At 55.3% G+C, this 271,092-nt stretch overlaps 19 protein-coding genes and 3 long non-coding RNA genes across 44 annotated transcripts in view; 8 read left to right on the top strand and 14 right to left on the bottom strand.

Moving 5' to 3' along the window:
• Positions 1-21,380: 21,380 nt before the first annotated feature.
• On the bottom strand, positions 21,381-24,572 carry LOC112996725 (uncharacterized). The gene is made up of 3 exons (XR_003262525.2): positions 24,415-24,572; positions 23,871-24,031; positions 21,381-21,862 (listed from the first exon to the last, which is right to left on the bottom strand). It is a non-coding gene; the product is annotated as an uncharacterized LOC112996725 (long non-coding RNA).
• A 6,934-nt stretch (positions 24,573-31,506) lies between these two features.
• On the top strand, positions 31,507-34,316 carry ZNF703 (zinc finger protein 703). The gene is made up of 2 exons (XM_064497748.1): positions 31,507-31,896; positions 32,332-34,316. The coding sequence occupies exons 1-2, from the start codon at positions 31,684-31,686 to the stop codon at positions 33,721-33,723; spliced, it is 1,605 nt and encodes a 534-aa protein (XP_064353818.1). The 5' UTR covers positions 31,507-31,683; the 3' UTR covers positions 33,724-34,316.
• An 8,854-nt stretch (positions 34,317-43,170) lies between these two features.
• Positions 43,171-57,956, top strand: ERLIN2 (ER lipid raft associated 2). 2 transcript variants are annotated; one of them, XM_064497905.1, is made up of 11 exons: positions 43,171-43,381; positions 43,483-43,554; positions 44,030-44,076; positions 44,879-44,940; positions 45,885-46,010; positions 48,565-48,638; positions 49,066-49,124; positions 50,441-50,532; positions 51,232-51,321; positions 53,719-53,798; positions 54,891-57,956. In XM_064497905.1, exons 1-11 carry the CDS (start codon positions 43,187-43,189, stop codon positions 55,098-55,100), a joined length of 1,107 nt encoding a protein of 368 aa, XP_064353975.1. In that variant the 5' UTR covers positions 43,171-43,186; the 3' UTR covers positions 55,101-57,956. The 2 variants fall into 2 exon arrangements, with proteins under 2 accessions (XP_064353975.1, XP_025978149.2); XM_026122364.2 differs by having other exon boundaries at positions 43,189-43,381; positions 43,483-43,564.
• Positions 57,957-58,484: 528 nt separating this feature from the next.
• Positions 58,485-65,345, top strand: PLPBP (pyridoxal phosphate binding protein). Of its 3 annotated transcripts, none has more exons than XM_064497907.1 (9): positions 58,485-58,652; positions 59,175-59,282; positions 59,558-59,593; positions 60,211-60,286; positions 61,121-61,255; positions 62,079-62,221; positions 62,561-62,659; positions 62,998-63,100; positions 65,044-65,345. In XM_064497907.1, exons 1-9 carry the CDS (start codon positions 58,557-58,559, stop codon positions 65,046-65,048), a joined length of 801 nt encoding a protein of 266 aa, XP_064353977.1. In that variant the 5' UTR covers positions 58,485-58,556; the 3' UTR covers positions 65,049-65,345. The 3 variants fall into 3 exon arrangements, with proteins under 3 accessions (XP_064353977.1, XP_064353976.1, XP_025978102.1); XM_064497906.1 differs by having other exon boundaries at positions 65,071-65,345; XM_026122317.2 differs by having other exon boundaries at positions 58,486-58,652; positions 62,998-65,345.
• Positions 65,346-71,375: 6,030 nt separating this feature from the next.
• Positions 71,376-100,451, top strand: ADGRA2 (adhesion G protein-coupled receptor A2). Its single transcript, XM_064497903.1, has 19 exons — positions 71,376-71,768; positions 79,507-79,578; positions 85,544-85,615; positions 85,697-85,768; positions 86,192-86,263; positions 86,512-86,675; positions 86,765-86,978; positions 87,150-87,314; positions 88,300-88,501; positions 88,606-88,755; positions 88,888-89,049; positions 89,148-89,351; positions 89,446-89,638; positions 89,914-90,122; positions 90,213-90,340; positions 94,853-94,976; positions 95,567-95,712; positions 96,321-96,410; positions 96,752-100,451. The coding sequence occupies exons 1-19, from the start codon at positions 71,548-71,550 to the stop codon at positions 97,953-97,955; spliced, it is 3,864 nt and encodes a 1,287-aa protein (XP_064353973.1). The 5' UTR covers positions 71,376-71,547; the 3' UTR covers positions 97,956-100,451.
• On the bottom strand, positions 91,551-94,858 carry LOC135323701 (uncharacterized). Its single transcript, XR_010385189.1, has 3 exons — positions 93,791-94,858; positions 92,949-93,289; positions 91,551-91,950 (listed from the first exon to the last, which is right to left on the bottom strand). It is a non-coding gene; the product is annotated as an uncharacterized LOC135323701 (long non-coding RNA).
• A 56-nt stretch (positions 100,452-100,507) lies between the features above and the next one.
• Positions 100,508-104,449, bottom strand: BRF2 (BRF2 RNA polymerase III transcription initiation factor subunit). Its single transcript, XM_026122316.2, has 4 exons — positions 104,228-104,449; positions 103,722-103,781; positions 103,036-103,357; positions 100,508-102,385 (listed from the first exon to the last, which is right to left on the bottom strand). Exons 1-4 carry the CDS (start codon positions 104,394-104,396, stop codon positions 101,695-101,697), a joined length of 1,242 nt encoding a protein of 413 aa, XP_025978101.2. The 5' UTR covers positions 104,397-104,449; the 3' UTR covers positions 100,508-101,694.
• Positions 104,450-106,099: 1,650 nt separating this feature from the next.
• RAB11FIP1 (RAB11 family interacting protein 1) lies at positions 106,100-122,650 on the bottom strand. 5 transcript variants are annotated; one of them, XM_064497861.1, is made up of 6 exons: positions 122,417-122,650; positions 117,170-117,612; positions 115,889-116,690; positions 112,587-114,923; positions 111,238-111,343; positions 106,100-109,177 (listed from the first exon to the last, which is right to left on the bottom strand). In XM_064497861.1, the coding sequence occupies exons 2-6, from the start codon at positions 117,537-117,539 to the stop codon at positions 108,959-108,961; spliced, it is 3,834 nt and encodes a 1,277-aa protein (XP_064353931.1). In that variant the 5' UTR covers positions 117,540-117,612; positions 122,417-122,650; the 3' UTR covers positions 106,100-108,958. The 5 variants fall into 5 exon arrangements, with proteins under 5 accessions (XP_064353931.1, XP_064353932.1, XP_064353930.1 ...); XM_064497862.1 differs by having other exon boundaries at positions 112,587-112,745; positions 122,118-122,650; XM_064497860.1 differs by having other exon boundaries at positions 122,118-122,650.
• A 2,835-nt stretch (positions 122,651-125,485) lies between these two features.
• Positions 125,486-128,611, bottom strand: LOC112991598 (prolactin-releasing peptide receptor-like). Its single transcript, XM_026114221.2, has 2 exons — positions 128,181-128,611; positions 125,486-126,225 (listed from the first exon to the last, which is right to left on the bottom strand). Exons 1-2 carry the CDS (start codon positions 128,609-128,611, stop codon positions 125,592-125,594), a joined length of 1,065 nt encoding a protein of 354 aa, XP_025970006.1. The 3' UTR covers positions 125,486-125,591.
• Positions 128,612-134,151: 5,540 nt separating this feature from the next.
• Positions 134,152-135,103, bottom strand: LOC112991597 (nucleoplasmin-like). The gene is made up of 5 exons (XM_026114220.2): positions 135,019-135,103; positions 134,805-134,887; positions 134,558-134,677; positions 134,370-134,463; positions 134,152-134,249 (listed from the first exon to the last, which is right to left on the bottom strand). The coding sequence occupies exons 1-5, from the start codon at positions 135,101-135,103 to the stop codon at positions 134,152-134,154; spliced, it is 480 nt and encodes a 159-aa protein (XP_025970005.2).
• A 2,031-nt stretch (positions 135,104-137,134) lies between these two features.
• Positions 137,135-140,456, bottom strand: ADRB3 (adrenoceptor beta 3). Its single transcript, XM_064497726.1, has 3 exons — positions 139,195-140,456; positions 138,057-138,124; positions 137,135-137,683 (listed from the first exon to the last, which is right to left on the bottom strand). Exons 1-2 carry the CDS (start codon positions 140,454-140,456, stop codon positions 138,085-138,087), a joined length of 1,302 nt encoding a protein of 433 aa, XP_064353796.1. The 3' UTR covers positions 137,135-137,683; positions 138,057-138,084.
• A 9,542-nt stretch (positions 140,457-149,998) lies between these two features.
• On the top strand, positions 149,999-159,034 carry EIF4EBP1 (eukaryotic translation initiation factor 4E binding protein 1). Its single transcript, XM_064497656.1, has 3 exons — positions 149,999-150,260; positions 157,130-157,300; positions 158,648-159,034. Exons 1-3 carry the CDS (start codon positions 150,113-150,115, stop codon positions 158,677-158,679), a joined length of 351 nt encoding a protein of 116 aa, XP_064353726.1. The 5' UTR covers positions 149,999-150,112; the 3' UTR covers positions 158,680-159,034.
• Positions 159,035-167,584: 8,550 nt separating this feature from the next.
• Positions 167,585-170,395, bottom strand: LOC112991590 (nodal homolog 2-A). Its single transcript, XM_064497673.1, has 3 exons — positions 170,108-170,395; positions 167,844-168,652; positions 167,585-167,737 (listed from the first exon to the last, which is right to left on the bottom strand). The coding sequence occupies exons 1-3, from the start codon at positions 170,355-170,357 to the stop codon at positions 167,585-167,587; spliced, it is 1,212 nt and encodes a 403-aa protein (XP_064353743.1). The 5' UTR covers positions 170,358-170,395.
• Positions 170,396-171,759: 1,364 nt separating this feature from the next.
• ASH2L (ASH2 like, histone lysine methyltransferase complex subunit) lies at positions 171,760-183,457 on the top strand. Of its 2 annotated transcripts, none has more exons than XM_064497671.1 (16): positions 171,760-172,049; positions 172,789-172,858; positions 173,777-173,922; positions 175,193-175,281; positions 175,672-175,766; positions 175,984-176,079; positions 176,291-176,386; positions 176,645-176,720; positions 178,809-178,902; positions 179,341-179,558; positions 179,781-179,948; positions 180,359-180,552; positions 180,931-181,023; positions 181,310-181,408; positions 181,746-181,805; positions 182,334-183,457. In XM_064497671.1, the coding sequence occupies exons 4-16, from the start codon at positions 175,209-175,211 to the stop codon at positions 182,439-182,441; spliced, it is 1,470 nt and encodes a 489-aa protein (XP_064353741.1). In that variant the 5' UTR covers positions 171,760-172,049; positions 172,789-172,858; positions 173,777-173,922; positions 175,193-175,208; the 3' UTR covers positions 182,442-183,457. The 2 variants fall into 2 exon arrangements, with proteins under 2 accessions (XP_064353741.1, XP_025970014.2); XM_026114229.2 differs by lacking the exon at positions 171,760-172,049 and adding an exon at positions 172,104-172,305.
• STAR (steroidogenic acute regulatory protein) lies at positions 182,481-188,629 on the bottom strand. Of its 2 annotated transcripts, none has more exons than XM_026114232.2 (9): positions 188,227-188,629; positions 187,652-187,735; positions 186,374-186,551; positions 185,520-185,633; positions 185,109-185,236; positions 184,870-185,028; positions 184,007-184,191; positions 183,662-183,755; positions 182,481-183,568 (listed from the first exon to the last, which is right to left on the bottom strand). In XM_026114232.2, exons 3-9 carry the CDS (start codon positions 186,435-186,437, stop codon positions 183,464-183,466), a joined length of 849 nt encoding a protein of 282 aa, XP_025970017.1. In that variant the 5' UTR covers positions 186,438-186,551; positions 187,652-187,735; positions 188,227-188,629; the 3' UTR covers positions 182,481-183,463. The 2 variants fall into 2 exon arrangements, with proteins under 2 accessions (XP_025970017.1, XP_064353744.1); XM_064497674.1 differs by having other exon boundaries at positions 186,374-186,629.
• Positions 188,630-188,768: 139 nt separating this feature from the next.
• Positions 188,769-206,846, bottom strand: LOC112991594 (G protein-coupled receptor kinase 5-like). 7 transcript variants are annotated; one of them, XM_064497664.1, is made up of 17 exons: positions 206,622-206,846; positions 206,119-206,187; positions 194,858-194,953; positions 194,417-194,529; positions 193,237-193,314; positions 192,854-192,954; positions 192,670-192,762; positions 192,532-192,595; positions 192,303-192,443; positions 192,045-192,229; positions 191,926-191,963; positions 191,660-191,749; positions 191,360-191,568; positions 191,146-191,263; positions 190,923-191,060; positions 190,524-190,730; positions 188,769-190,427 (listed from the first exon to the last, which is right to left on the bottom strand). In XM_064497664.1, exons 1-17 carry the CDS (start codon positions 206,665-206,667, stop codon positions 189,916-189,918), a joined length of 2,298 nt encoding a protein of 765 aa, XP_064353734.1. In that variant the 5' UTR covers positions 206,668-206,846; the 3' UTR covers positions 188,769-189,915. The 7 variants fall into 7 exon arrangements, with proteins under 7 accessions (XP_064353734.1, XP_064353733.1, XP_064353737.1 ...); XM_064497663.1 differs by having other exon boundaries at positions 192,039-192,229; XM_064497667.1 differs by having other exon boundaries at positions 190,524-190,655; positions 192,039-192,229; positions 206,622-206,841.
• On the bottom strand, positions 201,708-204,616 carry LSM1 (LSM1 homolog, mRNA degradation associated). The gene is given in 2 exon segments (XM_026114230.2): positions 201,708-202,211; positions 203,756-204,616. Coding segments are annotated over 2 exon segments (906 nt in total). The 5' UTR covers positions 204,491-204,616; the 3' UTR covers positions 201,708-202,040.
• Positions 206,847-206,973: 127 nt separating the features above from the next.
• Positions 206,974-214,269, top strand: BAG4 (BAG cochaperone 4). Of its 2 annotated transcripts, none has more exons than XM_064497672.1 (5): positions 206,974-207,187; positions 207,706-207,816; positions 210,640-210,900; positions 211,366-211,608; positions 212,765-214,269. In XM_064497672.1, exons 1-5 carry the CDS (start codon positions 207,059-207,061, stop codon positions 213,263-213,265), a joined length of 1,245 nt encoding a protein of 414 aa, XP_064353742.1. In that variant the 5' UTR covers positions 206,974-207,058; the 3' UTR covers positions 213,266-214,269. The 2 variants fall into 2 exon arrangements, with proteins under 2 accessions (XP_064353742.1, XP_025970001.2); XM_026114216.2 differs by having other exon boundaries at positions 206,974-207,178.
• A 2,200-nt stretch (positions 214,270-216,469) lies between these two features.
• On the bottom strand, positions 216,470-232,900 carry LOC135323645 (uncharacterized). Its single transcript, XR_010385127.1, has 7 exons — positions 232,833-232,900; positions 231,019-231,102; positions 225,718-225,874; positions 224,234-224,516; positions 222,952-223,144; positions 219,725-221,478; positions 216,470-217,862 (listed from the first exon to the last, which is right to left on the bottom strand). It is a non-coding gene; the product is annotated as an uncharacterized LOC135323645 (long non-coding RNA).
• DDHD2 (DDHD domain containing 2) lies at positions 217,722-233,052 on the top strand. Its single transcript, XM_026114227.2, has 18 exons — positions 217,722-217,900; positions 219,904-220,112; positions 221,485-221,675; positions 222,521-222,610; positions 223,069-223,189; positions 224,360-224,449; positions 225,625-225,760; positions 226,452-226,660; positions 226,834-226,904; positions 227,137-227,256; positions 227,463-227,558; positions 228,016-228,144; positions 228,245-228,400; positions 228,901-229,003; positions 229,100-229,264; positions 229,882-230,044; positions 230,322-230,440; positions 230,996-233,052. The coding sequence occupies exons 1-17, from the start codon at positions 217,722-217,724 to the stop codon at positions 230,410-230,412; spliced, it is 2,319 nt and encodes a 772-aa protein (XP_025970012.2). The 3' UTR covers positions 230,413-230,440; positions 230,996-233,052.
• Positions 233,053-233,363: 311 nt separating this feature from the next.
• On the bottom strand, positions 233,364-238,870 carry PLPP5 (phospholipid phosphatase 5). Of its 3 annotated transcripts, XM_064497655.1 has the most exons (8): positions 238,461-238,663; positions 238,045-238,153; positions 236,585-236,675; positions 236,106-236,169; positions 235,341-235,465; positions 234,747-234,917; positions 234,285-234,424; positions 233,364-233,528 (listed from the first exon to the last, which is right to left on the bottom strand). In XM_064497655.1, the coding sequence occupies exons 1-8, from the start codon at positions 238,529-238,531 to the stop codon at positions 233,523-233,525; spliced, it is 777 nt and encodes a 258-aa protein (XP_064353725.1). In that variant the 5' UTR covers positions 238,532-238,663; the 3' UTR covers positions 233,364-233,522. The 3 variants fall into 3 exon arrangements, with proteins under 3 accessions (XP_064353725.1, XP_025970019.1, XP_025970018.1); XM_026114234.2 differs by lacking the exons at positions 233,364-233,528; positions 238,461-238,663 and adding an exon at positions 238,852-238,870 and having other exon boundaries at positions 233,657-234,424; XM_026114233.2 differs by lacking the exon at positions 233,364-233,528 and having other exon boundaries at positions 233,657-234,424.
• Positions 238,871-239,068: 198 nt separating this feature from the next.
• The window catches only part of NSD3 (nuclear receptor binding SET domain protein 3), a 52,553-nt gene continuing 20,529 nt past the window's right edge, over positions 239,069-271,092 (bottom strand). For 2 of the 5 annotated variants that reach the window (XM_026114222.2, XM_064497652.1), the window contains exons 8-24: positions 268,003-268,103; positions 265,523-265,568; positions 264,784-264,914; positions 264,079-264,207; positions 263,212-263,338; positions 262,616-262,813; positions 261,831-262,001; positions 257,588-257,737; positions 255,170-255,326; positions 254,378-254,580; positions 253,788-253,900; positions 252,694-252,963; positions 249,024-249,140; positions 248,223-248,364; positions 247,100-247,206; positions 246,205-246,409; positions 239,069-244,752 (exon numbers count right to left, since the gene is read on the bottom strand). In XM_026114222.2, coding sequence (XP_025970007.1) covers positions 244,511-244,752; positions 246,205-246,409; positions 247,100-247,206; positions 248,223-248,364; positions 249,024-249,140; positions 252,694-252,963; positions 253,788-253,900; positions 254,378-254,580; positions 255,170-255,326; positions 257,588-257,737; positions 261,831-262,001; positions 262,616-262,813; positions 263,212-263,338; positions 264,079-264,207; positions 264,784-264,914; positions 265,523-265,568; positions 268,003-268,103 — 2,609 coding nt within the window. In that variant the 3' untranslated portion in view covers positions 239,069-244,510. Of the gene's footprint in view, positions 244,753-246,204; positions 246,410-247,099; positions 247,207-248,222; positions 248,365-249,023; positions 249,141-249,512; positions 251,380-252,693; positions 252,964-253,787; positions 253,901-254,377; positions 254,581-255,169; positions 255,327-257,587; positions 257,738-261,830; positions 262,002-262,615; positions 262,814-263,211; positions 263,339-264,078; positions 264,208-264,783; positions 264,915-265,522; positions 265,569-268,002; positions 268,104-271,092 lie in introns of those variants that run through there. The other 3 variants (XM_064497653.1, XR_010385124.1, XM_064497654.1) reach the window with 3 other exon arrangements.

Here is a 271,092-nt window from a genome sequence, read left to right on the forward strand (position 1 = left end):
TCCCTCCGGTCGGTCTCCCCGCTGTCCCGCTCGGGGCATCTGTTAGAGCCATTCCCGACTTGGTGCATCAGGTTTCCTTCCTTTGGAAATGGTGATGCAAGGAGAAATGGTGAGCACCCCGCCCGGGATTAAAAGACCGTCAGGGCACGCATCCAGACCCCGCGGCTGGAACGCTTTCCCTCGAGCCGCACTGTGTACGTAAAGTCAGACTTGTCTCCGCAGGCCCCTGGGACCGAGCCTGGTCCGAAGCCGCGGCCGTGGCCAGGGAGGGCTGTCGGGAGCCCGGGGGCCGCAGCGAGGCCGCAGCGGCCGGGGTTGCCCCCTGCCCTGCCCCAGCGGGCCAGGGACCGAGGCACCGCGCCGAGAGCCACCCCGGGCCGGAGCCGCAGGAGATGCCGCGGCGACATTGAGCTGCAGCGCTGATCTGCAGCTGGAGGCAGAGGATGGAGATCTTCCTCCGCCCAGCGAGAGCAGGGGCTGCGGCGAGCCTCGGCCCCGGGAGGAGGTTGCGGGGGGATTTGGGTGCTGCCGCGTGCGCCGGCACAGACACATTTTTTTCGCAGTTACCTCGTCAGCCCAATTCCTGGAAACTGCAGTCCTAAATCACGCTCACGGGTGCTATCTGCACATCATCGCTAATACAGGGTTTGGAGAGCAAAAGACCTTTTATTCGTGCTACCAGAGCGGTTCTTCAGCCAAGACACTCTGCTGTTAAGATCTTCATCCTGTGAAAGGGTATCGTCTTCTCAACTTCGGCTACCTACGCCGAGGAAAAACGCAGACTAATGGTTCTGTGAATTCCTCTTTTGTTTGGAAACGCTGGGTCTTTGCCGGTGCTTGCAGTTCAAGGCAGCCTCTATGCGCTCAGTGCGGACTGAAGTATTTATTTACCTCTGCAGGGCTTTATTACTTCCACGCACATTCTTTGCCGATGGGGACATCCTGGGCCGGGGCTCAGCGCCATCCTTGCAAGGCCTCGGGGTCAGCTCACAAAAAGGAGGTCACCGGGAAGACAAGCGATGTTTAGAAACCGATAACCACCCGCTTCTGCTGAAAGGGGCTTGATTTCCCCATCTGAAAGGAGATCTTTGATTCGTGACTGATGGGGCAACTTCAAAAGCTCACGGGGTCCGGCCGAGATAAGCTCGGACCTGGGCTGCTCCTCCCCGCAGCCTCTTTGATCTGGAATGAAAGCTGGAAATCTTGCAGGCTTTGGTGTGAGGTTTCCAGCAGTTTTACTGGCGTTCCAGGCGCAGGAGGATCCGCCCGGCTTCCCGCGCCCGGCAGCGGCAATGGAAGCGGCGGGTTTCGGGGCGGACGGGCTGGCGTCCCCGGCGGATCGCGCACCGGGCCCGCGGGACGCGTCTCGGCTCGTACCGACGCGGAAAGCAGCCGGTGACAGGGGAGCGCTAGTCCCCTCCTTGTCTTTAACCATATAACGTGTCACACCTGGAAGTAATTAGAATGAATTTTTACTAATTCATAGCTAATTGCACAATTACTCTTCTGTGAAAGATTCAGCTCTTGAAAGACACTTCAGCACATGAAATAAGTTTCTCCAAATCTGGCTGCAAGAAACAGCACGAAAACATTCGCCTGGATCCAAAACAGTATTTTCTTTTCAAATTAAGTAATTCTTTCCGAATATATTTCAAAGTGCTCAAATCTGACAGGGACGGTAATTTCCACTGCAGAGTGCTGAGGCGGCCTGTGCTAATCCAGCTCGGGAGAAGCTTTTTTTCCCCGTGCAGCGGGAAACCACGAGGCACCTTCCCGTGCGCTTGGCACCGCCGGCTCGGCCGGACGCGGAGCGGCAACGTGCCGAGCACCGACACTGCGCTTCGTCCACGCGCTGCCAGGGGCTTTGCAGGGAAGCAGCTCCTTGGAGCAGAGAAGTTTCATCCTGCAGGATGAAGAGCCCGCGGGAGCGATCGGGACCCTCGGTGGTCCGGGATGCAGGTCCGGAGCCGCAGGGACCCGGCGCACACGAGCCCCGCCGACGCGCTCCGACGGCTCCCTCGACGCCGTGTCTATACTCCCTGCGCGCTTGCAAATGATGTTTACTATTTAATAAGATGTGATGAGACTGTTCTGATACTTCAAAGGCAGCTGACAGTTTTGTTAGAGATAATCAAGGAACTTTTGGACAATTACGGTGAAGGCTTTGACAGCAAGAAAACGCACAAGCCTTGTAGCTGTAACCAGCACCAAAGTCAAAGAGTCTTCCCTGGAAACAACTTGAATATTCATTTTATCCGTTAAGCGTCACTTTTTTACTTATTTATTTTCATCTCATGCTTTTTTGTGTCAGTCGTTTGCTTCCTTCATGCCCGGGAAAGCTCTTTTCTTCTTACAAGACGTGGATGTCTCCACCTTCCCGAACTCACCCGGCTCCGGGTAGCGGAGGCTTCCCGGCGCATCCCGGCGTGTCCCGCTGCCCCTCCGCCTCGCCGCCGCCCCGAGCGTCTCCCGGGTCTGGGGGGAGCAGCGAAGGACGACGCGGCCGTGTGTCTTCCTAGGGATCCGGCTGGACCTGGAGAGTGAAAAGTATCATGAATTCAGCCGGGAGCCACAAAACTTCAACATCCCCGGAAAGCCTCTGCCACAGCAGGGGAATCGGAGTGAAAACCAGCTGAGCTCTTCCTCCGGGTCATCCGAGAGGCTGATTGCCCCTGATATTGATTGATGTTTAGCTTATAGACATATCGCCAGGCGGACGCGCGGGGCTTCTTCCCGGCTGATGTTCGGGGAAGTTTCATTTAATCACAAACCCTCCATCACTCAGGCCAGCGAGAAGGAAACTTGATAATATGGATGTAAAACCAAAGCCGCCGATCCAATGGGACTTCTGCGCGGTGTTAGCGGCAACGCGCGGCGACAGATCACTAACGCGTTAGTGCGAAACCCCAACGCGATGGGACTGCTGCACCGCGACCGGCTCCTCTCCTCATCCCCTTGGCGAAGCCGACGAGACGAAGCCGCTCGTGGGAGGAAGCTTTCAGGTTGCGTTAGCTCATTCCTGCTGCAGCGGGGCGGATGCAAGAGAGCAGCGGTGCCCGGGTGTCCCGGCCCCGGGGCGGCCATCGGCGGGGTCTCGGGGCGCGCTCGGCTGGCCTCGCCGGCACTACGAGCATCCTGGGTGCACAGTGGCCCTCGGCTGCGCTGCTGCGGGCACCCGCGTCCTCGTTCCCGCTGCCGGCGCGCGGGCAGGTGGCGGAGCCGCCTTCGTGCCGACGCTCCATCCATCTCCGGTGACACGGCCAAGTGAGTCATCGCCCTGCGATTTTCTGCCCGCAGAGCCGGCCCCCGCGTCCGGGCCCGCGGGACGGCGCCGGGAGGAAGAGGAGGAGGCCGAAACGCGGTGGGCGGGGAGCTGAGCTCCCTCGCGGCGTCCCCGGTGCTCCCGGCGAAGCGGCGGGCGGCAGCGGCTTCGCGCACCAGCCGGGGACGCGGCGTTGTCAGAGTCTTTACGAAGTATCCAGCTCCGGGTGTCAGGGAGGACAAGTTTTTTAATCATGTTAAAATGATTTATTTAAACGTCAAGCCATGTCACCTCACTTCCTTTCATTTTTCAAACTGTTTGTGTTTTTTCTGGATGATAAATTTATCTTCAGACAGCCTCAATATGACTAATTAACTTTGAAATATAAGAACCAGATGTGTGAGCTGGAGAGCTTTCTGAGCGGCTGCCAGGCGCTGTTCTCCTCCTCCTCCTCCTCCTCCTCCTCCTCCTCCTCCTCCTCCTCCTCCCCGCATCCCTCGCTCCCCTTCGCGCTGCCGAGCCGAAGCGGCTCCGCAGATCCAGGCGGTGCACGGAAACGCTGGGAAAACGCGGGTCCCGGCCGGGAGCCAGAGCCGGCTCCGCTGCCCCCTCCCCGGTCCCGTTTCTGCACCTCTGCGCTGGCCCCGGGGCACCGGCCCCCACGGGGCATCGCCGCCAGCTGCCCGAGGAGCTCCAGCGTTCGTGGAGCTCTTGATTAAGCAAAGTCTCCCAAGTTAATCTCCTTTGCTCCAATGCACAGCCCTTTCCCCTGCCGCAGGCTTTGGGGCAAAGCCCCCAGACCCCAGGCAGACCCCAGGCTGGGGGGTGAGGCTGGCGGGGGGGTGGCCGGAGCCACGTTATCCAGGTCGCTTCCTGACCGGCTCCTGTTCTCGCCCATCCTGCCCCGATCTTATCGGCCCCGGCGGGGACAGCCGGGCTGGGCTGCCGCGTCCCCCTCCGTCACCTGGGCTGCTCCTCGCCGCCGCAGCTTCCTCCGGCGCTTTGCTCCTGGGAAACCCTTTCCCGAAAGAGAAGGGGGCAACGGGAAAAGCCCTTTATCGCTCCGTCCTGGCCGCAGACACTAGAGACAGCGGGACGCTGGATAAGGACCCGGTGCCCTTCTCCCGCGCTTCTCCTGGCAAATCATTCACTAGCCAGAACTGCTCCGAAACGGGTTGTGGTGCCGGTTGGCTTTCGTTAGCTTTCTGTTCTGAAAAGCTGTCCCATCTGAAAACCTATAGAAAAAAAAGACAGCTTTGTATCTTAAACAATTTGTTATTTCAAGCTTTATCTGTGCATATATAATAATAACAACAAAACCAAACGCAGAGGTCAAAACTGGAACGAAACGATCTGATTGACCAGTTCTGACCCCTCTGGCATTTCTGAGATCGCAGCACGGTCAGAGATCTGCTCCTTTCCGTCCCGTTTCGGACGGGAACTTTGGTTTCCTTGGAGTCTTGAAGAGGGGGAAAGCATCGGCTCCGCGTTTTGGGGAAGCTCATTGCAGCCGCGCTAACGAGCCTCCGCCGGGCCCAACCACTGCTGCTCGCGTGAGATTGATTAGCTGGCAGGGAGCGTTACGGGAAACTCCTGAAAGAGACCCGTCAGTCAGAACGGCGTTTTGCAGCTGCTATGAGCCGCAGGAAAGAAGGTCCTGGCTGCGACGTTTCCCAGGTTGGGGGATCCAGGTGCATCCCCATCCCGTCCCCGTCCCGTGCCGGGGCCGCGCGCAGCCTCCCCGGGAGGAGGACAAGACGGAAACGCTCGCCGGTGACGCTGGCTTCAGCTGGGATTTGCCTGATCTTCTCGGATGGGGAAATCAAAATAATGTTTTTAAAATTGTTTTTTAAACGACTTTTTTTTTGAAGTTTTCATTTGAACAACCCTAAATTTATTCCGTGGAAAATCTTCAGTCAAACAAAGTTATTTCGTCCGTGTTTTAAAGGAGAGCAGTTGCCACTTTTTCACCACTTCTAGCGCATAATCTTCCGCGCAGCGTGCTTGAGATTCACCCCGGCCTTCGCCAGCAATAGCAGAGCAGGGTGACGAGGTCAATTTTTTTAATTACGGCTTTCCAGGGCTGATTAAGCAATGTGTGCACGCACACAAACACGTTTGCTGCCGCGGCGCGGCTGCGGGGGCAGGCGGGGGCTGCTGGGGAGCCGGCGGGTTTGCGGGGGGCGAGGGCTTAACGCAACGAGGCTTCGGGCCACGTCCGGGGGGCCGGGGGGCCGGGGGGGCTGCTGCAGCGGCTGCGCTTCGCAGGACCGTGCTGCTGCGCGCGGCCCCGTCCAGGCTGATGAAATGAGTGCGGGGGGGGGGGCGCCGGGAGCCCCCGCACGAGTGCAGCAAGGTCAGAAACCGGAGCCGGGATCCGGCGGCGGCAGAGGGGCCGCAGCAGCATCACCCGCTGCACGCGCTAGGTATCGAGCAGAGCGGAGCCCCCGGCCCGTCGCACCCTGCCTCCCTCCCTGCATCCCTCCCTGCCTCCCTCCCTGCCTCCCTCCCTGCCTCCCTCCCTGCCTCCCTCCCTGCCTCCCTGCCTCCCTCCCTGCCTCCCTCCCTCCCTGCCTCCCTCCCTCCCTCCCTGCCTCCCTGCCTCCCTGCCTCCCTCCCTGCCTCCCTCCCTGCATCCCTCCCTGCCTCCCTCCCTGCCTCCCTCCCTGCCTCCCTGCCTCCCTCCCTGCCTCCCTCCCTCCCTGCCTCCCTCCCTCCCTCCCTCCCTCCCTGCCTCCCTGCCTCCCTCCCTGCCTCCCTGCCTCCCTCCCTGCCTCCCTCCCTCCCTGCCTCCCTGCCTCCCTCCCTGCCTCCCTCCCTCCCTCCCTGCCTCCCTGCCTCCCTCCCTGCCTCCCTCCCTGCCTCCCTGCCTCCCTCCCTGCCTCCCTCCCTCCCTGCCTCCCTGCCTCCCTCCCTGCCTCCCTCCCTCCCTCCCTGCCTCCCTGCCTCCCTCCCTGCCTCCCTCCCGCGCGCTCCGCTCGGCTCGGCTCAGCCCGCCGCCGGCTCCCGCGCCGCACCAGCCTTTCATGCTCCCTCACCAGACTGACGTTTTGACAAGTTGCCACGAGTGACATCTGATTTGTACAAATTTCAAGACTAATAAATCTACCTGTCAAAGCGGAAACTTTAAAAGGAGCTAAGCCCAGCGGGTATAGTTTAACAGAACTCAAGTTGATGAAACTGTAGGATGGAGAAATTATATCTGTCACAATCCACCCACATTAGTTCTGTAGCGATGTTGGCAACTGAAACAAACGTCTTTCACAGCCCTGGAAAAAAATAAAAAAATAAAATAAAAGGAGACTGTTAATACCGGGAGTAACAAGTAACAGTTCTATTTGTAAACTAGCACATTTATTTATTTAATTTTTAATTTGCTCGTAGACGCAAGTGAGGGAGGGAGAGACCCCCCCCCCGCGCTAACCTGGGAGGTTTTAAGGGCCGCTGCTCCCTGAGCACCCTCGTCCCTGCAGCAGCCGTGGCGGAGGCAGCGCGGGAAGCGGGGGGACTGGGGGGGCCCCGCTCTGACACCCGCCAGCCCCAAGGCTCTGCCCCAGCAGCTGCAGCAGGGCCGCGTGTTTGCAGAAGAGGCGCGAGGACGACCGATGCCGGTGCCACGTGCAGCTGCGTTTCCCTTTTTTTTGCATCCTCCGTTTCCGAGGCGGACGCAACGTCCAGCGCGTTCCTCCTCCCGGGAGCAGGCGGTGTGCGGCAGCGCGTTGCACGGGCTCCTGCATCCCGCGGCCGGGGGAGCGCCCAGCTGCTGCCTCCTGACAGCCGGTTCGGGTGCAGCTCGCCCTTCTCCTCCCGTTGCAGAGGAGATCGGAGCGTGAGCTCTCGCCGCTTGAATCCCGTCTGCCAAGAGACTCTCCGCTCTCCCCCGGCTCGTGCGCTGCTGCCGTGCCCCGGCGCGGCTGCGCTCCGTCTGCCGGAGCCGGGGAGATGCTCGGCCGGGCTGGGGGCCGGGGCGGCGGGTGCAGGGCCCGCGGCCCCCCCGCACTCGCTGAGCCCCGCTGCACGGGCGCTGCTCCTCCGCGTCCCCCCCGGCAAAGCGCCTCGTCGCAGCCCGAATGGCAGCCGGCCTCTCCCAGCGCCGGGGCCTCCGCGCGAGCCGCCCGCCGCCAGCCCCGCGTCTCAGCCCTGCTCCCGGAGCAGTCGGCAAGGGCTCTTCCGTCCTGCACCGCGGCGTTGCCACCCTACGAGGTGGCAACGTGAATCTCGGGAAGGAGGCTGCCGAAACCGCCGCAGCCTTCCCCGGCACGGCACGGCACGGCACGGCCTCGGCCATCCCTCGTTTCAGACAAGTCTGATTTAGAGAGGAGCTTCCACAGCGCCAGTCAGCACATTTGTTTTCCTTCAGATATAGGGCCGCAGAAGCAAGTCGTGCAGCAAGTTTATTAAGCTTCGTTAATTTTCTAATAGCCGCGGCGATGATGGATGCGAGCCGCGTTGTCTTCCAGCTCAACTTAAAAGTCGAATAAAAATAATCACGCTGATGGAAAATGTAATTCTTCTAGCTAAGGCAGATGCTACGCGGTCTGCCGGGGTCTGCCAGGCGCCTGGTCTCCGGTGCTGTTCCCACGTCCCGCCGGGGCTCTGCGCTCCCCTGCCCGCGCGCGCTGGGGGCCCGGCGCAAACAGGCCAGAGAGGATTTTTTTTTTCCCAACATCTGTATTATTTCCAGTGTAATCCCCTTGTTAAAGGCTCCGTCGCAATGGAGACAGGGAAGCACAGCTCTGGGCCCGGCTGCAGGAGCCGTGCGGGAGCGCTGGGCGCGGGGAGCCGGCGTGGACGCCGTGCCGTGCCGTGCCGTGCCGGGATGCTGAGCAAGCGCCGTCTCCCGCGGAGGGACGCACCCGGCCAGGCTCCTATCGCGTTCGGCTTTTGCAGGCAGCCAGGAGGGCGCCGGACGCGGCCCCCCGCGCCCCGCAGAGCCGCACCGGCCGGATCCGTCGTGCACCGCGGCCGGGCCGTCACCGCGCCTCGAGTGCCGTCGCGGCTCCCGGAGGGGCCCAGCGGCTGAGAGGGGACCGCGGGCGCTCACAGCCATCGCTCCGAACAAACAGGCTGAGAGCTTAACGACTTCAAGGTAAAGCTCTTTTATTAAGACAACACAGGGAACTTTTTTCGACCGCAGCTGACATCACTGTAATAAATCACCATCATGTCTTGTGGGATTGAAAAAGCCAAAATACTGTCAGGACTGATTTTTCTGGCTACTCATGCCTCCAGAGCAAACCATGTGTTTTTAATCAACAAATCTTTGTTTTGCATTTCTGAGACTCTAGCACTCTTTAAATAGTTAGCGTTTACCAGGGGGATATTTTAAATTCAACACGCTGCTTCCTCGCCGAAGAGCTCGGGAAACGGGACACCGCGTTACAGACGTGCCGGGCTTGTGCGGGGCTGTCGGAAACGCGGTTTCGCTGCGCCCGCCCTCCCCGCGCCCCAGCCCGCTCGGGCCTCTGCTCTCCCCGGACGGCAGCAGGATTCGGCCCCCGCGACGATTCGGCCCGGGGGAGATAAACCCGGCTGCGGGCCGGATTTGGAGCGGTTTCAACGCCGGGTTCGGGGTGGCCCCCGAAAGCCCGGGCTCTTCCCAGCTGCTGCTCCGGAGGCTGGAGCATCCCGGCGCCCAGCATCAGCGCCCGCCCCGCCGGATGCTGCGCGGTGTCGTCCTGCGCTCGGCCCTGCGCTATCAGCAATAATAATAATTATAATAATAATAATAATAATAGCTGTGAAACTTTGCAGCCCCCAACGTGCAGGCAGGTTGCAGGAGCCAGATAAAAGCCTGTGAGCTACCCGACCCGCTGCTGGGGAGAGGTGGTTATCTAAATAAGACTTTTTCTTTAAAACCCCAAGATAATAATGATAATGCTAATAATAATAACCATAGTAAAAATATCTCTTTTCAGCCTGCTTCAAGATTCAGATCTTATCCTAAACAAGAAAATAAATCTGAGCCCTGGAGAACGCACTGAAAATTAATATTGATTATTAGGAGTAATGGTCCTACCAGGAATAGCACCGCGATGCCGAGGGAAAGGATTCCTCAGGGCCAGGTAATGATCACGATTGTGTTTAGGATTCGTCCCGCACTTTCTACCTGCAGATCTGCAGATATCTACGTTAACCTCTTCAGCACTAGCCCAACTCTCTGGCAGCTTGGTTGGAGGCGAGCGGCGATGCCGCCGAGCTGCTTTGTGCCGGGAAAACCCTCTTGCTGGCAAAATCGTGGTGCCAGGTCCCGCTGTGCCGGGTCCCGCAGTGCCAGGTCCCACAGCACCAGACCTGCAGCGCCGGGTCCCGTGGTGCTGGATCCCATGGCACCGGGTCCCGCGGCACCAGATCCTGCAGTGCTGGGTCCTCTGGTGCTGGGTCCCATGGTGCCGGGTCCCACGGCACCGGCTCCTGCAGCACCAGGCCATGCAGCACCGGCTCCTGCAGCACCGGGTCCCGTGGCCGGGCTGGGGGCAGCGCGGGACCGTCGGCCCCGTGGCCCCGCCGCGGCTGGGCTGCTCGGGCTCTCCGGGAGACCACACAACGTGCCTGACATGCCGCTTACTGCAACAAAATGAAATATTGAAAGGGCTTTCAAAACTCGACGTGTTGAGGCAGAAATCTATGGAAGATGTTTAATGCTAATTCTATTAGGCATCTGAGTTAATGAATCACAACTGTACGAAATCATGATAATCCAGAAGGCATTAGTGACAGATTAGCTTCAAAGCTACCATAAAAGTGCCATAATGCTTACCTACGGCGTGATTAATGCCGGCAATACATAATGGCATTAGGAGGCGCGGGGCCGCGCGGCGGGCAGGCCCCGGCTCCGGGCAGTGCCGTGGTGCACCGGCAGCGTGCCGAGCCGCTCGCCCGCGCGTGCAACGCCGGCCGGGGTGCCGAGCTGCCCGGTGCCGTGCTCGCCCCGGGAGCGAGCGTGGCCGCGCGGCCGGCGGCGGTTTGGCTCCTCCGGCAGCGGAGCAGCGGCCCGAAAGCCCCGCGGGGCGGGATGCACGGGGGGAGCCTGCCCGTGCTGGGGACCCCGCTGCAGCTGGATGGGCCCCTCGGGGACCGGCAGGGGCACCGGCACCAGCACCAGCACCAGCATCACATCAGCACCAGCATCAGCACCAGCACCAGCATCACATCAGCATCACATCAGCACCAACACCAGCACCAGCACCAACACCAGCACCAGCACCAACACCAGCATCAGCATCAGCATCACATCAGCACCGGCACCAGCACCAGCACCAGCACCAACACCAGCACCAGCACCAACACCAGCACCAGCACCAGCACCAGCACCAGCACCAGCACCAGCACCAGCAGCTCAGCTGCGCCCGTTTGGGGCCGGGCGGGGGCTGCAGGTGGCTGCACTCGGGGGGTAACGGGGGCCCTAGAAGGAGCCTGGTGCCCCCCCAGCCCCCTTGCTGCCGCTCTGGGGAGGCGCTGGAGGAGCTCGGCGAGGGGCTTCAGCTGCCGGAGACAGCAATGGAGGGGCTGCGGGTGCCGAGCGATGCTCCTCTGCTGTAAGTGCTCGAGCTGCTTCTTCCTCGCGGGCCCTTGCTCCTGCCCCCCCTCTCTCCCGGGCAAAACCCCCCTGCTGCCGTCTCCGCGGCCGGCCCGGTGCGAGCGCCCGCGTTGCCGGCCCCACGAGCAGCACCGCCGTCCTGAGCGTCGGTGGGAGCGAGAGTGCAGCGAGCGGCTGTTGGATGAAGCGAGACGTCTCGTTATGGCTTTTCGGGATTATTTTCCTACATCTCTATCGCTCAGGTTTGCTTAATTCCGGCGTGGATGCCTGCCAAATTGTCTATCAAATTACCTACTGGCGAGTAAACCGAGATTAGTTCGTTTGAGCGCGGCCTTCGTGTATTTGACTTATAGCCAAGCAAAATATGGGTTTAATCACGGAATAAATTGGACATGATGTTTCATTGAAAGGTAGCGGGGCACTATCTGATCAGCGGAAGCAGAGGAGGAGGGGGCCCGGGGCCAGCCCGGCCCGGGAGCGAGCCGAGGACAGGGCCGGGGGGCTGGCGCGTGCCGAGACACCCCGGCCCCCGCGTGACGTTTCGCCGGTGCCCTGGGCAGGGTCGTCTCGCTGCAAAAACCCCGTCGCCGCGGCGGGAGGGGGCTCGGGAAGGCGATGCCGGGCTGGCGCTGGGCTCGTGGCCGTGCACAGCCTCCTCCGCGGGAGCCGCGACGCCTCGGCTTTCCTCGCTGCTTCCCTTCGCGCCTCCCCGTAGAGCTAAGCGCTATGGTAGACAGGGCGGCTGGACCCGCTGCAAAAAACAGGGAGCCTTCTGTCCCCAAAACGGGGGTTTTCTTTGCCCTCTCCTCATCTAGCTCCCTTTGCAGTCTGAAGCCCCGGTGAGGGGCTGAGCGCCCCGGCCGGTCCCTGCACGAGCTCTGCAGGACCCATGGCGCCGGCACCGGGGGGGTCTCGCCGTTCCTGGACACACGGCATCTCCCTAAATCCTCGGCTCCCGGAGTCGCGGGAAGGGGGGGCATCTCTGCCCTCTGGCTTCCCTTCCCCACCCACCTTTAACTGCGAGGTGCTTGCAGCCCTCCTGCAGACAAGCTCAAAAACTTGACTCTTGAAGGCTTCCAAAGGGGAAGGTAAATAGAAATAACCCCGAAGTTAATTACGCACTTAACAAGTCATGATTTTTGTCGAGCCTGTCTCGTTCCTCGTGGGGGTCTGACTCATGGCTCGGAGCACTTGCAGTTGGCAATAATATCTCGCCGTAATTTGAATTAAACCACTTGTAGCGCTGCTCTGCTCTCTAATTTCACTGCGGCCCGGTGGGTGTCCTGTCTTCCTGGAATTTGCTGGCTATCTAAGGAGAAGCAGCCGGGCGAGCGGCGCGGGCGGATGCAGCCAGACATCTCGCGGGGGTGAGGGGGGCGGCAGGGAGCGGGGGGAGGACCGGGGCCGAGCCGAGGGGGACGAGTCCGTGCCGGGACCGGGGACAGGGACGGCTGTGGGGAGGCATCGCGCTCCCAGGGTCCTGGTTTTGCAGGATGGGGCTGCGGGACCCCCCCGAGCCCCCGGGTGCCCCCCGGTCCCGCTGGCAGCAGCCTCCCAACCCAGCGCTGAACCCGGCCTCGGCCCTCCCGCCCGGGGGCTCCGGGGGTGGGTTTGGTCCTCGCCATCTGCCCGCGTTTTCCCTACGAAAAGGGGACGTTTGCTCCGTCCCCGGCACCGCGGTCGCGCAGGGCTGCCATGGCCGGGCCCGGCACGGCAATGCCGCGAGCAGCCGGCGCTGCCCCTTCCCCGCGGGCGCCCGGTCCCCGCGCACGCTCCCATTTCACAGACGGGCGAAGCGAGGCCGGGCGGCGCGAGGTGCCCGAGCCCCCGGTGCCAGGGACCCCCGCGTGCCCGCACGGGGCTGCGGTTGCCTTAGGAAGAAGCAGAACGCAGCGACGTGAGCAGGCGAAGCCATCGCTTCGGGGGGAAAATTAAGAAGAAAAGGAAGAGAAAAACGTTTTTTTCATATATTAAGAAAGGGGGGAAAAGGCTTCCAAAGTCCTAAGCGCTGCTGAGCTGAGTTACGGGGCCGGGGCCGGGTGATTTACAGCCCCGCTGCGCTCCTGCTCCGCGGCCATCGCTCACGCCGAACCCGAGGCTTCTCGGTTACACCCCGCGCGGGCCGACCATTTTTTCCGGTGACTGGAAACACGTTCTGACCGAAAACAAACTTTCGATCCCCGGGGCTTGGCACGCCGCGGGTCCTCCACCGTATTTAATCAACGGGAAGCTAAACGCTTTCAATCTGCGATGGCTCATTTGGAGAGGGAGCGCTGGGCCCTCGGTAGGTGCCAGATACAATAACTCTCCCCTTTTCTTTTCTGAGGCCTACTTTTATAATTTTGCTATTTTTCAATGTCAGACCCATCTTTTGAAGAAATTTTATTGGATTTCCTGCTAGACTTCAGCAAGGATTTTTCTTTCTTTGGCAGAAATATCAAGCAGAACAGGGGAAAAACTCAATCATAACCTTGGAACGAGGGTTATTATGAGTTAGGATTTCTTTGTCTGTTTGCACAAACGCGTTGCTGAAGCGGCCGGCGGGTCAGCGGGGCCCTGGCCCCGGCAGAGCCGCTCTCGCGGCCGCTGGTGCCGGTGCAACGCGGCAAAGCCCGGCTTTCCCGGGGCGGGGGCCCTCACCGCGCGGGTAAATGCAGCGTAGACCATCGGCAGGGACGGGTTTTGCCTTCTCGAGGCTTTCCAGGGGCTCTCGAGGCTTTCCTGCTCCTCTCTCCCAGTGCTTGAGGTTAAGAAGTATGCTACAGTATTCAATAAATCGCTTGGCATGGCATACGACAAAACAAGAAAATGTAATTCAGATTAAAGTCACCCTCTGGCTAAAATGATAGTTTATTAAATAAACTGCAGCGCTGCCAATCAACTCTGCTGGCAAGCAATCCTCTGACATTAATCTTTCCTGATGTGATTTAGGGTACACCTGGGCCTTTGTAGAGTATCTCCCATAATTTCTTTCCCATCTCTCTGGATCAAGCTGCTGTGCTTGGCTCCGTTGACAAATTCCCCAAGTAATCCCTCAAAAGATTGGAGAAATGCTCCAAACGCTCCATTAAATTTATTTTCCGTGCTTTAAGAGCCCCAAAACTATGTCCAATAAATAAGTGTTCGCCGTGATTTATTGAAATGCTCCTCTGATTTAGAGTTATAGGCGGGGGAAATATGTCACCCCCGGGACCCCGAAGACCAGCCTCGCGAGCGAGAGCAGATGTGCGGCTGCTGCGAGCGCAGCCGAGCTGGTAGAGGCTGCGGCGTGACAGCGCCCGAGCCCCGGCCCCAGCCCGAGCACGAAAGGTCCCGGCTGGGTTTTCTTTCCCGAAGAATTTATTGTGGTTGTAGTTATTGGGGGAACCATCAAAAGAGTAATTCTGGCCTTTGTTTTTGCACAGGCCTTTTGATAAATACGATACTTAGAAATATGCCTCCCACAAGGCAGAAAAGCCATAGAGTTAAAATGAAGTAATCTGTCAGTAAACTTGCTGGAATCAAAGCCAAAATGAAACCTGTAAAAGCGAAAGGAGAGGGGAAAGGGAAGCCCCGCTCAGAGCGTCGGGCGGGGAGGAGGCAGACCGAGCGCTGTCCTTCCCGCCGATGCTTTTATCTTCGGAGTTAAAAGCAACCATTTATTTTTACCAGGGCCCCTACGTACGTCCGCTCCCGGCGCGGGCGCTGGGCTGCTCCTGCCTCTCCGAAGCCTCTCCCTAAAAAAAGCCTCTCCCAAAAAAAAAAAAAACAATCTGCAAAATGGAGACCTCCCAGTTTTGCGAAGGGCCGAAGTTGTGGGTCGGGTCTGATGCGCCGGGTCCCGGCAGCGGTGCGGAGCCGCGGGAAGGCCCTGCCCAGAGGCAGCGCGGGGCCGTCCGTGCCCGGGAGCGTGTGCCTGCGCCGCGCACGGCTCCTGGCCGCCCTTCGGAGCGGGGTGTGCCACCGCAGCCAGGTCTGCACCGCGCAACCTGCGGTTCACCGCGATAAAATCATTTAGTGCGGTCCTTCGGCAAGGGCCGTGCTTGCGCCGAGCGATGCGGAGGGGAGCTGGCTGACGGCTCCGACTGCGAGCGTGGTGCCCTGATACCGCGGTGATGGGAGCACGGGGCCGGCTGGGGCGAAACGCGGCTCCGCAGCGCCCAGGAGCCTTTGCAAGAAGACGCGACGCCAACGCAGAGCTCCCGGAAAGCGGGCAGGGGGTCCCCGGCTCTGCTTCTCGCTGAATTACTGCAACTTCTGCTAAATCTAGAAAGGGGAAGGGGTGTTTTGGGGCCGCCCGCATCTGGCAGAGGGACTCGTGCGTGCGCAGCGTCCCCCGCGCACCTTCACCCGGCCGAGCAGCCGCTGCTCGAGGGCTGGTGCCGGGCGCTCGGCGGGGTTTCTTCTCCCTAAAACGAGAGCGTCTCCCGCGCCGGTGGGAGAGGGAGGCGAGCGGCGGGGAGAGCCGGCGCGTGTGCGCGCGGCCGCGGGGAGGAACAGGATTCATGGTAATTTCCTGCCAGATGCCTGCGCTGCTCCGGCGTGCAGACGTTTCACATGCTCGATATCAAAGCGTTCCCGGGAACAAATGTACTTCCTGCAGCTCCTCAGATCTGCCTCGGTGCCAGCGAGGCAGCGCCGGGACGCCGGGGCGAGCGACAGCGTCCCACCGCCCCGCTGCCGGAGGCTCCCGCATCCCCGCCGGAGCCAGAGCCGGGGCCACTCCCGGGCTGCGTCCCGCTGCACCGCCGGAGCCGGCTGACGCGGCGCAGGGGCCAAGGCGCCGTCCAAACTGTCCTCTAGTTTCCTATTCACTTTTTTGCGACTTTCTTAGTGATTCTTCTTCATGTTGTACAAAGCTGGTTCAAAATCTCAGCACAGGTAAAATCCCCCCCAGGGTGGCTTCGACCCGGGGCTCTCTCGAGCCGCCCCGCGCGCCTGGCTAGCAGCGAAGCGCTGAAGGTCGCTTTAACGGTTATCGCGTGCTTTAAGACCTGCGAGAGGAGCCCGGGATCCACTGCCGGGTACCGCCGTGACTCGCTCCTCGCCGCCTTCACTAGGTGTTTTTAACCTTGCCGCAAATCTCCCTCTCCTCCCGCTCGCGTCTCAGTGCTAGCGAACGCGAGAGCCTTGCGGGCTGCGTCGCTCTGCACGCGGGAAAATCATGCAAAGCGCATGGATAACTGAAATCAATCTCAGCTGCACGTTGCTTATCGTTTTCTATCTATTGTCTACCGGCCAAAGAAGCGAATATTGATGTAGTTGGAGCAAAATGCCGATAACCGCAGGCCCTGAGGGTCGGGCGAGATCGATACCGGTCAGCAACCGGGGCGCTGCAGGGGCGCGGTCGTGCTCCGGGTGTCCCGAGCCGGCAGCCCTGGGGAGGCTGACGCCCCTGCTCGCGCGTTGGGCCCCCGGCCGTCCGACGCGGCTCCGCGGATGCGACCGGGGGCGACGCCGCGGCGGGAAGGCGCTGCAGAAACGTCGCACCGGGCCGTTCCCGAGCCGCGTGCCGGACCTTTCCCGGGGCCGGGCCAGGCAGCTGCTCCGGGGCGCTCGCTGCGGAACCGGGGCGGCCGGAAGCGCATCCCGGTCGGACCGAATCCAGAGTCACGTTAACGGCAGTAACGGCAGCTGCCGCCCCCGGCGCTGGTAGCTCCAAACGGGGAGGGGGCCGCGTCCAAGCGCGGTGCCCCCCCGCCGCCGGCTCCCGGTCTCCCGGGTCGGTTCCTGCGGGGCGAGTGGTGTTTTATCTGCTGAAAACACTTCCTAACCGCGAGTGTCGCGGGCGGCGAGCGAGCACATCCGGCGCTTTGGGGAGACCGATACCTTTGCGGCTGTAAATATCCCGGGAAATCGATGGGGGATCTAAAATGAATTCTGTCTATTTTCACTTTTAACGTCTCTTGGCGATAAAAATGCTATTTTAATAAATGAAAATGGGGCGATTCACTGCCGGGCCGTGCGTGCCGTGCTGCGGAGCGGCTTTTCGGCCCCGCTCCGAGGGCACAAACAGCCCGGCAGAGCCAGCCGAGGTGCCGGGAGGAGCCGAGCGCGTCCGCTGGCTCCGGCCTCCGGCAAAGCGGGAGCGGGCGGACCGGCAGGCACCACCGGAGCGGCGTTCCCGCGCAGCCGCGCCAGCTGAACCGCCGCCATCCCCGCTTGCTGCACGCTGCCCGCGGGTTCGTTGCGACACGAAGCCTCTCCCCGGCTGTGGGATGGATTTATGGGTGAAATTCCCTTATCTCTTCCCGGCACTGCCGTGAATGCCGAGGTGTGGGGCGGCGGGGGGTTTCTTAAGTACTATTTATCTCTGTTTTAATCTCGGCCGGCCTCGGAGTACGTGGAGGGGAAGCAGCCGGGAAGGCTCAGCGTGTGCATCGGCGCCGGGAGCAGAGGCCGGGCCTCGCGCAGCCTTGCAGCATCCCTGCGCGGTCCCGAGAAGCGGCTCCGGCGGCTGCTGGCCCGGAGAACAGCCGGTTATTAGGCGGCTTCAAATGCTTAAACTTCTATACAATGTTTTTATTAGTTGGATTTTCTCAGGCGCTGCCCGTCCTGGGGACGCGCTTGCCCCACGTCCCGGTGCCCCCCGGGAGCCCCATCCCGCCGCGGGGCGCGGGAGCCAGCGCCGGGTAATTACAAGGCAGAGCATCCCCTTCCCGTGACTAAGGCAGCACGTCGAGCAAAGGTAGGAGCAAACCAGCAGAAGAGCGAATAAATAACGAAGGCAGCTTTAATAACGGGGTAATTACCTAGCTTAAGCACACAATCATCTAGCATTTTGCTAAACTTTATGACACATGATGACAAGTTAATAAATGAGATGTCTTACCAGCAGTAAAACAGCTGTTACCAGCCACCTCGTACGTCTGGGTAGCCCAGAGCGAAAAAACCACCAAGCCCAATGAAAAGAAACTGGTTATTTCTGTTTGTCGAAATAGCCCGCGTAATAAATCACCATTAATGATGCTGTCACTTATCAAAGGGAAAGCTCTGGTTGCAGGAGCCTTTGAAGTCCCGGCACCTATAATTTCCCACCCATAAAGAGGTGCCTTTGCGGTGCGTCACCCCGGGGCTGGCGGGAGCCTGGGGGCACCGGGGATCGTCACCCCCCCGCAGCCCTGGCGAAGGGCCGGGCGCCCGCAGCGGATGGATGGATGGACGGACGGACGCATCCGCGTGGGAGGAATGAGTTTCTTTCCAGAGACTTGAGGGGTTTGGTGGTTTTTTTCCCCTCTTCTTGATTACGAAATGAGGCAGCTCCCAGGTAGCTTTGTCATTTCTCCCCTGCCGAAGACGTTTCTCCTTTCTTCTCATCTGAGCGGCAGGCGCCTCACCCGCCGCACGAGCGTCTGCCGCGAGAAGTCCTCACCTGCCACCTCTTCCCGAGCGACTCGAGAAAACAGGCTAGAAAAGCTATAAATAATTAAGCCGCATCCGACGCTGGCGCGGCGACCGAACCCCAGCGCTGCCTGCGCACCGCCCCGCTCGCTCCGCGGCCGCCGGAGGTGACCCCGGCTGGGAGGAGGATGCGCGCGGAGACAGGACCGCGCGCCAAAACCGTGGCCGAAGCGGGTTCGCTGCCGCCGAGGCCTCCCGGCCGGCGATGAACCCCAACGCGTCGGCGCGGCGCGGTCCCCGGGGCAGAGCGGTCAGACCCTGCCAGGAGAGCTGGCAGAAGGTCCCCGAGGAGCAGGACCGCTGCCCGCCCGGCTCGGCGGCAGGCAGGAACCGCTCGCGTCTCCCCGCTTCTCCCTATTAACGTGCGTGATTTACTGATCAAATCCTGCCGCCGTCTCGGAGCTTGCAAGAAGCTCGCATCAAAGCCGTGGCAGGGAGGGAATGGCAAGTGCTGGGGAGAGATGTCGCATTAGCGTCTGGCTCTCCGAGAGCTGCTGCATTTTAAACCTTGCTCGTCGAGACTGCAGCTCCGTCGTCCCGCTTTGTGGGAGAGGAAAACACCACGTGCCCGCGCCGATGGGGACGTCACCTCCCGCGCGTGGTGCCGGGAGGGTCCCGCTCCGGGGAAGGGCTGCCGTGGTTCGGCGTGGTCCGGCCTCGGGAAGCGGCCGGGCTCTCCCGCGGCTCCGGCATCCTCTGCTTCTCCTCCGTGGCTCGGGGCCGGCGCGCTCCCGAAGGATGCGCTCGCCCGCGGCTCAGCGCCATGGTCCTCGGGGCCCGCGGGTGCTGGTCCTGCTCCTTCGCCTCCGATAGCGCGATCCTGGGAGGACGGGGGGGACGGGAGCGCCGGGGGCTGCTGGGGGCCGCCCCCGTGGTCGGTTTTCAACGCTTTGTTCCAAAGCAGGTAGGGGAGAAGTAGAGGAGTTTGGCAATGCCCCCGCTGCCGGGCAGCGGCCTGGCTACAAGGGCGAGGGAGAACCTTCCCCCCGGGCCGCTCCGTAATCGTTCGCGCAGGCGTCGCTTCAGCAGAGCGGTGAAATTCCCCAGCGAGCAGCCGGGAAGAAAATTAACTTTTGGAGCAACTTACCCACGAGACGGAGCATCCGCCGCTCAAGGTCTCGCGGAGCCGGCGATCCCTGCGCCGTGCCGCGCTCCGTGCCGGGAGGTGACCCCGGCCGCCGCGTGCCGGGAAGGGGCCCCGGGGGCTGCAAAGTGCTGATTTACCTGGAGTAAAGCGATCTGCGGGAACGCGCTGGGCGTCAGCTCGGACAACAGGCAGGCAAAGTGCCCGGGGACGACGGGGTCACCCCGAGCCGGGCCGGGGGCTGAAGCCGGCGTGTCTGCGCTCTCCCAGCGCCAGCTCGCTGCAAGGCTTTCTTTGCGCATGCACATGCACACCTATATATATAATTTTTTTTTTTTTTAAGTTTGATTTTTGCCCTGCTCCGGGATGAAATAATCACCATTTCTGGTGCCGCGGCTCTGCACTGCGGCCGAGCCGGGGGTTTCCTGCTGCTCCCGGGGCGGCAGGTGCTGCTGGAGCCCAGAGGCAGCCGGGATGGGCTGAGCCCGGTGCTCCTGGGATGCCAGGAGCCAAAACGGTCCTGCGTGGGGAAAACAAGCCCGTGCTCAGGCTGGCGGCGGGGGACGGCGGAGCGGGAGCGAGCACAGGGCGCCGGGCAGCGTGTTGAAAAAAAGCTTTGGAAAAAGCTCTGGAAAGCTTTATAAACAGCAGGAAGCTTCTCCTTTAAGGGAGAGGAGCGGGGAGTGTTTCCATCGCAATCGGGGGCATCTCTGGAAGCGCCGCAGCCAGGGCCGCGCGGTTGGTCAGGGGATTAGCCGGGGGAAAGAGCGAGCGCAAGAGTTTTCCCCTCCGCGCTCCCTCGGCTGTTCTTCCAAATTAGGCTGTTCGTGTTCGGCGCGGAGGAGGGTAATGGAAACCAGAAGGGAGCAGTGGCGAGAGCCCGGCTGGGGGCAGGGGACGGGGACAGGGCGGTGGGAAAGTCATCCCGCAGCTGCATCCCGCTGCATCCCGCTGCATCCCGCTGCATCCGGCATCCCGGGGCTCGCGGGGTTGCCGCGGCACAGGCCCGGCTCAGCCCCATGCCGGGGGCCGCCCGGGGTCCCGGCTCCGGCGCAGCCGTCGAGGCCCGGCGCTCTCCCCGCAGCCGCCTCTGCTCACTGTCAACTGCTTCCAGCGTGATTTATTTGAGGTTTATGCTCCAACCTGTAACGCGAAACCGCCGAGCGCGTTTCTTCCTCCTTGTAATTAAAGCCCCCGACGCTGGAGCGCACACCTGGCGTAAGCAGCCGTAAAAGAGCAAAGCGCGGGGGCAGCCCAGCCCCGGCTTCAGGCGCCGGGAACGCGGCCCGACACCCGCGTGCCGTGCTCGGGGGGGTGGGGGGGCCGGGATGGGGCTCGGGCCCATCCGCACCCTTCCCGCGGCTTTGGGGGCTGTTTGGGCAGGAACGGGGTCCGTGGCGGGAGGCCATCGCTTCCCTGAGGGTTTTAAGCCTTCTCCTAATTTCCAGCCTGGATCTTCTTCATGGCTAATTTATCCGCCTTGTCCTCGTGCCAACGCTGTCCTTCAGCTCCAGCAGCTCCTCCGTGCCCGGCGTTCACCCCGCCCGCTCGCACAGGGCTGCCTCGTTTTCGCACAAACACCCCAAATTCAGCAGGTTTGGGGTCTCCTTCCCGGCAGCCGCCGTCCTGCCCGTCTCGCTGCCGTGCGGAGGAGGGAGGTACCGGCCCGGCACGCACGGACGCGGCGGCAGCGAGGGCTGCTTGTCCCGGCCGCGGTGCTGGCGGGGGACGGACAGGGACAGGGACAGGGATGGGGATACGGATGTGGATGCGGGTGCTGGTGGGACCAGCCGATGGAAAGCCGGGCAGAAACGAGCTCGGGCTCCCCGTGCGCGGAGCATGGGAAAGGCGCCGGCCAGCCCTGCCGCGCGGGCGGAAAGGCAGGATAAACAGGTTTGGGGGTGGCAGGGAGCGGGAGCGGGAGCCGGAGCAGGGCAGGTCTGCCCCGGCGCAGTGCCACGCTCACGGCCCGGTCCCAGGACCTGCGCGGACCCTCGGGCCCCCCGGAGCCGGGCGAGGGCCTCGCCGCCCGGCCGCTGCCGCCCCCGCTCCGCATCTCGCCCGCGAGCTGGGACCCGCTGGCCACGTCGCCGTGCAAAGCCAGGAACTCAGAGCAATTTTAAATGAACTTTCAAAATGATGAACAAAGAGCCCGTGTCCGTGTTATACAGCAAATAAATCACACCAAAATGATAGTTGTAATTCCCAAAAGTACACAGAGAATTGATTTTCCTATGACATTTATCATGATAAACCGGTGCAGCAGCATGCAGGCACATCTTAAGTTGCAGCCAGTCGACTCCCTCCCATTTATCTCCCGGCCCATCTTCCCCGGCCGCGTCTGCACGCTTGCACAAGCGATCATCGCTGCTAAGGACAGCGGGCTGCGGGCCGCTTCCCTCCCGCCCTGCCGCGGCTGGGCTCGTCTGCTCGCCGCGGCCGGGCGAGACGTGGGTAGGAGGCCAGGAGCGTGTTCATCGCTTCCAAGGACGAGGCGCAGGCAGGGCTCCGCGGGCGGCGGGTCCCTCCGCAGCCGGGGCGAGGATGCGGCGATCCCGCCGGGCTGGACTGGGATCCTGCCCCGCGGCAGCTGACGCTGCGGACAAGGCCAAAGATGCACCAGGGCTTCCACCAGCTCTGCCCGGCCAGCGGAGCCGAACTCGGCCCGCGCAGCCAGGGACGTCCCGGTCCGCCCCACGGCTCGGCCCGATGCTGCCGCCGGCGCCTGGGAGCAGCCACGTTCCCAAGGGAGCCACCGGCGCCCCGGGACGTTTCAGCAAACCCGACTCCTGCCGCCGTTTGCAGTCCGATTTTCGAGCTGCTCCCCTCCCGCCCGCGTCCCGGCTTCGCCTTCGCCCCTTTATTTGTCTTGCTGCTGTTGCAGCGAAAATGTATTGGCTTTGCAGTTAGTGATTACACGTCATCACATACCCGATTTACAACCCCAGACCCCGAAGAACAGATGTAATAAAGCCAGGCCAGGAAACAGCGCTGTTATAAAACAGAGCAGTCAGCTCAGCTCAGCGGGCCTTGCATGTGCGCGGGAGGAAAAACGCTGCGGGCGGGGGGCGGGGGGGAGGGAGGGAGGGGGGGAGGGACCGGCCGCGCGGGGACCGGGGGGCAGCGGGGGCCGAGAGCCCGGCATCTCCTTATCGGAAAGTTCCTGTTTAATCACCCAGGGCAATGACATGCACCTCCGAGGGCTTCGCCGAGATAAGGGAAGGGGGATCAGTGATAAAGAGTTTTGAATTTAGCTTCCACAAAGAGCTCGGAGGAGCCCGCTGTTCCCGCTGGAGCGGCTGGGCTGCCGCATCCCGGCGCTGCCGTGGCATCCGGCACCGGTAAAGTGAGCGGCCAGCCTGGGAAAAGCGGTGGGAAAGGCGGTGGGATCCGGGGCCCCTGCGGTGCCGGTGCCGCTGGACACTGCGGATCCGGGGCCGGCTTGGCGCGGGGCGCTGCGGGATCGTGCCGCGCGGGTGCCGTGCCGTGCCGCGCCGTGCCGTGCTGTGCCGCGCCGTGCCGTGCCGCAGGCTGCTCTGCAAGGGAGAACGGCCCAAAGGACCACGGGAAAAGCCTGGGCCCCAGATCGCGGCGTAGTTTCGAAACTGATGCTATGCAAATCAGTTAGCTTAAAAAGCTAATCACTTCGAAAGGTCAAAACTCACATTCATAATCGGCCTAAACAAAAAGCTAATTAGAGGCCTTTTGTGTGTCTAAATGAGGCCGGAGAGTTCCCGGCGCTCCCGGGGGCCGAGCGATGCTCGGGAGGGCTCTTGGCAGGACCAGGTCTTCCGTGAGGTATTTACTAGTAAAACACTCTTGCAAAATGAATGGAAATAATGATACAGAAATGGCACCAGCCTCGAAACGCGTATTAGTGTAGCATTAAACTGCCATTACAGACCGAAGCATAAATCAGCACGAGGCCGGAGCCCGATGCTCTGGCAGGGCTGCAGCCGCCGGGGTTCGGAGCAGCCGGCTCTCGGCACCGGAGGGGCCGGGACACCGCGGTCCCCCAAGGCCCGTCTGGTGCATCCATAGGGCACATCCCGAAATGCACGGGGAGGTGCGTGCTGGCTGCTCCCCGGCTCGGCCCAGCTCAGTTCGGCTCGGCTCGGCTCGGCTCAGCTGAGTTCAGCCCGGCTCGGCTCAGTTGAACCCGGCTCAGCCAGGCCCGGCCCGTCGGCTCGGCCCAGCTGGCGGCAGCGCTGTCACTCCAGCTGCTGCGGAGCAGCGCGGTCCCGTTGCCAAGATATGGATTTGCTTTTAATAACAGTTAGTGCAAACATTGTAAATTTACTGCTGCTAGAGAGAGTTTTTGAAAACGTCCAACTCTGGCTATAATTTTTCAATCGCACCAGCTGTTTGTGCTCTGCTCATACCTGACACGCTGCTTTGAAATAGCAATCACTGTATTTATAAGAAGGGAAGGACTCATAAATATGTCAAGAGTGGAATATACAACGCCATATTTCACCATTTTCTATTTTAAAATTGTGAGTTATGGCTACAGAAATGTGGTCCCATTAAAGGTGATATGATGTATTTTGTGTCTTGTTCGGGAGCCCATCCATCACGGAGACAATAAAGAAAACCGCACTTACTTTTTTTCCCTGTCGTCTGTAATTTATGATGCCCAAAAAGCTGTAACCTTTTGGCAGGCTTTGCAGAAACTGCTGCACTGTTAGCAACTAAATAACCTTTTATAAGGTTTTAAATGTGTTGCTACAGTCTCAATGCACTTGCTGTATCGATCCAGAAGATCCTGCAAAAAAGAGGAAGGGAACATGATCTATAACAGGATCGATACCGGGATATAGATTGTTGAAAGATGCTTCTAATGATTTTTGCCAGCCGTCATCTTTCAGCGTGCCGCTCCCCATCTTTTAGGCCTCGCTCTCTGCTCAGATTAATTAACCTGGCTCGGCGCGCCGGGGGCGGCAGCACAGGCGCCGGCGCCCGCGACACGGCTCGCGGTTTTGCCCGCCGGCCGCAGCGGACCCCGTCGCGGGTTTCGGTCGCCGGCGCTTGGTGCCGGCTCCAGAAGCGCCCGGGGGCCGCGGTGCCGCCCCGCTCGCCGCCCCCCCGGCTCCCTCCCGCCGCCGTCGGCGCTTCCCCCCCCGCCGCAGCCACCGAACCGCTACTAACGCGATAAATAAGACGAGCGGGCGAGTTATTAAACGTGAAATACGCGGCGCCCTCCCCGAACGCGCTGCGCAGTTCATAAATACGACGGCTTAATTCCGCCTGTAATCCGGGCGGCCGACGGAGCGTTACGCGGCGCGCCGTTAATTGGAGTTGTTAACGAAGCTGGGGAGAGACGGTTATGCGCAGACTCTTACCCCGGGGGGGGCGGCGGGACGGCGGGAGGAACCGGCCCCGCCGCCGGCCGGAGCCATGAGAACGCAGTGCCCTTTGCTCCCGCTGGATCCCGTAAGCTTGTTCCACCCAGCGCGTTCTCCAGGAAATTCTGGTCTCTACCTTCGCGGGGCGGCCGCGGCGATCCGGAGCGCGGCAGACGCAGCTTCGTGTAGCCGTCGCGCTGCGCCGCGCGGGAAGGGGACCGCTGGCATCCGCCCGCACGCGGCACTAGCCGCTGCGTGACGCGGGGCGCGAGCGGGGTGCCGAAGCCGCGGCCGAGCCTTTGCAGGGCGCAGCGAAGGACCGCCCTGGCCGCGGCGCAGCAGCACGGTCGCGCTTCCAGGGCCGGGGCTGGTCCGAGCGGCAGCCCGCCGAGCGCGTCCTTGCAACGGCTTCCCGAGCGCCAGGACCGCGGGAGCAGGCGGCGGAGGCGCGGGGGTCCGGAGGCGAAGCGCGGCTCCCAGCACCGGCCGGAGCAGCAGCCGCGCGGCCGGGCCGATCCGCAGCGATTTGGGCCGAGAAGGTTGTAAATGAGGACGCAGGGAAAACAAATGATGCCAGAAGCGGGTGAAGGAAGTGTGGGAGCATTATGTATAATATTAAATTTAATGCTATTCCATTTTCCATCTCAGTTATTAAATTAACTGAGGACTATGCTTGCACTTAAAAGATTCCTGTCATATTTTATGCACACGATGATCTCAGAGTAATCATGCTCGAAATATGTCATGTTAAATTACAGATACCGATAAACCTTGCTTAAACCCAGCATTGATCATGCGTGGCAGGGCAACTCTGCCGGGCCGGGTCCCCCCGGGCTCGCGCCCCGGGACGGTGCTTTTCTCTGAGCGAGGCGCAGCTGGGGCGGCGGGGGCTTTTATACGCCCCGGGAGGGGGGCCGCAGCCTGCCTGGAGGCTGGGGGGGGGGCGGGGGCTCCTCGGGGCGGGCTTGCGGTACCCTGCGCCCTGCACGGCCCCGGGCACGGGGGAAATTCGGAGCCCTGCGGGTTGCCCGGGCGATGCGACTGTCCAGGAGACTCCTCTTCCTCGCTGGCGGCGTCGGGAGGCCGGTTCCTGCCGAACGGGACCTGGGAGTGAGGTACCTCGATTTGCCCCGCAGGGGGAAACTGAGGCAGAGCGGGCGGCACACGGGCACACGTGTGCCGTCACCAGACCCCGAGCGCCGTCCCGCCGGCCCCCCCGTGCCTCCCTCGTGACCGGGCACCCCGTGTTTCCAGCACCGCGACAGCCCTCGGCCGCGCACGGAGCCGTCACGAGCTGCGGCGGCCTCAAGGCTGCTCCCGCGGCGGCTTCGCGGGGGAGTTTGGTGTGAAACCACGCCGAAACGCGGCTCGTCCAGCCCGGCGGCGGGCAAGGCCTCTCCCGCGCCGCGAGCCGTGCAGCACGGGGCTGCAGCCGCAGCATCCCCGCGGCCGGCAGCTTGGCAGGGCGGCTCCGAGCGCGGCGGGAGCGCGAGGCCTTGCAGCGGGGCAGCGCGGTGCAACGCGGGATGCCCGGTGCCCGGGGGTGCCGGGGGGGTGCCGGGGGGGTGCCGGGGGGTGCCGGGGCGCAGGCGCGCGTGCCGCGGGGCCGCTTTCATCCTGCTCCAGGTGGCCGCGATCCAGCGCAGGATTTGCAGCGCCCTGACCCTGAGCTGTCGAGAGGGAACAGGCAGATTAATGGGGTGGGCGGGCGGGTGCAATAATCGTTTGTTTGATGTGACAAGCCTGATAGGCGTTGATTTACTTACAGACTGATAGGCTTTTAATTGAGCACCTCCGTCCCAGTCACATCAAAGGCGGAGGCTGACAAGGGGCCCCTTTCACCAAAAGCTCCCGGTGACTGACAGATCCTGGATGCTAATTCTGCTGCGGAGGGGGCCCTGCTTTTTCTCTTTCCTTTTCTTTTTTTTTTTTCTGCTCAGGATTGGCCAAGCCAGGCGTGGAAAAGGCCCCTTTGCTGCGGGGGGGCAGCCTCTCCCCCCCTCCCCATGCAACCGCTCCCGCGCTGCGGCCGGGCTCTCGCCAGCGTCCAAGCCGCGTTTGGGCAAGAAGCGGCGTTTTGCAAAAAAGTGGCCTTTCTGCAAAGCAGCAGTTCTGTGTTTTTTGGAGGCCCCCGGCCGCGGGGGTCACCCAGCCCGCTGCAGCGGGCGCCTGGCGGGTGCAGCCGGGCCTGGCCGAGCCCGGGGGGGGGCTCGAAGGCACCTTGAGCCCGTCCCCACTTTCCAGATTTAATTTTTTCCGAATTTAAGCAAACCCTGTTTCTGGGCCTGTCTGTATCAGATAATGCACAGAAGATGGTTTAAGCGGTGCAGAAAGCGGGAGGCAGAAGCCGGTGCAGGGCTGGTTTATGGCTGATTTTCGGTGCACCGCAGAGGCCAACCCCCCCCCCCCCCCCCAGCACGCTGCTTCGGTCTCTCCGCCAAGAAGCAGGTTTTGCAAATCAGCTGCGGATGGAGCAAGTCAGGCTGCAGCCCGTGTGCGGCCCAAACCGCGGCACTGGCCAGCCTGGGGAGAGACCCTGAGCCCCGGCTCCGGCGCGAGACGTACGGCTGATTATGTCCTTAATGGGAAACTTAGGAAAGTGGGTATAAATCACAGCGCTTTTATCCAACCTGCGGTGCAACGTTCGCCTGGGCCCCTGGGTTGGATTAGTTATGTATATTTATGTGTTAAAGTCTGATGTGTTTTTCAGTATCTAAATATAAATTATTTTTACTGTATCAATGATTAAATATTTTTCTTTGAGATCAGAGTCCAAAAAATAAATGTTTCTGAAAAGGCATTCAAAAAATTTAAAAGAAGGAAAAAATCCCTCTGAGAACCCCTTTTGTCATTTGCAACCAATAAAAATGCCTATTGTTATGAAGGGCTCATAAATAATCTGATTTTGGCATGCTTTCATACCATACAGAAAATGAATAAATTAAACTTGATTTACAGCCTTTTTCATTTTTACTAGAGCCGCTCCAAACATTTTATGTAACGTACGTGCCAGATGAGCTGCACCAAATGGTTCGAGGCTCTGGTACTGATATTATATAAATTAAGTTGTTTTAATTTGCATAGTTTAATTAACTAAGACTGGCAAAGAAAGAAGGAAAAGCAGAGGTAACAGTGTTTTTTTTCCTCCCGGGCCCGGCCCGGGCGCCGCACCCCATTCCGGGGCCTGCGCCTTCCCGGCGGGGGGGACCCCCCGCGCGGGGCCGGTCCCGGGGGACGTCGCGCGCCGCTCCGGTCGCCCTCCCGCTCTAGGGCCGGGTCACCGCGGCGGCGGGGCGATGCCGAGGGGACGGGCCCGTCCCGCAGAAGCACCTGGCGCCATCCCTGCCAACGAGCGCGTTCTCGCCTGGCCGTCGTTCTGCTCGGGACGGCGGAAAACTTCAAGATAAACAGGCAAAACCCCCTCTGAGCTGATGTCTCGGTGACCCGGTGTCAGCGCCGCCGGGCGTGAGCCGTCCCCGGAGCCGGGAGCAGCGCGCGATGCTCTCCTCCCCGTCGCGCGATCCGTCCCCGAGGCTCCCGCTCCGGGAAATGGCTTCGTTACAGCAGCCGCAGGAGGACCCCCTGGTTTGTCACTCGGAAGAACAGCTGCTAGTCACGCGTCGAGGGAATGGGGGGAATCTCACCTCTTTTTCTTTAATGTTCACGCCGTTCCTTAATGTTAATCGCTCTGCAGAGGGAGCGAGCGGCCGGGCTCTTCCATAAGTAACCGCCGCGCAGCGAGTATCGGTTAATATCCAAGTGTCTTCCTGCTTTTCCTGCTACATGATTGCTTTGGAAAGAAAGATTAATTCCAACTTTAAAAAAGAAAACACTATTTTTATCATTGCCAGAAGTCTATATGGGTTTAAAAAAGAAAAAGCGCTTGCTTGTCGTTTTACATCTTGCAATTTTGTCAGTTGTTTTAAAACATGTCTCCTGTAATAAATAAGATCATTTTTATGCACTTGTTCTGCAGTTAGAGGCGAGGCCGCAGCGGCACGGCGAGGGGGACGCGGCGGCGGGGAAAGCGCTGAGCTCGGCGCGTTTCCCTCCGCGGCGCCGCGGGAAGGGGCCGGGATGCCCGAGCCCGGAGCAGCGCGAGGCCGAGCCGCAGCCGGCAAAGCTCGCGACGCTGAGGGCGACCAGAGCACGTTGCAGAGCTGGTGCGGGCTTGTCTTCTGTTTGCGTTCACAAAAAATAGGGGTAGAAACACCGGCTCTGGGACCTGCGCGGCGGCGGACCAGGGGTTTTGCACTGCTACTTGCCACAGAAGCGGATAGGTAAAGAACGTGCTTGACTCCCCGGGAAAAACCCTTCCAACGCAATGTCTCGTTTACTTCTTTATCCCACGGTTTGCACGAGGCTACCTCGGAAAGCGCTGCGCTGGCAGGCGGCACCGCCGTCCTGTCCGTCCCACGCGACGCTTCCCGCGTTCGCGGCTCTGCAGACGGGCCCGTCGCGGAGGGAGCTTTTCCAGCAGTCCCCGCACATCACTCATTTCCTCGGTGGCTTTTTTCTTTTACTCTTTAGAAATACTGCTGTGTAGCCAGCGCGGTGGGCGCGCTCGGCGAGGAGCCTCGCCAGGGAGCAGTTACGGGCTGCTGGAAGATCCTAAATGCAAAGGAAAACCGAGTTCCCCGCTCGGCACGCAGGCTCTGCCGTCGGGGTCGCAGCTCCGCGTGTAAGCGCCAGCCAAAGCAGGGCTGCTCACGCGATCGCGAGCGCTCGGACGCCCCGTTCCCGGCGTCTCCCCATGGCCGGTGCCTCCCTCGGGAGACGAGAGCTCTTGGAACGCCGCCGGCTTGGGCAACCCTTGATCAGGGAGCAAAAGTACCATTAGTCGTTTTGGAAAGTCTTGGCCTAAGCGCTCCCAAAAGCGTCATCTTTGGGCTTTACTTTTGATTTTTTTGCAAAACATTTTGCTCCCCGTTTAGTGCTCCGGGCTATTTCCACTCGGCGAGGGGCTCCCGCTTTGCCTGAACGTCCCCTTCGAAGGGATGAGGTGGCTTATCGCAGCACTGAGCTGAAGACGGGAAAGTTTTATTTTCTCTCCCTCCGGTTACCGGGCTCCTTACCGAAAGCAGGACCGGCGCGGATGCAAAACCGAGGCCGTAAGCGGGGACAGCAACGCCCGCGACAGCGCAGCGCCGAGGAGGGATCACCGCTCGCTGCGACGGCGCCTCGTGGGGAAGCCGGGCCCGGCAAACGCCCGCTTCCACGCTCCGCCCGGGAGGAAAGCGGCCGCGCGCAAGGCCGGAGCTGGCCAGCCTCGTCGGGAAGGCTTTGCTCCCAGGGAAGATTTTTTTTCCCTATTTCCTCCGTACTTGAACGGCCCCTTTGAAAGGCAGCGTTTCCCTTCGCCTGCCGCTGCCGGCCCCGATCAGCCCCGCGGCCGTTTCGGGGGGCTCAGAGAGGCCGGGCCGGTGGGTCCAGCCGCTGCCGCGATCGATGGGGCTGGGGAGCCGGCGCAGCTTTCCCGAGCACACGGCTGCGCAGCGGACGCCGTAGGAGCTTAATAATAGCAATAACGTAATAGGCAGCAGCTGTCAGGGTTTAATATGATTAATTATACATGTCTGTCCCCCCCCGGCCCCCTCCAGGGAGGCGGGAGGACCCCGACAGCCCAGGGCGGCCGTGCCGAAGTGCCTGCCGCAGCCACGCATGGGAAAACGCCGGAACGCCGGGTATCCAGCACTGCGCACGTGTCCGTCCCGCGCAGCCGGGTTCCTGGCCTGCCCGCGTCCCGGGTAATTTGCTCCAGATAAGCCTCGGTTTTAGCAGCGCGGCGACGACGTCCCCCGCACGCGCTGCAGCCGCAGCTCGGCCCCGCGCGGAGCCGAAGCCCGGCCTCCCCGGCGCCGCACGGAAACACGAAACACCTAGCCAACGCTCACTGCTCCGGAAGCAGACGATGGTCTGTAGGAGCCAAGAGCGGCTGCTCCTCAAAGTCATTTGAACGGTGGCAATTGTGAAATGTGCAAACTAAAACTGTCTGGGCGCAAACTGGGTCGTCCCCCGCGCAGGCCGACGGCAGTGCTCCCCCGCCGGTCACGCCGTCGCTGCCCCGGTTTGCGCGGGAGGTTTCTCGGGAGCAGCAGGGCCGGCTGCGTGAGACAAACATCGAAAGCTGGGGAAAAGATCAGGTTTTCCAGGCAGCCCCGGGGGCAGCGCGGCAGAGAGCAGGGGCGCAGGGCTGGGCGCAGGGGGCACGGGCGTGCGGGGGGCGTGCGGGGGGTGTGCGGGGCCGCGGGCAGCAGCCGGACAGGGCAGCGGGTGCACGGCCTGGACTGGGTGCAGGGTGAGGCTGGGCACTGGAGCGCGGAGCTGGGCGCAGGGCACGCGGGCAGGGTTCGGGGTGCGTGGTGCACCGGCTGCACCGGGTGCGGGGCTGAGGCAGAGGCTGGGCGCAGGGTGCATGGGGCTGGGTGCAGGGGCTGGGGCAGGGCACGGGGCAAGCGCAGGGGCGTGAGAATGGGCACTGGGTGCGTGGGGCTGGGTGCAGGGCCCAGGGGCTGGTGCGGGGCCCAGGGGCTGGTGCGGGGCACACGGGGCTGAGCGCAGCGGCCGGTGCTGGGCGCAGGGGCTGGGTGCTGGGCAGCGGCGCTGGGCACTGCAGCTGGGTGCAGGCGCCGGGCGCAGCGCGCACAGCCCGGTCTGGGCGCCGCGCGGTGCCGGGCCGGGCCGGGCCGATCGGAACCGGGCCGAGCCGAGCCGAATCGAGCCGATCGGAGCCGAGCGGAGCCGAGCGGATCCGGAGCCCGCGGCCGTCCCCGGCACGGCAGCGGCAGCGGCAGCGGCGGCATCAGCAGCATCGGCATCGGCGGCGGCGGCGGCGGCGAGCCCCCCCCACCGGCGGCTCTCCCCGCCCCGGGGGCCCGGCCGGGCGCGGATTGGTGCGCGGCGCCGGCCCCCTCGGAGCGCGGCCGCCATCGGGGCTATTTGACGTGTCGGTGGGGAAGGGGAAGGGTTTCGTCTCGCCGGGGCCGCCGCCGCCGCCGCTCCGCCGCCCGCCCGGCCCGGCCCGGCCCCGCGCCGCGGAGCCCGGCGCGCCCGCCGCCGCCGCCCGCCCCAAATGAGCGGTGCCCCCGGCGGGCCCCGGCCGAGGACCCCGCCGAGCCGCGCCGCCGCGGGCGCCCCGTCGCCCCGGCCGCCCCCCGCCGACCCGCTGCGCCAGGCCAGCCGGCTGCCCATCCGCGTCCTGAAGATGCTCAGCGCCCACAGCGGCCACCTCCTGCACCCCGAGTACCTCCAGCCGCTCTCCTCCACGCCCGTCAGCCCCATCGAGGTGAGCGCCGGCCCCCCCGGCCCGACCCCCCCCGCCCGGCTCCCCCGCGCCGCGCCGCCGCCGCGGCTCCCGGCTCCCCCCGGCCCGCGCCCGGCTCCCCGGGCTGCCCCCCGCCCGCTCCCCGGCCCCCCCCCTCCCGGCTCCCCCCGGCCCGCGCCCGGCTCCCCGGGCTGCCCCCCGCCCGCTCCCCGGGCCCCCCCCCTCTCCCGGCTCCCCCCCGCCCGCGCCCCGACCCCCCCGGCGCCCCCCCCCGGCGCCCCCCCGGCTGCCGGCGCCCTCCCCGCGCGGTCCCTCCCCGCCCGGCGCGGCGCTGCCCGGCGCCCCGTTCCCCCCCCCACCTCCGTTCCCCCCCCCCGCGTTGCCCCGGGGCGGGTGGGGGGCCGGGGGCGCCGTCGGGGCCCCGCTGACGGCCGCCGCGCTCCGCTCCGCCCGCAGCTGGACGCCAAGAAGAGCCCGCTGGCGCTGCTGGCGCAGACCTGCTCGCAGATCGGCAAGCCGGACCCGCCGCCCGCCTCCAAGCTCAACGCCGTGGCCGCCGCCGCCGCCGCCGCTGCCGGGGGGCTGCCCGCCGCCGACAAGGAGCCCGCCGCCCGGCCCGCCGCCCTCAAGCCGCCCGGCGCCGCCGACGCGCCGCCCGACGACAAGTCCAGCTTCAAGCCCTACTCCAAGGGCGGCGGGGAGCCGCGCAAGGAGGGCGGCGCGGACAAGGCCGGCTTTCGGGTGCCCGGCGCCGCCGGCCCGCCGTTCCCCCCGCACGCCGCCGCCTCGCCCGGGGGCTCGCGCGGCGCCTCGCCGCAGCACGCCGACCCCAAGGGCGCCGAGGAGAAGAAGGAGGCCGAGGCGGGCAAGGGCGGCCCCGAGGCGGCGGGCGGGGGGCGCGGGGCCGCCGAGCCCGGGGCGCACGGCGAGCCGCCCTCGGGCCGCAAGTCGGAGCCGCCCGGCCTGCCGCCCGCCGGCCACGTGGCCCCCGTCTCGCCCTACAAGCCGGGCCACTCCGTCTTCCCGCTGCCGCCCTCCAGCATCGGCTACCACGGCTCCATCGTGGGCGCCTACGCCGGCTACCCCTCGCAGTTCGTGCCCGGCCTGGACCCCACCAAGCCGGGGCTGGTGGGCGGCCAGCTGCCCGGGGCGCTGGGGCTGCCGGGCAAGGCGCCCAGCTCCAGCCCGCTGACGGGCGCCTCGCCGCCCTCCTTCCTGCAGGGACTGTGCCGGGACCCGTACTGCCTGAGCTACCACGGCGCCTCGGCCCTGGGCTCCGGCGGCTGCTCCGGCTGCGCCCACGAGCCCGGCGGCCTCAAGGGCGGATACCCGCTGGTGTACCCCGCGCACCCGCTGCACTCGGTGCACACCACGCTCTCCTCCGGCGGCACCCCCAGCCTGCCCGGCCACCCCCTCTACACCTACGGCTTCGTGCTCCAGAACGAGCCCCTGCCCCACATATGCAACTGGGTGGCCGCCAGCGGACCCTGCGACAAGAGGTTTGCCACCTCGGAGGAGCTGCTCGCCCACCTACGGACCCACACGGCCCTGCCGGGGGCCGACAAACTCCTGGCGGGCTACCCGGCGGCGGGGCTGGGCTCGGGCGCCTCGTGCCACCTGCACCTGCCGCCCGCCGCCCCCGGCAGCCCCTCCGCGCTCCCCGGATCCCTGTCCTTGAGGAGTCCGCACACGTTGGGACTGAACAGGTACCACCCCTACGGCAAGAGCCCCTTGCCCGCGGCCGGCGCCCTGCCGGTGCCCTCCTTGCCCGCCGCCGGACCTTACTACTCCCCGTACGCGCTCTACGGCCAAAGACTAACGTCAGCTTCCGCGCTCGGATACCAGTAGCCGCCGCAGCCCCTTCCCCCCCTCCGGCCTCCCGAGCCCCCCGCCCTCCCGGGACTCTGTATTTATTTACTGTATGTTAGCTTAAAGCTGGGAATATAAGTGCATTAATACACCAATGGTATGCAAAAAGTCTGTGTCCAAAAAAAAAAGAAAAAAGAAAAAAAAACCTTTACTTTGCAGGTGTGGGGCTTTGATTTTTCCCTTCTGTTTCGTTTGGTTTTTTTTTTTTTCCTCCTCCCTTCTTAATTTCCCCCCGAGACATTCTTGCATGACTGTCGGCAAACAAAAAGACACGTTTCCCCCCCCCCCCCCCGCCCCGTTTATGCGTTTGGAGTTGCGTTTCTCTTCCTTTGTAAAGTTGACGGATGTATTTTATTTTATTTTATTTTTTTTAACGTGTTTCGGGGCGGGGGGGCTCCGGGAGGAAGGAAGGGCCAAGGCCGAGGCCCGAGGACGCCGGCGGCTGCGGGACCGGGGCCGGGGCCGGTGGGTCGCGGCCCCCCGGCGAGCAGCGAGCGCGGTCCCCGCCGGCCGGCGCCGAGCAGCGAGCGGCCCGGTAAGTCGTATTTTGTTAATAAATGAACTTGCCTATAGCCCGCCTGTGCCGTGTGCTCTCTCCGCGCCCCCCCCGCGGCCCCGGGGGCTCCGCCGGGCCGGGCTCCGCCGCGCCGGCGGCCTCCGAGCACCATCTAGCGGCGGCCGGGCCGGGCCGGGCCGGCGGCTCCCGGGGCGGGGGGCGGCGCGGCCCCCCCGGCGGCGGTGCCGGTGCCGGTGCCGGTGCCGGTGCCGGTGCCGGTGCCGGTGCCGGTGGCGGCTCCGGCCGGGTCGCGCCCTCGGGGCGGCGGCGGCGGCCCCGGCTGCCCGGTCCGGTCCGGTCCGTGCGGTGCTGCGGGGCGCCGGGGGGGGCCGGCGGGGAAGGTTCGAGAAGGCGTTTGAGCCGAGCGCGGTGCGGATGCGGAGAGCCCGCGTCCCCGGGATGCTCGCGCGCGGAGCCGAGCGCGGTGCGGATGCGGAGAGCCCGCGTCCCCCGGGATGCTCGTGGAGCCGAGCGCGGTGCGGATGCGGAGAGCCCGCGTCCCCGGGATGCTCGCGGTCCTGCGCGCTGCAGCACAGGGAGCGCGGGGCTTCGCAGCTGCGGCTGCACCGCCGGCGGGACCCCGGTCCTGCCGGCACCAGGCGCTGACACCGGCTGTTGTCCCCCTCCATCCCGCCTTTTGCTGCCCGTGCAGGGAGGGCGCAGCCGGGCTGGATGCGCGGCTCCACAGGCGGCCTTGCTGCCGGCCCGTTGGCAGGAGCACCGCGAGCTGCCGGCCGGCACGTCTGCGCGGGAGCCGGGTGCCGCACTGCCGCCGCGGGGTCCCTCCGGCTGCCTCCCCGCTCCCTCCCCGAGCGCCTCGCGCGCCCGCTGCTCTGTGGCTTTTCCGCCCGCCGGTGCTTTGCTGCTGTTGCATTTGGGCGAGTCGTGCTGCCGATGCCGGCGAGCCGCCTGCGTCCCGCGCTGCAGCGCCCGGGTGTCCTGCGAGCTGCAAAACCGACCCGGGACGCGTTTTGCCGACGCGGTGTTCGGTCTGCTGCGGGCGCCGGGGCACGGGCACGCGGCCATCCCCGTGGTCCCGCGGCGAGCCGCCGGCCGGGAGCGGGGCCGGGTCCTCCGCAGGGCTGCGGCTCCCCCTCGCCTGGCTGGGCCCCGCGGGCTGCCGCGGCGGGATTTCTTCCCCTCCCTGCGGACTGCAGCGCTGGGCCGGGACGTGCAGACGCTGCGCGGCACCAGCCGACCGCGGCCGACGCGCCGGGCCGTTATCTGCTCGGAGATGATTGTGGTGCCGATATATTAAATAACTCCCGAGCGAATGTGTGCCCAGGTTGCTGCAGGATTCATTTTGTAATAAGAGCGCTGGGATGCACTTTATTAATCATTCTGTCTAACAACCTGCACTCCACAGTTTCGGTTTGATTTGATTCAGTCCTGTCTCTCTGCAAAATATATGGCTGAGTGGGTCGGATAATGTATGGCTTAATTTAGAGTTGTATGGCTTTGGATTACCATTTTCATAATGTGCCGTGCATTAATGTGTTGCATCATTTATACAGAGAAAAACGTGCGAGGTTGCAGACCTCTCCGGGAAGGAAAAGGTGCCGGGGGGGCGGAGGGGGCGAGCCGGGGTGCTCGGGGCGCGCTGGCCGGGCCCCCCCGGGCGGCTCCGGGGTCCGCGCGGGAGCGGGTGCCGGGGCCGTGCCGGCGCGCTCCCCTCCGCGTTGCCCAACGGCAGTGTCTGCCGCCGGCGCCGGCTTGCGGGAGGCCGCCGGCGGTTGCCTCGCAGGTGACCCTGGTCCCAGCGCTCTCCCGCGGCCGCCTGTAATAACACCAGCTGTCAGTTACCGCCGCTCTGACCGGGGAGGAAAAAGCACTGATTATCCAAATACAGTCATTAAAGGGGAAATGTGTTTTTAGGACTGTCAGAGTGATTAATGAGGGTTAGCAATCCTTGCAAATGCACTTGTTTAGTCTAACTGGCAGCCTCTCTTTTCCTATTGATTTATTGCGGCAGTTGCCTGGGCCGCGGCGCGCGCGGAGGCAGTCGGGACGCTCACGGCTGCTCGGCGAACGGCGGCGGGGCCGCGCCGCCCCTCCGCGCCCGGGGCCGGCGAACAAAGGCCGCATTGTACCGCGCGCCGGGGCCGCGGCTCCGCCGGCTGCCTGCCCGCAAACGCCCGCCTCCGCGGGGCTCGAGGCCCACCCGGCCGCGGGCGAGCCGCCGGCCCGATAAACGAGGGAGGGCAAGTGCGAGGCCGCTTTTCGCTGGTGCTTTCCTCCCCCTCCTGCCCGCGAGTCCCCGGTGTCTCTCGGCAGCGCTGCGCCGCGACGGGCGCCCGGCACTGGGTCCGCATGGGTGCCGCGAGGTCGGGGCGCCGCGGCCGGAGCAGCGAGCGAGGCGGCGCACGAGGAGTTTCTTAGCGGCACAAAGCAGCTTTTCTCTCCCGCCAGCCCTGGCCGAGGCCCTGGAGAGCGCGGGCTCCGCGTGTGCCCGCAGCGCAGCGGTGCGGGTGTCCCCGGCAGGCAGAGCTTCGGCTCAGGGGATGCTCGGTGCCAAACGGGGTGAAACCGGAGTGGGACCGGGACCAGCAACGCGCAGCCATGCGGTGGAGCGACGCAGCGAAGGGGACCTGCGGGAGTGTCCTGCTGCGGGAGCGTCCTGCTGCGGCGACGCCGGGTGCAATGCACCGAGCGGGACCTGCGGGAGCATCCTGCTGCAGCGATGCCGGGCACGATGCACCGAGCGGGACCGGTGGATACGCTCTGCTGCTGCGACACTGGGCGCGATGCACCGAGCGGGACATGCGGGAGTGCCCTGCTGCGGTGATGCCGGGCGCGATGCACCAAAGGGGACCTGTGGATACGCTCTGCTGCGGTGATGCCGGGCGCGATGCACCGAGTGGGACCCATGGGAGCTCCCTGCTGCGGCGACGCCGGGCGCGATGCACCGAGTGGGACCCGCGGATACACCTCGCTGCCGTGACGCCGGGCGGACGGGTGCCCCGATTTTTGGCGGTCTCCAGGGTCACCCCACGGGCAGCGCCAGCAGGCACCAGGCCTCGTGCCGCGAGGGCCGGGCTGGTCCCCGCTCCGCCCGGTCGCTGCCGGTGCCGCTGCGGCCGTCCCCGCAAAGCGCCGCCCCCTCGCCGGGCTCTCCCGGGAGCGCTCGGGTACCGCTCGCCGCCGTGACGCAGGGTTAATAGTTATCTGTTTATTATCGTGATGAATAACGGACGAGTCGTAATGCTGTATACACAAGCGTTTCGGCTAAGCGCCCGCCGGAGAGCAGGGGGGAGACGCCGGGAGCTCCGGAGCGTGTTCCTTCGGCTCAGCGCAGCCCCGCTCCCAGCACCAGCCCGTTTCCCAGACCGCAGCGTCCTCCAGCGTTGCACTTGTGCAGACTTCACTGCCACGACTTCAGTCCGCCGCAAGGACAGACGGCGGGACACCACGAGGACGGACGGCAGGATGCTGCTGCGAGGGGCTCAGCGGGGCCGGGAGGCGAGCGGAGGACGCACGCAGCATCCCGGCAGCCGCGGAGCATCCTCGGCAGCTTCGAGCAGCGTCATCGCGCCGCCCGCCCCGCGGCCTCCTGCCTCCCGGATCCGTCGCCGCGGCGGGGAGGAGAGGCCGCTGCCATGAGGAAAAGCGGATCGGGAGCCCGGGGGGTTAAAGCCGCTCTCGGAGCAGCCCCGCGGTGGGAGGCTCCGGGGAGGGAGCAGGACTTCGCCGCCGCAGCCTGGAGAAGCGAGGAGAGACCTCGGGTCCTTGTGGTGTTCACGGCGTTTCTTGGGCTGTGACTGCGTTTTCTATTAGGAGCAACGGCTCCGGGACCGGCTGCTCGGGGTGTGTCCCACCGGCTCCTCCAGCTGCAGAAACGCGTTGTGCCCTTGATTGCTGCTTTGATAATTCCCAAACTTTTATGGCTTACATAAACCGGTGCAGCGTCGGCGCGCAGACGGGGACCCTGCTGCACGCACTAATTGATTCGAGCGCCTGCCGCCGCCGTGCGAATCTGCTGCTCGGCTGATAAATCTCCCTTCCACCCCCGGCTTCTCCGTGGAGCGCTAAGCAACAAGCAAACCCTGCCTTGTTCGGGGCTTTTCCCCAGGGAAAACTGCAGGAAAAGCACCAGGTTGTGGCAAGGTTGGCAGTCAGCTGCTTTGGAGCCGCGTTACCGTGCTCACCGCTCGTCCTGCGTGTGAAGAAAGAGCCCGCGGCCCTTGCAGCTGGAGAGCACGCGCGCAGCGTTGGGCCTGTTGTGTTATTTTGGGGGTCTGACTCATGCTGCTCGAACGCCCGAGGCTGGCACGCAGCAGCGTGCTCGCCACGCGCTCGCACCGGCCCCGGGGACGCCCCGCCTGCCGCAGCGCCGGGGCTCGGCGCGGGAGGAGGAGGCACGTCCGCTTGCGCCATGCCCCGTCTGCCGCCCTGCGCGTTGCTGGTGTGATGCCGTACCGCGTGTCCCGCGCCGCACGCAGCTCGCACGCTGCTCGCCCTGCACGGGTTCCCACGCTGCATGCGTGCACGCTGCTCGCCCTGCACGGGTTCCCACGCTGCACGCTGCATGCATGCTGCTCACGCTGCGTGGTTTCGCATGCTGCATGTGTGCACGCTCGCCCTGCACGGGTTCCCACGCTGCATGCGCGCACGCTGCTCGCCCTGCACGGGTTCCCACGCTGCACGCTGCATGCATGCTGCTCGCCCTGCATGGTTTCCCACGCTGCATGCATGCACGCTGGCCCTGCACGGGTTCCCACGCTGCATGCACGCTGCTCGCCCTGCACGGGTTCCCACGCTGCACGCCGCATGCATGCTGCTCCCTGCTCCGTCCCCGTGCCACCCCCCGGCACCCGCGCCCCTCGCCAGCCCGGCGCGCTCATCCCGGTGCTCTGCCGCCCTCCCACCCCGGCACCGCAGCCCGCGGCCCCTCCGTCCGCCCCGTAGGTCCGAGCGGAGCCGGCGACGCCGTCGGGCCCCGCGCACAGAGCGGCCTTGTGCGCCGGAGCCCCAGATGGAGGAGGCGCTGCGAGAAGGGCCCGGCGCGCTTTCAGCTCTGTTTTGGGTGAAAACACGCCTTGAAAGATCCTGAAAGGAGCTGGCAGCCTGGCCGTGGGGATGATTAATGAGGGCTGGCTCCGCCGGGCGGATCGCTGGCGGTGCCAGCGGCGGCCGGTCCAGCGGCCCCGAGCGCGCGGCCCCCCCGCCGCCCCCCGCCTTCCCGGAAACGCGCCCGCGCGGCAGGCCCCGCATATGGAAAAAGTTAAATATAAATTACTGCTGAAAGAGGCCTCGCTGAGCGGAGTTGCTTGAAGATGTTTATGGATTCAGAAACACGGGCCTGCATATGTATTTAGGGATGACAGATGTGATCCAATAAGTCAAGAATTTCTCCGTGGGCTGAGGCAGCACCGGGGCCGCGCGGCGCTCGGCGGGGCTCGCCGCCGCTGCAGCGCCGTAAATCTGCGGGACGGGCTCCTTTTTCCTCCTTTTGGGCAGGTCGGGGTTTATTTTTGTTTTTTCCAGGGTCCGGCCAAGCGGCTCCCTGTGCCGGCGGGGACGTGGCTGCTCGCCCAGCGCTCTCGGGCCGCCATCCCGGCCAGCCGGGCACGGCCCCCGCTCGCCCAGGACCCGCTTTCCGCCCCCGGCCCGCGTCGGCTTCGGAGCCGCGATTCCCCGCGGCGCAGCCGGGACCCTCGGAGCCACGGCGGTGCCGGAGCCTCCCGCGGGAACGCCGGGGCTGGGGTTCCCACGCGCCGGCCTGGCGGGAGCCTCCCGCGGGGCAGCGCCCGGCCGGCCCCGTTCCTTCGCCCCGGTTTCAGCCGTTAGCGGCGCTTGGCCGGGACGCGGGGGCAGCTAATGAGGGACCCAGTTTATTGCGGTTTGATTTTTCTGTTAAAACAATACAATAAAACAAATGCGCTTGGAAAGCTGGTCTGTGTTTGTCCACAGGAGATTTACTGCTCTGGAGGCTCGCGGAGGGCGCAGCCTTCCCTCCCCTCCCCTCTTGGAGCGGGTCGTCCTGCGGCGTTCGAGGGCTCTGGAGCTGTGATTTATTTGCAGGGAGAAGCCGGGGAAATCCAGCTATCCGTTCCCTGGCGCGGATCACGGTGCCGCCCCGGCCGGGGGAGCGCGTCCGCGCCTCCTCCGCGGATTTGCCCTGCCGGGTCGTGGACGCCGGTTCTGCAGAGCGATCCCGGCTCCCGCGCGTGCTCGCGGAAAATCCGCCTTCCTCCCCGGCTGCGCCGCGCTTTCGGAACGCCATTAATCATTTTCCTTTAAAAAACCAGCACCGGGGGTGGAAGCGTCGCTCCGTTATTCGCTGGGAAGGTGACGTGGCCCCTTCCCGGCGCGGGGGCTCTTCCCGGCGGAGCGCGCGCCCGCGGGGGACGTTCCCCCCACGGCCCCTCGCGCGGGACGAGCCTGCGCCGGCGGCGGGGCCCCCCGAGCCCTTCCCGGCGCGGGGCTGTCAGCGGGTGATTAATGGCCAGCGCCGGAGCCCGGCCGGGGCTGCCAAGCGCCGCATTGTTAGCGGTGACACGTAACGAGCCCGGACATACTTTAACACAATTCCGCACCGTAATCTGCAAATAGCGCTCGATAGACTTAATTTGTTAAGTGTTTTTCTCCCCCTCCCTCCCTCCCTCCCTCTCCCCACCTCTTCCCTTTCCCAGCCGGCGCGCAGGGACCGGCCGAGGGGCCGCATTGCCGGCGCCCCGCAGAAATGGCCTTTTTGGTGTGTTTCCGCGCGGTGCAATTCCAGTGCGCTGCACCGTGGACCTGCCCCGACCGTCGCCCCTCCGGCCGTGCACGCGGGCCGCCTCGCCCCGAGGGGGATCACGGCACGGGGTCGGGATCACGGCATGGGATCAGGATTGCACCACGGGGTCGGGATCGCGGCACAGGGTCGGGATCACGGCATGGGATCAGGATTGCACCACGGGGTCGGGATCACGGCATGGGATCAGGATTGCAGCACGGGGTTGGGATCATGGCATGGGATCAGGATTGCAGCACGGGGTTGGGATTGCAGCACAGGGTAGGGATCATGGCACAGGGTCAGGATCACTGCAGGGGGCTGGGATTGCGGCACGGGATTGGGATTGCCGCAGGGGATCAGGATCATGGCACAGGGTCAGGATTGCCGCACAGGGTCGGGATCGCTGCAGGGAGTCGGGATCGCTGCAGAGGGTCAGGATCGCAGCATGGGATGAGGATCACGGCACGGCGTCGGGATTTGCAGCTGAGCAGGGGAGAGGCCAGCAGTGTCCCCCAGAGCTTCACCCCGGCTGGGTGCCGGCGCTCCGGGGGCACCGGGCGCCTTTTCCCGCAGCACCCCTGCGGGATGGGGCAGCGTGGGAGCACACGGCTCCGGCTCCCCGCGTCCCACCCGCTCGCTGCCCCCGCGCCGCGGGCAGCCCCGTCGGTGTTTTCCCCCTTTCCGCCGCGGCCGGAGCGGTCAGGCGGTGATCGGTGGCCAGCGGGCCGGGGCTGCGGCAACGACGGCGGCTAACGAGAGGAGACAGCGCTTCGCCGCCCGCCGTCGCCCACGGGGCGGGAGGGAGGGACGTCCCCGTCCCCGTCCATCCGCAGCCCCGCGGGCGCCGGGGTAAAGCACGGCGCTGCCTCGTGTTCCTGGCGCGGGGTCTGAAAGTAATGATTTTCTGGCGTTTTTTGCAGGTTTATTACGAGCACTACTTACCTCTGTGCTAGCGCACATCTTGATGCTGTTAAACACGTGGCCGCAGATGGTTTCCCGCTCAGGGTAACGACACGGCGCCGGCGTTACAAGCAAAGCCCGGCCTGCAGGCCAGCACACCCCGCATTTAAAAATCTATTACTTTTCAATATCGTGTGAATGCATTTTGCTTCAGCTCAGAGCAATTTCCTAGTTTACCCTTATTAAACTGCGAGGGGGCTGAGCAGAGGCTCGTGATTTATGAAACACATACTAGATTCATTAAAACCTTTAAAGATTTAATACATTTTATCAAGGCCTTAAATCTGGGCAAGCATTTTAAAAAAACCTAATACAGGGTGTATTTCATCTCTGGCACCCTTTTGTGCTTATTTAAGAGCTGTAAAATTTGGATTGACAAATATTGCAGATATTTCATTCTTTATTTCTAAACGGTGCTGAATCCTTCTGACAGGCTTGTTATATATAACCCTAGGAGATCTATCAAGTGTAAAGATCAAATTATTCTATATTGACATTTTATATGTCTCTCCTATGTTTTTAAAGTCCCCTTCAACAATTATAGATGCAGAAGATTTAATATATTTTTGCACGGTCTGTCACTTTTCCGATTATTGCTCCTCTGTCTGGGCCAAACACACATCCAAATAGGGAACAGATTTTTTTAAATCGCCGGCAGCCCCGTCGAGCCGGGCGGAGAGGCCGCGGTGGGGCACAGCAGCGCATCCCCGCACCCAGGGCCGGGGCGTCCCGTGGAGCACGGTGCGGGTGTGCGAGCGAGGGGTCAGTACAGGGGAGAACCAGGCCTTGGAGCCCATCTCGGGGCACTGGGGACAGGGCATGGTGGCTTGTCCTCGCACCCAGGGCCAGGACAACTCGTGGGGCGTGGGGCACGGTTCCCGTGTGCGAGCGAGGGGTCAGTGCAGGGGAGAACGGGGCTTTGGGGCACATTTTGGGGCACTGTGCATGGGGCGAGGTGGCCAGGGACCCGCAGCTGGCCCGCACGAGGGGCCCAGGCGTCCGGGCCTGCCCAGCCAGCACCACCAGGGCGGGAGGAGCCGCGCCGAGGCGGCAGCCGGGCCCCGTCCCCGAGAGGCCCCCCCGGGCACCGGGCGGCGGCCGGTCTCGAACCCGGGTCCCCGCGGCGCTTCTCCGCCCCCACCCCCGGCTCTGGCGCGCCCTGGCGGCAGGCGGGCGCGCGGCGGCCGGAAGCGGGCGGGCGCGCGGCGATGGCGTCACGGCGGCGCCGGGCGGAAGCGGCGCGGGGCGCGCGGGGGGCGGCGAGCGGGGCGCGTTGCCCGGGAGACGCGCGGGGCCATGGCCCAGGTGGGCGCCATCGCGGCGCTGGCGCTCAGCTTCGTGGCCGCCGCCTTCCTGTCGGCCATCCACAAGATCGAGGAGGGGCACATCGGCGTCTACTACCGGTGAGCGCCCCCCCGCCGCCCCGGCGGCGCCCCCCCGTCCCTCGCCCTACCCCCCTCGGCGGGCCGCGCCGCCGCCTGACGCTCTCCGTTTCCCTCCGCAGCGGCGGGGCGCTGCTGACCTCCACCAGCGGCCCCGGCTTCCACCTCATGCTGCCCTTCATCACCTCCTACAAGTCGGTGCAGGTGCTGCTGCGCGGCCGGGGCGCGGGGCCGGGGCGGGGGGGGCGGGGCTCCGGGGCCGCGGTCCCCCCGCCGGGGCAGTGGGAGTGGGGGGCCTGAGCGGGGGGGGCTCCGGAGCCAGGCCCGCGGTTCCCCCCCCCCCGGTTGGGGCAGTGAGAGCGAGGCGGGGGGCTCTGGGGCTGCGGGTCCCCCCCCCCGGCCGGGGTCGCAGGACTGGGGGCGGGGGTGGTGGGAGAGGGGGGGCTCTGGGGCCGGGCCCGCGGGTCCCGCCTGGCCGGAGCAGGGGACCTGGGTGGGGGGGTCTCCAGCTGGGGTGGTGGGAGTGAGGGGCCTGAGCGGGGGGAGGGGGCCCCTCGTGGCCGCCCCAGCGGGGCTCCACGGGCACTGGGGGCTCCTGCATCCGCGGGAGGCCGGCGCCACGGAGAGCCGGGTTCCCGAGCCTTGTTTCTGAAATCTTTCTCCACTCAGACCACGCTGCAGACAGATGAGGTGAAAAACGTCCCCTGCGGCACCAGGTGAGCTACGCTCCTACCCCAGCTCCCTATCCCTGCAGGAAGCTGTCGGGGCCTCCCCCTTGACTCCAGTGTGCTTTAAAACATGTAGATTTGTTCCAACAGACTTGATTTCCCTCCCCAGCCCCAAGCAAAAGCAGCGAGACCCGCTCTCTGTTCCTCTGAGCTAACGAGTCCTGCTGAGCCCGAGCGGGCGTCTCGAGCGTCTCTGCACTGCTTTCCCCTGCGCTTCTGTGTTCGGAGCTAGCGCAGATGATGCTGACGGGCACCTCTGTAATCTCATTGTTGATTTAGTTAAGTTTCTGCTGGGAACAGGCTGCGTTTCAGCTGGCTGCAGAGCGCTTTCCAAGCCTGACCTTTCCTGCAGCAACTTACGTGCACAAATTAATACTCTGAAACTTGCACTGTCTTTGTGGAGAAGTTGTCTCTGTTTTGCTAGTCTGAGGACTGAAGCAGAGGAAGGAAGTGAATGTCTCACTGCCCCAGGAGAGCTGGAACTAGGAAAAGGACTCGGGAGCTTGTGTTTCTGTATTGTAGCCACTAGAAATTGATTTTTCCAAACCTGGGCCCACATACTGGGATACAGTTCCTAAAGGACGCTAGCAGCTAAAACAGGAGGCTGGTGCACGGAGCGGGGCGCGGGGCTCTGCTGTAATGTCGCAGCGTGCTGCACCGAGGGCCGTAAATGTTGTGCTCAGCCCACTAGAGGGGAGTGTCTTCTGTTCAGCAGCTGTCCGGCTGCACAGGCAGAGCGTTCGGCTGCTAGTGAACTTCTTCATTTTTCTTTTTTACCTTCTTTTTGCAGTGGGGGAGTGATGATTTATTTTGACAGAATCGAGGTGGTGAATTTCCTGATCCAAAGTGCAGGTGAGTTCCTCCCTCTGACCCTGCAACTCCTCGCACCCAACATCCACGTGACTTTGCTTTCCCAGAGTTCTTTGTGCTCCTGCTGCTGCAGGATGAGCTTAGGAGCTTGTGCGCGCTTGTGCTTTCACTGATTTGGGGCCAGGGAGCGCTGCTGGTGTTCCTCTGTATGCCTTGTAAAGCCCCTACTTCCCGGGGCTTAAACCTTTTAACTAGCTCTCCCAGGCACTCGCATGTTTATTGTTTCTTTCACATACTTGTTCTGTGTTACTAATTGCTTCGTTAATACCTGAATGTCATCTATCACTTTTATTATCTGTGTTATTACAGCCCCACTGGGCTTTGCGCCTCAGTGAAGAGCTTCTGTTTTGAGTAATGAGACGTGCAAGCACTAGGGGAGACGGGGAGTCTGTGAGCAGAAGGCTGGCGCTGGGGCACAGAGTGAATGACCCACGCGGCTTTTTCCTCAGACCCTTTTCTTTTTAACATCCTGTTGTTTACGAGTATTGTATTATTTCCGGGCTCGTCAGCATCCTGCTTTGAGACCTCGGTCATGCCCCAGCTTCAGGATCCCCTCCCTCCGCTGTGTGTGGGCCCCGCGGTCTCCGTATTCTGCTGCTCAGACACAATCCGTGTGTACCACCTTCCTGACAGACATCCGCAGATAATGTGGGGAGGGCTGGTACCACTTGGATATCATTCTTTTTACAAAGCATGTGGTTAGTGTGTGATGTACTGCTAGCGATAATTAAAACTCCCCTGGCAGAATACATGAACAAAGAGCTTGTTTGCCGTGCGGGCTTCTCTTCTCTGGTGGGCGCTTCCCTGTTTCACTGACTAGCACCGCATCTCTTGCTGAAGTGACTGAGCTGTAAGCAAGCATTCATTCCCATCTGAGACATTCCCCACCCCAGCTGTTAACACCGGTTTCACTCCTTCTTTTGTAGTATACGACATAGTGAAGAACTACACCGCTGACTATGACAAAGCTCTCATCTTCAACAAGATTCACCATGAGCTGAACCAGTTCTGCAGCGTCCACACGCTGCAGGAGGTCTACATTGAGCTGTTCGGTGAGCTACCCTGCGACGCTAACTCTGCAGGCTCACTGCTGGGTTGATGGTTCCTTGAATGATGTTTCTGACAGCTGTCTGCGTGGTCTGTCGATACAGAAGTCACTACCCTGTAACTGGGCTTTTACATATTAATCATACGTGCTCTGTTGTGAAACAGGATTGTTAACCAGCTATGGTTATTTACTTCTTGTTGCCTTCCAGTGCTGAGGGCTTCAGTGTATTGTAACGAAAAAAAAAGTCAGAAGTAGCGGGGAGTTTTAGAGGAGGAAATGGAAATTCTGCTGTGTGATTTCTGTGTTTAGGTAATGTGACTTGTTGGAGCAGTCACAGAGTTTGCTAGTCCAGATGCAAAAAACAGTCCTCTCCTTTTTGCTGTCACAGAAAGTATGAACATGCACTCACTGGCCTATGGATTCAATCAGCTTTGACGTGCCCGTTGTGGCAGCGCCTGGGCACAGCGAATGAGCGTTAGAAAACAGCCCTGCTTGGCGAGGGCCTGCTGACCTTCCATTCCTCTCTTCAGACCCCTTGGAAATCAGGCAGCATAGATGCTTGGAGAGCACATTTTAAGCTACAGTCCAAAACAGAGTGGTGGTTTCCTGGTAGAAATAGGCCGCTGCCAGTGCTGAGTGTTTTGTTCATTGCTTTGGAGTGATGAGAAATCCCTTCCAGCATTTGGGCGGTATAACAGTGCTGGCTGTAGGCAAAGCATTGCTGTGAACAGTTTGGACCCAAAATGGACTGAGTTCATGGCTGGGATTTTTCAATGCCAAGTCCTTGAGAGAACACAGGGAGGGTGCTTGCAAACTGTTCCTCTAATCAAACGGGGCTTTCCAAGAAGCTTGGCTGTCCCCTTTCTGACTGAGTCTCTGCATAAAATTTAGAAGCGGGACTCAGTTCCCCTCCTGTTCCTTTGTGGGACCGTTGGTGAGTGTTCTGGCTCTTTGCTGATGGACTCTCCAGATGTCAGCAGCTGCTGACGACAACTGCTTGAAATGACTCAAAGCCACTGACTTGCACAGAAGGAACTTGTATAAACTCCTGTGTAACTCTCTTGGTCTGAGCTGAATGTTTTCTGGCTCACAAACTATGAGTGGGGCACGGCCCATTAAAACAGACTTATGTCATGATCTGCTGCCCCCACATCTGCAGGCAGGTGCAGGAAACTGATAACAGCTGTTTCCTAAACTCCTGGCTGAACTGTATGTATTACAAATGTGAGTTCCAGACAGCTAAACTGGAACCAAAGCGAATAATAAAGGAGTGAGATGTGATCACTTTCAAGGCTGTTACATTTTTATTTTCCCTTTGCATTTCTCAGCAGGCCCCAACTGGAAACACTGCTATCCTTAGAGCTTTTAACTGCAGCAGGGTCTCGTTTTGTATTTCTTTTTGAAATTTCGTAGATATCTTGAAGCTAATTTTTATCCATTGAGCCAAACAGATCTAGCTGATGAAATTTCTGTAGTCTATTAAAATAACTAATGCAGCCATTTTACATTTCTGCCTTTCCAGTTTCTTTGTTTCCTGCTGGAACAGATGCAGTTCTTAATCATGATCTAGCTGGACCACATCTACTTGAGGATCCAGTTGGGAAGATATCACTGGGGAAGTGGGTTTGAGCACGAGTGTTTTATTATAAAGATATTATCTCTGGCTCAAACAGATCCTAAACTGCAGATTGCTGGAACTGGAGAGGGTTTTGTTTTATGCCTGCCATGTTTCTATAGTCTTTCCCAAGTGTTTGCATTGGGTACTCTTTTATTATTTTCCCTGAAAAGAGCTTTTGTGTTGTAGATGTGTGGCCTGTTGGGAAGGACTTGATCTCTGAATCTGTACAGAGTACAGACCACATCCCTGGCAGTCACACGTCTCCATCTGACATACGTTGTGTAGGTGACTTTGTCCCGGATCACATTCTCCGAGAAGACTCTTCAGGAGTCCATGAGTTCTGTAGCTCAGACCCAAGATATGCTTCATGCCCCCATGGCCACCCAGGCAGTGGATAAGTGGCTCAGTTGTGACAGGGACGTTGCCTCTCGGGATGTTTTGGAAAAGGCACTGCCTTCTCTGAGCCCTCTACCGTGATCAGCCCTTGCTGGCCCAGAGGTCAGAGTGACTTTGGTGTGGCTGTTTCTAATAGACCTGCATGTGCAGCTGACTTTTCCATGCAGTGCTTGGGTTCTTTGCATGATGAGTCTGTGAGGAATTTAAGTCTTCTAGAAGCCTCTAGAGAAGAGGGAGGGTTAGAAGCCTGTAAACAGAAAAGAAGAAGGTCCAGATTGCCCCATTGCCAAGAGATGCATGAAAATTGTTGGTTCTTTAATGCTTTGAAATGCTGCTCGATGTGCTGACAGAGATGGGAATGTGCCGTTAGCTCAGGGATGCTTTTTCTCAGCACAGCACCTTTATATCAAACTTATATTTGTATTTGCTTTCCAGGAATGAGAAATCTGAGTCACTCCAGCTAATTCAGTAGAATGCAGAATGTTGAGAGCAAGCTGCCTTTTGGGATTTTTAGTTACCTTTTTTTTTTCCCTCCCCCAATCAGATCAGATTGATGAAAACCTTAAACTGGCCCTACAGCAAGATCTAACTACAATGGCCCCTGGATTAATTATACAGGTAATTGGGGTTCCACTTTGAAATGTCTAAGATGAAGATCATAGGGAGGGGTAAGAGCTAAAAGGAAATAGGAAGCTGTGAGAAGTTTTTAGAAAATTGTTTTATAATACAGTCTTTGTTTAACTCCTTGAGGAATGAGAATGGTATCCTTCCTGTTCCTTCTTGACTCTGCTGTGTTGGGTTTCTTTTGGTATTATTCTGGATACTTGTTTAGCCAGGATATAGTCTCCTGTCATGTCAGGAGATCATTAAAGCTTACATTTGCTCTATGGAGTTTGGAGCTGGTCACAATTCCCGCAGCATGTAAAAGCTTTGTGTGGCAGAGCATGCCCCAAGTGTTAGCTCCCCCACCCTCTGCAGCCTCAGGGGCCGTTTGCCTTTTGATTGCTGGCTGCTTGCCTGTGTTTTCTTCATTCTCTCTTTCCAGGCAGTTCGAGTTACAAAGCCAAACATCCCTGAAACGATCCGGAGGAATTATGAGCTGATGTAAGTACCCAAGACCTGCATCTTTGTGTTACCAAAGGGAACCGGTCACCCAGATTAATGTGTTTTCACAGCATGAGATGATCAGAGTGCCCCTCTGCCAGGCACGCTCCCAGCCCCGTGCTGCCTCGCTGCCATCCAGGAAGGGTGCAGGGAGGCTGCACGGATAAGCTTGTCTGCTGCTGTAAGTGACTGGCAGATCACTGTGAGTTGGGAGGTATTTCTCCATTTTGCACATTTGGGCACAGAAATTATTTTCCTCGGGAGCTTGTTCCCCTTGTCACAGTCCCTATTTTAAAAAAAAGCCCCTCCTAGAGCATGTGAGTGACTGGCAAGTGGATAGAGTCCACCACTAATCCTGCTGTTTGCCTAGGTTTGAGAAACTGTTGATACAACAGGCTGAAGACTTGCAAAGCTTTGAAATAACCTTCTTTAATAGCACTTGACATCCTGATCCCTTTTCAACACTGAGCCAGCTGCCTTGTCATGCACTTGATCATTCAGAAATGCTTATTTTCTCTGAGCGCTCTGCCAACAGAGTCTGCATAGGCCAGAGTAAGATGCCTTTCTTCCTTCTTCCTATCCTAGCATTTGCTCTGACCTTTTGGTATCATGGTAAGTTGTTTGCACTGTGGTCACAGAATCCCAAATTGGCCTACTCTTATTTCTTGCCATAAATGCAGCTGGATATGTGTTGAGAGAGACTTGTTTTTGACTCCAGCTGCTCTTCCCTGACTGGAGGGAATATTTAAAAAAAAATGCACTTTCTTCTGAAACTTCTTTTTATGTGTACAGAACAGTAAGATAGAAAAGACTTAAGCCATGTAAAGTGTGTGGAGCCATTTTGCTAATAAAGAACGATTTCAAAGCTGTTTACTTCCAAATGAAGAAAAGTAAGCTTTAACATGAGAAAGAGAAGTTATAACCCTCTGTGGTGTAGGCAGGGCTTCTGTAAGATTTTCATTTCCTACTTTGTTTTAATAATTTCCTCATTAACAGTAACACATGCAACTTAGCATGTGTATGGTCAAGATGTACTTCTGTGACCTGCCCCCGCCAGAAGGCATTATGGGAGTAGCAGGGAATGTTTCACAGTGACCTTACTGAAAAGTGTTCTTTCTATGGAGGAAAGAAACAGACACTTCAGGTTAGGAAAAAGCTGTGTGTGTACATGTACACACACTCATTTTCCAGATTCCTGCCTGTCCTAAACGTGTGCTCAAAGGAGGGCTTAGCCAGCGTTGTATTCTGGAGACGATGGTAGGTCAAGCTGCTTCAGTAAGCTCACGTTTTATAGCTGCCTTCTTCTGGCTTACTAGGGAGAGTGAGAAGACGAAGTTGCTGATTGCAGCACAGAAACAGAAGGTGGTGGAGAAGGAAGCCGAGACGGAAAGGAAGAAGGCTCTCATTGGTCTGTATACCTCTGCCTGAAGGCAGAAACTATACAAGGGTGTGTGGTGGGGTAGGCAGCGAAAAGGGGAAACTCAGACATCTGGGGGAAGGTGTGCGCTTGGTTCCTCACTGGGTCTGAATGCCTCACTGCAGTTTGACGTTATCTGTGAGAGCATGACCACTAACTGAAATAGCATCAACCAGGCATTGTAGTAGGAAAGGCAGGAGCTAGAGTTACCAGAAGTTTTAGACCCTCTCTGACTTGCCCTGCGTCTCTTCCAAGTCTGTAGCAAGAATGCTTGTGTCTAAAGGTGTTGTGAATGTCTCTGAAACAAGAGATTCCTTGCATGTTCTCTGCTGTAAGTCTGTGCATTTGAACCAGACCTGCAACATGCTCATTTCTTGGTCTTGTTTACGGTGAGAGGAGACTATGTGCCTTTCTTTCTGTGTGGCTGAAGTATCTTTGTCCAGTTCTGTCTCTTATTGCACTTAAGAGCATATTGTTTGCTGCTGATCTAAAATTCTTCCAAAGAACTCAAAAACTTTTCAGGTGGCTTCCAGCTTTGCCCACATAGACAGACCCCTTCTGAGGGCTGAGAATATTTTCCCACCATTTATTCTTACCAGAAGAGGGTGGTAAAGATTTCCATGGGTGAAGTTGCTTCTGGCATTAGGAAGACTGTCACGACAATATGGACTTGTCTCTTTTCCACCTCAGAGGCAGAAAAAATTGCACAAGTTGCTGAAATAACTTATGGACAGAAAGTGATGGAAAAGGAAACAGAGAAGCGAATTTCGGAAATTGAAGGTGAGTGGTGAACTTTCCAATAAGTAAATACCCTGTAGTGGCTTTTATCTAAAGATCTCAAAGCAGTTCACGATGGAATTAAGTAGTTCTTGCATCAGTGCAGTGAAGTGTGAGTATTGACTGTGGTCCTCAATCTGATCTGATATTCACAAGGGTGCAGTTATTTGTCCAAAGTCATTCATTTTGGGCTCCTGTATATGGTTCATAACATTTCATGGCACCTTATGTAATGTTTTGTGGTTCTGAATACATGTGCCTGAATGCCGGAATTTTCCTGCCGTTTTCACCACCTATTTTACAAGGGAGTTTTTAGGTGGTCAGATTAGGGTGGATAGCAGAAAGCATTCAGCCTACTTGGACAATGGCAAAGTTTGAAAATCTCGACTCCAAATTTTTAGGTGCCTCTTCGTATAAGCTAAGCGCAGGAAGTATAATTGTCAACAAGTGTAGAGGAAGGGAACAGGGGCCTGGCATCTTCCTACGGGAAGTTCTGCCAGGCTTTGGATAATGGCAGCAGACCCTCGCAGAGGAGTGGAAGCATCCTAAAATATTACCATGAAATCTTGGAGGTGCAGTCACATCTCTTGAATATCTGCAGTAGCACGGGGTTGTGGAAGCTTTCTATCCTTTTCTTGCTTTTAGTGATTCTTCTAAAACCTGGACAGTTGTCTTTTTCTTTTTTTTTGAGTGAGAGAGAGAAGAAAATGGATTCAAATGTAGCTTTAGTTTTCAGTATAGTATGAAATACTTGGAAAACAAAATTGGGCTAGATACTCATTCTGGAAAAGCAGGGATCTGTCACATAGCTTCTAAGTCCTAAAGGTCAAGAGAAGGGGAGGGGGAGCTTTAGTACTCTGCTTTAACCAATAAATCCCATAATCTGTCTTCTAGCTGGTGTTTTGCTTTTTCATCCTCTTCTAGTGTTGCGGTTAGCCAGTTTTTAGGAACCGGGATTGGCCAGAGGCAAGAATAGGACTGTTTCTTTGCAGATCGTGCTTCTTAATACTTTTTCCAAGATGATCTTTCTAGGAGTTTGTGCTGTTAAGTTAAGAAGGTGTCCCCATACAGTGCCTTGTCAGGCAAATTCCAGGACATGACAAAGGGTCTGTATTTCCAGCTCACAGTAGCAAGGCCTTATTTTCAATTACGTTCATTATAGGCCCTGTCAAGCTTTGCAGAAGCCCACTAGGAGCCAATTAGAGCTTTACAGATCAGTAGCTTCTCATTAATAAGTTCTTTGCAGAAATACAAAGGTTATTATTTCATATAAACACATGTCATCAGGTGTTAGGCCTTCAATTCAGCTCTACCCAGGCAGACAATTTTCCTCTCCCTCATTCTTTCTAGTGTCTCTAACTGGGACCACTCTGGTTATTAGCCAAAAGAAGGGAAGTCTAAGGCCACAGCCACCCAATTGCTTATACTATTTTTAAATGTAGTTGTTCACAGGACTCCCAGCTAGTGTAGGCAAGCAAGTGGTTTATCCAGCTGCGCGACTCAAATCCAGACTGATATGTATTACAAATGTGTGTTGCTCCTTGTTATAGGGGGAATGTCAAGAGATCGCATCGAAGCAGACAGATAAGCTCGTTTTAGCCTTAACAGGATGCCCTGATACAGCATCAGTATTTTCAGATACGTAAAAGTCAGGAGGGAAGAAAAAAATAAAAGGAATGCTATACAGAAAGGGGAAGTATTTCTTCCTTAAATGTCTTTGTTTTTTCCTTGCCTATGCTTCTACTCTAACAGTTAAGGAGGTTCAGTATCCTGCAGGATCAGATTCTTACACAATTGTTGATATTGCAGAGAAACAGCTCTCTGACATCTCTCCAAGGGGCTGAGTCTGTAAAGGTTAAAATTTCCTGGCTCTACATGCCAGACTCTTAACCTCAATATCCCAGACAAAATCCCATCTGGGGAATTGCATTCACTGCCATAGACTTCATCTGTAGATCAGTCTGACATGCTGTTCTTGGAGTCCTGTGCAAATGTCGTGGGTAAATACCGCTTTTGTAATGAAACAGTTGCTGTGTTTTCAGCACAAGAGTTTAGTGGCTGGCTAGAGAAGAAGAGAGTGTATTCAGCCTGTGTGACAAGAGCAGTAATGAGAAACCTATCTTTATAAAATGCTTTGAGGTTTTCAGTCACAGATACAACTTATTTTATAATATCATCCTGTAACATTTTAGGAAGGAAAAGTAACGAAAGATCCCATTTCTGGGTTTCCCATTTTGTTCCACCTTCCCCTTGTTGTATGCATCCTTTACAGTTTAGCTGTGGTACTGACCACGTTTTTAAAAAAAAAAAAAAAAAAAAAAAAAATCCAGCTGCAAACAATACTAATGTGGCTGAAAATAAGAATCTGAGTGTGGGAGCCTATGGGTTTTTTTTTTCCAGATGCTGCATTTCTTGCAAGGGAGAAGGCAAGAGCTGATGCTGAATGCTATACTGCTATGAAAGTAGCCGAGGCTAACAAGGTATTGATATTTCCTTATGCTGTGGCTGAAGCAGGGCTCTTTACGTTAGGTCGTATAGAAGCACTTAGCAAAAGGGCAGTCTGTGTTTATTGTTTGCTTGTGTCTGATTGTTCAAGTCGAAAAGCAAATCAAAGCTAGCTCCTCTCGGAATGAAACAACAATGATATTCTTACTTGCAAATTCATTTTCTTTTCTAGACAGGCAAATTTATGTCAGGATACACAAAATATCTGGTCATCTTGGGAAACAGCTCTGCTAGATTGTGATGGGGCCATGGCTCCCTCTGTAGATAGAATATCAGTTTCAGTGTTGCCCTTTCACGCTGTTGTCATCAGAAATGTTGATCTGTTTCAATCTGCAAGCTGGCGAGCAATCAAAAGCAGGGAGATCTCTAGAGTGACAGATACATTTAGAGTAGACAAGCGTTCAGTAACGAACAAACGGGGCTGCTTTAATCCGCCAAGCTAATTAGCCTGGCAAAGCCTTGTTCCTGCTGGAAAAAAAACGAAACTAGAAATAGAGAAATTATATGGATAGAACTGTCAGGCTTATTATTGCCTATAGTGAGTTCCCAGGACATCCTGGCAGGAAGACTTTGTTTTGTATGGGTCAGTGAGAATGGACAGAGGTCTGAGATGTTTGTGCACAAGTTTTGTCCTAGTTATTCCATTCTTTCTGTTATAATGTCATTATCCTGAAAGAATGAGTTCTGTTCTCCAAAACAGACTTTTCAATCTACCCCGTGGGGAGAAAAAAGCCAGTTGTATTTTTCTTTCCAGTAGCTTGCATTGCAAGAGCTTTCCGTGAGTTATGTGCTTTAGAGCATCTACGTCTCTGTGGTACATTTGGATTGAACATTCCCTCAGCTACTTCCATCACTTTCTGATTTTGCCATTTAGTCACTGGGATTTAGAGCATGGCTTATATTGGCTTGAAAAAGAACCTTCTTCTAGATGCTCCATCTTTTCACTTGGAAGAAGTATAAGCGTGACTTCTAGTGTTTTGGAAAAGTGGACTCTTTGTATGCTTACGACAGAAACTTGGTTTCGAATAAATCTGAGCTGTTGGTGATCTTTTTTTATTTTTGTGCAGCTGAAGTTAACTCCTGAGTATTTGCAGCTGATGAAATACAAGGCAATTGCAGCAAACAGCAAGATATATTTTGGCAAAGATATTCCCAACATGTTCATGGACCATGCAGGAAGCCAGACCAAACTTGCAGATGGACTGGCAGAAGGAATCCATGACGATGATGGGGCAGGAACCAGTGAGGACACAAAACTGTCTCATAACATCAACTGATCTTGCAAGATTTCTATTTTCTTTATATGAAAAGAAACGAGAACTGGGAAGTTCCTTTTTGTTTCTCCCTTCCTGTACTGAGAGAGATGAATCAGACTTAATCCTGTCAATCTTTTGTATGACAATTAGATGCAAGGACTTTGGTATTTACGGGGTGTTTTTTCTGGTGACTTCTAAGCAATCAGCTCCAAATACGTACTCTAGATGCACCTCTCCCTGCTAATGGTCAAATAGACCAGTTATTCTGGAGAGGCTAGAGGGAAGACATCTTTGGGCAATCTGTTCTGCAGCCAACTTAGCTAGGTACTTAATTTTGGAGTGAGGTGGTTTGTAGCAGTTGGAAGTAAAGAAGGTTTGGGGTTTTGGAGGGAGGGGGAGTTGCTGCTACAATTTTTTTTTCTTGTTGGAAATTTCCAGTACTTTATTTCAAACCCCTTTTAAAAAAAGGTGCTAGACTTTTGTACACTAAGCATGTCTGCTTGAAGGCCCAGACATTGTCAAAATGGCAAGTCACTGCCTGTCGTAGGGGACACTGTGACTTTCCTAGCAGCCTGTGTGTATGCTCCAGGCCCATCCTGAGCGTGAGGCGTAACAAACGCATGGAACCATCTTTTACGGAGGGTTAAGCCAATGTGTTTCGCCTTGGTAGGGCAGCTAAGAGCATGTGCAGAGTGAGTTACAGAAGTTCAGCTGAAATATTGCAGGTTACCTGGTTAGCATGGCGGGGGGAATCTAAGCCTTAGACCAGGTGTCACAGAGGTTGTGGCCCAAACTATTCATTTTCCACATCTTAACACTGGTTTGTTTTCCATTTGTCATGTTTGGGAAGGATTAAAGGGACATCTCTATTCTGTAGTTCTTGCTGGCAGTTTATCTGCTAGGTCAGGGGTCCAGGTATGATGATGGAGGCAGTGTCCTGCCAGTGTCTCACTGGACTTAACATTCCAGTGAAATCAGACTGGGAACATGGTACTTCTCACAGTCTTCACATTTAGAAAAACTAGAAAGGAAAGGATTTTTGTGTCATAGACCCTGATTTTGCAAATAGCCATGCTGGCAAGTAACTGCTTGAATGACTAGTCCCGCAGTCATTACTTTACATTTACTGCCTATTTGCAAGACCAGCTGGATTTCAGTGCTTACAGTGTCTTATTAGAAAGATGATGTTCAGGTATGCTGAAATGAATGGAACAGAGTTATTGTTTTTTCAGAATAGACCTTGAGAGAGGAAGATCTAGTAGCAAAGGACATAAATTATACTGAAAAGTCACAGGGCAAAGGCAAGAACTTATGTCTGCACTGTTCAAAGAGAGAATTTCCTTTTTTGTTCAGAACAATGCTATACAGTGTACCTTTCATTGCAGAACACTGACTAATTCTTCACATACCAGATGCAGAGAGATAAAAGACTTTTTGATTTACATGTATGCAAAACTTTGAGGAAAAAAGCTCAGGGCCAGAGCAAACATCTGTGTGTTTTTGGTTTTTTTTCTCTCCCACCTAATCCATCTGTCACCTGGCAGGAGAGTCTGTTTATTAATTGCTGTTTTAATTTGCAACCCATATAATAATATAAAATGATACGAGTGTAAATGTTAACTTAGTTGTCAGGGACTGGCCTATTGCATTTACAATCTGGTGCTGCAAAGCTTGCTACCTACCATACTTGGTTTCACTCTTCAGTGTTTTAAATACGTTTTTGGTTTTGTTTTTGTTTTTTTTAATAAGGCAGGCACAGTAAGGTACAAATCTGATGAATTTCTAGTGCCGGTTCCAGTATTTTCACTTCTTTCTTTTTAATTATTTTTACTTTTGGGATGATGACTATTCATATTTGAAAATTCAAAATAAGATACCATCAGTTACTGCTGGAGAAAAGTCCCATCTCCTATAGGTATTGTTTGCGTGTGTTGGAAAACCTGAGCTCCATAATGAAAGCTTCATCTCCAAACCTACAGGGGACCAGACAGCAGTCAAAAAATTGCACCAACAGGTAAATAGGTAATATTACTCAGTTTTATAAATAGGTTTCTGCAGAAGATTATGAAGAGGGAATAGCAAAACTTTCAGCATGAGGTAGTAGTACCTAACACTTTTGAGGGTCGTCTAGTTTGGGATTGTTCTACATTCATGTTAAGATTTCCGTTTAGTAACTATCTACTTTAGTCAAGTATTTTCACAAATGAGAAGACCCAAACAAACCAAAGTGGTATTATAAAGTACGCTTTTGTATAACTTTACTGTAAAACAGCAGTTTGGAATAAATAGGTCTTAAGGATTTTTATTTTTTGTTGAAAACATTGCTATTAAAGTATTCCTTTGCAGGGGAAATATAGAAAAAGGAGTAACCAGTATTAATTTCAAATGCAGATTTTTAAACCATCATGGGAACCTTTATGATTCTTCATGATAGAAGATTAATTACTGCAGTAGGAGAGATAACAACATAGAATCTTGTAATTTAAGCAAATCGTAATAAGAATTTAAAGAAAAAACAAAGTTGAAATCGTACAGATTTTTAACAAGCCAAAATTCATTCTCTTTTTTGTTCAGATTCTTCATTATATATTTAATTTTTTGAACCTTCCAGAATAAATTTTTCACTGCGTGTAAATCTTTATTCCATATATCTCTTTAACTAACATTTTGTCATAATTTCCATAATCAGCAAGCTCGAAATGAAGTCTTGAATTTTAAAACAACTTAACAGAGACAGTGCAGGTGTGTGGCACCGCAGTTATCTGGGAGCCGGTGGCAGGAGCAAGGTATAGCGCAGTCTTTGATATTCTGGTGCATTGCATTAAAAGCCTTTTTATTTTGGTATTTGCTCTGACAATAAACTGGCCTTCGATTTCAGTTTTAGTCTTTGTCGTGGGTGACCCTTAACACGGCGCGCAGGTACATTCGCAGGGGAAGGTCTGCGGGGCCCCGTCCCGGCGGAGGAGGGAGAGGGCGGCGTCACGGGCTGCGTCCGGCTGAGTGAATCGGGGGGAAAACGCAGGAACAGGACCCCAGGTGGCAAATGCCTGGGATTTGGTGAAGCTGGGACAACCCTTGTCGTGTTTTTCCAGGCAGAGGGCAGGCGCCTTCTGGGTGTTTTTCACCAGCTGTGTAAATACTGTCACTGCGTAGAGTGTGGGGAGGGAGGGCAGCTCTGCACATTAACGCAAATATTTTGGCTGATGGGCTGCAGGGTCCCCGCTGCCTGCGGCGGCTGCTGCCGTGGGGCCCGGCCCTGCCGTGGGGCCCCCGCGCTGAGTGCGGCCACCAAGGGCCTGAGCCAGCACCCCCCCCCCCGGCTGGGCACTCCGACCTTCCCAACATGGCGGCCCGCCCCCGCTGCCATTGGCCGGCGAGGCGCGGCGGCGCGCCCCCATTGGCCGCCGGCCCGGGCGTGGTGGGGGAGGAGAGGAGCGGCGCGCGTGTGTGGCGGAAGGCGGCGGGGGGCTGCCGGGGATGTGGAGAGCGGGCATGGCAGCCGGCGAAGGGCTGGGCCCGGCGCTGCGGGCCGTCACCGAGCGCGTGCAGCAGGCGGCAGCCCGGAGGCCGCAGGTGAGGGGCGCCGCGCGGGGGAGGCCGCGGGGCCCGGAGGGGGAACAGCTCTTGTCTGCGTGGCGGCAGGCCCCTTCTCACCATGGCGGCGGGTCCTCCATCACCATAGAGACTCCCCCCCTTCACGAAGACAGGTCCTCCCCCACCATAGAGACAGCCGCCACCAAGACACGGAGACGGATTCCCCCCCACCCCCATCATCATAGATATAGGCCTCCGAAAATGAGGGCAGGCCCCCCAAGGTAAAGACAGACTATTCCCCTCAACACCATAGAGACAGCCCCCCAAGACCATGGAGACAGGTCCCCCAGCACCATAGAGATAGGCCTCCCACCGTGCGGACAGCCGCCCCAGCGCAGGGACAGGCCACTCATGTCCACGGTGGCCCCCAGGCTGTGGGGTGGCCTGGCATGGAGGTGGCCTGGGGCTGGGGACTGGGCCCAGCCCTGGCTGCCGAAGGTCCCCGGGGGCAGCTGGAGCCGCCCCTGGGAGCCCTCCCTGACCGCCGGGTGCTCCCCGCAGGGACTCCCGGCCGTGCAGCCCCGGCTGGTGGCCGTCAGCAAGACGAAGCCGGCGGAGATGGTGATCGAGGCCTACAACCACGGGCAGCGCAGCTTCGGGGAGAACTACGTGAGTTCGCTGGTCCGCGGGCGAGCAGGCGGGGCCGTGCGGCGAAGCCGGTGGCCCTGGGCGCGCAGGTGCCACGCAGCCGGCCTCCGACAGCTGCCTGCCTCCCGCTCGCACAGTGCGTGCGGAGCTGGGCTCGTTTGTAGCACGAGGGCCCTGGCCCTGTGTTTGCTCAGGTCCGTACGGATCACAGGAGCACCGGTTCTAGAGATACCGTACTTACAGTGTGACCGTGTCGTGACGCAGCTTTAACAAAACACTCCCTTGAATTCTTTTAGGTTCAAGAGTTGCTAGAAAAGGCATCAGACTCCAGAGTAAGTACATGGCTTCCTGTACGTGGTTTTCCTTGCGTAACTGTGTCCTGGGGTGCATTCAGCAAAAGTCCTATCTTTTCGGTTAGGTTAGGAACCTGGGGATGGAGGCTGCTTGACTACTTTGGAAAAAACTTCTTGTTTCTCTAGATAAACGGTGGGGGTCAGTCCTAGCTTTTTGACGGTTCTCCCTTCCCCCTCCTTGCCTGGTTCACTCCAGAGGATCCCGTAGACACGTGTGCCTTAGTCACAGAGCATCTGCCTGAACAGTGCTTTGCCTCTTGTGCTTCCTGTATAGGAGATACCCAATCCCCATTTAAAGAAATGGTAATGACTCAGTTTGGGGCAGGGAGAATCATTCTATGATTCTTCAATTACAAAAGAGCTTTGCCTTCCCCGTCTACCTTGTAACATTCTGCTGCCGCAGTCCTGACCCTCTCCAGGCTGTGAAGCAATCTGAGCACACACCACAAGCGCTGCCTGAGCTGCCTCTTTCAGGGTAAACAAAAGAGGACTGGGCATCTGGAATTCTGTTTGTAGGCAAACTAAGACCCAAATATTGCCTGGGGGAAGAGGGAATTATCATTCAGACCTGATTAACTGTTCTTTTCTGTTCTCAGATTCTGTCGTCTTGTCCGGAGATTAAGTGGCATTTTATTGGCCATCTGCAGAAAAACAACGTCAACAAGTTGATCGGTAAACTCTATTTAACTTTATGCGCAATAGTCTTCCAGTGTTCACACAAATAATAACCTCATTCATCTGTTTATATTGCTGATTACAAGCCAGAAAGAAATCTGATTAGCAAATGAAAGAATGTGATACTGCCCCATTTTTCAGTCCTAGTTCAGTGTGTTTGTTTTCTGTTGCCATAGTCTGCTGCTAACTGTGCATGGTTGCAAATATATTTGTGCTTGTGTCGCTCAGGCAGCATGAAGCCTCTGATTCAGAGGGGCTGGTTGTCCTTTGCAGTTTTGACAGCATAAGCTGCTCCTGTGTTTGCTTGTTTCCCTTGAATTACTGGACGAGGTTTGGTCCATTGAATCATGCTGTGCTTTCACTTTGTAATTAGCTTGTTCCAGAAGGTTTTGGTCTTCTGGTGGTATGTGGCCCTAGGGAGCTGACACTTCACAATACAGTGCCCTCTTCTCTTCTCTCTCTCTTACGCACTTCTGTATATGAGCATGAATATCACGCTCCACTCGTGCAGCTCACTAGCTTATTGGGAAGCTATACAAAATTTCTCACTTAGTTGCTATATTGTTTTACCTTTCTAACAAAGATGCTAATCCACAGATTTTCCCTGTCTCTCCCCAAAAGGATGCGTGCACAGTCATTATGAAGGGAATTATTAACCGAATGCTATGGTTGGGGAAATGAACACTGTTGAAGTGCCTTAGCTGCAAGGTTAAGAACAGGCAGAAGACTGTGGCAGTTAACTCGCCAGTGTCCGTCTCTGAGCCGGCTGAGTTCTAGACACAGTGATTTTTGTGCCAGTAGAATTGCCCTCACCTTGTCTTTTTTCCCTAGCCGTCCCTAACCTGTTCATGTTGGAAACAGTGGATTCTGTGAAGCTGGCGGACAGAGTCAACAGCTCGTGGCAGAAAAAAGGGTCAACTCAGAAACTAAAAGTCATGGTGCAAGTTAACACTAGCGGAGAAGACAGTAAGTGGCGGGACACTTTTTATGGTGATGTGCAGGTTGTCCTGCTGACTTGATAGGTAAAACAACCTGTGTGGGATGGGTTGCTTTGCACTCTGTAAGAGCTTCTTTGAGCTAGAAACTCAGGTTACTCTCAAAAGCCAGGGGAGGAATGCTTCTAAACCAGGTAGAGCCACCAATACAGAGAAATGAAGGGAAAATTAAATGCTGTAGGATTTGCAGTCATCACTTTATTCATTTTGTTTTATATTTGGCCTCAGTCACGCCACAACCAAAATGTTTCAATTGCCGCCAAGCATGTGAGGCTGGAGGGTACCTGTACAGGAAGGTTTTTTATGCAGTTTTAACAAACCTAAGATGTACACATGGTCTTATATTTAAAAGCACAGAATGCAAAAGAAAGGGGAAATCTGAATAAATGGAGACTGTCCATTTACTTTAGGGTTGTTTGTTTGTCTCTTAGCCTCAGTATTTCTAAACACAGCTCGTGGTTGGCCCGCTGGTCTCCCCACAGAGCAGTGCTGTGGTCAGAGCTGTCGGTGCTGAGTGTCATAGCAGGACTCTAACAGTGTCAGCTCCTCCGTTCTATAACTAGTTGTGCTTTGGGACAATAACAAGCTGCTGGGGGCTCTTTCGCTTGATGCTCCTTCCAAGGGAGCCCAGACTGGCTCAGTGTTCTTTTTTGCCCATGTGGAGAGGAGTTTTGGTGAAAAGGCTAATGAGAAATCCAATCTGATCCCCTTCTGCCTGGCTGTGGGGGGGGGAGTCCCCAAGCTCTGGCAGAGCTTGGCACGCATCACCTTTTTATTTATTTTTTTTGCGCCAGGTAAGCATGGCCTGCCTCCTGGAGACACCGCAGCAGCCGTGGAGCATGTCATCAACAAGTGCCCAAGCCTGGAATTTGTGGGGCTGATGACAATTGGCAGCATCGGCCATGACCTTAGTAAGGGGCCGAATCCTGATTTCCAGGTAAGAGTTTCTAGAAGAAAGCTGCGTGCGGGGGGCTGCATCAGGCAGAGGAATTGGGTCTGTGTTCTTTGTCTGTCATGCTGGTGTGATAACAGGATATCTTCAGAAGATGTGTAGGCTTGTAAGTATATGTATTGTCAATAATGTAACCTGTAACGGGAAACCTCCGGGCATTCTCACAGTGCAGTAGAGCAAGCATCATCAGGAAGTGTGGGAATTTCCCATTCTGTGCAAAGGAGACTTCAAAGAAAGGCAGAAATCACAGTCTGTGAAACCTTGATAATGAGTTGCTGTGGTTGTCGCAGAATGTGCGATCCTCTCTTCTTTCCTCCCTTCTAGATGTTGCTATCTTTGCGGCAGGACGTGTGTGAAAAACTGAACCTCCCCGTCGAGAAGGTGGAGCTGAGTATGGGCATGTCCACAGACTTCCAGCATGCAGTAAGTCTGGTTTCGCTCTGCCGCCCTTTCTCTCAGGAGCTAAATGTGCCATCGCCAGCAGCAGGCACCCAAACGTCTAGCCCAGGCCTCATCCAGATAGGCCTTGTAGGCCTCCCCTTGGATGGAGATCCTGATGGTGCTGTTCTGTGAAAAACAGCTCTCCTGGCCCTGGCATAGAGCTCTGGGGATCAAAATAGACCCTTGTTGTAGCTGCGGATGGCGAGTACACGGGGAACTGTCCCTCTGTGACGTGGCGAGCATCTAGATTGTTTTGGGCAGTGTTGGCAGGCAGGTGGTAGCCCTGTATTGAACTGTGTCTTTCTGTCTCCTCTTCATAGATAGAGGTTGGATCCACAAATGTCAGGATTGGAAGCACAATTTTTGGAGAGCGAGATTATTCCAACAAAGCAGATGGTGGCAAGGCCCTTGCTGAAACTGAAGGTAAAATGGAGGCCTTGACAGTGCAGGGTCATTAACCGGGGGAAAAAAAGTGGCCTCGACAGAGGACAGATGATGGGAGACCTCACTATGCATTCTTACCTCCCTCCATGTCGGCACCTGATCATGATGGTGAGAGGAAATTCCTCATAATAGAACAGAGGCCAGAAATGCCTCATAATTCATTGTGATTTTAGAGTACCCAGAGAAACTGAAATTTTTGTAACCAGCAAATGGTAAGAAAAATTGTGCTTGAAAGTGACTTTAGTATCTTAGCTACTTCAGGCTGATTAAGAACAATTACTTTTGGAAAACTGGGTTCAAAAAATAATTATTTATAAGAATGGAGTTGCTAATGAACAAGATGTATCCACGGCAATGTCAGTGAATGTTTTCACTGAGGAGTAAATTCTTCATTAACAAGTTTTAATTTTGCCAGAGACCTATAAATATTTCCTTTCCTCAAGTGAAAGTTTTGCACGTGATCGCAACTGAGTGGTTGCTTAAATAGAAGGTACATGACAGAGACATACTGTAACACTTACTGGCTCTGAGCGGCACTGAAGGGACTATATGCATTTCAATTGAGGATGAGTAACAAGCACATGAGGATGAATAAAAAACAGTTGCCAGCGTGAGTTCATGGCGTAATGTTTTGGATGCAGACTGCAAGTCACTGCTGACTTTCACCATTGGTGACGTGTCTCCTCGTATCTTCTGGGATGCTTTCGACCTTTCCCATCCCCTCTTGTGAAGTGTTTTTGGGAGTTATTTTCATCCTGCCTAGTACACTAGTTCTTGATGCTGTAAGTAATTTTTGATCAGAGCGGGGCTGTTCTTCAGGCTCCTTGGTCTACCTTTGGCTTGCTGTTGCTTTCCCAGGCGAGCCACTTAACCATTTGGTGCCTCTGCTACCCCGTCTGCATCTGTAAGAGGATAATAACACTTGCTCGTCTCACAAGGGAGCAGTGAGGTTTGCTTGTTCGCTAGAGGCCTTTGGGGGAAAAGTAGTTCAGAAAGTAAAGTATTATTACTGCACTGGGTTCTGGGTTCCTGAAAAAATCCTTTCACCACTGACAGAGTTTCTAGACTGTGTCTTAACACATTTAAGCACTGGTCTAGCCTTTTCCTCTCCTGAAAGAGGGTAACAGGACTTTTCCGTTGCAGTAGCTGTTTCACTAAGATGCGAGCAAAGCTCCTGTATTCTGTCGCGTGCTATTTGGCTGACAGTAGCCACATCACATCTCTTGTAATGTGCATTACAACTACCTGTTCTGGGTTCTTGTGTGTTGCTAAGAGCAGGAGACATTGATTGCCAGCAGAAACACCCTTCCTTGACTTCTCTATGTGTGTGTGTGTGGTTAAATCTAGCTGCTGGATTTACTTTCTGACTCTAAATGCTGAATGTAAATGAAAAGAGTAAACTCTAACACCAAGCTATCGTAAGCACATGGTTTAAAAGGAACGTGCAGTCTGAGCTGCCCTCCTCAGAGCTGCACCTTGTGTTGCTTCATAGTCTAGTGAAAACTGGTGAATTTGAATGCCATCTGTGCCAACTATAAAGCTATTAAAGATGTAATTTTTATGTTCCAGTGTTGTGAATAAATGGCCTGAGAGTTGTTGCTGAAGATGTTTCCCTAACCTGGAGTTACTGTTTAGTGAGACTTGTTACTCTTGGGGTGGAGGAAAGGAGCTTGATTTGAAAGACAGCTGAAACACAGCTGTCAAAGAAAGTGGAGCTTTCTTTGATTAGAAAGGGAAAAAAACACTGCTGAGATGTCGATGGAGTTAGTTATTTCTGGAAAAGCCCTCTGGGTGGCACTGCTCCCCAGGTCTAGGGCATTTCCAGCCCGCTGAAGGAGGGATAACCGCTCTGCTGCTTGCAGGGGGCAAGTACAGATCAATAATTAGTCTTGCAAATAACTGTCTTTCTTTTTGATTTGAAGGCTGAAGTTAATCCTTTCCTCTTCCAGTTCTTCCCCCGAAAATTACTTGAGCGCCTGCGAAACACACTGACCACAGATTTTCATGTTTGAAAATTTCATAACATCGGAAATAATTGTTTGCTTTGCTTTGTTTTGTTCTGTTAAAAAAGTGCGGGGGGGAAATCGGGACACCCATTCCTCTGTCTGAACTTGATTCAAATGTGTAAAGAGTTTCAGTGTTTGTTTGCCAAAGAAACACCATTTGTAAAAGTTGGCTACAGCTCTCCATAGCAAACATGGAATAAAAATGATCTGTTACCTAACTTACAAAGTTAGCAGAGTCTTGGAGCAGGCAGCTCTGAGCCTGAGTGGATGAGCAGGTACGTGCTGCCCTGCTCACAGCTTACTGATACCTGTTTTCAGCTAACTCGTGGCACCAAGATGAGCTGCTGTTGTCACAGTTTTCTGTTACAGAGCACAGAAGAGTGACACTGTTTTATGTTGGATTTCTATGAGAATTATTTTGCTTTATGGCTCACGTTCCCTCTTGCTTTTCCTCTCTCAGGCATTTTGTGCTTATTTTCTGAGTTGAAACTGAACACTAGCGAAGCTTAATGAAGGGGTAAATGGTATAAACTGGCAGGTAAGAGCTCACAGGTTGCTGCGTGGCAAGGCAAGGTTTGTCCTGGATTGGGGGCCCTGGAGGTCTAACTGCGCAGTGGTATTTGAGGAGCAGACTGGTCACAAAAATGCATGGTCTTCTGGTGTTCTGATCTCTGTGCTTCAGCCCACGTACGTACTGTCTGCAGAAGATGCTTAGGGCTCTCTCGGCCCTGACACCAGCCGCCAACGCGGGACCGTGACAGAGCTGTGCGTGTCTCGGGTGTGCTGGAGTGCAGCGGGACCGCTCTCCTCTCCAGCCGGGTCGCAAAGGGCTGTGCAGGTGGTGGCCCGGGTGTTGCGACTAAGCAGCAGTGCCTGCTGCCGCTGCGGTGGCTGATGTTGCCGTGTGACAAGGTGCCGAAGCGGGGAGCAGAGCAGCGTACGGTTCTGCTCCCTCGCTCTGCGGCTGTTTCTCTCACCACCCCCCCGCTTCCAGCAGGCTTGCTGCTTCCGACCACGTCGCGTGCGAGAGCTTTGCTTCGCTCCTCGCGCTGCTTGCTGAGCCTCCCAAACGGGTGCGGCAGGCGGTGCCCACGGACGCTTTCTGTTCCTCCCGCGCCCTGGCACGTACCTCCGTTCAGAGCAGGGAAGCTGCCTCTCCTTGGCGCCTGGCCGCGAGGGTGCCGAAGCCGGCGGTGTCCGTGATGGTGGACACCTGTCCGGGGAGAGCAGGGCTGAGACCACCCACTCGCTTCACAGGGGTCACCCAGCAGATGGTAACTTTTGGCCACTGGAGTGGAGCCAGCAAGCTTGAGATAAAAGGCTCCCTGGCCTTTTAATGAACCACTCCCCTCTCAGGCACCTCGGCCCCCTGCAATACAAGCTTTATTTACATCTATTAAAAGCACTTGGCTGGTTTATTGAAGCAGCAGTGCTCTTACTCCCTTTTCATAGGGGCAGTGTCACTGTCAATATTTGCCTTGGAGGAATACATCCAGCAGACTAAGGCTTGTTTTGTGGCCAGATGGACTCCTCCTCCCTCGTGATTTTACATGCTCTGCGTCTGGCCAAGAATCTGGCTAATGGTCACTTCATAGCGCCGCGTTCTGCAAAGTCGCAGCCACGTATTTCCTAGAAGTCCCATGAATTAACACTCGTTTCCATGCTCCCTCCAGTGCACACAATAACCGCAGGAGTGGGATTGACCAGACAGCCCCGATGGTCCTCTCTGCCTGGGGACAGGCTCCTGGCAGGCTGGGAGGTGCAAGCTGACACTTCCGTAGAGCCACGTGCACCCCAGGCGGGGCTGCAGAGCAAAGCTGCACATATGCGAAGGAGAAACTTCCCTGCGGATTTGGGGAACATGTGTGGGTAGACTTGGCTGCCTCTAAAAGGAACAAAAATGTAGAGGAGTCTAGATGGAGGCAGTGTGCTGCCGCTTCTCCTTTCATGGCTCTTGGTGAGATGAGCCTCTGTCTGAGGCCGTCCTTGGGGAAGCATCAGTGCTGAAACAGCAGCCTCCTCTTGTTAGAAGCACTTTGTAAATTTGCTGAGCTTTGCAGGCTTCGGTTACCCTGTTAGGTGAGAGTCCAGGCACCATTCACTTCCCTCTTCCACAAAGCCAGGCTTGATTTATTTTTTATCAGATAATATCTTTTGTGTTGCAAAGTATCTGGATTCAAGCTTGACCTCCCTGCCAAACTGTAAAATAAAATCAGTGTGTGATTTATACAGCAGATGTGCGGGGAAGCTGTTGGTGCTGAGTCCAACTCTGAGGGGGGGGAGCAGCTGTGCAGGAGGCAGAGAGGGGCTTGGAGAGACATGAAAGCTGTCCGTTCCCCGTGACGTGGAGTTAGATGCGATGCCCAGGCCTGACTCGGAGGGCTGGATGGCACCCCGTCCTCTGAGGGCAGGAAGGATGGAGCATGCCTGGGGGGCGAGGCTTGTGCTTGGGGACGCGTGTTTCTGGCCCAGCCCCACGCTGCCGTTGTGAATGAAGGTAAGGAACTGCCTGGGCCCTGTCACCGCCGCGGAGGGGTGGCGTCGGGTTGCCTTTAGCCCTTCCCCGTGCTGGGAGGACTGTCCGTGCGGCTCCTCTGCAGCGTACACCGGCAGCGGAGGTCTGACTTGCTGTCTCTTGCGAGCCTGGCCGCTGACAGCAGCATGTTCCCTGGGCTGGGGCTGTTTGCCTCTGTTAAGGTGTGCTAATCTTTGCATGAGACTCCAGAGTCCCCGCGCAATCCTGCTTCAGAGCAAGCACCTGGTCCTGGCCCCAGACCTGCCCCGGGCGCGCTTCCGCAACGGGGCTTCTCTCCCGTCGGCTCTGGCTGACGATGAGCAGTACGCAGCTCCCCATCTGGGGACGTTAAAGCGGGTTTATGCTTCGGTAAGTGGCTGTGATGATGTGATAGCTCTCCTTTGGCAAGGCCGGTGACTTCGCCTTAAGCACTTGTGTTGCTGACCTCCGGAGCACAGCAGCAGCTTGTTTAGGAGGAAGGGGTGAGTTAGCTCCCACGTGAGGAAAGACAGACCAGCTTTGGGGAAGGAGGGCATCTCTGTCAGCGTCGCTGGGAGAAGATGCAGTCAGGCTTGCTATCAATGCGACTGCTGCTCTACGGCAGCTAGAGGATGAGCCCGCGACTAAAGGAATTGGGGGATTTGGTTCAGTTCCCTGTTCTGCTGCGACCTTGGGCAAGTCAGCATCTCCTGGCCAAAGCTCACCCTCGGTGATGGCACTGCTGGAGCTCGCGGTATGTTGGACGTGTTTGGCCAGCTGCAGTGGTGAGGGCCATGGAGGTGTGCAGGGAGGGAGCTCCCCGAGAGCCCCGCGGTGCCTGGGCTGGGCCGGGAGGAAGAGCCGGAGGAAGAGCCGGAGGAAGAGCCAGAGGTCTCCCGAGTTCACGGTGCAACAGTCGGTTTGGACTCGCAGAGCCGCGTGAACTGCACCTGCAGGCAAGCATAACGTTCCCTCTCGTGACCAGTTCTTGACCCGCTCCCAACGGAGGGGAAGCGTCAGGCAGGTGAGAGCCCTCGGCAGCCCGAAGGGGGACGAAGAGCGTGGCCTCGTATCGGAGGGCCCTAGCCCATTGCAGACTTTCAAAGTGGAAGGCTTGTTTACTTCTTGGATATCAGGTTTCCTGCAGGAAGGCCAGCAACTGCCAAGGTTTTTATTGGATCCCAGTGAAAGGAATTTGGAGAGTCTTGTGCTTGTTGTCTTTCGCTGTGTCTGCAGTGGTTAAGGCGTATTTTTACCTTTGAATGGAGCAAGGGGTGCAGGGATTTGGCATCTGTCACCGGCAGTTCCATAATGTTGTTGTAGTTTCAAATAAGTTACCGTGTTGTCTCCCTCGCAGGAGAGTCATTAGAAGGGATCAGGGCTGGTGTTTGTCTGGGAAAGCACTGAGCGCTTTGGAAATGGTTGAAAGAATCTGAACTCCGTAGGGCTCAAACCGTGTGGGAAGTGTTGTTTGAGCTCCCCTCGTCTTAGCGATGATGGGTTGGGGTATTTCACATTTGTTATTGGTTTGGACAAGGTTTTGACTGTTCTTGGAGGTAATTTTATAGGAGATTGAAATTCTGAAGACCACTACAGTGGCTTGATTGCTTCAATGTGTTGTGGAGAAAACTCCAGGGCTCTGATTGCCCTTGGATGCTGCCAGCGCTGACCAACATCCTCCAGAGCCTGAGGTTTGTGCCAAGTCCCGTTCCTGTTCACGCATGAGGAACTCTCAATTTAATGCTGGGGTTTCCTAGGGCCCCTTCTAACCGTGGTTATAGAGTCACCACCCCTAGAAAGAGAAGGAAGAGGGGCACCAGTTGTGGTTTGGATCTGGGTCAGCACTGCGCTTGGTGAGAACGCGAGTGCAAGCAGTTTTCTGGCTCTCAGTACGGAGGAGAAATGAAACAGGTCATTAAGGCAATGCAGAATAATGGGTGGGTGAGAGTGGTCTTGAGCAGCGAGGCCACCCACGGTGGCCCGTCCCGCTCTGGGCAGCGTGTGAGCCTGGCAGCCTCGCGCTGCTTGGGCTCCCCTCGAGCACATCATTTCTGCAGCGCTGGGCCGTTCCCGCAGGGAGAGGCGTTGGAATTTTGTGTCTTTTTTCGAGTTCTCGGGCTGATGGGCACAGACGCCAGCAGTTCTGGATGATGGCTCCTAGGGTCATTGCAAATCCTAGAGTTCTTGGATACAAATATTTCTTAATTTAGGGCTTGATCCGGTGGAAGAATGCTGCTAAGCCCTGCGCACAGCAGCGTTTGCGGGATTGCATCCCTATTTGTCCATATTTGGTGCCGGGTTTGGTATACGTGAGTGCCTCTTGTCTTAAATCACTTCAGACGAGCAGTTTCTTCCCCCCGTTGGCAGGGGACACCTTGGGAGCAGCGAGGTCTTCAGGCTGCAGTTTACCTTCTCTGAAGAAAGAAGAGCAGCCTCGCTTTCCCTGGCGTTTTACACGGGAGGCAAAACTCACCGTTTTGTTTTTCGGGGGGAAGGAGAGACCCCTTCCTCCCGTCTGTCATAGCGAGTACTCCGCACGCGCTCTCCGGTCGCTCCGGCCGGATACTGGGCATAAGCAGTTTCCTGTTGCTCTTCCCGTTGCAGCTGCAGGATCTGGGATCGGCATCCTGCAGCAGCGAGCACTGCAGAGTGATGTCTGTAGGGGAAATTCTGCTTGCTGAAACGGGAGGAAAAAAAAAAAGAGAACGTGTGGGCAGACTCTCTGATTCTCAGATTTATTAGCGTGATATATGCCCTCGCCCGTCCCTGCCGTACGGGAGGTAGCGAGCGCCCGGACAGGGACCGCGTGCGCATCCCGCTCGGCGGGAGCACCGAGGCCGCTGCCTGGGTACGCAGCTAACGGGCTGTGCCGGAGCCCTGACTGCTTTCGCTCCCCAGACAAAAACGCACGTGGGAGCGATGCCGGAGCGTGTGCTGATGAGTGTCTCCTCTTTCCACCGCCCACCACCCCAGCAGGATCTGTTTATTTGGAGAAAGGAGTAAATTTCTTTTTCCCTTCAGGAATTATTGATCCTGGAGGGAAAGCACAGTCCCAGAGCAGTCTCTTGTCTTCCCTCGGTGACCCTCTTCCCCTGCTCCCTGGCGCAGGGTCCTGCAGGCTTCCTCGCCTGCTTTTGATCCCTCTTGACTTGCAACTGCAGTGAGCCAGGGCCGGGGAGAAGATGAGCCCGGGGCGGGGAGAGGGTCGTGGGGGAAGGCAAGAGGCCGAGGGAGCAGGAAGAACAATATTGAACTTAGCGTGAAAACCACTGAAGCAAACAGAAACTTAAAAGCAACCAGGGAGGAGTGTTAATGGCAGCGCGGAGGCCGAGGGGGAGCGGAGCAGAGCGACCATGCAGTGAGCGGGGCGAGGGGGGCTTCTCCTCAGCCCAGGGCCCCGCGGTCCCCATGGGTGCATGGGGGTGACCGCCCGCTCCGCTGCAGCCCTGTGCGCCCGCGACGCGACCTGGGCGTCGCACCGGGGTGCCCGTCTGCAAGGCCGGGGATCCGGCTCGGGACCGTGCAGCCCTCCAGCTCCCGGTGCGGGGATCCGGGCTCGGCACGGCAGCGGGCTCCAGCTCCGTGCGGCACCGACCCGGGCGGGCTGCGGCTGTGCGGGACGGGGCAGAGCTCCAGCTCCGGACCGCGTGGGCTCGAGCTGCAGCCCCGCAGCACCGCCCGGGGCCCCGGCCGCGCCGTGCGCCCTCCCGGGGCCGGGCCGGGCTGGGCCGGGGCGGGGCCGGGGCCGGGGGAGGCGCCAGGGCCGGCGGCGGCGGCGGAGCGCGGCGAGCGGGGGAGGCGCCGCCGGAGCCGCCCCGGGGAGCGGGGCGGCGGCGGCGGCGGGCGCGGAGCCGGAGCCGGAGCCGGAGCCGGAGCCGGAGCCCCTGCGCGGCGGCGGCGGCGGCGGCGGGGCCGCGGCCGGGGCCATGCGGCGGGCGGCGGCGCTGGTGCTGCTGGCGGCGGCGGCGCTGAGCGGCGGCGGGGCGGCGCGGAGCTGCCCCGCGCAGAGCCTCGGCTGCAAGTGCGCGGCGGAGCGGCCCAAGGCGCCCGGCGGCCCCGCCGCCCCCCGCCGCCGGGTGGTCTGCAGCGGGGGGGCCCTGCCGGCGCCGCCCGAGCCGCGCCTGCTGCCCGACGGCACCGCCACGCTGTGAGTACCGCGCCGCGCCGCTCCCCCGGCTCTGCCCCCGGCCACCGCGGTGCTCCCCGCGTCCCTCCGCCGCTCCCCCGGCTCTGCCCCCGGCCACCGCGGTGCTCCCCGCGTCCCTCCGCCGAGCCGCTCCCCCCGGTGCTCCCCGCGTCCCTCCGCCGCTCCCCCGGCTCTGCCCCGCCGCCCGCCCCGGCTCTGTGGCTCTGCGCCTCGGCCCCGCGTCCCGCTGCCGCTCTGCAGCCTCCCCTCCCCGGCCCCGCGGCCCCCCGGCCCCGCAGCCCCCTCCGCGGTGCGCCGCTTCCCCTCCGCGGGTGCGGGGGGCCGGCAGAGCCGCTCGCTGCCCCCCAGGGCGCCCGGCCCCCCCCCCCGGGCTGCGGGGCGGGGGAGCGCGCTGGGGAGGCCGGGCGCCCGCGGGCCCCTCACCGCAGCGCCTGGGCTGGGGCTGGCGGGGGCTTTGGGGGATGGGGCGGTGGGAGAGTCGCTGCTGCCGGCGCGGGGGGGTCTGCCGGCTCTCCTCGCCCCCGGAGCCGCCTGCCTCGCAGGGGCCGCGCGTCCCTGGCCGCCCCGGGGACCCCCCGGGCCTGGGGGCTGCCCACGGCCCCGCGCGCCGCGTCCCCCTCGCCGCCTCCTGCCCCCGCGCCCGGGAGGGGAGCGGAGCCCAAACCCTGGCTCTCTGGGCTAAAGAGCCGCATCTGCAGCGAGAAGCGTTCTTCTGCCCTGCGTGACTCCGTCTGAATTCCTTTCGGTGCGGTTTTGCCAACGCGAGGCCGCTGCGAAGGCTCGCGCTCTCCCGGCGTCCCGGCGGCAGCCGAGGTTGGAAGTGCGAAGCTGAGCCGAAAATCCGGGCAGCCGCCTCCGTGTCCGTGCTCTGCGCCGCCGGGCTCGCTGCTGAGCGATGGGGAGGCATGTCTGTGTTTGAAGGGACTGCTTTTACTGGGTCTATTTATTGGAAACAAATCTCTGGTAGTACGTGGCTTTGGGTTTTGTAAAAGGATTTAAAGCTATCGTTTTCTTCCCAAAAGCTTGCCGAAGCCCTTGGCGCGGGGGAAGGCTTGGGGTCGGAGCAGGCGCTGGCAGCCTGCGCGCCTCCCCGCCGTAGCCGCGGATTTCAGCGTTTATTTATAACTGCAGAGGAGATGTTTGAATTAAAATCTGGTTTGGAGGGCGGGGAGGCAGCGTCGCTGCTGGAGGAAGCGCTGCTCCCGCCCGGGTTTTCGCCCCGCGACGGCTGCCGCGCTGCGCTGCGCTTAGCCATCCGTGCCGGGAGCGCGCGGGAGCCCCGGGCCAGCGCCCCGCCGCACTGCCGCTCCTCGCCGGGGCTGCGGCTGCCTCGGCCCGGCTTCGTTTGGCACCGCAGAGGAGCGGGGACGCGGTCGGGGTGCGGGGAAGGGCTGGCGTGCACCGGCCCCGCGCGCGTTTGCACCCGCTCGGCCGCGTTTCTGCTCGCGCCGGAGCCCTGCCAGCGCTCTCCGCGTTTTTAGAGAGGTTATCGGTCCCCGTGTGCAGCGCCGGGCACCGCGGAGGGGCGGCACCTCGGGCGAGGGGGACGTCGGCGTGGGGAAGTCGGGTGTCTGCGGCGAGGCGCCTCGAGGAGAGCGGCCGAGGGGGCCGGTGCTGCCGGCCGGCGCGCGTGGAGCGCGTCTGTGAGACGTCTGTGTTGTGCAGGCGCCGCGAGCGCGTTTTAAAGCGTTAGGGTAATACGGAAAGCATGAATCACCCTGAAACAGCAAAACTGGTCATGTCCACCCTGGACTCGGCTGCCGCGGTAGGATGCTGGGACCCTGCGAGGCATGCGCTGGCTCCCCTGTGGTTATGCTCTCCTCAGACTGGGTTTTCTCCTAATTCCCTTCTTCCTTCAGCCCTTTCTTGTGCCTCGGCCCGTTCCAGATATCCACAGGGACTTTGATTCCTTTGTCAGTTCGTATTTGGGAGAAGTAGGTGACGAGGGGGCTTCAGCCGGGGGACGGGCGTTGTGGAGCCGTCCACGCCGCGCTCGTGGGCCGGCTGCTCCGGCACCGCGTGGCGGGACCCGCGGGGCTGCAGCAGGCATTAGGGAATTACAAGATACCGCTAAAACGTGACACGAAGCCTACAGACGTAGGCAGGAACCTACAAATACGTGGTGACCCCGGACTCTGCTCTCTCGCAGTAAACATGATTTATTCTAAACCTTTTCCAGATGGGACAATCAAAACCAGAGGCTCCGGGTTTGTGAGCATCTCCTGGGGCTGCTGGGCATCGGGGCGCAGTCGGAGGCAGCGAGCCCCGGCCCCGCGGGCGCACGGCGAGGGTCGCGCGCGCCTCGGGAGCGTCCCAGCGGGAAGAGCTGCGTGCCGAGCGCCCGCGGTCCCAGCCGAGCTCCCGTTCCCCGGGGATGCTCCGTGCCAGCGCTAGATCGGTTGCTCTTCGATTCCACAGGAAACTCGCGGTATGTTTCGTGCAGAATAAGGCGCTTGGCACAGAAACGGAGCCCGGTTCCCGTCTTCATCAGGTCTGGCCTGGAAGCAGGAATGCGCTAGCGCTAACGAGCAGCCCTAATCGCCTGCACAGGCGGGAGGCTCTTCCCGGCAGCAGCTGCCGCAGGAGAGCTCGGTCCCCGGCCCGGCCGCCCAGGCCGTGCCCAGACCTGCTCCGGTGGAAGCAGGAGGCCTCTCGCGTCACGGATCTCTCGTTCGTTCCCTCTTAGTTCTTTCCCACACTCTCGTTTTACTTCTTTATTTGTCTTTAATTATTAGGCCTGCTCTGAGGAATCCAAGACTGTCTCAGCGGCAGCTGCTGCTTGTTTACCCCCCGGGACGGAGGAGGCTGCTTGGCACCGGGGCCCGCGGTGCTCTGCCCGCGGCCGGGGCACCCGCTTCCCGGCGCTGCCGCCTCGCGCCGTGGCCGCGGCACGTGGCCGTTCTCGTAGGGAGGCTTCTGCCGCGCGGGGCAGGCTCCTCTTCCCTTCCCTTCCCTCGGCTGCTTCGCGGAGATAAACCAAAGCCAGCGCGATGCCAGCAGATGTCGAGCTGGAGAAATCAGCTCCGTGTGGGGAAGCGGCTTTGGCGGGAGAGCAGGCCTGGCGTGCGGAGGGGAGCGCGGTGCCGCGTGCTGGGAGCCGTCTGCCCCGCTCGGTCCTGGCCGCGGGTGCGACCCGCGGGGCCGTGGCTCGCCGAGCCTCCCCGGGGCACCGCCGCGAGGAGACGGGGCTTCGCTCGTGGCGGGACCAAGCCCTGGGTGTCCGCAGCGGTCCCGGCAAGGTCCCGCGGGTCTCTGGTCTCACCAGGAGCCTCCCGTGGCTCGGAGGTGGTCCGATGTCCGTACGCGTGGGACGGGGCTGGCCTGGGTAGGTCTCATGGGCTTTATGCAGGGAAAGAGCGCTTTGTCCCTCGCGGAGCCGACGCTTTGCTCCGGTGCCGCCGCAGAGCTGGCGCGGATGCGGGGGGGTGTCGGTGACACGGGCACAGCGTCCCGGCGCCGTCCGAGCAGACGGTACGAGATGCTCACGCGCTCTGACACCGCCTCGCTTTATACCTGCAGGCAGTTGAGACTGATTATCATTTGCATCTAGCGCGACGCAGGGAGGAAGAGGGGACGAGAAGCAAACAGACGGGCCCGTAGCTCCTTGACGGAGCGGCCCTGGGGCCGGTGGCCCGTTTGGAGGACGAGTCCGATGACCCTCCGCTCTGCGCAAAGCTCCACATGGGGACGTCCCACCACCGCGAGGTGACGGGACCCTTCGGACGTGCATTAACAAGGCTTTAATGCCCTCCCCCTCCCGGTGACCTCTGTGCTAATAGCCTAATGGAAAAAATACTGTATCCCTAACGAGACCCAGATAGCCGCGCGAGGCCACGGCCAGCCCCGCTGTCGCACAGGCGGGAGCCCAAACCTCTTCCAGATGTGGAATCCTCGCGCAGGCCTCATTTATGTGCACAGCTTGATTGCACCGAAATTACAGATTGTCTGCAGGGAATAGAGGGTTTTGACTTATGACCAATTTCCAGTTCTACTTGAACTCCCCTCTCCGAGGCCTGTTTGTCCCGGGCCCTGCAGATGGTTTCTTTCTGAAACCTTTTTCAGCTTTTTATTTGTTATTTATTGGGCTGCAGTTTTGGGCAGGTTTGTTTTCTCTCCCTCCGACCCGCTTTGCTGCCCGCCTGGAGAAGAGCCGGCCGGCCCGGGGGCGAGGGGTGCCGCCGGCCCGTGCGGAAGAGGAGGTCCGTGCCTCTGGCAGCGTGCCCCCCCGGTGCGGAGCAGCCTGCGCCGGACGCTTCCCGTCTCCTGTGCACGGGGAGCACCGCGGCTCCCTGGCCGCGAGGGACGGAGCAGGGACGTGCCGGCGCGGGATACAGGCTGCGGACGGCGCGGGAGGAACGGCCCGGCCGAGGCCATGGAGGGGCCGGGGCTGCTGCGGAGGGACCCCTGGTCCCCGGGGGCTCTGGGGCCCCGAGCGCGGCCCGGGACGGCGCGGCAATGCAGCACGCGCTCCCCGGCGTGTCAGGGCATCCCGGCTCCCAGCGGGGCACAGGAGCCGGCCAAGCGGCTCCCGGCGCCTTTAGGAGTGTCTGCTAAAGCCTCGGTTCATTTGCAGAGAGAAGAAAAAAAAACCCACAACAAGCCTTCTGGCATTTGCAGAGAGGGCTTGAAAACACGAATTCCAGAGGCGCAAACGCTTCCACGGCCGTGAGCGGGGATGGCTTTCGGAAGCCGCCCTGGCCAGCGCGTGCCGGCTGTTTTGGGCCGTCGATTGCAGGCTCTCGCCAGCCCGGGGAGTCCTTCCTCCCCGCCGCTCCCGGCCCGGAGGTTGTCCTTGCTTACGCCACTGCGGCTCGGGACGTTTCACGCTCTCTCTGGGGCTTTATTTTTCCTGTGCTAACAAAAGCCGAGGGTTGGAACAATAATTTGCACCATCCGAAATAGCCCGGCGTGACGTGAGCCTCGAGGCGACGCCCTGGGCATGTCGCGGGGAAGGGAAGAGCCCGAGCGCCTGCAGACGAAGCCGGGGGGGCTGGCGGGGGGCGGCCGAGCCGGGCAGGATCCCCGGGTCCCCAGGCTTTCCCGCGCCGCTGCCCGGTGCCGCGGGCGTTAGCACCTCTCGCCAGCCTGGAGAGCCCCCCCGTCTCTGCCCCAAGCCCCTTGCAAACCGCCGAGCTCTGCTCCGAGCACGTGCTTTAAATTAATGCTCTTAAGAGCGGAGCTGCCCCCCCGCCCCCAGCGCCGTCGCCCCGCTCGCAGCCCCCGCGCCGTCCTGCTGCCGCGCGTCTCCGCCGGCCCGGCCACCGCGAGCGCGCCTCTCCCGGCCCCCTTTTCGGCTCGGGCACATAGGAAGTTTATTGTTTTAGCAGCCCGGTTTCTGGGGCCGTTATTTATCCAAGTGGATTCCAGCACACTTGGAAAAACAATCTTGTTTTTCACTTTTGGCTCCTCTTTTGAGATGAAAAAAAGAAATCTCTCTATCTCCCCGCCGGCACCGATGCTCCGCAGCAGCCTCGCGGGGACCCGGCCCCCGCGCAAGCCGCCCTCGCCGTGAGCGGTTTGGGGTCTGGGGGGGGGAGAGGGGCCGTCGAGCCCCCTCGAAAAGCCGAGTGCCCCCCCGGGACACGAGATCGCGGCAGCGCACGGCTCCTCGGCGCGGTTCCCGCGGGCGGCCGGCCGTCCCTTCCCCGCGCCCGCCTGCCACCGAGGCTCTGCCAGTTGCTTCCATTTGACTCGATGCTTTAATTCCTAATCCCCGCTTTGTCCGGAGAGACTTTTCCAGCCATCGCTCAATTAGCCGATTATTGTGCCGCTTGGCAGGGCGGCGGGGGAGGCGCTGGGGATGCCGCCCGCTCAATGCCGAATTGTGTCGCCGCCGTGGCGTTTTCCTGGGTGGCGTTTGCGGCCGGCCGAGCCGAGGCCGCCGTCGCGGTGCCCCAAGAGCCGCGGCCGGGGGCTCGTCCGAGAGCGGCGCGGGCAGCAGGGGCAGGAGCCGGACTCATTTTCTCGCGTTTTGGGGCGTCTTGGTCGATCTCTTTTAACTGCGTCACGCCGGAGACCCGCGTGCCGCGGCACCGCCTGCCACCGCGCAGGGCCGGGAAGTCGGGCGAAGCCTGGTGGGAACTGCCTGAACAAACAAAGTCCGTCTCAGAACATAATATCCATAAAAATACTGAGAACTCAACAAAACTGTGTTTGCAAGCTGTCCGTTGTGATGGGGAAGAGCGATGTGGCCGGCTCCTGCGGGAGGGGGGGAGAGAAGAGCTAGGATTTCTATCTGGAAAATATTTCTCAGGAAGAAAACTTTCAATCAAGTCGTTATTATAATTATTATGTTCATGTGCCAAATATTCATGTCGGTCGAGGATTTCTTAACAAAACAGGAACAACATTGTAAGCGGGAGCATCGTTAGCTCTGCAGCAGGGCCGGGGTGGCGGAGGAGGGCTGCATCCTGCGCCGGCGGGGGGGGGAGTGGGGGTTTCCCAGCACTGGTTTCCGAGCCTGCCGGGTTTTGGGGAGGGACGTGGGGCTTTTGGATCGTTTCCCTTCTGGGCTAATGCGCCGGAGCGTGCTGGTTTCGCGGGAGCCAGGCGCGGAGCAGCCGACGCTCGGGGAGGCTGCGGGTTCCCGCGGGCCCCCAGCGCCGCGCGGACGCCCTGGCCATTACTCATGGGGCCCCTTATCTCCAGTCGTTCCCTACTTGACTCTCTGCCCTCGTCAACAGGCCCCGGGGGATTTATTTCGTGCTGGAGGAAGCCCAGCGCGGGGCCAGGCCGGTCCCGGCCGTGGAGCTTTGCAGCGCCCCGCGCTCGCTCCCGGCCTCGCCGAAAGCACCCCGCGGGCCCGCGGCCGCTCCGGGGGGGTTGCGCCGTGCCCCGTCGCACGTCCCCCCCGGGCGAGCCGGGGCCGCTCCGCCGTGGGTGCGGGGAGCGGGAGGGAAGGGCGTCCCGCGCCTCTTGCGCAGGCCGTCGGCGCTTGGATGCCTCGGCGGGGGCCTGGCGGCAGATCACACAGGAGGCTGATTTCATCTCGCGCAGCACGATCTTGCCTTTTAAGGAGGGGATTGCGTTTTTACGGCGGAGCCAGGGACGGTCCCGGGGGGCCGAAGAACAAAGCGAGCACCCCCGCGCGCCCCGGGGCCGCCCGCTCCCGCTGCGCCGAGCCCCCGCGCTGCGGCCGGGACCCGTCCCGCCAGCACGTGGAAGCAGTCTGGGGGCTCGCGGGGTTGCCGGCCATTTCCTCTGCCCGGCGGCAGCGGGGTCGCGGGGTCCCGCGGACACGGCCGTGCCCGGTGCCGGCCCCTCATTAGCGCGGGATACGGCCGCGGCAGCCGCCCGCTAATTGCCGCCGGCGGGCAGGGGCCAGGCTCCCCGCGGGGACGTCGCCGGGGCGCCGCGGCAGACGGGCCAGGGAGACCCGAACGCGGCCCGGGGACGTCAGCCCGGGCCTGGGGCCGGTGCCGGCCGCCGGCACGCGCAGCCGCTGCGCAAACAGCTCCGCTGGGGCCGTCGACGAGCCCCTTCTCCCCCTTCTCGCACCGGCGGCGGGTTTCCAGGGTGCCGCTCCGGGCCGGGCTGGCGCGCGGTTTCCCCTCGCGGTTAAGTCCCGGGGTCCCCGGTGCGCACGGCCTTCCCGCGGCAGCCCGAAAGCGGTGCCGGCCCCGGCCTCCTTCCTCGCCGGCCGGGCCTGCCCCGTCCCCGCGGCCCCCACGGCCCCCGCCCCGCTGCTGCATCGCAGGTCGGCTAACGGTGCTCTCCCTCCCGCTCTCTTCTCCCCCAGGCTGCTGAGCAACAACAAGATCACGGTGCTGAAGAACGGCTCTTTCTTCGGACTGCGCGCCCTGGAGAAGCTGTGAGTGCCCGTGGGGCTGCCGTGGGGCTGGGGACACTGCCGTGGGGCTGGGGACACCGCCGTGGGTCTGGGGACACTGCCGTGGGGGGCTGGGGACGCGGCACCGGGTCCGTCTCAGCGGCACGCTCGCCCCAGCGCGCTCGTGGCGGGGGCCGGCGGAGCCTCCTGCCATCCTTACGGCCGGCTCGGCTACGCTCGAACTGATTGTTTTTTGTTGCCGGTCCCTAATCTCGTCTGTAAATATGGTGGGAAGTGTTTATCGCGCTCGAGGCTCCGCAGCGCCGGCCGCCGTGGCGTGTCGGGGAACATCTGGCAGGCGTTAGCGCGGGAGGCGCGCGCCGAAACGCCGCCCCGCTCGCTCGCCCGGTGCCGCGGCGGGGAGGTCGGTGCTCGCTGCCGGCCGGGCTCCCCGCGCCGGAGCTCCCCAATCGCCGGCGATGCCGGGCGCCGTGCCGTGCCGTGCCGCGCCGCAGGATCACCGCGTGCAAGGGTGCCCGCGGCACCGGCTCTGCACCCATGGGGCATCCCGGGCACCCCGGGAGCAGCGACGGCAGCTCCGGGAGCCGCGCTGGGGCTGGAAGCATCCGCTGGGGGCTCCGCTCCGGGGGGGCCGAGATGAAAAGCGACATTGTCCCCCCGAACAAAGTCAACTTTCTTATCTCTCCGTGAAAGGCATCTCTATGGTGGGAGCTTTAATAAGGGGAGATTTATGGCCCCCATATGGGTTTGATCTGTAGGTATGCAGCAGAGGGGACCGGCGCACTGAGGGCGTTTTGTTCCCGGCGCGGCCCGTCGGAGGGTCTCCGCATTCCTGAGCGCAGCGGGGCCGGGAGCGCGGCGGGGCCCGGCCGGAGGCGGCTGCGGCGTGGGGAGGCCCTGCCGTGGGGCCCGTTCCCGGCCCCTCGCAGCGGAGCGGCCCGGAGCCGGCCATGGGCCTGGGACGGTCGCGGCCCAGCCGAGGAGGCGGTGCACGGCCCCAGCGGGACGGGGGGGCTCGCGGGGGGTCGCGGTCCCCCCCGGGGAGCAGGGCCGGCACAGGCCTGGATTTCATTAGCCCGAACAAGGAGGCATTTATTAACGGGGATCTTGTTCGAGTTACGGGCCGTGCACCTGCCCGGGCCGCAGCAGAGCCCAGCTGCTCCGCGGGGCGGCACCGCCGGCTGCCCGGGTCCCGTGCGGGTGTTGTGTTAGGGTGCGGGGTGTTGCATTGAGGTGCAGGCGCTGCGGGGTGCCCAGGGCCGGTGCAGGGCGTTGCGTTGGGGTGCAGAGCTTTGCTTTGGGGTGCAGGGCGTTGCATTGGGTTTCATGGCGTTGCATTGGGGTGCAGGGTGTTGCATTGGGTTTCAAGGCATTGCGTTGGGGTGCAGGGCGTTGCATTGGGTTTCATGGCGTTGCGTTGGGGTGCAGGGCGTTGCGTTGGGGTGCAGAGCTTTGCTTTGGGGTGCAGGGCGTTGCATTGGGTTTCATGGCATTGCATTGGGGTGCAGGGTGATGCATTGGGTTTCAAGGCATTGCGTTGGGGTGCAGGGCGTTGCATTGGGTTTCATGGCGTTGCGTTGGGGTGCAGGGCGTTGCGTTGGGGTGCAGAGCTTTGCTTTGGGGTGCAGGGCGTTGCGCTGAGGTCCGAGCACTGCAGGGCACGAGATGCCCAGTGCAGAGTCTTGGGGCTAGTTTGGGATTTCCAAACCACGTTAATCCCCGAGGGACTGCAAGGGTTAATCCGAAGCAGTCGCTCTTGGGGACCTGAGCTCTTCTGCCTCGGTTCCCTCGGTCCCAAACAGCCCAGCCCTCCTCCCCCGCTGCTGCTCCAAGCGTGGGGTCACCTCCTCCCTCGCCGCTGGCACCGAGCTCTCATTAACGGGGGGATTAACCCGCGCAGCGCGGCGGGCGCGAGGGGCCGGGACGAGCGCTCGCCCAGCCGCCCCATGCGCCGTGCCGCGGGTGCCCCTGCGCCGCCGCTCCTCGGGTCGCGGCTTGGCATCCCGAGTGATCTGCAGCGGCGTAATGAGATTAATGAGCCTGAGCGGGGCTGGTATGCGGCCCTGCTGCTCTCCGCGACGCTCCCAAGAAACCCGGGCAGAGCTGGGGCTTGCGGCAGCGGCGCGGGCGTCGCGGGCCCCCGAGCGGAAGGCTGCGGGGGAAGAGAGGCGGCAGCGGCCCGGGAGCCCGGCCACGCTGAAAGGCGCCCGTGTGAAAGCGCCCGGAGCCCGAGAGAAAAGCAGCTTTCACAGCCGCTCAGCGCCGTGCTCTGTAAACACCGGCAGTGGCGCGCCCGGCTGAAAGCGGCTATTAACTGCCCTCACATGAAAGCGCCGGGACGGTCCAAGAAATCCGCTCGCAGCAGCCGACGTGCTGCACAAACGCGGCAGCAGGGGAGGAGAGCATGAACCGGCCTCTCTGTTCGGCACCGCGAGCGGAGCAGAGCTGTCCGGGGGCGGCGGGGGCCCCGGGCGCGCGGTGCCCTGCGGCTCTGGCGGCTGCGGCGCGTCGCCCGGCCGGGCCGGGGGAGGAAGGGGCCGGGGAGCGCAGGAAACGCCAAGGCAAACAAACGCGGTGCGGCGAGAGGAGCCGTACCGTAAATCAGCGCGGCCCCGGGCCCGCGGCCAGCGGCGGAGGAAGCGACCGAGCGAGGAATGTTCCCGGTGCTGGGGCCGGGAGCCCGCGCGCTGCCAGGCCTGGGGGGTCCCGTGCTGCCCCCGCCCCCGCGGCGAGCGCATCCCGGCCGGCACGGGCGCTGCTGGCCGCTCCCGGGAAGCGCGGCGGGAGCCGTCCCTGGGCCCGGGGCAGGGTCTGCCCATCGCCTCGCCGAGCCCGGCACCGCGCTGCTCCCGGGAGCCTCGTGCCTCCGCGCGCGGCCGTGGCCGGCGGCAGGGCTCCGGGGCGGCTCGGCGGGCGCCGGGATGCCAGGGGTGGTCCCGCGGCGCTGACGGCCGGCGTCTCTGCGGCAGTGGGTGTCACGGCGGGTGTGCACAGGTGTCTCAGGGTGTGCGCAGGTGTCTCAGGGTGTGCGCAGGTGTGTGCAGGTGCTGCACAGGCGGCGGCGGTGGTGTCTCAGGTGTGCGGAGCTGTTCCTTCAGCACCGCCGCTCACCTGGGCCCCGCGCGCCGGCCGGGCTCGGGATGCGCTGGAGCCGGACGGACTCGGGATGTGCTGGAGCCAGACGGACTCGGGATGTGCTGGAGCCAGCAGGGCTCGGGATGTGCTGGAGCCAGACGGACTCGGGATGTGCTGGAGCTGGACGGACTCGGGATGTGCTGGAGCCGGACGGACTCGGGATGTGCTGGAGCTGGCCGGGCTCGGGGTGCGCTGGAGCCGGACGGACTCGGGATGTGCTGGAGCCGGATGGGCTCGGGATGTGCTGGAGCCGATTGGACTCGGGATGTGCTGGAGCCGGACGGACTTGGGATGTGCTGGAGCTGGACGGACTCGGGATGCGCTGGAGCCGGATGGACTCGGGATGCGCTGGAGCCAGCAGGGCTCGGGATGTGCTGGAGCCGGATGGGCTCGGGATGTGCTGGAGCCGGCTGGGCTCGGGATGCGCTGGAGCCGGCCGGATGCAAAGCAAGGGCGCGGGGCTCTGCTGGCTGAGGGGCGGCTGCTCCCCAGCCCGGTCGCTGCCGCGGGAGGGAGCGCCCCGCGCTCTGCCTCTGCGCTGGGGTGGGTCCGAGAGGTGCTGGGAGAGGCAGAGCAGCGGGGAGCAGTGCTGGGGTGAGGACGCGTTGGGGACGAGCCCTGCTGCCCCGTGGCCGAGCGTGCCGGCAGGGCCCAGTGCCCGGGCGCGAGGAGCCGTGTCCCACCGAGGGCTGTGCCACGCGCAGGCAGGCCAGGCCCGGTGCCACCACGCCATCCCTCCTGCCGGACGGCTGCCCGGGGGCCGGGGAGGGGCTCGGCCCGGCCCGGCCAGGCCTGTCCCCGACGCCTTTTGCCCCGGCACATTGCCACAAGTGGAACGCCGGGGTTGCGCCGTGTCCCCGGCAGCACGGTGCCGTGCCGGACGCCAGCGGAGCCCGTTCGCAGCGGAGCGCGAGGTGTTTGCAGAGCCGAGGCAGCAGGTATCGGCAGCCGTTAGGAAAAGAAACCAGGGAGCATGGGGGAGAGAAGCCGGCTCTGAGCATCCCCCATCGCGGCGGCCAGCCAAGGGTTAACGCTCGTCCCGTGGAGCCACCCCGCTCGACTCCGGCTTCCTCCGCTTGTGAGTCCGGGAAAGCAAACACGGGTCGAGTTGTTTGTGTTGGCCGAGCGGGGCCTGGCCTGCGATGAGGTCACCCAGGAATGCTTTGCAGCGCGTTTTCATGCTCTGCGTTTTGAACCGGCCCTCGCAGCGCTCGGCCGCCCGGGGAGGGGAGGTCCCTGGCCGGGACGGGGGCTGCCGGGGCGCCCGGGGCCGCCGCCACCCCAGAGCCGCTCTCCGGCGGCCGTGGCTCCCCTGCAGATGAGAGCGAAGCCAGGGACAGCCAAACTCCTCCGGTCTGAGGGTCCGGGGAGCTGTGGCGAAGGGAAACCCCAGGCGGGGAAGGGGGGCTTTGCCACCGCGGCAGGGCCCGGCCGCTCGGCCGGATGTGCCGCACCGTGAGGGCAGCTCGCAGCACTCGCTGGCGGAGCCGGCCGCGTGCAGCCCGCGGCAGCGTGTGCATGAGCACGGCCGCTCCCCACTCCCAGCCGGCTGCTCCTGGGCTCGGCTGGGCCGGCAGCGTGCGGAGTTGCCCGGGGCAGCGTGCCTGGCTGAGCCCTTGCACAGCTCCGGTCAGGACAGCGCGGGGCCGAAGCAGGCCCTTTGCGCAAGTTTTAGTCTGCTGTTTTCTTGAACACGTGTTTGCAGTTTGCAGGGGGGGTGGCATGACCCTCGCTGGCAGCACCCCATCCTGCTGGGAGGGTTTGCACCGCTCCCCTCCTCCCCTGCATCCTTCCAAGGACCCGTCTAATGATTTTAGGGACCGAAAGCGTTGCTGTCTCTGGAATAAGCAAGCATAGCATCGGTTGCTGGAGCTGGGCTGAGATCTGGTGCAAAAGGAGGGACGCACGGGCCGTGCCGTGCCGTGCCGTGCCGCAGCACTGCTGCCGTGGGGTTTTGCTTGCTGGGCGTCTCTGGGGTTGTGCGCGGAGCGCCAGATGATCGGGTCTGCGCTCCATGGAAACTGCTATAAATAAACGCGGGCATTTCCATGTGTTTTGCATTTCCTCTCTCCGTAAACGTTGGTGATTAGCGAGCGGAGCAGCCCTGCCGGTGCTGCGGGGCCGCGGGGAGCAGCGGGCACTGCCCGGGGCCGAGGTCGGCCGGGCGCTGCTGCTCGCCCATGCCGCTCTCGCCGCCGCGGCCGCCCCCGGCGCATGCCTGCCCTGCCTCCGATTAGATACGTGCCCCAATCGCACTAATAAGCCAAACGCGTTTCCTCCGGGCCGTGCCGCGAGCAAAGCCCTTGTGCCGCCGCGCTGACACTTGCAGCGTGCTCTTATCACGCGGCTGCGCGATAACCCGGCGCGGATAAGGCTGCGCCAGAAACGGCTTTGCCCACGGCGGGAGCTTTGCGCCGCGGCGGTCGCGCCTTGCCCGGCTGGGGCCGGGGGACAGGGGGGACGCGTGCCAGGCTGCCTGCAGCTCGGGAGCGCGCAGAGGGGCCGGCGTCCCCGCCGCATCCCCACCACCCGCGGGGAGCCTGGCGCTTTCCCCGCTTCCCTTTGGAGAGATAATGAGAGGGAAATGGGACGGAAAGCTGCTAGCGAGGTTCCCACCCGGCGCTGTGCAGCGCTGGCGGGGAGGGACGGGAGCCCGGGCAGGGCGGCGGGCGGCTCCGCGTGCCTGGGGACCCCCGCGGTGGCCCTCGCGCCCCGGGGCCGGGCTGGGGGGTCGGGCAGGCTCCTGCATCCCCCCCGCGGTGCTGCATCTCCCGCGGATGGGGCGGGAAGCCTTTTCCGCTGGGACCGGGCTTCCCTGCTCTGCGCTCAGCGTCCGTGTGTCTCCCTGCAGGGACCTGAAGAACAACCTCATCAGCACGGTGCAGCCGGGCGCCTTCCTCGGCCTCCCCGAACTGAAGCGGCTGTAAGTGCCAGGGCAGCCCCGCGGCGCGGCCCGGGCCCCGGTGCCGTCCCCCCGCCAACGGCCCCTCTGCTCGCTTCGCAGGGACCTCTCCAACAACCGCATCGGCTGCCTGAGCGCCAGCGTCTTCCAGGGGCTCTCCAACCTCGTCAGGCTGTAAGTAGCCACGCGCGGGCCGGGAGAGGGGCTCTCGGGGGCCGCCCGGGCATCTCTGCGCCCAGCGCGGGCGGCTTTGCACGCCGGGGCCGTTCCCGCAGCTTCCCGCCGTCACCGTGCCCGCGCAGGGCAGAGCGGGGCCCTTCGCCGCAGCAGAGCTCCTGCTGAGATGTGTCCAGCTGCTCTGCGCGAGCCGAAGGCCACCGTGGCCTCTGCGTCTGTGCGATGGGCGCAAGCGGTGTGCGTCGGGGCCGGGACTCCTGGGTTCCCCGCGGTGGCCGGGGCTGAGCCGTGTGCTGGCTGTAAGCGGTGGGGGATGCTGGGACCCCCAGGCGCGGCAGAGGGCCTGGATTTTCCGAGGTGCGTTTCCTCTCCCGGCTGCTCCTCCGGCCCCACACACCGCCTTTCTTTGCTGTCTTGCAGGAACATGTCGGGGAACATTTTCTCCAGCCTCCAGCCAGGCGTCTTTGACGAACTCCCCTCCCTGAAAGTCGTGTGAGTATGTAGCCCCCGCCGAGGCCTCCGTCCCCCTCCCCAAACGCACGCTCGCCCCTGGGCTGCGGACGTCGAGTGCGAAGGTGCGTCCTCTCCCCCCGGCGCGCTGCGTGCACCCACCGCTGCGGCGCCCGGCCCCGCGGAGCTCCCCGAGCGGGGCCCGCCGCAGCCCCGGGAGGTCCCGCGCCAGGGTCTCGGGGTCGGCCGCGCCGGGAGGCGGCTGCAGCCCGTGACGCCGGCCCTTGCAGCGACTTCGCCACCGAGTACCTGACGTGCGACTGCAACCTGCGCTGGGTGCTGCCCTGGGCCCGCAACCGCTCGGCGCAGATCTCGGACAAGACGGTGTGCGTCTACCCCCGGCACGTGCACGCCGCGCCGCTCCGCAGCACGCGGGAGAGCCAGCTGCGCTGCGGTGAGGCCGGGGCCGGGGCGCGCGGGGCCCGCCGATGCCGGGCACGGGCTCACCGGCCGGCTGTGTCCCCCCCCCACCCCCCCCCGCAGCGGGCACCCCGGAGCTGCACACCCACCACCTCATCCCGTCGCTGCGCCAGGTGGTTTTCCAGGGCGACCGGCTGCCCTTCCAGTGCACGGCCACCTACCTGGACAACAGCACCCAGATCCGCTGGTACCACAACCGGGAGCCGGTGGAGGAGGACGCGCGGACGGGCGTCATCGTGGAGGAGAGCCTCGTCCACGACTGCACCTTCATCACCAGGTGGGGCCGGGGCCGGGGCCGGGCGGGACGCGAGCTGCGGACGCCTCCTGCGCTTCCCAGCGTCCTGCTGGGGGTCCCCGCGGCTGGGGACACCGTGGCGGGCTGGCCGAGCCGGGGGCGGCCCCGGGGCTGTGCCCGGCCCTCTGTCCCACCCCGCCCTCCGCTCCGCAGCGAGCTCATCCTCTCCAACATCCACGTCTCGGCCAACGGCGAGTGGGAGTGCGCCGTCTCCACCTCCCAGGGCAACGTCAGCAAGAAGGTGGAGATCGTGGTGCTGGAGACCTCCGCGTCCTACTGTCCCGCCGAGCGGGTCACCAACAACCGTGGGGACTTCAGGTAGGACTTCTGGGGCCCTGGCGGTGGCGGGATGGGGCGCGCTGCCGAGCCCGTGTCCCCCTCTCCTCCCGGGTCGCCCCGGTGCCCCAGGGCGGGGGCTTGCCATGGCGGGGGGGGCACCGGCGCCCAGGCCCGCAGGTGACCTGGCGTCTGGTAGCGATTAGCGGCCGCGGAGCGCGCGCCTTGGAGCGGCTTCCCGCGCTGGCGGCGCAGCCCGGCTCCAGAAGCAGAGGTGTTGGAATTTCTCTGGCAAGAGACGAAAGACTTTGGGCGCCCGCCGTAACCTCGGCCGGGCCTTTATGGAATATAAATTACTGGTACAGTAAATGTGGCTTAGATTAGCAGCGGGCCCCCCTGCCCCTCCGCGCGGTGCCGAGTGGAGCGGGATATGGGATTAGGCAGCCGGGGAAGGCAGCTTCCCGGGGAGCCCCGAATGCCGGAGCAGTGCAGCGCGGTGGCACGGCCCACGCGGGGAGGGAGCGAGCAGGCCGAGGGTCCCTCCAGCCCCGTGCGCAGGCACCAGGCCTGGGGTGGCCGTGGCTCCGGCAGGTCCCCCCGGGCAGCCGTGGTGGGTCCCGTCCCCCGCGTTGGCTCCATCGCGTGCACGTGCGAGGGACGGCGGGGAGGGCACATGCCGGGGGGGGGGGGCGCACGACCTCCCTGTGCGTCCCCTCATCCAGCTGCGGTGTCCGGGGGTGTCGCGGAGGCCAGATGTTCCAGCAGCTGGGCGCTGCGGTGGTCCCGGGGAGGGAAATCCGTAATCCCGTAAAAGCCTCAGCCGCTGCCTGGGTCGCGTGCGGGTCTCGTCCTCGTGAAGCCTTTCCTGCAGCTGGGAGGGGGCTGCCGGCGGGGCGGTTGTCCCCCGTCGCCCTGCACGCCGCCGGGGCGGGAGGGCCGGGGTCCCGGCCCCGTGGCAGCGTGGGGGGGTGGCGGGGGAGCCGTGCGGGCGCCGGCCGGGGCTCAGCGTGCGTCTGCCCGCGGGCAGGTGGCCCCGCACCCTGGCAGGCATCACCGCCTACCAGCCGTGCCTGCAGCACCCCTTCGCCGCGGGGCCGGCGAGCGGGGGCCCGGCCGGGGAGCGGCAGGCGGCCCGGCGCTGCGACCGCGCCGGCCGCTGGGAAGAGGGCGACTACTCGCGCTGCCTCTACACCAACGACATCACCCGCGTGCTCTACACCTTCGTGCTGGTGAGCGGGACGGGGAGAGGCCGGGGGGCTCGGCGCTGCCCCGGGTGCTCCCGGGGCGGCCGGTGACCGTCCCCCGGGCCGGGCCGCTCCGCTCCGCTCCGCAGATGCCCATCAACGCCTCCAACGCCCTGACCCTGGCGCACCAGCTGCGCGTCTACACGGCGGAGGCCGCCAACTTCTCCGACATGGTTGACGTCCTCTACGTGGCGCAGATGATCGAGAAGTTTATCGGCTACGTGGACCAGATCAAGCAGGTAACGCGGTGGCCCCTGCTCCCCCCAGCCCTGCCGGTTCAGCCCGACCGGGGTGTTTCCCACCGGGGCCGGGCCGGCGTCCCGTGAGGGCCCCCGCGGCGGTCCTCACCCCCCCCCCCGCTCTCCTGGCAGCTCACGGATGTCATCGTGGAGATGGCCAGTAACCTCATGCTGGCGGACGACCACATCCTGTGGATGTCGCAGAAGGAGGAGAAGGCCTGCACCAGCATCGTCCGCTCCCTGGAGAGGATCGCCCTGCACACGCTCGGCAGCAACTCCCAGCACATGGCCGTGGTGAGCGTCTCCCGGGGGGGGCGGGGGGGGGGCTGGCCCGGCCGGGGCTGCCCCTCGCCGCGGGGCTCACGGCAGCCGTGCGGCTCTGTGCCCGGCAGAACTCGCGAAACATCGCCTTTGAGGCCTACGTGGTGAAGCCGGAGAGCTACGTGGGGCTGAGCTGCGTGGCTTTCCAGCGGCGGGACGGGGGCCCGGGGGGGCGGCCGCCCCCGGCGGAGCGGGGCGCCGAGCCCGACCAGCAGCTGCGGCTGCGCTGCACCACGGGGCGCCCCAACATCTCCCTCACCAGCTTCCACCTCAAGGTACGGGGCGCGGGGCGTGGGGCGTGGGGCAGCCGGGGGGGGGGCCGGGGGGGGGGCCGGCCGCCGCTCACCCGCGCCCGTGCCTGCCCCGCAGAACAGCATCGCCCTGGCCTCCATCCAGCTGCCGCCCAGCCTGTTCGCCAGCCCCGCGCCGCCGGCGGACTGCAAGCTCCAGCTGCTGGTCTTCCGCAACGGCAAGCTCTTCTGCAGCACCGGCAACTCCTCCCGCCTGGCCGACGACGGCAAGCGCCGCAGCGTGGCCACGCCGGTCATCTACGCCGGGACGTGTAAGGACGGGGCGGCTCGGGGCGGCGGTGGCGGTGGCGGTGGCGGTGGCGGTGGCGGTGGCGGTGGCGGGTTCCCTGGGGAAGGTGCTCTGGGGCTCCTGGAGCCCTTGTGGGGCCTGGGGGGGGGGTCCCTGGGGTTGCGGTGCTGCCCCGGTGGGGGGGGGGCCATCTCTGGTGGCCAAGGGGGGGGGGGTGTCCCCGTGCTGGGGGTGCACGGTGGGGGGGTCCTGGTTTGCAGCGGAGGCGTGCCTCACCCGGAGGCAGCGCGGTTGCAGATGGCTGCGGCGTGGGCAACCTGACGGAGCCGGTGGCCGTGTCCCTGCGGCACCCTGGGGAGGGCGCCGACCCCGTGGCCGCGTCCTGGAACTTCGAGGTGCTGGAGGGCATGGGCGGCTGGAGCGCCGAGGGCTGCCAGCTGGCCGCCCGCGAGCCCAACGTCACCTCCCTGCACTGCCGCCACCTCAGCAACGTGGCCGTGCTCATGGTAGGTGGGCGCGGGGCTCAGTGCCGTGGGGCTGCGCTGGGGGCAGGCGAGGGGGCTCTGCAGGGTGTCTGACGGGGGGCCGTTGCGCAGGAGCTGAGCGGGTTCCCCGGCGAGGCGCGGGGCCCCGGCGAGGCGCTGCACCCGGCCATGTACACCTGCACCGCGGTGCTGCTGCTCTGCCTCTTCACCACCATCATCACCTACATCGTCAACCACGGGTGAGTGTCTGCGTGGAGGGCTCTGGCCCACAACCAAGGAGTTCATGGGGGGGCCATCATCGTGGTCCCATGGCACAGCACCCCAGGGTGCTGCTGGCAGTGTGGGGCCAGGGCAGAGTGCTGCGGGGGGGGGGGGGGGGGAGATAGGGTGCCCACTGATGTCCATGGTTGGGGGGAGAGCTCTGGGCAGCACCATGCACAGCTGGCTTGGAGAATCCCATAGCTTGGTGGGCTTGTGGGGAGATGATGGTGAGCAGGTGGGGTGGTGAGCCTGACCCCCCACCTGCAGCTCCTCAGCCCCGCTTAAGGGGGGCCAATGGGGGGGCAGGAGCGTGGGGCTGCTGACTGGCTGCCCGGGGAGGAAGAGGAGGGTCCTCCTCCCATAAAAGCGGCCCCAGGCAAGCGACCGAGGGAGCGGAGCGGCCGGGGGACGAGCGACACGGCAGTTAGCAAGGCAGTTCGCATGGGCAGAGAGCAGGGCCCGCCACGCTGCCCAGGTAAGCCGGGCCTTGGGCCCCTCTCCTGGGCGGGAGCCCTGGAGCTCCAAAGGCACCCTCGGGCCTCCTTGGAGGGCCCAGCTCAGCTCCAAGAAGGCCCCGGGCAGAAGGGCTACCTCGGAGCCAAGGAGAGGACCCAGCCTGCTTGGGTCCTCCTGGGCAGAAGGGCTACCTCGGAGCCCAGGATACTCCTGGAGCCCTGGCTTGCCTGGGCCCCACTCGCCACCCTGGAGCCAAGGATACTCCCAGAGCCTGGAGCTCTAAGGGGGCCTTCTTGGCTCCAGGGTGGCGAGTGGGGCCCAGGCAAGCCAGGGCTCCAGGAGTATCCTGGGCTCCGAGGTAGCCCTTCTGCCCAGGAGGACCCAAGCAGGCTGGGTCCTCTCCTTGGCTCCGAGGTAGCCCTTCTGCCTGGAGCCGAGCTGGGCCCTCCAAGGAGGCCCGAGGGTGCCTTGGAGCTCCAGGGCTCCTGCCCAGGAGAGGGGCCCCTGATGTGGGCCCAAGGCCCGGCTTACCTGGGCAGCGTGGCGGGCCCTGCTCTCTGCCCATGTGAACTGCCTTGCTAACTGCCGTGTCGCTCGTCCCCCGGCCGCTCCGCTCCCTCGGTCGCTTGCCTGGGGCCGCTTTTATGGGAGGAGGACCCTCCTCTTCCTCCCCGGGCAGCCAGTCAGCAGCCCCACGCTCCTGCCCCCCCATTGGCCCCCCTTAAGCGGGGCTGAGGAGCTGCAGGTGGGGTGGTGAGCAGCCCATCCGGGGGGACCCCCCAGACACTGGAGCTCCAGGGTGGCTCCAAGCCCCATCTCAGGCTGGTGGCAGTGGTGACAGGGCTCCCTGCAGCTCCTCCTGCAAGGCAACCCACAGCAACGCCCATTGCCCCACAGCTCCCACTAAGTGCCCACCCAAGGAGCGCAGGGCCAGGGCAGGACTCATTACTGAGACCCACAACCAGTCACAAGCACTAAGGACCTTCAGCCCCTCGGTGGCAGACACCTGCCCCACACCAACACTGGGGCAGCCGGGTGGCCAACGAGCTCCAGGAGGGACAAGGCGGGGGGGTGCGTCTCCCACTGATGAATGCAGCCCTGGGGACTCCCAGAGAGCACGAGGGCACAGCACCTGTAAAGACAGAAGGAAACATCCAACAGATTAGACATGAGACACCAGCGCTACCTCCCAGCCTAGGGAACGCTGCAGTTTTACACTCAATATCTTGCTTAAAGTCCCCCTAGTCACACAGCATTTAGACTAAGTCCTATTTCACAACTACACTTCAGGCCTCAAACACTCCTCTCACAGCCCCTGACACCTTACCAAAGTCCAGAGTCACTATCAGTCTGGAACTACTTATTACCAGCTACTTCACTCAGAAAGATTGATTGTGTACTGACCAAGTCTCAATAATCACAGTAATACAAGTGATTAATAATAATAACAATACTAAACTAACAGCATCATCTATGGCACCAGGAACACCTTTCTTTCTTTCTTTTTTTCTTTCTTTTCTTTCTTTTCTTTCTTCTTTTCTTTCTTTCTTTTCTTTCTTTTCTTTCTTTTCTTTCTTCTTTTCTTTCTTTTCTTTCTTTTCTTTCTTTCTTTTCTTTCTTTCTTTTCTTTCTTCTTTTCTTTCTTTCTTTTCTTTCTTTCTTCTTTTCTTTCTTTTCTTTTCTTTCTTTCTTTTCTTTCTTTTCTTTCTTTCTTTTCTTTCTTTTCTTTCTTTCTTTTCTTTCTTTCTTTCTTTTCTTTCTTTCTTTCTTTTCTTTCTTTCTTTTCTTTCTTTCTTTCTTTTCTTTCTTTTCTTTTCTTTCTTCCTACCAGTTTGCTGGGCGTTTCACTCCTCAAAGTCCTAGGGATGGTAGCGTCCTGCTGCTTGTGGTGGGGGAGGCTGATGATGAGCCATTGACACCCCCTCACCTACAAGAACACCTTTATGTCCAAAGTTCCTTCTTTCTCAAGCCAAGTTTTATTTAGTTTCCCTTTTAAGTAAGTTACTTACTTACTTACTTACTTACCTACTCTTACTTAAACAGCTTTATTTTCCTTGGTCGCCCAAGACGCATGTATTCCTTGCTCTGTTGTCATTGCACTACACATCACAAGCACACTTACTTACTTACTTAATTTCCTATGCTGCACACTGCATTTTCCTCCTGATTAGAAAATTGGTCTTCAGTCTCCATCTCTGCCTGGAGCATCACTTTTGCTCAGCTCCAGGGCTGCGTCTTGTCACCTGCCCAGTGAGGAGTCCTCTATAACCACGGGGTCTCCAGGACCAAGCCTGTGCCCCAGCTCTCATCACCCCCTACCTCACATCCGGGGTTTCCACCTCGCACGGCGTCTGCTGTCACTCCGGGCCCCTTGTTGTGTCTCTGTTCTGCACTGTCACCATCCAGTCGTCAGGACCTCGCTCTGACCACAAGCGCTGCTGGTCGCTGCTGGCCGGATAAGCTGTCCCGCACTACGATAAACGAGGAGCACGCATCATTAACCACAACCACAACCACAACCACAACCACAACCACCACCACCACCACCACCACAACCACCTGCAGCAGAGGAAACTGCGGTTCCAGCTACACACCGTGACAAGAAAGCAGCAGACAAGTCCAGAACAGCTCAGAAACACCGCGGCTCTGTCTTGGGCCCTTGCAAACGCAGCCTGGCGCCTGACACTGGCAATGGCCATACCATACGAGAGGGCTGCAGCCTTACAACCACAAGGCAGCCCCCCCCCCCCGCCGCCGCCCCCCCCCCCACACACACACACTGCAAAAATGCAGCCACCTGCAATGGGGGGGGGCCCACTGCAGGGACCCCGCACCCCCCCCCCCCGGCCTCCTGCCCCACAGCAGCAGCCCAGGGGACAGAGGCGTGCGAGGGACAGCACGCTGGTGGGGCCCGGCACGGCACGGCACGGCACAGCCCGGCACGCAACTCCACACCAGCATCCAGCACTCACCTGGCAAGAGTGGGAGCAGAGCTTCGGGGAACCTCTCCGTGTGCGCTCCGGAGGAGCACCACCAGCTCCGGGATCCCCAGAGATTCGGCACCGGGACGTCTTCACTTCCGCAGGGCAGGGAACACACGCAGCCGTCATGACACAGGTCCACGAATAATCCCGAGCTCCTTGGGGCGATCCGATAGCAGCTGACCACGAAGCGTTCCCGAGACGTTCCTTGCGCAGAGCTGGCTGGGCTGCAAAGGACAACTGCATTAACAGCTAGAATAACGCAGCCGTACAAGCAGCTACGCGCTGCAGGAGCCCCTCGACACGGGCAGGGAGCCATCACAGAGGCCACGTTACTGCACGCGAAGGCCCTCACCAGGCCCAGCGCCCCGCTTGGATCAGGGCCCCCCTCAAGGTCTGCTCCAGTCGCTCGGGGAAACGTTGCCTCCAGGGCCCACCGCAGCCACCCCCTGCTCCAGGGTCTGCCCACCCCCACCAGCACAGGGCCCGGGGTCACCAGCCACGGCCACAAACAAGCCCCACGGCATCCCACCTGCCCGCCACGAGCAGGTCCCGTCTCTGCATGGCCCTAAGGACACCACAGAGCCAGACGACAGCTGCTGGCACCCACGAGCGTGACACCACCGTGCTGCGAGGAGACAGAGACACAACCAAGCGTTTACCCAACGCTGGGCTCAGGGCAGCATCCAAAACCATCCATCCCGCCTGCTCAGAGGCTCCCAACAACCTCTGTCCTCCAACACGCACCAGGGCAAGGGCAGCCCCTCAAAGCCGCTCGCCAGAGCAGCACGTCCAGATTTGCTGGGAGCAGCAGGGCCGTCACCAGCTCGTGCCCGTCCCCGCGCTCGCGGACAGCCCTGTGCCACCACCAGGGTCACAGTCCCCACGACTCCATGTTCTGGAGCACGTCCCCAGCGCAGTGGGGAGAGCCCAGAACCGGCCACAAGCTCGGCCTCGGGCAGGGGCTCTCGCAGGCAGCACATACGCAGCCCCCGGGGACTCCCTCCCTGACCGGACGGTGTCTTACCGCAACGATTTGTGCCTCTCTTGCAGGGCCATCCACATCACGCGGAAGTGCTGGCACATGCTGCTTAACCTCTGCTTCCACATCGCCATGACCTCCGCCGTCTTCGCGGGAGGCATCACTCTCACCAGCTACCTGATCGTCTGCCAAGCGGTAGGTACCGCCACCGCCGGGACAGGGGTGTCCTGCTTCCCGACAGCGGGTCTGCGCTGGGACGGGGGTGTCCTGCTTCCCGACAGCCAGTCTGCGCTGGGACGGGGGTGTCCTGCTTCCCAACAGCGGGCCTGCGCTGGGACGGGGGTGTCCTGCTTCCCAACAGCCAGTCTGCGCTGGGACGGGGGTGTCCTGCTTCCCAACAGCAGGTCTGCGCTGGGACGGGGGTGTCCTGCTTCCCAACAGCAGGTCTGCGCTGGGACGGGGGTGTCCTGCTTCCCGACAGCGGGTCTGCGCTGGGACGGGGGTGTCCTGCTTCCCAACAGCGGGCCTGCACTGGGACGGGGGTGTCCTGCTTCCCGACAGCCGGTCTGCGCTGGGACGGGGGTGTCCTGCTTCCCGACAGCAGGTCTGTGCTGCAAACACAAAGGCAGAAAGAGGCACATCAGTGAAACAGCCTCGCGAAGCCACGTTTCACCTGGCCGGGCTCCACGGCCGCAGGACCCGTGCCCCGACCGCGATCGGGGGGGCCGACGCGCAGTGACAGCAGCGACCGCCCCGCTTACTCAGCTTACTGCCTCTGCCCGCAGGTCGGCATCATTTTGCACTACTCCTCCCTGTCCACGCTGCTGTGGATGGCAGTGAAGGCCAGAGTCCTCTACAAGGAGGTGACCTGGAAGGCGCCCCAGCAGCAGGACGGGGACGCGTCCCAGCCGGCCCCTCGGCCCATGCTACGGTAGAGACGCCTCCCCCCGCCCCCCCGCCGGCGCGCCGAGAGGGTCCCTTCGCTCGGGAGGCTCTGCCTCAGCCCCGCACACCCTCGGGGGAGCGGCGAAGCCTTTGCCCTGCCCCTGGGGCCCCTGCAGGGATTTCAGTCCCGCCGGAGGCCAGCACTGCTCCCGGTCGCAGATGAAGCAGGGCTGGGGCAGGACTCGCTCCCGTCTTTTCAAAGCAATCGTGCCAGCCCATTTCCCAGCGTAGCCGTTTCTCTCAGGACAGGCTCTGTCCCTGCATCCCCTGCACCGTCCTGGCCCCTCTCCCCGCTTCCCTGGGCGGTCCTGTTTCGCATCACCCCGGCACCCGCCCCGGCATTTTACTGTGGGAAGACATCCTCCCCCTCTCCCACCCACCTTTCCAGAACGGCACATCTGTATTTGTGCAGACAGCCTACAAAATCACTCCATAGCTGCGCAAGCAGCCTACGACATCAAAGACCGCGCTGGCTTCGGCGGGAGCCCTGCCCGTGCCTGGCGATGGCCTCGTGCAAACGGCCCCGGGGCGCCGGGCCGGCCCCCAGCGCTCGCCCTCGGCGTGCGGTGACACCGCCGCCTCCTCTCCTCGCAGGTTCTACCTTATTGCAGGCGGGATACCCCTCATCATCTGCGGCATCACAGCGGCCGTTAACATCCACAACTATCACGACAACAACCCCTAGTAAGTGTCCCCGCGTGACAAGCCCTTCCCCACCGAGCACGTTGCCTCCTTCCATCTGGGAAAGGGAACTGGCGGTGCCAGGAATCGGGGCGTTTTGCAAAGGTGAGCGAGGCCTTTGCTAACGCTTCCCACGCGTCTGGAGACCTGCAGCCGAGCTGTCCGGTGGACCAGCTCCTCGGGAGGCCACTCGGGAGGCTGCGTCCCCACAAGGCCTGTCCCCTGGGACCCACCGGGGCCAGGGCGCTGGGCGCCAGGGACCGCGACGTGGGGCTGCGGCAGGAGGCTCGGCCGGGCGCGCGGGCCGGGGCCTGCTGATGCGAGCCCCCTTTCCTCCCTTACAGCTGCTGGCTGGTGTGGAGGCCCAGCCTCGGTGCTTTCTACGTCCCCGTGGCCTTCATCGTGCTCGTTACCTGGATTTACTTCCTCTGCGCCGGGCTCAACCTCCGGTGCCGATCGTCGAGCCGGAAAGATGTCCCCGAGCCGCTCGAGATGCCGCCGAGGCTGGGAGGCAGCGGGAACCTCTTGACAGACTCCGGGTCCATCTCGGTGACGCTGAACTCGGGGACTCCCTGCCCCGAGGTGGATGGCGTCTACTCCCTGCAGGTGCAGCTCTGGGCGCTGGTCACCACGCACTCCTTGTACGTGGCGCTGTGGACGTTTGGAGCCATGGCCGTATCGCAGCGCTGGTACCTGAACGTCATCTTCAGCTGCCTCTACGGAGTCACGGCCGTGGTGCTGGGGCTCTTCATCTTCATCCACCACTGCGTGCGGCGGCGGGACGTGCTCAACTCCTGGTTCGGCTGCTGCCCGTCCTACAGGAACGCGTTGCCTATGCAGGCGTACGTCCACCCCGGCGTGGCGGTGGAGGACGGCTCGCAGGTCTTCATCGGGTGCAACCCGGAGGCGGCCCACTCCGTCAAGTCCTCCTCCTCGCCCAGCAGCACCAACTCCACCGTGGGCCCCTGCAAGCTCACCAACCTGCAGCTGGCTCAGAGCCAGGCGGACGCCCGCCCGGCCTCTTGCGAGGAGCCCGACAAAACCGCCGGCGCGGCCCGGCACGCCAACAACCTCCCCGGCCGCAGGGCCCACAAGAGCAGACCGAAGCAGTACCGGGAGGGGAAGCACCACCGCCTGAAAATGCTGCGGGGCCCTGCCTCGGAGCACCCCTCCAGCGAGAGCGGGAGCATCCACAACAGCCACTCCGAGAGCTACCACAGCAGCAGGAACAGCCCCTTGAACAACAGCCGCGCAGGGCCGCAGGCCGCGGGCCCGCCGGAAGGGGAGACGGCGCCGAGCCAGTCTGAAGGCAGCGATGGCAGCCGGCAGGCACCGGACTTCGGCAAGGCTCGCCGGAGGAGCGCCAGCAGGGACAACCTCCGGCAGGCCAACGCCGTGGAGAAGGAGACGAAGCGCCGCTCCTACCCGCTCAACGTGGCCAGCCACAACGGGGCACTCAAAGGCAGCAAGTACGACATCGACCTCGCCAGCGCTGACAGCGCGGCCGGCATGAAGACCGGCCTGTGGAAGAGCGAAACTACCGTATAGAGGATGGGAAAGGACCGGAGAGCCGCAGCGCCGTCGCACGTTCCTCCTCGGGCGGTGGGGCGGCTTGGGAGCGGCGGCTGGAGCTGCTAAGGGCATCTGCCAGGAGGTCAAGCGCAATCTTTGCGGAGCCGAGGGCTTCAGAGAGTTGCTAAGTGCACTAGACGGGACCAGGCGACACGGCCCAGATGCTTTTGCTCGGCTGCCGGGCAGAGGGCGACGCCGGGCCTGATCCGGCCAGGAGGGGAAGGACGTCGATGCTTCCCGGGGCACCGTCCACAGCGGCGCTGAGTCTCGAGGTGAAAGGCAATCTTTGCTCTTCAGCAGCCTGAATTGCAACAGTACCTTAATCACTTCTGCATGTCACTTCAGACTGACCCTAAATGCTATTTTATTATATACAGAGGAAACAAATGTCTATTTTTCAAATCTCTATATTATTGTATGTATATATGTATAGACAGATGGGTAACTGATGCGAGCGCCTCCGCGTTACATGTCAGTGTTCTTCGAGGAGCGGGCGTGCCCCGGGGAGTTTTGGCAATAGCTTGTTCGTGCCACGACTGCAATGTCCCCACCGGGGCCGAGGAGACCAGAACCAGAACCTTGACGTAAAGGTGCCGAAGAGCGGACGCTCGTTTGACCCTAGCCTAAATAAGCTTTTTCTGAAAGAGTCAGAGAGAAGCTTCTCAGTTTGAAATGCTTTTAAACGTGAGCATTTTTATCCGCATGTTCTTAAAAGACAATATTTAGCCCTGTGGGTTACCGAGCTGCCAAAGTAAAAGCCATACTTAAAAGCAAGCACAAGGTAAGAGACGCCACCGTCGTGAGCAAAGGCGATCGTCTGCACTGTTCTCATGCCAGACGCTAAAATCCCCGCAAGGAAACGCTCCCTCGTCAGGCCGGTGGCCTCAGAGGCATCAACTATGCAAACAGGCCAGCGGACGGGGCGACAGGCTCCCGGGGGGGCCCTGCTGCCCGGGCCGCACGGCGAGCAAAGATTAACCATCTCCAAGGAACCAAAGAGTCAAACCGTAGCCAGAAACACAAAAGCAAGTCCTCAGCCTCAGCGTATTCGGAAACTACCTGCCTTTGCTCTTAGGAAGCCAAAGCACCGAACAGCCCCCGATTAACGGCCTCGCAGCCCGCCCCACGTAAGGGGGGAGCGCTGCAGGGGTCGGGGCTGTTCCCGGGAAACCGAGGGCCTGGCCTGCCTGATGACCACATCCGACATGTTCCTGCGGACAGTTCAGATGACATTTTAAAGGGGTGGGAACTTGGATTAGCACTTATTTTCCCCTTTTAAAACACGAGTCCACCTTTTTTCTAGCACACAAATGAAAACGCAGATACTCACCCACTCGCTCGCTCATCCCAGGCGGCAGCAGGCTCTGGGAGCGTCCACGGGCCAAGACTGGCTTAAAGGGGGTTTCCTGAAAAGCGAGACACAGTTATTTAGCCCGCTGCCAGGCAAGGGGCAGCCCGTACCCATTTTGCTACAGCTCAATGCAATGTGCCTTGCGACGGGGCTCTGCGCTCCCCGTCCCGCTGCAGCCGCGGCAGCCGCCGAGCAGCGAAGGGGCTGGTGGCTGCTGCACGGCCCAGCCGCGACCGCAGTTCACGGGCCGCCATGGCTGGGGGAGCACGAGGGGAGACGAGGGCCGGCCTTAAAGGCGAGTGCTTCCTCCTTCCTCCTTCCATCCCCGCGCCCTTTCCAGCCTCGCGGTGCCTGCCTCAGCCGGGGAGCGTGTTTTAGCTGCCCTCCGGCATTGAGCAGGCATCTCCCGGCTGCCCTGCCCCTGTCCACCGCAGTCTGAGGCGGGAGAGGAGGCCGGACCGGGAGCCCCAGCCCGGACTGCCCTCAGGCCGAAGCCGTTCCAGCCTCTCCGTGCCTCAGTTTCCCCACGTGTGCCAACTACTTACCTACCTCCCAAGGGGTCGCGAGGATCGGCAGGGAATGGAGCAGTGCTAGAAGATGCAGGTCAATCCTTAGGGGCACGCCGCGTCCGATGGGGGGGTCCAGAAGTTCATGGAGTCAAAAGCACTTACTGACACTTTTCCCACCTGCGGAAACCAACTCCTCTCCCTTCGGAAACCCCGGCGGCCTTGTTGCGGCTCGGCCCGCCCCAGCCTGTTGAAACGTCTCTGACCGACTGACTGCTTAACAACACATGCTTTATCGTGCCTTGTATTTAATACAATTTGAATCGTTACGTCAATACTGCAGCCTACGTGGTCTTGCTGATGCTGAGTTGTTATATATGCTTGCTGCACTGTGACAGTATTATATAAAAAGCTTTGTATTATTAATTACACTTTGTTTACATTACAAGCAAACGACATATCAACAGAGAGCTTCTTGCAATATACTTGGGGGAGGGAGGGGAAAATATGCCAAAGAAATGTTTTTAAAGGGGTCTTTTGCATTTTTATATGAATAGAATGTTTCTAGCAGATATGTTTTGTTTAATATATTAAAGATTTGCAAATCTGCCAAGATCTACCGTTCTTTCTTGCAGACTTCGCTGCTCAAATACAACAGACCGCTAGGCACATAGAGGTCACAGTTTTATTGAGTTATGCGTTACTTTGAAATGAACAGCCAGCAGTGCTGTAATCGTACCATCAAGAGCTGCACAGTTGCCACAGATTTCCAGCAGCTTCACGTCACTCACTCAACTGAGCTGGGATAGTTTCCCCCTCAGACACCAGCCAAGCTGAGCTTCCCAAGGGATCCCTGGGATACCCAGGGCGGGCAGCCCCGCGCCGCCCCAAGGACCTACGTAATGTTACTCCTCATACAGCCAGGCCGGGAGCGCGCGCTGCCTGGCAGACGGGCTGCCGCACTTAGATTTGCCATTTGCTTTGTCCTCAGAAAGTGGAGCAACAAATTAAGTACCTCCTCTTATCCGGTCACAAACCCGCCCTCCTCAAAAACCCACCAAAGCAGCTGGCGTGCAAGGCAACCTAAGAGATCACCCGCCAGAAAAGCTCAAGCAAAGCTCCAAAAACAGGTGCCAATGAGGGGGCCGGAAACCTCTACCTCCTTCCCTGTCACCGCACCCTACGACAACCAGACACTGCTATGACCAAGCTGTGGCAGGACAGTGCTTCTCCCTCCCTCCCCTCCAAACCACAAAAATTACCACTGCAGTTTCACACTGCCGCACGCCGAAGCACCGCTGACGCTGGCTGACAAGCGCTGCAGCCCGGCCGCGGCCAGGGCAGGAGAAGGCCCTCAGAGCCCTTTCGCCCCATGGGACTGGCTGTGGGCCGGGGAACCGCAGCGACCCTGACTGACGGACCGCTGCCGAGGAGAGGGCGCTCGGCTGGCGCTCTCCCGCGTGCCGAGATCCCTGTCCTACCTCTGCGGTAGTACACTGACCCGTTGGACTCGCTCGTGACATCTGCCCTACCGCACCTGGATTAGCCCAAACACATTTTACCACAGGTTATGAAAAGAGAGGCCAGAAACCACTTCTGGCACCTGCAGTTCTATTTACTTCTAACAAAAATACAAGGCAACCCAAAACAGTTACTCCATAAAAAGCCCCAGTCTGTTCCAGCCTCCGAACGCTCAACGGGAGACAGCCCGCCGCTCCCCGCGCTGCCCCGTCCCCTTGGACGACTGTCCTCGGTTACGGTGGCTCTGTTACCCTGAGGCTTTACGCTGTCGGTTCCTCGCCCTCCGCTGCCCTGCTGCTCCCGGCAGCGCTGCCCTCCGGCCACGGAGCTGGCTGGTTCACGGCCATGCCTTGGCCCTGCTGAACGCCCGGATCTCCTCGCGGCCCCTCAGGTACTGCTCTATTTCGCTGTCGGAGATGGGCTCGTCGCCGGTGATGGCGAGGTCCGAAGCGCTCGGGGCTGCCGTGCGGAGTCTCTTCTTCGGCGCGATGAGGCAGGGCGGCAGCAGGGGCCTCCGCCCCCCGTCACGCTGACGCTTCCCTTCCGAGGGACGTGTCTCCTCCCGCGCAGCCCCGGGGGAGCCCTCGCCCTGGGCTCCAGCACGCTGCTCCTCCGCATCCTCCGCGCAGAAAGACTTCTTCAGCAGGAACATTCGGTGCTGCAGCAGGTCCCCGATGTGCTTGACGGCCATTTTCTTGTCCATCTTAAACACCCTCAGCCAAGCGAGCTGGGACGCCATCCGCAGCAGGATTTCGTGGAGCTCTTTCAGCCTCAGGTGGGCCGGCGGAGGCAGGTCGACACCCGCCACCTTGCAGAACCGCGCGAGGGTGCACGTCAGGCGGGCGGCGGGCTGCAGCGACTGCCACGACAGGAACGCTGCGGCGGTGACGATGGGAACAGGGTGCCGGCCCGTGACCAGCCACGTCTCGCTGGCCAGCTCCACGATCTGCATCGTTCGCGCTACCATCTTCTCCTTGTCCTCCACAAACGGGGCAGGGACGTCGGCTGCGCGCTGGAACAGCCTGAAACTGCAAGAGCAGAGCGCCTGCCGTGAGCACCAGCTACCGGGGCGCAGGGAAGCAGTTTCTGCTCATACCGCCTAGCCAAGTCCCTGCGCTGCCTGCTCTCCAAACTGAGTGTCAGGGACAGGAAGAGAAGAATCCCAGCCCAAACTACGACAAAGGAGGCAAAAGCCACCACAGTTCTGTAAAAGCCACCTCAAGCGCTCTGGCCATTCCCTCCAGGACATCAGCGAGCAAACAGGGTGGTATTGCTCCTGTGTTTGCTCACATCCACCTCCTAGCTATTTGGTTATACTAAAATTGCTGGCCATACTAAGAACTTGATGCAATTTTTGATCAAGGGACAGCAAAGCGCACTCCCAGATCATGAATTTTAGGTGCTACCGCAATAGCACCACCACGAAGGCTCAAGGGCTCTCTGTAAGCATGCTGCCCCACTGAGTACGCAGGGCTGTGAACAATCCAAACGAATACATCATAGATGATCTGGGTTTTGCCTCCATGTCCTCAGGTAAAACATGCCTCGGTAACAGCACAGGCCGCTGTGCGTGCTTACGGCCTTCTGCCCTGGCACGGGCTGCATTTCAGCAGCTTTCCCCCACATCAGTGTAAAATACAGAGCTCTGAACTGTTCAGCACGAAAGGGGTTACGTTACCTGTTGAGGTGCGTCTTCACCAGATCCATCAGACTCAGCGCCGGCACGGACAGCTCGAGCTCCTTCTGCACGCTCAGGTAGACGCTGGCGAAGAGTTCCTTCTTGGCGTAGAGGAGGGAGCAGACTGTTCCCATGGTCAGGGGCCAGTTGTGCTGCCGACAAGTCACAAAGACGCAGCAGCCCCCCAGAAGCTCCTTCTTCTCCAGGCTGACCAGGTGGAAGGAGGGATGCTGGAAAGCGCGCTGGAAGTAGGACACAGCCGTTTCCTCAAACACCGACGGGAGCTGGAGGACCTTACAGAGGTCCTGGACCCTCCTGATCCCTGCAAGAAGACATCATCCTTTTAAGATCAGCTCAGGATATACATCTCTCCTTGTATACATCTCTCCCTGATATCACACTGCAGCTGGCGTTCAGCCAGACTCGGGCAAAGGCACGAGAGCAGCCTGGTCACCGCAGCCCCGTAAACAGCAGGCAAAGACCTTTTCCCAGCTCCCTTCGTGCAGGCAAAGCAGTGTGCTGGCAAGCACCAGCTGGACACAGAGCTCACTGCTCTCTTCCTGTTTTACTGCCCGCTCCCTATAGCTTTTAACTTATCACAGCATCACGAATGTTATGCAAATTAGACTAACGCAGCAAAACAGAGAATCAAAGTATACGAATGAAACCGAATGGCATGCGCTCACCTCGCTGCATACAGCGGCTCAGCTGCTCTTTCCGGCCGGTGCTCTGGGAATAGGCCACCTCTGGAAGAGAAGCAGCGTTAGGCCAGGCAACCCCGCTTGGACATCCCGGGACGGGGCCACTTAGATCTCGTGCTACTGGATGCCCAAGGGGCCAGGCTGCACTTTTTGGAAGCGGCAGGTCCCCGAGGTCGCCGAACGAGGGCTGGCAGCCCCGGCCTGCTGGGGCCAGTGGGTTTCTGGCCCGGGATGCTCTCCCAGCCATCGCTCCCCTGCGGATGTTGCAGGAAATGGCCTCAGGGACACTCATGCACTGACACGAGAGACTCAAACCAGGCGCAGCGGCGCATCGACCTGCGCCGACATGGACAAGGACAAGGATGGGGTGCGCGGGCAGGGGACGCGCCGAGCCACCAGCACCCCCCGCCGCAGCCGCCCCCCGACCGCGCGGCCCAGGGGGCAGCGGGGCCCCTCGGGGCGCGCAGGGGCCGCTCGGGGCCAGGCCCCACCTCGCAGGTGCTCCTCCTCGGTGTAGGTGGTGGTGAGCAGCCCCTCGGCCAGGACGCAGCCGCAGGCGGCGCAGACCAGCTGCTGCTGCGCGTAGTGCGCGTCCTCCACCAGGGCGGAGGAGCCGCAGGCCGGGCAGCTCGCCCCCGCCGCCATCGCCCCCGCCGCCATGGCTGCCGCGCCGGGGGACCGCTGCGCCGGGTGCACCCGCGCCAGCCAATCGCGCCGTCGTCCCTCCTCGTGCCGCGCGCCAGCCAATCGCGTCGCGGAACCCGGTCCGTCCCAGCCGCGCGCCCGGCCGGCAGCGGCGCCCGCGCACGCCGCGTTCCGGCGCCGCGCGTTCCCCCCCTCCCAGGGCAGAGCGGTGCCGGTTCCCCCGCTCCCAGGGCGGCCGGGCCGGGTCCCTCCTGCGCTGCCGGGCTCGCTCCGCGCCTACCTCTGCGCGCCGGCGGCCAAAGCCCTTCCTCGGGGCAGGGCAGAAGGCCGAGGTGCCCTGGCAGTGAAGCAGCCACACACGGCTCTGCCCCCAGGAGCCTGGAGAAGGGAAAACTTGCAGCAGGCCCAGCCGAGGCTTTGCGTGCTGCCCCCCCCCCCCCTCCCGTAAGCACGGAGCCCTCGGCAAAACGTCGCGGGAGAGGGGTAATAACTCATGGGGCAGTTTCCCCGAGGTGCCAGGCCCTTAGGGCAGCAGCGAGTGTTGCTCTGTGCGGAGAGCAAGGTCCAACCAAGCGACGTACTCCGTCGCTTCCCAGGAAACCGCAAATTCTGTAAAAGCCTTCGGAGCCCGAGACTCATCAGCCTCAGCCCGTCTCTTCCAAGCTGTCACTGAGGTAATGGCCCCGCCATTTGTCCCTCTTGCCTTCTACAATGCCTCATTAGAGCCAGACCTGACTCCTAGTCAAAGCCGGGCGCCTTCCCGCTCGCCCTGCGGACGGCAGCACCGGCAGAGCACGGAGCGCGTGCTCGCTACGCCGGTCATCGACACGGCGCTGACAGCAGCGAGGATCAGCACGGTAGCACTTAAGGCTCCTGCAGCACAAACAGGTTTCACTCTAAAAGGTCCTCGAGACAGTGGAAGGCTGATTACCTCTCCCACCTGGCTCTGCGTTTCTTTCTTTCTATTCCGCTGCCCAGCATTTAAGGCCATTACAATTAGAGTCTGAGGGACCAGTGCTATTGCCAGGGACATTCCGGCCTCTGGCCGAAAACCTTTCACACATTTTTGCTTCACAGAAACTCTTGATTCTCGTGATGCCGAGCGAGCTTGCCGAGCAGGTTTCCCCACCCCACGAGCTGTTTACGTGAACCTCCTGCAGCGATTGCCTCCAGGGATGGAACTAAACCAAAAATACCTGGAGGATGAGGAGTTTCAGGCAGCAGCGCTTGTCACGTGGAATGGATGAGGCTCTCCTCTTTTAGCTCCACAGACTACAGTTGCACTTTGCAGGTCACTGATGTGCAACCACTGCATTTTTAACCTGCTTTCTATATGCACAACACTCATCCACAGCACCAGTCTAGTGGATCCTCCCCCACACGGCCCAAATAACTTCAGCCTGAGCTGATTTCTAAAGTCAAACCATGAGGCCACATGTTGCCACCAGAACAGTCTGCGAGGAGACAGCAGTACATGCAGGAAGAGTGAAAACGCACATCTTACACTTCAGTTAGGAGAAATTATCAAGAAATCAGATGACTTCGATGGTCACAGAAAAAAAATGCTTAGAAATAACTGCTACAAGAGAAGCTGGACAAGCCAGAGGCTCCAACTGAGCAGCATTCAAATATCCCCCACATCTCCGGATAGAGCATTCTCCGCTTTTTGGAACTACTAGCTCAGAATTCACTATGAAAAAACAAAGTGAACAGAACACTGGATTTAAGATATTTTTATTTTAGTGTTCCACAAAACCAAAGGTCATTTAAAAACAAATAGGTATCCAGGGTAAAAGCAGATGGTATAAACAGGAAAAGATACATTCAGATCCTTCAATAATAAAACAATACACTCAATTCTCAAGCCTTAAAGTCACTACTCACGAGGCTAAGCACCTTGTTTGACATAAAATGCCAAACCCCTTATACCAAAGAAAGGCTTTAAATAGTATTGCCAATAAAAGATTGAGGTACAAGATTTGTGCAACATTTTCACAGCTACTGAAGTAAAAATGTGGCTTGTACAGGACTGTCACCCTGCAGCAGCACTCCTGCTGTTCGATGTGAGACTTAACGCCTGTAACCACAGGAGAGAACAACCCGGGCTGCAAAAGCCAGAGAACTTGGAGTCCACATGACTGGATAAAGTCATAACTGGCAAAAAGGCTACCAAGAAAGGCTATTTTAAGGCTTTATCTTTAAGAAGATTATTATTAACATATATTTTGTGTGCATGTGTGTGTATATGACTTCCAGATACGCACTCTTGCCAACAGGAATGCACGTTATCAGCTGTATAAGCTTCATAAAGTCCTTATTCCAAAAGCATTATACACAGTATCGCAATGATTTCAGCAGCCAAAGACAAAGTAGTACCCATATTACTTTAAAATAAGGCCAGTAAAAAGCAAGAGTTAAGTCTTGCTTAACAGGTGTCCAGTTATGACTACCGATAATACCATTTTTGATTTCAAACCGTTAAGCCATCATTCAAAGGCACTATTGGTTTCTCTGATTCTCTGAATCAGAAAGTCAAAGCTGTGGAATAAAGTCTAGAAGACAGGTTTATTAGTGAGGTATAGAAAACCATTTCTTTCCAGAGATCCACTGAGGCACAAGGAAGAAACTGAAATTAATGTTTCATCTTCCTCACTGTTTCAAGGCACGAAAAGCAGCAGTAGTTTTCAGTAATGCCAACTAGTACCATTCAAAATTTAAACCACCAGCCAAGAGCTGAAGATGTTACTAAAAAATTCTGCATTTCAGACCCTTCATTCACAGAAGAGGGTACTGTAAAGAAAAAAAAAGAAAAAGAAAAGAAAAAAGCTACCCCTTCATTGGAGACATCTGCTCAAACAAAAATTCAGCATTCATCTCTATTAAGTACCTGAAGTCTTAGAAGACTCTTAATGCTTAAAGCAATAGGCTTATTTCAGCTCTAGCTTCCTCTGAAGGAGAGTTGCATCAGAAAAGCTTCAACTGCTAGGCCATACTTTGGTAATTAGCCAGTTTACAGTAACAAATGTAATTAACATCATTTTTTGTATTTTCCAAAGAATGTATACATCTCTAGGCAAATATATTAAACTACTCTTCACTACAAAATTACAGTATTTGAGAAGGTTCCAGTAGTTTCCAGTGTTCTATGAAAATATTATGCAGACTACTAACAAGTTAGTAGTCAATCCAGCCAGTCTTATCCCTCATTAAAGTGCTCTGCTGTAGGAATATTTTGTTAGAAACTCACCCCTTTGGAGATGTAGAGTGACTCCAGCAACCCTTTCCACTTCAGAAAGTGAGAGCATTTGTTTTAGTTCTCTGCTACCTACTCTTTCAATATTTTGACTTCTTTCCAAGCCATTCCCTGGTATTAGATCACAGACCCTCGCAACCCTGACAAATCCAAGAGCTGTGAAGATAAGCTGCAAACAGGCCACAAATTAAGGAAGCAGACAGAAGTATCTGATTGTCTTGCAAAACCAACACACTTTTTCAGCTTCATAAAAGTTTCATCTTATTCTGAACTTCAAACCACACAGAAAACCAAATCAGATTTGAGAGTTAGCATTTTGACTCCCATCCCAAAGGGAGGGTGAATTGGTTCCTTTCTTAGATGTATAAGGAATGTATGAAACACAGTATTATAAGACTGGTCACCTTTGAAAGCTGTTCCAAGGTAAGCCCCAGTTCCAAAATCCAAGGTATTTAGAATTAATAAACTGCAATGGTATAGTATCCTGGTTGTCACAGAACTTTCATACAGCAAGAGACACAGGCCAAACACACATACTGCAAAGTCCATACCTATTTAAGAATACAGAACAGAAACTGGGCGTACCTTTGCCTCCCTTGTTTGAACAACCTTCAAATCAGGAATTCAATGACTATGAAAGAATAGCTTCTAATTTACTACACCTTTGGCCCAAAGTCACTAATATTTCTTGGAGAACACCCTTGAAGCAATATTTAATTTATGCCAGTATTTTAGCTTTGCTTCTTCCTTTCCAAACTAGGAGTTAACTTGCATTCAAATGTTAGGGCATTAAATGGTTTTAAAATACAGCTCAAGCAGTCTTATTCTGAAGCATAACTCTTTGAACTTTTCCAGTGTAGTTATTCAAAGCAAAGCAGACCCTCAGGCTCTACTGTACAAGGCTTTATATTGCACTACAACTTACAGTGTGGAAAGAAGAATAATTGATCCGTCAAAGTTGCTAAGAAACAGAACCATGAAAAAAATCTTCATAAAGGATCATCAGTACCTTGCTGGCAAAGCTTGTCAAAAAAACCCTTCATCCCTGACATCACAATCAGCCTGCGGATTAGATTCCTTAACAAATCCTCCCCAATAACAAAGAGATACCAAAAAATAAATATGAGAAGTTGACTCCATTTTTGAACTCTATATATAAGACCTGATGCACCTACAAATCAATCTAATAGTTGCTCAAGTCAGAAACAGGAAAAATGTAATTTCCTGTGGGCAGCACACCAGTACCACCTACTTCATATTGTCTCCTTATTGATCAAACTCCACTGGCAGGAATTCAGTCCTTTGTTCAAAGTTCAGAGAACTTTTATATCTTTCCAGCTTTTTTATTTCCGGAAGTTGAAACACGAAGAATGTTTGGGGTTTCTTCCATGACTCTGACAAGCAAGTTATCGATGTAGTCTTCAAGCTCACGCACCTGGAGTTCTTTCTTGATAATTGTATCCTTCTGTTTCAAGACCAGCTGGATCAGCTCATCGTGTGTTAACTGAGCATAAGCATAGCCAGGATCTGAAGGATTGTATTTCTTCAAGAGAGAAGACAAAAACAGGATCACTGTAGATATACAGGCATTTCCAACTAACAATAGCATGCAACTTGGTGGCTGAGTGGGATCTTTTTTTTTAAGGACAATGAACATTTTCACACACAGCATTTGCAGAAACACAATTGCTTTTCAAAGGTATTCCTCAGCTTCCTGTCTTATCAAAAGTCCCTTGCAAATGACGTTTCAGAACATCACTCATTAAAGCTTTACTGATCAAGAAGAGCAGGCTGCTCAGAGCCAAGCTTCGCAATGACTTAAGTACTAACAATGACAGGGAGAGGCTGGCAGGCCAGGCCAGACAAGCTTTCCACTACAAAGCACTCTTTAGGCCATTAGCAAATCTCAAGTACTTTAACACTATATATTCACGCACTTCCAGAAAGCAGAATAGGTTTTTGAAAGTATTGGAGGGAAGAACAATTGCCTCAGAGTAAATAAACGCTACTTGGCTATGGCAGAGGAACCCAATTTAAGGAGCTTAGGAAGTCCTCTCCACAACAGAAGGCAGGCTCAGAATGAGACGGCCATTATGGAAGGTAAGTAGCCAAACTCTTAGCATAAAAAACTTTGTATAATGTCAGTTCTATAATTCAACACCTTGCTGCAATTTATGTTGAAAGAACATCATGTTGACTCCAGGCAAAAAAAGTCCATTTTAGCTTAGTGAAGATGCATGACAATTACAGCCATGCATCACCAACTACCAAAAAACTTTTTAGAGCACTTTCTGAATCAACAAGCACTGGGAGAGCTATTGTTTAAAACACACCAAAGACTGTGAAAGCCAAATTCAGGTTAAATAGCAAGAAACACTCGAATAGCCCTTTCAAATTTAATCCTTACATTGTAAAAAACACATCATGACATAGTTTCTCCTGAAAGTCCGCTTTCGGTTTTTAAGCAAGAATGACAAATCCTTAGCAGTTTCTGCCAATTTGTCAAACTACGCTCTGAGATGCAAACACAGAACATTAGCCTAGGCAATACCTGTGCAGGGAGTACTCATACAACAGGCTTGCGTGATTGCAACATCAAGTGTAATTTTGAATGTGGTATCACCAGTTACAAGTTTCCAATCCACTTAAAAAAATAACACGCCAATTTAAATTGTTTAATATTTAACTTGCATTTTCTTCTTTTCCACTTATGCCAGAAGGAGGCACTACAGCTATTTTGGTACTACTTCCCCTTAATCTCCAAAAAACCCTGAGACACAACCATGAAACCCAGTATTTTTCTCTGCTGACCCAGAGGTGCTCCTGTGCAATTCTGATCGATACAAATTTTAAGCTAGGACTCAAGCCGTGTGGTGCAACTGAAACCACCATTTTCTTCAAAAAAAGGTTTATTCACTTTACAGATCTCTTTCGGGATAAAGATTGTGGGGAAAAAAAAATCCTTTAAATCTGAGCAACTACACGAGTTGCACAGCCACACTTCTAGGAAGCAACCCTGCTTTAATAGCATGTGTCTGGTCTCTTAAACTGCGCAGGATATTAATGGAACTTATTACAAGGCAAGAGCCACCCTGAGGCTAACTTCTCCTGCCTCCTCAGCTTTAAGAGCTGCATACTGTATTTCAGGGTGAAAAGCAGATTTGGGGACAGATCATGCCCAAAAAAATGACAACTCATTTGGGATCTCCAAAAAAGATTTTTGACAAATTACACAGCTCTTACACATCTTAAACAGGACCTACCTTCAGGAGGTAGCAAAGCCCACCAGTCGCCTGTCATTCCTGTTGTAACTGCCTCATGCACATCCCACTTACTCATTGGGAATCAGACAGCACTCCCCAATTCCCTCCACTGAGAATCCCCTGCACGACCAAGAGGCTTCAATTCTATTATAGATCAGTTTGCAGAAAAGCTATTTAAAAACTGTTTCCACCACTGGGGACTGCCCACGGTCTGAGCATGACCACTGTTCTTTTTCTGCTCAAGATATGGTATGAAATGAGCCTAGACGAACTATCCCAAAAACATGAACTTTACTCAGTTTAGTGCCTAGGCTTAAAAAAGTGCCACTTTCTTCCATACCTTTACGCTCATCTCAAGCAGTTTTTCATTCATAGCGCTGATGACATTCATATTTTTAGTTTGAGACTTGCTTGCTGTGGCATTCATTGGCTTCACAGGCTGAAGTCTGTAACATTAAAAAAGGCGCATGTTATTTAGGCAGCGTATGTCACACCAACATTATACAGATCTTCAGACTAAAAACAAATATAGCAAGAAATTAGGGGAAATTCCTACCGTTCCCTTCCTCTCTATAAAAAAACCTCAGCTTCAAGAAGACAAGGCATTTCTGTCTAAATTACAGGCTCTATATAGGTACACTCCAGTTTTCTTTCTACTGTTTTATTGACTTAAGGCATTCAAGATAAAGAAGTAGTAACACAGGAAATACACCTTGAACAGCATGTTACAAAAGAAAAGCAAGGTCAGTCCTCATAAGAAGGCAATACACAGGAGCAGTTACTTTGGTCTTTTATGCATTAATGTTTAAGCCTGTTCTTAACAAGGACATATTTGTGGTTCTTGCAAAATACCAAATACCTACGGTCCTGGGACAAACATGAATTCTGTCTTACACAAACTGAACTTGTGCCATAAACTACTAAAAGAGCCTGGTTAAATGTGCCATCTTCACATGTTCAAGCAGGATTTGTATTGCCGATTTTAATATGGGAGGAAAATTATTTGAGCTGTATCTCAGCAAATGCCTAACCAGAATCATCCTATACTCTCGATGGAGTTTAGCAGAAAGTACCACCGAGTCAGGAGGGTAACGTGCTATTCCTCAGACAACAGTACCCCAACAGGCAGAAGGAGCTGCAGACAGCTCCAGAAAGCAACCACACATTTTTAGGAGCTAAATGTTGTAGCTGCATCACGTAAGCTTGTTGCAATTCACTTTAAGGCTCATTCATCTAGCTCTACTGTGAAAGCAAGCATCCTCGTTTATAAGGCTACCTGTGACCTTTTTTTTAATTTCCGAAATACTGCCAACTCCAGTCTATTTAACCAAATTTGGCTGAACGACTCTATACATGACCTGCAACTGAGTTTCCTTAACAGCCAGAACTCATAAGAGGTAGCGCTGTTATGAACAGCGGGGCCCTACAAGCGCTCTCACTACTGAGTAGACAGACAGATTAATCTGGTGTCATTCATTAAATTACAGCAGTGATCCTACATTAGCAAGATAGGACGCAGGCCCCGACAAATCCACAGGTCAGAGGAAGTTAAGATTGTATGATGCCATATCACTGCAAAAAATAATACATTTCTGCAGCTGGAAAGACAGATCCATGCTCACAGGAAGGGAAAGCAAGGCTCACACACACAGGAGTATCTCAGTGCTGGTATTTCCCATATTCTCTCACCTGTGCTTAGGAGACATGGTTTCACCACTCTGCTGAGTTTGGTTAGGATATGTTTCAGAGGGTGAAACCCATGCCTGAAGAAGTTTCTTCTTGCCAGAATTTTCTGCTTTATCAGCGAAGCCCTCTGCTGTTGGCTTTTTTGAAGATTCTGCTCTATTACTTTCAGTGTGAGATGGGAGAGAATGAAAGGAAGAGTAAGGTTGGGAAGAACTAGACACAGAGGGACAAGAAGAAGAGGGCTCAAGGAAATCACACTCTGCACTCTCTTCAACACCAATATCTATTTTTAGCTCTTGTCTCTCAAAGTGACTATTACACTCGCTGGAATGAGATGTCGCCACACCTACGCCTAAGTCAGCTATCTTATTATTTGCATTGAAAACATGCACTCTTGCGGGTAGCACGGGTAGTTTGCTAGAATTACAAACATCAGGGGCACTTCCTCCTTCTTGAGCAGACAGAGTTACACTCTCTGCAGGAGAACTGTTATCTGAATGCTCTTTCAGTTCTTCACTCAAAGGCATTAAATCTATAGACTGCTTTCCAGCCTCCAAGATGTTTTTATCATCTGCAGTGACATTATGCTCCTCCTGACAGTCTTCCAGCAGCTCATCATCAGAGCCTCCCTCTAGAATAACAGGAAGACTAGCCAGTTTCAAACCATGATCTCCAGCAATTGGAATGGCAGACTTCAGATTTGCAAGAGAGTCAAATAAATCATCATTTTCATACTTTAAATGACTATTACTGCTATCACCTCTAAGATCTGTTGTTGGAGTGACAGTTTTTAATGAACCATTTCTGGGGGGGCATCCATAAGCACTTGAGGGTTTCTCATTGTGTAATGGAAGCCCAGAAGCAGATTTTACATTGTCATCTGAAGAAAGCACAGCACCACTCAACTCATCAGTCTCAGAAACTGGCGTGCATGGCTTCAGCGATAAAGACAGTCTTGGTGCTGGCTTTGGCATGACAAACACGGAACTAGCCTCACTGTCAGCTCTTCCTACATCAGCTTCCCGAGGGGGCAGCGTGCAAACTCTCAAGGTTGGTTTGGTAGGTCCCACTTGCGACAAGGAGTCATTTTTATCAGGAGCTGCTTCGGTCTCTAACATGGGTTTACGTTCTTCCATTCTCTTTTCACTAAAGATTTCCTGCTTCTCATTTAGCTTGCTCTTAGCAGGAGGTAGCTGTTCAGCACCATTCCCTGGTAAGAGGTTATCATCACACTTCGAGAGAGATGCAAGATGTCTGGCATCCTTCATGCTGGTTTCACTGTTTGTACTGCCTGTTTCCACATCACCCTCAACAGTGGTCTCCTCGCTTTGAGTGGAGCTTATGCTGTCACTAGGGAGTTCTGATGATGGGCTGCACTCTGTTTCCAGTTTGCGAGCAAACCCTGCTCTCTTCCCTATTCCGTCTGATTCCGTGAATAACATTTCACTGAAATCGGAGTGCTGTTCCGCACGTTGCTGCTCATCCAAACCCTCAGTACCTGCTGTAATACCTTCCAATTCTTCAAGGAGAAAGGTCGCAGATTTCCTATCGCCTAACTTACTTAAAGATGTCTCTACCTGAACCTTTGGTGAACCCCATTGTTTCCTTGGAGCCAGGCCAGAGCTGTCAGAAAGGGTGTTCAGAGAGTCTGACACAGTATTTACATTACTAGTTAGAGCCAGGTCTGAAGAGCTCCCTGAAGCCACATGAAGAGAGTGTTTCAGATTACCAGTGTTTTCTACTGAGGAACAGTCTTCCTCACAAGGAAGCAAGAAAGGAGAAGAAGCAGCAACAGTTTTGAGACCCGGTGCATCTAGTTCCCGCCCAAGCTTGCATACAAAGGGGTTATTGTCATTAAAGTGACAGTCAGAATGAAGAGAAGGTGCAGGGGGACGAGAGAGATCCAAAGAAGCGCAAGCATTAGAGCTTTCAGAATCCTGATCCTGTGAGCCCTGTCCCCATTTAGAAGTAAAAGGATTATTACCACTACTAGAGATTTGCACAGAAAGAGATGTTTCAGGGACAGAAGCTGCAAGATGATGGGATAAAGAGAAACTGGCAATGCTTTCAGAATCCAGTGCTTTGGACTCCTTGCCCCACTTTGAAATAAAGGGGTTCTTGCTATTCAAAAGCTCTGCAGCAGAAGGAGGAGAAGGAGGAAGAGGTGCAGAGGAACTAGTAATGTTTTCAGAGTCTGGCACTTTGACTTTCTGTCCCGTTTTAGAAATAAAAGGGTTATTGTCACTACTGATATGGAGTGCAGGAAGGAAAGCAGGAAGGGAATCAGGTGCAAGAATAGGAAGCGTGGCTTTGGTTTCCTCCTCTGAAGACACGCCCAGTCTGCAAAAGGGACAAAAAACTTGCATGTCACTTGCAGATGCAACACGAGGCAGGACCAGACAAGCTTTAGCACCAGACTCCAATTCCTAACACACTGCAAATGGATTAGACTGCAAGAGACATGAAGAGCCTAATAGCCTTAATGATATTTAAAAGATTGTTCGTATCCTACTGGGTTTATGCCAGAACACTGCTGTTGCAGAGTTTGCACAATTAGATTACTGTGTTGTCTGCTTCTAAGCAACTATCTCATCTTTTGCATCCCAAGCAGTTTTATTAATAAGACACATATGCAAGGCATTTAAACATGAGAAGCGCTGAAAAGAGGATGTTAAAGACAGACACAATACACAGCCTTATTAGTAGGACATTGGTTCTTACATATATATGTGTATATATATATATATATGAAGCATATACACATGTGAGAACACACATGTATATATATGAAGGACACGAGCAGAATTTCCGAAAAAGCCTTTGTGTACAGATTCACAGAAATGTACTTCACGTTGCTGTGAACAATGCCAAAAGCAGAAGGGCTCCAAGATTAATTATTTTGAAGACCATAGCACAGAAGAGAAAAATGGAGATGTTAGAATTGGTATTTGAGATCCTGGGTATATTTCAAACCACGTAGCTTAGGTAAAATGTTAGTTTTTGCAAGAGATACGGCAAGAAAAGTTACCTCTATAATATCTGAAAAGATATTTACACTCAGAACTGTTACTTCATCATCACTTATGAGGAACGTCATTATGTCAGTCTCATTCATATTTAGATAAAACTCAAGTTACTAACTGCTATCAATGTGTCTTAATGTCTAGCATAAAAAAAACTGGATACCCTACAGAGTAAAACACCTCTACAGCACACAGCATAACTTCAGAAGCAGCATTCCAGCTAAAGCATACAACTTCTGCACTTAGCTATTTATATCAACAACTGAAACAAACAAGACTGACCTGGGTTTGACAGCTTTAGTCTGTGCTGTCTTTGCCAATGCAGCAGCTTTTTCAGGTTTCCCGTCTTCTTCAAAAGGGTTGAGTGGTTGCTTATTTTTGAAGATTTCTTCTTCATTACTATTTTTGGAAGGATTTCCTTTGCTTAAATCTGTTGGAATTTCAAGATGTTTGGTTTCTTCTTCACTTTTCTCTTCTGGAACTTTGGTTTCTTCCTCCTTCAAAGTCCTGTCTGGAACACTTTCAACATCACTGCTTTTCACTGCTTCCTTTTTCCCTGTGACCAGAGAGAATAAGGCAGACTTTTTGTGGTCCATTTTTTTGTTCTCTTTAGTAATATCAACAGTCAGAGGAACATTGGTCTCTGTGTAATCTTCACTGCTAAGCAATTTATATGATGGTAAATTCATAGATTTAAAAGTCTCCAGCGACGCAGACCCAGATAAAATACCGCTAGGAGATGTTCTTCCTGTCTCTTCAGGTCCTTTAGGAAATTTGGAAGACAGGTTCTCTTCTGAAGCAAAGAGCTGCTTCCTCCTGAAGTTGTGAGGGGATGGGGAAGAGGCTGGAGTGTTGTCCTTAGGCGTGTTCTCTTCCATGTAAACATGGCTGCCATTGATACACAAACTAGACTTGGAAACAGCATCACTTTTGGATTTAAGGCCACCAAATAGAGAGAGACCTTCTTTCTTGGTATTGCTAGTGGTTATTTGGTTTAGTTGCCTGCTGTCCAAACTTGCTATTTTATGAAATTTAGATACAGGAGAGGAAGATGACTTCTCTTCAAGGGTGTTTCTAAAGGTTTCTGGAAAAAAAAAATGGGGGAGACATTCAAGACAGAAGGCGGCCCATTGCTCATCCATTCATTACTACATTCTCAGCACTTCCTAACTGATCACAAGAGAAGCATCACAGGAGTCTGGCTATACTAGAAACTTCCAAATCTTTCAGGTCCCTTACCCCCAAAACCCTCAGCATACTGGATCTCACACATAGCTTTCAGTTACCTAAAAACACCACAGATCACTTACTGTGAAACTGCACCACCAAAGTGCGCAGACGTTGCTCATGCAGCCCCACAAGTCTCTAAGTTATCACAAGGTAATTTAAGCTGTGAATGTCTAACTGCTTACATACATACACACCAGCTTGGACAGAAGAGACTTATTATTGATTTGTTCATTTAGAATAACCTAAATAATATTTTAGAAAGTGTGAAAACAGCAAGCAAAGCTTTGGAAATAGTGCTTGCACTTTATCAGTGCAACAAGTGCAAATACTCACTGTCTGAGGTTGGAGATGTCTCAGATTCCTCATCATCCCATTGCGACTGAAAGTCACTAGGCCTAAGCCTAACTTTCTCGGTTACAGGCTGATGTGTAGGCAAGACTGACATGGACTGGGAGAGAGAAGTCTTTTGCAGACCAGGTTTGGAAAACAGTGTTTTGAACTTCGATTTCTTCTTTTCCTTCTCATTTGATTCATCTTCGCTGTCAGCTAGGGAGTGACTTGGGCTCGGAACAATCTCTGATGCCGTGTCAGAAAGCCCACTGCTCCTCTTTCCTTTGAGCTTGTCTTTGAGCTTGCCAAACGCAGAGCGAGACTTGTCTTTCATGGACAAATCAAACATACTGGCCGTCATGTTGCTCCTCATAAACTGGATATCCACTTCAATCTCTCCTCTCTCCTTTTCCTTTTTCCCTGGTTTGGAGTGAAGCTTGTACCACCTGCAAAAACAAGGAGATTTATTATATAAACAAGTTCGTGATAAGTGCAAATAATTTTGAACAACAGATGATATTTGCATTTGAATAAGACTACAGTGTAGAAAAAAATAAAAATCTTAAATCTTACAAATATAATCACATGATCCTGGATGCCAAAGAAAACAGCTTCTCATCACAACTAAAGTTATTAGTGAAACGTTTTTAAACACAAACTAGGAAGAGTTAAAAAAAAAACAAAAAGCGCCACACAACACGGAATTCACATACTTCAGCTAAACCATTTTTCCTGCACTCTCGTCTGGCTTCCCGAAATTCAGAGAGGTTAAGAATTTGAAGTGGGTGCGTAAGAAGGGCCTCAGAGAACTGACGCTGGTACTAGACAGCTTGAATGCATATTCCACACCCTCATACCTTTCATTCCAATTTCTTTGCAGTTGCTATCTTAATGTTTCTTAAGCTACAGAACCCTAATCAACAGAACGAGAACCAAAATATATTACGGAACTTCTGGGGCTTTTCATCTATCTTAATGAACTAATAATTGCACAGCATCAGAAACAATATTCGTTACTGACAGAACCTTACACATTTCTGAAATACAGTCTCAGAATATTAATGCAGAGCAAATGGTAAAGTACTCAGGGTATCTGAGCTGTTAGAATATTCTCTGCATGTGGTTATTCAATTACCATTCCACATGTCGTGCTTAATAACATTCAAACCACATTAGTGCCAGGGAAAAAAATTATCAACAGTATGTACCAGCATTTTTTTTGTCTCGTGCTAGGGGCTGCAGATTTCCTGACTCCGCAGAACTGATAGGAAAGGCAGCTCAGAAAATACTGGTTTTTTCCTCCCACAGCAGCTAGTAAATTACAACAAAGGAACCAGAGCAGGCAAATCGACCTCCCGTCAAATATGCACTTCAATACTTTCAAGGCATAATGGAAGCAATGAAAGCAAATAGGAAAACACAATTTACTTCAGGAGTAAATTCAAGCAAATGAGCATTAACTTAAGATTCCATGGAGATAATTCAAGAAGTCTGCTACAAACATATTAGAGGAAAATGAATATGTTCACGCTACAGTTACATACTCAGAAGTTACAAGACAACAACACCAGGCATTATTTCAAGGAAACAGATTTCATAAGGTGAGGTCACATTTTGTTAGGTTCATCGCGTCCCTAAAACCACGCTCTTGTAATGGCAACGCATAGCTTCCTACACACCCAAACCCAGCCAGGCTGGGCTTTACAGTTATATCAACATACACCTATATATTACGCATCTATACATCTGTTACATCTGTAGTACGCATCTTTATAGTTTCAATGCCAAGATGTGTTGTGTGCATTCTTTGTGGCCTCTTTAAAGGAAAGAAAAGTCAGTCCCTATTTGCAGGACATCCAAAGTAAAACTACAGTCAACAAAAGGTAACTTGGCATTGTTTAATATGGCCATCATTTCGGAGAGGAATTATGTCACTACATCCACTTGAGTTGCTGAAAGTAAATAATGTACTGACAAATTCCCTCCAAAATTCTATGAAATTTTAAAGTAAAATATATCTTTCTTTTTAATTACAAACAACTGTCATTTTCAAGTCTTAAGAACAGTCATATCACTCCGAAATGAAATCAGTGACTTCTGGCAAGCAACCAGCATTCTTCAAACTATTTCTGCTTAGACAGATTTCTTTCAATCGTGTAAAGCTCATTTTCAGCAGCTTTAGGCTATGCCTGCATGAACCGAATGTCACTCCTATGCCTTTAAGAAACTCTGAAAGGTCATCTTCTGAATAAAACAGCCTCCCGCAGCCTTCCTGCTGCAAAGAAGCCTCCCCGCTTCTATTCTAACACATCAAACACTACTGTCTAACACTGCTCACACATGGTAAGGGATCATTTTATGTATTGCAAGTAAATCCTCCATATTCACATGAAGGCTTAAGATTCCTTCAGCCCGCACTTGAAATAAGTCAAAATAATTCATTTAGAGAAAGAACTTTGCCTGCATTGCTTTCTTCATTTCCTTTTCAACATTGCTAGTAGGAGCACTTGGACATAAAATCTTATTAACTGAATTTATTACATTAATATGCATCCTGCCATTAACATGAACTTATTTTCCAAATAAAATCAGCTCTTTACGGCTATACACCATCACAGCAACTACATAACGACAGAAGAAATGGGCTTCAAGCAGAAAAAGGCAGTAGGGCGGAGGAGAGACTAATTGGAAAGATCTTAAGTTCTCCCAGGAGCACCAAAGTTATATTTTTCCTCAGTTAGCTCCCGGCCCGGACAGAAGGAAGCCAGCCTGGAAGAACCCGAGGTGCCTGCCGCACAGGGCTGACTCTCTGAACCGAACTTCGATGACTGAGGGCGCACTAGACCCTACAGCGTAAACACGTTAATGCTCGACACTACCTTCACAGCCTGTAATGACAGCTACGTGATAATTAGGAGTTCTCAAGTAGCATTACGTGGCTTTGTCAAGAAACACAACACACGTAATACCTGGCTCCGCTCAGGTGAGTTAGAAGAGGAAGGTGACTCACCAGCTACCTCAAACCACATCACAGATGCACATTCACGCCGCCCGAATGCTCTCGACTCACAGTAAAACAGTCTCAGTAACCATCCCTATGATTTTAAAGTAATCCAGAAGCGTTCACATTAAAAGGAGCAAGTCTGACACAGATCTGGCGCTCGGTATTACAGGAAAAGTCTCCCAGTTCGGTGTCTTGCGAACAACAGTTAAGTGAATACTGAATTATCTGCCCTTACATATCACTAGGCTCCGTAAGGCATTCATTAAGAAAAATATACAAACAGTCAGCTTGCACAGTACTTTTGTTCTCTCTCAAATCAAGAAGGCGTTTCAAACGCATCAAGTTTCTTTAGTCGGCCGCGTTGTTCCGAGTGTGAATTGTTAACACTGGCATGTCAATATTTAAAAAGGAAACTCGAGCGCAGAGCGGGGCCGTGCTGAAACACGCGCTGGGTTCGGGGACACACAGGGTCCCCATCAGCCCTGCTGACCCCCCCGCCATGGGGCACAGGGGCCTCCCCAGCACCCGGGTGGTCCCTGGTGCTCCACCGCTCTGCTAACCCACGCAGACACCCCCCCCAGCCCCCCACAGGCCCCCCAACTCCCCACAAGGGCTCCCCCAGCCCCACAAATACCCACACAAACCCCTAACTCCCCTCATGGACCCTCCCGGCCCCCACAGACCCCTCAGCTCTCCACATGGACCCCTTAGCTCCCCAAATAGACAGCCCCAGCCCCACAACTACCCACATAGACCCCCTCTACCCCACACAGGCCCCCCAACTCCCCACAGGCATCACCCCCAGCCCCACACGGACTCCTTAGCTCCCCACACAGACACCCCCAGCCCCACAACTACCCACATAGACCCCCACAGATCCCCACAGGCCCCCCAACTCCCTAGAGACATCACCCCCAGCCCCACATGGACCCCCCAGCTCCCCACACGGAGACTCCCAGCCCCACAACTCCCCACATGGACCCCCCTTAGCTCCCCATACAGACCCCCCCAGACCCACAACTACCCACGCAGACCCCCTCCTTAGGCCCCCACACAGGCCCCCCCAGCCCCACACGGACCCCCTAGCTCCCCCCCCGGCTCCCAGCTCCCCGCACGGCCTCCTCGGCCCCACACAAGCCCTCCAGCTCCCCAAACGGACCCCTCCGGCCCCACACGGCCCCCCTAGTTCCCCCCCAGCCCCCTAACTCCCCCCGGGCCCCCCCTCCGGCCCCACACGGGCCCCCAGCTCCCCACACGGACCGCCTAGCTCCCCCCCAGCCCCCCCTCCAGCCCCACACAGGCCACCTAACTCCCCACATGGCCTCCCCGGCCCCACACAGGCCCCCCAGCTCCCCACACGGGCCCCTCCGGCCCCTCTAGCTCCCCCCCAGCCCCCTAACTCCCCCCCGGCCCCACACAGGCCCCCAGCTCCCCACACAGACCCCCTAGCTCCCCCCCAGCCCCCTAACTCCCCCTCCGGCCCCACACAGGCCCCCCAGCTCCCCACATGGGCCCCCTAGCTCCCCCCCAGCCCCCTAACTCCCCCTCCGGCCCCACACAGGCCCCCCAGCTCCCCACACGGACCCCTCCGGCCCCCCTAGCTCCCCCCCAGCCCCCCAACTCCCCCCCGGCCCCACACAGGCCCCCAGCTCCCCACACGGGCCCCCTAGCTCCCCCCCAGCCCCCTAACTCCCCACATGGCCTCCCCAGCCCCACACAGGCCCCCCAGCTCCCCACACGGACCCCTCCGGCCCCCCTAGCTCCCCCCCAGCCCCCCAACTCCCCCCCGGCCCCACACAGGCCCCCAGCTCCCCACACGGGCCCCCTAGCTCCCCCCCAGCCCCCCAACTCCCCACACGGCCTCCCCAGCCCCACAGAGGCCCCCCAGCTCGCCCCAGGGACCCCCCCCAGCCCCCAACTCCCCCCCCGGCCCCCCCGCCGCGGTACCTGGAGTGCCGGCGGGCGCCGTCGGCCCGCAGCGCCGCCAGGTCGACCTCGGCGCGGCCCAGGAACTTGTCGAGGCCGACGAGGGCGCGGTGCAGCACGGTGAGGCGCAGGGCGGCGGGCCGCGGCGGCGGCGGCAGCTCGAAGGCGGCCTCCTCGCGCCAGGCGGGCCGGCCCTGGCAGCGCTCCGCCACCGACGTGCGGAACTTCTCGCCGCCCAGCGCCATCACCGCGTACGCGTCGCTCCCGCCGCCGCCCGCCGCCGCCTTGGCGCGCAGCCCCCGCGCCCGCAGCACCGTCACCTGCACGTGCGTGGGCGCCCAGCGCGCCGCCGCGCCCGCCGCCTCCATCGCGGCCCCCGGCGCGGAGCGCGGAGCGGAGCGGAACGAGGAGCGGAGCGGGGAGCGCAGCGGTGCGGAACGAGGAGCGGAGCGGGGAGAGGAGCGGAACGAGGAGCGGAACGAGGAGCGGGGAGAGGAGCGGAGCCGCCCGCCCGCCGCCCGTCTGCGCCCGCCCCGGCCCCCCGCCCCCCCGCGCGCCCCGCCCCCCCCGCCCGCCGCTCTCGCGAGACCGGGGCGGGGCGGGGCCTGCGCGGCCGTTGGGGGGTACTGGGGTGTACAGGGAGGCGTGCGGGGGTGTACTGGGCTGTACTGGTGTACTGAGGTGTGCAGGGGTGTACTGGGGTGTACTGGGGTGTACAGGGAGGCGTGCGGGGGTGTACTGGGCTGTACTGGTGTACTGAGGTGTGCAGGGGTGTACTGGGGTGTACTGGGGTGTACAGGGAGGCGTGCGGGGGTGTACTGGGCTGTACTGGTGTACTGAGGTGTACAGGGAGGCGTGCGGGGGGGTACTGGGGTGTACTGGGGTGTGCAGGTATGTACTGGGGTAGGCTGGGGTGTACAGGGAGGTGTGCGGGTGTGTACTGGAGTGCTCAGGGAGGTGTGTAGGTGTGTACTGGGGTGTACGGAGGTACACAGGTGTGTACTGGGGTGTACAAGGAGGTGTACAGGTGTGTACTGGGGTGTACAGCGTGCTCAGGTGTGTGCAGGTGTGTCCTAGGGTGTACAGGGGTGCTCAGGGAGGCGTGCAGGGGTGTACTAGGGCGTACTAGGGTGCACAGGTGTGCACTGGGGTGTACAGGGAGGTGTACTGGGGTGCTCAGGGCTGTACTGGGGTGTGCAGGTATGTACTGGGGTGTGCTGGGGTGTACAGGCAGGTGTACAGGGGTGTACTGGGGTGCTCAGGGAGGTGTGTAGGTGTGTACTAGGGTGTACGGAGGTGTACAGGGAGGTGTACTGCGGTGCACAGGTGTGTACAGGGGTGTACTGGGGTGTGTGCAAGTGTGTACTGGGGTGTACTGGGGTGCTCAAGAGGGTGTGCAGGTGTGTACTGGGATGTACAGGGGTGGTCGGGTGTGTGCAGGTGTGTACTGGCATGTACAGGGGGTTACAGGGAGTTGTACAGGGGCTCTCAGGGGTGTGCAGGTGTGTACTGGGGTGCTCAGGGGTGAGTGCAGGTGTGTACTGGGGTGTACAGGGGCTCTCAGGGGTGTGCAGGGGTGTACTGGGGTGCTCAGGGGTGAGTGCAGGTGTGTACTGGGGTGTACAGGGATGCTCAGGGGTGTGCAGGGGTGTACTTGGGTGCACGGGGGGTGAACAGGGGTGTTCTGGTGTGTGTGGGTATACAGGGTTGCGTGTGTGTTTACAGGGGTGGGGGGGGTGTACGGGTGTGTACAGGGGTGTGTACAGGTGTATACAGACACATGTACGTGTATAGGTGTGTAGAGGTGTACAGGTGTGCAGTGTACAGGTGTGTACAAGTGTCTGTACAGGTGTGCATGGGGTGTGCAGGGGGTGTATGTATGCGTGAGTGTACAGACGTTTGTGTACAGACGTGTAGGGGTGTACAGGTGGGTGTACAGGGGTGTGTACAGGTGTGTACAGACACATGCACGTGTACAGATGTGTAGAGGTGTACAGGTGTGCAGTGTACAGGTGTGTACAAGTGTCTGTACAGGTGCGCATGGGGTGTACAGGGGGATGCATGTATATGCATAGGTACAGACATGGGTGTACAGATGTGTAGGGGTGTACAGGTGGGTGTACAGCGGTGTACAGGTGTTTGCACAGCTGTGCAGGACTACCAGTGTGGGATGTAGAGATGTGTGTACAGCTGTGTGGGGTGTACAGGTGTGTACAGGTGTGTGTACAGCTGTGCGGGGTGTACAGGTGCGGGTGTACAGGTGCATACAGCGTGCCGCCCAGCCGCTGGCACTAGCACGGGACAGGATGGGGCTTCCCGTGCTCCGCTTTCGGTCTCCGTCCTTCGTGTCGCAGCTTCGGGGAGGCTCCGGCTGACACAGCTCCTCCCGCACGTGTCCCGGTTGCTCCGTGCGCAGCAGCGTTTCACCCGTCGCAGGGCTTTCCTGCCCCTCCCAAACGTACAAACCTGTTTCCCTGCCGCGCAGCCGGGGCGAAGGCACCGCGACCACCGCGCACGGGAACAGCCGCCTCCGCGGAGGGGCTTGAGCATGAGAATAGCTGTTCTGCAGGCTGTTTCGCTGCCGGAGCAAGAGCAGCGCCGAGGGGCTATAAATAGAGCGCGCGGCGGTACACAGTGTGCAGTCACCGGCGGCACAGGCCGGGGCGCGGGGACGGGCGCACACCCGCAGCAGGCTGTAGCCGCGCGGCGGGGGACAGGCGGAGGGGCCGGCCGGGAGCACGGATGGGTCGGCTCGCCCTGCAGACCGCGCGAGCCCGAGGGCTCCCAGCGCCCGCTCTGAGGCTGCAGGCAGAGCACCGGGGCTGCTGGGGCACCGGCTCCGGTCCCAGCACCTGCGAGTCGGTTTAATGACACCGTATGATTCATTTAATGGCGCAGCAGCTATCGCCACCCCCTCAGCCAGCACAGCAGCTAAACGCTTTTCGCCCCCCATTGCACTCCCGCGGGCCTATTTCCTCCATTAATTCAGAATAACAAGGTGTTTGATGGCGCAAAGCAAAGCGTTTTGCACCGGAGAACCGGTGCAAACAGTCCTCCCCTCGCTGCCGGGGCGGCGGGCGGCCGTCACCCAGCCTGCGCCCGCTGCAGACCCCGGTGCTGCCGGGAGCCGCTGAGCCGGCCGGCGTCGGGGATTAGCGGGGCCGCTTGCAGAGAGCGGCGAGGCCCCGTCAGCAGAAAGTCCGTGTTGTCCGTCTCCCCGCTGCATCCCGCTGCTCCGTGCTCTGCCGCGGCCGGCCAGCGCCCCGGTGCAGCCACCCGCAGCCCCTGGGCCGGTGCCCGCGGCCGCACGAGCATCAGCGGCAGCGCGTCCGGGGGAAGCATCTCTCTGCCCCCGTGTCCGGCAGCCGGGTGCTTTTTGCCCCTTGCACGTTGCTGAGTGCTGCTAAATGCAGCCGGGGCCCCCCCGGCCCGGGCTTCGGGCAGGGAGGGGGTCCCCCCGCCGCGGGCTGCGAGGAGCGGGGGGCGCGGGGGGCCTCAGAGCACGACGCTGGCGGCGGCGCAGTGGTTGGCGGGGCCGATCCTGGGCTTGAGGGCGAACATCTTGCGGAGCTCGCAGCGGAAGCGGTCGTGCAGCCAGGCGTAGAGGAAGGGGTTGCAGCAGGAGGAGCTCATGGCGAACCAGTGGCAGAGCAGCTGGACGAGCAGGAAGTAGCGCTTGTTGATGAGGCTGATGTCTATGTCGCGGATGATGTTGAAGACGTGGATGGGGAGCCAGCAGACGCCGAAGGCCGCCACCACCAGCACGATGAGGCGGAAGATCTTCCTCTTGCGCGCGCGGTCGGACTCGGCCTGGCTCTGCGTGGGGTGCCCGGGCACCACGCGGTTCCGCAGCTTCACCGTGATGCAGAGGTAGGAGAGGGAGACGGCCGAGAGCGGCAGGATGTAGGTGATGATGAGGGTGCCGTAGGCGTAGGCCAGGCGCTGCCGCTCCTTCTCCATCCAGAACTCCTCGCAGATGGCGAAGCCCTCCCGGCGGAACTCCACGTGGTAGGTGTGGGCGATGGCCGGCGCCGCCAGCGCGCACGACAGCAGCCAGATGCCCCCGACCACGTAGACGCAGCTGGTGACGGAGATGCGCTTCCTCAGCGGGTGCACGGTGGCATAGTACCTGCGGGGCAGAGGCACCGTGAGCCCGGCCGGGGCTGCTCCCCGCTGTCCTCCCGCGCCCAGGCGTCCCGCCGCCGCCGCCGCCGCCAGCACGGGACCCCCAGGACCCCCGGGAGCCCCAGGACCCGCCGCCACCGAGCGCCAGCGCGAGCCACAGCCCGGCCCCCGCCCCGGGCGTCGGGACCGCTCAGCCCATAGCGCTGCTGTCGTTGCTTTCCTTCCGGCCGTGCGACGTCCCCCGACATTTAATCGAGGCAGAAGGGCCCGGCACAAAAGGCCGGGCGGCAGGGGAGCCGCCATCCTCGCAGCCCCCGGCCCCCCGCGGGAAAGGGGCTTCCCGGGGGTCCCACCACCCGTGAGGCCCCCCGCCAGGCTTTGGCTTGGGGAACGGGGCCCCTCTCGGGCCCTGGCTCGGCTCCCGCAGCATCCCCGACAAAGCTGCTCCGAACCCGACCTGAGGGCTCCCGGCGACGTTGCAACTGAATTAAAGAAAAGCCACCAATTAATCTCTTGCTTCCTCCATCCCTGTGCGTCGTGCACCGTCCTCCTCGCTGCCTCTGACGGCCGAAGGCTTGCAGTAACCCAGCTCCCGGCTAGGTGTTTTTAGTGATGGTTTGGTTTCGCGCGCTGCCCTTCGCGTACCAAAGTTCAGGGAAAGCACAGGACAGCGGCTGCCTGCTTCGCAGCAGAAACCCAAGCTAATCACCGCACTCACAAAACCCGGCTTTGCTGAAGGGCAAAACAAGCCGGTCCCTCCCCAGAGAGGCTCCCGGCCGGGGGGGACGCGTGAGCGGGGCTGCCCCGCGCGGGTCCCGGCCGGCAGTGCCCTTCGTGCCGGCGGGAGCGAGCCCACACGCCGCGGGAGCGGCTCCCCCGAGACTGGTGCGATCGGGCCCCGGGCTCGTCGTCTCGGAGCATCCCACGGAGCTGTCACAGCTCGCAGCCATTCAGCCCGAGCCCCCCCTCGCGCCGTCCCCCCCCCGCACCGGGCTCTTTCCTGTCCTCCCGCCGGAGTCGGAGGCAGAGGCACATTAAAGATAGTCCTTACACCACGGTTCCGGGCTGCCTGTGTCTCCCGTCCCCGCGGGATTTGCAGCTGCTTTTGTGAAACGCTGTATCTATGGAAACACAGGTTTTATCCCCCCCGCCAGGGCCAGGGAGGCGCGAGCACCTTCGCCAGGAGCCGGGACGCAGGGTGGGCTTCACGCACGTTTGCGCCACGAAGCAGGAAGAACCCGGGTCTGGAAACGCCGGCGCGTTGGAGGGAGGGAGGCTCCGCTGGCTCGGCCCAGCCGCGGTTTCGGCGCGGCTGCGGAGCGAGGGGTGCAGCGCGGGTCTCGTCCCGGCGGCTCGGGAAGCGGGAGGAGCAGCTTCGCTCCCGCGGGATCAGCACGTCCCTCAGCCCCAAACGCGCCCAGGGAAGGCGAAGCCGTGCTGAGCCGGACGGCGGCCGTGCCGAGCGGTTCCTCCAGCGCTGGGGAAAAGCCCCCCTTCGCCTGCACGCCGGAAACTCGGTTCTCCTAAGGATGCTCCGCTCTCAGGGACGCGGCCCTGGCTCACATGAGAGTTGGGCTTTTAGCTGAACGGGGAAACGTGGGTGACAGCCCTCACCCGCTGCGTCTGCCCCGCGCCCGATGCGAGGCGGCGGCGGCCCTCGGAGGCGGCACCGGGGATGCACGCGGCCGCGGGCCCTTTGCACAACCGGTGCCTGTCGTCAGCACCGGCCCGGCTGTGTTTGGAACCGGATTTTGGTAGCGATCACTTCACATGGGCAAACACCTTGCAGAACACCACTTTCCAGTGCAAAACAACAACGAAGCAACCCCCCCCCATAGTATTTCCTCCACAAGAAGCAAAATTCTGGCGCCACAAAAAAGGACACGGAGAAACCACAGAGATGTCCTGGATTTTTCGGCGCCGAGGCTGAGCAGCCCCCTCGCCCCCGCGGCCCCTCACCTGTCCACGGCGATGGCGGTGAGCGTGAAGACGGACACGTAGACGGTCATGGGCTGCATCAGGAACACGAAGTAGCAGAGGAACTTGCCGAAGACCCAGCCCTGGGGGCTGAAGGCGTAGGCCAGGGTGAAGGGCACGCAGGCGGCACACATCAGCATGTCCGAGAAGGCCAGGTTCCCGATGAAGAAGTTGGTGACGTTGTGCATCTTCTTGGTCTTGCAGATGACGTAGAGGAGCAGGTAGTTGCCGAAGACGCCGACGAGGACCACGAGGGCGTAGCAGGGGATGATGAGGGGCTTAAAGGACTGCACGAGCTGCACGCCGCTGAACTGCGCGCTGGCGTTGGAGCGGTCCTGGAGGACGAGCTCGTAGAGGCTGGCGTTGGCCGCCGCTCCGTCCCCGTCCCGGTCCCGGTCCCCGCCGGGCTCCATGGCTCGGGGTGCGCGGGAGGGGGGGGCCGAGCCCCAGCCGTGCCCCCGCTGCCCGGGCAGGCGAGAAGCCCCCCGCTCAGCCGAACGTGGGGCAGGGGGGTCCCGCCCCGGGCAGCCCCCGGCTCGGCTCGCCGCCCCGAGCCCCCGATCGCGGGGTCCGCGGGAGGGTCCTTTCCGCAGCACGGCCGCCGCTCAGCCCCGAGGCCGGCGACGGCGGCGTGTCGGGACGGAGGGTTTTGCCGCGGGCTCCTGAGGAGGAAAAGGGAAAACAAGGTTGAGCACGGAGACGGTGCCGGTCTCCAGCCCCTCCGGCGCGCGGGCGGCGAGAGCAGCGGCGGCAGAGGCAGCGCGGAGTTAAATCGCTCTTAGGGCTATTTGGAAAGAAGAGAAAGGGAAAAGGAGCAGCTCTGCCGGGGAGCAGCAGAGACGGCAGCACTCACCGAAAGCCGGGCTCGTCCACGTCCCCCCGGAGCGAACACGTCCCGGCGGTCCTGCCTCCGCCTGGCTCCGGCTGCTGCCAAGGGGCAGCTCCCGGCGGAGGAGGAAGGGAAGCAGCAGCTAAGCCAGAAATTAGTTTCTAATGTCTCTGGAAATAACAAAGGACATTAGGGGATAAACAAATAAGGAAGCTCTGCTACTTTGGTACTGACTCGAAACGCCGTGCGCCTGCACGCTGCTCATCCATCCCCCTAACGAGATTAACCGGGCGCGCAGAGCGCGGCGGCCGGCAGCGGATAGGCTGTATTTCATCACCGCTGCAATTCGGGTGCCTCGTCGCAGGCGCTTTCACACACCGCCGCATGGCCCTGCCAAAAGCAATGCCAGAACCGCCTCCAATGCACTGCGAAGGACGTGCGAGGGGCAGGGAGGAAACGCACGGGCAAAAATTAGATCAGTCCCGGAAAACAACCCCCCGCCCCAGCCCCCGCCTGCCGCCGGCCGCAGCCACGGCCACGGCCCTCGCGCTCCTGATCCGCGTCCTTCTCCCTCCCCTCCTGCCCCTGAATCATCGCAAAACACGTCTCGAGCAAACTTTAATTTCCTGGGCTGTTTCTGCATGTTACCCCCCCCTTTCGCAGCAGGGGATGTGCAGCCCCCTTTCCTTCTCTCGGCAGCAGCTATTTCACTCGTTAAGCCCCCACATACCTGATTTATGAGACCAAACCCGACTCTGCAGGTTTTGGAAGTCGCCAGTGGGACCGGAGGGACGATCGCGCCCTGCTAAGGAGTTCGGTAGCGCGTCTCGGAAAACCCACCGCGAGCTCAGCAGTCTGAATTTAAATTAACTGGGTTTTAATGAGCTTCTCTGAGCCCTGCCTGCTTCTCCCGTGCATTTGCACAGCCCCCGCCACAAAGGACAGCCTTGGGGATGGCGGATCCAGAATAAAGTCACTTGTATGAAACGTTTGCTGCTGAAACGGGAGCTGTGCGGTCGCCGTCGCCTCCCCGCCAGCCCCCGCAGCTCCTTGTTCCGCGCGCGGGGGATCCTGCCGCCTGCAGAAACCCCCCTCCCGCCCGCCGCGGGGAGAAGCCGCCGCTCCGCTCTGCCGAGCGGGGAGAGGCAACGCGGCCGCCGCTCCGCACGCTCGCAGCACCCCGCGCTCGCTCCTCCGGACCAGGCAGCCGAGGCGGAGGGTTCAGTGGTGCAAGGCAGCAGCATCCCGGCGCGGCGGCCGCCTGGTCACACCGGGGCGCCGGGATGCCGCCCTCGTGCACGGCGTATCGGGCACTCCCGCGCGCACTGCGTGGGTGCTCCTGCAAGCACTGCGTGGGTGCTCCTGCAAGCACTGCGTGCGTAACTCGGTTGGGTGCTGGTGCATGCGAGAACTGGGCCCTCATGCATAGAATAACCTGCATTCCTGCAATAACGGGGTGCTCAGGCACGAGCGCTGCGGTTTCTGCCCAACACGCGTGCGGGAACGAGCCCTGAGCAGGGGGAGGCAGAGATGCCTCCCCGGGCAGAGGCTGCGGGAAGATCCTCCGCGCCCAGGGCAGATCCTCGGCTCTGCCAAGCTCTGCAGATCCGGGGAGCGCGGCGGGGGCCGACAGCGACCCACCGCACCACGGACGTGCTCCGGCCCCGGGGGCCAGCAGAACTGGCGGCCCCGAGCTGCTGCAGGGAAAGAGCCTCTTCGTTAGGGCGGAAGCAGGCGGGGGTGAGAGCGGGGGCGGCGGGGAAGGAGCCGCTGCAGGACTCGCCGCCTGTCATCCCTCGCTGTACCTACCGCGTCTGGAAGCCAGCTCCGTGTGACGAACACCCGGCACGCAGCGCTGTGCGAAACCCACAGACTCACCGGGGACCAAGTTAGGCAGAAGGAAACATCCGAGGCGGTTTTCATCCCGCATGGAGTGTATTCTCCACTAAAATTTCATTGTCACTTCCTAGTGCTGTGCCAAAACTGTTTTCAACTATTCCCCAAAGAAAGTCTTTAAACCGTTCGACATCTAGAGTTTAAAACCTGCTTTTGTATCATCTGCTGGCTCCAGCCCTGTCTATCAACACCACAAAGAGCTCGGGGCTGCCTTTTCATGCGAGACGTGCTGCAGATCAGCTGCTGCTTGCCCCCGTCCCCACGGTGCGGGCTGGCTCCCGGCCCTGCGCAGGCCCCCGCCACGCGCGCAGGGGACCGCGGCCATGGGGACAGGGGACTGCGTCCCGGGACGATGCGGCTGCCCAGCGCAGGGACGTCCCCGCGAGGGCCAGCGAGGCGGGGGTACGCGGAGTGGAGCAGGCCACCGACTCCCGGGCTGTTTCCATGACATTGAGCATCCTCTGCTAATTACAGCGCGGTTGCCGTGGTTACGGCGAGATGCTCCGGAGAGGCTCCCAGCACCGGGGGCCGGGAAGGGCCGGGCTTTCACCTGCCTGCCCGGAGCGGAGCTCGGGATACAGCCGGGGCACAACCCACCCGGGCTGGGGGAGACGCCGCGGCGGAGGCAGGGCGCGAGGAGGAGGAGGAGGAGGAGGAGGAGGAGGCCGGGGGCGGCTGTGCCTGCAGCACACCTGCGTTGCACGGACGGGGCAGCTGCGGCGCTGCCAGGAAAGCCGTCTGCCGTGCCCCGGCTGGGGGACCGCAGGCACCTCCCGGGCGCCCCGTCCTTCCCCGCGCGGCCCCGCCACGCACCGGGGCCCCCCAGCAGCCCCCGGCCGCTTTTCCAGGGTATCGGCGGAGTCCTTCCCGGGCACGCGCCTCCCCGCCGCCCGCCGCCGCACGGACCGGCTCGCTGCCGGCTGACATCAGGCCTCTAACGCAATCAGGCAATTCTTCTCCATTAGGGGTTTAATTAAATTACGGCAGCGTCTGCCTGCGCCGACGAGCCTCCGGCTGCGCTTCCCGGGCCGTCAGGGAGGCCGCGAGGCAACCGCGCCGCGCTTAGACGGGCAGGCGACGGCCAGAGCCACCCGTGCCGGAGCGGGACCGCGGCGGGGGGGGCCGGGAGCCCCGGGAAGCCTCACCCGTCGGGGCGCCCGGCCCCGGGGCCAGCGCGGCCGCCCGGATGCCGCGGCCAGGCGCTCCGGGTTGCGGGCGTGGAGGCTGCGGAGGCCGAGCTGCCCGCCGGCACCCCGGTGCACGTGCCGGTGCTGCGCCGGGAAGGGCACCCGGGCGGCTGGCGGGGGCAGAGCCGCTGAGGCCCCCGGCGGCCCCCGCACCGCTGCCCCGGCTCCCTGCCCCCCCCACCGAGGGTTTTCCCTGAGCCACGGGAGAGCAAGGCTGCAAAGCTAAGGATGCGGGGGGGAAGCGCTGGGCGGAGGGGCACTGCCGGCACCGCGGCGGCGTGGTCCGGGCTGCCCGCGGGGCGATGCCGAGAGCAGGGGCGGCCGCGGGGCCGGCTTCCCGCTCCGCAGCCCCGGCAGGGCCAAGAGGTGCCTCGCGTTCCCGCGTTCCCGGTACTCACGGAGCAGCCCGGAGAAGCCGCGAGTGCCCGCCCGGGCGGTGAGGTGCTCCCAGGAGCCCGGTGTCCCCAGCAGCCGCCGTCACCGGCCCCGCCGCAGCCCCGCGATGTGCTGTGCCAGCAGCCGCAGGCTCTGCTCCCCGCGGGGCCGATGCTCGGGGGGCTCCGGCAGCCCCGCGCCGGGACAGCGAGGAAGGGGAAGGCGCGCTTCCTCCGCGGGCAGCGGAGCGGAGGAGCGGGGCTGGCCGGGGGGTCCCCGCCGCTCGACACCCACCTCCATGGCAGTGGCCACCTCGCCCCAGTGCCGGGGCGCCCGGCCGCTCTCCTCGGGCGCGTGCGGGACGACGACGGCGCGCTCCGGCACGGCCCCCCGGGACGGCGGCACCCGGGGTCTGCAGCGGGCTGGGGGCACCGGGGACGGGACGGGGGCAGCCCCGGCACCGCGGGCCCCACCGACGCTGCAGCAGGGCGCTGCTCTGCCCGGCCAGCGCCAGCCCCACCGCGGCCCCGCGAACGCGGCCGTCCCGGCTGCCGGCAGCTCCGAGCAGCAGGTCGAGGAAGAGCGAGAGCCCGGCCGTGGCGCTGCCGGGGGGGCGGCAGGGACGGGGGGCAGGAGCCCGCCGGGGACACAGGAGGGGCATGGGGACGGGGGACGGGGGGACGTGGGACGCGGGATGCAAGAGAGGGGACGCAGGGATGGGGGGACTTGAGGATGGGGAGGATGCGGGACGCAGGAGCACGGGGATGCGGGACGCAGGAGCACGCGGATGGGGGACGCAGAGATGCAGGTTGCCAGGTAACCGCTCACCTGGGAACCGCTGGCACAAACAGGGGCCCGCCGGTGTGGGGGGGGGGGGGGGGGGGCAGGTAGAACCCGCCCCCACCCCAGTGAGGCCGAAGGAAGGGGCACATGGGAGCCGGGCAGAGCCGCCCGCGAGGCCTCCCTTCCCTCGCCCCGGGGCCCGTGCGCCCTCCATCCCGCGAGGATGTGATGCCGTGGGCGCAGGGACGCGGGGAAAGGGCCCCCCCCGTGCTGCCCCCCTCCCGGCAGGGCACAGCTGCCTCCTCCTGCCCCACATGGCTCCCAGCCCGGACCCCCAGCCGGGGACAGAGCAGCTTCGCCCCCATTTTCCCCCAGATTTCACTGGCCTGCTGCAGAGCCCCGGCCCCCCCAGGCTGCAGGGAGGCAGGCCCGGGGTGGGGGGGGACAAAGCAGAGCCACGCTGGGGGGGACAGGGCAGGTGGGACCCCCCCATGGCTGCGGCAGCACAGCGTACCCCTGGCACGGCGGGACCCGCGCTTGGCTGGGGTGTTTCGGGGAGCAGGGGAGGGGGACGGCGAGAGAACAGCCCCCAGGCGAGACGAGCACAACAGCAGGGGCTGGGGGCAGCGCCGGACAGTTGCACTTTGCTATTGCATCAAGACGGGGGGGGGCAAAAAAAGCACATTTCCAAGGGCACGGTGGCAACGGAGAGGGACAATTTTCAAAGCTGGGCTGGTTGGTGCCCCAGCAAGGATGTGTCACGCCGTGCGTGTGGGAGTGGCTCCCCACACGGGCACACGTCCCTGGGGGGCTGCGTGGCCCCCGCGGCACCGCCTCGATGCTCCCCCCGTCCCGGGCGCCGCGAAGCTTCCCCCAGCGCCAGCTACTCTGCATCCCGCTCTGCACCGGCGTCGTCTTCATCACCCGCGTCTTCCTCCGACAGTGCGTCCTCGATGGCTTCAGACCTGGCGTCGTCTTCCACTGGAAGGGGAGAGGGGCGGCTGCGCGGGGACCGACGCCGCGCGGGGAGCGATGCTGCGCGGGGACCCCAGCTCCACGGCCCCGGCCCCCGCGGCGCCGCCCGGCCCCCGGCTCACTCACGGCTCAGGTGCTGCCCGTGGAGGTAGACGGGCCCCGCTCCGCTCTGCAGCACGAAGGTGACCGGGGGGACGAACTCCAGGCCCTTGAGGCTGATCTGCGGGGAGGCAGGGGTGAGGGCAGCGCGCGGCGGTGGCGGCCCGGCCCCCCGCGGCCCCCGCGGCCCCCGGCTGCGCCCGCACGGCTTTTACCATGGGGAGCACGGAGAGGCGCAGCGAGGCGATGGGCACCGGCTTGGCGTCCCCGTAGGTGTTTTTCGAGTCGACGGCCACCACGTGCAGCTCGTCGCGGGCGTCCGGCCCCAGGCAGATCTGCGGGGCAGACGGAGACCCGGTGGCAGGCCGAGCCCCCCCGCGAGCCCCCCCCCCCCCCCCGCGCAGGGGGGTTTGCACCGCCGCGGCCACGCCGGCTCGGCCCAGGGCTCTCGGCGTCTCTTACGGTTTTCAGCAGAACCAGATGCTCCAAGAAGTCGTCGCCCTCTTCCACCACGCAGCTCCGGGCGCCGGTGCCGAGCTCGCAGCCTGCGGAGACGCGGCCTCGTCTGTGCACGCACGGGGAGGGGGGGCAGCTCTCCCCGGCCCCCGCGGAAGACCCCCGGCCGGGCGTGCATGGGGCCGGGGCGATGCAGGGCCCGCTGCGCCGGGATCCTCACCCCACAGCGCGGCGACCGGCCGCTCCTCCGCGAGCGTCCCGCGGGAGAGGGGAGAGGAGCCGGTGGCCCCCCGCGGCTGCTCCATCGCCGGCGGCTCCCGCGGACGCACCAGGGAAAGCGCTGCTCGGAGGCGGAAAGAGAGGGAGGAAACGTGGCCGAGGAGCCCAGACTGAGCCCCCGGCCCGGACCCCCGACCGGGGCAGAGCCACGCACAGCAGACCCCCCCCCCCGGCCGCGGCTCGCTTGCTGCAGCAGCTTGCACCAGCCGGGCCAGGAGCACGCTGCTAAGCGAGGAATAAACCACCCAGGTACGCACACATCCCACCACTACCCGAATTCACGGAGGAAATAATAGGCTTCAAGAGCACAAACTGCCCCCGTGCAGCAGCCGGCGCTGGATAAACCCAGGCCCGGGGCACCTCCCGGCACGGGGCAGCTTCAGCCGAGCGGAGCAGCCGCAGCACTGAAGCCTGCGGGAGCCCTGGGAGCCCTCTGCAAACCGCAGCGAGCGCTTGGCATTTACATCGGCAGCCCGAGCCGCGCGGGGAGGCTGCTGGTGCTGCCGGGGTGCGAGCAGCAGCCACCCGGGACGGGGAGACGAGCCGGGACCAGCAGCGGCTGCAGCAAATAAGGGAAAAGCCCCCAGGCAGAGGGGCAATTTGGAAATGCAGCACAGATGTTTCGGAGGGGCGAGTCACACCCCCCCCCCCCCCGATGGCACCAATACGCTCACCAGAGCTCCCGATCCCCCCGCACACCCCAGGGCCGCTTGTAACCGGGAACAACAAAGCTGGAGGCAGAAATAGCTCCGCTTTAGGCAAGTTTAGCTTCATTGGAGCGGAGGACAGCAGTGCCGTGAGCACGGCCCAGCAGCAGCACCGCGGATGCAGTGTCCCAGCGCCCGGGGATGCTGCAGTTTGCTGGGACTTTGGGAAGCGGCTCATTAGCGGGGCAGCCCTCGGGGCTAACGAGCTGGCCTTGGGCTGGGGTCAGCACAGGGGACGCGCGTTTTGGGGTGGGCTGTGAGAGCCGGCAGCATCACGTGGAGCCGCTGACCCGCTGCTGATGCTCTGACCGCCGCTGCGCAGAGCTCAGCTTCCCTGCTGGTTTAGCAGCCTCGCGCTCGCTAAATGCTAAAAGCAAAGTGCAGGGAGGAAGGATCCCAGGGAGCCACCAGCCCCTCGCTGCAGCGGCCTCCTCCTCCTCCTCCCCGCAGGAGCGTAGCGTTACGGCTGGTGCCGGGAGGTGGCACTGGAAACCGCCCGGCAGCTCCCGCTGCGATCCGCTGCCCGGCCGCGCTGGGGATGCTCCAGCAGCACAGGGCTGGCCGCAGCCGGACCAGGGTCATGGGGCGGTTTAGGGCACTGGTGGCACCTGAACGGGGGGCGTTTGCCCTCCCTCTGCACGCTCGCACACGGCTCCCATCCCACCCCACCCCACTCGCTGCTCTCAGGCTGCGGTCTCCTCCCCGCCTGCTCATCGCTCCTCCTAACATGGTCCCGAGCACCAAGGTGGGACGGGGGGGCCTAGTCTCAGGTGCATCTGTGCCACAGTGAGACCCTCCAGCCTCCTGAGGACAGGGGCACAGCCTCTCCCTTCCCCCCTGCTTTACGGGGAGCCTGGGGGCTGAGGGGTCTCCCAGCTGTAAGCAGCCCCCCCCAGCAGAGTTTACACACATGAAGCAATGGTGGTGGGGGGGGTTGAAGGTTTATTTCACATTGGGGAGGAACAAAACAGAACTAAAACATTGCAGTCAGCACAGCACATTTACAACCCAAATCACTGAGATTTGCACGGAGGTACATGCACACCGCCGCAAATGCAAATGCCTGGTTGTAGGCAACGCGCTCTGTGAGCCCCATGTAACGTAGGAGCTGGCATGGGGGGGGCTGTCCCCCCCCCCAGCAGCGCAGGGGCTGCCCAGTCGCGCTCTCACTTCTCCTTCGCTTTCCTCTGCTGGAGGCTTCGCTGCAGGCTCCTGCGAGAGCCCCAGCCCCGGAGGTCAGGGCAGCGGCTGGGGTAGGACCGGAGTGAGGATCCTGGAAAGGTCTCGGCAGCAGGAAGCCCTTCAGCCCTTCACCATGGGGCTCTCCAAAGCCCCGCTGACCGCTCCGTCTTGTTGTGGATCAACACTGTGCTGGGAGCCCTCGGCATCCTCCCCTGGAGCTGGAAACAGCTGCAGAGTGCTGGGGAGCCCGGAAAGATGGGCTCCTTGGAGCAGGGCATCCAGCCACTGCACCCAACGCCTGCCCCAGGGGGAAACAGCCCCCAGGCAGCAGCTTCTCCCCCTCCGAGCAGCCCCGGAGGCTGCAGTGCCAGACCCAGTGGAGAGCCTGGCAGCACCGGGCTCAGCACAAGAGATTTGGGGGGTTCTCCAAGCTTTTCCACGCTGGCACCAGCTCTCCAGCTCCAGAGGGACAGCAGAGCCCTGGGGCTCACTGCTCGAGTCCTGCCAAACACGGCACGCAGCAGCAAGGGCCGTTCCCGCCCGGCTCACGCTGCACCGGAGCATCCCAGTGCCGCCCTCCGCCAGCGTGCCGGGCGCAGACCGCGGGGCACGAGCCTCAGCGCCGCACGCAGCTCTCGTGGCCTCCGCTCCCGGGTGCGTCGGGCTGGGAAGAGGAGCCCGAGGTGACCGCCCTCGCGAGAGGGCTCCGCTGCGGCCCTGCAAGAGACAGGGAGCTGCTGGCAGCCTGCAGAGAGGGGGCCCTGGGCGGAAGCGCTCAGCTGAAGCGCATCGGTCCGTACGGCCCGAGAGCAAGCGCTGCAGCCCAAGCCCCGGCTCGAGCGCTCCGGCGGGGGTAACCGCGTCCCAGGCTCCGGCAGGGCCGTGCAGCCGGCCGCCGAGCTCGTGTGCGCTCCCAGAGCTGGGCACGCGTCTGCACACCCGGCTGGAGTGAGGGCACTGCTCCCGCCGGGAAGGGCCCGGCTGGCTCGGAGGCGATCGCTGCAGGGGCAGAGGCCGCCGGGGCTCGTCCCTGCCGTGCCGATTGCCCCGAGAGCACCGCTGCTTCCGAGCGAGGAGGAGACACACTTACCTGCTTCCCTTCTCCCTCCGGCTCTCAGTCACGTCGAGGGACCTGCTGGCACCTCTTTGCTGGTGAACCTTAAACAGGAGAGGACAGTGCACTGAGAGCCCAGGTCTTGTGCAGGATTTACTTGCACAGGATGGATTAATCCATCCGTGAAACCCAGTCCTGCAGGGAACTCCCCCCGCCCCCCCCCCCCCCACCACCTTTCCCCATGGGCAGGGACTCTGCGCCTGCTCCTGGTAGCAGGAACTTCTGCCTTCAGCTTGCAGAAGTGGTTTCTGCCCAAGGGAAGCTAGTTAAAATCCACAGCAACCAAAGCTTCTCACATTTTAGTGCAACACTAAAAAAGTTTGGGGAAAAAAATCCTGCAGTGTGCACAGGGCACGGAGCTGTGCAAGGGCACAGGCTGGCGGCACAGAGCACCCCCCCCCACCAGCTCGGGGGTCTGCGCCCACCCGTCTGCAGGGCCCCCAGGACCCCAGTCCCGGCAGCAAGGAAACCTCCCCCCGGCCAGCAGAGAGGGCTCACGACAGCCGGAAACTACAGAAATTAGCCTCGCAAATTTAGTCTATCAGAGGGCAAAACAACATGCAGAGCCCTGGGCTCCGGCAGTTGCTGAAGGGTCTCCTTAGTGCTGAGAAGCAGCCAGTGACCCCCCCCTCCCCAGCTCTTCTGCAGAGGGACTCCCCAGGTTTTAACACTTAAAATTCGGAAAGCGGGAAGGGGCAGGAGAAGGAATGAAATCGCAGGGTTTGAAGCATTTGTTTGGCTGGTTTTCTTCTCTAGCACTTTTTTTTCTTTGAGAATAACCGACCTGGTCCTAGCAGGCCGGGGGCAGGTCCCGGGGAAGGGGCACGGCAGGGCCAGCCTGGGGCGGCAGCAGCACCGAGCACATCGGCTTTGCAGCCCCACAGGTCGGGGCAGGGAGCGGTTTAGAGAAACCCGGGGACAGAGGTTTCCTCTGCCCCCCCAGCACCCCAGAGCCCCTGCCAGGACCATGGAGCCCCGTCTGCCCACCGGCTCCACGCTGCACCCCCAGCCCGTGGCCCCACCATCACCAGGGATCCCCAGCCACCGGCATCCCGCATCCCCCCCCCCGCCAAGGGCTCGGTCCCCCCCAGCGCCCGCCAAGCCCGGTACCTACTCGTCGAGCTGCGAGCACAGCGTGGTCTGGGTGCCCGGCAGCCGGCACTCGCCCAGGGGCCGCGGCCCGTGGCCCCCGCCGCAGAGGCCGGTCTCCTCCGCCCGGCTGCCGCTGCCCCGCGCCTCGCCGCCCTCCCCGGGCGCCCCCGCCTCGCCGCCGTCCCCGGGGCCCCCGCCGGGGCTGAAGGCGCACGGGCAGCGCCGCAGGTCCCGCGGGACGGCGCGGAGCCGGCGGTCGGCGCGGCGGGGCCGGAGCAGCTCGCGGAAGGCGCTCCTGAAGTCCGGGCTGCGGCAGTAGATGAGGGGGTTGAAGGCCGAGTTCACGTAGCCCAGCCAGTTGAGGAAGAGGAAGAGCCGATCGGGGACCAGCGGCCGGCAGAAGACCTTGACGACGTTGGCCACGAAGAAGGGCAGCCAGCAGAGCGTGAAGGTGCCCATGATGATGCCCAGGGTCTTGAGCGCCTTGTGCTCCTTGACGGCCAGCAGCCGGGACGACCGCCGCCACCGCCGCGTGCCCCCGGAGCCCGGGCTGGGGGGCCCTCGCGAGAACCTCACCTTGTCCTTGCCGATGCGCCGGACGTGCCGCGCGGCCACGGCGAAGACGCGGGCGTAGACGAAGACCATGACGAGCAGGGGCAGGTAGAAGGAGACGGCGGAGGAGGTGACGGCGTAGGTGACGTTGGTGACGAAGTCGCAGCAGCGCGGGTCGTCGTAGCAGCGCGTCGCCTGCTCGTCCGCGCCGTCCCGCCACCAGCGGCTCATGATGGGCAGGAAGGAGACGACGGCAGAGCCGGCCCACACCAGGCACGCCGCCGCCCGCGCTCTGCCCTTGGTCACCAGCGCCTCGTACCGCAGCGGCGACACGACGGCGAGGTAGCGATCCACGGCGACGGCGCACAGCGTCTCGATGCTGGCCGTGACGCAGAGCACGTCCAGCGAGGTCCACAGCTCGCACGCCGCGGTGCCGTAGGGCCAGCGGCCGCTCAGCAGGACGGTGGCCCCCGGCGGCACCACCAGCAAGCCCACGACGAGGTCAGCGCAGGCCAGCGAGGTGACGAACACGGTCACGGTCTGCAGCCGCGGCGTCCTGGCGATGGCCACGATCACCAGCAAGTTCCCGGCCACGATCACCAGCGCGGCGAGGCTCAGGGCGGCCCCCCCCACCCACTGCCGGCTCAGGCCGGCGGCTCCGCTGCAGTTGGGGCCGGTGCCCGGGGCTGCCGCCCCCCAGGCGCTGGCGTTGCCGGCGGGCAGGGGAGTCATCTCCGCCGGGGGGGCAGGGTTCGTGCCGCCCGGTCCCTCGCCGTGCGCCCCGGCCGCGCTCCCCAGTCCCTCGCTGCACGTCCAGGCTCCCCGCCGTGCTCCGTGGCTGTGCAGCGGGGTCCTCGCCGTGTGCCCCAGTCCCTCGCCGTGCTCCACGGCCCCGCGCCCCTCACCGTGCCCGGCCGCCGCGGCTGCGGGCTGGGCTGGGCTGGGCGCGGCGGCCGTCGGGGCGCACTGGCGGGAGGAGGAGCCTCTGCGGGCGCGGGGCGGCCCCGGCTGCCCGCTCCGGAGAGCGACGGGACGGGGACGGGGACGGGCTGGGGCCGCCCCCCAGCCCAGCCCTGCACCGTGGTCCCCCCACCATGCACCCCTCACCGTGCACCCCCTTCATCACACCCCCCCGCGCCCCAGTCCCACGCAGGGACTTTCTCGCCCTGCGCTCCCGTCCCCCGCCGTGCACCCCGCTTCCTCTCCGCACGCTGCTGCCCCTCGCTGCACCCCCCGCCACCCCCGGCTCTGCACACCCACCCCTCACGGGTGAGCAGCGGCAGGGTGGCCAGGGCCAGCCCTCCCCCCCTCCAAAAGGAAACGTCCGCAGCATCTCGCGGTCGGTATTTCACTGCGTTTCACTGCACTTATTGCCTGGACTCGGCCCTGGCTGATGAAGGGGAACAGGGGGAACGGCCAGGTAGAGTCCGTCACCTCCCTCCTGCCTGGGAGCACGGCAGCGGCTGCGGGGTTTCGGGAACACCAGCCCGCTGCAGCAGTGACCTGACACGCTCGCTCCACGTGTGCACAGCCGGGAGCAGAACCAGCCCGCGAGGCACCGCACTGCCCGGCCCCGCTCCGGAGACCTAGCGCCTGGGCTGGGCCAGCACCCGCGGCTCTGCTCCTCCTGCGGGCCCCGCTCGGGCACCAGAGCAGGCGATTTTTCCCACTATCAGCTATTTATACAAATACTGGAACTCGTAGGACAGGCACTCTCCAAATATGGTGTTCTGAAGTTTCAGCCAAATGGCAGAATATTGACAAAGAAAAACAAATTACGTGTAAAAAGTTAGCCAGTTGGCATTCCTTCCCATTCATGACCCAGCAAAACAGCCCCACTTTTACGAGCTTCATCTTTACAAGATTGTTTTGGTCTTTCGAAGTCAGATGAGCGCCTGAGGCAACCCCTTTTAGCCCCTGGCTTTCATTAATTGCTGGCTTGGACTGAGCCTTGGACTTACTATTTACGGCATCATTTGTCATCCCGCTTGAATGGCGTACGGCAGAAACGAAACGTGCATGAGAAGAGGAGTCTCGGTCTCCTCGAAGTGGCTATCCATGCAGCTCCAGCACGAACCATCACGTGAAGCAGCGGCTGGATTATCCGTCTGAAAAATAAAGTGGAGGCGGTTGTGGGAACATCCACGGATAAGGAGAGAGGGCACTCGGGCTCAGTGGAGGGGCTGGGCACGGAGACAGGGCGCCGGGCTCTGTTCTTGGCTTGGCCTCGGCTCCGCTGGGTGAACCCGGGGGAACCGCTCGCCGCCTTCATCTCTGCACCGGGCCCACGCGGAGCAGGGCCGTGCTCGGCCCCCGGCACGCCGCAAGGGCGGCTTCACCCGGGCCAGCCTCCGTCGGGGTGCTCTCCCCGTGCGGGAGCTCTCGGGGCTTTGCGGAAGTGGCAATGGAAACATCCACCTGGACCCGCTGGGCAAGTCCCGCGCTGGTGCTGAAGCAGGCATTCAAAACCCCCCTCCGATGCCTTCACTTCAGCACTTACGACATTTTTCTCGCTCCCAGACCTCACGAGCGCTCGGGGCCCTCCCTTCCCAGGGAGCCGGCTCCACTGGGGAGAGGAAGGGAGAGTCTCGGCGCTCCGTTAAGGCAGGGGAAGTAACGTGATTCGGTATCTTTGTCCCAGTTTTACAGCTGGAAAAGCTGAAGCACGAAGATGCCGGGTCTCGCGCAGGGCGAGCGGGAGCACCCTGAGCCCAATCCCCTCCGCTCCGGACACCAGCGGCTCCTGGGACCCGGCGGGCTCGCACCTCCACCGGGGAGGGCTCAGGCCCTGCCCTGGGAAACAGCGCGTACGCCACGGACCGGAGCAGCCCCTTCGGCTGCTGCTGCAGGATAAACAGAGGATGTTTCCAAAGGCATTTTCACATGCGGAGTCGGGTGGGTCAGGGAAGATCCCTGCCGGAGAGCTGGGGAGCGGGAAGGAGCAGCGCGGCTCTCCCGGCTGGGCGCGCGTGGAGCTGCCGGCAGGCGCCCGCTGCTGCGCTGGGACCGGCTCTGCCTGGCAGGAGAGCAAGCAGAAGCCCATCGGAGCTGGTCCCAGGCCAGGCAGGAGCAGACCCGTTAGACCAGAAGGGATCAAGCAAGGGCTTCGTCTGTGCTGGGGCTTCTCCCCGCAAGGGAGCTGAGGCCCGTCCTGCAGCTGCAGTTAGCGAGGTTCAGGGTCCAGCCAGCCCTCCTGCCAGGAGCCCTCTGCTCCTCCGTGGCCAGCCCTGGCAATCTGAGCCTCGGTCAGGTATAAGTCACCCTCATGATCCTATATGCACAGTTTTTAGCACGCTGGTACTCCTGGTTAAGGAGATACCAAGTCCCTGCGCAGTTTAATCCCTGTCCCACACTCTTATCCACCCCAAACAGGCTGGATGCACGTGACCACCCTAGTTAAGGGTTTAAGGCTCACACAGGCTGCCCTGGCGCTATTAACCCCCTGACCAAGCACGTGGGACAAGGCATTACCCAAGAGGTGTAAAGCAGAGAGCCAGCAGCTGCCATTCAGCAGACAGGGTAGCTGGGGACGGCTGCAGGAGCCTGGCAGACGCGAGCTCTCGCTTCCTTCCAACAACTCACAGGCTGGAAGCTTCACTGGAGCTTCAGAAGGGTGGAAACAGCAGTGACAGGGCTGCAGGACCATACAGCAAGCCAATCCACCACCTAAAAAGGGAGGAAAAGTTTCACAGACAAACCTACAATAGAAAGGTGACAGAACAGCACACAAGAATATGGAGTTTCCTACAGGATGCTCCCATTTTTGCAAAGGTTGTTTCTCACCCAGAGCACCAGCTGCCAGAGCAGCGTTGGCATCACGGGGGTGCCCTGATACTGGGGGTGGCTGGAGGAGGCATCGCCCCTCACAGGGCTGCCCAGGCTGGTCCCCTGTGCCAGATGTGCACAGATACAAGCACAGGCCACTCCAGCTTACCCAGGAAAGCCCAGCCTGGGCAGGCGTGCAAGCGAGAGTGCCTGTGCTCAGCCCCTCTTCGTACCAAGGGCTCGATGCCCAGCAGTGGTGAGAAGGACGTGGTACCAGCTATCAGACCCCTGCCCAAGCTCCCATGACCTGCTGCTTCAGGTGTTAAGCACAGTTTTAATCTTCATCTTCCACTCACAATTGCATCCGTGAGCTCAGCAGCACTGGCTGGACCCAGGAGCGCAGGCAGGCACCAAGGAGCGGGCAGCCGGTCAGCAGGGAGGGAGACCAGGGAAGCAAGAGGCAAACGCCAGCTTGGGCTCCAGCATCATTAAATGCAGCACATCCAAACTCTGCCAAGGCTGAGCCAGGCCAATGCTGTGGTAGGATAAAACAAAGGCTTTTTATAGCGGGAAACTCATGCTCTCATCCCCTGGCTGTTCCCAAATTCCCTGTTAAAGGACAGGCAGTAGAAACTGGTGCCCAGCAGGAACCGCACCAGCAGTGGAGAGCCGACAGCTCTCACTCCACCCCACGTGGGGCAGGGCGTCCCCCCGCCCCAGGCCCACGGCGGCCTGTTGCTCTCCCACCAGGGCAGGTTTGGGGGAGCTTTTTCACCCACATCTACTGGAACTGGGAATTTTTCACTTAGCTGATCAAGGAAGTTGAAAATGCTCCTCAGATGCCCAGAACAGCTCAGCACAGCCAGAAGAGCGTCTCCGCACACTGCTCATGCACTGGGGCTTGGCAGGGGGGTGTTAATGGAGAAGGCTTTAAATCCTGCTACGCAGTTGTAGAGCAATGGGTCACCAGCAGCTCACCCCACGTCCCCAGGACATGAAGCTCCAGCAGCCTAAGCACGTCACTCTTCCCAGGTGCAGCTGAGGGCAAGAAAGCAAACGCCAGGGTGACTTGAGGTTTGTGCCTTTCCATCCCCTAGAGCATGGGGACGCAGAGCTGAGCAGGCAAGAGTCACTATTGCACCCAAAGCAACACAATGCAGCTTTGCACCAGTGAGAGATGGTGCCAGCACCTCGCTGTAGCCAGGCCAGTATTGCAAAGCACTGCCTGCACAGTCCAGAGCTGGAGCCAGGCTGCAACAAGTCCCCAGCATGGAGCAAAGGGCACGGAGAAGGGCAGGGGCAGCCAGGGAGGCACCGCTCTGCAGCCCAGGGAGAGCTGCCCAGTACCCTCTGCCATGGGCACAGCACCCCAAGGGGCACATTAGCCCTCTGATGGGGCTGGGGTCCTGCCCTCCAGCCCTGCCTCAGGGACAGCAGACAGGTACCACACTCATTCCTCTGCTGCAGGGGGAAAAGTTTCCCAAAAAGCCACATACTTACCCCAGCAAAGCAATAGCATCCTTCCTCCTGGCATGGTTTGCATTTCCCAGCCTAACCAGGGCAACCTGGGTCCATGTTGAAGCCCTCAAAGCCTTTGGGACAGGCACGCAGGCTCCAGGGAGGTGCACACAGGCATCACACAGCAGGCTCAGCTTCTGCAGGGAGACAGACAAAGAGTATCACCACCACCACCAAGCCTTCACTGCACAGCACATAAATCCCACCAGCCCCAGGACCATCCACCCCGCAGCTCCCTGCATCCATTTTTGCATAAAGGCCCCAGGAAACCCAATGCAGCACCAGCATCAGCCCTGCTCAGAGCAGGGGGCTGGACCAGGGACCCCAGAGGCCCCATCCCCACTCACCACCCCGTGGGGCGGGTGGGATGCAGCTGCCCCACAGCAAAGCTGCCCCATGCTCAGCTGCCCCCAGCCTGCTGCACCATGCTGAGCCTTGCTGCTGCTGCTGCTGCTGCTCCCAGCCTCACACCAAACCAGTCCACAGCCAGGAAGCCCCTGGCCCCCCACCGCCTTTTTATACCCCCTCCCCAGCCCGCAAACGCCCTGCAGCTGGGGCAGACCAGGTGACGTGGGCAGCTGAGGCCCTGCAAATCTCATCACAGCCTCCCAGGAGCTGATCTGCCAGTGTTAACGCTCTCCTGCCAGGCTCGCTGCTGCACCTGACGGAGGGACGAGGGTCCGAGCGGGCCCTGCGCACGGGTCCGGGGTGGGGGGGCACGGTTTTGCCCCAAATCCCCTCGGCCCACGGGGTTCGCAGCGGACAGGCCAGTCCCACCGCTCGGGCCCCGGCGGTCGGTCCCGCTCCCGCTTTCATGTAAGCAGCCTCCACGCTGAGACGCTGGGAATAGCTCCCGTATCGGATCCGCAGATCTCGCTTTGAAGTTGTTTGGGATTATCTGTCATCGTGTCTCCTCGTCAGCACATAAACAGGCTGCGAGGAGCCGCAGCCCGCCGGGTACTGCGTGTCCCGGGCGGCAGAGGAAGCGGGGCACAAATCAGCTCTGCGAAAACTCCCCTCCCCGCGGCCGCTGCGAGCGCGGCCCCGGGAGCTGCCCCCCGCGCCGGGGGGCTCGGGCAGAGCCGGCAGGAAGGGAAAAGGCTCCGGGGCAGAGCAATAAAAAAAGACAAAAATGTGCTGTTTCACGGACTTTTATGCAAGCCGCCGTTTTCGGAGCCCGGCGTGCTCACACCCCACGGTACCTCCCGGGCCGAAGGCGCCGTCCCCCTGCCCTGCCCTGCCCTGCCCTGCCCTGCCCGCCCCGTCTTCACCGTGCTTTAAGCAGAGGATTTCTGCTTCGCAGCTGGGAGAACCTAAAATCGCCCCCATGGCTGTGAGCTCCGGGGCCGCAATCCCGAATCCCGGCAAGCCCGGATCCGTGAGCCCCAGGGCCGCGATCCCAGCTCCCGCGGGCGCGGGCAAGGCATTCCCGGGAGTCCGGCGCTCCCAGGCCCCCGGGGCGGCGCGGGGCGATGCACACATCCTGTTTTCCCAGGGAAGCTCCCGGGGGCCAAGGCGCTGGCAGCGCCGGGGGACGCGGAGGGTCCCGGGGGCTCCCCGGAGGCCGAGCCGCGGTCCCGGCCGTGCTCCCGGCCCCTGGCACGGCGGCTCGCTGCTGCCGCGCGGGGCGCTGGGAATGGGAGAAAGGGGCACCGAGATCCTGAAATCCAGCCAGGTCGGAGGCTACGCTGGGGCGGCCTCAGGCCCTCCTCCCCCCCCGGTCCCTGGGCAATCGCGTTTCCAGATTTATTTTTTTAAGCTGTTCTCTCCCCCCCATCGCTGCGTGAAAACCCTGCAGCCGCGGCAGGAGAAATCCCCTTCGTGCCGTCATTCCCCGCTTCCGACATTTCTAAAACGCCCCGCGGGAGGTTTTCGTTTCCAACGTGTCCCGTCTCCCTGCCGGCCTCAGCCTGGCGCCCAGGGGAGCCAGAAAGTCCCCAAAGCGCCTCATTGCCGGCGATGGGGGCTGATCCGGGGCCGGCGAAACGGCCGGAGCCCCCCAGCCCGCACCCCCTTCCCGGCGAGGTGCGAGAGCTCCGGCCGCTCCGGACCCGCTCGGAGAAGAGGCGTCGGCACAGGGAGGAATTCCCGGGACCGTCTCCGCTTCCCGGGGCCAAGCGGATCCGTTTGCGTCCACGCTTCCCGCGAGGCTCCGCGGGCGTTTCTCGTGCCAGCGGCTCGGCAGCACGTGGGCTCCCGCCGGGACGGGGCTGTTTTCCTCGTGCTTGCTTGGGAAAGAGGAAAAACAACAACAACGGCAAGACCGGAGGCTCCCTCTGCCTCCCGCCAGCGCGACGGGCTCCCTCGGCGGCGGCTCCGCGGCTCCCACGTCTCCGCGGCTATTTTTAACCCGTGCATTCCCCCCGGCGCCCGGACATTTCTCAGAAACCTCCTTCTCGAGAGCAGCAAATGGGGAAAAGGTTAATTCCCGGCTGCGTTTCGGAGCGGGGAGGTGGCGAAGGCAGGGCCGCCCCGCGGGAAGCCCCGGCGCGAGAGCCGCTGCCAGGGCGCTGGGTGCCGGGGTGCTCCCGGCTCCCGGTCCTGCTCCCGGCCCCTCTGCCGGCTCCCGGCGCTGGGTGCCCGCGGGCCGTGCTGAAGCCCGCTGCTGCTCTTGGCACGCCGAGCGGCCGGCTGCGGCCATCGGCACGTTTTCCACATCACGCTCGGAGCGCGGCCTGTTCGCTTGTGCCATGAGCGCTGCAAGCAGCCTGCTTCCCGGCGTGGAGGAGGAGGAGGAGGAGGAGGAGGAGCAGGAGCAGGAGCAGGAGCAGGAGCAGGAGCAGGTCTGGCCGCCCGGCGCAGGGAAGGCGCGAAGGCTCCCAGCCGCTCTTCGGCATTGCAGCTCGTTGCAAAACCGCGGCGGCTTCCGCAAGCACGCTGCATTGCGGGCGGCTGCTCCCTCGCCGCTGCGATGCCGAGAGCTCTCGCGGCGCCGGTACCGGCACGGAAAAGCTCGCTTGCTCCCGGGGCGGTTGCACGGGGCGGTTGCACGGGGCGGCGCGGAGGGAGCAGGTTGCTGCAAACGCAGGAGCATCTCCGCGTGCCGGCGCGGCCGGGGCTGCATGGGGGAACCGCGACGGCAGGGCTGTGCGAGCTCTCCCGGCGCCGCCGCTGCCCCGGGGCCTTGTTTCCCGGGGCCGCCGTTATCTGCGGCCAACATCGGCCATCGAGGGGCTGTAAACACGGCGGCAGAAGCGCTCGGCGCCCCGCCATCGCCCGGCACCGCGCAGGGGCTGCTGCCGAGGCACCGGCCTCCCCGGCGAGTTCTGTAAGCGTCGGTGTAAATGCACAAATGTAAACGTGCAAATACAAACATACAAGCATCCAAATAAAAACATCCAGCTATCCAAATATAAATATATAAATGTCCAAATATAAATATATAAACATATAAATATAAATATATACATATATAAATATCCAAATATAAACATATAAATCCCCAAGTATAAATATGTAAACACAAATTCACAAATACAACCATTAAGCATAATGAAACCTGAGCAGCTACGTGCACACACATAGCCACTTCCCAGCTCCCGGGACGCGCTCTCCGCGCCCGGCCGGGCCGACCTCCCTCGCCGGGAGGCTGCTGGAGGGAGCGCGCGTCCCCGCTCGCGGCTCCCGCTCCCCAAGGGCTGCTCAGGGCCGTCAGCTCTGCAGCAGAGGGGCTGAAAGCGGTGGGGACAGGAGGGGCAGGAGGGGCAGGAGGGGCAGGAGGGGCAGGGCCCCGCGGGCTGCTGCTGCCCCCTGAAAGCGGCATCTCAGCCCCGCGGCCGTGAAGGCGCTGCCATCCCCGGGGCTTCCCGGGGCACCCGTCCAGCTGGGATTTGGCAGCCCGGCGCTCCAGCCCGGCTGGGACGTGCCCTGGGGACCCCCCTGCCCCGGCTCCTCGACCCCGGCGAGGGGAAGGAGAGGGATGGCTGCGGCGAGGGATGCGGCGACGGGAAGGGGCGGCGGGATGCAGTGCTGGTCCAGCAGCGTCCGTCCGTGGCCCCGTGCCGAGCTGCATCTGCCGGGCCCGGCACCGTCCTCGGGGGTCCCCGAGGTGCTTCACGCAGGCAGGATGCTGCCCGAGGACGGGAGACCCGCGCGGCGTTCCCGTGCTGCTCGGCCGGCGGCAGGTGTCAGCATCGGTCCGGAGCGGCCGGCGCCGGGATCGGGATGCAGCCAAAATTCAGCTCTTCTCCCACGGGCAGCGCATTTGTCGGGTTTCCCCGGCGTCGAGTGCCGTGTCTCGCGCCGCACAGGCGACCCCGGGACCGCGGTTTGCTCCATGCGCCTGTTCCTACCCCCGGCTCCCTGGACAGGACACGCAGCCGGCGGCCTCCGCGCCGGGGTGGTCCCGGGGAAGAGCCATTTGGGACGGGGCTCGGCACCCCCCGCTGCCCGCGGCCACCTGCGCGGGGCCAGGTGACACCGCGGGGGGGGGACATCTGTCACCGCAGGCGCCCGCGGCCACCCCGGAGCCGGCTCCCGTGCGGGGCACGCAGGGGTCACCGCCGGGGACGCCCGGGGGGAGCAGGGGGCTGTGCCCCCACGGGGGTCAGTGCAGGGGACGGGGCTAGGGGCACCCCACGGGGAGCGGGGGGGCTCGCGGGGGGCTGGGGGCACCCCATGGGGAGCAGGGGACACCCCCGGGGCAGCAGGGCCCGGTGCCCCCCGGGGGAGCAGGAGCCTGGGGACACCCCCGGGGCAGCAGGGCCCGGTGCCCCCCGGGGGAGCAGGGAGCTGGGCGCCCCCCGGAGCGGGGCCGTGCCGGGGCCCGGGAGCTGCACGTGGGGACGCGCCCCCTCCCCTCCACGTGGGTACTGGGGGGCGGGGCCAGGGACCCCCGGGAGGCGTGGCCTAGGAGGCCACGCCCCCGACGCAGCCACGCCCCCGTGCGTCGCCCCGCCCCGACGCAGCCCCGCCCCCCGACGCAGCCCCGCCCCCCCGACGCAGCCCCGCCCCCGTGCGTCGCCCCGCCCCCGTGCGTCGCCCCGCCCCCTCGCCCTTTTTCCCGGCGTGCCGCGCGGCGGAAGGGGCGTGTGCGACGGAAGCAGCGGGGCGAGGCGCAGGCGGCCCCGGGCGCGGCGGTGGCAGGAGCCCCCGGCGCTGTCGCTATGTCGGGCCGCTGCTGCGCGGGGCAGACGCCGAGCCGCGACATCCCGGGCCCCGGCAAGCGCCTCGCCCTGCCCGACGGCGCCCCGCTGTCGCCCGGCGCCTACAGCACCACGCCGGGAGGCACCGTCTTCGGGACCACGCCGGGCGGTAGGGCCCCCTTGGGGGGGGTAGGGCGGCGGGAGGTGCCCGGGAGGAGGGGGCCGCACTTCGGGGGGGCGTGTTGGGGGGGGGCGCCCTCTGGCGGGGGGTTAAGGGGGCTGTGGGGAGGCTCTCGCCCCGGCGGGGTGGGGCGGGGCGGTTGGGAGGGTCTCTTGCCCCGGTGTGGGGGGGGGGGCTTCTTCCCCGGCGGGAGGGTGTTGGGCCTTTTTCCCCAGAGAGAGGATATGGGGGGGGAGGGCGCTCTCCTCCCTGGGGGGGGGGGATATATTGGTCTTTTCGCCTTGCTTGGGGGGGGGATATGGGGTGGGGGGGGAGGCTCTGGCCCTGATAAGGGGAGGGTTATGGGGGCTCTGGCCCCGGTGAGGGGAGGTGGTTACAAGAGGACTCTTGTCCTGTTGGAGCGTATGGGGGGGGGTGTGGAGGGGGCTGTTGGCCTAATGTGGAGGGGGGGCCTTGCCCTGTTGTGGTGTTATGGGGGGGCTCTTGCTCCAGTGTGGGGGGTACAGGAGGTGTATGGGGGGGCCCTTGCCCTGTTGGGGTGTTATGGGGGGCTATGTGGAGGTGGGTTTTGTCCTAATGTGGGTGGTTTGGGGGCATGGGGGGGGCTCTTGCCCTGTTGTGGTGTTGTGGGGGGTACAGGGGGTGTATGGGGGGGGCCCTTGCCCTGTTGGGGTGTTATGGGGGGGCTATGTGGAGGTGGGTTTTATCCTAATGTGGGTGGTTTGGGGGCATGGGGGGGCTCAGGGGGTGTATGGGGGGCCCTGCCCTGCTGGGGGGTGGTCTCATTTGCAGCTGGCCTGCAGGGAGGGGCTCCAGTTTGGGCAGGAGGGTCTCTGGGGGTGCCTGGACGTTCTTGTTTTGGCAGGCCGCCCTGGCAGCGGGAGCATATGTCTTGGCGGGGGGCCCAGGAGCCCCGTGTGTCGGTGCAGGGCCCCCCGGGCTGGGGCCTGGTGTGGCTGGGCGGCCCCCTGAGGAGGGGGCTGGATGCAGCTGAGGAGCTCTCCCACGAGGCAGCAGCGGGGTGGGGGGTGCTGGGGGGGAAGTGTGGGGTGCCCGGTGGGTCTGGGAGTCTGGCCTCTGCTGGCTGCTGCACTGTGGAAGAGAACAAGGGAGCCAGTAAGGCTTTGCCTTCCCCAAAATGGGAAGGGGTCCTGATCCTGTGGCAGTGAAATAGATCCACCTGCGTGTCCTCCTTGGTAAACAAGGCTGCTGGTTTTCTGAGTAGCCTTGTAGGGAGTAGAGTCATCCTCCATTTGTGTTACTTATTAATTCTAATCTCCGATATTTGTGGTTGCTTTTGGTAATGATTAAGTAAAGCCCTGTTGCCTTATGGAATTTTTTTGCTTCTCTGGAGTGCTGTACCTCTTCCTCTGAAAGTGCTGTGCTCTACTGCAAAAAATAACAGCAGATTGGTTCCCTCTTTCACTGCTACAAGTAGTCTTGTGCAGCCCCCACGGTTTTGTGGTGTGGGACTGCTAGGAATGGTGTCCCTTAGGGATCTGCACCTTCAGTCGTTTGTACCCAACAGAATAAACTGGTTCTGAAAACTAGCCCATGTTTGCTGCCTCTTTAGGATGGAAGCAAGTGCAATGGAAGTACAAAAGCTGTAAACCTAGTGTTTATCTTAGCTAAACCCAATGTGCTTTTTGTCTCTGTATGTTACAGAAAGACCATAACGTGCAAAACTTTCTGAAGGGCCTACCCATTGCAAAGAGCTTATGTCCACACGGCTTCCTTGAATTTGCTGTTTAGTTTGTGTAGTTTGGCTTTTGTGAGACAAGTGACTGTTCCAGATGACACTGTGCACCAAATCAGCTGTGTATTTCTGACTCTGGCAGCTGAATCCCCTGTTGAGCAGTGGTTTGAGATCACTTTTTCCATACCTCTAAGAACTTTTCCTCTGTGCTGCTGCATAAAAGTTCAATGCAAACAGCAGGAATAATGGAGCTGACTGTACTTGAAGTTCTGCCAAAGGAACAAACTAAATGGGAGGCAGTAGATGTCATTTTGCTAAGCTTTCAGACCTGCTGGTCTTTTTACAACACATAATATTTTGTGGGCTAAAGAAATTCAGAAAGAGGGAAGTCAATATTGCTGACTTGCTTCTGTTTTTTGAGTTTGTGCAGAAAACTTGGTTGGGGAACTGAAGTTAGTGTTATTTTTGCCACATGTTTTTCTTCTTTGAAAGCAGCAACTAGCTGAAATACTTAGATAGCACTTGCAGTAATTGTCACGAAAGGAGAATTAGAATTAGTGTTTCTCAGCTATATTCATGTGCTCTAAGTAACAGAACAGAAGTTAAACACTTGAACTGTGTAGCATAGTGAGATCTTTCCAGGATTATCATCTGTCTGTGTTGGAGATGGTTAACGAGTGTCTAGAGTGTAGAGCAGAAGTATGGGTTGTATTGTTAGGGTGTGCACATCTGGCAAAATCCAGAGCTCTTGTGACTGCTTGGTACACTTAGTCCCTCCTCAGCCTGTGTGAGGGCAAATCGCTCTTCTGAGGCCCAACTGCAGACTCTGTCTGCAGGTCAGATGTGGAATTACTGTTGCTGCAAGGAGGTATAACGAATAATCCCAGAGGAGTGGGAGAATGCCAGCCTTTAGGTTACCAGTCTTCCTTCACTTCTAGCATTGTAAAGAATTCCTATGTAGTCTGGAAGAGCTCTTGGGAGAACAAATATCCATACCTTTTGGAAGTTTAGACCAAACTGCCTATACTAATGCACTCTGCATGTTATCTTTTAGCTTGAGCCTTACTGCTATAGGTGGCTTTCATAGGTCATCATTCTGTGTTTTAATCTCTGTATACACCAGAACTGCTGTTGGTTAAGTCAGTGTCCTTTTAAACGTGCTGGGCACAGGCCAACTTGAGCTTGGAGAGCTTCTCTGCTTCCTGAGACAGTGCCTCTGGTCTGTTCTTCTGCTAATCTGTGTATGCAGTGATTCTCCTGGGCAGAATACTTTGCACTACTTCTTTGCATGTAAGCCCAGATGTCTGAGAGAAAATCATCTTGTTCAGAAGCACTTGTTTTAAATCCTTTTATTGAAAATAATTAAAATATTGTAGTCCACTGACAAAACATCTGAGACTTCATGCAAGCAGTAGATTAAATCTCAAGAGTCAGAAGTAGCAAATTAAGTTTGTCACGCAAAAACTCTTACTAATTTTCAGTGAAAAATTGAGCATTGTAAACTCTGAAGTGATTCCAGTGGCTGTAAGCAGAACTGGGTATGTAAGTGAAGTGAATGAGGCTTGGTGCCAAAACTAGAAATGCACAGTAGCAGTGCTGGATGCCAGTGCCCATGATCACTCACTGCTCTCGGGTATAGCATGCTAATGGGCTGCGGGGAAGCTGCTGCTGGGGTGCAAATGTCCACAAATTTCTGGAGCTTCTCTCTTCTGCATTTACCAATGTTTGAGTTTTAAACAGTGTTGTGTTTAAGTTTGAAGCAAATCTGATGTTTGCTTTTTCCATGGGGACAATTAGTGTTATAAAAGCCTACTTATGGACCAGAGGGAATCTGTGGATTGGTAAGGGCTGGTACTGGAACTTAATTTCGTAGCTTGACTGCTGAGGTCTTGGAAGGATGCAGACTTGACTAACTATGTTAAAAACAAATATTAAGATTTGATACAGTAGTACTTCACAGCTACAGAACACAGAGCTATGCCTGTCTAGCATCCAAATTCTTTCTTTTGGGAAGAGTAGGGGTGTATTTGCTTTTCCAGTCATCAGGTGCTTGTGGATCAGCTTTTTTCATTCTGCTTGTGGTCAAAAAGCCAAGTTTTTCCTCACAAGACTTTTCCTTCTGCCCATCACTGAGGTGAAGTTGAGTTGCCAGAAGCACTGAAGTGACATCCTAAAATGCAGTTTGTGGACAAAAGGGATCCTTTGGAGGGAAGTGAAGGGGAGTACGTTGTGATGCTCTATAAAGCGTCAGCTGTCACATCCCAGCAGCAGGAGAGCGGGGAGGCCCGCTGTGGCTTTGATGCAAGTCGGCTGAGCTTCAGCACAGTTTCTGGCTCCTGGCCTGGTGCAGGCACTTGGACAGAGAGTCAATTTTCCTTTTTCAGCTACCTTCACAGACCTTTCTAGGCTCCGTGGCCCCCTTTGGAGGGGAGGGCAGAATAAAGGAGCTCCCTTCTGATCTGACAGCACAGGAGGTAAATTTGTTCTTATTGCAGCAGTCAGCAGAGGAGAACTGATTATAAAGAAGCAAGGAGGAGCGTGTAAGAGGTGATATGTGACCTTTAAGTATAAAGAGCCTGTTCTCATTAATACTTTCTTGTTTGTCTAGGCTTCTTGCCCATTTGCCGCCAGCACATGCACACATTGTGTTTCCCTAAGTAAATTCCATGTGAACTCATAGCTCAGGAGTTCGGCCAGCTCCATCCCTCGCAAGCGAGAACACAGGAAGAGCTGTGTTGCTTGTTTTGCTTGCAATGAGCTGTGCTGGTGGGCAGTGTTCCCGCCTGTGTTCGTAGTGTGCTCGGCAGCAGGAGCTGCCTCCTGAAGAAGGTTCCCGTTGCTGAAGTGCTCTGCCCTTCCTGGAGGCTGCCTAGTGCTCCGTTAGGATGGTCCCTCTGGATTCCGTAAGCTTCCAGCTCTGCACAGTCCTGTTAGAGGTTTTCTGGGCAGCCATGGCTGGTAGTTGGTGCTCTGAGCTGTCAGCTGAAGCCTGTCGGGTTGCTCCTGTGGCTTTCTGGAGCCCCTGCGATGTGCTGGCTGTGTGCTCCAGCAGCTCTTTTCAGGGTGGTTTTAAAGTTGCTGTTTCTCTTTATGCTGGTGGGGGCAGTGGCAAACCTGTCCCATGGCAGAACAGACTGTGGGCCCAGTGCAGGGTTTGAATGTGCCGTGCTTGAAATCGGTCTGTAATAGTGCTGCACCTGGCGAGGACCCTGGTGCGGGGGGACTGGTGTGCTGCCGGTCCTGCAGACCCCACCATGGAGGCGGTGACTCTTTCCACGGGGATGTGCTCACTTGTGGAGCGGCACAGCTTGCAGTTCCTGTGCTCTGTAAAGGCCAGAGCTGCAGGGCTGTCTTTGGCAGGGGAGCAACAAGATGGTATTTTACTGGGACACTTCCATCAAACTTAGCTCTCATGAGGATATTCAAAATGAGCCAAACCCCCTTTGACTTTCCAGTTGCACAGCAGAGACGGTCAGGTGTTGAAGCCAGAGCTTCGGGGAGCAGAGCAGTTCCCATGCTGCATAGCCTTTCCGTGTGCTCGGTGAATGCTAAATACTGCCTACAGCGGGAGGAGAGCTGCTCTTAGCCCTGCTCTGCGAGCTGGAAGGGGTCTGTTCCTGGATGCTGAGCACTGTCAAGCTCTGCTCCTGGTGACAGCTGCTGTGGGCTGTCCTGCTCTGGCCTGGTACAGGGTGTCTGGTTTCATAAGCATAGCTCCGGGCATGTGACTGAGCGAACGAATGCAAACGGGAGTGAAAGTTCTCATCTGCTGTTATGAAATGTACTCCTAATACTTGGTATGGGAGCTGCAGTTCTGGGAAGTACCACCCTTGCCTTTGTAAGCCTTCCAGTGACTTAACACTTAACAGACTGGGATTGTTCCTTCTCAAATCCTGCCTGACTGCTGGAGCATGCTTCTAAATTGCATTGATTTTTTTTTTCCTCCCCTTGATCTGGAGAAGCAACTCAAATCCAAAACCTGTTCCTAAAAAGTTCGGTGTTTTCAACTCATTAGCAGAACTTCCTAATATCTACTTACTCTCTAGCTGTGCTCCAAAGTAAAGGCAAGGTTTTTCCCTTGCACATGTGTATACTTACAGCTAAAACTCAGAGTATATGAGAAGTTGATTTTTTTCCTTCAGAAAGGAATGGGAGTAGAACAGTAAAGGCGCAGTCCAGAAAGGGGTGTTGCAACCTTACTCTTAGTGGGGGGAAAACAACTGTTTTTCAGTACTTTCTGGGTTAAGGTTGCAGTCTGTTTAGAGGTATCTCTTTTCTGTGGCTTTGAGCTCTTCCAACACCAGTTCCTTTGTAAGGAACAAGCTGTCCAGTATAGCGGTGTTCCTAGAAATCTGTGCATGGAGCCTCAACTCTGCTGTTCCTCTGAGGCTTGTTTTAATCCATTAAAGTTGGTTTTATCACTTAAAGCAGGAAGAGCAGGATGTGGTCTGGATTCACCGTTAAAACAGATGGCCATTAAGGAGTGTCTGTGTTAGAGCCTTTTTTGGAAGGTATACATAACTAAGCTGCACAGTCAGCACATGGTACATAAAGGCAGGAACTCCGTAGAAATTTTTGCTAGACAATGTTCAGTGTGACAGATGCTCTGCTGCTTCCTGTTTCTTGATACATATGCTTGTATCTGCCTACAGTTCTCGGCCCCTGACAACTTGGAAAAGCCTGTTATATTTATGAACTGAAATTCAGTTAACTTTTTTCCTTTTTTTTTTTGCTATGACCATGTTAAACAGGACAGGTCAGATCTGTTGGATGCAGCATTGGACTAGGGTTTGGAGTTGTTCTCTCCACACAGCAGACTGGTAGCAAAACTATTATTTGGGTGGCTGATTCTTGTACTTTTTTTTGCTATAAACAGTGTTAATGGTGTCTGACTTTCTTCTGAGGTAGCTTGAAATGGACAGTGAGTGCTATGTAACAAGTATCTCTTTAAATATGCCTTTTGCTGGTTTGTGTGTATAGCTGTGATTTGGATATCCAAATTTTATGACCCAAAATGTAAACCAGGCAGGTCCCTTGAAGGGAATGTTATGCCTGTCCTAGTACTTGGGGAACAATCCAGTAACCTTGACTACCCAAATCATAGCCATCTCTTTTGTGCATCAAAATACAAAAAGCTGAGTGTCATATCTTCTTTCTGTAGGTACCAGAATTATTTATGACCGTAAGTTTTTGATGGAGTGCCGCAATTCTCCAGTTGCCAAAACACCGCCTTCTGACCTTCCGGACATTCCAGGTGTTACCAGCCCAAATGTGGAGGAGTCAAAGACTGAAAACAACCATGTCCAGAACTATGATGAGAAAGTGAGCGTAGGTGAGTGCACATGAACAAGTGAAGTACAGAAGTTTACACATGGGATGGAGCCAGATGATTCCTGTGAACTGAGGTTAATGTTTTGATAGTTTCTTGTAAAATCAAGTGCTGTAGAGCTTAATATTAGAACCTATGGTGAGCAATATGGTCCCCAGTAATGTGAATGTTTTTCTGTAAGTTAAGTGTAATTTGTGTCATGTTACTACTTTATTCTTATTAACTTTGCATTTGGGAAAATGCTACTGGATGAATAGTCCTTTGAGAGAATGGGTGCTGCTGTTCCTGCCTGTGGATATCCTGTGCTATTTTGCAGTGGCTTTGTACTTTTGAAAATGATCAGGTTACTATTCAAAGTAAGATTTGTTCTGGGGCTTTTTTAGATACCACCTGAGGTGCAACTTTCTTTTGGTTTCTTGATATCAAGGCTTCTAGGGTACAAATGAGCTTAATATTTATAGCTAGGAAATAATAGCCATTGTTGGCTTTAGTCGGTTCTATGAAAGCTTGCAGGTGTGCATAAGATAGCAAAATAAAGGTTGTGGCACAGGAGAACAGAGGTCATTGGCTACTTTGTGAACTTGAATGCTTGTTGAAAGGCATGCTATTAGTAAAATGAGCAAATACTGCTCTTCAATGGTTAAGAAGTTTTATGTGAGATTCCTTCTTGAAGCAGCCTAAAATACCAGATATTAAGATTGATCTGCTCCCTAAATATAAAAGTAGTTTGAGTACTCATTAACTGGCTTCCATGTTCTAGGCAAAATCTTGCCAGGATCAATACTGCTTAATGGCTTTTATTACACACAGCTGTGACCTTAGCAGCTCAGCTGATTCGCTGTTGAACTGAAATGTGGACTGCATGCTGGATGCCAGCTTGGTTGTGACTTCTTTCCAAAGAAGCCCTGTCCTCAGGACCTGGTGATCACTACTCACACTAGCATCCTATCAAGTTGCATGAACCATGGATACAGTCCTATGGATAACAAGTCATGAAATAGACTTGTTACCAAAGACAAGTGTAGATCTCAGTGATCCTTTGTCAACAACATTGTTTCTTTTTACAGGGAAATCCAGGGGTAGAAATAACTTATTTGCTCCAGAAGGGAGATCTCCTCTACCTTTGCTCTCTATACATGAGTAAAATATCCCCTCCTAGGGACAGAGTATGCATTCTGCTTGCACAAGATGGTTTTGTTCTCAGACTTGATGCCTGAATGCAGGTTTAGTTTAAGTCCAAACTGCCATGTTTCTCTGAGGCACAGTTGAATGTTGTTGCTTCAGCACAATATTTAGTATTTGATGTGGGACTTTGAGGACTCATCCATGTTTTCCTGTCCTTCTCAACAGGTGAGGAAGAGCAGTTTGACATGGACATCTAAAGCACATGCCCTGAGAGTGCTTATCCAGTGAAGAGTGGGGCCTTGTCTTGAGGATTCCCACCAGCTAGGCTTACAGAAGCCCGTGCTTTGAGTGCCTTCCTGCTTCCTGGGAAGGGAAACTCATTCACTTCTGAGAACAGAATGCATCCTGGTACAAGGACTGAATCTCAGCCTCTCCATGTGGGTGCAAATATACAAGTACAGCCCCTGCTGCGATGGGCCACAGAGTGCAGGAGGAGACATTCTCAATGATTGTTTTTGTTTCTGGTTTTATGCTTTTGTTAATCATTGTATTACTACTGTAAAAGTTACAGAAATGCAATACATGGGAGAAATAAAAATCATTGAGTCTCCTGGTATGGGATTTAATGCAATAAACTGGGCTTCTATCCTTGCTTCATTCTAGCAAGACAAGTACTAACCTGCGGCAGGGGAAATTTGTAGGGCCCTCCTGTGTACAGGCTTGAGATCAACATACAGTGGTGAGCACCGTTGTCTGGTTCCCCCCGAAGACAAAGGCTGCATTAGGACGCATGAAGCCTGCTTTGCCTAAGTTATGTACCCTGTGTAACATGTGGTCACTGCAGGAAGCTTGTGTGCTTTGAGTCTGCTTCCAGAAATAGTTATCAAAACTGTTCATGGTTTACTTTCAGCTGATTCTTTTGCTAGGTCATGTCACAGGTGTCCCCAAGCTCCTATTCCCCTAATTATCACCAGGAGTACAGAACTTTAGCAGCCACAGGTGGAAGAGGCTTGAATTAGGTCAACAGGAGCCACCTGCAGCTGAGCCCTGCAGAGGGTCCCCTTGCTCTGAGCTGCCTTCCAGTGCTCCAGCAGCCCCTGCTAGGGAAACATCTGAGCCTTCAGCTTCTGTGTTGCCACTTTTGCTTTTTCCAAATTAGCTGCTCTCTTCCAGCATGCAAGTAAGTCCTTAACTGTAAGGCTTCCTACTTTTTTCTGATCCATGCTAAAACTTCTGTTTATCTAAAGTTCTGTTTCTCCTTTTTATCTCTTAGATGGCAGAGGTTAAGATTTCTAATTGACCTAATTGATTTCTAATTGAGATCAAGACTTCTAATTGAGTTTAACTGGGATGTTGGGAATAGATTTATGTTTGAGTAAGGAAGCTACACCTGAGAACATAACTGTACCATTGGAGAGTTAAATGTAGCTTCCCCCATAAGTATTTGCATTTCTAGTCCCAGTGCAGTTTAACAAATGTGTATTACTCAGCAGTCTGTAATGTGCTGCTTGTGCTGGTGTTTTAATAATGCTGCTGATGGAGGCATCTTGTACTGTTGGTGTTTGAGGAGGCATTTCAAAAAAGGAGTAAGCACGTTAGGATGTGGCCTGAACCTTTGATTTCCGGAAAGACAATGAGTGTCTGTTCAAATCAGTCTTAGCTGATAATATTTAAATACCTGCTAATTAAGTTCAATTGCTACATGATGATCTGCAAGCCTTTAATAATGAGTAACAAAAGAAACAAAGACAAAGCAAATGATGTGGATAAACTTGCATTTTTAAGGTGAGATTTTAAGTGTTTCTCTGAAACCTTAATGGGAACAGATTCACATTTATTGCTTTCAAGTGTCATTTTTATCAGTGTTTTGCAACTCAAAATAGCATTTGCCTTGTGTGCATTTAGTGAGAAGTTGCTATCACTGGTAGAATGTGCATTGCAACTTGCAGCTAGGACTGACTCATCTTTCCTGCTAAATTAATGTTTTTCAGGTGGAAATGTTGCTACTGAGCTGCTTTAGTTGAGTGGCTGAGAGCACTGTACAGCAGTCAGTTGGGTTCATATGTTCTCATATTAGTTCTCTAGTTGTTTCCCACTGATGCCAGAGAATCAAACCACCCTTCAAACCACCCTTCAGAACCTTTCTGCCTTGTTTCTGGAGAGAGATGGCAGAAATCTAGTCTTTAAGAAAATTTACTTTAAGTTAGCTTGCCCAAGTTGGTTGCTTTGGAATAGACTTTAAAAGACAGTAGAGGGGTATTATTTTGCTATAATTAAGTACATACACAGGCTTGAAGCTTGTTTTCCTACTCTGCCCTTACCAAAATGTTTGTAGTTAATGCCTGAGTATGGCTTTACAACTAAGTTGTGTTGATATAACCCTTGGCAATGTAGGTAGTTGTCCCCTTCTTAAAAGGGTGCAAGAGGAGGATTTTTTTCTCCTTTTACTGTCTTGAAATACTTTTCCACAATTATAACTCCATGCAAAACAGGTAAGCTTTAGCTGTCTTCTAAATAATGAAAATGATAGAGCTTTCTATGCAGCCAAGCCCTGCTGTTTGTTTTTTTGTTTTTTTTTTTTTGGGGGGGGGGGGGAGACTGGCTGTGTAACTTGAATTTCCACAACCAAGACACTCAGATTGCATATGAAAACTGAGATGTTGGCAGACAAATGCTGAGGATTGCTATTTACGAAACAGCTGTTAGGTTTGGCACTTTCTTTGCATTTTGTGCAGGCTTTCATGCAAGCCCATTAAGCACTGTTCCCTTTGAGGTAGTGCATGAGTATATTTACCCTGGGGTGAGATTTCCATAAGGAATATGGTGCCAGTGGCCCTGCCTGACCTGGCCTGTGAGAGCTGTGCCCCTAAAGCTGACTGCAGCTCCTGGACAGTGTCCTGTGCCTTTCTAAGTGCCTCTTAGAACAAATGAGGTACTGACATGATGGACAAGCACATGGATGTGTGTGCCACAGCCAAGGGTGTATCCTGTAGCTAAGGGCTGTGCCATGATAAATGCACATCCAGCTGGCTCTCTGGAAAGAAAGAAGCTTATTCCAGATATGGTGCTCTGTTTTTGCTGTGAGTTTTTGACCTGTAATGGCCCAAACATAAACAGAAGCCTTGGTACAAAAGAGACTGCTATGTGACTTTTTTGAATGAGTGTCAGCTATTGTGAGATGCAGTGCTTGTAAATTGTGTTCTCCCCCTGTACTGAGGGCAACCAAACATGCAGTATTTAAATGTTAAGTATTTTGTCTGTGTCCATGACACCTCTATGTTGGTATTTGAGTGCAGGTGTAGATGTGGCCTGACCATCAAAGCTCTGGCTGCTTCCAATAGTGATTCATACCTGGTAATCCAGAGAGGGAAGCATCCTGTGCAGCACCTGGCCAGGTGTGAAGGGGGTTTGGGAGGGTCACAATTCCTGCTGGAGTCCCGATGTGTGTGGCCCTGAGGCCATGGGTGCATGAATACATTAGCTGGGGGCAAAGCAAGCTGTCCCATCTTTACAAAAGCTGCGAACACGTGATGCAGCTAAGTGACACTTGTTCGTATGCATCTGCTCTGGGGTAATTCATTCCACGTTTGTGCCTTGAGCTCCACCACCTCCTGTGCCCATGAGCTGAGAGCCTGTGGTCTGGGCGTCCCTGCTCTGATTAGGAAGCAGAGCTCCCTTCCCCGTCTGCCCTGGCTTTGTTGTATCCCCAGCTGATGCTGCGTCCTTCAGGTGGGCTGTTGGACCTGTCTCATGGGTGCACTTGCTCCTGGCACTCCAGGCTTGCCCAAGTCACGCAAAGACTAGCTCCCCATTCTCAGGGCAGACCCCTGCTTTTCTGGGGTTTGTCACTTGTCCATCACCTTCCCCTAAAAGGCTGTGAAGGTGCTTGTGTACCAGGCTGAGCTCCCAAGCTAGCTCGGGCCTTGCTGCATCGCTGCCCTCCCCAAACTGCCACCCATAGCGGGAGGTGGAGCAGCAGTCGGTGGCTGCCTCGCACAGCTGGGACCTCCGTGGAGGTCCGAGGGGATGAGTGTCGGTTTTGTCACCGGATTTCCTATCCCTGCCTCCTTTCATCTCGAGCAGGGCAGAGCAGCGAGCCCCGAGTGCCTCTGTCCTCATCCGCCTCCCGGTCACTGGACTCATAATGACCTAGCTAGTGCCTTAATCAACCATTTGTACAAATATTACCCTTGCGCCTTTGATAAGCGCTTCGGTCTGTTTGTTCTCCCTGGCTCTTGCCTCGTGCATCCAAAGTAAACTCTGCTTATCTTCCCCTCCTTGAACTTGTGCTGTTCCTCCCAAGGCGCGGATGTCACCGTACCGCAGGCGGGTGGTGGCAGCGACTTGCTGGCAGGCGTTTCACGTAAAATGGATCCCAGAAGACGGTACTCTTGCTTCAGGCTCGCCCCCTTTCAGGAGCGAGAGTAGGGGCTGCAGCCGTGGTGGGGCCATGGCAGGTGTCTGACCGCACAGCAAAGGGAAGCTGGAAGGAATCCAGGGTCCGTGCCGCTGCGCAGCCCCCCTGGAGACAGGGCGAGGAGGGCTTTCCAGCCCATCTCCGTCCCGATTCCAGCAGGCCTGAGGCTGCTGCCAGCTCGGAGTGGTCCCTGGGCCTCCGCTGTTTGTGTCTTAAGTCTTACAGCTTTGGTAGGCAGCACTCCCGTTACGGTTGGGGGCCCTTCCCAGCTTCCAGGAAACCTTCCCTGCGTTGCGAAGGCTCCCTCCTTCCTCCCTGAGCATGCAAGCATGCTTTTCATGCTGAAGTCAAGAAAATCCCACAACCCTCCTGAGAAACTAGTGCTTAAACGGGTCCCTTCCGCCTGGATTAGGCTCCCAAGAGAGCCTGCCTGTGCAAGCGGGGAGACGAGCAGGCTCTGGCTGCGCGTGCCAGCCGGGGTATCTGCCGGCCCTCTCCGGCGGTGCATCCTGAGCTCGGCGTGAGCAACGGATGCAGATGCCCGGGGTCCTAGCTCTCAATCCGAGCAGGGCGCGAGGCTCCGTGTCCCGTTCCCATGTCGTGTCCTAGCCGGTGTCCCAGCCCTGGCCGCAGGGATCGCCCCTCGGCGAGGGGGTGCTGACCGCTGGGCGATGACTGCCGGAGCAGGGCCCGAGGCTGGGGCTTGTCCCCCTGCTTTGTTGTGCTGGGTGAGGACAGCTGTGTCTCGGGGCCTCTGGTGTCGGCTGATGTGTATTGGCCTCCTGGAAGGGACCGGCTGCCAGGCTGCTCGCTCGCGGAGATTAGGTCTCCATTCACGGCGCAAAGCGGAGCTCTTAAGCAGATACCTCGCGTGAGGCCGGTGGTGCAGCTTTGTTGTTCCTCCGCACTTTGATGTTTTCCTTAACGCCCTGGAATCTCGGCCTTTATTTTTTCATCCTGCTCTTCCAAGAGGATGACTGTCCAGGTCATCTGTCTGCCTTCCCCTTCCACACGATAACTTTTGAACCCACTGCTCGATTTCAAACAGACGTGATGGAGGGGAAGAGATCTCAAAGATATACCGTTTCAGCAAGATCCACGGAAATAGGGGGCTGGGTAGGGAAAGGTGCCGTCTCGGTGCAGGGAGAGGAGCCAGTAAGCGTGGGATGGAGATGGTGGCTGCGTTGGTCTCACTGCTCATGTGACGGCAGTTTTTAAAAGTGAGTTCCTATTCTGCAAAGAGGCAAAAATCTTAGATTTTATTTCAGAAAGAAGCCAGATCTCAAGACTTCTGTGCGCATCTGCCTCCTGCTAGGGTTTAGCACCGCGGCCTCCCTTTCCGAGCGTTTAACAGCTCCTGCAAATGACCCTCTAATGACTGGATGCTCTCAGTGTGAAGCGCTGTCTGCATGTGTAAGCGGCAGCGGTGATCGAGCCCAGGGGAGGGCCGGGGCTCTGAGAACCAGACACGCGTTGTTTATCCGCTGGGTCGGATGTGGATTGGGGATAATCAGGCTGCGCCTGAGGATGTGGAGTCCGGAGCAGCGGCTGCGAGGGGAGGGACGGGGACAGCTCTCAGCCCCACACGGCCACCCAGAGCACCCTGTGCCAGCTGGTCGTCCCCTCCGGCCGCGGCCAGGGACCTCCCTGGGGCTTCGCAGCCGGTTCCCCGGGCCTGGAGCTGCTACCCGGCGTCGGGGCGGCTGTAACCTGGGGGAGCAGAGCCCGCGGCCGGGCTGCGTGCGGGGATGAGCCCGGGCAGACGTGGGGAGCAGAGCCCACGGCCGGGCTGCACGTGGGGACGAGCCCGGGCAGACGTGGGGAGCAGAGCCATGGCTGGGCTGTGCACGAGGACGAGCCCGGGCAGACGTGGGGAGCAGAGCCTAGACAGGCTGTGCACAGCGTTGAGCCCAGGCCGTGAGCTGCTCCAGGCCAAGCCATAAGAGCCGCAGAGCTTGGGAATTTTTTCGGCATTAGAGCAGCGGATTCGGTGGTGTTTCACGCAGAAGGTGCTGTCAGCTGGCCAGGCCCAGCAGCGCGGCAGTGCCGTCGTGGCCAGGCTGCTCTCGCGCTCAGGCTCTGCCCCCTCGGCCGGCACAGCGGAGGCTCTCCCGCACCCGCGGCCCCGTGCAAGAGAGACGCGTGCTCAGCCCAAGGGCATCTCCTCGTCTGCCCAGCCCTGGCATTTGCTCCAGCTCATTCCCCGCTGCCCCTTCATCCCGGTCCGTGCGGATAACTGGAAACGAAAGCTGCCGCACGGTGCTGGAGCAGGGCCGGAGAGCCGCTCGGGGCCAGCCGGGAGCGCAGGGCCTCCCTCGCCTGCACCGTGCGTGGCTTAAAATTATTATTGTCCGAGAATGCAGCCCCTTCCCTTATCTCTGAGGAGTAAATAAAGGTGGAAAATCCACTTAGCCCTTCTCTTCTCTTCAAAGGCTGCAGGTGCTTCTTGAGCAACCTGCAATCTGCACATCAGGGAGTGAGCTGTTTCTTCGCTATCTCATGAGAAGTTCCCCATTCATGGAGCTGTTTTATACCTTTTTCACAAGGAGTGTTGCGCTATTTGGGGGCTCTTTGTTCCTCAGAGCACGTCATTTGCATGCTACCCGCGTCAGCGTTCATGCGGATGGCTCCCAAATACCCTGTGCACACAGACCATGTAGCGATGTGTGCCCGAACTCAGCCCTGCGCTTTGCATACGGCAGGAATGCGGTTACCGAAAGCAACCCGTCAGCTCCACGCGGTCTGGCAGCGAGACCGGCAGCGCCAGCCAGGGCAGCCGAGGGGTGACGGGGGGAGAGGAACTTTGTGCACGTTGTTTTGGAAAATCCGTCTGTGCAAACGCGGCACCCGGCAGGGCCTGGTTGCTGATCTTGCTCACGGACGGGCTGGTGTTTCTGATCCGAATATTTAGCTCATATTTTTAAGTGAAAAGAGTTGTGGACTGTTGTGTGTTACTCGTATCAGGGGAATGGCTGCTTCAATTTTAAACTCAGGGAAAGGCCGGTGTGCCAGAAAATGTGTGTGTTTTTTCCAGCTCTGCCAGCTGGTGTAATAAAAGCCATCAGCTACTCTGCCAGGTCCCTGGAGTGAGCAGTCCCCGCTGCCATGCGAGAAGTTTGGTCCTCGTGTTTTGCAGGGGTGAGTCAAACCCAGTCATCTGCAGGATTTATGCCTGCGGGGGCGGAACAGCCTCCCCCTGCACAGAAGCACTCAGCATTTTGGCAGGAGCGAGTGTTTGCTGCCTGGTTTCTAGGACCAAACTTCAGCTGGAGACGTTCCCATGGAAAGGAGACCTTCTGGGCAGAGCAGGAGGGAATTGCATCCTAGAAAGCCATTCAACAGCAAAAAAAAAAAAAAAAAAAGAAAAAGAAAAGGGGTGGTGGTGGTGGAAATTAGCAGAGTCCACTGGGCTTTTTGTAAACATATAATTTATTCATCAATTATACAAGCATAACCCCTCCGTTGTGGACCCAGGCAGCGAGTGGTCGGAATGGTTTAGCAAAGCGGTGATTTTACGGGTGAAAGCAGTGCATGAGCTGAGGTTTTCTGGGGAGTTCCTGGGCGGGGAGGGGTGGGCATGCACCAAGAGAGACCCGAGGACTGCGTTATTCCCGGGGGTACCTGGGCAAGCAGCTTGTGTGAGCTGTGTTTCGTCCCCCTCCCTCGTGAACTCCGCAGGGCAGGAGCCTGCTGCAAAACCCGCTCTGGTGCTCGGGTGCATGGGGATAACGCTGCTGCAGCTAGGGTTATCTCAGCTTAACCTTAATAGGAATCTGATAGAATTTTAATAGAAACTTAATAGAAATGTTAATAGGAATGCCTAAACCCCTGAGGGGCACTGAAAACCTCAACTATACAGATACTTCTCGTGATCAAATATCTGTGCTGCACGCGTCCCTCTGAGAGTCTTTAGCTACCAGGAATATTGATCATGTGCAAAAGATAGAGCTGTTGTCTTCACAGTGTTTAATAAAAGGGAATGAGGCTGCCAGGCCTGGAGCTTTGCACCCCCTGCACGTGGCAGGGGCTGATCTCCGGCCTCGCTCGCACCGCCAGCTCGCGGAGGTGCAGCTCTGCAGCCGGGAGCGGAGTTCGGCTCTTTGTGGCTGTTTGCGCCCTGCCCTCGGCTGTGCTGATGGGAGGAGAGACCTTTCTCCCTGGCCTATCTGCCCCGCTCGCTTTTGAGCCATCCCCGAAAGCGCACGGTCCCCAGTGCCGCTCCTCCCCGGCCTCCCCAGCACCTCTCCCTCGGTTGCGTGCAGGTCTCAGCAATCGCGTCCAAGCAGCTCAGCACGAGCTCTGCAAGCAGCAGAGCAACGAAGTGTCTCTTCTGCCTTCCCTGCGAGGCGTGTGGATCCGTCTGGGTGCGAGAGCCACGCGGTGCGGCACAGAGCTGCCGACACCCGCGGGCTGCGTGCCGGGCTCTCCTGCCCCGCAGCGGGCTCGGCTGCAGCTGGGAGCTCTCTCGGAGGAAATTCCAGTGGGATTCCCACATAACATCTATCTCCACAGCCCTGCCTCAATGCTGACTGCGTCTCCTCTCTCCTCTCCTAGCGTGGCAAGACCTTCGCAGACCCGCGAGCGCGTGGACTCGGAGGTGGCTGGATCTCAGCAGCGCCCTGACCGGAGCGTGAGTGGCCTTTGTTGTTCATGGTTTCGGCGTCAAGGTTTAGTCCCAGGGTTTAGTCCTTGGGGATACTTTCTGGGCAGAGCTGTGCCCCTTCCCAGTGTGCGAAGAGCTTGCTTCAGTTGCAGCCGCACTCTTCGATGATCATGTCTTCATGGTGGCGGATGACGATTTCACCCTTCTCGTAGTACAGCATGGAGAGGGGGCTCATCTTGACCGGGGAGCAGGCAGGGCAGGGCACGTGGTTGGGCTTGTAGAGCTTCAGCAAGCTCTGTTGGGAGACACGGAAGGGGAAAGCCTAAGTTTCCTGCCTCGGATCGGCAGGGCTGGAGGTAGATGGGGAGCGGGAGGAAGCAGAAACAGCAAAACCCTCTTACCTGTATGTAAGCGTGGTTGGTGGGCTTGAAGGTCTCATCCACAGGCGACGGACACTGCCCTTCACACCGGTAGGCGTTGTACTTTTTGGGGTAGACAATCCAGCTGCCCCAGCCGGTCTGCTCGAAATCCACCATCATGTCCACTCTCTTGCACAAGGTCTTGCCTTCCTCCCCTGAGCCGGGAGCAGGGGCATCGCTCACTTTAATCCTCTGCTTCTCCTTCCTGTTTCTACGATGCCGCCGGTTCCCCAAGTCCTTGGAGCCGCTGTCACGCATGACGTGCTTGGAGGTCTCCACTGCTCTGATGAGGGAGTAGTCTCCTGGGGACTTGTCCTTGGAGAAGACAAGCAGCAGGGCTCTGTCGCTCATGTCTTGGGACATCGCCAGCTCCCCGCGGCTGGAGTCACCTGAGTTCTGCATGCTCGTTGCTGCAGTGGCCGGGCTGGCCAGCCCGCTCGTCTCCCATCCCTCCTGTGCCACGGCACGCTCCGTCCCCACGGGACTGCTGTGGCCAGAAGCCACGTCTTGGTGAAGCCAGGACCTGAGCATGCTGGTGACGTTGAACACCTTCCAGGAGGCCTGGGTGAAAGAGGGGCTGCCGGCAAAGGTGCCCAGGAAGAGCGTGTGCACGCAGGTCCTGCTCTGCAGGCACTTGTGCTTCGGGCTGTGGTAGATGTCCAGGGTGACGTTGTGGGACTGCGCGAGATCAGGCAGGTGGACTCGGAGCTCGGCCAGATTCACCTCCTGGCTGCTGGAGATGGAGCTCATGTCGAAAGAGAAAGCCCAGCGAGAGCCGTTCCGGAGGGAACCTGAAACCGGACGGGGCGGTGAGGGGCACGGCTGGCCCGGAGCGCCCTGCCCGTCACCCTGCTGCGGGCTGAGGGGACACAGGCCGTGCGGGTGAGTGCCGGGACACAGATGCACTTGCAGCGCTGCCGGGGCACCGTCCCGAGCTCTGTCCCCTTAGCCAGACCCCGGCTGGGGGCGGGGGGGGGAAACCAGCTAGATCACCCCGAGGCCTGAGGGGGCCGGAGCCGGGTTCCTGGGGAGCCGGGCAGACGCCGTTGGTGCCGCTCCGCTCCTGCGCCTCCTCCCCACCGGCCCGCTCACGCCGTCCTCCCCAGCGGAGCTGGAGAGCACGCTCGGGTCCCCGGAGTTTTGGAGCGCGTGGGTGGAAGGAGGCACGCTCGGGTCCCCCAAATTTTGGAGCGCGTGGGTGGAAGGAGGCACGGCCGGGAGGCAGGGAGCTGAGCCCTGTGCTGGGGACAGCGATGCCTGAAGACAGGGGAGCCGGGGACAGTGCCGGTCCCAGGGACGGGAAAGCCGGGAACGGGGATGCCTCAGACAGTGCTGGTGCCAGAGACAGGGATGCCTGGGGACAAGGGTGCCTGGGGACGGTGCCAGTCCCAGGGACAGGGGAGCTGGGGACAGGGCAGTTCCCGGGAACAGTGCTGGTCCCAGAGACTGATGAGCCTGGGGACAGGGATGCTTGGGAACAAGGGTGCCCAGGGACAGTGCTGGTCCCGGGGACAGGGGAGCCTGGGGCAGGGATGCCACAGGAAAGGGCAGCCAGGGGATAGTGGAGCCAGGGACAGGGATGCCCAGAGACAGGGGAGCCCAGGGGCAGTGCCAGTCTGGGGACAGGGATGCCCGGGACAGGGATGCTGCAGGACAGGGATGCCCAGGGATAGTGGAGCTGGGGACAGGGGAGCCCGGGGACAGTGCCGGTCAGTCGCGGGGACAGGGATGCTGCAGGACAGGGATGCCCCAGGACAGAGGTGCTTGGGGATAGTGGAGCTGGGGACAGGGATGTTCAGAGACAGGGGAGCTGGGGACAGTGCCGGTCCCGGGGACAGGGGAGCCCGGGGACAGTGCTGGCAGTCTCAGGGACAGGGATGCTGCAGGACAGGGATGCCCTGGGACAGGGGAGCCCAGGGACAGTGCCAGTCTGGGGACGGGGATGCCCGGGACAGGGATGCTGCAGGACAGGGGTGCCCAGGGATAGTGGAGCTGGGGACAGGGATGTTCAGAGACAGGGAAGCCTGGGGACAGTGCCGGCAGTCGCGGGGACAGGGATGCTGCAGGACAGGGATGCCGCAGGACAGGGATGCCCCGGGACAGGGATGCTCGGGGATAGCGGAGCCGGGGACAGGGATGCCCAGAGACAGAGGAGCCCGGGGACAGTGCCGGTCCGGGGAACAGGGGAGCCGCAGGACAGTGCCGGTCCCGGGGACAGGGTCTGCGGGGGCCGCGGCCCCACTCACCGTGCGGGGCGATGCTGAGCGCGGCGGCGGCGGCGGCGCGGAGCGGGGCCGGCGGGGCGCGGAGCAGCTGCAGCATGAGCGGCGGGCAGCGCGGCGGGGCGCGGGGCGCTGCACCGGGGGTTGCACCGGGGGTTGCGCCGGGGGTTGCGCGGGGCGGTGCGCGGGGCGGTGCGCGGGACGCGCAGCCCAGGCGGAGCAGCGCCAGGGCGCAGAGCGCCAGCGCGGGCGCGGCGCGGAGCGGGGGCCGCATGGCTGCAGCGCACCGCCCGCCGCCGCCCTATATGTGCCGCGGCCCCGAGCGCCGCCCCGCGCGGCCCCCAGCCCTCCCCCCCCCAGCCCTCCCTGCGTCCTCCCCCGTCCCGCGTTCTCCTGTCTGCCTCCTTCCCTCCTTCTCGCCGTCCTTCCTTCCCCCCATCCCGCCCTACCACCACCCCTCCATCCCGCCCCACTTCCATCTCCCCCATTCCTCCCTTCTTCCCTTCCTCCCTCCCCTTCTCTCCATCCTCCTTCTCTCCATCCTTCTCTCCATCCCTCCTTCCCTGACTCCGCTCCTATCCATCACTCTCTCACCCCCATCCCTTCCCGTCTCCATCCTTCCCTCCCTTATTCTCCCCATCCCTCATCCGTCCCTATTCCTATCCCCTCTTCTCTCCATCCCCTCATGCCTCCTGCCTTCCCCCCCGCCTCGTCCCCCCATCCCTGCCTGGGTCGTCCCACCGTGCCAGCCCGCCCCAGGCACCTGCGGCGGGAGCCGTGGGGTGGCGGGAGCCGTGGGGCAGCAGGAGCCATGGGGCGATGGAGCTGGGTGCTCCCGCTCTCCGCAGCCCCCGGGGCTTCCCCAGGGCCGCAGGGGCGGGTGGCCGCAGCACCGCCCCGCAGCAGCCCGGTTCCCCCTCCCCGCGGAGGGGACCAGGACCCCGAGGGCGCTCGGAGGGGACGCGCTCGGCCCTGGCGCGGGCTGCGCGTGGGGCAGAGGCTGCGGGTTCGGGGTGAGCGGGGCAGCCGGGGCTGGTGGGGTAAAACCGCGTCTGCAACGTGCTCAGGAGCATCTTCAGCCTTGCAGAGACGAGCTACCAGCAGCCGGACACCGCAGCATCCCGAGGCCTTGCTAAGCGAGAGCCCCTCGGGAAAGCGCCGTTCCCGGGAAGCGGTGGGAACGTGGCGGCTTTCCAAGCGGCCGGGAGGCGAGTCCCCGCTCGCTGGGGCTCGGTTTGGGTTTATCCCGCGGGGTAGGCAGCTGCTGCGCCGGCTGCGACATCGATGGGCAGAAAGGGCTGCGAGGAGCAGTGGAAGTGTCTCTCTGTGACAGAGCTTTTCTTCCTTAATTTCTTGTGTTTCTTTCTCTGCTGAGCCCAGGAATATTTAAAAAATGCCATCGATTAGGCGAGTGCGACTTCAAGGACGCTCAAGGAGCAGTCGTGAGAGCGGTGGCCGTGACAACTTGGAGAGGTCCCTAGGTGCCTCGGGCTCCGCCATCCCGTTTTGGGGGCAGGTACAGGCGTTTCAGAAGCGTGCTCGGAAACCCGCTGGCTTTCGGCACCGGAGGGCCCACGTGGCCGCTTCGAGGGCAGGACGCGGTTCCCGAGCGTGGCAGCGCGCGTGCTCCGGGCGTGGGAGGGCGGGGGTCCCCGTGGCTGGCCCGGACGTGCTCTGCCGGGCGCCGGCTGCCGTGTCGGCAGGGGTCCGTGTGCTTCAGCCCCGCGGGATTATTCACGCGTCTCCCCCGCTTGACCTGCTGCTCGGCAGATACTCATTTTTTTCCCTGCAGTGCTGTCCGGGAGCCGGGGCCGGGACAACAGCGCGCTCCCTGGCTGGGGGTGACGTCACGGCAGAGCGGGCTGACGTCACGGCCCCGCGGTGACGCCACCGCGCCCTTCTCAGCCGTGTCATCCCCGGCGGCGGCCGGCAGGTGGCGCCCCGCCCCACCCCACCCCCGCCTACGGTGGGTCCCACCAGCAGCATCGCCCTTTGAACCGGGAGTCTCGCGAGAGCTGCGCGCGCGGCGCGGGCCGGGGGGGAGGGCGTCTCGCGAGAGCGGCGCGGCGGGTGAAAATGGCGGCGGCGACAGCGGCGGCAGCGGCGGCCGCGGCCGGGCCTGCTGTTCCCGCGCCCGATGAGGCGGAGGCTGCGCCGGAGCCGCCGGCGGCCGGGGATCCCCCGCCCCCGCCGGAGCAGGGTGCTGTCGACGCCGAGGCCGGGTACAGCCCCCTCCCTGCCCACGGGCAGGGCCCCCCCCCCGCACACACGCACGCACCCCCCGTTACCCTGGAAACCGTGAGGGTCTCGGGGGGCCCCTCCCCCTCCCTTCCCCCTCCCTTCCCCCCTCCCCCCGTTACCCTGGAAACCGTGAGGGTCTCGGGGGGGGGCCCTGCCCCCCTCCCCCTATCCCCCGTTACCCTGGAAACCGTAAGGGTGACGGGGGCCCCTTCCCCCCCATCCCCCGTTACCCTGGAAACCGTGAGGGTCTCGGGGGGGGGTGTCCCCCTCCCTCCATCCCCCGTTACCCTGGAAACAGGGTGATGGGGGCCCCTTCCCCCCCCATCCCGGGGCCCCCCCTGCCAGGCTGGGGGGGGTCTTCTCCCTTCTCCGCCCCTGCGGGCCGGGCCGGGCCCCCCGCGGTTGCTCCCCCCGCCCCGGGCGCGGTGGGGCCCCCCCTGAGGAGCCCGTTTGCGCCCTTGCAGGGGGGACGCCGCCCTGGTGGATGTCACCGCCGCGCTGGAGACGGAGTCCGCCAACGGCAAGGACCCGCTGGTAGGTGCCCGCGGGGGACTGGCGGGGCGCTGGGCAGCGCCCGGGGGGCGGGCTGGGGCCGGGAGGGGCTTGCGGAGCTGAGCCCGCCGCTTCCCAGCTCCTGGCAGCCTTGCGGCCCGGCGCCGGCCGGCTGGCTGCTGCCCGCGGTCTGTAGGTGGAGCAGTGCCTGTGTCCTGGCGCTGGAAACCCGGCCTGAAAGCTGTCAGCCCCTGCTGTGGGTCATTGCCATCCGCAGATAAGGCTTAGCCTTGAGATAGCTGTTTACCAAGACTGTTAGCCCTTCCCCTTCTCCGCCCCCGCCAGCATGCTGCCCCAAAGTGCACGGAGGGTTCTTATTTGGTAGCACTCTAGTGTCTCTGCATGGATGTCAAGGGGGGTGCGATGGGTTAAGACATTCATGGATTGTACACAGCATAGAAGAAGGGAAAATGTAGCCTTTTTTCTTTTCCAGAAGGTAAAGTGTTTTTATTTAACAATCAGCTGTTCGACAAAGCATAATGTGTTAGTCATCTCAGTAAACTGAGAACGTTTATTGGTTCTAAGTCTAAGGTAAATTGAAGGCATAGAAGAATAATCCTTATTCACACTTAGCTTTGTACTTACCTTTCTGATATCAGTACAAAGCTGTTTATTCGGAAAATGAAATCTGAAGAACAGGTTTCCATGCGTCAAGCCAGAACGTGTTTCCATCTTGCTGACCTCAGTTTTAGCTGTTTGAAGAACCATTTGTTACAGTTCGTGTCCCTGTACATCTGAGCAGTTCTAACAAACTCAATCTGTAAAGTCATTCAAACTCACTCGCGACGTGGCCGTACGTTGGTTCCCTCTCGATTCTGCTGACCCGAGGGGGTTCCTGCACAAAACTTCCCTCCTGCCTGATTCAGTCAGTGTTAGTAAGCTGATCTGTTCTGGTTGCAGGAAGGCGCTGGGGACAGTTCTGAAGTCTTGGATGCCCAGGCAGGCTCCGTGGATGAAGAGAATGGACGACAGCTTGGAGAGATAGAGCTGCAGTGTGGAATTTGTACCAAGTGGTTCACAGCAGACACGTTTGGCATTGACACCACGTATGTAAGCTCTGCCTAATGCTGTCCATGAAACTTCAGTGCCTTTAGGTATTTGTGGCCCCCGTTCCTTTAAAAACAAACCATCACCGATGTGCTTGTGTAAATCTGATTGTCAGAGGGAAGTTTTGGCTTGTGCTATCCTTGCGCGCCTCCTCTGCGTGTTACAAGTTGCTCAAGGCTAGTTAAGAAAAACTGGTGCAATTGCTTAAACCCGAGGAAAATGAAAGTTACAGCATCAGTAACATCCTTGGCCAGTCTGAACGTGATGTTACGCGCACTCGTTAAACTTCATACTTCTGTACAACCTTTTAACTAATTGGAAGGTGTTGAGTGTGCTGTTATGTAAGATTTGATTCTTAGTTATGCAAGTGGTCAAGGGAAGAAAGTCTTCCATTAAAAGATTCCATTTCTGAGTTTCTTCAAATCAATGAGTTTTGAAGGATTGCTACCAGGTACATTAGAGGCAAAATTTAGGGTTGGTTTGTATGAGCAAAAATGGAAGTATTTAGAATGACAAGGTTCTTGTCCTTGGGAATTTACAATGTGGAAACTAGTATGTTATGTAAATAATAATAAATTTTACCAAACACAGCAGGAGGCGTTTACATTTTCTTGTAAGTTTCAATGAAAAGTCTTTGTGCGGCATCAGGAGGCTGTCCAGAAGCCAGCCTTGGACTGCTGCCCTGGTTTGATGTGTGTGCTTGTTTGTTTGGTTTTACTTCTTTATAATGTTGTTTTACTTTTTTATTTAGTTCTTCTTTTATTTTATTGCCTGTAAAAGTTCTTTGGAAAGAAGTGACTTAAGCAGACTTTTCAATTGGTATGAACAAAAAATAGAATCTTCCTGCCAATGGAAAGTAAATTAAGCTTTCGTTCCAGAACCTCTGTGAAACCGACTTTAGACTTACTAAAAATTTTAACTTGTTTGGTTGTATTTTGTCTTTTAAAAAGTACTCTAATACTTCCCATGTAATTTTAAGCAATTGACTCGAGTGGGACTTCTTGTTCAGAGCTCAGTTGCTCTTAGGTTATTTTGTTGAATGAATGTCAGGACTTGCCTAAAACAAAAAGATGATGCCTAGCTTGCTTAGGTTTTTCCCAGGAGCTTTCTGGCTTTCGTTGATGCCAGTGATTAACTTAATTTGAAGGCAATATCATGGAACTTTTCTTTTTTTGAGCAGGGGAAGGGAGAGAGAATAATCAATTTCTTACTCGGATGCAATAGGAAAGCTGTACATCAGAAGTTACAAATCAGTATGCTGTTTTCCAGATCATGTCTGCCTTTCATGACCAACTACAGTTTCCATTGCAATGTTTGCCATCATAGTGGGAACACGTATTTCTTAAGAAAACAAGCAAGTAAGTGTAAAAGCACACTCATTGAAACTTTGTGCAAAATAATCCTAGAGGTTTCATTTCCATTTTGGCTAAAGTCTGTGGGAGGGTCTGCTGAAGCTTTGCAAAAATGACAAAAGAAATTAGCAGCAAACATGCAGCTTTTTCTAAAAATGTATTGCCATTTTGCTACAGACTTCTTAAGCTGGCAGAAATATTCTTTGTAGTCTGGGCTTCTGATTTAGAGCAGAACTTGTATTAGTTCTAGCATCCATACTGTCTTGGGTAATGGTATGTTTTTAGTGTTCAGTGTGTGTGTGTGTGTGTGTGTGTGTGTGTGTGTGTGTGTGTGTGTGTGTTTGATCTTCCCCATGAAGAGTGTAACTCGAGCTTTGGTATATTTTTGTTTTTAAGATCTCAAGGAAATGTGCCTTAGTGCTCTGGCCAACTTAACATGGCAGTCAAGGACACAAGATGAGCACCCAAAAACTATGTTTTCGAAAGATAAGGTATGGCTGTTTTCAAAATGGTCACAGATTAAAGGAAGTTCTGATTTCACTAAAGAGCAAGATCAAACAAATACTGTCGGTGTGACTTTTAGTCACTAGCACTAACAGATACACTAAAATGATGCAAAAACTCAGTGTGAAAAGACTAACCACTAAAGTTGCTTTGTATCTGATCAAAAGACCCACACTGTTCAGACTCTGGTTTTTTTTTAAACAGGATATTATCCCATTCATCGATAAATATTGGGAGTGTATGACAACAAGACAGAGACCTGGAAAGATGACTTGGCCTAATAATATTGTTAAAACTATGGTAAGTAATTGGAGTTAAATTCGAGGAGGATTTTCCATGAATGGAGTTCTTACTTGCTGTTGTCTAGATTTAAAGCTAAATGGTGGAGATCTTAGTGCCTCCTCCTGCAGCTTCTGACGTAGTTGATGTACGTAGTACATGCTGTGTGTTAGCCGCTTGTAAAGGACTTGATATGATCTTCTCCTATGTGACTTGAATGCCTCTGTTTCAGTGTAAAGAAAGAGATGTATTCTTGGTGAAAGAACATCCAGACCCAGGGAGTAAAGATTCAGAAGAAGATTACCCAAAGTTTGGACTTCTAGATCAAGTATGTGACTGGAAATGCAAGGAAAGTGTACTGTGGGGGTGTGGCAGGGAGGGTTCTCTTTGCATTGTGTTTTGGTGACTTAAGCTCCAGTGAATAAGCAAAAATTAACCAAAACACAGAGCAAGGTTGTGATCTTGTGCTGTGCTAAGCAGTGTCCTGGAGCGCTCTAATGCTTGACGTCCTCAAAAGTGGAAGTGTTGTATTCTGGCTTTGAGTGGTAAGTTTGGCTGAGTCTATGTTTGTTTGTTTATTTTTCAGGATCTCGCCAATATTGGTCCAGCATATGATAACCAGAAACAGAACAACACTGTATCCACAAGTGGAAGCTTAAATGGCAAGTTCTTTAATTAGGCATTTTTTGAATATTTGGAACTAACCTGTATTTGCCCAGTCTTATGCCTGGGCATTTGTGCAGTTTCATCAGTTGAGATCCTAACAGTTAATAACTTCAATTCACATAACAGATGATCTTTATGTTCAAAACATGCTGAGCCAGTCTCAGCTTACTTCTTCTGTAGAGATAGATTGACGTTACCTTATTGTAGATGTTAGGCTTTATTCTTTTAGGCGGCCAGCTTAATCAGGTGCATGTAAGAAAGCTGAGCTCTTCGGTTTTCTTCCGCAATGATTTTAATTTATGTACTTGTATTACTCAGATTTCTTCTTTTCCTCACTCTGAGATTTGAAAGTGATAAGGGAAAGTATATATAATATAGTTCTGTAAAATCGCTGTCTGCATTTTACTATTGTTCTTCTTTGTGAACTAATAGTTGTGATAAGAAGTTTGCCTAGCTCATTAAAATTATCTTACCAAGCTAGTGATGCTAACTATCAAACAGATTTCTTTATGCACAAGGCTACACCTAATAAGAGGTATTTCTGTCTTATTTTAAAATAAGATATAGATGTCTAAGGCTACACTGTCTCCATTTCACGTACTGGTTGTTTTTCTGTAATTACTTAAAGTTTGGCAAATACATGGTGCCACTTCTGTTCTTACAGGTGGAGCCTCTTTGGGAGGTGAATATTTGCCTTTCAGCTTCTAAAACTTAAGTACTGTTGTGGTTTGGAAAGCTTTCTTGCTCAATTGTCTTAGAAGCTAAAGTCAATTGAAAATCAAAAGTGTGTCCTGTCGTGATTGCAATAATACATTAATACAAAACAACAATTTCACTTTTTAAAGTTTAGCAATTAGAAGCTTTTGACTTATCATATTCTGCCTCACTTGACTGGTTTAAAGTTTTGTTCTCAGTTAAGTTTGTTTTCACTTTGTGGGATTTAACCTGCTCTTATTGTAGTCTCAAAGTAGTTTTAAATTTCAATGCCTAAATAAGTGGTCTGATTCTATAAACTGTTATGATATTCTGATGGATCAGATACATAAGTGGTAGATACATAAGACAAATAGGAGAACCTGAACATTTGTCCGTACTAAAACTAGCAAGTGCAGTTTAGATCATCACGTTTGTGCAGAATATGGTATTCCTTCAAAGGTCCGAATCCCTTACGCTGCAAGAGCAATGCTGATAATTTAAAGGCGTGCTGTATTCTTAGTTACAACATAGTATGCAGTTCATAAAGGTGTTTATCTACAGTACATTGCTGTATTGTTTTCTTGTAAATCATTAGTAAGCTTTTTGAAAGTTTGTTTATTCTACCATAATGCTATTTAATATGTTAAAAGAAAAAAATACTGATACGAGTTTGATCTAATTTGACATGTAGTTTGTCCTATACCGTAGTTTGTTTACGAGTAAAAATTGGGTGCTGTAATACGAAGTGTCATGCTCTTCCTCCTTTAAATCACAGAAATTATTTGGTAATACTGAAGAGAAACACCTCTATTGCTTTTCATTTTTCCCATCTTAGGAGTATTTTATTTTATAGATTGAAATTTAATGTTAAGTGCTTATTGCTAACGCAGGTATTGGTGTCAAAGTGCTTCTCCAGCATAGTGTGTGTTGCTGGGATGACAACTTTGCTTAAAATCAGATAATGTGTACTGTAGGTTGGGTTTTCTGCTACTTTTTGCAAAAACAAATTTGAACTGTGAGACTGGAATCTCCATGAAAACAAATGATAATGCTTTCAAACTAGATCCCAGTGGTGCTATTTGTAGATCTTCTGATGAGAGCGAGAGGAGAGTCATAATTCTCATCCTAAGAGCTTGAGTTGATCTCATTTAGTTGATAAAACTCACGTAACTTCTAAATTATAACATTTCAGAAGCTGCCTAGAAGCTGCAAATAAGTTCTAGGTTTTCCTATGTTTTATATAATGTGTTTCAAATATAAATATGTACACGAGCTAATGATCTGATTTAAATTTGGTTGCTTCTGCCCCTTTCTATTTGTGGAGATTCCATGTTCACAGATGCTCTCTGATCATCAGTTGCTTAATAAGCAGTGATCTCTGTTTTAAGGGGGAATTGCTGCTGGAGGCAGTGGGAAAGGAAGGGGAGCGAAACGCAAGCAGCAAGATGGTGGGACCACAGGAACAGCCAAGAAAACCAGAAGGTAATGGGAAGGTGCTAAAAAGGCTGACGTAGCGACACAGCGATGAGTATGAGCACCTCATACAACACAATTTTGTATACATCTCATCCGATACATCAGACAGTCTGTTGTATGCTAGTCAGAGGGAACAGCTGTTGTTTTAATGCCCTAAGATGCCTCCCATCTGTCTCTGCCCTTGGTGGCTTTATGGGGAATCATAACATGCAAGGATTATGGTATGCTAGAAGTTATTTAAAGTAAACAAGTATATGCTCACTTCACACTGACTCTGCTTTTAAAAGCAAAGTGCTGTGCAGGCTGTGAGCACTGCAGGTACATCTCTGTAGCAGGTTGTACTGGGCTGACTTTGGTGCAGAACTTGAACTTTGTTCCCTAGGGAGTTCTTGTAACTGTGCCATAGCCACCGTGAGATGCCAACCTGTTGTTTTTGTTTCGCAGCGACCCGTTGTTTTCTGCTCAGCGCTTACCTCCTCATGGTTATCCTTTGGAACACCCCTTTAATAAAGATGGATATCGTTACATCTTGGCTGAGCCTGACCCCCATGCACCTGACCCAGAAAAATTGGAGCTAGACTGTTGGGCAGGAAAGCCTATTCCTGGGGACCTCTACAGAGCCTGCCTATATGAACGAGTCCTCCTAGCACTGCACGACCGAGGTACAAAGCTTGCTAAGCGTATGCAAGTTGGGTCGCCAGCCCTTCTTATGAGGGAGCCAGCTGCCGTAACCTCGCTTTACCAATTATTGGAGTTTCAAACATAATTACTGTAAGAGGTGCAGATGGTAAATCCACCTCTATGTTCACTTGCCTTTTTACATCACTGCACAATAAAAAAATCACAAACGCACTGCTCATATCCTCTTCTCTTATCTCCTACAGCTCCTCAGTTAAAGATTTCTGATGACAGGCTGACTGTTATAGGTGAGAAGGGCTATTCAATGGTACGAGCCTCCCACGGAGTGCGGAAAGGAGCGTGGTACTTTGAAATATCCATGGATGAGATGCCTCCAGACACAGCTGCCAGATTAGGCTGGTCACAGCCACTAGGTAAATAATTCTTTCCCAAATACCCATTAACAGACATTGGATTCCTGACTGGTTCCTACAGTCCCCGTTCTCTCCCCCCTGCCCAATTTAGACCTCCAAAGAGTAAGTAATGTATGGTTTTCTTTTTTTTTCACCCCTTTATGATGTGGAAAATTTTCTGCAGGTGCTGTAAACTGTAGATCTGCAGTACTGGTGGATCCTTTACACTGTCACATGCTTGGCCTTGCTTATCACTTTAGTCAAGGTCTTTGTGCTAATGGCAGTAGAATTTCTAAACTGAAAGGTGGTTTTTTTTGTTTGTTTGTTTTTTTTGTTCCAAAACTTCAGCTGGCGCATACAGAAATGTTTAGTGTTTAGAGGTGTTCCTGTTACACTGTGACATATTCACAAAGAAATACTGGTTTCTACAGGGAACCTCCAGGCACCTCTGGGATATGACAAGTTCAGTTACTCCTGGCGCAGCAAAAAGGGAACAAAGTTTCATCAGTCAATAGGGAAACACTATTCAGCTGGCTACGGACAAGGTGATATACTGGGATTTTACATCAGTCTTCCCGATGACACTGAGACTGCTAAATCACTGCCTGACACTTATAAAGATAAGGTGAGATGTGCAGTTTGCTAACTGGTTAAATGGTGGCTAGTGGAAAACAGCTTGCTCTAGCCTCATTCTTGCCTGTTGAGTGCATCCTACCACTGGATACCACTGTGGTGCATAGTGGAGAGGTAGAAAGCATTGTTTGCAAGAAAACAAAATATTCCCCCACCCAGCGATTCTGCATGGACTGCTGGCTGAGGTTATCCAGAGCTTGTTTCATCTTCTTCCCATCTGAGATTTGTGAATCACTCTTCATGGCTACTCTGACACAGCAGGCATGCCTTTCCCAGAGCCCGGCACCCTTGTTTACCATTCTTTCTTAGACTGAGAAAACTGTTAACCAGTTCAGAAATATGTCACTAAAGGTGTTTCCTAACATTTCAGGCTTTGATCAAATTCAAAAGCTACTTGTACTTTGAAGAAAAAGATTTTGTGGACAAAGCAGAGAAGAGCCTAAAGCAAGCACCTGGAAGCCAAGTAAGTAAAGTGTTGGAAGGCAGCACGTGAGGATGACAAAAAAATTGATGTATTCTTAAAAAAAAAAAAAAAAACAAAAAACCAAACTAGTAAATCTATGCAAGCAAAGGGTGCAGCAAGTTATGGATTTCCTGCTGTCACTTAAATACTTAAAAATGTCTGGCACATTGTAAAGGTGAGTACTTATCTCCTGGGGCATGTTTATAAGCTGCATATTGAAGATAAGTTTGACTGCACTTGTTAACTAAACTGATCATTAGTGGAAAAACTTTATTTTATTTTTCAGATCATCTTCTTCAAAAATGGTGCCAGCCAAGGCGTTGCCTTTAAAGACATTTTTGAAGGAGTTTATTTTCCTGCTATTTCTTTGTATAAAGGCTGTACGGTATGTAACATGCTACAATCGGACTTAGGAATTACCTTTGAAAGTAGTGCATAGGTTAATGGTGCTCTGGGATTGCATCAAGCAAACCTAGTTAAGTGCATAAAGAGGAAAGATGGTTTTTTTTAGCCAAATGATTCTGGAACAATATGATTGTTCACTTGCGTGATTTAACTTTATCAAACCACTGAAGGAATGCTGTTCTTTCATGCAAAGTGTGTTTGTTAATGTGTGCTTGCACTAAGTGCAGTTAGGCTCAAGGATGTGGGGGGGGATGAGGTCAGAAGAGTAGTTAATTTTCCCTGCATTCTCTATCTAATGCCAAGCACGTCTTTCAAAGGTTTCTATAAACTTTGGACCGTATTTCAAGTATCCTCCCAGAGACATCACTTACCGTCCAGTAAGTAGTAACTGAAGTTTGCTTTCTCTCTTTGTGACAGCCTCATGGATTTCAAATGAAAGGTAGTTGAGAATTTGACATTGGGGGGGGGGGGGAAATGAGACCTGATTTAGCCAAAACCTATTTGTCTTCTTTACCATCTTCTTAAAGGCAGGAATATATTTAAAATCATAAAATGGCTACAGTGTCCAGCTCCAACTGGAAGACTAAAGGACAGCTTTTAAACAATACATACAAAGCTGCCTTTTGTCAGAGAATAAGAAATTCAGTAGTCTAAACCTAATATTCAGTTAGCATAAAAATTGTGTAAGACCCTGTTTTTCAGGCCCATGATATCTAGTGGGGAGGAAAGTTAACTGAAACAGTTGTTTTTAGAAAGGAAGCGCTCCTTGGATATGTGTCGCTGCACAACAGCTGGGATAGTGCTACCTGTGCAGCAAACAAACAAGGCTATCTGGAATTTCATTCTTTTTCCCTGATGCTGTATTTCTCATGAATCCAGCTAACTTTTGTTTCTTCCCTTTGCAGATGAGTGACATGGGATGGGGTGCTGTTGTAGAGCACACACTGGCAGATGTACTCTATCATGTAGAGACAGAAGTTGATGGAAGACGAAGCCCACCCTGGGAGCCTTAGAGAAGTAGCTGCAGATAACAAAAAATGACACAGTGGACATCAGATCAAGTGGTTTTTATTCTAGAGGAATGTGCATCACTTTGACAGATTGTTTAAGAAAAATATGATGAAGCCAATGCAGCTCCTCTTGATAGCAGGTGTTTAGTGCACTCTGAGGTGTCATGTTTATGTATCCCCTGCTGAAGATTCATGTTCTACCACTATGCTGGGGGCCAAGTGAATGCAGTTCTAGTATGTATTGTGCTATTTGTGGGCATCCCTTGGAGTCTTACAGCTCGCTGTAAGTTACTGAAGAAGCAACTGTTTGTGTTGAGATAACTTCTCATGGTGTGCCTGGGTTGTAAAAGTCATTTGTTCAGTGAGAGCAGGCTGCAGCTGGACCCACCTGCTTTAGTTACACTTGCAGAAGCAACACTGACACTTCTGCTTGGCTAATTGTAAACAGCTTCCCTCGAGGAGGACTGTGTTGTAGCAAGACTACTGCATGTAAGACTGAGGTTTGGGCAGAAGCCCAGAACTGTATTTTTTTTTTTTTTATTAAACTGGTTTCCAGTTTCATGTTAAAGAAAGGCTTTATTTTAAAACCTGATACATTTTGTGACTTTGGTTACAGGTTATGAACTACACTTCAGGAAAAGCAGTAGCCACTAACTCAAATCTTTAGTGTTTAAAATCTCCCCTTTGCTAACCATATACAGGATGGTCTCCTGCCCATTGCTTAAAGTAAAACTTGTCAATGATCACCATTGAGAGCTTGAATAAATATTAAATACAATTATGCAAGTCTGTACAGGAAAATAAGTTAGAGCAGCTCTACTTGTGGGGAGGGGAATAAAAAATTTAGGTTAAGTCCTGCGTTTGTGCACTGAGCATGTGCAGGCTCTTGAGACCTCCCCCTCACTGTACACCCTGTGAAAACAGGCTGGAATTCCAAGGGTCTTGATTGTTAACAATTTGTGTCTGACTTTACCCTATTTTACCACTGAACAAACCATTAAAACACTGCATGCTGGAAATGTTGCTCAGCAGTTCATGACGCTCTGGGCCAGGCGCTCACGAAGATGATTGGCAAAGTCTACTTGTGTCTGGGAGAGTACCTGGTTGATTATTGTCTTCGGCAGCCATCCCTGGACAGGAGCAGAAAAAGGTCAATCAGATACAAATTTGCCTCAAATTAAAGTACAATAGTTGAATTCTGGATAGTTCACTGCAGAACTTACCTTTAGATCAATACTCAGAAGCCATGTTAACTTGGTTTGTGAAGGATTTCCAGGCAGTGGACGCAGGATCATACAAGTGGGACCGCTCTCAGCTCTACAGACAGAAGCATATGTGTTGAGAACAATGTGTGACTGACTGACCTTAAAAAAAAAACTGCAGCACTTGGTAATTTAATGTAGTATGATTTGCATGAAAGCCTTCAAAGTTTCCATAGCAGAATTAAAGCAACTTTGATCTCATAAACTATCAAATTTACATACTAGCTTTCAGGAAATAAAACATCCCTATATGCAAACTCTTCCCCCATGGCAGAAATCCAAAGTGAGTGCATAAAAAGTAACTACCTTATACATCCTTTTTGTTCTGGCATAGCTCCATATTTTGTAGACATCCCAGCCAGGACGCAGGTAGAACCACGTCTCTTGGAACACCGGACACTGACGAAGTCCCGTGGTCCCACAATGTTACCTGGGGTAGCAGCTGCTTTCTCATGGGTGATCACCGTGTCCTTTCCAATCTTCTGGAGAATCTGCACAGTTGTAAAGTTACATCAACTTCTGAGCTATTTATCACAAAAGCAGCTACAGTTAGCCAAAAGCAACAGCTTCCAACTACTGCATGTCCTAGCGTACATTCAAATACATGCTCTTACTGTAATAACTCACAACACATTTTTTTCTTAACATAAGCTATGTCTGTTTCACCCCAGACCATCCATCTCTAGTTTTTAATACCTGAAGACAGAATATATTTCTCTTGATGTTTCCCTATTTTCCAGGACAAGCTGTGGAATAGCAAGATGCTCTTCCCTGCATGTTGGGATACTGTGCTATTTCTTTTTCACTAATCGTACAAACTTGACTGTTACTTTGCAATGAAATACATGTGTATTTCCTACAGAAAAAGTAATTCACAATCCTCCAGCTGCTAAAGACATTCACTTCTGCTGATATAGCAATGTGATTACTGCAAAATGAGCTTTATATCAGCATAAAAAAATAGCCAAGATAAAAGTCTGTCTCATCCATTTCTAAAAGAAAGGAATGGATGGAAAAATGTGTCCTGTACCCCTGCTGCAATCAGCAAAGTCACTCTTGGGCCCATGTTAAAGCCATGCTGAGCAACGTACACATTGAATGTGTGGCTGAGTCAGGTCAAAAAAGGGGTTCAACGCCCCAGTGAGAATGTGCAGGCACGCATCTCCCACCTTGATTTCTTGGATGTTGGGGTTCCAGTCTCCCATCTGCTCCATCTTGTCCACCAGCTCACTGTACACTGTGTCCAGGGGCTGGTCCACCACCACCTCGAGGCGAAACACCTTCCCCACGTCTGGGAGCACCTTGCTCAGCACTTTGTCTCCATTATCCTAGAGAAGGGGAAGGCAGAATTAGTGTCGCAGTTGTTTGCAGGAGGACAACTTCAGCCTGCTGCAAGCAGAGAACCTACCACCACCGTCTCCGTCTTCCAGCCGTCCTGGTCGCCAAGGATGCTGAGCGATTTCTGAAGGGCTTCTTCTCCTTGCTTGATATAAGACATTTCCATCTCGCTGAAGGGCTTCTCCTCCAGACGGGAGCCTGAAAGAGTTTGGACAAAAGGGAGAGTGAGTTTAAGAACACTGCATAACTGACTAACTCATCACAATACCAGATAAGCCTTATCTAAATCAAATAACCTCTGCAGTGCGCAGGGGTCTCTGGAAGGAAGCTCAGCTCTCACTGCCTGCCTGCGTTCACCATTCGCTTAGCAAAAACGTGGGCTACGCGTCAGCAGGTTTTTGTCTAATCACGGTCTCCTGAGCGCTGATCCGTAACAGCACACGGTGGAAAGGGGCAGGATCCCTGTCTGCTCGTCACTTACTGAGCAAGGAGCTCCTTCTGCGAACTTGGTTAATCCACGTGCTGGGGCCCGGGCCGCGGCAGGCGAGCTTGCTCAGCTCCTGGCTGATGGCGACGGCGGCTTGTCTCCTCAGACCTGAGAGAAGAGAGCAAGTCACCGAACAGAGCCAAACACCGCACAGCAGAGGATTTGTCACACTTTGCATTTTTTTAACACATGAAATTAAAAATCCTTGCTTGCCTCCTTTTACCTGCTACTATTGCTGAAGTCCCTACGCGCACGTACACAAAATTTATTGCCATTAAATTACTACAGAACAGAAGCAGTTCTGTAAAACTCATGTTTTATTCCTAGTCCAAGCTAAGGAGCACGCGGGGACCAGAAGACGTTCTCACAAATGCCAAGGAGCATCATCCTTCCCTGTCTCCGTGCGAGGCACGAGAACACGCTCGGGAAAGGCCATAGGAAATGGAATACAACGATATAAAACCCCAACAGCCAGAGGATATTAATCAAGGCTGCTCCTCCCGGGGCTCCAAACGGGAAGCGCAGCTCAGCCTTCGGAGCCAGGTGCCTTTGTGGCACCATCCAAGATGCTGCCCTGCAGCACTCCCGAAGGACAGAGGCACGCCGAAATGCCGTAAAACCTTCCCCCTTCACCCCAGAAATAGGCCTGGCAGTGAAGGGGGCCACAGAGACTTGAACAGACTAAACCCGGGGAGGAAGACGGCGTCGGTCCTAGACCGCAGCCCCGCCGGGCTCGCGCCGGACATCCCGCCCCGGGGAGCCGCGGGGCAGAGCGGAGCGGGGCTCCTCCGCCCCGGCCCGACCCGACCCAGCCTCGCGGCCCGGCCCCGTCGAGCCCGCGGCCTCACCGGTCATGTTGCGCAGGTGCCGGTAGGAGATGGCGGCGCACAGCTTGAAGGTGGCGGGCAGCATGTTCCTCCTGCGGCAGCAGCTCCGGTTCGCGGCCCCGGTGCCTCTGCGCCAAGCGCTCCTCTGCCGCAGCCCCGCCGGCGCGCGGCCTTAAATGCGCGCGCTGAAGGATGCCGGCTTGTCAGCGCGGAGATAAGAGCCGTCACTTAGGGCAGGCGGGCGCGGGGCCAAGGCCGGGCCCATCTCCGCGCGCATCTGCCGGGGGTGCGGGTCACCGGCGAGCAGCTGCAGCCGCAGGCGCGCTGGGCCCCCCACGCCGCATCCGCACGCTGCCCCGGGCGGGGGGACGGAGGGAGTCGCCTCCCGGAGCGAAGCGGGGACGGGAGCAGGAGCCCCGCGTCCCCCCCCGCTCCGGTCTCCAGGCGATGCCCCTGCGGGACGGTGCCGAGCACAGATCCCCGGGGGAGCGTCACCGAGGGGCAAAACGGACAACGACAGATACCGATGGGCAACGAGACACCAGCGCTTCGCACCGCGAACACCCAGGAAGAGCCGGCGCCAGGCTCGGCACAACAACTGGGCGCAAACTGGGCAGCCGGTCCCCAAACGCTGGGGCCAGTAACGAGACCAGACCCCCCCCCACAGCAGCCTGCTAAAAGCAAAGTGCACTGGACGCTGCCGGAGCAGCGGGAGGGCAGGGGCTCCCCGGGGTCCGCGGGCGAGCGGGAGGGCAGGAGCAGCACGGGAGCATCGCTGGTGCTGCAGGGGCACCAGGCGAGCGGGAGCTTCAGCTTCCCAGCGCGGGACCACGCGGATGCATCGGCTGCGGTTCACGACCGCGCTCACAGAGCAGTCCAGGCCGCGGCAGTGCTGCTGCTGTTCCCGCACTGGGGACCACGGCAAACCCGGGGGGCTGCCAGGGCCCCCCGCCCCGCACGCGGCGCTGGGAGCGGCGGGAAGTCCCCGTATCTCCCGCGGAGGCCGGATTATCTCCCAGCGGGCTGGGAGCGGTGGCCACGACAGCGCGGCGATAACGCTCAAGGATGAAATGACATTTCTCGGATGAGTTACGGCCCGGGAGACAAACGCTCCCAAGAACCCGTGAGTCACCAGCTGCTTCCTTTGACGTCAACCCTCCCGCGGGAGCCTGACCTTCCTCCCCGCTGTCGCAACAGCGCGGCCGAGGGGGAGGTCAGCCTGCGGCCGGCCCCGTGCTCCCCGGCCGAGCGCGAGAACCGAGCGAAGCGCCGGCGTCCGAGGGCCGTCCGCAGCCTTACCTGGCTCCCGGAGTTGCCCCGCCGCTCCGGCTCCTCTCCCGCCACTCCGGCTCCTCTCCCGCCGCTCGGCCACGTGCCGACAGCCTGCAAACACGGGGTGTTGTTAGCAAACAGTGTTTTCCAGCAACAAGAGACATCTCGCATTTAAGCAGGCAATAAATGTAATTAGAGGGGGGGGACGAGGAGAAAGGCAGAAGGGCTGCTGCCTCCTTGGTTTGTTTTTGGGGGAAAATCCCACACCCCGAAGTCCCGGCGGCAGCGGCAGCACCTGCCTCCCCAGCGGCGCAGGGGCCTCCAGCTGCAGAACGGGGCGGCTGCCGCCCGGCACAGAGCGGGCACCGCCGGGCTCACGGCCTCCGCGCAAGGACGCGGTCTTGTTTTTGAGCAGAACCAAAACAGAGCGTGGGCAGAGCCGCCCCTTCGGCCCCACACAAGAGTTGGGGGCCCGGTGGGGCAATCCGGCTCGCCCAGCTCCCGAAGCCGGGGGGAGGAGATGGGGGCCCAGCTCCCGAAGCCGGGGGGAGGAGATGGGGGCCCCGCACCGGAGCCGTGTCCCGCTCCGTGGGGATGCTCACCGTCTCGCCTTGCATCCACGCTGCTCCGGCCGCTGCCGCAGGAACGTCCCCAGGTGTCCCAGCCACCACCGCGCTGGCCGTCCGCTGCTGCACTCGCCTGCTCCATCCCTCTGTCCGTCCGTCCCTCTGTCCATCCATCCATCCATCCGTCTGTGCACTCACAGCGCTGCAAGGAGCAGCTCTGCGCCCGCTCTGCAAACCCCCTCCGGGAAGGGGCCGGGGCAGCTCCGCGCAGAGCCGGGCACCGGGGGGGCTCACGGCTGCGGCTCTCGCCAGCCGCAGCGGCAGAGCCTGGGCCAGGGGGAGCACGTCACCCCGCACCGGCACCCGGCGCCCTCCCGCCCGCGTCCCTGCAGCAGGAGGGCGAGAAGCACCTGGGGGGCTGCACCGTGCAGCAACCGCAGCCCCCGCAACCCCAGCGCCAAGGCGAGGGGCCCTCCACAGTGCGGCATTCCCCCCTAAAACACCCCGACGCACCGCTGTGCAAAGTCACCACGTGGCTCGGTTTGCAGCTTTTAGCTTAAAAATGTACATCCAGGCACTCAACATACAAATATTTACAACTGTTTACAAATGTACAAAACCCAATCGAATGTAAACCGAGTGTGCTGGAACCAGGAGATTTACAGTATTTAAAAAAAACAGTGAAACCCAAAACGCCCCAAAGCACGTTAACAGAGAGGAGAGTACAAAAATAAAAGATGTCTGTGCAAGGGGAAGCTCAGGTCTGCTCGGGGTCCCGGCCCCCACGGGGCCACCAGCAGCACCACCCCCTGCACCACCCCTTGCACACCCGCAAATGCTGCCCCTTGCACGCCCACACCCACGTGCACAGCTGCCCCCTGCACACCCACGAGCGCTCTGCCCCTCGCACACCGCCCCACGTGCTTGCTGCCTCCCTTGCACACCCATAAATGCTGCGCTTCACCCCAGCCCCACGTGCACCGGCACCCAATACGCTCTCTGCCCCTTGCACACCCATGCTGCCCCTTGCACCCCCACGTGCGCTCTGCCCTCGCACGCCCAGCCCCACGTGCAGTTCACCCCTGCACACCTACGTGCGTTGCCCCCCACGAGCTCTCTGCCCTCGCACGCGGCCGCAGCACCAAGCGCACAGCCCGCTGCCGAGCGCGGCCCCTCCGAGCCGCCCTGCCTGCCCCAGCCGCCGTGCCGCTGGCCCCGCCGTGTCCCCAACGTGGGGTTCGCGCTCCGCCACGCCGGCACCGCCGCCCCGGGCATCCTCCGGCAGCCGAGCGCCCAACGCCACCGACCTGCTTCACCCAGCGCCCGAGCCGGCACCTTCCCTCGACCCGAGCGGCCTCGCTCCTCCCTGCAGGGGCAGCGAAATACCAGGAGGGCACAAAACTCCCTTTTTTAAACCCATTTCACGTTTTGGTCTCGGGCAGAGGGGGGGGACACCCGCCACCCCGGGGACGCGGGTCAGGATGAGGACGAGGACGCCCCGGCGCTGCCCCTCGCCCCCCGCGCGGGATCCCGCGGGCAAGGCCGGCCGGGGCGCTCCCGGCCTGCGCCAGCCCCCGCCACGACCCCCCCGCGGCTCCAAGGCTGCCTGTGTTGCTATTTGGAGATGGCAGATAAAAAACAGCCCCCCCGGACCGCAGAGGCCACGTGCGGAGCCGGCGATAAGATAACGCTGGCACTTCTCGGGCTCAAATGCCGCGAAAATAGTTATTCCTGTCCTGCCCCCTTGTGCCAGCGAGCGGGGAGGGGTCTGTGCCGGGGTCGCCGGGACCCCCGCACCGTCCTCCGGCCCGCGTGGGAGAGAGCCCAGAGCCCCCCTGCCCAGGGCCCCCGCGTCGCCTCCCCGCGTCCTGCCCGGCTTCCCCCGGCTCCGCGACCCCGGACGCCGTCCCAGCCGCGCTTCCCTCCGAAGCCTGCCGCCGCCGGGCAGGGTCCGCGCGTCCGTCCGCACCGGCGTCCCGTCCCGCCTCGCCTCCGCGAGCATCGCCCAGAAACCCCGGCGCCGGCAGCCCCCGCTGCGCGTCCGAGACCGGCGGGGGACGGCGAGGAGGGGGCTCGGCGCCGGGTGCCCGCGCAGGGCTCCGGGCGGCGGGACGGGGTCAGGACGGTGCCTGTGCCGGGGGCCGGGCCGGGCCGGCGGCGTTGGCCGCGGCGGGGTGCGAGTTCGCGGCGGGCGGCGGCGGGGAGTGCGTGGTGGTGCCGATGGCGCAGTCGGCCGGCTGCGGGGACAGACGGACAGACAGACAGACAGATGGGCGATTAGCCGGGGCGGCGGTGGGGGGGCGAGGGGCGAGCCGGGCAGCCCCCTCCCTTACGTGGCGCCGGAAGAGCCTCTGCAGCAGGCTGCGCCTGGGCGGCTCGGGCAGCTGCTTCCAGTCCAGGTCCGGGGAGCGGGTCCCGTTCGGCCCGAAGGTGTTGAGGTCCCTGAAGCACTCCGTCTCGATCATCTGCAGCGGGGACGCGCGGCAGGATCGCCGGAGGCCTCCGGAGCCGGCGGGCAGGCAGCGTCCGGCTCTCGCGGCCTGGGGCACGCCGCCGCGCAGACGACGGCTTTGCAGTGCCAGGCGCCGCTGCCGCGTCCGGAGCCGCGACCGGCCCCGGAGGCGCAGGGCAAACGGCCCCGGGGGCCGGCTACACCCCTGGGTGCGAGCCCGGGTCCCCCCGAGCAGCGTCCCGCTGCCCCACGGCGCGGCAGCCCCGCGCCCGCCCCTCACCTCGTTCTGCCAGGGGATGGAGACGCTGCCGGTGGCAAACTTGGCGTAGAAGTCGTCGTCGGTTTGGTCCAGGTTGACGCCTTTCACCGTGGAGAACTGCTCGATGTCCAGCACGTCCTTGCAATACACGGCCCGGGGCTGCGGGGCCCGAAAGAGCCGTCAGCCGGGGGGGCCCGATCATCCCGCCCGCCCGCCGCCGCCGCCCCGCGCCCCCGCGCCTTACGTCCGGCACGAAGGACGGCTTCGTGACGCCGGCCTCCAGGCGCTTGAAGTTGATGCTCCTGAAGAAGGGATGTCGCTTCACCTCGGCCGCCCCGTCCGCCCCGCAGCCCAGCCGCTGCCTGGGGTCCTTCGTCAGCAGCTGCGGAGGGGACGGGCGCGGTCACGGGGGGGACGTGTCCCCGCGGCGAGGAGCCCCGGCGCCGCTCCGGCCTCACCATCTCGCAGAGGGCCCGGGCGTCCTCGCTGAACTCGTCCGAGTACGGCTCCTGCTCCTCCCGCACCCGCCGCTCCACCTCCTCGCGCCCGGCCCGCTCCTTGCGGGCGCGGAAGGGCGACCGCCCCGCCACCATCTCGTACACCAGGCAGCCCAGGCCCCACCAGTCGGGGCTGAAGGCGTAGCGCTCGTCGCCGATCACCTCCGGGGCTGCGGGCAGAGCCCCAAACCCGTCAGCGGCCGCACGCCGCCCTGCCGAGGCCCCCGGCCCCCCCCCAGGGCGGCCCTGCCCCGCACTCACCCATGTAGCCCACGGTGCCCACGCGGCCCCGGACGGTCTCGCCCTCGGGGATCTCGATAGCCAGCCCCAGGTCGGAGATCCTGATGTGGCCTGCGGCAGGGAGGGGGTCGGGGGGCCCCTGTGCCAGGGGAGGCCACCCCTCCGCTCCCCGAACGCGGCCAGCGGCCCCGCGACGGCCCGGCCCAGGCAAAGCCCCTCGGCCGGGGCCACGCGGGGAGGGGACGCGCGGAGACCGACCCCCGAGCCGGGACGGCTCCGCTCCTCACCGTCGTCGTCCAGCAGGATGTTCTCCGGCTTCAGGTCCCTGCGGGGAGAGACGCGAGCCCGGCTCAGCGCGGAGCGGCCCCGGCCGGGCCCCCGCCGCCCCCGCCGCCCTCGCCTGTACGCGATGCCCTCCCGGTGCAGGTGCTGCAGGCCGCAGCAGATCTCCGCCGCGTAGAAGACCACGCGCTCGTCCTCGAAGCCGGGGCTGCCCATGTTGTAGATGTGGAACTTCAGGTCCCCGCCGTTCATGATGGTCAGCACCAGGCAGAGCGCGTCCTTCGTCTCGTAGGCGTAGGCCAGGCTCACCTGCGGCGGCACGGCGCCCGTCGGCTCCCAGACCGGCCCCTCCGCGGCCCCCGCCGCCCCATGCGACACTCACCACGAACCGGCTGTTGACCTTCTCCAGGATCCGCTTCTCGTTCAGGGCCATGGCCTCCCCTTTCCGCTTCTTGATCCGCTTCTTCTCCAGCTTCTTGCAGGCGTACATCTTCCCCGTGGCCCGCACCTGGCAGGCGCACACCTGGGGCGCGGGGTGAGCGGGCGGCGGGGCCGGCGCCGGGGCCTGGCACCCACCTCCGCGGCACGGGGCCCCCGCGGCGGCACCCTACCTCTCCGAAGCCCCCCTTGCCCAGGATCCTGTACTGCCGAAACGTGTCCTTGGTGACCGACTGCCTGGAACACAGCCCCGCGGGGACGTCAGCCCCGCGCCGCGCCGCCCCGGCCCCCCGCCGCCCCCCCCCGCGCACCTTTCCAGGTACTTCCACTGCAGGAACCGGTCGAAGTACATGCTGCCCAGGTAGGCAGCGAAGGGCGCCCGGCTCAGGTACTCGCGCAGGGGGCTGCGGGGACAAGGACGGTCGGCGTCACCCGTCGCCTCGCGGCCGGGCCGGGCCGGCGGCAGGGCAGGGCAGGGCAGGGCAGGGCGCTCACCGCAGGCAGCCGCTGAAGAGGTCTTTGCAGGGGCTTTTCCGCAGGTTCTCCGCGCACTGGCTGATGTGGCTCTGGCTGATCCCGGGCAGGAACCCCGGGGACTGCGGCGCGGGAGAACGGGGCAGCGAGATGGAGGCACGAGCCAAACCCTGCAGCCCGCGGAGACCCCCCAGCAGCCAGCCCCACGCACGCCGGTGCCGCAGCCCGGCCCCGCAGGCAGCCCACGATCCCGGCTCCCGGGGCTGCCCGCGCCGGGGGCAACTGGGATCCCCACGGAGCAGGGACGCAGCTCTGTGCTCCCACAGCTGGCCCCATCCCACCCCATCCCATCACGTCCCGTCCCGTCCCGGCTGCCCAGGGGGACCAAAGCCCCCCCGACTCACCTTCTGGCTGAGGAACCTGCGGATGATCTTCTCGCCCATCTCCTTGCGCTTCTCATCCGGGGAGAGCTCGTAGTCCGCCTGGGCCAGGGGAGAGGAGGGTGTTACGGAGAGGCAGCACCGTGCCAGCCCGCCTCGGCTCCTCCCCGCGCGCCCAGCGAGGCAGCTTCTCCCGAAACGTCTCCCACCCGACTCGGAGAGGGGTTTGCCAAGAGAGCGAAAGGCGGGAGCCGATCACTGCCCCTGGCCCCGGCACGGCGCCTGGTACGCAGAGCCCTGCCGCCGCGGACACACACACACGTGTGCTCAGCCCTGGAGGGAATCAAAGGTAACTTGAACCCGGAGCAGGAGGGACCTGGACGGGTAGGATGCTGGAAGCAAGAAGCACTGAAACACGCTGCTGAGTTTTGCCAGGTAACACGAGATTTGGCGGAGGAAAAGGGGGTGTCTCGCAGGCAGAGTGGCTGCTGCCTCCCTGCGCTGCCAAACCCAGACCTGCAGCAACCTGGGGAATTTTCCTTCTTTTGGCTTTTGAATAAATAAAAGCCCTCCACGCGCTCCGAGAGCCAGCACGAGCAGGGACTGTTTTACAAGCATGTGTTTCCCATTAGCCCCCGCACGGCTGCCTGGACTTGGCCGCCGGGACGCCTCGAGCCCCCGAACACGCAGCGGCAAACGCCGGGTGCAGCCGCACCGCGGCAGAGCCAGCAGCACCCCGGCACCCGCCCGCGTCTCCCTCGCACTCGGGAAACCGACCCCGCGGCGCAGGGCGAGCGCACCGGCCACGGGCGTAAACAGTTTGGTAATGGGAAACACGGATCATTTTGTGAGGCTGATGTTTCCTATGAGACTGCATCTGAAATCGCCTTCTGGCCGCGGGGTGAATCCCAGCAGATGCACATGGGTTTCCGAGCAAAATTTCAAATTTGCTGGGGCAAAAAGCCGAACTTCCCTGGCACAACCCAGGGCAAAAGCCGAACCAGGCCGGGCCACCAGCATGTCCAGAACCAGGCGGCTTTGGGGGACGGAGGAAACCCGGCGGCCTCGAGGGCGGCGGGCTGCTCCTTCCCAGGATGGGCCGGCTTCTCCCTCCCACGTCACCCGCGAGGAATTCTCGCTCGGCTGCCGCGGAGAGGGGTGCAGGCCCCCGCGCCGCCCCGGCCTGGCCCCCGGCATCCCTCACCACGGCGTCCAGGAAGCGGATGCAGCGCAGCAGCTCCGGCCGCGTCTCGCAGAACTGCCGGAAGAGCAGCCGGCCGATGGGCTGCTTCTCGCACAGGCTGCCATAGTCTTCCTCTGCAAGGCAAGGCAGCGGCTCGGCAGCTCCCCAGCGCAGCCGAGGGCCCCGGACCCCCGCGCCCACCGCCCCGGTTCAGATCCCCTCCCGCCGCGGACGCGACCGACGCCGCTTGGCACCGGCGCGGCTCCGGGCTCCTCGTGCCTCCCCTGAGCCCGGCGCGGGGGACGAAGCAGCGGAGCAGCGTGCTGCTCCCCGAGCCCGGCGTGCAAAAAGCAGCGCTGAGCCCGGCCGGGCGGCCTCCCCCGCACACTGCCCACGCGGCTCTCGCGGCCTCCCCGGGCTGCCCAAGCCCGTCTCCCTGGGGGGAAGAGGGGCATCGCTCACCCAGACTTCTCCGCAGCTCGTCGCACTGGCTGATGTGCGGGAACCGGAGGATCTCCCTCCACTTCTTGCTCCTGCCTTTCCGCTTGCCGCCGCCTCCTGCAAAGACGGGAGAGGGAGAAGGTCACGCTGGGACACGGCGGCTGCCCCCGCCGCGAGGCCCGGCAGGGACCTGCCCTGCACACCCCGGCTTTGGGGACCGGGGGCAGCCAGAGCCCCGGGCAGCGGGGACGGCAGTGCCAGACCCCGAGGCAGCCCCGGGCGCAGGCTCTGACCCCCTTCCCGCACCGGCGTCGGAGCCGCCTGGTTCACGGCGCTCTGCTTTCCCCTCTGCCCCACGGCTGCGGGGCCCCTGGGGACGTGAAGCCCCCAAACCATCGCTCTCACCCTTTGCAACATGCCGGACACCCCCTGCGCTTTGGCCAAAGGGAAAGACAAAGTTAAACACGTCTCCGAGCTCGGCGGCGGTGCCGGAGGGGCCGTGCGCGGCGGCGGGGAGGGGGGTCCGCCGGGAGCGCCGGGGCTGGCCGAGCCCGGAGGGGCGCGAGCTTCCTCCCCGAACAACGCGGCCCCGCGCTCCCTCCCGAAAACAGCCGGTTTCCGCCCCGCCCCGCCGGGGTTATTGTTTTGGGTGCCGGCACCCAGCCGGGCCCCCTGCACTGCGCCATGCCGTGCACAGGGGCCGCAGCACCGCGGGGCCCGGGGCACCGGCCGGGCAGAGCTTCCTGCCCTAATCCGCTCGCTTCCTCCGCCTGAACAGCCCCAACGTCAGCGAGCTGCACGCGGGCAGCGGAGCAGTGCCGCGGCCGGACGCCCTGCTAGATGGGCACACGGCCCCGGTGATGTTTTCCGAGACGCGCCGGCCTCGGAGCAGGGAGACGTCCCGCCTCAGCGTGCCGGGATGCAGCTAGGGCCGACAGCCCATCGCCCCGGAGGGATGCTCGCAGCGCGTGGCCCTACGGCCCAGGCTAGTCTGCCCGCCGTCCGGATTCATTTATCTTCCCTTATAAACTCCCACAATTTAACCGCTCTCCAGCTGGGGAGCCTTGGGTACTCCGGGCTTTATTGCCACTTTACTGCGTTATTTTCAAATTTCGGCGTGTTTGCTGTGACCATAAAAATAAATTAAAGCATGTTGCTGGTGCCGCTGGCTCGGCACCTCCCCGACACCGGGGCACCGGCCCCGAGCTCATCACCCCGGCCGTCCCCGGGAGGGAGGGGGCCGTGCCGCTGGTCCCTGCCCCGGTTCCCCCTTCGCCCTCTCCGCATGGGAACACAAACCTCCCGGCCGCTCTTCCACCCCCCCTGAACCGCGCTCGATAGCCATCTCATTCGGCGCTATTCATACCGCACCTCTGCCGTCAGCGCGAAGCCGCGAGAAGAACGCAGGCGTCTGGATTTGCAATAAAATTACGTTCTTCCGCGGGCTTAAATCGACGCTGCGTGGGAAGGGGTGGGAGCCACGAGCCTGCCGGGGCCGCCCGTGTCCCGGCTCGTGAGTGCCGTGCGCCCAGGCTCGGGGCCAGATCGCACCCCGGGCTGCAAGCTCGGCCCGTCCGCCAGCTCCCCAAAGCTTTCGGGTCCCGGAGGGACCTTCCCGGCCCCATTTCCAGCCCGCGGCCGGGGGTCAGGCACTGCTCCCGCGCGCTGGTGGCTGCAGCCAGGGAAAGCGGAGGCGCTCGCTCCCGCCGGGACGTTCCCAGGCCGCCCAGCTCCAGGGAAAGCCTGGGAACGCGGCTCCCCGCGGGCCGGCCAGAGGAGCGGGGTGCCGGCGGGGACGCTCGCGGGGACGCTCACTCGCTGGGGCCGGCCGCAGCTCCGCTGCCCTGATGCCGCCCTGATGCCAAAGCGTTAACCAGCCGCAGCCCAAAACAGCGCAAACAAACCAACAAACAACGAGGAGGCGCCCGGGGTGAAGAAGCCGCGGTCTCCAAATTCCTTCCACGGCCGGGGCGAAACCCCGCGGGTCCCAGGGGCCGAACCCAGGGAAGCCGCCGCTGCCGCCGTGCGGGAACCGCCGGGGAAGCGGCAGCAAAGCCGGCAGCAGCCCCACGCGGGAAGTGGGAGCTCCTCCTGCCTGAGCGAGCACCGGGAATCCCGGGCAGCTGCTCCCGGCGTCCTACCTGCACCCTCTGCGCGCGATGGGCGACTTGCACCCTGCGCCCAGGCTCGGAAAACGTCACCTCCTTGCAGCAGCCCTGGATGCGCTTGGGGACGGCTCCGCGCACGGCGGGGCCCTTTCTCACGCTGCATTTGCGGCTCCTTCGCACGCACATCCAGGGTCTCTCCCAAGCCCAGCGGCGCATCGCGGCAAGCCGCAGCCTCCCGGCACCCACCAGCACCTGCGCTCGGCCGTCGGGGCCTGGGGAACCCACATCGCTATTGCTCCGTGTTTCCGCAGCGGTGACAACCCTCCGCCGGGCTTCCCCAGCCTCCTGCACCTGCTCCCGTAGGATCCCATCCAGCTGGGTTCCCACCGCCTCCGGGGAAGGTCGCACGAAGCAGCATCGAAAGCCACCGTGACGCCGCGACGGGTCCCCACCGCTCCACCACGGAGACAGACTGCTCCGACGGGAACGGCCGCGGAGCCATGAAGATTACTCACGTCTTATCTCCTGCGCTCACCAACGCCTCGGCTGTTCACCGCAGGCGCTTCCGCCGGCAGCCCCACGGGAAGGCAGCCCCGCGGGAGCTCCTCTCCACGAGGACGGGCTTTTCCCGAAAGCCCTCTGCCACCCGCCTCCCCTTGGCAGCTCCAGCTCAGCCCCGGCGGAGGACGGTGGCACCGGGGGGCCGGAGCCCCCACAGCCTCCCCCGGCGTCCCTGGGAGACGGGGGCAACGGCATCCCGCTCGGCCCTGGCCCCGGCCCCTCCGCGCCGAGCCGGGGCAGCCCTCGCGCGCTTCCCCGCCGGGCAGAGCCGAGCACATCGGATCCGCGCCGCGGCGGAGACGCTGGAGTCGCCTCCCTGCTTCCGGCGCCGAGCGGCTCCCGATCGTTTCACACCGCGTTTAACCTGTTCTCTGCCCGAGGTCGCGGCTGCAGCACGAGGCGGCACGAGGCGCCCGGCTCGGCGAGGCGCGGGGCAGCTTTCCCACGGCATTTGCACGCCGGCCGCGGCAGCAGCCCCGCGATTCCCGACGGAGCCGGGGCTGCACCGATGCCCTGCTCGCCGTGGGGACGGGAGCGGCTCCCGCCCGGGCTCGCCGAGCGCACCGGGGGCTTTGCAGCGCCGCAAGGCGGGTGAGTAAATCAGGCCTTTGCAAAAAAGCAAAATAAAAGCATTGGCTGTTTGGGATCCCCGGTTGCCCCCGCTGCGGTTTGCTTTTGGGTCACAACGGTTTAGGAACGGCTGCAGTTTTCTACAGGAAACCCAGAGCAAATAGAGGCTCCCCGGCTCCTCTGGCGAGCCGCCCCCACGCCCCGCCGGGAAGGGATCCGGCCACCCGGAGCCTCCCGGTCCCTGCAAACGGCCGCTGGTGCCGATCCCGCCAGCTGGGAGCGCGGCTCACGACCGGCACGGCCCCGGCGACGAGCGCCCGGCCCCTCGGCACGCTGGCGAGGCGCGGGATGCTCCGTGGCCCAGCACCGTCCCGGCGGGGTGCTGGGACGCAGCTCTGGGGGGGGAACTGGGATGCGGAGCGGGGACTGGGCCGGGATGGGGACGGGGACAAGGAGCTGGGATGGGGGGGACCAGGGATTGGACCAGGACGTGGAGCTGGGATGGGGTAAGGACACAGAGCCAGGATGGGGGACCAGGATAGGGAGCAGGACACAGAGCAGGGATGGAGGGAATGGGGATAGGGAGCAGGACAGGGGACTGGGATGGGGCTCTGGGATAGGGAGCAGGACAAGGAACCAGGATGGAGGAAACTGGGAACAAGGAACCGGGATGGGACTCTGGGATAGGGAGCAGGACAAGGAACCAGGATGGAGGAAACTGGGACAAGGAACCGGGATGGGGCTCTGGGATAGGGAGCAGAACAAGGAACCAGGATGGAGGGAACAGGGATAGGGAGCAGGACAGGGGACTGGGATGGGGCTCTGGGATAGGGAGCAGGACAAGAAGCCAGGAGGGAGGAAACTGAGACAAGGAACCGAGATGGGGCTCTGGGATAGGGAGCAGGACAAGGAGCTGGGATGGGGAGGACCGGGGACAGGACCAGGACATAGAGACAGGACGGGGGACTGGGATAGGGAGCAGGACGAGGAACCAGGATGGAGGGAACTGGGACAAGGAACCGGAATGGGGTAAGGACATGGAGTCAGGATGGGGCACTAGGATAGGGAGCAGGACAAGGAACCGGGATGGAGGGAACTGGGATAGGGAGCAGGACAAGGAACCGGGATGGAGGGAACTGGGATAGGGAGCAGGACGCGGAGCCGGGAGGGGAGCGGAAAGGGGCCCAGGACGGGGGGCCGGGGCCGGGCCGAGGGGCGGGGAGGGCGGCGGGTACCTTCGCGGGCCTTGAGCAGGACCGTGTTGGCCACGATGTTCTCCAGCTCCATGGCGCGGGGAGGGCCGCGGCGCAGCCCCGCCGCCCGCAACCATGCCCGGCACCGCGGGGCGGCCCGCCCGGCCCCCCCCCCCGCGCCTCCCGCCCCCGCCGTGACGTCACGGGCCGCCCTCCGGCGTCACGGCGCGGGCGGCGCCTTACGTAAGGGGGCAGCGCTGCGACCGGGGCTCCGCGCCAGCCCCCAGCTGTGCCAGATGTTGGGGTCCCGCCGGACCCCCAGGCTTTCCAGATGTTGGGGCTCCACCGACCCCCCCCCCAGGTGTTCCAGATGTTGGGGCTCCGCCGAGCCCCCCCAAAAGTCCCGTATGGGGAGGAGACTCAGCTGCACCCCTCCAGATGTTGGGGCTCCGCCGAGCCCCATCCAGCTGTTCCAGATATTGGGGCTCCACTTTACCTCCCCCCGAAGTCCCCTGTTGGGGGTTCTGCTCATCCTCCCCAGATGTCAGGGCTCCTGACCCCTCCAGATGTTCCCCATATCGGGGCTCCATCGAGCCCCATCCAGATGTTGGGCCTCCACTGACCCCCTCCAGAAGTCCCATACCGGGGGGCTCTGCTCATCCTCCCCGGATATTCCAGCTGTCGGGGCTCCACCAAGCCCCTCCAGGTATCTCAAGGGGGGGCTCTGCTTGGCCTCCCCCGGACATTCACCCGCCTCCCCCGTGAGCGCTTCTCCTCCCCTCGCTCCAACCGTCCCGCCACCGGCTGCCGGCAGAGTGGGAGAAGCCCCCGGAACGCCGGAGCCACGCTGCTACTGCGCCGACAGCTAGGGCCTTTTAGCAGCTCTGGGAGAACACCGAAACCAAAAAGCTGCTTTTCCAGCCACAGGAGCCTCCCGCACCACCGGCTGCAGCGCAGAGCTCCCGGGCCGGCCCCAGGGCTCGGCCACCGCTGCCCACGAGCCACCAGCACCGTCCGCAACCGGCATCGGCCCCCAGAGCGGATACACAGCCCAGCACCTCCGTCACGCACTGACCCCTCGAAACGGCACAGCCTGCGTGACGTCGTTACAAAGCCTTCGCTTTTAAGCAAGAAAGTGCATTTACGTCTGCTTATGCCTTTCATGTGGCCAAACTCTCGGGTACCCCATTTAAACCTATAAAGCACAGCACAGAAGCAGACAATAGCGGCAGAGCAGATGCCAGCAGCTACGTTCTCAAAATTCAACAGGAACATACTGATGTGCCATGAGAAAAAACAACACTTGTGGACTGTCCTATCCAACCCTGGGAGAAGGGGACAGTCTCAAACACTCATGCTTCCAGGCCAAGCTTAACACAAGAGCAGGAAGGTAATCACCGTGTTTATGTTGGCTGTTTGCTTTTCAGGAGGGCTACAGTGAGACCTGTTTGTATTAAACATTTACACGACTGAGTAAAGCAGATCTCGTCACACTTTCCCACCAATCTGGAAGAAATTAGCTGTTTCGGAAGTGAAAACCTGCTCTTGGAGGCAACCTTTGCAATGTGTGTCCTCACAACTTCCCTTTTGCGGAGCCCAGCACTCGGGAGGCCCGCACGAGTACTCCCCGGAGGGAGAGGGTATTTCAGCCTCTCACAGAAAGTCTGCTCTATTGACAGAGCAGATTTTCTTCCTTTTTGCCTTTACAGAGTTTGGAGCAAAGTGTTTTTATGCACAAAGCTCCCACAGCCTGGCAGCTGCCCCAAACCAACCACTGCTTTTGCTGTTTCCTACCATCTGGTGCAGAAAGGCAGCCGCCTTAGATTTTAGCACTTCAGCGATGATGTAAGACACCTAAGAGCACCAGAACGAACTCAACATCAAGAATATCTCCTACCTTCTGGAGCCTGCGCCACCGTCATCAATCCACAGAGTTTAAGAAATGCTGCTGGAGGAGGCAGGGCTGGCTCTGCTGTGAGGGGAAGGAGCCCCGCAGAGCCGTGCCAAGCTCAGGTGAGACAGGTCTGACAATTAGTGGGTCATTAGTCAACTCGGCTCAGCTGCTGAGGCCTGCTCAGATGGGAGCAAGTATCAGCATCGACCACCCGCAGAGCAGACCGGGAGCCTACAAGCGTTCCCACTCCTGCAGGAGATATCACACCATGGCGCAAATGGGTCCCGCTCACCTCCCCAGGCAGCGGGAGGTCACCACAGCGAGACCTAAGCTTTTACAGTACTGAGCACACAGCCGAACCCGGGAGTCCCGCTGTCTCTTTGCCATCCTGGGCACCCCCTGGCTCACAGCGTCCCTGGCAGGGAGGATGGCGGGCGTAAGTCTCCGCTCAAGACTAGAAGGAGGTTGGTTATCCCATGTTCTGTCCCCAGAACCCAGATGGACAAGAACACGGCAAATCCCAAAAACAGGCAAAACCGTCACTGTTGAGATTGAGGATTTATTTACATGTCAAGGAACACTCTCACCCAGAGCCACATAAGAGGGGGGGAAAAAAAAAAAAAAGTGATTTGCCTCCTGAACAACATAAACTCTTACTCACACCAGAGCATTTGGTTCCCTTAAAGGATAATCAAATAGCTTCACTCCTCCTTAACAAGGGTTTTGTGAAGAGAAACTAAAGGCATGATTTTAACAGTTATCTGCAGTGCGGAAAACAAAATAAAAACAGCCTTTGCAAAGAGATCTGTCACCACATGGTCAAATCACAAAGCACTCCTGGCTCCGCCTCAAGGGAAACTGTCCAAGGGGCAGAACAGCTAATACTCGTCCAGGGTGTCTGCCCGCGGGACTGAAAGCCCCCGCTCCTTTAGCGCCTGCACTTTCAGCTTCTCTGACTCCTGCTTGGCCTGCTGTTCCACCCGCTGCTCCTCCAGGATCTCCTCTATCGAGACCTGCTGTAAGGGTGTGTCGCTTTCTTTTTCCAGGTCCTGCAAGAGAAACAGGCCATTTAGCATCGCAAAGCAGATGCTGCATCCAAGACCCGAAGTTCTGCTCGCGAGGCCTTCCCGAAACTGCTCAGCTTGCAGGGAATGCTCAGGCCCCGGCCGGTTTCACCTTTGTGGAGCACATCTTGGAAACGTGACCCTGGCCACAGGCAGAACCAGTCCGAGGGGGCTAGAAGCCAGTTGGGTGGACCTGGACTGCAAAGGTCCAGGGAAGAGATCTGCACTTGCATCTCCACGGGGGCACTAACACACCAATCCTACGTGTTTGGACTTCTGTGATGTCCCAGTGCTTCCTACAAACAACTGGCAAGGCTTTGTGCTCCCGGGAAGAACTCGCATTGCTGCGCCAAAGACGATTCGCTTGATCTTGAGAGGAGCTGAGCCGTGGGAGGGTCTGTCTCCCAAACCTTGTGCTCAGTGGCTCCAAGACAGCTCAGGGTAACTCAGTGGCTCATCCCAGCCTGGGACCCGGATCTTTTAAACACTTGGATTCCCCCTGGGTCATGGTCACGGATCTGCATGTGCAGGGCAAAGGCTCCTTCACGCTCTGTGTGGGCCCCTAATGGAGCCAGACTGTGGGGGGCCTGGGCATTTCGTGCCCCCGTGTCTTCCCGGAGTCCAGTCCAGAGTCAGACGCGATGTAACGGGGGTGCTGCGGCACCACGGGGGAGGGATGGGGGCAGGAAACCGCACGGAGGAAAGGGCCCTAGAAACACCGACTGCGCCCAACTGGAGGAAAAACCGAAAACATATCCGAGGGAGAGGAGGATTCCTGGGGAACAGCCAAGCTGGGCATAACCCGAGGGGCCAAAGCTAAGAACAAAGCAGACAGCACTCAACTCCCCCTGAATACACATCAAACAGCAAACAGCGTCCTTTAGTACGCAGCAGCGGGGAGGTGACCGTTCCAGTCAGCCGCTAATGACACCCTCAAGCAATGCCATGTGCAGGCCAGGGCTTTTCTATGTCTCCTCCAGGCACTCACTCACCAGTTTGTATTTTGCAAGCATCCTCTTTACCCCAAATCGTCCAAGACGACCCACAGCTGAAGGGACAGGTGTCTCTGCCGCAGCCCTTCCCACCTGATTCCCAGGCACTCAGCTATGCCAGGACATTTTTGGTAGGATGTGGCCAGAATGGCTCCCGACCGCCTGCTAGGACTAAAGGACACCTTCTCCACTGCGGGGACAGTGAGCGCTCAAACACTTCAGCCTCTCCCACACACCTCAGGGCCCGTTCCAAGAGGCAGCACTGAGCGTTACGCAACTCTCCCTGCACGGCCTTCTCCAGCGGGAGGGTGACAATATTTCACAGCAGACGCTGGTTCAGCCATGGGCAACACAGAAAAAAAAAAAAAAAAAAACACACGTCGCCTGTGGCTGGAGAGACCCAGCTCCACTGACAGTGCTGCTCGGAGTAACTGCAGCTACAGGTATCCCTGGCTACTTAATCCTGGACCACAGCTGAGCCATCGCTCCAGGCCAGCAGTAAACAAGAGAGCCAGGCAGAAAGAGCCGCTTACTTACTATTTCCCCCAGCAGAACAACGTTCTCGCCTCTCACAACAAAGATGCCTCGAGGGATGTCCCCATACTTCTTGCCCACGTGAATGCGCTCCACAGTCTGGTGCAACACCAAGTTTGCTGCAGCAATCAAGAGAAAGAGAAAACATCCATCTTTCACTTTGTTTTCTAGCTAAAGAGAACATCTCATCTGAGCCGGGCAATAAACCCCCAGCCGAGATGGCACGGCTGCCCGTAAACACCTCCACTGCCTCTTGGCAGATCCTTTGAACCAGACCACAAATGGAACCAGGATTTCTCTCCTACTGAAATGCAGCTGCTGCACTTCAGCTTTAGCGATCGACACAGCCACCCCCAGGCAGCAGCCGAAACCCCAGTTCCTTGGGCGAGGTGCTGCAGCACGGGCAGAAAGGAGTGTGAGGGCAGGGACTGCCTCGTACAGCCTGTGCACAGGACAGATGGGACAAGCAAGCTCAGAACAGGGAGAAGCAGCAGCAATGTTGGAAACAGAACCAGGAAACTCCAGTTGTAGATAGTTGCTATTCACCCAGACACCGTGTATTGACAGCAGGAGAGTCATGGTCAAGGGGAAAGTGATGTTATCTTTGGAGCTGTATGTGCTAGGGCAAGGACCAAGATGTTTTGTCATAAGCACAAACATAAAACACAAATACCCCAGGCTCTTGAGAGATGCCTCATAAACCCTGACTTCACCGGAAGATAAATTAGACCATTGCATTAATATTTGACACAATCAGGAAGGAGGGAGGGGAGGGAAAAAGCCACACAACTTTTACAAGAAGTTTCAGTGAACCACCAAATCTCAATATCTGATGTATTCGTTTAAACCACAGTGACTGACAGAGAACAGATACCTCTCCAATCAGCAACCAAGGTTAGACGCACGTAAACCCAGAGATTTAGCAAACCTGTTTTTCTGCAATAAGTTGCCTTATCTGGAAGGAAACCTGCAACTACCCTCCACGCAAACAAGAAGGGACACACGCTCAGAAAGGACGTTTGCAACGCGAACTCCCATACAAGAGGGACACCTAAGTGTATTTTTAAAACACAACATAAACAAGCTTTAAAACTTCACTTCCAAACTGTATCATTCTATGCACAACGAGCACCTTTTTCATTAGAACTTGGATTGTTTCTAGCGAAGGAAATACGCAATTCTGCTCACAACTGGCACACGCAAGGAGCATCGTCTGGCTGACCCAAACACAACGCAGGCTGCAACCAGGCACCGTGGGCTGATTTTGCTCCCGTTTAAGTGAGCGTGAGGAGCAGACCCTGAGCACACAGCTCATACTGGCGCTGGACCATGCCAAGTCCAGTCGCAGCTCTTCACCTCTCCCTTGTTTCAGCCAAACACACAAACCTGCCGCTCCCTTGACGCCTGCCAGATCTCACCTGGTGCCGCGCAGCCCGACTCAGAGGCCTCTGCTTTGCTGACCCTCAGGCAGGCGCCTCGTCCCTGCAGTGCCCTTTCCAGCGAGGGCAAGGGGGAGAAAGAGAAAAGAATTTGCCAGATTTGGAGGAGAGAGCATCCGTGCAAGCCACAAACATGCAGAACTGCCACTCTCAGGAAGAACTGGTGCAAACGTTTCCTCCTGGAGACCGGTCCCTCGGATGCTGCAAGAGGATGAGCCCAAACAGCTACCGCAGCAACGTCGGAGCTTCGCTCAGATCAGAGCTAGAAAAAACACCGCTCAGGTTTTCAAACAGCCGTATTTTCACTTCCCCGACACCGCGCGGTGCGAGACGTGCGGAGTTGCCACCTGTGAACGGCCCCAGCAGGGAGGCGCGGCGTGGCTGAACGTCTGCTCCGTGCACAGCCCAGCTTTGGTGCCTCCTGCAAGTTTACACTCCCCAGGAGCCGCAGCTGCTTTCCGAGCCAAGCCCCGTCCCGCAGCCCTGCTGCCGGCCTGGCCCCCCGCCTGCTGGGGCCTGGCTCCTGCTCACAGCCCGGACCACCACGGCTGCAACAGCAGCGCAAACCGCACTCGGGGCTGCCAAGCGCCGGGAGAGACCCCTGGGCTCGTCACACAGCAGACGGGCGCATTGCAACAAGACGACCCGCGAGCACAGAAGACCCCCTAGATATCCCCCCTCCTCTTCCTCTCTATGGCCTCAAACAGCGGCTTTCAAGCCCTTCCCAGAAACCTACCTGAAAGCTGGGAAATGGCTCAGGGCCTCCCACACCCCGGCTGTGGACACACCACTCGGGAACCGCTCCGCCACCGGGCACCAGGCGCCGGCTCCTCTCCTCGCCCCCCCGGCTGGCAGTGCCCCCTCCCCAAAACCCCGCAAAGTCGGAAATAAAGCGGCAAAGCCTCCCGGCGGGGGGGCGGCACGTACCGAACTGGTCGATGCTCCGCAGGTACCCGATGAGCGTCCGGCCGTCCCGCAGCAGCACCAGGTGCTTCTCTGAAAGAGAAAGAGCCCGGCGGCGCCGTCAGCCCCCGCGGCACCGGCGCGAAACGCGGGGAGCGGCAACCCCGGCCCGGGGAGGGGGGGGGGCAGGCGGCCGGGCGAGGAGCGCCCCGGGGCCGCAGGTGACACAGGGTGGTGGTGGTGGGGGAATGGGGCCTATGGGGGGGGATGCGATGGGGGCCTATGGGGGGGGGGGGGATGAGGCCTATGGGGGGGGATGCGATGGGGGCCTATGGGGGGGGGGGGATGAGGCCTATGGGGGGGGGATGAGGCCTATGGGGGGGGGCGACCCACACGGGGCCGGGGCCCACCGGGGGGGGGGGGAGGGTTGGGCTCCATCCGCCCCAGCCGGGCCCGGGGCCGAGGCCGGGGCCCGGGGCCCCCCCTCGCCGCCGCCCCGCGCGGCCCGGGGCGGCCCCGCCACTCACTGTCGATGTCCTGGATGAGGCTGGCCGTGCCCGGCATGTAGTTCATGGTGCCGCCAGTGCCGCCGCGCCGAGCGGAAGCGCCGCCATGCGCCGCCGGAACCGCCCCCCGCGGACACGCCCCGGGGCGGGGCCACGACGAGGCCACGCCCCCTTCTGGCCGCCCCGCCGCGGGCGGGGGAGGGAGCGCTGGCGCCTGGTGCGCCCCCGCGGCGAGAAACTGCTCCTGTCCCTTTGAGGGGCGCTGGGGGCGGTGCCGCCGCGGCGCGCGGGGGAGCAGCCCATTGGCTGCGCGGGGCGAGGCGGTGGCAGGGCGGGCAGGATATCCGCGGGCGCTCGCCGCCCATTGGCGGTTGCTGCGGTGCCGCCGCGAGGTGATTGGCGCGGCTGCGGTGACGTCCGGCCCGGCGGTGGCAGCGCCTGTAGCGGCAGCAGCCACTATGGAGCCCGGCGGGGACCCGCCTGGCCGTGGCGCCGCGCAGGCCCCGCCGTGGCCCCCCGGGCCCTACTGCGCGGCGGCGGCGGGCGGCGGCGGCTGGGAGCGCCCGGGCGCCGCGCAGGTAGCGGCGGTGAGGGAGCCGCTCGCACCGGGCGCGGGCCTTTTCCGGCGGGTGCGGCCGCGAGGCGGTTCGGGGTGTCCGGGGCGAAGGTTCCGGGCCGAGGGTGAGGCCTGGGGGAGCTGCCGGTTCTCGCTGGCTGGGGACGGTTTCTCAGCCGCGGGCGTGAGGGGGGTCGTGGCCGCGGCTGCAGCCCAGCCCGCAGGCCGGAGCAGCGGAGGCTCCTGCCGGGACCAGGCTCGCGTCGGGGACCGGCCCGGGCTGGGAGAGGGCAGGGGGGACCGGGGACCGGGGAGGCAGGCGGGAGTCCGTCCCTGGGCCTGTTCCCGAGGCTGCCCGGGCGCTGCCGAGGTGGCAGCAGCTCTGCGTTATTCACAGCAAACTATCCCCGAAAATCCGCTGCTTGAGGCGGTTGCCTCGCTCCAGGGTCGCTGCCCCTCGGCGTTTGTGGATCGCCCTCGCCCGTGCCTCCCTTCCGGAAGAGGCGGCCTCCTGCTTGCTCTTACGAGAAAACGGATCTCTCCTTCCAGGAGCAGGCGCCGTATTCGGGATTCGCCTCCGGCTACTGGAGCGCAGCGGCGCAGCCCCGGACCGCCTACCCGTCCAGCCCGTACCCCTCTGCTCCCGACCTCCAGGGCCAGGTAGGCGGGAAGAACCTTCCCCTCGTGCTTCCCTCAGACCCTGGGAAGTCTGAGGTGTGGCTGGAGCTGGGACCTGGGGCTGGGGCTGGCTGAGGTGGGGATGGGAGCTGAGAGCCTCAGTCGCTTCCGCAGCAGGTGTCCCCGAACACTTGGTTCCTTTTGCCCTTGCTCCGGGAGCCTCTATTAACGCTCTGCGCTGGCACTGCGGTGCTGAAGGCAGGTTAGCAGCCCTCTCCGAAACGCCTTAGCAAACCACCTCTGGCACACAGTGACAGCTCCCAGCCCCTTCCTGCAAAAAGCCCTGTTGGGTCTGTAGTCTGGATACCCATCAAAGACTTTCCCACTGGTCCACAGCTGAAGAAATGACCCCAAATGGCTCTGAGATTCCATGGATTTTGTTCTTGCCTTACGCCTAAGGGAGGGGAGCAGCAGGGAGGTGATGTGACTTGCTGAAGCTGGGAAATCCTTGGCTCTAGCGTCCCGCTCGCCAGAGCGCCTTGACTTAGCGGGGCTGGGAGCGAGAGCGGGCTTTGTAACCGGGTGGCAGCGCTTCGGGCTGCTCCGCAGGTCCCCCTCCGCAGCCCTTCTCCTGCGGCTGGGTACCGGTGAGGCGCCTTGTCCGTCCCTGACGTTGCTGGAGTGCTTCTGCCCCTGTGCTCCCTTTGCACGTGGGTGGCCTCCGAATCGTCTCGGTTCACGGAAATAAACAGACTAGTTCTTCTGCCATCCAGCTGAGAGCAGGATTAGGACCGGCTTTCAGATTTGACCCTACCCAGAAATTACATGTTACTTTCAGAGTGTTCTTGACACTGAATCATAATGTTATCTAGCTGTGACAAACTGTCTGGATTTTTAAGCTCATATCTTATCTCCCTTAAAGTGTAACAGTGATTTCCCCCCCCCCCCCCCCCCCGCCCCCAAGGTCTTGTAGCTTGACATGCAAATCATTTTGCATTAAGTAAGAATCTGGTCTCCTATTCTGCTGGTTTGGGGCAGGTATTTTAAAAAAAAATTGAAGACAATGAACAGGGTAAAAAGTTCTATCTTAATATCCAGTTCAAGATGAAATTTTTAAGTTATACTTTTTTTTAAACAAAGAGATTGCTGGGGCAATGCTGCCATCCTTGATATGTTTGCTGCCAGGAGATGCCTGGTAAGAATTGGGAATTGCCATATAATACATACACTGGACCCCACTAGTAGATTCTTTATTGAGAAACAGAATTATCCGTTCTCCAGTGTGAACGTGGAACTTGAGAATCTACCACCTGTCACCTTTTCCTTTCTAAAGGCACAGCAAACTAAAGATGTCAGCTGCATAAAGAGTGGTATGTGTACGATAAACTTCACCCCTGGGAAGGAATTGGCAGTCTGCGCGGGTGGCACGATTTATATCACGAGTCTGACCCCGGTAGAGGGCAGGCACGAGTTAGCGGTGCCTGCTGCAGGAAGAGGAAAAAGGCTTACACGGTTCCTTTATGTCCCATGACTCACTTTTCCTGGGATCTATTTGTTGTTCTGAATGCAGCAATAGCTTTTTTTAGGGGCCATCGCACAAATGTCGTGCGAATAGAAGGGCTTTACTCCTTCCAAAAAGGTTGTCTGCTGGCTATACGGACATGACAATCGTTTGTTCTAATCTTATGTGACATTTAGGTTTGCTCTAGCTGTTCTGTAAATTGTGGAGCACGTGATTCAATCTCTCCTTTATGAAGCAGCTCGCAGGCAAAGAACTGACGTGCCCAAAGCTACTAGGGAGCCATCAGTGAGCTCCTGAAATCCTAACACTTCAGTGTCTTAGCTACGGTAAGATTGAAGCTCACATTCAATATAAATTAAGTGCTCACATGTATTCAAATAAATTACCATAAATACTCTGGACATATACAGATCTTACCTATAAAAAGTTCTCCTAAACTCGGCTATTTCCACAGCTGCAGCAGTATCTGCAGCTTAGTGATCTGAATCGTTGTTCCTCGGGCTTAAGGCTAGTAGATCTAGCAGTCTTGGATTGTTTTTATTTGTAGATTGAAAAAGGAAATAAACTTCTCTGGAGTGCTTTTCATCCACCAGTCGGTTTCAGTCAGTGATTAAATGGACTTAGTTAAATCTAACAGCTGAAAGCAGGAGTATGGCACAGACTGAGTGACCAGTTATGGCCTGGTTCCCAAAAATGGGAAGAGCAGGCCAGATGCGGCCTGCAGGTCTGTGTCCTTGCGGAGTTCCCTTTGGACTGCAAAGAGATGGGGACCGTGCTGAGCCCTGGTGGTGCCTTTGAGTAGGAGGGATGGGATGCCAGGACAGGGAACAGATGCGGAAGGCTCAGCTTCCCTTTCTTCAGCGAGAACCCCCAGCTGAAGTGGGAAAAGGCTTTTGTTGGTGTTTGTTAGAGCCAAGGACAGAAGACACACAAGGGTATTTTGGTTGCACGTTTGTAAAGCTTTTGTGAGAGCACTGAGAGAGAGCTCACAAAACTGTTTTCCTCCTTCCTTTTCTCAAAAAATGTGGGTGTTTCCTGGCAAGTCCGTATTGATGGAGTACCTTAACTCCCTTCTCCGTGTCTGTTTTCTTGGTCCTCTACCACTGTGAAAAGTCACTCCCATTTAATGGGAAGCTCGGCTGAAAGTCTGGGGTGAGGGAGTGGAGAGTGGTTCCTGCAGCAATGTTTTCTAGGGCTGGTGTGAGCATCTGGCATGGAAGCATGGCCCCAGGCCTGAGATGAGGCCTCGTGCGTGCTGTTCTGCCGGAGTTGAGCCCCTCTGCCCGGCGCTGTGTTCGGTGCCCATCATGCTGCCTCTGCTTTGCCTCTTCCTTCCTTCCCAGGGGGTGGATTCTCCCTACACGAATGGAGCGTATGGCCCCTCGTACCCCTCGGCTCCCGGGTCTGCTCCGCACTACGCCAGCCTGCCGCAAACACGAGGTTACTACTCCTCCGGGCCTCCGCGGACCCCCTACCCTGCGGAGTCCCCGGGCGTGTACAGGCCCCCGTCGCCCGCTCCCCCCTGGAGCTACAGCCCGCCAGACTGCCCGGCAGAAGGGTCCTCTCTCAGGCGGCAGCAGGCTCCTGGGTACTCCCCGCCGCAGGTAAGGGGCAGGTCCTGGCCAGAGCAACTTTCCAGCTGGGCCCTGGGCTGCCACAGTAAGCCTGGCTTTGGTGCTGGGATGGCTGTTTGGCTTCGAGTGCTCGGAGCACGCTTGGTCCTGCATGAGAAAAAGTTTTACTGGGCCCCAGTGGAGGAAAAGTCCACAGTGTCCCCCCTGATGGATCCCTGGGTGTTTGGACTTGCTTATGTTGTGCTAAGTCGGGCTTTAAACCATATAAATAGATTTTCATGTCTTGAACACTAGCCCTGCCCATTCTTATAAAAACTTGTAATCACCCTCTTCTCCAAAGAGTGCAAGTTCATGGGCTAGAAAAGCAGCGACCAGGTAGTGAGTCTGACTGGCTTTTTCCAGAGCTGTCTGGAGGGCTGAAGCGCTCAGGATGTATTTCTGTTGCCTGACTGAAAATGACTTTGGGGTAATGCTTGTTTTCCCTCCTTCTTGCAGACTCCAGGAATGCCTGTCCCGCAGTATCCCTATGGAGAAGCCAACCCAGGCATTACCCCGCAGGGGCCTGCACCGCAGCCCAGACCCCAGGAGGAATCGTGGGCTCCCTCCGCTGTCTATGGGATGCAGCCGCGTTACGCGTGGCCGGCTGCTTCGGCACATGGCAACCCGTTCGTCTCCGAATCGCATCCGTCCTGGACTGGCAGTGCAGTCCCTCCTTGCCCTTCCTCTCGGGACTCAAAGGTAACAGTTCATGCTTTGGTGGCTTGTCACACCTCGTGTGTGCGCTGCATCCTGGCTGCAGTTAATCTCTTAAATTATGCTGCTTTCCTCCAAAGCTGATTCTTGTTTCCTGGGAATGCCCCTTTCTTTGGCTGCAGTTGGCTTCCGTTATGTGGAAGCAAAGCAGAAGTTCTCCTAAATACTGCCAGCAAAATCTTATTTTGCGTACTGGAGACCAAGATCCAGAGCTGTAATTCCAGAGAACTGCAGGGGATAACAGACCTTCCAGGGCAGGGCCTGAAATGGGACAGACCTGGTCTCTCTTGCCTAATGCTTCTCTCTGAAGCAGCTAATACCGTCAGAAATCCCCCAGTGAAGAGGTGTGTGATCAACCTGTGGGCCAGTTTGCAGACTCCAATATTCCTCTTCAAATGGTTACCTCAGCACAGACATTCTTTATTAAGCTTTTTTTAAACAAAAAATATATGGAAGTGATGCATTTGGTGGGGGGCTGTTCATCCTTCCTTCCTCCTCTTTGATCAAGAGTTAAATGGCTCCCCAGAGGTTTGGTCCCAAGGTGGCAGTGTTGGTAGAGCCCTGCTGGGGATGCGGCTACACGGATAGGGGTTACTGCTGTTCGGAAACAGTTCAAAATTGCGCTGCCTGCAGAGGAGCGTCACCTCCGGGACATCCAAGTGGGCTCTTGCCGAAATCCGTTTAGCATTTACCCTGTTCAGGTGTAATGAATACTCAGCAGCTCGTTTCCCTCCACCCCACCCCAATATTTTTTCCTTTTTCCACACACGTGCCTTCCTCTCGCTAGGGATCTGCTCCTCAGCAGGCTGGAGCCTGGAAGCACTGGGCCCTGTGTTCCTTTTTGGGACTCCCTGCAGAAACCCGCCTGCCTGGCAGGACACGGGGTGTCGGGTTGCTAGGACATGAGACACTGTGACATCATGGTGCGTGACACTAGAAAATGCAGCCCAGATCCCTAGTAATGTCCTGCTTAACCCCTTTCCGCCCTGCTCTCCTAGGCGCACACACCTCGAGGCCGTCAGTGCCACCTGCCTCCCAGCTCCCTTGGGTTGTTCTCGCTCACCCTTTTAGTGCAAGATGAGAGATCAAAAAAACTGGCGTTAGGGGAAATGCACTTAAAGATTTTTGCTTCTGATTGCAGGATTCTGCTTATGACAAACCTGAGCAAAGTGCAAACCAGCAGAACTACTATTCTGATGTCAATCACCAGCACTCTAGGACAATGAATGATCACAAGCCGACTCCGTTCGATGCCAAGCCATCCCCTTCAAACCCCAAAGTGCAGTACAGTGCACAGCCCCAAATGTATGACAATGTAACTCGGAAGCTTTCGGCTGGGAATCAGGAGGCAGGCTGTAAAACTGGTGACCAGTCCTCAACGAATTCTGCAGCCATCCCGCCAGAGATTCAGAGAATCCTACGCGTTACGGAGGAGGCTGAACAACTAGAACAAGAGGTGGATGAATTTGTAGGAAAAAAGACAGATAAATCCTACCGCCTTCTGGAAGAGATGTTGACCAAGTTGCTGTTGGAACTGGATTCCATAGAGACTGGTGGTCAGGACAGTGTTCGGCAGGCTAGGAAAGAAGCTGTCCACAGAATTCAGGCCATACTGGAAAAACTGGAAAGAAAGGGATTGTGAAAGCATATCAGTCACAACACACAGCCTGTTGTTGAGGTCCCAAAGAGTTTTAGTTCTGTTAGATCTCAGTTCTTTCTCTTAAGTACTATTGACAATGAAAAAGCAATAAATGATCATTTAAAAAAAAAAGAAAAAAAGCCCAGCCCCAGCAAATAAATTGTCTATGAACAAACAAAGAGAGGATTTAAGCAGCAACCTAGTTGTTTGGTCCAGGCTATGGAGAAGCAGCACCAATTGAAGTACTCCACTGCTGTAGAGGTCTCTGTGGGTGTCCATGTGCTTTTCATCAGCAGGAGGAAAATCACTGTACAGAATAAAGTTCTCAATACCAGGCCCAATCTGTAGTTACCTCCTGGAGCCACAATAGTTCTTTAAATAGCAGGAATGCTTGTCAAGTTTTGTCACAAAGGCATTGCAGTGTGCAGCCATAAAACAAGATTCTGGGCTTGTCAACTGCTGTGTGTATTTTCAGCTTACATCCCTGCCGTGAAGACTACTGTGTATTGTCCTGGGGTTGGTTTGTTTTTTAGTGCACTCAAGTGGCTGCATTGAAGTGCTGCAAGAAGTGACCCTGCTGGCAGCCCAGTCAGCACAGCGGCTCAAGGGAACGTCATGTCGCACAGTTTCTTCTCTGTTGTGAAGAGCTATTCTGTGATGGTTGTATGGAAATAGGAACACAGACTGGAACTCTCTGAATCCTGCCACTGAAAAAGACAGGTATAAACAGGAGAAAAATGTGATAGAGCAACCCTAAACAGCAGGATGTTTGGAAATGCTTTTTCAGGCCCTTTGGGTAAAAATCCACTTTTCAATTGTAATGTCCTTTCACATCCTGCAAGTTTTGTATTTCACTGCAAATACCATACTCAATGGCTCTGTACAATACATGGGAAGAGAAGAGCTCAGTCTACTATTAACCTTCTGGTTACAACGTTAAGTGAGTCATTAGCGTGTGTGACGAGATAATAAACCCTGACAACTTTTAAATGTCATTTTGTAATTAAGATGTCTCAGTCACTTTTCTTTAAAGAGAAACTGCGCCTGAGATTGCGTAACTTAGACCTGCCTGTAGCCAAAATACCAGACTATCTCAGCAGCAGACAGCTGGGAGTGAATGCAGCAAATTACCCCTGAAAAGACTTGTTCAGAGAGTTGTTGGGGTCACTGCAGCACCCGCCTGCTCCCAAGCAGCGCAGATGCTCCAGGAACCTTCAGCCGTGGCTGTGGGAACAGTGGCCGTGTTTTGGAGGTAGGTGGTCCGGATGGGTTCTTGGCGTGCCTGAGCAGGGAGCACTCTGACCTTGCGCTCCGCAGGCGGCAGCCAGCTGATGCCCGAGGGAGCCCTGCGGATTGCAGGTCGGTAACAGACGGGTTGTGCTGCCTGGGACTGACCTTTGCCTCTGTTCGGATGCCTCTGATCACACATGGTGGGCAGCCTTGAGAAATGGCCTGCTCTGAGGTAAGCCAGGAAAGAGCTGAATGTAATGCCCTGGGACCAATAAATGCTTGATTGCTATTTTATTTTGTCTGCCTGTCAGGCAGAGAGCAGCCAGGCCAAGCTATCCGCGCTTCAGATTCAGCAGGAAACCTGACTTTTGAGCATCAGCAGTTACGCTGGGAGATAAAGCAGATCACAATGAGCAGACTGATGTCCTGTTGCTATACCGAGGACAGAGGAGGGTTCTGGTTAGTGGCTGTATACAGAAAACAATGACTCAACCCCAGTGAATGCCACCTTTCTTTCTCGGATAAAGACAGCAGTGTCAGCACTGAAAGCACATTAATATGTGGTTTTGGTGTCCATTTCTTTGTGAAAAATAACTGTGGTAAGGATGATTTGCACACAGCTAGCACTGCTATCAGTGTCTCTAACCCCAGAGGAATAAAGAGTAGCACTGTGGTGTCTGTACCCCCTTAATTTTTATCATATAGTTGAAAGTCTTTTTCAATCCTGTATCTAACATCCTGAAATCTTTCCCAAGAGACTGCTGCAGGCTTGCTGAACTACCTTTAGACAGCAGCAGTAACTTTACTTTCTAAAATCTATCATTTTAGAATATCTCTCTCCTGGCTCTTAGCAGCTGTCCCAGGATGCGACTGAAAAAAGCCCACTTCTTAATATTTTCTCCACTGCTAGAGGGCTATTGGCTCACGTGAAGAGTTTTAGTAGTAGGAGAGAAGTCATCGTACGGAAAGGTCCCTCAATGGCTGTTTGAAGACTGCTTCTTGTTCGTATGTATCAGGAGAAAAACACCAATGGTTTGAGATGCTGCTTTTGAGGCTTCTTCACAGAGTAGGCGTTCCAGGAGCGGGAGAGCTCCAGTGGTAAAACGACACTGTCTTGCCTGTATCCTCCTTGTCTGCGCTGCTACTCAGCAGATAGAGGTATCTGGCAGAGGGAGTAGTTTGCTCTGTAATGGCTCACTTGCCTTCAGTCGTGATTTCTTAAGAGCTCAAATACGCTCATGCGTCAGGCTGTTTTTTCATTTTAAGATGTGAATAGCTGGAATAAGAACAGATGCTCTGGGCAAAGGTCAGGACCGGGCATTGGTGGGGCATGCTTGAAAGCCCTCTCCTGCACACATCAGAGCTCTCCTGCAGTTTTTAGGATGCATGTGCAAGCGCCTGGAGGAGCTGGCAGAGCAGGACAAGCTGCTGTGCTAGCAGTTTGTAGATGACAGCCAGGACTGGGTTTTGCATTAGGCAAAGACTGCAGCAGAGCTTGTGCTCTAGTGAACTGAAGGAAAGTTTGGAAGGGGAGTACTAGCGAGGCAGGTGGGAGGGGAAGGATGCTGAAGAACAGCCTCTGCTGTGTGTTCTCATGCTCAGGGCAGTACTCAATTCTGAAAACACCCCTGTCTGGCTAGAAGGCACTCCCCTTCTACTGGAGGCGGATGCAGATCTAATTACTGTAAATCATATTTAGGAGTGGAGCCAACTAACAAAGACGCCCATCCCTGCAGAGTGCAATAGTTGTGCTTCAGCCCCATCACCTTACCCCACGGCGCCTCTCTCCAGCGATTCCAGGCTCAGCACCAAGTCCAGCTCTAGCCCTGGCAGTATCTGTGCTCTCTAAAGAGTTACAGAAGAGCTCACTTCTTCCTCTCTTGCCACATTCATTTTTTTTATTTGATTGGCATGGCTGTTGAAATAGAGGTTTGGATTCCCTTCTTGCAGGATCTAGCCAAAGTCTGAAATTTGTTCTAGCAAGAGATGACTTGGGTAAGTCATACTTCAGCAAAGGGAAAAGAAAGTGAAATCACTCAGTTCTTAAACCAGTGTGTATGGACTTCTACAGTATGGATAGCTGCTACAGTTACAAAGGACAGCTCTTGATGCAGGCAGCCTTCCTTCACACAGCTCCTAATAGCAAGGTACCCAACTGCTCTGCTGAATCAACCCCCATAAATTCAAATTTTCATTCCCATTAAAAGAAAGGGCAGAACTGAAGCCTAGTTTTAAATGAGAATATACTTTCTAGAGCTGGTATATGACCAAAATGGCTACTAGCTTTAGGGCAGATCTCTCTCTCTCTCTCCCGCAGCTATTGATGAGCTTTCGGAGCTCTTTCTGCTACTGTCACGAGCAACGTGCCCGTTGACAAACAGGGGACTGATGCGTCAGCCCTGCTGTTTTTTCGAGGATATGGCACAATAAGCAGAAGTGCTGCAGCAAGGCAATACTTACAGGTATGTGGAGGGAAGGAGCTTTTGGCTAGATTGGATTAGAGCCTGAAATTCAAGGAACTGACTGAAACTTTATTTTCTGTATTTGTTTCATTTTTAGTAGCATGAATTGCATAAAGAACAAAGCTCTATTGCTTATTGCATCCTGTTTTCTCTAATACTCATTCTCAGCACTAACTGTTAGTTGCCAGGGAAAAGAGGTAGTCAGCTTTACTAGCACAAAGAGGATTGTGGAGCAATCCTGGTTACTTTGCAAACTGAATAACACTGCAATGCAGTCAGCTAGGAGAGAAGGAAAATATGTATGCTCAGCTGCTGTAGTATCACCAGTGCTCTGTGGACTAGTACAAAGGTTTCCTGCTGCAGAGACGTGGCAAGAATGATACCTTTATCCGTTTATAAGAAAAACTGTAAGTATGTGCATGGCCTATGAGCCAAAGCCTGAGAGGAAGGAGGGAGGTGGTTTGCTTTTCTTGGTGTTCTAGTGCTGAATCCATTAAGGTAACAGTTTCCTTCAGAAGATTTCCTCTTCCGGAGTTTCTCTCCTGGCACGTGGGAAGGACTCGGCAGAGGATTATGTAAACCCTCATCTAAAAGCACATGAAAGAAAATTAAAAAGTGGGCTGAAATGGTAGGTTATCATTTCAGCAAGCTTGGGTATTTGAAGAGCTCTGTGAAAAGACATTACTGTGGATTACATTTCTAGCCAAACAGCAGCATTTCTTCATCCCTTAGACAGATGGTGAAGCCCTGCAAAACCAGTAGGACTGATGTGGATTAAGGCGTATCTTCCCTATTCCAGCCCGCAGAAAACTCCAGCTGACATAGCTGCGTTCTGTCCCTGCCGAGGCCCCGCTGCCTTCGATCGCCCTCGAAGCAGGACCGAGGTGGGTCAGTACTTGGACCGGGGCCTGGAAGGACAAACGAGATGCTGCAGAGAGAAACGTAGGTACGGTTCGTTAGCGGAGAGTGGTGTAGCCCTGCAGAGAGTGGAAAGGCTGCACTAACAAGGTTTGTAGCCTTGTGTTTTATAGATGTGAAACTGAGTTTTTTAGCACTTCTGGCCATTGAAGTCCATCTAGCAAGTAATTAGTCCTCACGGTGGTGGAGGTGAGCACGGAGGTCCCGGTATCCAAGGTGCCGATTCTTGAACAGGTTTATCTTGCAATATCCACCCACACCACAAGAACCAAATTGCAAAGCCTTTCTCTGTACTTATTGCAAGGCTGGGCTCTGCAGAAACCAACCTCCTGTGCCAGGGTCGCCTCTCGCTTCTAGCACCACCGGTATTAAAAGGGGAGTCCTTCCTCACTAAAGGACTAGTGTACCTTCATAAGGTAAGGCAAAAGGGGCACCAAAGGTTTTTTTTTTTAAAAAAAAAAAAAACAAAAAAACCCCCCAACCCATTAAATCAGCATCCTATGGTATCCACTGAGGAGAATCCCAGTTTCAAGTATTTGTCCACACTGGATGTAGGAGGCAACTGGCTCTGTTGCATGTGTGTTTCCCTGTGAGGCTGCCAAAAAAGGGTTGTATGAACAGGCCAAATCCTGGCCTACCTACACCTGGCTTAGAGATGCAATAAAAAGTCTGAGGTCAAGACTGGCAGTGATGTCCTAATTAGCGTTGGCATCAAAAGCCTGTGATGGCATCTGGGTACGCTGCTACGCAGTGACACCATCGTGCAACTGTCCTGGTGCGGTGACTCCGCCTAGACTTTGTCACTTACTTCTGGGCCCTCAACTTTTGTTTGCTGGAGGGGAGCTGGGCAGGGCTGGGGCTGTTCAGAGTGTTAGAGCCTGGGAAAAGGAGGACAGCCGACCACCACGCACCCAAGATCCCGTCCTTGCATAGGAGGAGATGCAGGACTTGGGGGCTGGCCTCTCAGCTTAGCACTGTGCAGGAAAATGAATCTTTTCTCCTCTCTCTTGTTTGCGTTCACCATAAAGCCCCCATAGCACAGCCCAGGCTTCGCGCGCAGGCGCAGGTGCGTGGGGCCGGGGCTTGGGGGGCAGCAGCACGCGCCCGGCTGGGTGGGCACCGCGGGCGGCCTCTGTCCGACAGCGGAAAGGAGCAGCCGCGGGGCTCAAGCGTGGGGGTCTGCGGGCAGCGGTCTGCGCTTTCGGGGGCCCCTGGTCGGAGTCTGCGCTGGCTCCGCTCGGCGCCGCCCCGGGGCCGCTGCGCTCCGCGGCTCCTCCCGCTGCCGGGGCCGGGCCGGGCGCTGCCGCTGCCGGCGGAGGCGGAGCCGGGGCCGGGGCGGGCGGAGCCGGAGCCGGGCTGGGCGGGCTCGGAGCCGGGGCCGGGGCCGGGCCGGGCCTGCCCTGCCGCGCGGGCCGCGCCGGGAGGAGCTGCGGGGCCGCGCCGGTAACGTGGGTGCGCGGGGGGCTGCGCGGATGCCCGGGGCGGGGGGGGATATCTATATGTATATATATAATTATATAATATATATAAAATATATATGTGTGTGTGGATATATAATATGGATATTTTCGTTAATTTACATACGCCGCCCCGCGCCCTCCGTCGCAGCGCTGCATGAGGCCGGGCCGAGCCGGCGGGGCCCGGGCGCATAGTGCGGCCCCGGCTTGGTTCGGCCCGGAGGATGCCCGGCCCGGCCGCAGCCCCGCGCTTCTCCGCAGCGCTTCTGCGGGGACTGGCTGCCGCGCCGCCCCGGGCCTCCCTCCCCTCCCCTCCCCATCGGGCCGCGGCGCCCCGCGGAGGTCTGACCCGGCCCCGGCCCCGGCCCCGCGCGTGGGATCCGCAGCCCGCTCACCTCCGCCAGCGCGTTCCTGCAGAACCGGCTTCTCCCCGATGTGGCAGCGAACCGTGAGCCCGGCTCACTCCCCAGTAATCATTACGGCTTTGGGGGAGGCATCTGCTATCCTATGGGGCACAAACGCTTCAGAGGGTCTTTAAATTCAGGTCCCTGTGTCTCCTGTTTCCTTTGTTCAGCATCATGTCGGCTCAAGAACAGCAACAGGCACAGCAGCCCTCTTCGCCCGCCTCAGCCGCTTCCTCCGAGGCTCCGGAGTTAGACGCTGCGAATAAGTACGAAGCTGTTGTTCCCCACTGGTTTTACTGCAAGGTCGTCGACTCCAGAGAGCGATGGATCCCTTTCAGCACGCAGGATTCGGAGAGGCTGGAAGAGGCTCACACCTCAGGTAGGATAAAAACGCCCTTTGTCAGGTGCTGCCCCGTCAAAAAGCACAGGCGAAACTCCATGAGTTCTTGTTTTGAATCGCCACAGGCTGGACTGCAGGATTTCACAGCACTGCTTGGCTTCAGCTCCTATAATTTCTGATTTTAAATAGCCCTTCATTTTAAATACCTAGTCCGTGATCTTAGAAACACAATCAGGACCTGGCCAGGTGAAGTCCTAAAAGACTGGTAAGGAAGCATCAAGTGTGTTGTCTGAGGAAGTGGGTCTGTGATGCTCTATCCTATTATCAGAGGGGAATTCTCTGAATACATCCATGGCTTCTGCCTGGGATGGAAAAATTTGCCTCTGGAATTTTAAATTTGGACTTTTTTTGGCAATGTACCTACTCTTAGACCTTTAAACACATGAATAACTAAATTCTTTAGATGCATTATATGGTCAGACCTCATTCATTTGATATATCCTTTAAATTATATATAAATCTACTTATTTGCAAAGCATTATTCTCATATGAATGGGAGAGTGTAAACAGGATGGCAGCTGAAAGAACAGCACAGGGAATTTCTCCCAAGGGGAGGCTGGTGTACAGATTTTGTGGTGTTCTGTGAGTACCTCCTTGTGAAGGTGCTGTCTGGACAGCCGCTGGGTCTAGTCTGAGCAGTACCACTTCAGCACAGAGCCCTCGTGTTGCTAAATAGGGTCTGCGTGCACAACCACCGTGTACGACATGCTGCTGAGGAGTGTGTTTAAAGTGCTGGTTCTGCTAACAGATGTTACAGAACACTGTTTGACCTCTTCCTCCCTCTCCAAGAAAGCTTTGCATTAAAAGCTGTGCCAGTGGTTCACGTGCCGAGAGCAGAGAGCAGAGCCTGACACAGGGCGCTGTAGCTGCAGTCTCGTTAATGGGTCGGACCCAAGAGACAGCAGAACTAAATATGCAGAGTTCTCTGTTTGATTCACAGGGGAATGCTTAGAAATCTAGAGCCCTAAACCTCCAGTGTCAAGCAATGCATTTCCTAAGGCCAAAAATTCACGTTTTACCATCTAAGCATAGGCAGGAAGAGACCATGTTAGCCTGTGCCTGGCTCCAGAAGGGAAGACAGCTGTTTGTAGCTTAATGCCTTGATCTTACCTTCTGCCTCTGGAAGAAGCGTGACACCAGGCATGTCTCTACCTGGATGCTCTCAATGCGGTCCTGTGTGCTCGTATATGAAGAACATTGGTGTCTACTGCTGTTGCTTGTGGGCTTTCTTGGTATGCTCTCTGTAGAAAGTGCTCAACTCTTGTCCCTCTGATTTGGCATAGTAAAAAGCTCTCTCGTAGCACGCCTTTCTCAACCTTGCATGATTAATTTCAGCCCTTGGTTCCTGTAGGGAGAGACAAGGAAGATCTGATTGTCCCAACATCAGGGGGCAGGTATGACGTGCACTTGAAGAAGAGGCAGCGCGTTGCAGTGTACTGGGAGGAGAAGGTATCTGAAGTGCGTCGTTGCACCTGGTTTTACAAGGGAGACAAGGACAATAAGTATATTCCCTACTCGGAGACCTTCAGTAAAGAATTGGAGGTAAACACACCTTTCCTGGTAGCTTTCATCTTGCCAAGAAGCATTTTGGTTTCTAACTGTCAAATACTAGCTGTGATGTCCCAAACTCCATATGGGGCACTGGCACCAGTCATGCTTGAGGACATGAACTCAAAAGAGGCTTTAGTATGACATTTCCACATCTGATTAGCATAACTGTAAACACTGCTGCTGTCTCCCTCCCACCACGTGGTAGCTAAGCAGCCTCCCTTTTCTCCTACCCTCGCTCTAACACTTTCCTGGATCTTTCTGCTGTGTTTAACTGTCCAGTTGTTTTCAGTATGCCATGCAACTCTGGCCTTGCTTGCAGTCTTTCTTTAGCATCTTCGATGTTTTTTCCCGACCTTGTCTGCTGCGACTTCTACAGTCTAACTCTCCCTTTGGGAATCATCTTCACTATGCTAATAGTTCCGCTAAAGCCAAGGGACTTTTACGTGCAAGAAAGGGTACTAAACGTGATGGGGATCTGCTAAGCACTGCTGACTGTTACGTTCATTAGTAGTGTCTACTGTCAGTGCTTAGAGACTTTTCTTACGGAAGGTACATATATATAAAAATATATATATTTACAATAATCTGTATTCTTATGTACAAAACAAACGCAGTTCTGAATTGCTGCTATTAAAATTGTTGCTTCTTGGAAACTCTTTAACGGGTGTTACTTAGGTGACTCTGTTGTTTCTCCAGCTTCACCTCAATGATATCTATGCCTCTTTCACAAAGTGTGTTGATAAGAGATACCTTAAGATGGATGGGAAATCTCTTAAGTAGTTGAATATTCATGGAAGTACGTTCAACTGACATACAAAGGATGCCCTTTTCCTTAGGAAGCTTATATGATTGCTGTAACCCTGGATGAGTGGAAGAAGAAACTGGAATCCCCTAGCAGGGAAATCATTATCTTGCACAACCCAAAGGTGAGGCAAACATGATGATCCCTCTGTTGACTGGCAAAGACATCCCTCAGAGATGGAAGGAAAGCCACTGCATGCCTCCCCTTTAGTTCTCTTTGGGGCCTGTCTTCACTCTCGTTTTATGTTTTTTCCTTTAACCATGTCAGCCTAGAAATTAATTTTGTCAAAATGGCATTCCCTCTCTTACCTACTCAAGAGCAGGTAACAGTATCCGTAGAGAGCGAGCCTGTTTCACACCATAATGTTTCTCTTTAAGCACCTTTCACTAACTACCTTTGTGCAAAGGGCTTGTACCAGTGTAGTTACGATAGCATTGTTCTGTATCAGCACAGTATCTCACTTACCAGCTGTTGTAGTGAAGTGACACTTCAGGTATTTGGTAGAAGGACTGCCAGAAATTTCTCTTCTGCTTAACCATGTTACGCACTGCAGCTTAATGACGGGTTCTTCTTGTTTACAAGCTCATGGTGCACTACCATCCGGTTGCTACCTCTGACGACTGGGGTTCAACTCCTATGGAACAAGGTCGACCTCGAACTGTAAAGAGAGGAGTAGAAAACATTGCTGCTGAGATCCCCAATGGTAAGCTTGCGTTCCCCTTCTCTTGTACCTAGGCAAAGCTACAGTCTGTTTTCCACACTGTTTTTTCAAAAAGATTGACAGAAACATTCACGATCCTTTTAAATAAAGGGCATGTTTGAAAGTTCCAAGCTGTAAGGAACTGAATGAATTTCAGAAACCTTTCTAGTATCAGAGCTCACAGTGGAAATGAATGCAGAGACAAGGCATACGGGAGGAAGGTGGTGTGCTCCCAGCTCCTGCATTTTGAAACCAGAGCTCTTGAAAGCACTGCAGTGCCTGAAATTATCCCTGAGGTCTTGGCCCATATGTCCTTAAAGGAAGAGTTCCTCTCCATGGTAAGGACGCAAGGGTTATTGCTTAGCTACATACAGGTGTGTAGCTGGAGCATGCGTGCTCTCCCTTCTTCTGTGGGTCAGCTCTGTCCCTTCTCACAGTGCTTGAGCTCTGCTCTCAGACCTCATGACCTGTCCCAGTGGTGAGGGCAGGCGTGTTTGCTCCTGTCTAACCCTTTCATTATCAGTTTGTGCATACCTTCAGAAAAGTACTTGAGCAAATTAAAGTGTGTGGGAGAGGAAGGAACAGAATGTAACTCCACCTGGTGTCTACTTCAGAGCTGCAGCTCTGCCAGGCCTCCTGAGTGCTAAGCCTTTAACTATGCATGGGCTTGGTGACTCACCAGAGAAGGTTGTGCACAGAGCCCTTGGAACAAGTCCTTCTGGTTCGTGCTCTCCCTCTGCTGGGATGGTCTCCCATTTACGTGGCAGTGGTGACTGTGACCCTGAGGCAGGTCAGGTGGGAACCGTGGGGAACATCCACTTCTGCTCTGGCTTGCTGAACTGACGATGGAGACAGAATTGGTGAGGCTCTTTGAGCCATCTCACCTTCCTCAGCTGTCCCATTGATCTGAATCCGTCAAAGGGGTGGGCTAAGGTGGGGGGGTGAGGCATTCTTACAGAATTTAGCAGAGCAAAGCAGTTCAGAAACATGAGAATTCCCACTACTCTTAAAGCACAAAACCCAGGCACTCACTCAAGTTTTTTTCACCTAGACTAAGATGATGATGGGAGGTTCTGTTCTCCTGCAGAGTATTTGGTTTCAGTGGATCAGTTTACCACTTAGGCAGAAGGTCTCCTGCAGGGCCTGTGCTTTGAACTGTTCTTTTATTCTTAGGAGAACCTCTGCAAATTGATCATCTGGTTTTCGTAGTTCACGGGATCGGTCCAGCGTGTGATATTCGGTTCCGGAGCATTGTCCAGTGTGGTAGGTGTGGAGCAAGGGCTGGGGTACTTTCCATATGCTGCTTTTAGCAGAGCAATTAACCCCCAATCTGCACAGACAATATGACATGCTATCAGAGCGCGTTCAATCCATCCTGACGCTCAGCTTGGCAAGTTGCACGGTAGAATTTGCTTACTGCAATGAGGAGTTTAAATACAGCACTTCACTGACCCATGAAATCCTACCATCTGGAAAAGTTTGGACAGCCACTTTTGATCACTGTTCTGCTGCTGTTCAAAATACTGAGTTTCCCAAATTGGATACAGATTTTCCAAGTAACTATCTAAACCTGCTAAACTAATTAGTAACTTACTCAGTCTGTTGCTGTGGGTTAATCTCATTGGGTGAAGTCTAACATGTAACACTCCATACAGCAACCTCCCAAGTGATCTGGGACCAAAGCAGGGACACAGCTTCTGGCTGAGGAAGTTGATGGAGGTTGGGAGAGTGAGGAGGTATCTTACACACTTCTCTAAGCACCCATTCTTGATCTAAAACCTCTAGTCTGACCCTGTACATTATTTGCTCAGAATGCTTCCATTCTGTAGGAAACATAGTCATTGAAATTGCCCATAAACCCAGCATGATTTAACTCTGTAGAAATCAAAGGAGCTGAGATTTTTCACAGCAAGCTGTCTTTAGTTCTTCTAAAATATACCTCTACTATACTACAGTCTATTCTCCTATATGTATATCTAATGAAACTGTTTTCAAGACCACTTGAAATTAAGGAAATCAGCCTCTCTGCTTCCTCAAAATTAAGTAATTTCAAGTCTATCTCCTCCCTCCCTTAAGATTCCCTTTCTAATGTATGCATTGTCACAACAGATTTGATTTTTTTTTTTTTTTTTTTGACTGCTAAAAGTACCTTTCTTATCCTGGCTGCTGTGTAAAAGCCTTGCACACGTGGAAAGGAGGCTTGTTACAGATGGAACAGCAAAATCCTGTAAACACACACTTAAGGACATGGGGCCTTCCCCTGATCTTGTAGTTAAAGATTGAAGGTCTTAGGGTAGCAGCAGCAGATTAAAGACCCTGGTGGGATTTCCCTTGGTAATGATCTTTTCTTTTATCTTATTAAGTGTTGTTGATGCAGCAGGCTTGCCCTATAGCCCTGCGCATCGTTGATCTTGATAAAAGTTCATGCTTTCTTTCAGTGAACGACTTCAGGAACGTTTCCCTAAACATGCTGCAAGCACATTTCAAGAAAGCCCAGGAGCAACAACAGATTGGCCGGGTCGAGTTCTTACCTGTGAACTGGCACAGCTCCCTCCACTCCACCGGGGTGGACGTGTAAGTGTCCTAGATAGCGGTCTCCTGCAGTATCAGTCTCTGTGGAAATGAATGCCCTCCTCTGCCAAAGCACACAGACTTCTCCTGGGTATGTTGTGCTTTCCCTAGCAGTCACTGCAGGAAAAAGAAAAGCTTTGAGTGTTCTCTGGGCTCTGATAATGCAGCGTGTGCACAGATGAGCAGTACAGACGGGGTCCCCCTCGAGCACCTCGCTGCCCGAACCTCCTCCCCGCTGCCCAGCGCTGTTTGGCAGCACAGCAAGTGTCTGCTCTGATCAGTGTGCCGCGGGAGAGGAAAGGGGTCTGCCTGTTCCTAGCCAATGTCAGAATGCAAAGCGGGACTGCGGACATTCACATCTTACTAAAGATCTCTGGAAACTGGATACCCCAGTTCTCCACTTGAGCACTGTTCGCAGTGCCCTGGCAAGGGGAGAGAGCAGGTTAGATTCTCTGGAGAAGAAAGCGTAGGCTCCTTCCCCTTCTGCCGGGGAGAGCTCCTGTGTGCTGTCTTTCAGAGGAAGGGCCTTGCTCTAGCTTCTGTCTTAGTGCGAACTGAGAATCTGGGTTAGAACATCCTCTGAAGACAGTGGCAATCTTTCCATGAGCTTAAGGCCAGAGTTTTGCCTTCGAAGTGTGATAAGAGTTCACTGGCACCTCTAACTGCAATTTCCTCTCCTCCTTTTTCCATGCAGTGACCTGGAGCGAATTACTTTGCCGAGCATCAATCGTCTGCGCCACTTCATAAACGACACCATTCTGGATGTTTTCTTCTACAATAGCTCCACCTATTGCCAGACCATCGTGGATACGGTGGCATCGGAAATGAACCGGCTGTACCAGCTCTTCCTGCAGAGGAACCCCGACTTTAAAGGAGGAGTTTCCATTGCAGGTCACAGTTTAGGTGAGGAGTTTAGCCTTGGGTCCCCCCGGGTCCCAGGGCAGCGTGGTAACATCCACAGCGTGGGAGGAGTGCGGGTAGTATCCCTGTTTCCAGCCTAGAAGGCAGATGGCTTGTGTTCTTTTTCCATTACAAGATGCTGACATTGTATTCGTGTGTGCGCACCTGGTTTCTAGGGTCCCTCATTTTGTTTGATCTCCTGACGAACCAGAAGGCTGCTCCTGAGGATGGAGAGCACGGCAAAGAGGTATGCTCCCGCGGGGCTGGTGGGCTACTGCCACAGCACAGCGTTTGCGTGGGTAACTGCGCTGCGTGTACTGCCGTACTGCAGTGACCCCCGTGTCTGTAGGAGGAGAGCAGCAAATCCTCAGGTCGAACCGCTGTGGCTGCTTTGGGGAGGGGGAGAGAAGAGAAATTCCAAAATGCAGAGGAGAAAATACATTAGCCAAAAACTTGATCCTTGATGGTTATATTCAAAGGGGTCCAGGACAACTTCAAGCAACAGAGGTGCTGAGCAAGTCAAAGAAATCCTGAAGACGTTAGAGCTGTCTGAATACTGTGATGTTTTTGAGAAGGAGAAAATGGACAGGCAAGCACTGGTAAGGAGCTCTCTTATTTCGCCATCTCTGTGTTTCTTCTTTGTTTTTCTTCCCTCCCACCGTGTGCCCATCTCCCTGCTACTGAGTCACTTTCACATTAATTGTCTCTTAGGAGTGCAGCAGGAACAGAATTCTAGAGAACATAATTATCTAACTGCAGACATCTCTCTGCTCCAGTAGTAATATCTGGGTTGTTTTTTCTCTAGTTCTTGTGTACGGAGAAAGATCTTAAAGAAATGGGAATTCCCCTGGGACCAAGAATGAAGATCCTTCATTACATCAGCTCCAAAAGGGAGATGCAGGTTTGTCTTCTGCACAACTTATGTCCATTCTAGATCACATTCCCTTGCTCTCAAACAAGCCATTTTCACCATTTATGGTCAGTCTGGTACAAACCAAGATGTGAGGCTGCAGTCTCTGAGCACCCTAAACTCCTCATTCCTTGCTATTCTTGTTTAGACAGCCTTCACAAGGGTGTTGTTTGGTTGTGGCAACAGAGCTGCTTGCTGTTTCCATCTGCAGCTGCTTTCATGTGTTACACTGAAGAAAGTAATAGTGCTTAGAATGACTTTCTTGCTTTGAAGAGATGTTCTAAAAAAGCTGGTGACACGTCCCTGCTCGGTTCTGGAGGATAAGGGATCCCAGTCAGTTCACTGCCTTGCAAAATCACTTTTCCCCTCACAAGTTTGGGTAGGAATGACTGGCTGCCATGTACAATCCCTGCAGGAATTGCACTATTTGCTGTTTCTGTTGTTGCAGGACGTCAGTGACCGGAAAGCAACGGCTGCTGGGCACAGCAGAGTAGAGCCTGGATCCTCCACTCAGTTTGACTCTGACAGCACAAGCGAAGGAAGGAATTGCCAGTACCGGGATGTTGGCTTAGGGCAGGTAACTATTGGGCTTGTTGTGATACTCTAATTGGAACCGTGAGGTGCTCGTAACACCAGCACAGTCTTATGAAACAACTCCAAATCTCCCTCTCTCCCAGGTCTCAGCAAACTATCCTCAGCTAATCTACAAGCCTACCATCTTCTTTGCTTTCGGGTCTCCCATCGGGATGTTTCTCACCGTGCGAGGAGTAAAGCGGATCAACCCAAACTACAGCCTGCCCACCTGCAAAGGCTTCTTCAACATCTTCCACCCTGTATGTATAAGTCATAGCCTTCCTGCATTAAACATGTGGAATGTCCCAAAGATGATTAAGGGGTTGGAGCATCTCATAGCAGGAGAGTCTGAGTGAGCTCGGACTGTTCAGTCTGGAGAAGAGAAGGCTCGGGGGGATCTTATCAATGCATATACATATCTGAAGGGAGGGTGTAAAGACGACAGAGACAGATTTTTCTCAGTGGTGCCCAGTGACAGGATGAGAGGCAACAGGCACAAACTGAAAAACGGGAAATTCTGCCTGAGTATAAGAAAAAACTGTTACTGTGAGGGTGGCTGAATGCTGGAACAAGTTGCCCAGAGAAGTTGTGGAGTCTCCATCCTTGGAGATATTCAGCATCTGACTGGACATGGTCCTAGGCAACCTGTTCTGGCAGGGGGTTTGGACCTGATGATCATCCGGAGGTCCCTTCCAGCCTCAGCCCTTCTGTGATTCTGCATAGCATAAGCCTTTTCTCACTGTTCACCTCCTCCGTACAGTTTGACCCAGTGGCATACAGGATTGAGCCCATGATTGTCCCAGATGTGGAGTTTGAGCCGATGTTGCTTCCTCACCACAAGGGCAGGAAGCGAATGCACCTAGGTAAGGTAAATAGCAGGCCTTCCCCAGGCCACCCTTGGGCTTCAGTAGCTGCTGCTGCTGCTCTGCAGGCTGACGTTGAGCGCTTGTGCATTTCAGAGCTGAAAGAAGGGCTGACTCGCATGAGCGTGGATCTCAAGAACAACCTGCTGGGGTCCCTGCGGGTAGCCTGGCAGTCCTTCACTCGAGCCCCACTGCCAGCTGTCGAGGCTGCAGCTGCTGATGCTGAAGCAGAAGCAGAGACCAGTGTGGGGAAGCAGGCAGGTTCGTGATCAACGCGGGAGTGGGGGGGAGCTGAGGATATAGCATCATGACCAGCCCAACAGCACGTTCTCATACTCCCTGCAGCCATACTAGCTCGTTACCCGTCCTAGCTTCAAACCCAGGTGGAGCTGCTGTTTTCTGTGCTCAGCAAATAGATTGCCTTTGAACTGCTGAAGCACTCGTCTTTCCAAATGCTCTGGCCTTCCCTTGTTATTGCCTGGCAAAGGGGAAGATGAATTTGGCCTTTCTCCCAAGCACTTGGCGCTCCCTGCTTTCAGAGGGCGACCCGTCTGGTCAGTAAAGGCCTCCAGGGACTTGTGGCACACACCACCACTTTGCAAGACTGCCAAGCCTATCACCTTCCTCTAGCTGTTTCTAGCAGTACTGTTCTCTGACAGTCAGAGAGCCAAAGGAGGGAGAAAGGGACCAAGCACATAAACTATCTCTCATCTGCAAGAAGAGTCCAAAGTGAGAGCTGGCCTACATTTCTTCTTGTCCTGTCCACTGGGTGAAGGGGAGGGCAGCTCTGAGTATACTGTTATGCTGCTGCATTTTCATAATGGAAATGGGCACCAGCAGCTGTGGTTGAACCACATTGCTCTGCTTTATTCCTTTAGAAACAAAGCCAGAAGAGACACCCGAACCGGTGAAGGAAGAGGCCTCCCACATTAATGTGGGGATGCTGAATGGAGGGCATCGTATAGACTATGTGCTGCAGGAGAAGCCAATAGAGAGTTTTAATGAATATTTATTTGCACTACAAGGCCATCTCTGCTATTGGTAAGCTTCCTCATAACCACTAGGCTTCAAGTCTGATGTAACCAGAATGTCATCATCTTTAAAGTTAATATAGTAAAAAGCCTTAATTGAGTAAGCAAGCTATGCTCCTTGCCTGTAATACAGGCACAGTGGGTGAGTAGGGCCAGAGGAAGAAAACCAGTGACGTTCTCCTTGCTCAATACTATCTGCTGAGGGCTGCATCTACCCCATAATCACTATGGATGCCCTGAAGGAATGGGAAGTGTCCCACTCTAATTCCAATGTTCTCCTCCCCTAGGGAGTCAGAAGACACCGTTTTGTTGGTTCTTAAAGAGATCTACCAGACACAAGGCATTACACTGGATCAACCTTTGCCAGGAAGCCAATGACCAACTTGTGCTCTCCTGGCAATTTGATGTAAGTCACCTTTCCTATACCTTTCTTCTGAATTTCCTAAAAGACCTTTGAAGGCATCTGGTTCACTTGAAGGAAAAATGTTTCATATTTATGGTGCCATGCCAAAGGCAGAGTTTGTTTAGGGTTTTTTTCTGGCCTGTTAGCATATTTGGCTTCTTTCCTCTCATCTTGCACACAAGCATTATCAGGCACAGGGATAGCTAATAGACTTCTGCTGCTGAATACAGGGGCAAGAGCATTTGCTCATGGTTATGATCATTTGCATCCACCAAGGAAATGACCAGATACGAAGCCTATACTTTAAGCCTCCTGGGCTAGACATTTCTTATAGACAGGTAGGGAACCACAGCGTGAACCCTGCTATTATTACAGAGAGTGTTTTCACCCTATGGTGCAGATAGTTGGGAGAGGGTAGACTAGGGGAAAGATTCATTCTTACTGTTTCTTGTACTCTAAGTCTAATGCTGGTAATTGCTGGATGTGGGAGATTGGGCCAGATGGATTTTTGGTCTGCTGTAGTATGGCTATTCTTACATTTTTCTTTTGCTTTCTTAGATCCAAACCAACTCAGTACTCACCAGGAAAGTCCAGATTTCTTCTCTGCCTTCCTCCCTCCTCTGCTGCTGTGTCCTGCATGCTGCTTCCCAAGTACCTGCTGCTACCTGGAGATACGGGTGATTTTCTTCCATTTTGGGTAGAAAAATCATAGGAAAACACTTCTTCAAAAACACACACAGCACTTGCACTGTGACTCCCTGTGGCAACATGTACTCTTAACCCTCCACCCTACAACTTGTGTTGACCACCTTGTAAGTTATTGCACCAGTATGAATGCAGACTAGATGTCTAGGCTAGGAACCAACATACAAGGGCCTGAAATCTGCTCCCAGCTTGTAGCTTGCAACCTTTGAGAAATAAAAGCCTTAAACATGCAGTGTGGAGAGAGCTATAGCAGCCTTGTTGAGCAAAGGGGCCTGCTGATTTCTCTCAGGAGAGAGATGAGGCATTGTCCTTCTCCCTCCTGTAACAGTGAGCACTAGAGAGGCTAGAGCACTGCGGTCTTTGCGAACTGAAGAACAAGGAGCCCAGGCATCTGCTAAGCAAGCAGGAATTTCTCTGCCAACCACTCTTATCTCCCTGAATTGCTGCAGCTTGGTTTCTGCACCCACAGGGTGTTCCAGAACAGACTGCCCCATAAAAACAACTCATGAGAGAGGCATGTTTGTGAATACTTGAACTAGGCTTTACTGTCTGCTGTAATACATTAGTACTGACTTCTCAGCATCGTTGTCTTTGAGCCTACTGTGGCCAATAAATGAGGGGCCTCCCCGAGGCACTGCATGTATCTTACGTAGGATGGCAGCGCAGCTAGTGCCTATGTATATCCCATGCATGAAGCAGCCATATGTCCTCAAGTCCATGGCCAAGGGTGTATGAGGGACAGCCTTTTGGAAAAGCAAGTTGGGAGCTTGTCTTCTATTCTCCATTCCTTGAGTTCCACTGCTGAAGTCAGATTTAGCTGGAGAGGCGTCTAGTCCAAGTTTATTGATTAGGGATCTAGACCCTCAGGCCTCAGGTGCTCTGTGCTCCATGGAACCCTTCAAGGAGGGATTGAGCGCATCTGCCTCCTTTTTCGTGACTACATACAAAGCCCAAAATGACAAGTCTCAATTCCTGCAGAGTTGGGAACCTAATGCTAGGAAGGATATACCTCCAGATCGGAACTGTAGCTAAATTAGGAGGAAGCAGCTGCTCCTCAGCAGTGTCCAAGCGATTCAGAGCCTTGGAGGGACAACCCTCCCGTGCTTTGCAGGAGCATGGAGCAAAGCTACTGTTCTGCTGCCATGGGGCTTTCAAGGTGGCTACAGGGACCTAGTGCCAGCCAGGCTCCGGCACTACTCCAGTTGCCCTTTTTGTTGTTAAATATATGAAATGCAGCTAGTGAAGTCGGAGCCCAGGTCATAGGGTGTGGACACTATGTCTTAATGATTCCACAGAGAAAATTAAAACAGTTTTACACAGAGTTAGGTCTGCAGCTCATTGACGTGTGTTAGCTCTACTCTAAGGGTAACTGGGGCCAGAGAGCCTCAGGTGATCTGTCCCTTGTGACCAAAATCATCCAGGCTGACTCACTGGCTACGCTGAAGCCTGGGCCTCTGAGCAAGGGGAAGGCAGATGTTTCAATGATGCGTAAGGTCATTGCTCAGACAGTGTTTGGAAACAGCCAAACCACTTCCTACTGACTTTTGCCCTGTGTGGGGTAACAAGCCTTTTTTCACAGCTTCAGTTTGTTTGTCCTCCATTGTACTACATTATTTGCACTATTTAAAAGGTATTGTTTGCAATCCACAACCCTCCTCCCATTCAGAAAGAACTGAAGCTGTTCTTTTACCTGACTGCAGAAACAGACATTGCTGCTCAGTCGGAGCCTGAATTACTGATTGATTGCTAAAGCGTCTCCTACAAGAGTATCAAAAGAAACAGTCTTAACAGGGGATGCTGTCATGATCAGCTTGTTAAGTTATGCACTTTGTAAAAAAAATACATTTTAAATGTTATTTAATGTCTTTTCCAGTAAAAGCCTAAATAAATAAATAAATAAATAAATAGATGGCTGTCGTGTGTGCATGTGTGGGTGAGAAAGAGGGGAAGGGTTTAAGAACTTACATTTGCACAATTTCAGGGGAAAGTAAAGCTATTTCTGTAACTTCTACTAAAGTAAAATGCAGGGTCCTGACAGGCTTACGTGTCCCTAGCTGAAGCTGAGGGGGTGTTTTCACCACTGTCACGACTTGAGCTCACTGGAGGCACACGTGCCTAGCTCCGCCACAGTCTCACCTTGCTGTTTGCACGTATGTACACTAAATAAAGAATATGTATATCTATGCAGGAAACTAGTGAGAAATAACTACTTACAGTAATATTGCCATATAGACGTGCCTTGGATTTCTCAGCAGCTTTCTACCCTTCCATTGTCTGAGAAACCAAACCATGGTGAAGAAAAAAAGCAACTCCAAAAGGATGCTTTAAGACACCATTTCATTTTCTGGCGATTGTCATCTCTTTATAACTGTGTGCTGTATTAAAGCTGCAAAGAAAGAGATACAAAATAAACACCACCTAGAAACCCATGCAGACATACCGAAGAAACTGGTTTATACAGCAATAAACCCAGATATCAAAGCAAAGGTTTTAGTATCACAGGTAATATAGCTCTTATTTAAAAAATTAAACTTCTTTATTTGGCAAATTAGGAGAAAAAACAGGGCTAGCACAATAATACAAATAACAATCTAGTTTCATCTTCCCTCTCCCCACATTAAATACATGGTTAAAGACTGCAGCCTTGCACTTACTACTCCAGATTAATTCAACTGTGATTTAACAGATGTGCTTAAACTTAGTGCAAGGAACAGGTCCTGCACTTCAGCATACTCTTTCTATGAAAAGGGATGCTGAGCTGAATTGAAGGAGAACATCTGATCATGTTTTCTGCATTCTCTCACTGTAGACTAGACAGAAGACCACCCATCCGTGCATGGCACATAAGTTGTGATTTTATTTCCAATTTTCACATCAGGATCTTTTGTAACCAGGCATTCCTCCTGCAGGCTTGCATGCTGAATACCTGGCTCACTTCAGAGCAGGTCCAAAGGAAGGGACACCTATAAAATTTTGTGAAACTAAACACAGGTCCACTAAGCAGGACACTGCAGAACCAAAAAATTCTTACTTGCTTTTCAAGTTAATCCTCATTTGAGTCACTTCTTGTGGACCATGACCAACCTCCCCAAAGCCTTCCCCTGCCCTATCATTATACATCTAGGCGAAAGCTGGAAGTCACCGGCTTTTCTTGGGGCACTGGAAGTTGTTTGGATTTGCACAGGAATGGCTTGTGGCACATGGAGTCCATCAGCGGAGGGTAGTATTGCCTGTAGCAGAGGTACGCGAGCACAAAGCCAATTGCTGAGCCAACCAACACATCTGCAGGCAAAATCAGAATAGAGTTAACTTCCCTTTACTCTTGCAACCACATAAGTAAACTTTCCAGCAGGCTGCTTTTCAGCCTGCTCACAGCATTTGAGGTAGCTCCGCAACTTAACACCTTGCAGGCAACAAAAAGATTACCGCTAGAGAAGTAATTAAAAAACCCAAGTTTGTTATTTTGGTCTCCAAAGGTCTCTACATGTGGCAACGCAGACCCTGTCTTGCTCCGAGTTACCACGGTGCCCCTGCCCGTGGCACCTGATTCTGCCCAGCCCCTTCGACTCCCCCAGTGCAAGTCCACAAGCAGACCCCGACTCACCTTGCCAGTGGTGCTTGTAATCGCAGGTGCGGGACAGAGCGATGAGAGTGGCGGCGAACAGCGGGAGCAGGAAGGCACAGAGCCGCAGAGCCCGGCCTCTTCGGCCCGGAAGGAAGCAGTGCAGCTTCCCCGCCAGGTAGAAGGCAGAGAAGGCGAGACCAGCAAAGGCAACTAGAAGAGAAGCACGACACTTCAGAAACAGCTCTTGGAGGTCCAAGATAAAGATAAACGTGGGCCCTCAGCCAGCCATCATCCTCGCCCCTGCACCTTGTTCTGGTGGACAGACTGAGAGGGGAAGCCCGCACTGCCCGTGCAAGTCACGGGAATGGCAGGCACGGGGTGAGTGGTGAAGGAGCCCTAGCAGCTGGAACTAGGCAAGCATCCTTCCTCCCAGGAGCTGCAGACAGCTTCACATTACATTATATATCCCATTGCTTTGCAGAGGGAAAGCTGAAGCCGCCAAAGAGGCCAATGAATTTGGCCAAAGCTGCAGGTGTGAGAAAGCAAACCCAATCCACACTCCCCATGGGCTTCTGCTCACTGTGCTTGGCTCCGTCTGGGGCTGCAACAGGCAGGGGACGTGGAAACACTTACATGAAGCATGTCCACTGGGGAAGCTTTTGCGTCCCTCAGCCACTATGCCAGGGTCCCCCGTGCACACCAGCTCAGTGTTCACTCGTCCGTCTGGGAAGCAACGATAAAAGAAGTCCGGACGTGGCCTAGGGCAGAGGAGCACAACACATAGCCCGTTGTGGCGCGGACCGGACATCCCTGAACAGTGACTCTGCCCGTGCGTGGCACTCCTAGCATGGTGCTCAGGAGCCATTTCAACACCCCGTGCTTCCACGAAGCACCTATGTCCCAATGCACTAGCCAAACACCTAACACAGTTCATTCCACATGTGGCAATGGGAAGGTAACGTGACTCAGGCCTTGAGAAACGCAAAACTGAGCATATCACCGAGTTCCAATGCTGCCCAGGCCGGCAGGTTTAGGTACACTAGAACCAGACTGCAGCAGAAAACCATCACCACCCCACTGCTGCTCAGGGCAGGGACCAATGTATTAGGTAAACCCAGCAGATTATATGATTATCTTACTAATATGCTTATCTTATCCCCCTCATCTAGCAATGGAGCAAATGTGTTACATGTACTGAATTTCCATGTGGCCTCAGTGGAGGTGCCTTCAGACAGCCTGCGGGCACACAGAGCAAAACTTGTGAGGCTGCTGTTCCGCATGGATAACATCCTGCCATCCAGACCACTTGGCCCAGGGAGATGCAACCATCTCAACCTATTCCCTGCACACATGCCAAAGCACTCCTCCCAGGTACAGGGAGCGAGTGGGCTTCCTTACCTCCCCACAACCAGCTTCAGGGCGTTTGTGAAAACCCCGTTCAGGACGAGAGCAAGGCTGGCAGCTGGAAGAGAGCAGAGAGCCGATGTCAGCATTGTTCTCATCACAGCACGCACGAACCTCTACCCTAACATAGCCTCTCTTGGCGCAAAGAGAAACTACAGGTGGGGCTGACTGTGCACCTGATATTGAGCCTCCAGCCCAGGCCTCTCTGTTTAGCTGGAGTCCTGAAGAACAACACTCCAAGACTCACTGCTCTTCACGCACGTCCCGTGTAGCTTTGAGGCACGTTCAGATACCAGCAGTATTTGAACTTCAGCAGGAGCCAGGCAGCTCTGCTGCAATGCCCGGCACAGCACTTGTGCCCCGGCAACGGCGAAGGACTCATCTGCCGGACCGAGGATTCCCTGGCTCACAGCCACAGCACCAGGGCAGATCTCCCGCGAGGCTGCAGCTATTTGGGTTAAGAGGGAGCTCACCTAGGCAGGCTTCCCGTGTGTCCTCTTGGTCAGCGTTCATGAACAACCTCGCCAGGACAATCAGCAGCAAGGGAGACAGAAAGGAGATGAACTGCCACAAAATGAGAAAACTGTTAGGTGTCTATTAGTGCAGCAGATTCAAGCGCTCTCACCAAAACACAACAGCGATTGCTTAAGCAGACTATAAACCTTTCATTCTCCAAAGCCCAGCAGCAATCTGTCCCCTCCAAACACAATTTAATTTTCATCAGAAAGCAAAAAAACAGCCCCAGCTACATTTAGAGCAAATAACCTCAGCAGCAAACCCTATCTAAGCCTATGTTCCCCAGAGCATGGCTCTCCCTCTGCTGTTTGACATCCAGTGACAACCTCTCATGTACAAAAGCAACTTCATGGGCCGCAGGATGCTGTGCATGCTACAGCAAGAAAGGAAACAGGCAGCAACATAGCGCACCAAAATAGTGCACCAAAAAGCCTCTCTCTGCATCACGCTCCTTCCTGTTGCTTTACCCCCTTAGAGGGTGAGCTCCACAGAGCAGGGGAGCTTGTCCTCACTGCTCTGCAAAAGGCCCAGCACATCTTCAAGCTGGTGTAAGCAATGCCACCAGCACAAGCGATCGCTGCTCCGGCCGGCTGCCTTGCGTGCAGCTCCCTCCTCCCACTCTGCTTTCAGGCATCCCTTCACATCGGTGACAGCACCTTAACCCTTTTCATTTTCTAGCACTTTGAAAGCACAGAGATTAGTCCTTGATCAGCAGCATCTAGTTCTAGTTAAAAAGAATAAAAGCTTAACTGAAGTTTTCCATCTATTTTTTAAGTCTTCTTTTCTTGTCTTACGTTCACGATGCACATGAGCAGCTAGGTCAGCAGCTCACTGACACACCACTTGTTTGACCTTCGCTTCAGTTTTTGTTCCCCTTTCATTGTCTCCATCAGTCATTTCTCCCTTGGGAGTCAGAGTCCTTTCTTATGCGCCAGCTTGCAAAACTGCCCAACCTATCTAAACTCCAGTCCACATGCGTGATTACAGAAGCTAGGCCAAAATTTATAATTTCGTATGAAGTTATTTTAACAGAATCTAGAGATCTAAGGAAAATATTTTCACAATAAAAACTGTAATAAAATTCTGTTGAAAATGACTGCTTTTAAGCAAAACATTCCCCAACAGTGAGAGAAATACCATACTCTGCAGTACTATCAATATGGAATTGAATTCAATTATGAAAAACTGTGAAATGATTTCACTAGTTTTTCATAATTTCACCTAAGTCCAAAAGACAACCTGATGCAGTAGAGTCTAAAATGACAAAAGACTATGACTGTAAATGCTGTTTTTTGTTGGTAATAACGCAAAACTACACAGATGTGCAACACATGCCTTTTCCTGTAGCTTTGTTTTGAAATAATAGACTCTAATTAGAGAAACAAACGAAACAGACATAGGAAGCTACTGAACTTACAAACATAGGTACAGTGGGCACGTGATCCACTTCTACATAGGGGTTTTTATAAAGCCACATCTCCTCGGGCTGCACAACACGCTGAAACGGAGGCAAAAATTCCATGATCCTGGAGGAGAGAAAAGGGAAAAGATTTGGGGCAAGCTGCACTTGCAGACTGCAGTTCAGACCCGATCTGCACGCACGGACAACTTTCGTCTTCTCCCACTGCACCGGAGAAGGATGCAGACCCACGAGAAAGCTAAGGGCAAAGCTGAGACGGATCAGAAATTGTTGCTAGACGCCAGGCGCGCTGGAAACAGCCTTATTTTGGAGGCTTTGCACAAGCCGCGGCAGCCTGCCTCTCCCGCCCGCCTTGCGGGGATTCGCGTGCGGCAGCGAGAGGCCCCCGGGACCCGCCGCCCGCCCGCACTCACGCGAAGGCGCCCAGCAGCAGCCCGCGCACCGCCGCCTCCGCCGCCAGCTCCGTGGGGCCCGGCCGCCGCATGGCCCTGCCGCCCGGTCAGCTCGGCTCCGGGCCGGCCCAGGCGGAGCCGCGGCGCGGCGGGCGGCGCTTCCCCCGCGCGCAGCCCGGCCGAGAGCCGCGGCGGTTCAATTCCGGGTGGCACCAGGAAGCAGTGCGAGGAATCGCATGGGTTTCGCCAAGCCGCCAGCAGCTGCTGCCAGCGGTGCAGGACCGCGGCTCCGACACCGCGCTCCCCCGAACGCGCTCTGCAAAGGCAGCAGCGGGCCTGCCACACTGTGCATCGCATCTCCATCAGGTTGCGGGCGTTTCTGCAGCACTTGACAGCTCAGAGGCGACCGTACCTAACCCGGCGGGCGCACAACTTAAGCCTTCCCAGGTATCACCAGCGTCAGCGGCCGCAGCAGCTCCCAGGGGCGCCCGGAGCCCCCCGCGCGCCGGGAAGCTGTTCTGGTCCTCCGGCGTCGCTCGCGAACCACCCGCGGGGACCGGCGCAGCGCCAAGGCCGAGCGCGCGACTCCGCGCCCTGACGGAGAAGTACGAGAAAGCATCCATCCCCCGTTGGAACATTCAGAACAATTTATTGAAGTCAACCTCAAGCAAAATTTTAAATCAGTGGAATGTCATTAAAAACCTTTCCAAATTAATCCTCACGGAAACAAAAACACATCTGAATTCCAAAGTATTTGTAAAATAAAAAAGGCAACATCTCAGTAAATATAATGTACAAAAATTATATATGTTCCTACCATCACACACATTCAGTAAGAAGCTAAAATATTACAGGCAATTCTAAATACACTATAACTAGTTGACAATAAGCTATCTATATACAGGTTAACCAAGCTTTACAGGTTTCACACTATGCAAGAGAACATAGGCCAAACAACAAAACCCCCAAAATATTTTATATCTCAAAGTCTATGCGGCAACATCAAGTCATAATACAGTAATGCCCCAGTGGAACATCGCCAGGGAAATTTAACACTACTTCGTTAGTGTCAAGAGCTTCTAGTCAACTTCCAAAAACTCTTAAGATATTGACTTCAGTGAATATTGATGCTTTGCTATTAAAGACTCAAGTGATTTAGTTAAAATAACATTTCACAGAATCTACAAAGTTTGTTACAGATAAACAAAGTCTACAGAAATAACGACTCTACAAAGGTCATTGTTACAGATAAAGATTACATGGAAATGAAAAACAGAATCTGTAGGTATCTGTGTTGTGCAATATCACTCGTGTGGAAACAAATGGTTTAGTTTCTCATAGCAACCCCAAGTATGCACATACCCTTATAGAAAACAAAAAAATCTTATTACTAGCCAGTTGAAACAGTTATTTATCATCTTGTTTTCTGTGGCAACATGATCAGTTTAAAAATGAAAAAAATGACACTAGAAATGAGATACAGTTCAACCAATGAATATGAAACAATTTTTTCATCCAGTCTGTTTATAAATCAAAAGTGAACAAGAATTCCTCAAAAATGTTCAGTGCGAGGCTATGCAGGAGATGTTTGGGAGAGGATCAAACACATAGCCATCTTTTTTTCAAGCTGGAAGAGACACCATTAGAAAAGGCAGCTTTCTTAGTCTTGTGCACAAAAAACAAAAACAAAAAACCCCACGCAGTCAGTACCACGTGAGAAACAGTGAATGAATGCATGGCTTTGGCAAATTCATATGCATTTTCCCTTTTTGTTTTCACATTAATTACACAAGTCTTCTATGCAAAGCACATAGTTTCAGCTTAATCATCCCCCCTCTCTCTCCAGAGCAGTGAGATATCCCCTCACAGGGGTAATAAGGACCTGAGTTCGCCACTCAGGAATAGAACACGATAGGAAACAGCAATTTTTTTCAGAACAACATTTTGAATACATCCAAAGTTTAGGAGTGTATCACAAGTGCAAATGTTTTTGCTACACAAAAATGAATGGCAGGGTAAAGTTGATGGAGAACTGAAAGCAACAGGACATAGGGTTGGTGTGTCTCATGCAATACATTTCTTTAACATACATAAGTCTGAGACATCTGCTTTGAAAATCTCTCCCATTTGCCATACACTGTACACTGGGAGCAGAAAGTAATTTCAGGAAAGTTAAAGACATTTTGAATGTAGTATACAAAAAAGTTATGTATAAATAAAAAAGCTGTATAAGGAACTGCAGAGCTTCAAGTACATTAAACCCTGAATTCAATGAGGCAGAGGTTTCAATGTTAAAGTGACTACTTCGTACCAGCGTTGGACAACCCCCCCCCTTCCCACCCTCCTCCCCAACCCTACCCAAATATTTCTGCAAAGTTTCAATATATACAGATTTTATGCTCACTGTTAATTATGTCTAGTAATTGTGTCTTTCCCATTCTACCCAGAAATTAAGATCTAATAAATTTTTAGCAGAAAGGCCAAAATTAAACATTTCAGCCCTATCATTCCATTTTAACAGATTCTCTAAGACCATGGTGGTGAACAGAGAAGGTAATTTGCCCACAAAATTGCCTTTCATTGCCTTTGTCCTGAGCTGCAAACGCCTTTAAGTCTTACAGTCTACTGATAAGACAAGTCTATACTAATAATCCGAAAGCTACAATAATTAATGCTTGCACCACGTATTTAGAAAATTGTAGTAACTAGCCACGGCACCATTTGGCCATGGCCTGCAGAACCTCTGCTCTGTGCTAAGGTGCATACCATGTAGGAAAAGCTCCAGTAAACAACAGAATCCTGTTAACTTCACAGAGCAGCTCAGATATTGCATTACTATATAGGTAACACAAACTAAAGATCTAGAGTCAGGTGTTCACCAGAAACATGATACTATCTCAAATATTTAAGACAAAAGTCAGGGAAAGGTGCGATTGTGTGTTCCAGTTAAGGAACAGCTGACAGTTTTGAACAGTGTATTAAAAAAACTCTGCTGAAAACACCAGCAGCTCTGTAGATTTCTCCTCAACCTCAGCATAAAACAACTACACCCCTAAACTGCCCGATACTACTTATCTCACTTTTACCACAAATTTAATTCACAGACGATTCCCCCCTCTGCTGATGCCAGTTAATCAAAATATCACTGTTTAACCTTCTCCTTAAAACGGAATTGCATTATTCTTCTATACAGTTTATGAAGATGTGGTTAAAATGTGTATTTTAACATTTTGTGTGTTCAGCATATAGAACAAACCCACTACAATTCTCAATTTACTTTTAATTAGGTGTTTTCTTATTTTAGAAAGTTTAAATCTTTCGAAAGATTCACCTTTCTCTCCAACAGTGTGAAATCCAGTCCAAGCTTTTTGGTTTATATGCTTTTACAGCTGACGAACAATCTCCTGTTTTCCCTTTTAAGTCCAAGCTCAAATGTTGGCTGCTCTATTAACCACTTTTTTGTAGAAAAATAAAAGGAGCACCTGTGAGAAGTTTGAAAACAAAGTTAACCACGATATCAAGTGTCATGGCAGAGAGTAGCAACAGGCCTCTAACTCTTAGCATCTCACGAAGCTTTTAAGCCTTCTGTGAACCTTCACGTGTCCTGCGACAACCAGCACACTGGTACATCACAGCAGCACACGTCGCATGGCAATAAACGTTCGGTGACTACTGTCTGCTCGCTGCTGTTTCAAATGCTCGTGAGGGCATTCACATACCACACTATTCCTTTCCATGCAGTAAGTCACCACTAACCCAGGATGGAAAAAAGCACGTGGGTACACTCACACTATATAGTATTTGCAATATTCAGAATGCTCTGACTTTCCAAGAGAAAAATAATTTGAACATTACCAAGCCTAATACATAATATAAAGTAAACAGATCAGGCCTTATAGACACTGTAGCAAGAGCTATATTTGGAATTTCTGGAAAGGTTAAATGCCCTCTGTAAGAGCTTAAAAACAGACATTTATCACACAAAAATGTTAAGAAAAATAAAATCCTTTTTGTATTTTTTTTTGTAAAAAATACCAAAATATAGCACTGCTTTCAAGCAAGATTAGTGTTTTAGACATTCACTTTAGTATTGACCACAAGAAGAAGAAGTGCTCCGTATATCCCATTAGCCCTCTGTACCATAAACTGACCCAAAGAGATACCTACACAACTATGCAATCCAGGACACCCAAAAGCTTGTAGAAAGGCATCTGCAAACTGTTCAGAAGACGAACTGCCAGATCAGTTAAAATGGCACAGTAGCTGCTTAAAGAGACTGTAGTGTAATTTTAAATTGCACACAAAACAAACATTTGTTCCCTTGTACATAAATCTGAGAATGAGAAGGGCACCAGCCAAAGGTAAGACACGTTCCAAAAGCCCACAGCCTGCTATTTTCTGGAACCGAGATGTCACCATATTCCTGTAGGTTTAGGTAAGCAGTTTTCCAGAGACAAGGTTCTTGAGAATTAAACAGCTTAATTTAGCCAAGTGCCAGCAACACATATTAACTCCTTTCATTCACGGTTATCTTCAACACCCATTAGCAAAAAGCTATCATAAAGTTAGCTAATATCAGCATACAAATCAAAAGTACACTCTTTAACTATACTGGGGCAGGGGAAGATGCACAGTGCTTTCTAAGATTTCAGGCTACGGTAGGAGATTCACAAGAGACTAACTTCAGTCTGGGGAAACTTACCCTCCTAGGCTCTTTGCACGGCAAATGGAGAAGGACAGGTTCTTCAAGGGAAAATTCAGACCAGGTGCCTACCTATGCCATTTCAAAACACTTGCTGAAGGAGCCTGTCTCTACTGATTACAGAGGAAAGCCAAGAGAGATTCATCTCATGAGGCTGAAGTTGCCTGCTGTGAATACAACCCATTATGGAGATATAGAAAATACCCTGTTCATTGAAGAAGTGCTCTTGGAAAATAACTGATTTTCCTTAACTCCATTAATAATGGAGATTAAAGTTAGAAGACTTTTCTCCCTCAGCAAAAAATCTAAACATTCCATCAAAACACACACACATATGGGTCTGATTCCTTAAGCACTCAAACTCCCTCTGAAGCTAATGGGAGCCTGAGAAAGCAATAAAGAAACACACTAATGTAATTGTCATAAAACAAGTACAGACTTGGCAGATGACAAATACATACGCACAAAACAATCCTGCATCTAATGAAGTCAGCGATAGTGCTCCCACTGGCAGGGTTAAGACTTCGGTTTGAGTGCGCTGCAGTACGTGACTGAGGCCAGAAGGCTCTCCTAACTAGGCAGGTTTTCCAAATTAGGTGGGGCAGAGAAGCGAACATTGTGTATTTATGCTCTTTCTGAATTTCCTCCTGTCTGCAGACACCACTGATTACAGCTCTCAAGCAAAGAACCATGATTTCTTCCTTTTTAAAGTGTTAAACCTTGTGTCACAAACACTTCCAAAAAGTCATACACCTGATTTCTCATAGGGAAAGCTTTACAATAATATTCATAAGTTAACATGATATATAACCTACCTTCTCAAAATGCCTTTAAGATATAAGTACTGGAATGGAGGCATTTCACTGTCACCTGGTCTGAAACCCACATCTGTCTTTATGGCAGCTGAATGTTACACAGAGTGGGGAGGATTTATTCTCCTCTCATAAACTAGACATAATGCTATTTTTTTTTTAAAAGACACGCTGACTGATCAAAACCAGATCCTCAACATCCTTTAAAAATTAAATAAATAAATATGTTGCTATGCTTTGCTTTCTACACTCAAAGAACATATTTTAAACAGAATATTCTTCTCACTGTCAAAAGATCTACTTTTTTTTCTTAAGAAGGCCAAGATGTTCCTGTTTTCCAACAGTAAGAGCTGCTGTAGCACATTCAAGGGTAAAAGAAAGAACAAACAATAAAAAACAAACATCACTGCCTGCTTCTGCTGGCTAAGATTAAATGGTCCCATTCCCAGTTCAAACAAGGCGGCTCTGATGACAAAGACTGAATGTGTCAATAGCAGTCTCTTCAAGTTCATCACTTATTTGCCCGTCTTCTCCCCTCCCTTGCTTTTTAGGCAAATTCATTCCTTTGCTTCTTCTACAGGATTCTGTGATTCCAATTTGCACTTTATCTTGTTCCAGTATTCAGGTGCCACAGGAGATTTGGGGTCATGTGTGGAGCAGCAGAGACGGCCATCCAAGGCTGATGCCACCAAGGCTCCCTTCTCATGATCTTTACAGAACGAATGAGGGCAAAACTCACAGAATGAAACTGCAGGATTGCTACAGATGTCACATTGATGCCACGGACATTCCCACTTTCCTGAAGATGGAAGGGGAAGGAAGAAGGGAGACAGAAAGCTGAGATTAGTGCATTTGGGGGCTGGTACTGGCCTTTAATCCTTATTCCATGTTGTAATCATTCAGATGAATGCAAACAAAGTTCCAAAAACCAGCTCTTAGTATAGTTGCTATATCTGCTTCTCACTTACAAGAATTTGACTGGAAACCACTCTCAGACATTTTGCATTTTTTAGGCCTCATTTGTCTCAAAACATTGCCGTATGTATAACTACCTCCTTTGGCTTCAAGACACCATATCTCCTTGCAAGATGGAGAGTTTGTTTTGTACATTTTTCTGATTTGTGAACATCTGTTCTATTGTTCTGGAAAGAGTAATCACTCACATGTGTATCAAACTTTAGCTAAACTGCACTGTACTTTAATGTAGAAAACATAATGGATTAGTTTTGAAAAATAACTGAGAAATGGCTCAGAGAAGAAGTTGGATAAAAACATATTTAGGCATAAACAGACAGATTCCCCAAGCCATTCAGACTTGTATTTGAATGACCATGCGCTGAATTGTCAGACAGCAAAAGCATACTGAACACAGCGAAAGAAAGAAAACAAAAGCTTTTTGCTGTTGTGTTCCAGTCTCACTGAAGTTACTTTTAGCCGGATTACAGTCAAGAAACAGATGGCACTCTCCTTCACAGGGACATGACATGCTGCATGTACAACGTGCAAAGACCCATGTCCCAAAAAGCAAGAAGTCACACAGAACAAAATAAAAAAACTCTAACTGAAGTTGCTCTTGGTGATAAGATACAGTCATTTCTTTTTCCAGCAAAAAAGCCATTTTGAGGAAAGCTTCCATACTTATAATATGCTGAAAAGGCACATAAATTGAACTTCACTCACAACAGCCTTCTGATTAATTTAAGTATAGACTAATCCGTACTTCCAATTATTTTCATTAAAGCCCTTGTAATCAGGAAGATTAAGATGAGGACTTTTAAAAGACCCTGCAACTGGCTAAAATGTTGCATTACTGGATAATTTGAGCCATAGCTACAGAAAGGTATGCCTTTACGTGGAAAAAAAAAAATCATATAAAAGATACATGCATCAGGACATAGTAGAGAATTTAAATGTAGTTACTAATTAATTGAGCCTTATATGTTACACTTAGTATGTCAATGGTTTGAACTATCATGGGATTCAAAATGATGCTTATATTTCAATCAAAATAAAAGAAGGAACTTTGATCCAAGAAAGAAAGGCATCAAGAAGAATAATAAAATTATTACAATGCCTCTCTCTCCACCAGTTCTTATTTAGGAATACTACCACCCGATACATTTCTCAAAACAAGTGGTATGGCAAAGGCAGATATGCTACATTTAATGTAAATGGATTCTGCAATTCACCTCAGACATCGTCTTTCTGCAGAGAGGAAAAGATCAATAGGAAACCATATGAATGCTCTTACCAAAAGGTGGTTGAGTCAAGTTAAGGCATAGGAGGTGGTATGCTTTGGGACAGTCCTTTTTATCACACATGACTAGTTCTCCCCCATCTCCACATTGGAAACAGTTGTCTTCATGCATCTGCTTCTGTTCTGTTTTTATTTTTCGTTTCTTCTGCTTTAATTTTGCATTCTTCACCTTTTCCTCATTTGCTGTTGCAAACGCTGTCTAGCAATTACAAACACAACACACAGTTACTTCATAAACCCCTTGCATTGAAATAAATTTAATCAACTCTGGGTTATTTGCATGACTTACGCTCAAATTAAATCTACTCTAAAAAAGTTTAAGCAATGAAAGCCATCCACACTGATCTGAATTAATAATCTGGTAAATTTTTCATGGTAATATCCAGACAGCGCTTTGCTGTAACGGGAGGTTTATTTCCATGCTCGGTTTCTATCTCAAAACAACTTTTGTACGACAGCGACAAGATTTGTGCACTACTGTCCCCTACTAGCGAGGATACATCACAAAATGCAGATTAACATCAGGCCGAGTAACTTTTTTAGAATAATGCATGACAGCAAGGCAGGCTCTTGAGTCCCTCAAGTATACCTGGGAATGTCACAATGTTATAGTAGAAAGATGACAAGTGAAGTTTTTTTTAAAAAAGAGGAGGGCACCTTCAGCACATATAAGACTTTTATTCCCCCATCTGATAGCATGGTGGTTGATTTCTCTTCTCCATCCTAGAGGCCACACAAGTTTCGTAACTCTAGAATCTTTGGCGACTTTCAAGGGTGGAGAGCATTGAACAGATCAAGGTAAAAGGTTAAACAAAACAAAGACCTCTCTTTCCCCTCCTCTCTAGATCTTCAGATTTAGGACAAGCAGCTTCAATTTTCATCCACGTACCTTTGGGCGCACTCCTAGAAAGCCACTGCAGTTTTCTGCTCCACAATGACATTCAGTCCTACCATTGCCAAGGCAATCCAAATTATAATTAAATGTTAACTCCATTCCTAAAATGTAAAGAAAAGCAATTCATCCACACAGATATTGATGAAAGACAGGCTTGTGGCAGTGACATGTCATTAGAGCGTCTCTCCTCACAGTCTGTGAGAAATTAGCAGCGATGTTTTTAAAAGCTCTAGCTTGAATGTTGCATTGATTTCAAAAACACAGAGAGAAAAGGTCTCAGGGAAGGCAAACTTGAGTTTTTAGAACAGAGACAGATTATACATTTAGCCAAATTCTGAGGAAAATATTACTCGTTTTTGTTTTATAATCACAATGAATGGTAATTCAGACAAGTATAGGGCTAGAGAATCTCAGACTCATTGAGCCTGGAAAGGACCACAGGAGATCATCTAGTCCAAACCCCCTCCTCAAAGCAGGGTCAACTAAAAGAGGAATCTTTGCTCATACTTCTAACCACGAACCTAGTTTTGAGATTGTATTTCCTTTTAACTCTTTCTTTGTAGACCACATTACGGTAACAATTCTTTTCACATGCTGTGTCAGTATTTTTTGTATGTGACAAATGTAAGTTGCTCTTTTCAGCATGGGACAGTTTCCCTTTTGCTCCTGGTTTTTACGCAAGCGCCAGCACATCTTTACACATACCAAATTCTGTGTAGATCAGATGTAGGTAGCAGCTATTCTATCATATAGTCTCAGTTTAAACAGTAGATCAGGTAAAACATTTAATGCAGAAAGATTATATCACATCAAATAAATGTTGGTGAAAAGATCAATGCTATATAAAATGAAATCTGCTTACATGATAAACAATTAACATTGTACTTTGTAGCAACCCCCTTAATTTTTTTTAACAGCAGTTTTCCTTTTTAAACTATTCCAAATTATGATGCCTGTTGAAACTAGAACTTATAAATATTTGTCTCCACACCAATGAATGAAAAAGCTCCTGTAAATGTCACTGTCATTAAGTAACTTCAAAGAAAAAATTGGGTAAGTTGGGAACTTTGCCATTTTAAAAGGAAAGTAATCATGCAAAATAGTGCCATCTTTTTACCTGCAGGAATATCACAAAGAGCAAAAAGTCCAACTCTAATGTCACCATTCACTGTCCATTTCTGTGTTTCACAGTTTGGATTACAACTATGGTTCATAAAACGAGAATAATTCCCCTTTGGGCCAGCATCTATTATTCGGTCCTTCAAATAGAAAGATAAACACATGTTTAGTACTGACAAACAAAAAGTTTCCCATTGACAAGCGATTATTTATGCCTAGGGCAGCAAAAAATACACTTATTTTCAATTGGTTAAAAGTGATAAGCTTTCCCTACAGAGTAAGTTTTAGCAAAAAGTGCCTGAATACTTGTGCTTGCAGAAGTGAAATAGGCATGGAATGAGTAACATGAGATACAGGCTTCCAATTTCATCTCTTCAACCATTCCACTCAGAGACAAAGACGTTATCCTCCTACCAACACCCGAGTGCCAGCCGGAAAAAAGCTGGCATTGCCATGACCTTTTAACTGGCTGCCCATGTTCCACTACAAGTTTTCCTAAAGAGCTCTGCAAAAGCACTATGCATTGAAAGGCCATATAAATTAATTTCTCCACTCCACAAAAAATTAACCCAACTAGATCAAAACTGAGACAAAACAAATCCATAAATTATGTGCTTCATAAAGAGAAGACTTCAATTTGTGTACATTAGCTAGAAATGAAACTCATGTGGTTCAGACTAGGCAAGCGGTCTCAGACTTAAGTACAACATTTCAAACACTGAATGATGATTCTGTTAGGTTTTTCTACGTAGTTTCAACCATAAACACAGTTTATACTGGATGCAGATGTAATATTTACCTTTGTAACAGTTAACATATAAAAATTGGTTACACTGTTTTCATGGGCACGTTTGATCCGCAACCTGCACTCTTCTTCATCAATTAGCTCACCAACATATTCATTCACAAATTCACCCTGAAAAACAGAGGAAAAAAAATTAAAAATCTATACTAACTGCTTCTTATGACTACAGATAAAGGGAAGCAGCACAGAAAATAATGCACTTCCTATCATACACTTTAATATCCACAAAAAGCATTAAACTTCTTGCATCTAGTAGGTAGTAGACGTGCACACTGCGTACTTATGGTCTAAGCAATAACCCCACTCAAAGTAAAAAAGGCAGCATTGGAAGCAACGCTGTTTCTGTATTCAATAACAGCTCAAGATGCTACATGAGTCATATCTGGCAGTTTACTAGAACCCTTTTAAATCTCATGCTTTAAAAAGGATAATGTGAAAATACTCATAGAATCCTAAGACAACAGGAACTACTACAATGGCATATATTTTCACTATATAGTATTGAACAGTTTGTTTTTATTAGGACTTTTATTAGTCGATAATAAACTTTGGAAAGTCTGCAGTAACAAAGTTTTTATGAAACACAGATTATACAAAAACTGACTTAAAAAAAAAAATCACTAAAAACATGTTTAAAAGTAGGCCCCTTCAGGCCAACAGTGAGTTCCCAACTTTTACATAATGGAATTTAGAATAGCTGGGACATGATGATACCTTGATACAAGGGGGTAAATACTCAGCACACTGAGCATCACTTTATCAAGACAGTCACTTGTTGATGGGCAAAAACACTGTAAAAAATAGCTATTTGATACACTCAAATTCAAGTGTCCAACAAGCACCTGGTATTTCAGGAACAACTCTCACGCGACACAGTACAACATGGTAACCAGCGCTATACTGTCAGCCGTGCCCAGGGACGGACGCCTAGACAAGCTCAGAGCAGTCAGATCCTCTAAAGGACACTGACGGGCTCCAGAGAGCAATGTCTGTCTTTGCTTGACCATGTTCATGGATGTCGTAACTCAAACATGAAAGAAGAAAACAGTAAATGGAAGGGGCACAGGCTGAAATCAGGCAGTTGGGGTGATGTTTGCGAGAGGTACCTAAATGACTCAGAAGCCCAGCCCTCATTAAGACTGATTTAAGGTTTTTAAATGGCCCGAATCCTATCTAAAGCACATGCACTTGGATCAAGTCACTTGGATGCATCTGAAAATCTTAGCCTGAACCAAAAAAAGAAAAAAAAAAATTCCCTTTGTCACCACCAAGTTGCCTTCTGTACAGCCTATGTTTTTGGGAACAGCTGGACAACACAACAGAATCATGGACCATTTTCAGTAAAGCTCCTACAGGACACAAATGCATTTCTGTAATTTGCATGTTAAATTCACAGGAACTCTACCATAAAAAACCAAAAGCTGCTATAAGCATTTACCATGTACTTGGGATAGGAATAACCATAGTGTATTAAAAGGTTTTTAAACACAGATTTTCTACCCATTACTATTTCCTCTAGCTACTTGTTGACAAGTCAGTTAGGTATGCATAGACTGAAGTCCCAAATGCAGTCAAGGGCTCCCACTTATAACTGAGGTGGCAGTCAATACAGAATCCTCTCTTGATAATATACCTCCATTATCAATCACCCTCCATAAGTGTACACTTGCCATTTAAGCTGCTACATAACATTTCTCTATGTCAGATTTCTAGAGACTGTAAACTACATTTCTAAACAAAGCCAAGGAGGTAGATATCTAATGAAAACGGACAAAAGCAAAGAATTCACAGTTGAAATTACTATACATGAGCCCAAAGCTTTCATCTTGACGTTGCGGGATCTCTTTAGTGGATTATCCTACATTCTACCTATGCATAACATACAAACATCACATCACTTAATGATTTAAGAATCAATTCAGAATCTCTTTGCTTTTATCTATACATTCTGATTACATTCGAAGCTAAACACATCATCCAATAGTGATTATCCAATCCAAAACGTCACAGCAGAATTTCCAGTCTGAAGAGCAGCCAGTTTCTTTCTATAGAGAAGTGCAGTGTAATCCTTACATCAAGTTAAAGTCCACCAAAACTATGCGATGCATCTTCAGGATGAGAAGTTCCAGGATATTTTTCCTATTAAGATGAGTGCAAATTCAAACTGAAGAAAATAGGAAGGCAACCAAGAACAAAAGAGTTCTCTAGAGCAGATTCTTGGGGATGTGGGTCAAATGACAAAAACAACGTGTCTTGAAGTCTTAAACTGTCCAATTCCATCTGTGGCCATAGCTGCATCTTCCACTTTTCAGGTGTGCTCAGCCATCTCCTTGTTCAGAAACAACGAAGCCTGCATGAGTAAGAGCAAAACATACATCTGTCCATCAGATCCAATCCTCTGCCTGGCAAGTTAAAGCAGACGTGAAATCCAGGCCCATCATCCTCATGCTTGCCTCGAAGTACAGCAAGACTGCAATCCAGTTAGAAGAGGATTCTCACACTTAGATATGCAAGTGTAAGATTTTGTTTTTCCATATCAACTGTCGCAAATCCCACCTGAATCCCAGACTGGTATCCCCAGGAATACAGTGCAGCGATACAGTGTAAAGGAAAACCAAAATGATCCATATCCAATGACTTTCTGACAGTCAGGGAAAAGTATTCCCATTCCCCCACCTCACTGACCTCATCCACTAGCACTCTTTTAAAGATGCCAACCATTCTAATATTTATTCCAAAGTCCTTAATATTTCCTGAGGCTAATCAGTCCTTGCTGCTTTTTGTTATAACAGCAGCATCACTTCCACCAACAGAAATCTCTGTATCTTCATTATTCTTCTCTGCCTTCTTGAACTTTAAGAACCTTTAAAGTTTGTTGTCCAATGCAGCCCGATCACCTCAAGCCTTTCATTAATCCCCTGCGAGTTCTTCTGAAATAAATCCAGGCTGAAGAGTTGAACGCCAAGGAGGGTGAGATAGCTGCCTCGTTACCAGACATCTGTAAGAGTAATACTGCAACCCCTCCCGCTCCAAACAATTGGCTACTGGGAAAACGTAGTGAGCATGTTACTGTGTAACATCTTAAAAAGAAAAGGCAAAGGAAAGACTTAAGAATAACCCACTAATAAGAGGCTCACGATTCAAGCTGCCCTCCACCCACCCTTTGAGTTCCTCTTGTATCTTGTGATTGCTGTTTGCAGTGCTTACGATAAGGGCGAGGGGAAGAAAGTAAAAATAGGCAACTTATTTTGCCATCCCTCTATGATTTAACCATCTTATTTAGGCAAAGAAATCATCACTATTTTTTTCCAGACTGCTCTCCCTTCTTTTTCCAATAGTCAGTGAGAAAACACGTGCATGCTCTTTCCTCCTAGAAGCATGAGACAGTCAACTCTTCCCCTCCATCAACAGAATTCGCAAACTCACGATCAACTGAAACTTATTTCTGTGAATAAGTACCAGTTAAGACACTTCTGCCAAATCAGCTAAGCAGATTTCACTATTACTGCTTCACCTACAAAAGTTTCATATCTTTTTAATACAACACTGACTTTAAAGTGCTGAAATTTTTGTATACATTCGCTTAAGGTACCCAAAGTTGCAGTGTTCTCATAAATAAAATCATGCTAATGACTAGCACAGCATTTGTCCTTTGTAATTCTACCTTTTTAATGTTCCTTTTTGTCCTGAGACCCCATCCACGTCGATCAGTTTTTATGATTTCAGCATCAGGGTAGAGTCTTTTGGTGAAACACTGGTTCTGACAGCGCTCTCCTGCTGGGCAAACCTGCGGATGGCACTCGTACTGTAGCATCCTGTTCAGACACTCTGATTCTAGGCCACAGGGGTTCTCATCAGATGGCTTGCAGTTACAGCGAGGGATTTCTGATAGATCAGCTACCTGAATCTGAACCTTTCCTATTACTTTGTTGGACTGCAGGACAAAGGGAAAAGAAAGAATAAATGATGAAGATAATGCACACAGAACATGAAACAGCTTTATTCAAGGTCTATCATGATCTGACTTGAGAGGGCAAGTAATTACTACATAGCTATTTTTCCACTAAACCCTTTTTGTAGGATAGCATGTCACAACAAATATACTTCTATGCAATCTAAAAGCAGACACATGCACGAACTTCTACAGGTGGCATCTGTTGCCACTCAACCGCTAACGTAATCAGGGGCATACAGCGTTCAGAGAAGCCAGCAGTAAGTCACGTAAGTGAAGACCATCAGATAAAATGCATGACTCCAGACAATACAGTACGAGTCTCTCACGAGTGCAGTTACTGGTATAATGACTCCTTCAAAGCACACCAATTTATCAGATGCATCACTGGGACTTCTTTCAACTAAAGTTAAAAACATTAAGTGAACACCAAGACCTACATGTCCAAAATTGCTACCAAAAATTACACTCTACAATAGGCTGAGCAGTCTGCATTCACATCAGTGTTGAGTTCAGCGTTAACAAAGTTTAAGCTGTAATAGCCAGCATTTTTATTTGAAATGGATGACATCAACCTGCAGTCAAAATTCTTTACCTTAAGTAGAACTGACATTCAACTGGTAAGTCTTTCACTGATCCTCTGCTAAAAGAATGTTTTATGGTACCACATAAGGCAGAAAAAAAGATTTTGAAAAGAACAGCAAAATGATTTATATTTCCTTAAGCTGGAATTGTCGCAAATTTTGCTTGTTTAAATACATAGCTTACTCATGCACAGATTTAAAAAAAAAAAAAAGTCAACTTACTTTAATATGTTTATAAGGTGGAGGTTTTCTTGAATTCCTTTCTATTTCTAATGCTTCTTTACTTTCTCTTTGTGCTTTCAGCTCCTGGAAGCGTTTTGCTGCTTCTTCAAGTGCTGTGCAAGGGAGTTCAAAATAGGAAGCGATTAGCACCAGCTACTGTTAATCAAATATGTACATGTATGTATTTAAATGTACTTTTTAAAAAGCTAGGAATAGAACTCTATGAGCAAAACACAAGCTAAAATGAGTTATTGCAGTATATCATGAAACTATCTCCAATCAGGTACTTCTCAGTAGGTAGGTAGTAGTAGGTGAGATATTGAATGATGATCCCATGCATCAGAGCCCAAGCTCTGTCTTAACATTTCCCAATTTGTGGAAGAACTGAACTTGCCCGCAACAATACACAATGGGAAGGCACTTAAAGAAAAATATTTTTATCTGCAGTCAAGGGATCTACATAATGCTTGCAGTTTTACGTGAACACAGAACACTAGTCACATAATATTCCCATGCAGGTTAAGTGGTGATGGAGACACAAACACGTGGAACTTTTGTCATAAACCACTATAAACTTTGTTTGATTTTACCTTTCTTGAAGGTCTTGTTAATACTAGTTTGCCCCTCAGCAAAGCTTTTATCTCCTTCAACATAAGGGAAAACTCTGCCCTGGTGTACCCAATAGTAGTCATGTGAACCAAAGAAAAATACTGGGAAGTCCCCGATATCATGTTTGAGGCCCTGTATGTTGAGAGGCACAGACCTGGGATTGCAGATCTCTGCTGGCCACCACCTGAAAAAGTAGAAAAAGAAGTAAAAATCTAAGTTCTGTGAACCAGAGGAAAAAGTCTTATCTTCTGAATCTGCCTGGGTTGCAAAGTAAAAGCTACTTTTCCTTTCTTAAAAAACCCTCCATTCTTAGGCAATCAAGGCTCCCTTTGCCAACACCTGTGAAGCACCCTGCAAAACAAGAAACACTTCATTCTCAACGTTTCAATTCCAAATTTTGGAGAAGTCTTATAAAAACGCATGTGGCACAAAACTGGATTTCTAAGAGCACCTCAAATGCTTGCATTCCTGCAAGTGACTAACAGCAAACACAAGCTAGGACATCTTGATTCTATAAGGCAGTCTCTGATTTTCGGTATCACTATCACACTCTACAGAGTCAATGTAAGTGCATTCAAGTATCCAGCAATGCCTGGAAAAAGTAGAATAATTAAATTTAAAAGGTGACATCAGTGTCTGACACCACGTTAGCAAATTAGTGTATTTCCAGTTCTTGTTTACTATGACTGAGCTGCTTTGAGTTACTTTCCTCTAATTCTATACAGTACTTTAAAACTGTCCAAAGCATCAACAAACAAAGATAGTGAACTTGCCTGTAATTTCCAAGCTTGACCCAAACAATCTGCTTGTAATGTAGTTTCTTGCCAGCTTTACAGTCATTGCAATTCCAGCATCCTTCAGGCATTTCAATGTTGAGACACTCAGGATGAAAGGATGCTGGGCAGGATTCACAGCACAATAGTTTTCCACCTTTAAAAAAAGAAACCCTGCTTGGTTTATAGAAGTAAGGATTTGCTTTCCCCTGTGCATAGCAATTGATATTAATTTTAAGTTATACATTCTATGCTTTGATCTGCCTCACAGCAAACAAATGGCAAAAGAAAGGGATCAAGTCAAACTTACAATGCTGGATTAAAAAAAAGACTGCGCAGTGCACTTATCTAATGTTTAAGTTGTGACTCTTGACTGCATCAAAGGTGAATACAAAAGAGCAAATGAGTTTTTTTAAACATGAGCTAAGTTGGCACTAGAAGCAACATTCCCAAAGGGAGCAATGCATATGAAAGCAGCAGTGTTAGCTTTTGCGTAGTTTGGTGATGGCCAACACTAAATGATAAATAACCGAATTTTAGGGAACACTTTTTAAATCAACATTGTCATGACTGAATCCCTTAGCAATCAGTTAATGTGCATAAAAAAAAACCCCACAGCCTATAGGTTGATCAGTGCTTTTCTGTACCAACAATGTCATAAAATAAAAAGAACTGTAATGATAAATCTGTGTTTATTCTTTGAAGTTTACCCATATAAGCACTGTAAATTCAATTACATAATGCAGAATGAGACACCACACAGGAGCTCTCCCCATCCCAAAAGTTCCCTTTTTGCACAAAGGAAATCTGGTCACGGTGTGGTTAAGATTACTTCTTAAACTTTACACTTATTTGGACAAAAGTTTTTTCGGTTGGCTTATATGCTGGCAGATGTAGCAACTGTGGAGAGCCACAGCACATCTCTAAGCCACCATGAACAAAGAAAGCAGCTCATAAAATAGCACTTGTTTATATATATATTTAAACATTTATCAGAAAATGTTATCCACCTATAGACTTGCAAAAATGTCATTGCATTAATTGATTGTTGTATATTGCAATAAGCATTCCTTAAACAAACCAGTGACACAATCAATACTGTATTTCCTCTGCTAAAAAATATAGTAAAATCCAACCATTTGGACTTTCCAGAGCTCCCCAAACCCACAACAAAGTTTTAACTTTTAAAATAATTTTTGCAAATGTTATTTCAGAGGAAATACAGACCCAGCATGAATTACTGAAACAATATCCAACATGGTAAAATGCCAAGAGATGCAAAATCAAACAAAAATCAAACACAAAATTTTCAGTGCTAAGCAAGAGAAAAAGAAAAAAAAAAAGAAACTTTGCTCTCAGGATGCATTAGTAAGATATTGCTCAAGCTAAGCAGAGGGCTCAAAATAATTTTTGTTTTCAGGAATTACAGAAACTACTGAAAGCCATCAGTCTAGCAGCATTCAAAATAACCTAACTTTAGAATGGTTAATTAGACACCACTTCTGAACACTCTTGGGGAATCAAATTTCAGTGGGGAAGAGAGTATGACCTCTGGATACATATATATACACATATATTTTTGTTGTTGTTGGTTTGTTTTTTACAGAGAATGGAGTCTCTCTCCATAAGGTATTCTGAGATGCTACAGCATTACCTGCACCAGTGTGAAAATTATCTACTTCTCCTGGAAAAATCCTCTGTTCTATCTTAGAGCTGCACACTTCACAGGACAGTAACCCTGTCTGCTAGAGATAAAGCATCTCCTGTCACTCGTATACGAAGCATTGCTTCAAGAATTTAGTAGTCAGTCACATGGGAGAAAGGAGCACTAGCTGTCCCAAGCTAATCCAAGCGGAACACAAGGCCCAATGACTGCAATAGACACATACACAGGCAAAACCTTACTGCCTTCCTACGTCTCTGGATTTCCTCTGGAATGGCAAGAATAGCGATCAATGTTCAACCTGGAAAATCTTTTATTCTCTCAGGGTTTGCATAAGCTGCCTAAAAGATTTGAAACAGAACATCCCCTCTTCTTCCTTATATAAAATCAATTTAAGAAGCTGTTGGTTTGTACATCATCCAGGTAAGCACTGAACTGCAACAATATTAAGCTCTAGTTGGCTCCTCTTTGTATTGTTCTGCAAATAGCTTCCCTAAAGTTAGAATAACTCAGGTCGGCTACAAAATGACTTAACCTCTGGCAAGGAGAATTTAGTGACAGTAATTATTTTAAGCCCTTTTATAATAAAAAAAATTGCCAACAACATGAACACACGTTCACAATAATCAATGAGTGAAGTTTACTAAAAGCAACAAGTGGTGCTTGACAAGCAGACATTTCTTGTTTGATTTAAAGAGAAAGAAATAATAGAAAAAGCGAAAGTAAATTAAAGAGAAAGAAACTATTTTGGTTACCTTTCTCACATTTCTTTTTGGAAGCTGACGAAGGAGGAGGAATCATAGGTAATTTCATCAACTCAGCACGATTTGATTCATTCAGTAGGTAGTGGGACTTATAGGCATATGAACTGAACATGGGGTCTGAATGATCCTGCACTACCAACCCTATACGAAACAAACAGAAAGAGATGAGTTGCAATGAAACTACCCATGATTCCATAAAGGAGAAAATAAAATAAATCAAATGAACACCTATAATGCATATATATATATATAAGGGTGAATGAAAAAAGATAAAATGAAGAAAAAGAAAAGTCTGACAGAAAAGGTTTCTTTACTAACAAAGAGGTTATGTACTGGAGAGACTAAATTCAGCTGTATCTGGAAAAACTTTCAATGAATAAGCCCTTTCTAAGTGGAATTTCAATTGTGCTTTTAGCTTTAATTTGTACATTTACAGAAAAGCACAGAAAAAGGCATTTGATTTTAATGCTGTGTGAACCACCCTCCCTCCCAAATGAAAAAAATAAGCCAGTTTTAGGAGTTGAGTTATGATGGTCACTGCATCAAAGGTAATACTGTTAGTTGGGGCTACAAGGTGATAAAACAAAGATGTGTACAAGGCCCCACATAGCTGGAAAAAAACTCACCATTCCAGTTGCTACAAATCTGATCTCTAAGATTTCACCTAAAGTACATGTTTTGCCTTTATAACTGCATTCGAAAAAAATAACAAAGGGGGGCGGGGGCGTCGATTCTGCAAGGCACCAGAGGCAAAAGAACAGATGAAAAGTCCACCCTATCCCATTTAAGTAGAGCTCCACCAACCCTGTAATTCCACAACTATCAAATTAAACACTTCGCAGCAGCCAAGCACATCACATTTCGTTTTCCCATCTGCTTTCGCTTCTCATGATGCATTTGTGCTTTTTCTCGTCTTTCTCCACAAAAAGGAGTTTGCTGGATCATAGCACACTTTCCACATTGTTCCAAAGAGTCAGGCAGCCTAAAGCCAGAGAGCCATAGCTATAGCTCAGAAGCGTATGGCCAGTAATTCAAAGGAACAGCATAGCAATCGAATCCCAAGAAGCAGGAAAGATGAGCTATCAAAATAACCACAAATTCTTTCCCTTGTGAGACAGAGCTGAATGCTATAGAGAAGCTTTTGAACTGGGGTGTCCAGAAAATTGGTATAAGGAAAAGGGTGTCCACCTATCTGAAAAGCATGTCCTCAAAGGGGTTCATAAAACAAGAACGAACTTACAAGTATGACCTATACTTACGCAATTATGTGAACTAGAAAGGGCTCAGCGAAGAATATCTCAGGACGTGAATTAAAAGTCCTAAAACATACTGTATTTCAAGTACCTGATGATAAGCAAGTTTAACTATTCTACAGGTATTCTGATATCTGCATTTCCTCACTTTGTATTTAGATCCAAAACATTACTGAAGTTTCTCCTTCTAACATCAACTAAAACTCATCAAACAACCATTCTCACATACAGATGCCCAAGCATCTCTAAAATATTATGTTTCCCATTTCTTTCTGAGCAGGTATTCCCAGTGCTCCTGCCACAGATGCTGTCCTCACCTTATTTCCCTCATGCTGACCACATATGACTAGAGCAGACTCTGGTCAACCCACCCATAGGGAGTTTGCTAAATGCAAACCTCACACAAGCTTTCTTCAGTGAAGCACACTGTCTCCTGATTCCAGCCATGCCTAGTAGAAACAAACCCCACAAAAATTTCCTAGGAGAACAAGTACATAGTTGCTATAAAATACATAGGATTCAGTCAGTGCTAGCGGTTTGTAACTCTGAAAGTTCTCAGAACTAAGACTCAGTGAATTATACAGGACTGGAAATTCCATCTGCTTGGGTTCAATATATACTTCTTATACTGTTTCAGAAAGTTCTTAGACAGGTCCTGCCCAACAGAAGTAGGAGGCCTCTATTTTATGCCTTTGGGTACAGAGTAGACAGTCAAAACTTGGACAAAAAAATTCAAGAGATGCACCTTCATAAGCATCCATAGCAAAATACTGCAGATTTATAACCTAAAGCTATAAGGTTCTTCTATGCACAAAAAAGCACCAGGAGACTCGGATCTTAAAAGTCAGCTTTGGACATCTTTGGTAGCTGGTCACAGGGTTCACAGTACAGCTTCAGAGAAACTTACTTAACTGTTTTGTATCATGCAAAACAGTTTAGTACTACAGCTTGTAACTGTGGTTTTAAATTGGTAGCAAATCAAATATTTATGAGAAACCCAATTCTAGAAGCCTATCATTGCTTTTCATTCATATCTTAGTACAAACAGAGCTTTCATAATTGAGATTAATGACATTCCAGTTTTTTTTGCATCAGCACAATTCTCTGATGGCTAAGATCCCATCACCTACCTCACATACAAGCAGAATGAGATATCATCCTACCATACAGAATTCTTCACGTTAGTATTTACAGAGACAGACTAAAGCCACTGTTGGACCTTGTAAAGAGAAATTTCTAATCTGACGCTCAAACCAGGGAAGATCCACAGAAACTGGCCTGTCATACACCCACATATGACCTTGATGCCAGACTAACCACAGAAAACTGAGATAAAAACATAAAACCAACCTGCTGGAAATATCATAGAACTTTTCTACCTACCATAGAAATTGTTTTTTAATAATTCCACTCTAGCTCAACAAGACAAACAGCTTCTTTCTCCATACTGGGCATCTGGACATAACTATTAGTTAAATTACTAATGCTGAAGGAAAGGTTTTTCTCAGATACAGAATGCCCCAAAGCATCTATATGCTAACAGAACATTAAGTCACACAGTTTTGGCTAACTCTGTTTCAAAGACACAGCAGTTGGCTTAGTTTTGCTGTTCAAACTGCATTTGTGCATGCAGTAACACTGCCAAGCAAAATTAAACAGAATATATATATAAGGCTACCTAGAACCCTGCAACAGAAGAGCACAAAGACACATGCAATGTCATAAATTTGCACATGTGTACATTTATGTAATGCTGTGGGACTCATTGCACATATATCCTGTTTTGGGATGGTTCCAAAGTATTCAAATGAGTCCACAAAAGGACAAACACTGTGCCATGTTGTAAACGCCTTTTTACACATTCTGAGGAAGTTTTCTAAGCCTCATTCTAAAACTTACTGTTTCCCTCTGAGCTTCCAGATGCCATTTCTCTGGAAAAAACTGTTATGTTTTTAATGAGGATAGACCTTTATTAAAACTTGATCCTCTGTGATGGGCTCTTGGGCTACTTGGAAATGAAGAGTGGGAGGGAGAAAGGAAAGATGTGGAAAGGAAATGGTTCTGGCACACATCTTTCCCTTCCTTCTCAAAGATTTTAAATTATTAATCTGCTCTTGCAAATTCAAGGCAATCTTTCTGACACTAAACCTCCAGCTGAATGAACACAAGTAGATTCAGGATTTATCATATATTTCCACTCATTACTAGTGACTTTCCAAAGCTGTTGAAAAGAATATATCTAACAAAGTATCTGAAATACTGTGTTTTATATATATATATATATATATATAAAACTATTCAAAAACCTAATCACGACACTTCTTTGATTCATCTGAGAGAAAAAAAGGGTATGTTTGTATAGTGTGAATAAAACAACTGATGCCCCAAAACTTCTCAGCCTGTTTTCTGGCAGTAGTCAAGTGACTGAAGAGTCATAAAAGCAATCGGGAGGGAGGGGGGGGGAGAAATTTCAGCATATGGAAAAACTCAGCTTAAAACTTGTTCACATGGTATTGTAAATGTTTTTCTTTCAAAGTTCTCAAATGTGATGGTAGTTATAAATTAAAATGAATTCTTCTAGCTCATTAGTAAATTCTTCCTTTTGGACTTAAAAATGTAAAGTTTTAAGTTTGTAAGTGGTGAAGGAATCCCATTCTGCTTAGCAGACAGTGAATAAGTAACACAACACTGAGCATCCACTTTTTCCCCACTGGCAACACAAGTATGCCTTCTCAGCACCTATAGCTGTTTCTGAATACTGATTATTCAGGGCCAAAATATCAAGTGGAAGTCTAACAAGAACTGTTTACTATACCAAAAAAAAAAAAAAAAAAAAAAAAAAAAATCAGAGGAAGCACTAAAAATCCAAGGAAGAGTCCCAAAAGGTATTTTTATGAAATAGATCATTTTTAATCACTAAACTGTACAAGTGACCATAGAAGAACTATAAACAGAGGGGAAAAAAAACCAAATGTGCTCACCTCTTGCACAAACGAAACAAAAGCCTACATTTACAGCTGATGAAGAGTGATTCCTTTTGGAATGGTTACTACAGATGAGAATGTGGGATGACACAAACAAGCTTCCTGCAGCAATACAGCCATCTCCTGAGTGATAGGCAATGGGACATCTGAAACATCTCACCATGCGACCTGTTTAATATAAATGCAGAAAAATGCACCATGTCACCCTGGAATCAGGATATGGTAGAAGACACCACACAGACAGATGCAAGATTGATTTTTATTCCAATCAGAGTACTAGATTAAAGAGAGATATTTACATCTTAAAAAAATCATTTCACAGAAGTTTGCAATTAACTTTCACTTTAAAGCTGTGTTGAAAACAAAACAAAAAACCCCACCATGGTTTTAACCATTGTAGAGTCTGCTTGTTTTGTTTAAACATTTTGGTTTGCTTCTAAAAGAATTCTTTCCTCCTGAAAAATAACTGTTGTACAGGCCACTACCAAGTATATTTTTTAAAAGATTCCTCAACCTTGTACAACTAACACTTAGCTTACATCAAACCCAGGTATTCAGCAACTAAAGATGACTAAATGTTACAGATACAGGTACACTTAGAAAGAGGTTTCAGGCTGCTAGGTATTTTCCCACCCATGACAGATTTACATTAACATCATCATTAAGAATGTCCCTTTGTTCCTTCCTACATGCTGCATTACAGAGGGTAAAGTTATATTCTCTGTTATTGTGAGGATGCGTTTCAGTTTCCGCCTACTGTTCAAATCCAGCTGTGCTCTCACCTTTACTTGCTTTATGAATATCCTTATCCACTGAGCAGGCAGTACAACAATGCTGCGGGCAGCGGAATCCTCGTGACTCGAAGAGAGCGGTGGCAAACTTGCGAACACAGGCCTCATGGTAAAATTTACCGCACGTATTGACAGAACAACGCTTCACGTCTTTGCCAGGAAGTTTGCATGAAAAGCACGTATGTTCTCCTTGTAAGAAGAGCAATAAAGATGACCAATTCTAAACGTCAATTTTTTTGAGATTTGGATATTGCAAAATAAAATTCTGAAGTGAACAGAGCTACATTGATTCGAGAAACATAGGCTCCTTTCCTTAAAACAGGAAAGTCAGTTACTACAGTCCCCAGTAACTATATAATTGGTGTTAACAAAAAAGTCCCTTACTCTGATTATAACCTGAATGTATTACTTGTTTTCTTACTAGGTACTCGTCATGTAGGAAATGACAATTTGGCCTCAGAGGTTAAAAAACCCAAACCCACACCAAAAGCTATAATCTTGTTCTCTCAATTTGTTCCAACCAGAATATGGCTCCTCAGAAGAGCAGTAAATCCTTCCCCATTTTTCAGACATGGGAACACATTTACCATTTTTACACTCCGTGCAGATGAACTTCTCATCAGGTATTGACTTCAGGCCTAGACACTCCATATGAAAGACACCGCAGCACTCGCCTTCGCAGGACACCAGAGACTCACCAGAACTTTCGCAGATCTTAAACAAGCAGACAGCTAGTCAGAGAATAAAGGGTATCTGACATACTTAAACGTAAATGACTACCAGATGTTAAACCAACCAAACAAAAAAAAAAAACAAACCAAAGACCCACCGCCTCCCAAAACTGACTGAAATCTCTTCAGAGCTATGATAAGGCAGGAGAATTGGCCCAGGGCAACCTGACAATATGTATGGGATGGAGGCAGTTACAACAGTTACTGGATCTTTTCCCCTTAACAGTGTGAGTCCATCCTTTAATGGATGGAGATAGGAGAGTTACTACAGGATCCATCTGGACTCCTACTCTTCTTACAATTCTAAATAGCAAGAGCAGTTTTTCCTTACTACCAATCAGGAAACTGATCAGAATATTCCAGTGTTTTCCTCTCCAAACTACTAAAAAACTCTCACTGTCCTATTCTGAAAGACTACCTCAAATCTTCACATGGAGCAGAAAATAGCGTTTAGTTTTTCTATGTATGTTAACGAGTACAGATCAGATAACATATCTGAACTTTCTGGCATGTAGAAGGGCTTAGGAATCATCTCTGGAGCATAAAAAAACCCCACACAACAAAAAAAACCATAAAAGCCTTGATATTTCATCTAAGATGTCAAATTATGAGACATGGTTAAAATAAAGTGGTATAATTTGAAAAAAGAATATCAGATCAGATTGGTATCAGAAATAGACAATTCATCTTTAGCATACATTTCTTTACAGGACCACTGCTTACCTGACAAACAGTGTCTTTTTTAGTTGTTCCAGTTCCTCTCCTGGATAAGCTAGAGTCTACTGACTGCACATCGGAAGCATCAGCATCAGCAGTAGCTGATGGGCTGTCTGAACGTTTTCCAAAACTACCCTACAAAAAGGAAAAAAAACCCAAGGCACTCTAAACCAAGATAGTTTCATAGGACAGTCACACTGTGAAAAAATATTTAAGTTGCCGCTGATTAAAAGATGTCAATATATTAAGAAAGTCAAAGTTCCTCGAAAATTGCTGAACTTCACTACACCAATAGAAGAAATGCTGCCTTGCCTTCTTAACGCATCTTTTACTTGCACAAGACAAGAAAATAGAGATATTCATTTTACTCTTTCCAGCCACCTCTCTGTTTTACACCAAGATAGAGCAGCATCCCCCAATTCCCAATCTAACAACTCTCCAAAGAGCAAAACAAGTCAGTGATCTATATTGGTATGTTTTGCCAGGCAAAGGAATAGCAAAATTTGTAAGGGACGATGATTTTTTTTTTTTATACCAATATAGGGGCGATGAAAAATAAAAAGATTACGCTTTATTTTTTTAGACAGTAAAAGACATGAGATTTGTAGGAAATATCTCACAGATTCAGCAATATGCAAATGAAGAGTCTATTATACCACTGATCAGTTAAAACATGCTACATAGTCTCTGTGAGAAACAGTATGCCTTTACCTGTAAATCATTAAGTCCTCTTGAGTCAGAGTCAGATGTATCTCTGTAAGCTGAGCTAGTCAGTTCTACGTCAGTTGAGGCACGACTCCTTTTCTTTAAAGGTTTACAGGAATCTGAAATCTCGCTGGCACCTTAATACAATGTACTGAAATTAGTCCTAAAATATGCTCTCAACTTTTTTTGTTAAATAAAGAAAAAATAAAGATGAATGACCGCCTGAAACTCAAATTATTTGCTACCCTTAACATTCAGTTTGTAACTTTAATAATAATTTAATTCTCCATGAAAAGCTAATTAACCAAAAATCACTTTAGGATGATCTTTTAAGAAACTTCTGGATATGCCGACAAAGTGGAGGAGGCTACTAAATTGTTTCTAACAGAGTATAAATCCTTAACAGATTCCCTCTCCATCATTCATCTTTAACACACAGCTAGGCAAAGGCATCATCTTCCCCCCCACCCACTTTTTTTTTTTTTTTTTTTTTTTTAAATGAGTAGCAAGTCCAGAAGGAAGAACTAAACTTGCACCTCTTTTCCCAACTGGCATTGCAAAACAAACAAACAAAATAAACACCAAAAAAACCCACCTCACAAGAGAAATTAAGATCAATATTTATCATAATGATCATCAGGAAGCATTAAGACCTCTGTAGTTCATACAGACTGAAAGCCACTAATGAAATATGATGAAGGGACAGCAAATTTTAACAAAGTTTATTTTTAGTAAGCCAACTCACCTTTCTGTAATCCTGTCTTCACTGCAGTCAGTGGTACCATTTCAACCTGTTTGAATAGGAAAATCCATAGTTAAAAAACCAGAGGAATTTTTTTCCCTAGTATTAAAAAGAAAACATTTAAGTGATTAGCATATCTGAACTCAGATGTAGTCTGTCATCCCCTTCTTAGTGTGAGCCTTCTGGTCCTGTTGGGATTTAATCCTAGCTGCCTATGCTGAATACCAGGAGACAAGGCAGCCATACGTTCACTAGCAAGGTCCTTTCCAATTACTCCCTTTGTGCATGAAGATGACAGGAAAACTTTATCCGTGTCCAGCTGGGAGGAGCGGGGTTCATTTTGGCAGCCAACACTGACGCTTTTGTAAAACCCCACACCTGTGTAAGTGCAAGTTTTACCTTAACACGTATGACACTCAGGTTAGTGAGACACTTAACATACTGCCATTTTAAGGCACTTCCACCAAGCATGCACTCTTGAGCTTCTGGGAACATAGACCTTTTCTCTGTATAGAGTGCTGCAAGGCCCACAAAGATGTAGATACAGACTTCGTATAGAGCATTGCAGAGCTCTATACAGCTGGAAACTCAATGTCAGTATGAACTTAAGCAGATAAGTTTATGATCTTGCAAAAGCACTTCAAGTTCTTGATCCTCTATCAGAAGGATAAGTTTAGAAACTGTTCTGCCAATGTACGTGTAACGTGAGAATTTGGTGACTGTATCATAATTATAGAAGAAAGTTGTTTCCTAACGTCCTGTTTTTAAGGTTAAGAATTACAAGGGTTCTTTTTTTAAACAATGTGGTTACATATGCATGTAGAAACACATTTAGTAAATATTTAAGGATTATTCTATAATTTTTTTAAAAAATATTTTATTTTGTTGTACAATAGGTAAAAACATACAATAGAAGGATTTGTATAGGATACATTTCGTAATACAAATATAAAATCTAAACAATCACTTTTATTTCTCTACTACTCACTGTAACAGTAGCATTAACATTTTGTTTTTCCCATTAATTGTACTCGTTCCAGTTATAATTTTATACCAAGTGGTTGCAGACTAATTTGGGAATCAGTTGCAAGAAAACTTGACTTTGGGTAACAAATATTGTTGCATAATTGTAAGAAGTTAGTACTTTTTTTTTTTAATATAACTTAATACATTCAAGGTTATGCGCATTACAGTGCATCTGTGTTTAAGTTTTAGTCATATACTTTTCCTGAGAAAAGCAATTTAATGTTCATAGTCTTAGTTAGCTACATAATATAAGCATAAGCAAAGCTAACTGCGATCCATGACGTTCATATTGTTGGTTCTTATACCTTTGTTAAATTAAGGAACATTTACAAACACGAAATAACTCATTTGAAAATAGGGAGGCTGCAACACCTCACGACGAGAGGTTTAAGGGACATCAGACATCTTACGTGCAACATTTAAGTTGCTTTAAAGTTTCAGCAAGAAACTTTCTAAAGTTAGAACATTCTTCTGCTGGACACAGAAGTAAATGCTATAGCATAAAAAGAAAAATAGGAAAAATAAAAAAGCTATTAGGTCTACCTTCAACCTCTGAAATGAACGAAGTGCAAAAAATAAAGTGTAAAGGGCAAACAATAAATTAGAATAAAACAGATAAAAACAATTTTTCCCCTTCCCATATAAATCTTTAGCCTGACCACCCCTTTTTAAAAATGCTCATTTGAAAAAGCTGTATTAGGAAACATTTTTATATAAAATTCTCAGATTTCAAGTGGAGAGACCCTTAAAGAGGTAAAATTGAACATGTAAGGAAAAGAACCAACAACTTTGACAAACTTGTTAAGAAAGTGTATTCGGTATTTAATGTTAAAGTATGTCCATCTGCTCAACTTTCCTATTCATTTCCAGATTTTTTTTTTTTTAATTAAAGCAACAACATTTGTCTGTCTGACATCCAGATTAAAGGAATGCCCTGTACATGTTAGATCTACTTAAGGAAAAAAACGTATATCCCAGAAGATCTGTTTTGCTGATGTCTGCCAACATAAAAGTCAAATTATTCATCTTTAAGTTAAATCATTCTTAGAGTCCATTTTCAAAAGTGGTCAAATTAATCAGTCTAATTTCATTTGAAAAACAAAACCTCAGTACAAACCAGCAGCTAAACCAAGAGCAAGAGGAAGGAACCTGTTGGCAATTCCATCAAAGAAATTACTGAAACAAAATCACTTTGCTCATAACAGAAATCTCAAAGTAAACATGGCACGTTCATTATGAGTCTTGCATCATTGAGTTCCCATTATCCATAGCCTGACTGATACTGTGAAGATGCCAGTAGCAGAGTCACAGCAATGGTATTGACAAGGGGATTTCATGGAGGATAGTCCAAAACGAAACCCGATGGGGAAAAATGGAGAAAAATAAAAAGGCACCAATATAAGCCACAACATTTATGAATACAATATATTTTAACTCTCTACATGGAGGAAGCCAACCTGCTCCTTTTTGATCTTCTTCTTTGGCACAACTTCAGTGGATTTCTCAGACTCTGAGCGGGTTCGAATCGATCTTCTCTGTTGCTTCTTTTCTACAGAACCTGAAGAAGGAAAAAGGTTTCTATTATATGATTCCTTGTACTTCAGAGTTACAGTAAGATGTTGTAACGAAGTCAACAGATAAAGTAACGAAACCAAGACTTTTTTCCTCTTTTGAATGTTTTATTTTTAAGTTCAGTTCCAAGCTATTTGCCAACTGGTTCTCTGGTTGCAGATAACACATTCTGATTCCATAGGCAGAGAGGCCAGCTTCAGAAAAAGATGCCAGTAACAGAACAAAAGGAAAGGCTGGAATCCAGTCTAGGGCAAACAGTTTTTCACAAGACAACTCTCATAGTCTTCGCTTTGGTTAATTTTTAACCAAATAGTCCATCTTTGGTGTTTTTGGGAAGGTATCCACGATCAACTTCTTGAACTAAAACATGCTAGAAACTTCAGACACAAAACAGCTTCCAACATTTCACTCTCAAAAATACAGTTCTGTGCCCCTGCTTTACGGTGAAGAGGATAGTCTTCTGTGAGAACTCTAGCTATCACAAAAACCACGTTATAACACGTGCCATGAATCTGAAATCTAAACACTTGACTAAAGATTTCAAGAGGCCAAAAAAAAAAATTAATAATTCAACACAAACAGAAACAGTTATTATGATGTATGCTATTGTAATAAATGAAACTGAAAACCAAGTTTAAAAAATACATTACCATGGAAAACCAACTCAGATTAATGAATGTTATTATGGTGTTTCAAGAGATTATAGGAGCTACTGGTTTTTTGGCTTTTTTTTTTTTTTTTTGGACAACTAAGGCTGGCAAAATCAGAAGTCCCTTCTATGCTACAGTATCTCCAGAAAGGCCAGGTTGAGAAACATGTACACAACGGTTACACAATGTGCAATTTTTGAAAGAAAGTAGACACTCAGAGCTGTACAGACAGAAAACTGAAGTTCAAAGTTTTAATATTATCCTTTATCAAGCATTATTTTTCTTTTTCAGTTTTGGATGTTTTAGCTAAAGAGGACAAGCCTGAAAGATACTTTCTATTCTTCCAAGTAAAAATACAAATCCCTGGGACCAGGAATTAGCTTACTGTACCGGATACACTGTTAGAAGTCAAAAGCCTCTGTCTTTTTGTTGCGGTATAACATATCTAGAGAGATAGGCAGACTTTAATCACAGACTGGAGGAAAGCCTTTCATAAGGACTCTAGAAAAAAGTTTCATTTCTTCCTTCAAGCATCTTGATTAACTGGATGAGCATTTTTATCAAGGTTACACACAACATGCTATGATGCATGATTCTCAGTAACTAAACTTTCTACTTTAGAAAGTCATTCATCTAAATTGGTGCAATGGAAGTTTACAAGAACTGTATCTTTGGGGAAAAATGTTTAATTGCTTTTCCTCAAGGGAAACAAGTTTAACAATATGTTAACTAGTTAATATCAATGAATTATTAATTTTATCAGTAATTAGTAACTCAAATCAAAATCCTTTATGTTAGAACCTGTATAACTTTGGTTCCAATGAGCTGCATCCATTGAAATACACAAACTGTGTGTTAACTATTACAGATCTCAACGTGAAATCTAGAGGCCATCTTTTGTCACCTTTATGTTCAGCCAAAACTCTCTGAAGCAGCTAAAAGTCAGTTTTGGGAAAGTGTGACCAGGAAGTTCAGTTAATCAACAATGCCTTTTCTCCCTGTGTTCCCACATAGTAGTAAGGAAATTAAGGTCTGTTTCAGAGGAGAAACTCTACGATCATTGCACTCTGTATTGGCCAACAGCAAGATCAATCAGTGTAACAGGCATATTTTTTCTTTGCCTGCTCTCCAGAACTCAGTGCATCACCTCCACAATGCTCCTATCCCATCTTCACGCATATTTTAATCCAGACTTTCAGAATAGATTTCAGACCGGCAATCTACCTTACTGCTGGTCAAGTCAGGCCAATCCTGTTTCAGCTCTGCCTGGAGACCAGAAGCACTACAAATTCTCGTAGCTGTTTTCTTATCGGATTTCAAGTTACAGAATTATTTTCCCAGCATTATGGAACTCTGTATATTTAACTGCAGGTTGTTAATAAGGACTCCCAGAGCCATTCTTTAAAATACTTTACCGTAAAGGTATTCTGAAGTTCCGGTGACCTTAAATTTGAAAAAAGGACTTCGCAGTTATGTTCCATGAGAGGGGACCAATAATTGTCTGGACTTTGGAAATGGCTTTGAAAGTGACTGTTTGGAGTGTATACTGAAGTAAAGCTCATGCACTGTATAGGGTGTTATCAGGTGAAGTTTTACGTTTCCAAAAAACCTAAGAAAATGAAAAAAGAGAGGCTCAGAATTCTCACCCTCCCTATGTCTGAAGAGCCATTGTGAAGGTGAAGCCTTTAGTTCCCATGTGAGAGAAACAAAACAGATCACCTCTCCTGCTGTAAGGCAATTCAAGTAACAACTGTTTGAAAAAGCTGAAATAACTACAGTAATTAAAATTGGAGAAAAGAACTACTGTCGACGACAGCAGAGGAAACCCCACTCACACCAGAGAATCCAGCCTACTCAATGCGTACTGTGAAATCCCCCCAAACCATCCAGAAAAATAGCATGTATAAAATAAGCCTACCTAAGAGCTATACAAGTACAAAACTGAAGTGGATTTGCAGAGGTGAGTGTTCCCACGTATGTTGACCATTGTGAGGTTTTGACTTGGAGTCACACTTTGGTTTTTTGTTTTTTTTTTTGGAAAGGGAGAAATAACCATATAGTCAGATAATTAAAGCAAAAGTGACATTGAGTAATGTTATAAGATTTTTAATCTCTGCAAGAAAGAGGGTTTTTTGCCATATAAACTGTAACAAGTCTCCCACTTTTTGGTTCTGTAGTAGCATTTGTTTATCCTACTATGAGAAAATGTATTTTGCTCCAACCTAAAATTTACTTTGACACACCCAATGTAAAACCAAATATGCTCGAGCACTCCGAGGATATGATTAAAGCACAGTAACAAACATGCAATAGTTAATGCATTTT

This window comes from Dromaius novaehollandiae, chromosome 26 (genome assembly GCF_036370855.1).
Source record: "Dromaius novaehollandiae isolate bDroNov1 chromosome 26, bDroNov1.hap1, whole genome shotgun sequence".
NCBI classification, from domain to species: domain Eukaryota; kingdom Metazoa; phylum Chordata; class Aves; order Casuariiformes; family Dromaiidae; genus Dromaius; species Dromaius novaehollandiae.

Coding starts and splice junctions, on each gene's coding strand:
- ZNF703 (XM_064497748.1), top strand. CDS start 31,684: ATGAGCGGTGCCCCCGGCGGGCCCCGGCCGAGGACCCCGCCGAGCCGC. Junction 31,897..32,331: donor CGCCCGTCAGCCCCATCGAG/GTGAGCGCCGGC, acceptor CTCCGCCCGCAG/CTGGACGCCAAGAAGAGCCC.
- ERLIN2 (XM_064497905.1), top strand. CDS start 43,187: ATGGCGTCACGGCGGCGCCGGGCGGAAGCGGCGCGGGGCGCGCGGGGG. Junction 43,382..43,482: donor CACATCGGCGTCTACTACCG/GTGAGCGCCCCC, acceptor TTCCCTCCGCAG/CGGCGGGGCGCTGCTGACCT. Junction 44,941..45,884: donor TTTCCTGATCCAAAGTGCAG/GTGAGTTCCTCC, acceptor CTTCTTTTGTAG/TATACGACATAGTGAAGAAC.
- PLPBP (XM_026122317.2), top strand. CDS start 58,557: ATGTGGAGAGCGGGCATGGCAGCCGGCGAAGGGCTGGGCCCGGCGCTG. Junction 58,653..59,174: donor CGGCAGCCCGGAGGCCGCAG/GTGAGGGGCGCC, acceptor TGCTCCCCGCAG/GGACTCCCGGCCGTGCAGCC. Junction 62,222..62,560: donor GGCCGAATCCTGATTTCCAG/GTAAGAGTTTCT, acceptor CCTCCCTTCTAG/ATGTTGCTATCTTTGCGGCA.
- ADGRA2 (XM_064497903.1), top strand. CDS start 71,548: ATGCGGCGGGCGGCGGCGCTGGTGCTGCTGGCGGCGGCGGCGCTGAGC. Junction 86,264..86,511: donor CTCCCCTCCCTGAAAGTCGT/GTGAGTATGTAG, acceptor CGGCCCTTGCAG/CGACTTCGCCACCGAGTACC. Junction 94,977..95,566: donor ACCTGATCGTCTGCCAAGCG/GTAGGTACCGCC, acceptor CTCTGCCCGCAG/GTCGGCATCATTTTGCACTA.
- BRF2 (XM_026122316.2), bottom strand. CDS start 104,396: ATGGCGGCGGGGGCGATGGCGGCGGGGGCGAGCTGCCCGGCCTGCGGC. Junction 103,358..103,721: donor GAGCCGCTGTATGCAGCGAG/GTGAGCGCATGC, acceptor GTCTTCTTGCAG/GGATCAGGAGGGTCCAGGAC. Junction 102,386..103,035: donor GTGAAGACGCACCTCAACAG/GTAACGTAACCC, acceptor CTGCTCTTGCAG/TTTCAGGCTGTTCCAGCGCG.
- RAB11FIP1 (XM_064497860.1), bottom strand. CDS start 122,464: ATGGAGGCGGCGGGCGCGGCGGCGCGCTGGGCGCCCACGCACGTGCAG. Junction 114,924..115,888: donor ACTAAAGCTGTCAAACCCAG/GTCAGTCTTGTT, acceptor TCCCTTTTGCAG/ACTGGGCGTGTCTTCAGAGG. Junction 111,344..112,586: donor ACCATGTCTCCTAAGCACAG/GTGAGAGAATAT, acceptor TTAATGTTACAG/ACTTCAGCCTGTGAAGCCAA.
- LOC112991598 (XM_026114221.2), bottom strand. CDS start 128,611: ATGGAGCCCGGCGGGGACCGGGACCGGGACGGGGACGGAGCGGCGGCC. Junction 126,226..128,180: donor ACCGCCATCGCCGTGGACAG/GTGAGGGGCCGC, acceptor TCTGCCCCGCAG/GTACTATGCCACCGTGCACC.
- LOC112991597 (XM_026114220.2), bottom strand. CDS start 135,103: ATGGAGCAGCCGCGGGGGGCCACCGGCTCCTCTCCCCTCTCCCGCGGG. Junction 134,678..134,804: donor ATCTGGTTCTGCTGAAAACC/GTAAGAGACGCC, acceptor TCTGCCCCGCAG/ATCTGCCTGGGGCCGGACGC. Junction 134,464..134,557: donor GCCTCTCCGTGCTCCCCATG/GTAAAAGCCGTG, acceptor GCCTCCCCGCAG/ATCAGCCTCAAGGGCCTGGA.
- ADRB3 (XM_064497726.1), bottom strand. CDS start 140,456: ATGACTCCCCTGCCCGCCGGCAACGCCAGCGCCTGGGGGGCGGCAGCC. Junction 138,125..139,194: donor CTGTGCTCGCAGCTCGACGA/GTAGGTACCGGG, acceptor CTCCTGTTTAAG/GTTCACCAGCAAAGAGGTGC.
- EIF4EBP1 (XM_064497656.1), top strand. CDS start 150,113: ATGTCGGGCCGCTGCTGCGCGGGGCAGACGCCGAGCCGCGACATCCCG. Junction 150,261..157,129: donor CTTCGGGACCACGCCGGGCG/GTAGGGCCCCCT, acceptor TTCTTTCTGTAG/GTACCAGAATTATTTATGAC. Junction 157,301..158,647: donor TGATGAGAAAGTGAGCGTAG/GTGAGTGCACAT, acceptor CCTTCTCAACAG/GTGAGGAAGAGCAGTTTGAC.
- LOC112991590 (XM_064497673.1), bottom strand. CDS start 170,357: ATGCGGCCCCCGCTCCGCGCCGCGCCCGCGCTGGCGCTCTGCGCCCTG. Junction 168,653..170,107: donor GCTCAGCATCGCCCCGCACG/GTGAGTGGGGCC, acceptor GTCCGGTTTCAG/GTTCCCTCCGGAACGGCTCT. Junction 167,738..167,843: donor CCAACCACGCTTACATACAG/GTAAGAGGGTTT, acceptor GTCTCCCAACAG/AGCTTGCTGAAGCTCTACAA.
- ASH2L (XM_026114229.2), top strand. CDS start 172,160: ATGGCGGCGGCGACAGCGGCGGCAGCGGCGGCCGCGGCCGGGCCTGCT. Junction 176,721..178,808: donor CACAAGTGGAAGCTTAAATG/GCAAGTTCTTTA, acceptor CTCTGTTTTAAG/GGGGAATTGCTGCTGGAGGC. Junction 180,553..180,930: donor CTGACACTTATAAAGATAAG/GTGAGATGTGCA, acceptor CTAACATTTCAG/GCTTTGATCAAATTCAAAAG.
- STAR (XM_026114232.2), bottom strand. CDS start 186,437: ATGCTGCCCGCCACCTTCAAGCTGTGCGCCGCCATCTCCTACCGGCAC. Junction 185,634..186,373: donor GCACCTGCGCAACATGACCG/GTGAGGCCGCGG, acceptor CTCTTCTCTCAG/GTCTGAGGAGACAAGCCGCC. Junction 183,756..184,006: donor GAACAAAAAGGATGTATAAG/GTAGTTACTTTT, acceptor TTCTGTCTGTAG/AGCTGAGAGCGGTCCCACTT.
- LOC112991594 (XM_064497663.1), bottom strand. CDS start 206,667: ATGAACTACATGCCGGGCACGGCCAGCCTCATCCAGGACATCGACA. Junction 192,763..192,853: donor CTCTTCAGCGGCTGCCTGCG/GTGAGCGCCCTG, acceptor TTGTCCCCGCAG/CCCCCTGCGCGAGTACCTGA. Junction 191,061..191,145: donor AGCCGTCCTTCGTGCCGGAC/GTAAGGCGCGGG, acceptor CGGGCCCCGCAG/CCCCGGGCCGTGTATTGCAA.
- BAG4 (XM_064497672.1), top strand. CDS start 207,059: ATGGAGCCCGGCGGGGACCCGCCTGGCCGTGGCGCCGCGCAGGCCCCG. Junction 207,188..207,705: donor GCGCCGCGCAGGTAGCGGCG/GTGAGGGAGCCG, acceptor CTCTCCTTCCAG/GAGCAGGCGCCGTATTCGGG. Junction 210,901..211,365: donor CTGGGTACTCCCCGCCGCAG/GTAAGGGGCAGG, acceptor TCCTTCTTGCAG/ACTCCAGGAATGCCTGTCCC.
- DDHD2 (XM_026114227.2), top strand. CDS start 217,722: ATGTGGATTAAGGCGTATCTTCCCTATTCCAGCCCGCAGAAAACTCCA. Junction 221,676..222,520: donor CCTTCAGTAAAGAATTGGAG/GTAAACACACCT, acceptor CCTTTTCCTTAG/GAAGCTTATATGATTGCTGT. Junction 226,905..227,136: donor ATGGAGAGCACGGCAAAGAG/GTATGCTCCCGC, acceptor TTATATTCAAAG/GGGTCCAGGACAACTTCAAG.
- PLPP5 (XM_026114233.2), bottom strand. CDS start 238,531: ATGCGGCGGCCGGGCCCCACGGAGCTGGCGGCGGAGGCGGCGGTGCGC. Junction 238,154..238,460: donor CTGCTGCTGGGCGCCTTCGC/GTGAGTGCGGGC, acceptor TCTCTCCTCCAG/GATCATGGAATTTTTGCCTC. Junction 234,918..235,340: donor CCCCAGTGGACATGCTTCAT/GTAAGTGTTTCC, acceptor CTTCTCTTCTAG/TTGCCTTTGCTGGTCTCGCC.